We start from the raw sequence: 277033 nt of genomic DNA, 5'->3' as shown, positions 1-277033 counted from the left end.
CTGTCATCCGCATGCAAGAACTTGGGGAGCTTTATTCCTGTTAATTCTCTTTCGTAGCAATCTGTTAGAAACAGCTGATTGAGGTGACCAAATTGTCTTGAGAAACATCAGCAGAAAGTCTGATAGTTAATTATATGCAGTTAGAACTAAGAATGAATGCAGAATGTCAGGTGAGACTGCAACATGAGCTGGTTTGTGTGACCTAAGAATGTAAATACAGTGCAACTACAAAGAAATAAACAGGAAAGAATATGGTTTTACATATTCTTGTAATGGTAGTTATATTTGTGGTATCATACCTGATGGCTTTAATGTGAGATGAATCCAGTCATGAGAACCAGGCTTCACTTAGAGGTAAAAATTAGAGATGTTAGGCCAAAACCTTCCTTGTATCAGTATTAACTCCACGTATTTTGTCACAGATAGATTAGATTGATAGATCCCATATCTACATATATATGTGTCTGTCTTAACTCTGTCAACTGGAAAGTCTTCTTAGAGAAATAGCAGATTTTAGTCTGAGGGAGGAAATGTACAGGAGCACCCTGGAACATCTTGTCATATCAGAATGAAAGTGAAGTCGCTCAGTCGTGTCCCACTCTTTACAACCCAATGGACTATACAGTCCATGGAATTCTCCAGGCTAGAAAACTGGAGTGGGTAAATGGTCCCTTCTCCAGGGCATCTTCCCAATCCAGGGATTGATCCCAGATCTCCTGCATTGCAGGTGGATTCTTTACCAGCTGAGCCACCAGGGAAGCCCAAGAATATTGGAGAGGGTAATCTATCCTTCGCCAGTGGATCTTCCCGACCCAGGAATAGAACCGGGGTCTCCTGCATTGCAGGTATATTCTTTACCAGCTGAGCTACCAGGGAAACCCATCAAGGGAGCAATGATACTATCAAAGATGATTTACGGTTAGGTTGAACCAACTTAAAGAGGCTTCTGCTGACCAATAATACAACATTTTGAGCATTAATTATGAAAAATGTGTCAGAATCAAATATGTTTAAATCTATGAGTTCATAATGGTAACAAAACACAAATAATGTTCATGTTGGGAGAATATTAGGAAAGCAACTCTTTCTGAAAACTAGAAAATGAAAGAGTTCAGCATTCTTGCCTTTCCCATACAACTGTATAGGCTAGGTCGAAAATGATGTTTCTCTTTATAGAAACTTTCCCACAAATAAGAGGATGACAGAATTGGAGCATCACTATTTTTCAACCTCTAATTACACAAAAGCAATTAGACAGTATCTCTTGATGAAGAAAACAACTATGAAGCAGTCATTAAAACGTGCAAACACACACTTGAACGTGAATAAGCATCTAGATCCAATTTGCTGGAAATATAGAGAACAGAGGAAACTCGTTTAACTGAACCGCAAGAATAGAGCCAGCAAAATCCCAGCTATAGAACTCTACATAACAAATGGTCCAGTTTCTTCAACAAATTGCAAGGAGGGATAAAAAGAAACCAAGTGAAGACATATCCAAAGAATACTCAAAACTAAACCATTCTGTTTGAAGACGCTCTCTTGGATGAAGAAGTTAAAAAGTTGGGAAGTGATTATACTAAAACTCCAGGCATTGGTTACTCTTAAAGAAGGGGATAGTGTTTGGGAGCACTTGAAAGGCTTCTGGGGTGGTTAGCAAGATTCTCTTTGGTTATGGTTAGAAGATTAAGTATAATAGTTCATGTCACCTGTATGTTTGCTTTATACTGCAATGTCTAACAAAACAAGGAACAGAATCTTAAATAGCCACAATGAACAGGCCAACAGCCCTGCAAAGGTCATTTGAGCCCAGGGCCTCTGTCTGACTTATTTGCATATTTCTAGAGCCTAGAGCAGTACCTGACTAGAACAGGCATTCGACCCATGTTTTGTTGAATAAGTAAATGAATCTGAAGAAGCCTCCAACCACTCAGGTTGAATTTCAATACCTAGGTGAGCTTTCCAGCACCTCCAGATCTGCATCGGTGCCAGCATATGACATCACCAGCCCTGCCCTGCCCTGCCCTGCCTCAGGAGATTTGAAAGGGTTTTAAACTAGAGCTCTGTTGTAAACTTGGAGTCTGGCAAGTTCCACAGGCTTCATGCTCCTTAGTCACTTCCCATGATGACAGCTCTCCATGCCACCTGACTGCCCAGTGCTTCTGCTTTTACAGCGTCCCATCCTTCTCTCTCTCTGTCCCACCCTTCTCTTTAGTCTTTTCTGCAGTGCTGTTTTCTATGATAGACAAACCCTTACCTCCTCCATATTGTCTCTTGACCTTAACTGAATATGGTCTTCTCCTCAGGACACCCTCTCCTTTGCAACCTTTGACGTGGAGGTTGCTCCTTTCTCCTCCTATCGCATGGAGGCTCTCCCTAAGTGTTTCCAGACAAAATACATCTTGTACCTTCTATTAAAATCTGTATTTCCTCTGCTGCTCACACACTGGTTATTGTGCTTTCAATCCTCTTCCTGCTGTGGTCTTCACCATCCAAACTCTGATTCTTTGATTCTTGGCTTGTCTCCTGCCCCTCCATTTCTGCCATTGTTGTCACCATTTGGGTGGACATCCTAGCCAGGGTACCTCGCATCTCAAAATCTTTTTCAAGAATTACTCAGACTATTCAGGTCAAATACCCACCTTTCTGATTAGCTACAGTCTCCTAACCTTCCAGCTGCTTTTGTGTAAACGTCAGTGCTTTCATTTCTCCATTTTCTGCATCCGTCTGCCCCACTGCGGCCTCTCCATTCCCCATACCCAGCCTTGATCTGTTGGTGGATCTCTGATTCGCCTTACCTTGCACTTGGCTTCAGTCTGTAGTCTACCTTCTCTGCCTGCCCTCCCATCTGTTGCTGCCACCACACATCCAGTCACCTGTCAGTCCTTTTATTAATCCTTTTTTATCCTAAAGTTTCATAATTCTTACTCATTCCCTTCTCTTTCTTGCCTCCTGCTTCTCTGAAGAATTGGATGCCATCAGGCACGCATGCGTCCGTGCATGGTAAGTTGCTTCAGTCATGTCCGGCTCTTTGTGACCCTGTGGATTGTAGCCCGCCAGGCTCCTCTGTCCATGGGATTCCCAAGCAAGAGTCCTGGAGCAGGTTGCCAGCAAGAGCTCCCTAAACCTTGTACTTAAACCCTGTACTTTACCCCACAAAAGAGGGTTCCTCTCTGCTGTTGGTCATCCTCTCTTTATCTTTAAATTCTTAACAGCCATGACCTATAAACACTCAGAACTGTCCCATATTAAAAAGAGATTCCACAGTCTTCTCCAGATTACATGCTGATCCTTGTCCACTGCTGGCTCACTAAACTTCATAGTTCCTGGAAAAATTCCACTGATGTCCCCTTCTTATACACACTTCTCCAGTGATGCTCACTCAGTCACCTGCCTTTCTCTCCCTGAACAGACCTCAATTCGATTCTACCCTCACTTCTCTGAACATGCTTTTACCAAATCTGACAGTGGACTCCTTGTTCCCAAATCTAGGGGACCCGTTTTAAGTCCCTAAGTCTGGACCTCTCCACTCCATCTGACCAGTTGAACATCCCCTTAAATTCTAAATCCTTGGTTTCCCTAACACCACATTCTCACCATTCTCATCAGAGCTCTGACTCTTTCTGGCACCCATTCCTCTGACCATTATGCGCTAGTGTTTCCCAGCATTTTGCAACTCCGTTCTCTTCACACAACACAGTCACCCTGAATAAGCTCATTCTGTGCTTCACCTGTCATCTGTTGCCTGCATGTTCATGTTTATGGCCCAGATCTTTCTCTTGAGTCCCCAAAGCCGTGTAAGTCTGCTGACTACTGGACAGTCCATCAGGATGTCCCACATGTATGTCTCAAATTGATTATCTCATCCCCTGCTGTACTGGCAATTTTTCCCTTCAAAAAATTTAACTCTCCTCCTCAATGCCACTTAATCCCTTACCACCACCACCACCATCACCCATCCGTAAGTATAATTCAGATTCCTAAAGGTTACATTCTTTTACTTCTCTCAAAACCACTGCCACCACCTTGCTTCAGGCCAGACTTCTGCTTTCCTTTTTATTAAATTGTCCCCAACTAATTGGGAACAATTAGTACAACTAATTGTCCTCAACCCCCATAATACAGTGAGAAAAGGGATCTACCTGAAATGCATATCTAAGTGTGTCCTTTTCCTGCTTAAAATCCTTCCCTGTTGCTCTTAGGTCTGAACTGCTGTAAACAGTCTCAGAGCTTTGTCATCATCTGACCTTTGCTGATCTCTCCAGATGAATCTCTGACCCTCCCTACCTCACACTTTACAGTTCAGCATTATTAAATTGCTCTTCTCCACAGGTTCAATTCTGTTTCTCACCTGAGCCTTTTTCCCCCAGCTGCCTTCTTTCATGAATGGCTTTCCCGGCCCCTGCCTACCTACCTCCTGTCCATTCTACAGTAAAAACCATCCATCCCCTGCTCTACCCACCCCGCCTAAAGCCATGTAAGGTATCCCTGTACCCACAGTACCCTGCACCAGGCAGATTTCACATTATTGTTACATGTTAATATCCCCAACCAGACCATTAAGACAAAGGCTCCGATTTTCTTAAGTTCTAAGCAGATACTGTGTGCTCCAAATGTGTTGAATGAGATTCAATTCCCAAGTGCAAAAATTGTAGTCAATAGAGCTGCCATCTGGGGCATGTTACTATGTGTAAGACTGCAACACAATTCACAGGCATTCCCTCATTTGTTCCAAGTTCCCTGAGAGCGCTGTCATCATCCTTATTTACTCAGTGGGGATTTAGAGGTGAAAGGACTTGCCCGCAGCCACTCAAGAGGAAAGGGTGGAGCCTTGTGTTCCAGTCCATGCAGTCAGGAGCTGGCAGAGATGGCCAGCTATTCTCTCTCCTGGAAACAACTCCAGTTTTAATTGTTAACAGACTACATTCCAGTTAGGTGTGTGGTGTGACTCAGTCCTGTAGGATCTCAGGAAGTCTCCTTAAAATGAAATCTGGGCCAAAGTGACAAGTCCAGACAAGGCTGTGAGGTGTCCTTGAGGATGAAAGCCAGGAGTGAAGATGGTGTGGAGTTCTGTGTCAGTCATGGTCAGGCCACCTTCATGTAAGGTCTGTTAATACATGGCTATACCTGGTACAAAGGATCAGGCTGAATCTCACCCCTCTTAATCCCCTGGGGGCCAACTCAGAGAAGGAGAAGCTAGCATGGGTGATATATAAAGTGTGTCTTTATTTGAACATCATTCCACCTGCACTGAAGCTCAAATCCAGCAGCAGCAGAAGGGATCAGGACCAAAATCAATGTTACCAAATTGGACGATGAACAGCGAGGACACATTCAGACGGAACTTACTAATGGAGTGTAGACAACACCAAGCTATCCTAATGACACATAGCACGGGCCCTCTGCTGGTCAGAGCTCGGGAGGACTGTGGCTCCCTCGTTCCCTTCTCAGGAAGCTCCAGTCCCACCTGAAGGCTAGCCCTGAGCCAGGCAGGGGCCTGCGGAAGTTTCTCGTGCCAGGAAGATCCCAGCTTCTCCAAAGAGAGGGTTTTTTGGTTTCCCTCAGTTCACACTGGGAGCTGCAGAAGGGTGAATCCCCTGTGCCCAAGCAGGAACCTCAACAGGCAGCCAGGCAGGAATTTTTCCCCACACACAGCCTTCTCTAAAAGCTCCCAACTTCTTGGCTCTAAAAGGCCTGAAAAAGATCTTGAACCTACCCATGGTACTGATCCCCAAAGAGGAAAGTTCTCACATCCTGAGACCTGGAAGGACTTGAGCAAGCAGCGCTCTGGACCCCCTCGAGGTTGGAGCTGCCTTGGCCTCTCCTGAGGGAGTCCTGCATCCGGCAGAGGAAAGCCTTTCTGGCCCAGGCAGGCGAGGAGAGGAGTGCCTCAGTGGGCCGCTCACACAGCTCAGCCTCTTTCAGCGACCAAGAGACTCAGCTGCAAACAGACCATCTCCTCTGCTTCAGCCTCCTCCCAAAGGCTTAAACCAAGTGGCCAGGTGTGGGTGAGAGCAAACCACAAACATCCTCGCTGTGATGGCTTCCTGGCCCCGGAGAGCCATCTGGGTCCTGGCTTGCTGACGCTTCAGCCTCACCTGGGGCCTCTGGCTGAAGCATCTCCTTCCTGCTCTGTTCCCACCTCTGCTGAAGCCTCAGGGACAGGACTTTGGTTTGGTACCCACTCCGGCCTCCTTCCCTTCCCTAAGGTACCCTGGTGTTCCTTCAGGCCCACCAACAGTCTCCTCCTAACCCCAAGCTCCTGGGTGCACTGCCCACTGCCCCTTAGTCAGGGCAGCAGGGAGCTGGGTGGACGGTGACTGGGAAACACCGTCCAACCACTCCAAAGGAACCTCCTCCGTCTCTATCACTCACCCACTCCAGTGGCGCCGGGCAATCACCTAGATGCGATTCCTTCCCAACAGGGTGGGGCATGGCTGCCTGGGCCCCGCCTCCGCCTCTCAGGAGCTAGGTCCTAAGCTTCCCGCCAGCAGCGCACAGGGGCTTGTGGCTCCCATGGGTGGCAGCTCCCCATTCCCCATCGCCCTCCCCTTCCTTTCTTCCCCAGCACCTGGCCCCCTACAACTCCTGTTCCTCTGCCTCCTTAACATCCCTGTGCCTGCCTCCTCTCTGGCCACCTCCCCTCCCACATCCTAGTTCTCCATCCATCACATCCCCCTCTCTGGTCACTCTTTCGCTACTTTGTAACACCTCGTTCAATCTCCTTCTCTGTAGCTCCATCTCTGTGCCTCCGTCTCTTTCCCCAATCTCTGTCTTCTTCCCATTTCTATTCACTTTTTCCTGCTCCCTCCTCCAGATGGCTTCCAACATTGGGCTTTGGTTAGGATCTTGAAGGAACTCACTTCTGCCCCCCCCCCCACGAGGCTCCCCCCACCCTCTCACTCAGCTCGGGACCCTGGGGGGAGCAGGAGGGGGGCACAGTGCAGGGGCCGGACATGGGGGAGGGGCTGGGGGGGTGTTTGCCCAGGAGGAGGGAGTAGAGGGCAGGGATCAGGACTGAGCACGTTCCAGGTTTCAGGAATCCTCCCAGAGCATGTGATTCCAGATGGGGGACTTGGGCAGAGGATTTCTAGGGTGTCTCTTGGCAGCCCTAACTCTCAGGCCCAGTGGAAATGAACACAGGGCTGTGAACACATGGCACTCGCTGCTTTCCTCCCTCCTTTGGCCGAGGCCGACGACATGGTGACCACGAGCTTCCCCACTGAGCCTGCAGGGGCCTCCCGCTGGCCCTCCACAGTGGGCCAGGCAGCAGGCACCTGGAGACAGAAGTAGGCACACAAGATGAAGCTAACCGGCCACCCAACAGGGGGCTGGAGGGGGCCATCCACACCCCAGGCCAGATGGCTCTACCACCAGGCCCCCCAGGCAGTGACAGGAGGTCAGACACACCTATAGTCTCCATCCTGTGCTCCTGGTTGGGGGTGTGGGGGGGTGGCCCCACAGTGGGGGGAGGGGGGACAGAAGACCCTTCATCTGCCCCCCACACACTTGCACACACACACTCACACACATTCACTCATGCCTCGGCTCCAAGCGTGCCACTGGGTTTGAGACCCTGGGCAAACCGCAAGGCTAGAGGTGGGCAGGGAGAAGGAAGAGGTGGGGACAGGGTTACAAGGCCTGGGGATGGGGACAGGGGGTACCCTGTTCAGAGGTGACCTGCAAGTTCAAGTTATGCAGAAAAGTATCAAAGAGGCAAGACAGTCTCTGCCCTTGGCAGAAGGGGGTGGGGGGGCAACATGAGATGGGGCAGAGGGGTGAGGCCTCCCCTAACTCCCCACTCATGGGCCCCTGCCCCAACCCCCAACCCTGACAACAGGGCCAGGAAGTCTGTGCTGTACAAAACAGGCCAGGGTCAAGGTCCAGCCCCTGGAGAGCTGTCCGCAGGGAGGAGACGGCCGGCCCCAGGCCGAGCCACTTTCAGCCCCAGCCTGCAGCAGCCACGCACCACCAAGACGGGAGTCTGAGCGCGGCCTCCAGAGAGGCTGTCCTGGCTCAGAGTCCGCGCTGACAGGGCCCCGGTCAGCAGCAGACCCGGAGGCCCTGCGCTTTCTCCCTCGGCGCAGCTCGGATTCCTTCAGGAGAGCTGGAAGCAGGCTGGAGCAGAGGGGCCTCGGGGAGGCCGGTGGTGCCTGGAGCTCTGTGAGGAGATGATGGGACCGTTGTTGGCAAAAAAGAAAAAAGGTAGGAAAGAGTCCGGTCTGCCCTGGAGCAGTATCTTGAATGAGTTTCTGCAGGAGGTGGGGACCAGAGGAGGCGAGGATGGAGCCAGGCCGCAGCCCCCCAGACAGGGGGAGCCTGGCGGGGAGCCACAGCACCTCTTTCCCCAGAGACTCAGCAGGGCCCCGGCCAGGCTGGAGAGGAGGAGGCGGCCAGGGGCTGGGGGCCAGCTCCCTTAGGTCAGCTGAAGGAAGTGCAGACCCCCAGGGTCTGCAGGGCCTCTCCCCTCCCCCAGGCTGCATGTCAGCCCCAACCTCTCTTCAAAGCCCAGAGTTCGCAGGCAGATAGCAGGTGAGGTCAGTCCAAGATCGGGGTCTTCCCTCGGAGCGTGAATGGAGGGATGAGAGGGCAGGAGACAGGACAAGCTGAGGGCAGGTCAACTCCTGGGCTGTGACTCCGGCCTTCAGGGTCCCTGTGTGTGAGCAACGGGACACGGGAGGACTCCCCATCCGGAGACGTCACCCCCTGGCCGCAACACAGAGCTTACTGTAGAGCCCACAAAATCTAAGAGAGACAGAGAGAGAGAATTGGAGAGAGTCAGAGGACGCCCGGCACTGGGGCTCCCTCAGCGCCTCCTCAGGGCAGAGCTGCGTGGAGGGGTGAGCTGCACAGGTTCGGAAACGCCACCAGGCCTGACGAGCGGGGGGGCCTTGAGCCAGCTCATTCAACCTGAGCCCCATTTTCCTCCTCGGTACAATGGACATAACAGCCTACTTCTTCAGAGTGATTCTGAGGGGCCAAAAGACATAAATGATGCCTGCCGAGGGCTCTGCACATAGTAAATAGTGAAAATGCCAGCACCGTAGAGCTTAATTTTGTTCCAGAGGGCTTTAGCTCGGAACTGAGCTGTGAGGCTCACTCACCTTGAGTGCCCGGTGAGGGGAGGAAATCCCCAGATGCTGAAGGAAGGCAAACTGGGGCTCCCTTATGTCATTTTTAGGGCGCTTTGGGGAAGGAGGAGAGGACGCTGAGTGGGACCCATATGGCCAAACCCCCTCCAAAAGGCCACGTCTGTCTTTGTGCTGCACTTCTGGAAGCGGCCACCAGAGGGCAGGCTCCGACCTCACACGAAGACCACAGAAAGCAGCAGGCGTCTGTGACTCCAGAGACAGGCGCCTCAGAGGACAGCTCAGCAGCCCAGGAGGGCTCTGAAAAGGGGGCTGGCAGCAGGGAAGAACTTGGCCTTCAGACTTGGACCTGGGCTCAAATCCTGGCTGCGCCACTTAGGTGACCTCGGGTAAGTTACTGGACCTCTCCAGACCTCGGCCGTCCCACTTATAAAACGGTCACGGTGCCTGCCTAATGGGAAGCCATGACAAGTGACAGCTTTCACTGAGCATTCACCACCTGCCCCTTCATGGGCACAATTTTGCTTCATTGCATGACAGCCCTGTAAGGTGGTACGTTTCTCAACACTGTCATTTTTTTTTTTCCTTTTTCCAGTTTTATGGAGATATAGCTGACATATAGCATTGTATAAGTTGGAGGTGTAGAGCATAATGGTTTGACTTATATACTGTGAAAGTATTAGCAACCAATTTAATTTTTTTCTAACTTACTAAATGCTTAATATATGGTGACCTTCATTTAAAACACATTACAAGTGCTCAGGGTTGGTGCACTGGGATGACCCAGAGGGATGGGATGGGGAGGGAGGCGGGAGGGGGGTTCAGGATGAGGAACACATGTAAATCCATGGCTGATTCATGTCAGTGTATGGCAAAAACCACTACAATATTGTAAAGTAATTAGCCTCCAACTAATAGAAAAAAAAAGTTGATATAAATAAAGGGAAAATTATCAAACTGGAAAAAATAAATAAATAAAACACATTAAATTTACATAACCTACATTACATGAAATAGGCTACAAAACCCTTAATATTTTTTGGCATTCTGAAATTTTTACACGAACCACAGCTGGGGGAGTGCTGATTCATTAGACAAAATCTGCTCTTTTCTTCTTTCTCTTACTCCAGTAGTCACCTCTAAACACGTTGGACTGGAGGCTGAGTCTTCCCTACCATGGGGAGGGGCAGGATGGTCACTCTCCTCAGGAAAGTTGGAGAACAGGGACTGGGACATGAGTCAGTATCACTCAGATTCCTCTAAGATGAGAAACATCTGACTTGTAGAAGGAAACTTCTCGGGAAGATGAAATGAAAAGGTTCTTCTGAACCTGGAGTGCCTCCCCCCATCCCTTGTCTCGTCTCAGGACAGTTCTGAGGGGTTCTTCTGGGCTCAGGTGAGGTGAGTTGGGTAGAGTCTGGGGAGCCAAAGCCTAGCCCTGGGGCAAGGGTCCCTATGGTCATCTGGTGTGCCTGTTTGTATCCAAGTCCCATTATACTGAGAAGATCACGGCGACTATGGACAACTCCACAGATCAGGTCTCTGAGTATCCTCAGGGGATAAAAAGACCCGAGTCTTACTTTTTTTTGTCCACCATTTTCATTTAGGTACCGCTAGAAACTGAGGTTCAAAGAGGTAAAGTCATTTCTTAGCTCAACCTACTTCCAACACAAGCAATCTGCCATCACGGTCCAGGTGTACTCACGCCACAGTACTAGAGTACCTCCTGGCAAATGAGCTAATAACCGTCACTATCATTATGCCCATTTCATAGATGAGAGATTCAGATGAATGTAGTTAAAGGAAAGTGCTGAAGATAGATCCAGCATCAGCATCTGCTAACAGCTCAAGGAAGGTTGAGACTAAGAAAATGGTGCAATCCGATTTCTGAAGGCAGAAAACGGGCACCCAGCCAGGCAGAGTGTCTCCCCCTTCTCCAGGGGCTGTGTGGGCCCCTGAGTCAGAGGTTTGACCTTCCTTTAGAGAACAATCTGGAATTATCATTACAATTGTGAGTGTTCAATTCCACTTCAGGGAAAGACACTGAGAAAACAGAAGACAGTCATTCTTGTAATGACCTTCCCAGTAACAGGAAAAAAAAAGGGGGAGAACCTCCCTAACAGCCCCTAGGAGGAGAATGGTTAAGAACCTACAATTCTGTCGTCTTATGTAACACTAAACATTGAATGAAAAGGACAAGATGGCTCTCCATAAAATGATAAAGATCTTAAAGACGTGCTCTAGAACTGAGCCCTAAGAGCAATCTGAGGAGGGAATTGTTTCCGATGATGCCTCGCCCGTATCAGCACGTGACCCTACCATGTATTCCATAGAGGGATGTACGTAGATAGACGCACAGGTAAGCATCTGATAACAGTGGTTAAAGCTCTGGCCTTGGTGGTGTCAATTTTTTCTTTACTGTACATTAATGTTACCTGGTACATATGGAGGTTTATGTGTACTATACTAGGTATAAAGCATACTGTACCAAACATCTGTAGGCTCACCATGTAGGAACTTAACTCACCAATAATCTGTACCCATCCACCTGCCCCCACCTCACATCCTTGCCTCTCTGCTTCCATTCCAACCACAGAGAACCACCATCCTACCTTTTGTATTATCTTTTTTTGTTTTTGTTTTTGTTTTAAATACAATATTAAACTGTATTTAGTGTAGTGTTACTTAGTTTTTAGCTTTAAAAAATTATCGCTCTGTCATCTTCTGGAATTTGATTCCCCCTGCCTCAATATTATGTTTACAGGATGTAACCATTCATTGTCACCTAAAACTGGCATTCATTCATTTCCACACTTGTAAACAATTCCACGATGTGAATACACCACCATGTATTTATCCATCCTCCAAGCTGTTTTTAGTTGCTTGCGATTTTGAAACTGCTGCCAAGAGCATTTATGCACATTTCTCCTGGGTTTATACTCATGGTAGGGTTTGCTGGGTCAGGCCCCTGCAAATGTTTAGATCTGAGGGATAACCTCAAACTGTCTCCAAGGCAGTCGGCCTCTCTATAAGGGCTCCTACTTGGGCTTCCCTTGACTTGGAAGGTGTCCCGCCCCACCCCCCAGCCGCCACGCCAAGCATGCCCACTCGCCTTTGTTCTCCTGCTTGAGCTCCTCCTGCAGCAGGTCGGTTTGCCGGTTACCCAGCACGAAGGCAAGGAAGGAGAGGATGAGAGCGTTGAGGATGCCGATGATGGCCAGGATGTACGCCCAGCGCACCGAACAGTCCCCCAGGGAGTACTTCCCAGTCTTGGCCCCGCACATGTCCCGGATCGTCTCGGCGTCCCAGCCGTCGGGGAAGATCATGCAGCCCAGCACGAGGCACAGAGCTGAAGGGGCGCCGGGCCGAGCCCACCGCCGGGGCAGGAAGCAAGAGAGAAGGGGTTGATTACTTCCCAGAGCCTGAGGACCACCAAAAGCCCCCCGTAGGCTGGGACCCCACACCCCCACTCCGCCCATCAACCCAAGAGCTTGTTAATCTCCTACCGACCTAGAAACTAAACTCTAGGAGGGCCTCATGCCTTGGAGAGCAGAAACGCAACACCTTTGCCTGCCCCATCAGATCAACAACTCCTCCAGGAAGCCCTCCTGGAGACAGGAGAAAATATCGATCCAGGGTCATCTCCTTCAGCTCCCTTTAGTATCTTGGCACATCACTCCCTCATCCTCCTCATTCTTTTTTATTTACTCAACAAATTTTTAATCAGCATCATTTTCCAGGCTCAGTAGGCCACCTCCAGGCTGGGATCTCCCCCTCCTGGCAGTGAGTTTTTGACTGTATTTGCTGGAGTGACATTGTCCTTTTAGTGTCTGACAGTCCGACAGAGGCTGCATCACTGTGTCTGAGACACAAAGGCTCCCAAAGGTTCAGGCTGGAGCAAGGTGGCCCTTGACCCCATGCCAGGCCCACAGGGTGCTAGACCCAGGTTTAAGATGACAGTGATGACAAAGTGTGGGTGGTGGTCAATTCTGCCCACTGCCTACGAGACACAGCTAGTCCCCAGGGTGGGTAGGGGCCCCTGGCTTTACCATCTCCTTCCTTCAACTACCACATGTGAGAAAGTGTTCCCCACAGCACAGACTCCTCCCTGCCTGAGTTCTGCCTCTTCTGGTCTATCCCCCACCTTCCAACAGGACAGTCCTTCCGCACATCCCCAGGGATGTGCTCCTCACACTGACACAGGGCGCCTCAACAGCACTCTGATCTTACACACACACACAGGAGCAGCCCTTCATTCCCCTCTCCTGTGCACACCTTCTTCAAGACAGTTCTCCGAACAGCTGGTCCATACAGTGTTCAAGTGCTCAAGGGGAGGCCACCTCTATTTAATGGCTGGGAAACGAGTTTGCGGCAAAGGGGATGGCAAATGCAAGAAGCCCTGAGGCAAGAATGAGCTTGGTGAGTTAAAAGAGTTCCAACAGTTTGAAGATGCCCTTTAGAAACCCAAATGGGGAGGAAAACTCAGGGAGAGATCAGGGCTGGAGATATAAATTCGGGCATTGTGGACATGTAAATCCCCGGGGCTAGATATTATAAAAACTGAAGGGAAGGCCCAGAACTGAGCCCAGAGGTGCTCTATCATTTATGGGGCAGGAAGAGAGGAGGAGCCTCTGGAGAGGGCTTGACCCATTCATCTCCCCATATTCCCCTAACACTTTCCAAGACCCTTCAGGACCCTGGAGAGAGGAGGAGGGTCAATTGCCAGGGGTGAAGAAGTGGCAGATAAGGACCCCAACCTCATGGCATCCCCAGGGCGCTCTGAGCGGTGGGGGGGGAGGGCACTTCCACCTCCCCATTCTTGGTCCTGAATCTCCAGCTTGAGGCAGGGGTGAGGAAAGAGCCTCGGGAGGAGGAAAACCTACCCCGTCCCTCTGCCTCCTCTCCCGTGTACAGTGTTTCCTCTCCCGCCCAGAGCATCCCCGTCTCCATGGAAACGCAGCAGTATCCTGCGGGTGGTCCTCCTCCCTCTGCAAGCTCAGCGTTCAGTGAGTTTTTCTTCCCCAGGGCTCTGCGCCTGCACGTTCTCGTGGTCTCCTTGCCTCATCACTTACGTGTCTCTCTAGTCGTGCATCTCCATTCCTTTCTCTTCTCCACCCTTTTCATCTTTTTTTGCCTCTCTCTTCACATACCCTCTCTCCAGCTAGTCCATACAGTGCTCCAGCCTCAGTCGTGACCCTCTTTTCTCCTTAGATCTCAGCATTTGACATTCATTCAACATCCCTCCTCTTCTTTCTTTTCTCACTTCTCTTCCTTCTCTTTACCTATCCCCTCACCCTTCCCCCTCTCTGACTCTCCATATATTCCACAAATAAATGCCGAATATCTTTCATATGTCAGGCACTGTGAAGGCTGCTGGGGACACTGGAAGGCATGGTTTCCTGTCCTCAGGAGCAGAGGTGTGTGGAGAGGAATCAAATCAACACACAAACAGAATACGTATACATGTCAGGGAATGGCTGGAAAGAGAGCCAGGATTACGGGGACACTCAGAGAAGGCAGGGGCTGGGACCTCGCCATCTCTCACTCATGCTCTCTGCCTCCTTTGCTCTGCAATGTTCTAGGTGGTGGCAATGGGGCCCCAGAGACTGCTCTGAGAACAAGAAACACCCAGAAGTAAAGCACATGGAGAAAAGTCAATCGGACAGGTTTCCTGAGACCTGGGAAAGACAGGAAGAGACCTCTAGGGACAGTAAGTGACCAAGAGGCTCAACAGTCAGTGTAATAACTAGAGGCAAGGCAGCCTTCAACATCCCCATTTGCTGGATGAGGACACTGAGACTGAGGTCTTTCAAGTACAAGTTCAAGTATCTTTTTGAAGTAATGAGCTGGCTGAATTGGGTAGACACAGGTGCAAGGTGCAGGGTGGGGCAAGTGGGGTGTATTGTGGGATATACAGCATCCCCCTTGGCCTCTGCCCACCACCCACAGTGTCTTACGACACTGTCAAATGTCCCCTGGGGGGCAAAGCTGTCCCTGGTTAAGAACCACTGGTCTAGGGGAAGGGGGTCTCAGATGGAACATGACTATCCAGTCACCCTAGAGTCCTCTGACTTCCCAAGCAGCCAGGAGGCGTTGTGAGAAATTTAAGGTGAATGAAATTAAAGTTATTAATGATATGATAATGCTAACAAGTAGTACTGAGTGCTTAACTATGTGCTAGGGGGCTAAGCTCCTAACATGCATGATCTCATTTAATCCGATAACAAATCTAGAGGAGGGAAAAATGATCATCCTCATTTTACAGATGAGGAAATTGAGGCTCAGAGGAACTAAGTATCATATCCATGTCACACAGCTAGGAAGTGGTGGGTTCTGTATTCAAACCCAGACAGGTCTTTACTTAATGTTTCTCTTTGAGCAGACCCACTTGTTTTTTTTTTTTCTGGCCACACTACACGGTTTGTGGGATCTCAGTTCCCCAACTAGGAACTGAACCCAGGGCCCAGGTGTTGAAAGCACAAAGTCCTAACCACTGGACCACCAGGGAATTCTGTAGATTTACTTTTTAACTGAGAGGCATTTACTTACAAAGTAAGCTTTATATCACTATCAAAGAAAGGAAACCAGGATCGTTTGCCACAGATGGAAGGAAACTATAATCACAAGTATGTGTGTCTGCTCAGTCGCTAAGTCACGTCCCACTCTCTGTGGCCCCATGGTAGAGTGAAACCCAAACATTGTTCTTAGGTTCAAGCTGGACACTTTTACCTGACAGATGCTCTGAGCCACATCAGAGTCCCTGGAAAAGGAAGGAAATTCTGACAGGTGCTACAATGTGGAGGGATCTTGAGGACACTATGCTAAATTAAATGAGTCCGTCACATAAGGTCAAATATTGTACGATTCCACTTACACGAGGAACCGAAAGCAGTCAGATTCCTACAGGCAGAATACTGGTCGTCAGGGATGACAGGGGAGGGTGTGGGGAGTTAGCGTTTAATGGGGACAGTCTCAGTTCTGCAGGTGAAGAAAGAGTTGTGAGGATAGACAGTACGGATGATTGCACAACGGTGTGAATGTACTTAAAGCCACAGAACTGGACACCTAGGAAGTGGTAAAATGGTAAATTTTATGTTATGTGTATTTTACCAGAAAAGAGAGAGAGGAAGGAAGGGAGGAACGGGAACACAGAAAATGACATGATGTATTTTCCTCATGGATGTGTATGTAAATGCACACCAAAAAATATCTTGGAAATACAGAAATCAAGTTTATAACCATGGTAGCCTCTGGGCAAGGAGAGGATGGGGACTTTACCCTGTCTGTAATACTTCAGATCTTCATGGAGTGAATGTATTTATGTATTACTCATAAAATTAAAAAACATAAATAAAAATACTGGTTTTTCAGAGAATACACATATATATATACATAAGCTTGAAAGTCTATAAGTCTATAAGCTTGCAAGTCTATTAAGAAGCAACTTAGTGATGGGCACCTCTGAAACACAGCCCGGTATGATGGAGGAACGGAGGGAGACACTGTTTATTCTCTGCCCTCCCGTACTGTTGGAAGTGTTTAACATGTGCATAGATTACTTTGATGATAAAAACAATATTACTATGTCCAATCCTTTTCCACCTATGTCTGGCCATGAAATCCTCTTAGAGGTGTAAGCCTTTAAGAGTAATTTTAAAAACTAAAGGAAAAAGTTGAAAGGAAAAACGCACTTGGGTTTGGGGAATAAACCCAGAATGAGACTAAAAAAGTGATGAATTAGTAAGAGAAAATAAACAATATTTGTTTTCTTTAAAGTGTGTGTGTGTGCTGTAAATGTGCCTTTATATAAAGCTTTTTAATTATGCATTTTATTCTTAGCTATTTTAGCAGAGTTTCATTATGATACGATTACACTATCCTCAAGGGACATCCACGGGGCCAGTCACTCCGAGAGGGAGGCCTTTGTTTATGCTCAGCTGGCCCCTCCATGCCTGGTGTACACAGCTGCTACCCATTACTAGGAGGTCAGACTGGATGTCCCCCAGGGCTTTCTTTTCCTGAGCAGACTCCAAAGAGGTTTGCTATGGACTGAACTGGCTCCCCACAGACATCATATTTTGAAGCCCTAACCTCCAGTGTGAGAGTATTTGTGGAAGGGGCCTTGGGGAGGTAATCAGGGTTAGATGAGGTCATGAGGGTGGGGCCCCATGATGGGATTAGTGTCCTTATAAGAAGAGACACTAGGGCTTCCCTAGTGGTCCAGTGGTGGAGAATCCATCTGTGAAGCCAGGGAGCACAGGTTTGATGCCTGGTCTGGGAGGATCCCACATGTCACCAGGCAGCTAAGCCCATGTGCCACAGCTACTGAAGCCTGTGCTCCACAAAAAGAGAAGCTACTTTTGTGAAAGAGAAGAGAAGCTACAAAAAGAGAAGCAATGAGATGCCCATGCATTGCAACAGAGTAGCCACCGCTCACTGCAACTAGAGAAAGCTCACAGCAAGGAAGATCCAGCACAGCCCAAAATAGATAAATAAAAATAAATAAATCTTTTAAAAAGAGATACCAGAGAGTCTGCTCTCTCTCCACACCTGCCATGTGAGGACACGGCAAGTAGGAAGGAGGTAGCGGTTTGCAGGCCAAGAAGAGGACTCTCCCCAGAACCTAGGTCTTAGAATTGCCTGAACTAAGAGAAAGTAAGTGTGAGGCACCCAGTCTGTGGTATTTTGTTGTTATAGCTACGTGCAACAATTTGGATGCACCTTAGAGTCATAACACTGGGAAAAACTGAACCCACTTATATAACATTCATACCGATAACCCTGGTCACTTCTAAGGAGGGACCTGAGGGGGTGAGGACAGGACAGGACGGAGACCTCGCACTGCTAACCTGTGGTTCCTTTTGAATTCAGGACCACGTGAAAAAGTGACCTACTGAAACCATACGGTGGGTGGGAGTTGATCACTAATAAGTGACTATTGCCAGAGATTTTTCACTCACTCAGAATGAAATAATTAAAGCAATCAAGAATCAAAATGCAGAAGCCAAATGAAACTCACAGAAATAATGAATCACACAACAAAAAACATAAAACCAAAAATCTCTAGACCCCTATTGACTGAGTTTGCCAATTTCTAGGAATTCAAGAAAATGCTCAAGAATGTACTCTCAGATTTAGCTATGTGGATGTCTATCACGTCATTATTTGCAAGAAAGAAAAGAAGGAAGAGATGGGAAGGAAGGCAGAGGGGGAGAAATAATAAAAGAAGGAAGGAAAGAAATAAGCAGCTAATTAGCCAACATCACAGGAGTATTCTTTCATACCATGGAATACTACTCCCCTATTAAATTATATTGAGTAAGAGTTAATGGTACAGAAATTACTCACAATACATTAGGTTTCAAAAGGATGTGAAAAATAACATACAATATAATTTTATTTTGGGGACACTTACACGGTTATAGCAATAGTTATATAAGTTTACCACACCAGGTCCTATGCTAAGTATCTTACACACATCACTTCATTTAATCCCCACAACACTCTGAGGAATAAGTGCTGTTATTATCTTCTTTTTACAGTTGAGGACATAGAGGCACAGAGAGGTAATCCAAGTCATCTAAGACCACAGAGCTGGTAAGTTTACAGAACCAGGATTCAGACGCAGACAGTCTGGCTCCAGAGTCTGCTCATAACCAGTACTCTATACGATTGCAGACCAACAGTTAAGACGACTGCTTCTGGGAGAGTGAGATGACGTGTGTAATCTTGCTTGTCTATATTCTCCAGTTTTCATACAAAGAACAATGGTAATTTGACAAAGCTGTAGGTGAGAGATATGGAGGAGCAGGATAGCATAGGATGCACGGGTGGCTGTCCATATCCTGTATCCTCTGTGAGTCCCTTCCGCACCTCTAGGAAGGTTTTCTAGAAAGAACTAGGCCGACTTTGGGGCTGAGAGGAGCCTGGAAAAGGGTCTGTGTTGGCACTGAGACCACAGCTTTCCAAGGGAGTGCTTCCCCAGACCCGGGGCACCAGGGGGCTGTGGGGAGAACCCCCCTCTACCCCAGGACAGAGGCTGTCCTCGTGTCCTTCACACCAGCTCTGTCCTGCACCCCCAGGGCAGGGGCTTGTGATACAAGGGAAACGGGGTCTCTCTTAGTCACCCCAACCCGCTGGATTTGGAGATCCAGGTCAAATCTTAGCACCTCTGTCAGCTGGGGAGCTCAAGGGGTGGGAATCCTGTCCCGGGGCTCCCCATGGGCCCCCAGAACCCTGACTCCTCCCTTTCCCTCACCCCCACATCCCATCCACTTGCAGGGCCGACTGGCTTGACCTCCAAAACGTATCTCGGGCTGACCTCTTTTCTCTGTCTCCACTGCTGCCATCTGTCGCGGCCGCGTGGTCTCCCTCCCGCGTGACCGCCGCGGCTCCTAACTGGACTCTCTGCTCTCATGCTTGCCCTCGCTTCATCTGCTCTCCACTCAGCATTCAACGGAAGCGTTCCAAAGCAGACAGTGCCACTCACCTGCTCACCACCTTCCCACGTTGCCCTTTACGCTCAGGATAATCCCTGCGGCCTGGTCCCAGGCTGTATGGCCCACAGGCTCTCCCTACTTTCCTCCAAGCCACTCGGCCTCTCGATCCCCACACTCCTGCCACACTGCACCTCCTTCCAACCGTCATCCTAACACTAACCCTAACTACCTTCCTTGTTCAGTCCTACTCCCCCTGCCCCGGAGGTCTTGGCACTGACTGTTCCCTTTCCCTGGGACACTTCCTCCAAGCCATTCAGTTCCTGGGTTGTGGTTCCTGATCTCGAGGAGACTACAGTTTAGTCAAGGGACTGTTAGGAACACAAATAATTGTACCTGGTGTCACAGATGCTGTTACAGAGAAATGGGATACCCGTCACTTTGTGCAGTCATTATAATATTTGGGAACAGTATTTACTGCACCACCCCTGGGTCCAGCCTGCACAGAACCCTCGCGTGGCCTCTGGACAATCCTGGAATCCGCCGTCTGCTGCATCCCCTGCTGCCCTGGCTCAGCTCTGCCACACTCAGCTCAAGGACTCGGTCAGAAGCCTCCTGCCGCTCTCCCTACTTCCTGCTCACTCCTCCAGTCTGGCCCAGGTCCATCCAGGTGGCCCCATCCATTCCCTGTCCCCTCTGGTTCCTCCAGAAAGCTGTCCTTTCTCGGGGCTGTTCTTCTCAGCTTCTCTGTTGCTAATTTGAGCAGCTGCTCTGGCTTCTCTCTCCAAGCCGCCTTTTCTGGCTCCTCCTCCTCCTCGCATCTTAAAGGTTGGTGTTTCTGGGCTGTCTTCTCTTTTGCTTCCACACGCTCGCCCCTCTCCCCCGGGCCATTTCACCCACACTCAGACTCACATCTGCATCTCCGGCTGAGACTGCTCTCCTCAGGCCAAGGCCTGAAAAGCCAACAGCTGTCAGACCCTTCCTCTGACAAATTCAGCACTTCCCAGACTGAGCAGATCTCCCTGCTGTGTCCTTTGGGCATGTCATTCCAAGACACGATCGTTCAACGAGGGGACCTGGAATCATCTACAAGGTCTGCCTGTCTTCACCTCGCCCCACCAGACACACACCTGCTGGGCTCCTAAATAGGTCTCCTCCTTCCCCTCCTCCAGCCTCAGCCCCTTTCACCTGGACCACTGCCCTCCACCAGGCTCCTGATCGCCCATCAAGCCTCCATCCAATCTGTTCCCTGCAGCAGCTGCCCAGGTCATCTTGCTAAACCCACATGTGGCCCTGGTCATTCCCATGCCTACATGTAATTGCTCAGAACTGAGGAATAAGACCCCAAATTCCAAGGCCAAACTTTCTAAGTTCTCTGCTCTTCTAGGTGTATCTCCCAGTTCTCAATTTTCAACCTTTCTTTTTTTTTTTAATTGATGACAATTTTACCTAGATTCACTCTAATCTTAACTTCCCTCCAGTTCCAGAAGATGAGAGACCCTTCTTTTTTTTTTTTAAGATTTTTTTGATGTGGACTATTTTTAAAGTCTTTATTGAAGTAATTACAATATTGCTTCTGTTTTATGTCTTGGTTTTTCCATCATAAGGCATGTAGGATCTTTTCTTCTCCATCAGGAATCCAACCCACACCCCCTGCATTGGAAGACAAAGTCTTAACAACTGGATATGAGCTAGTTACTATTATAGTTTCCATTTTATAGTGGAGGAAACTTAGAGTCAGAAATTGTAAAACCTTCCAAAGGACACTTTAGTTGGTAATGCCACACTTAGGATTCAAATTCAGGTTGGCTGACCACTGAATATGCTGCCTCCAAAGGAGCGGGTGGTGGAGCTAGGACTTAAATCAGAGCTCATCATCTGTTTATTCAGTAGACACTCTGTGCCAGGCAGACTCCTGAGCCAGGACTCTCATTATGCCATTAAACAGCTCTGGGATTAAAGGTTCATAATGATGGATAACATGAAATGGAAATGAAAAGAATAAAATAAAAATAAAAGGCTGTCAGAATAAGAACAGTTCAGCCCTCAACCTCTTTACACCTCCAGCCCATCCTCTCTACCAACAACCAGATCTATGCTTCCCAACCCCACTCAAAACACTCCAAGACCTTTCTAGGTATTATACTACACTAAGGAGCCATACCGGAAGGAACTGGTAATTTGCTTAAGCTGAGAAAAATAGAATTTCACCATGGAGAAAACACCCATAGAGAAAGTCAAAAAATAAACTGATGGATAATATTTGCAACTCATATCACCAAGAGCTAACTTTTACCTTATAAAGAGGTCTTACAAATCAAAGAAGGAAAATACCATTAGCTTCATAGAAAAATATTTATGAACTGACAGTTCACAGAAAAAAGACAGGAACACCTTGGAAATGTTGTGGGTCTAGTTCCAGACCACCACAATAAAGCGAATATCACAATAAAGCAAGTCACACAAATTTATTTTTGGTTTCCCAGTACATATAAAAGTTATGTTAACACTATACTGTAGTCTATTAAGTGCACAATAGCATTATGTCTAAAAAAAGTACAAACTTAATTTTAAAATCCTTTATTGCTAAAATAAATGCCAAAACAATTACAGAGATCACTGATCACAGATCAACCATAACAAATAAAATCATGAAAAAGTTTGAAATATTGTGAGAATTATCAAAACATGACAAAGAGACACAGAGGGAGCAAATGCTATCGGGTAAGTGGCACCAATCAACTTGCTCAACACAGGGCTGCCACAAAGCTTCAAATTGTTTAAAAAAAAAAAAGGCAATATCTGTGAGGTGTAATAAAGTGAACTGCAATAAAATGAGGTTTGCATGTATATATAAAAGGCACTCAGCCTCATTCCTAAGAGAAAGACAAATTACTATCATAAGAGAGTACTTTTTGCCCATTGGGTTGTCAAAAATAAAACATTTGATAACACATTCAGTTGGCAAGAATGTGGGGAAACAGGTACCCTCATACACTGTTGCTATGAGTGTATCTTTGTGTGACTTCTATGGAGGACCCTATGACTGAATCTGTCAAAACTGTAAACACAGAGAGCATTTAATCTGGCAATTCCACTCTAGGTCTTTATTTTATCCTAATAACATATGTGTCTTTGTTATTTATATACAACATTATCCACCAAAATACTGTTATGGCAAGATGTTGTAAACAATTTAAATATTGATTTCTAAATGATGATGCATCCACACAAAATTATATTATAGGGATTCCCCGGAAGCCCAATGGTTAAGACGTTGCCTGCCAGCACAGAGGGTGTCAGTTCAGTCCTTAGTCGGGAAGAACTAAGAATCTCCACATGCCTCGTGGCCAAAAAACCAAAAACATAAAACAGAACCAGTATTGTAACTAATTCATTAAAGACTTTAAAAATGGTCCACACCAAAGAAATCTTGGGGGAAAAGTATATTATGCAGTTCTTAAGGAAAAAACAGCTCTCTATACACTGATTTGGTACAATTTCCAAATGTGTTGTTGAGTTTAAAAAGCAAGACAAACCAACTGTTTAGTATCCTACCATTTGTGGTGGTTTTTAAATATGTCCACAACTTTTAAAATATACTCTTTTCAAGAGGAGGAGCTGAATTCTCCTCCCCTTGAATGTGGGCTGGATTTAGTAACTCACTTCTAAAAATAGAGTGTGGCAGAAGTGGTCTGTGATGTCTGAGATTAGAACATAAAAGGCAGTTCTACGACAAAGGAGGCAAGAACGCTCAATGGAAAAAAGACAGTCTCTTCAACAAGGGGTATTGGGAAAGCTGGACAGCCACATGTAAATCAATTAAATTAGAACATTCCCTCACACCATATACAAAAATAAACTCAAAGTGGCTTAAAGACCTAAATATAAGACATGACACCATAAAACTCCTAAAAGAGAACACAGGCAAAACATTCTCTGAAATAAAGCGTAGCAATATTTTCTTGGATCAGTCTCCCAAGGCAAAAGAAATCAAAGCAAAAATCAACAAATGGAACCTAATCAAATTTACAAACTTTTGCATACCGAAGAAAACCATCAACAAAATGAAAAGACACTCTACAGAATGGGAGAAAATATTCACAAACTGTGCAATTGACAAGGGGTTAATATCCAAAATATATAAATAGCCTCATACAACTGAAAAGAACCAAATAGTCCAATTTTTAAATGAGCAAGGCAGAAGACATTTCTCTGAAGAAGACGTACAGATGGCCAATAGGTACCTGAAAAGATGCTGAACATCACTAACTATTAGAGAAATGCAAATAAAAACCACAATGAGGTATCACCTCACACTAGTCAGAATGGCTGTCCTGGAAAAGTCTACAAATAATACATGCTGGAGAGGATGTGGAGAACAGAGAACCCTCCTACACTGTTGGTGGGAAAGTAAATTATTGCAGCCACAATGGAGAACAGTATGCAGGTTCCCTAAAAAACTAAAAATAGAGGCAACATATGATCCAGCTATCCCACCCCTGGGCATATATCCAGAAAAGACAAAAAGAAAAGTGATATATATATCATACACACACACACACACACACACACACACACACACACACAATGGAATATTATTCAGCCATAAGATAATGAAATACTGTCACCTGCAGCAACATGGATAGACTCAGAGAATATCATACAAAACAGAAACAGACTCACAACTAGAAAACCAACTTATTGCTACCAAAAGGGAAAGGGAGAGGGGAAAGGAATAAATTAAGAATAAGCAATGAATAGATACAAAATTCTATACATAAAACAGATAAACAACAAGGATTTACTATATAACACAGGGAACTATATTCAGTATCTTATAATAATTTATAATGGAATATAATCTGAAAAATATATAACTGAATCACTTTGTCATACATATATGACATGTGTATGTCATACACATAAAAGAATACAGTATGATGCCCAAAACAATCTTGAAAAAGGAACACAGTTGGAGGACTCACACTTCCTGATTGGAAAATGCACTAGAAAGCAACAGTAATCAAGACAGTCTGTTACTGGCATAAGGGTAGACATACAGATCAACAGAACAGAAGTGAAAGTCCAGAAATTAACCCATAGTCAATTGATTTTAGGTAAGGGTGCCAAGACCATTCAATCAGAAAGAACGCTGTTTTCAGTAAACAGTGCTGGGACAACTGAATAGCCACAAGTAAAAGAATGAAGTTGAACCCTGACCTTATGCCACATACAAAGATTAACTCAAATGGATCAGAGCCCTAAGTATAAGCATGAAAACTATATAACTCTTAGAAAAAAACATATAGGTAAATTTTTGTAACCTTGGATTTGGAAACGGATTCTTAGATATGACATCAAAAGCACGAGCAACAAAAACAGAATGATAAATTGGACTTTATATAAATTTAAAACTTAGGTGCTACAAAGAACACTATCAAGAAGGTGAAAAGATAGCCGTAGAATACTAGAAAATATATGCAAATCATATATCTGATAAGGGACTTACATCAAGAATAAAAAGAACTCTTACAACTCAATAGTAAAAAGAAAAATAACCCAATTTGAAAACAGGTAAAGGGGAAGGGAATGTGGGGAGGAAAGAAATAGGTGAGTGAGAGGTTAAGAGGTACAAACTCCCAGCTGCAAAATAAGAGTTATGAGTATGTAAGGTACAGTGTGGGGAGTATACTCGATAACTATGTAATATCTTTGTACAGTAACAGAGTAACCAGAGTTATCATGGAGATCATTCTGAAACATATAGAAATATCAAATCACTCTGTTGTCTGATAGGAACTAACATAGCACAGTGGGTAAATTACACTTAAAAAAATCAGAAAAAGAAATCAGATGACTTGTGGTTATCAGGGGTGGGGGTGGGGTGATACAGAATAGGATGAAGGTGGTCAAAAGGTACAAACTTCCAGGGATAAGATAAATAAGCACTAGGAATGTAATGTGCAGTGTCAGAAATGTAATTACCACTGCTGTATATTATATAAAAAGTTGTTGAGAGTAAATCCTAAAAACAAACAAAAAAGAATAAATCATAAGAGTTCTTATCACACAAAAAATTTTTTCTATTTCTTTAATTTTGTATCTACATAAGATGATGAATGTTCGCTAAACTTATTGTGATAACCATTAATAATATATGTAAGCCATATTATGCTGTATGCCTGAAACTTATACAGTGCTACGTGTCAACTGTATCTCAATAAAACTGAAAGGAAAAAAATGGGCAAAGAACTTGAATAGATGTTTCTCCAAAGAAGATATGCAAATGGCCAACAAGCATGTGAAAAGATGTTTAATAGTTAGAGAAATGCAAACCAAAACCACAGTGAATTACCAGTTCATACCCAGTAGGATGGCTATAACCAAAAAGTCAGATAAAAAAAAAAAGATAATAACACAAGTGTTGATGAGGATATGAATAAGAACCCTCACACACTTGCTGGTGGGAATGTAAAATGATATTGCCACTTTGGAAAACAATACAGCAATTCTTCAAAATGTTGAAGTTGCCACTTGAGCCAGCAATTCTACTCCCACATATATATCCAAGGGAACTGAAAACACGTTATATCCAAGGGAACTGAAAACATGTTATATCCAAGGGAACTGAAAACACGTTATATCCAAGGGAACTGCAAACATGTTATATCCAAGGGAACTGAAAACACGTTATATCCAAGGGAACTGAAAACATGTATCCACACAAAAACTTATACACAAATATTCACAGCAACAGCATTCAAAATAGCCGAAAGATAGAAACAATCCAAATGTCCATCAGCTGATAAATGGATAAACACAATGTGGTATATCCATACAATGGAATATTATTCAGCCATAAAAAAGGAAAGAAATATTGACATATGCTGCATCATGAATGAAACTTGAAAACATTACGCTAAGTGAAAGAGGTCAATCACAAAGACCACAAATTATATGATTCTATTCACACAAATGGAGATGGAAATGGCAAGCCACTCCTGTTCTTGCCTGGGAAATCCCATGGACAGAGAAGCCTGGTAGGCTACAGTCCATGACACTGCAAAAGAATCAGACATGACTTAATGACTAAACAACAACAATTTATACAAAATGCCCAGAACAGTCTTACTAGATAAGAGAGTAGGTTAAAAGTTGCTTAATTGAGGGAGAGGATGGGGATGGTAGGCTTAGGGGGTGACAACCTAAGGGTATAAGCCTTCTTCTTGAGGTGATATAAATATCTTAAAATCAACTGTGGTAATGGTTACACAACTCTGTAAATATACTTAAAAACCACTGAATTGTACACTTTATACATGTCAACTTTGTGGCACATGATTTATATCCCAATAAAGTTGTTACCAAAAGAGGGGGATGTGCAATGCATCTTCTTATTTCTCTCTCTCAGATCACTCATTCTGAGGTCTCCTCCAACCCAAATCAAGCTTCAGCTGACCCCGCTCCTCACTGAGGTCTGGGGTACAACTTCATGAGACATCTCGAGCCAGAACTACCCCATGTAAGCTGCTCCCAAATTCCTGTGACTCACAGAAACAGAGATAAGAAATGCGTAAGCCACTGGGCTGGGGAGTAATTTTCTCTGCAGCAATAGATAACTAGTATACCATTGATGAAAAAAAAATACATTGTTAGCATTTGCTTGTATATTTATGCAGTTTCTCAGAAAGGATACTCAAGAAATGGTAAAAGTGTTTGCCCCTGGGAAGAGACCTCTGAAAGGATCCCTGAGGGATGAGTGCAGGGAGGACATATATCTGATTGTACGTCATTTTATCTTTTGAATTTTGTTTCATGTGCAATGTATTAACTTTTCCAAAAAGAAAACGAAAGTCAAAGAATTTTAAACACTTTTTAAAAAAGTCAACAACTATCTGCTGCTTATAAAGTCAAAACTCCTCAGCGTGGTGTACAAGGCATCCAGAGTGCAGCCCATCTTTTCAGGCTCAGCTCTCACCTCCCCTCACACTAATTGTTTGTGGAACCCAAAATGCACCAGGCTTTTCCTTCCCCCACACCTTCAATCATACTGTCTCTTGTGCCTGGCTCCCCTTCTCCTTCCTCCCCATCCTTTAAGATTCAGCTCAAACGCTGTTACTTTTTTAGAAGACTTCCCTGGCTGTCCTTAATGTGTCAGAAGTACGTGCCCCCAAGATATCCTTGCATGATTCAGTCATTTCATGTGTCATCCCACAGTGTGATGATCTGGTTTCTTTCCTATATCTCCCATTAGACTATGAGCAAGGACTCCTTCCCCCCCCCCCCCGCCCCCGCCCCTTGGCAATACCACGGGCTTCCCTGGTAGCTTGGATGGTGCAATGTAGGAGACCCTGGTTCAATTCCTGGGTTGGGAAGATCTCCTGAAGAAGGGATAGGCTACCCACTCCAGTGTTCTTGGGCCTCCTTGGTGTCTCAGATCGTAAAGAATCTGTCTGCAATGCAGGAGACCTGGGTTCAATCCCTGGGTTGGGAAGATCCCCTGGAGGAGGGCATGGCAACCCTCTCCAGTATTCTTCCCTGGAGAATCCCCATGGACAGAGGAGCCTGGCAGGCTACAGCCCCTGGGGTCACAGAATCCGACAGGACTGAGTGGCTAAGCTCAGCACAGCACAAACCACAGGGCATGCAGACCTTTCCTGACCATTGATGGAACCCGCGCAGGGGAAGTTCGGAGTCTCAACCACTGGACCGTGTGGGAAATACCTGGGAAAGAGGATTCACGCAGGCTTCCCTGAGCCTAACACACAGAGGAGGCTGTCAGTAAGAGGACTGGTGTGAGAAAGAAAGGAAGGGTGTAGGGAGAGAGGGAGCAAAGCAGAAAATGAAAGAAGGGAGGGAGGGAAGGAAGGTGAAAGCAAGAAAGAAGGAAAGGAGGAGAGTTGGTGGAGAAAGAGAAGGAGGGAGGGAAAAAGGGTGGGAGGAAAGATAGTCCCCAAATGTGCTCAGCAGTCTCACTGCATACAACAAAGACTCTCTGGATGAAGAAAACCCCAAACCAGGTATGAAACAAAACCCAAGGAAGTGGGGAGGAATGTGGATACATATTCTAAGCTGCAGTGACATTGCTGCTTGTGGCTCAGAGACCCCTGATGATTTAGAACACACACCTTGGGCTGGAAGAGGCTCACTTCTGGATCACTGCCTGGCCCCTGGTGTCCCCACCAGTCTCCCCAGCTCCCACTCCGTCTCACATGCTGTCTTCTCCACGGTGATTCTAGCACAGGCCAGTGCTTTGCACAGAGTAGGCTCTCAACACTGAGTAGATGTGGTCAGAATCATCTCCCTTCTGTAGACAGAAGTCTCACTTTGTGACCATGAATCTGTCTCTTCTCTCTGGAACTCAGCTTTTTCATCTTGACAATGAGGGTGTGGAGCCAGCTGATGAGTAGGACCCTTCCTAACTAACAGTCCTTGGCTTCTCAAGGCCTCTGATCATCTCAGCAAGTCCAGAGTCTTTTACCTGAGCCCAAGGGCTCCTCACAAGCAGCTCTTCACACAGACTACGTCACGGGAGTAAGAGTGACCATTCATCGGTTGGTCACTCTAAGCCAGGAACCACACTCAGCATTTCAGCCCCATGGCTTCCTTTCTTTCCATGACCTCTGAAGTAGGTACAATAATCATCTCCATCTTACAGAAAAGGGAACTGAGAATCAGAGAAGAAACCCCATTTACCCAAGGAACACAACCTGGAGGTGGCAGAGCAGGCAGTCTAAGTCCTCCACCACTTCTGCACACTGCCCCCTCCGACCTTGAACCAGGCTTCCAGCCAGCAACCTCCCCTGGCTAACCTCACTCAGCCCACAGGCAGGCACTGAGTACATTGACCTTACAGTTGTAATTTGTGTATTCACATCTTGGGTTCCAGTTCAGGGGTAAAAGCAGGTTCCAGATCCATTTAGACTCATATGAAGTTTCAGCTCCGCCCTTCGCTAGCTGTCTGACCTTTAGACAAGTCATTTTAACAGATGAAGAGCAAATGACATAATGAATGTGAAAATGGCTAGCACCTCGTAAATGGGAACGACCAGATAAAGCACAGAGGAGAGATTCTGACAAGCCCTGAAAAGCTGATGCCTCACCTCCACAGAGAGCCACCTGAGTCTCCCAGTCTTTCCATTTAGCATTCGACCCTTCTGGCAAATTCATCCTGTCTTTATTCCCATCCTGAATGTTCCTTTATAAATCCTTCATAAATCCTTGAGCTTTCAAGTTAGACAGACAGGGTTACAATTCTGGCTCGACCGCTTACCCACTGTATGACCTTGGACAAATGACTCTCCTTTCCAAGGTTCAGTGTTCTCAGCTATGAAATATTCATTAGGGTACCTACTCCATAGAACGGTGTGAGGCGTCAATAATAGTATGCATGTAAATGTTCAGCATGTGGTCAAGCATATAATAAAGGTTCAGAAATTGTTAACTGTTTTTTCCTGAAGAAAAACAGCGGTCATAGCTTTGAACTACCTGCTGATTAAAATCTAAAATTTCTGACCCAGTACTCAGAGCCTCGCACACTGGAGCTCCATCATTCCTTCTTGGCCTTGTTCCTTGCTGCTGTCCCCTAAGTGAAGTCCACACTCAAGCCAGATGTGGCTTTCTCCCCTCTGTCTCTCCACCCATGATCTTCCTCTCCATTCAGAATGCTCTCTCAAACCTCACATCTGGCCCCACCCAGCCCTACTCAAGCTTCACCTCCCAAAGAAGCCAGCAGCCCCCTCAATTGCCCTGGGTTTCCACAGCACCTAAGGTTGACCACATATTGGTGCTCAGACTGTCCAGGGTGAGGATTCTGTCTGCAATTGTCTAACCTACAGTACCTCTCCTCCAGTGGTCACAGCTGATTTCCCTGTGTGGGAATTTCTTTCTCCCCTACCAGTTCATGTGTCCCAAGAATGGGCATGTAGCGAGACCTTAGACAAAGTCTCACTGATTAATTAAAAGGTGGACACTTGACCAAAGCTGACCCAATCAGAATGAGCCCTAGAACTTTTTCTGCAACCACTGAATAACAAGTGTTCTTTGGTCCACAGGCATTGCTAAGTTGAAGCAATGTAAATTCAGAGCTGCTGGTAGCCATACTTATCACCTTCAAAAGAGAAGTGAACTTAACAATAAGCCAACAGAGGGGAATCAGGAAATGGAGAGAGACTTATTTTTTAATGACATTATTTGAGCATCTGGATCCATCCATGCCTGAAGCCAGTACTCCTGACTATTAATGTATGTGAGCCAAAATCACTACCCTCTTTCAGTTCAGTTCAGTTCAGATGCTTAGTCATGTCCGACTCTTTGCAACTCCATGGATTGCAGCACACCAGGCTTCCCTGTCCATCACCAACTCCTGGAGCTTACTCAAACTCATGTCCATTGAGTCAGTGATGCCATCCAACCACCTCATCCTCTGCTGTCCCCTTCTCCTCCCACCTTCAATCTTTCCCAGCATCAGGGTCTTTTCTAGTGAGTCAGTTCTTGGCATCAGGTGGCCAAAGTATTGGAGTTTCAGCTTCAGCATCAGTCCTTTCAATGAATATTCAGGACTGATTTCCTTTAAGAACTGGCTGGATGGATCTCCTTGAAGTCCAAGGGACTCTCAAGAGCCTTCTCCAGCACCACAGTTCGAAAGCATCAATCCTTTGGCACTCAGCTTTCTTTATAGTCCAACTCTCACATCCATACATGACTACTGGAAAAACCATAGCTTTGACTAGACGGACCTTTGTTAGCAAAGTAATGTCTCTGCTTTTTAATATGCTGTCTAGGTTGGTCATAGCTTTTCTTCCAAGGAGCAAGAGTCTTTTGATTTCATGGCTGCAGTCACCATCTGCAGTGATTTTGGAGCCCAAGAAAATAAAGTCTGTCACTATTTTCATTGTTTCCCCATCTATTCACCACGAAGCGATGGGACCGGATGCCATGATGTTAGTTTTCTGAATTGAGTTTTAAGCCAACTTTTCCACTCTCCTCTTTCACTCTCATCAATAAGCTCTTTAGTTCTTTGCTTTCTGCCATAAGGGTGGTGTCATCTGCATATCTACCCCCCTTTACCTTATTTTAATTTATTTAAGTCAGCTTGAGTTGGGGTTCTGTCACTTCACTGGGAGACTGCTGACCAATACAGTGATTCAGCTAGATGGTAAGCTTCCTGTGAACAGAGATTGTGCTTTATAGACCTAGGAGCCTTGAGGTCAGAGCTGATCTCAGTGTTGCAGCACCTAGCAGAGGGATGATCACTGAGCAGGTGAGAAATACACAAGGGAATAAGTATCTCTTTGTATTTTCCCAATGGTCCAGTGCTCTGCACTCAGAAGACTCTAAAATACTTGAGTAAAAGGGCTTCCCTGGTGGGCCAGTGGTTAAGACTCCATGTTCCCAATGCAGGGGGCAGGGGTTTTATCCTTAGAAGGAGAACTAATATCCAACATGCCTCATAGTGCAGCCAAAAACAAAAACAAACAAAAAAACTGAGTAAATGTTCACTTGAGCAAAAACTATACAACAGGCATTCAATTTTTTTTTTTTTTTTTTTTTTTTTTTTTTTTTTTTTTTACTTTGCTGCATGGTATGCAAGATCTAGGGATTGAACCTATGCTGCTTCCAGTAGGAGCACAGAGTCTTAACCACTGGACTGCCAGAGAAGGCTCTCTACTTCTTATGTGATACAAACAAGGTCCTCTTCTTCTCTGCGGTTTCTCTGAGAATGACTGATTTCTCCCTTTCTAAGTAGAATGATCCTAGTGAAAGAGTTATTCTAGGAACCCCACATGGCTGAAAGATATATTTTAAATCGACTAATCTGACTGATTAGTCCCCCATTTTACAGATGAGAAAACTGAGATTTAAGCTAAAAATGGTTGCTTAACACTGTATGGTGGGTCACAGGCAGAATTAGCTAAGACACACACACACACCCCAGCACAATGCCATGACTAGTAGTCCAGTGCTTCGGACTGGACTTTATGAAGCAAAGTGAATCAATCACTAACCCAGAGCTCAGAAATCTCTAAGTAAGATAGAATGAACTGCTCAACTCTGATAACCACCTTTGGAGTGAGGCAGTAAGACAAGGCAAACAGCACTGGGCCAGGAGTCAAGCCTAGTTTACTCTATTACTGGCTGTGTGACCTTCACTTCCCCAGACTCAGTTTCCTCTCTCTAAGATATGAGCAGAAGAAGCAGGATTCAAAGAAGCTGATTTCTCAGATCCCTGAAATTCTATATTTACATGGGGTTGTTGCATATTTCATCAAATCCCCAAGATTAAACCCACATGGATGACAGAGAATTGGAAAACCAAGAGGTCAACAACCCATCTGCAGACTACAAAGTAAGATTCAGGAAATGGGAGTTCCAGCTGAGTTTATATTCTTTCTGGCTCATCTTATAAGAGTAGAATGGAAATCACTTTCTGGGAATTGACAAATACCCCCCCACACACACACATCCTACAATTCTCCTTTCTCATTTTCTCCAGAATCTTAAAAGACCTCCATCTAAGTTGACTGGAGTGACATGGACTTGAAACAAGCCCACCAGAATGTCCATACTGAATAAATGCTGACTTCTGCAAGGCAGTCCTTTTGAGAGCTTGATTAGTTCTTCCAATGAGCCTATAATTCCTCCCAGCATTTGTAACAGTCCTCCTTGGCAAGCAAGTCTCCTGATTTTGCTTTCACACCTCGACTTTCATCTCCAGTGACCATTCTCAATTTGATCACCTCCTGTGTTTTCTACACTTGGCCATTTCCTAAAACCAGAGACCTCCTTGAAAAGATGGTGGTTTTCCCTCCATGACAATGTTCAAGAGCACATACCTCACAATCCAAAGACAATTCCCTACCGTGTTTTAAGCAGTGGAATCATCAGCAAGTGACAGAACATCTTCTACAGGAGGTCTCTTTTGAAGGGGCTGACACTTGTTGAATATCCCGAGATGCTTATTTTTAAAAACCATCTTAGCTGCATGATCGTCACATTTTCCCTCTTCTTTCTCAGTCCTGGAATGCTCTAAACTTTTTCCTTCACCAAATCTTCATCAGTCTTCCTCCTCCATATCCCTGCCATACCCTGGTCCCATTTTCCCCAGCCCAACTCTCTTTCCTGCCTGCAATTAGGCAAATGCCCAAGTTGCTGAATCTTCAAAATCTGTCTTTGATCGAAAGGGAGGCGGGGATGGGGGGAGGGGGTCTCTAATGGATCCTGGAAAACTGTCTCAGCAGTTCCTACTCCCAAAAGGCCCTTCTCTGGTCATTTGGGCAAGGTGTCTGTCTTAGCCAAACATTTCAGAGAGTCCCCAGAGACTCATTCTCACTAGGCATGGCACCAGAACCCTTTCTGCCTTTGGGGTGGGGGGTGCTGAAGACTTGCCCTCCAGAGACCCATGTTTCCAGGTGTTGTTAACCACCCGCATTTCAAACACTGGATAGACACAATAGACAGCCTTCTCCAACCCCCCTCATCTTTTCACAGCACTTCAGAGTTGACAAAATACTTTTTCACGAGTATTTGAAATCTTCTCCACTGTTTTACAGATGAGAAAACCAAGCCTCAGAGAAGTGAAACATCCAAGTTGATAACATAAGCAAGTTAAAGGTCAAAGTCAGACCTCTTGATTCCCCATCTCATGCTTTTTTTTCAGTGCAACAGAAATCGCTCACATATACAGTAACTTGTCATTCAGATAATTATTTCCCCTAAGACAGCCAAAAGAGACTCTCAGAGACCCTCAGAAACTCAGACAAAATGCTTAACACATCAGTAAACGCAATCTTCCCAAATCCAAGCACACAAACCTATAGACTCAGCTCTAAGCCTCTGCCCTCTGCCCCAACGTGTCTCTCTCATAGAATCCCCTCCCCAGTGGCTATTGAGAGTCAGTGAAGGAGGTGTGTCTTTAGACAGAGGAGCCGAATCTACCTCTGACTCCTTCAAAAAGGGGTCTTGGAAGAAAGGAGCCCCGTCCTCGGCGTCTGTTCTAGGGGTCCCGCCCCCGGCCCTCCCCTACCTGCCAAGAGCTGCATCCAGGCGCAGATCTTGTAGACCGTGGCCGTGTTGCAGAAGAAGAAAAGCGCAAAGCAGGTGATGCAGCCGAGGATCAGCACCATGGAGAGCAGCACGAAGAAGGCGGCCGCCTTGAAGGCGCCGGACGGGATGGTGCTGAAGTCGGTGAACGAGCCGCGGCAGGTGAGCTCTCGGCCCGCCAGCCCGCTGCCCACACAGTAGTGGAAGAGGCCGAAGTAGCCAGGTTTGGGGGTGCTCACGCTGTCGCCCACCCAGTAGGGCTGGATGAAGACCACCACGTTGATGATGGCGAAGCAGATGGTGAAGATGGCCCATAGCACGCCGATGGCCCGCGAGTTCCGCATGTAGTGCTCGTGGTAGAGCTTGGAGGCCTCCTGCGAGGGCAGCATGGTGCCCGGGGGCGGGGCCGGCGGCGGCGGCGGCTGGCGGGGGCCGCCGGCCCGGGACCGACCGCCGGGCTGCCGGGCGGGAGCTGGGGACGCACGCGAGAAGCGGCCCTGAGCCGAGGCACCCGCGAGGGCGGGGCCTGAGGCGGCGCTGAGTGGACCTGGGGGCTGGCGTGGAGGAGCTAGGAGGGGGTCATGAGGGTACTGGGGAGCTGTCGGCGTAGGGGGAGGCTGGCAAAGGTCTCCGATTCGGGGACCTAGGAAGAGGCCATGTGAAAGTTGGGGGGCTGGGATGAGGGGGCTGGAATGAGACTATGGGAGCTGGAGGGAGTGCTAGAAAGTGGTTATGGTGGAGTCGGGGAGGGGGCTTGGGGACCAGTATTGGCAGAGTAAGAGGGGGACGTGGGGAGATGGAATGCAGGCTGGGGTCCGGTACTGAAGAATTGGCTAAGGGGTTTTACAGGGAGCTCGGAAGGGAATCTGGGGGTTGGTGTTAGGGGTAAAAGGAGGTCTGGCATTGGGTGTCTAAAAGGGGTCTGTGGAGAGGGAGGTGGGCGCTTCCGTGAGAGGATAAGAAGGGGTTATACGGGGCAAGTACGAGGGGACCGGGAAGGTGATATGGGGGCTGGGACAGGGAGGGCGAAGTGGAAGAACCAGGATGAGGCTAGAGGAACATCGGGGGACCGGGACTGCAGGGTCTGAAGATGGGGCGGGGGGTTGGGAGGGTCCCTCAGAAGACAGGGCTGGATGGAGGCTGAGAGGAGCCTAGGTTTGGCGCGCCAGGGCTAGGGAGAGAGGTTTTCCAGGCCAAGGGGACGACGGACCGGGGCCGGCGGGCAGCCTGGGCCGCGAGTTAGTGGGCAAGGGGCAGGGGGCCGTCGCCGGGGCGCGGGGGAGCGGCCGGGCCCCAGTAGGGCCGGGGGTGGGGGGTGGGGGGCGGCTGCCCCGCGCCCAGGCCGGACGCGCGCGGAGGCTGCGGCCGGGGGGAGGGGGTGCGGGGAGACCAACCTGGGCCCGGTCCGGAGCGGCGGGTCCGGGACTGGCACGGCCTAGGCGCCGCGGCTCTGCGCTCCCAGAGGCGGCTTGCCGGGCCCAGGCGGCGGCCTCTGCGCGGCCTCCATCTTGCTCGGGTTCTCCCCGGGGCGCGCTCCCGCGCCGAGGCGCGAGCTCTCGTGCACCGGCGCGGCCCGACGGAGGCGCGTTCCTGCAGCCGGCGTGCGGGGCGGAGCGGAACAGGAAAGGGGAGCTCCGCGTTCTGGCAGTCCAGTCAGGGAGCGGGGTAGGCACGGTCCTGGCGGTCCCCAAGCCTCCTCCACAGTAAGGCCTTCTAATTTGGGGGACCCCATTTTCCCAGCCCGAGCTGTGGGGTTGCGGGGCCCACCCAAAGCTCATGGGAACCAGGGAGGGTCCGAGCAGGATGTTAGTTGATAAGAGTGAACTGACCCCTGGCTCCCAAGTTAACTCAGGTAAAGCCTATCCCAGTGCCTCGAGTTGCACCATTACACTTCCAGTTCTTTGGGTCTTGGAGGTACTGAAAGTTCCCAGAGGCTCCTAGGAAACTGCCAACATCTCTGGGAGAGGGACCACCCCCCCAAAACTGTTAACAGCCATTCCCGCGGTGGGGATTCTTTGGCCGCCAGTGCATTAGGAGTTAGGCCGGAGAGCAGGACCCAGGGTGAGTATGGGGAACAGGAGAGGAGGCTGGATTGGTTTGTCTTCCTACACTTTCCCAGTGCCTGACATGAAGTGGATACATCATGAGCGTGTAGTGTGTTAAAGGACAAAGCATCCAAGTCCAGACTCACGATCAGACCTGAGAACACGAGAGGGCGTTCCAGGTGGGCCAGTACAGGTCATTTCTTCCCTGCTGTGAAATACCTTTTGGTTTAGGTTCTGCCAAGGTGGTCTAAGTTGGCATCCAGAAAACTCTGGCTACTACTTACTGTCTCCCTGATCTTGCACTTGCTCTTTGAACCTGTTTCCCCATCTGTAAAGTGGGCACATTAAGCCCCACTTGACATGTATTGAGGGGTGGCGAAAATAATGTTAGTACGATCCAAGGACTGGACCATACACAGGGATCAGTCTGATGAAATTTAGAACTATCTACAAAGAAAATAATAATAATCATCCATCATGTGAGACTGCTACCTTTCTTTTTTCCTATGGGGAGAAGGAGTGGGTTTTTGTGGGTCTTTTGGTTGTTTTTGTGTTTTTGTTGGTTTTTGTTTGTTTTTTTGCTGAGATAATGTACTTCTTGCTTTCCTGGAATTAAAAAAAAATCTCTTTTTTAAAGAAATGATGTTGATAGTTAATGGCATCCTTTCAATATCCAAATTTGGCAAAATAATAGATAGGCAGTGTTGTTTCCAAATTAAGAAAAAAAAATTATGTGCAGTCCTCCACAATTTGAGGACCACAGACCCACATGAAGTCATTTCACCTGTGAGAGTTTGCTCAATCAATTTGGTTTCCCCTTCCATTGGTTCCTTAAAGAGGCATCCAGACTGTCTCCTGAGAACCCTAAGATCCCAAAGCATTGAACTGGAAGGGGTTGTGGAGAGAGCCTCATTCCATACCTTCTCCCACTTGACAGATGGAGAACAGAGCCCAGGAGAAGGATTGACTTGTATGAAAAGGTGAGTCCTTACTGCCAATTAAACTGATCAACCTGATTCATTACTTTTTGTAACCTACCCAATAAATATGTGATAGGCTGCTGCAGCGTGCCAGCACAGCACTATGCTGGGCCTTGGGGAGAAAATGGCAGGTAAACTAGATGTGCTCGCCGCCATCCTGAAGCATACAGCTTCATGAGGAGATAGAGGTGCTGGGAGGAGCAGGGAGGAAAGTTATCCTCATAGGGCACCTTGAAGTCTTCTTCTGTGGGTGCTCCTGGTATGGCCACTATTCTGAACATAAGTTACTAGAGCCAGAAGCTACATCTTTTCTCCTTACCCTGCCATGAATTATTGCCTTTTTTTTTTTTTTTTTCCTATCCTGCTGAGGCAAGCTAGGCACTCCAGGCAAAAAAAAAAAAAAAAAATCACAGAAGCCCACTTACTATTCTCTCTCCAGGCAAGAACTGAGAGTTCTTGCTAAGATGGGGTCCCAGCTCCTCACTGGTTGCTCTAGTCTAGCTCTGCAGAACACTGACCCCACCCTGGAAAGAGCTGCCTGCCACCCATACTGCCTTTGTCTTTAAAGAAACTCCTTTCCCCTCACTCAGTTTCTGGATTTGGTGAGACTCACCCTCCATCACCACCACACTCCTCTCTTAAGTGAAAGTGAAGTTGCTCAGTCATGTCTGACTCTTTGCGACCCCATGGACTGTAGCCTACCAGGCTCCTCTGTCCTTGGGATTTTCCAGGCAAGAATACTGGAGTAGGTTACCATTTCCTTCTCCAGGGGATCTTCCCTACCCAGGGATCGAACCTGGGTCTCCCGCATTGCAAGCAGACGCTTTACCATCTGAGCCAGCAGGGAAGCCCACACTCCTCTCTAGAGCCAGGCAAATGATCAGACCTGGATAATGAGAATATTCCATTGTTCAAGATACAATGATTGGCTCAAGGGTGGGCCCGTAAACCAACCCAAATAGTTGAGAATGATATCTAGGTCATTTGTTGCAGTTTACAAGAAAGGTTTTTATCCTCCACCTGAGTTTGTTGAGCTGGGACTTCAGCTTCAACCAAAGAGTGGGGTATCTGTGACAGAACAGAACAGTTGTGGACTGAAGTTGGGAACTATAGACCATAAGGAGAAGATGAACCTGGCCTGAGCACCTGGACATTTCCACCTGGAGAAAAGCCCCCAGAACATTTCCAGCCAATATCCTAGCAGAGGAAAATCTGTGACTTGCTAGATACTCTTATGCCTAAAGTAAGTATTCAGTTACAATGAACAGTTATTAAGGACTTAAAATATTCTAGCTCTCCTGATTTTTGCTTTAAATATATTGCCTCATTTAATCTTCACAATAACCCTATGAGATCATGTTACCGTCTAAATTGTATCCCTCCTCCCTGCCCCCAAATTCATATGTTCAAGTCCTAACTTCCAGTATCTCAGAAGGTGGCTATTTGGAAGTAGGGCCTTTAAAGAGGCGGTTAAGGTAAAGTGAGATGATATGAGTGGGCTCTAATCCAGTCTCACAATTGTCCTTATAAAAAGAGGAGTTGAGGACAGACTAGATGATGACCATGGGAACACAGAAAGAAAGCAGCCATCTTCTGAGGGGCTTCAGAAGAAACCAAACTTGCTGACACCTTGATCATGGACTTCTAGCCTCCAGAACTGTGAGAAGATACATTTCTGTTGTTTAAGCCACCCAGCTTGTAGTATTTTATAATGGCAGCCCTAGCAAACTCATACAAATAGGTACTATCTTACAGATGAGGACAGTGAGGTATGCCTGTATTACAGATGAGGGCAGAGAAGTTAAATTACTTCCCCAAAGTCACACCTCTAGCAAGTGAAACAGCTGGGATTTATGTCACGCCCACATTCTTAATTACTGTGCCCTATAGATAATTCTGTAGAGTGGGTTCAATTCTTCTCAACCACCTGGGTTTCCTTTTTATTTCCATATCGTTTGGTTACTGACATCAGATCATCTGGTTTCAAGTCTCAGTTTTTCATCCCTTGGATCATACGCTGTAAGGATGCAACCTTTAGGCTATATATGGTCATGTTCATGGTTCCATGGCAAAGCCCAAGAGGATAAGCCAGTGTGTCCTCAAAGAGATGAAGAGATTCTTAATACCTTTAAGTGAAGTGAGTGAAAGTCACTCAGTCGTGTCCAACTATTTGTGACCCCATGGACTATACGATCCCTGGAATTCTCTAGACCAGAATACTGGAGTGGGTAGCCTTTCCCTTTTCTAGGGGATCTTCCCAACCTAGGGATGGAGCCCAGGTCTCCCACATCACAGACTAATTCTTTACCAGTTGAGCCACAAGGGAAGCCCCAATACTTTTAAGAGCCTATGACAAAAGTTATACCTGTCTTTCTATGGTTTTCTTGAATCCCACTCTTTGCTTTACGATAGTCTGAATTTGGGGGCAGGGAGGAGGGATACAGTTCAGCCGATAACACAGTCTCATAGGGTTATTGTGAAGATTAAATGAGGCAACATATTTAAAGCAATGATTAGGGGAGCTGGAATGTCTAATATCTCTGAAAGAGTCGAAGCAAAGGCCCTTTCTTTCTCTTTCCTCCCTCAAACTCTCACATTAAATCTTGCTCTTTGACTAACAAAATCATTTATTACTTCAACCACTAGGTATCAATGGCATCAGCGGCACCTTTTATTTAATAGGACCTTTGCTAGGCAATGGGGACACAAAGATGAGGAAGACCCAGTCCCTGCCCTGAAAGAACTCACTGTCTAGTCTCTCCTAGGAAACAGATGGAGTAGAATAAGCATGAGAGAAGTTCGCTCAGAGATTTTCAGAGCCACGTGCAGGGGCTCACTGGAGCTGGAGTCTTGAATGAGTCACTTGGACTTTTGGAATCTCAGTGGTTTCATCTATTAAAAGACCATCATTAAAAAAATACTCTTTCATGAATGATTAAATAACGTGCTTTATACTTGAAGCAAACTAGAAGTGTAAAGAATTGTTCATTCAATAAGAAAATGCTTTCGTAGCTGTACTGTGTCTCTCCTGAGAAGTATGTGTTTTTTTCAGGACTCTTGGGGTGCAAATGACAGAGACCCAATAAAAACTGGCATAAGCAGGAATAGGTTCCAGCATGATCCAGCCGTTCATGTGGTGGGAGTCATTTCTTCCTATGAACCCTGCTTTCCCTTCTGTGGTTAGGTCCATGCTCAGGCAAGATATTCCTAAGCCATGGCAAGAGATGTCTGCTGTCTTTGTGATCAGAGAATATGGTCTCTGTGAAACTCAGACTTTGGAATTTGTGGAAGGTCCATTCAAGGCCTAGTACATGGTTCATTTTCATAAATGTGCTTTCAAAGAATGTGATTTCCTTGTTAATGGAAGGAAGTTCTTTCTATGTCTATTAGCTCAAGCCTATTAATTGCATTCTTCACGTTTTCTAGATCATTACTCTTTTTTTTCTATCTGCTTGATCCATCCATTTCTAGAAAAATATGTTAAAATCTCCCATTATGATTGACTATGAGGGGAGATGAGAAAATTTTATGGATTGATGGTAATGTTCTGTATCTTACCTGGAGTTTAGGTTACACAGATATATACATTTGTCAAAATTCAGCAAACATGCACTTAAGATTTGTGCATTTCATTGTATATAAAATTCATTTCAAAAGAAAAAATTGCAACCAGATAATCAACCTTACTTAATGAAGTCTTTAAGGGAAAAGTAACTGAATTTACTTTGAAATGCATACAAAATAAGATGGTGTAATAAATGGATAGAAAGATGCAGAGATTGATAGACATGTGAAAAAGCAAAAGCAGAGTAAAAGTGTTATTGGTAGAACTAGACAGTAAGTATTTGGATGTATGCTCTAAGATTCTTCCAGCTTGTGGTACATTTGAAATTTTTGATTAAAAAATATTGGGGAGGAATATCTGCCATTATGATTGATTTGCCAATTTCTCTGTGAGTCGACTGATTTTTTGCTATATGTATTGAGACTAAGTTATTAGATGCATAATAGCTTTCTTTAGACCAGTATTTTCCTTCTGTATGTTCTTTTATCTTTAGTCTTTCTGTCATCATGTTTTTGGAGTGTCAAAAAGTTTCATAAAAAAATCTAATATGAAAGCCTCTGTCTCATAATAGGTAAACATTGATCTGTTTACATTTATCGTGATTATTGATCAATTTGAACTTATTTCTACCATCTAATTTTATGTTTTACCTTTACTGTGCTTTTTCTATGTATTTTTTTTCTCCTTACAAGCCTTCTATTTTTTTTTTCAAGCCTTCTATTTTAATGGTTTCATTTTCTTTTTTCTTGGTTTTGCTTCTCCTGGTTTGGAAGATCTGTAATTCATACTTTTTTGAGATGTTTCTCAAGAGAATCCTCTTGGTTTTCAATACCAGAACATCATAGAGATTTCTTATCTCTCAACACAATATTTTCTGGCCAATATTTACATAAGAAAATTTTAAGTTTACATCCCTAAAATTCAGCACACTGTTCTAAACAAAACTCAGTGTCAGAAATAGCTTAAGCTATATTAAAACCACTATTGATACAATATCAGAAATAAGTGTTCTTTGTAAATTGTGCCTCCACATCCACAAAAAGAATGTGTATCTCAGAGGTCTTTGGTGCGGAGAGAGAAATCAGTGTATCAGGTTATTGCACACGAAGTCCTTGAAGCTGTTTGCTAACAGCAGTAGCATTTGCTTGGTCGTTCGGAAGCAGAGTTTTTTATTTTGCTTTTTGTGTGTAGTAAAATACAAAGCTTATTCTTTTAATGATTTTTAAGGGTTCATTCAGTGGCGTCAAGTACATCACAATGTGCAGCCGTCAGTGCTTCCATTTCCAGAACTTTTTACTCATCTCAAACTCTGTACCTATTAAACAATAACTCCCTATTTCCTGTGTCCCCCAGCCCCTGGTATCCTCTGTTCTACTTTCTGTCAATTAATTGGCCTCTTCTAAGTATCTTATCTAAGTGGAATCATACAATATTTGTCCTTTTGTATCTGCCTTATTTCTCTTAGCATGATGTTTCCAAGGTTCATCCATGTTGTGGCATGTGTCACTGTTGTATTCCTTTCTAAGGTTACTGTTTCATTGTATTCTATTTCCAAGGTTACTATTTTATCCATTTATCAGTTGACAGACATTTGTGTTATTTCCACCTTTGGACTATTGGGAATAATGCTGCTGTGAACATTGGTGTTTAAATATCCATTTGAGTCTCTGCTTTCAATTCTTTTGGCTGTATACCTATTAGTGAAATTGCTAGATCATATGGTAAGCCTATGTTTATCTTCTTGAGAAACCACCAAACTGTTTCCACAGCAGCTGCACCATTTTACATTCCAACCAGCAATGCCAAGTGTTCTGATTTCTCCACATCCTTGCCAACACTTGTTATTTTCTGTTTTGTTTTGTTTTGTTTTATTATAATTGTCATCCTACTTGGTATGAAGTGGTATCTCATTGTGGTTTTAATTTGCATTTCCCTAATGACTAGCGATGTTAAACATCTTTTCATGTGCTTATTGATGGTTCATACATCTTCTCCGGAGAAATATCTATTCACATTCTTTTCTCATTTTTGGATTGGGATGATTGTTTGTTGTTGAGTTGTAGGAGTTCTTTATATTCTCAGAATATGAATCTCTTATCAGATATATGATTTGTAAATATTTTCTCCCATTCAGTGGTTTGTCTTTGCACTCTCTGGATAGTATCCTTTGATACACAAATGTTTTAAATTTCAATGAAGTCTGTAATTTATCATTTTTTTTTCTTTTATTGCCTGTGCTTTTGTGTTGTATCCAAGAAATTATTAACAAATACAATGATGTGAAGCTTTCACTGTTTTTTCTAACAGTTTTATAGTTTTAGCTCATATGTTTAGGTCTTTGATCTATTTGAATTAGTTTTTGTATATAGTGTAAGGTGAGGGTCAAACTTCCTTGTTTTGCATGTAAATATTCAGTTGTCCCAGCATCGTTTATTGAAAAGACTGTCCTTTCCCCTATTGAGTGGTTTTGGCATCCTTGTTGAAAATCAATTAGCCTGTATGTGAGGCTTTAATTCTAGGCTTTCTAGTCTATAGTCAATTCTATTTCTCTGTATGTCTATCTGTACGGTAGTGCTATGCTGTTTGAAGGAAATAGTGGTTTTAATCATATAAAATCTTAATACAATACACTGTTGCTTATGTGCAGGTGTTGCACTGTATTTTATTTATGTTTTAGGAAATTGTTTGGGTTTGGTGTTGACACATCATGTATTATAATTTTTCCCATTTAAAAAAATGGGAACCACACTTCCTTCTGCCCTGTGCTTTCACACAGAATATCTGATTTCTGACACAGATTACTAATGTTAAGCAAGAGATTCTTGTATTTTACTTCTGTCCTTTATTGGTTATCCCACATTTGTAAACAGAAGTACTTAACATGATATCTAAAGTAAATTAAGATTTTTATACTCCTTCTATGCTAAAATGGATATTAGAATATTTTAGCTTAGAATCATGTTCTTCCATCTTTGTTGTTGTTGCCTATATATTTTTAGTCCCATCTTCTAGTTCAGTTCAGTTCAGTTCAGTCACCCAGTTGTGTCTGACTCTTTGCGACCCCATGGACTGCAGCACACCAGGCCTCCATGGCCATCACCAATTCCTGGAGTTTACGCAAACCCATGTGCGTTGAGTCGGTGATACCATCCAACCATCTCATCCTCTGTTGTCCCCTTCTCCTCCCACCTTCAACCTCTCCCAGCATCAGGGTCTTTTCAAATGAGTCAGCTCTTCACATCAGGTGGCCAAAGTTTTGGAGTTTCAGCTTCAACATCAGTCCTTCCAATGAACACCTAGGACTGATCTCCTTTAGGATGGACTGGTTGGATCTCCTTGCAGTTCAAGGGACTCTCAAGAGTCTTCTCCAACACCACAGTTCAAAAGCATTCAGTTCTTTGGTGCTCAGCCTTCTTTATAGTCCAGCCATCACATTCATACATGACTATTGGAAAAACCATAGCCTTGACTAGACAGACCTTTGTTGGCAAACTAATGTCTCTGCTTTTTAATATGCTGTCTAGTTTGGTCATAACTTTCCTTCCAAGGAGTAAGCGTCTTTTAATTTCATGGCTGCGGTCACCATTTGCAGTGATTTTGGAGCCTAGAAAAATAAAGTCAGCCACTGTTTCCATTGTTTCCCCCATCTATTTGCCATGAAGTGATGGGACCAGATGCCATGATCTTAGTTTTCTGAATGTTGAGCTTTAAGCCAACTTTTCCACTCTCCTCTTTCACTTTCATCAAGAGACTCTTTAGTTCTTCTTCACTTTCTGTCATAAGGGTGGTGTCATCTGCATATCTGAGATTATTGATATTTCTCCTGGCAATCTTGATTCCAGCTTGTGCTTCCTCCAGCCCAGCATTTCTCATGATGTACTCTGCATATAAGTTAAATAAGCAGGGTGACAACATACAGCCTTGATGTACTCCTTTTCCTATTTGGAACCAGTCTTTTGTTCCATATCCAGTTCTAACTGTTGCTTCCTGACCTACATACAGGTTTCTCAAGAGGTTAAAGATCCCCTAAGTGTAATTTTTAAAAGTCAGTTTTATTGATAAATTTTTTTAATTTTTATTTATTTTATTATTATTAGCCTTGCCATGCAGTATGTGGGATCTTAGTTCCAGGATCAAGAATAGAATCCATACCCTCTGCAGTGGAAGGGTGGAGTCTTAATCATTGGACCAATAGGGAAGTCTCAGAGATATATTCAGAAATGATAAAATTCACTCATTTCAGTAATGACAGACACATAAAGTTGTATAACCACAGTTCAACCACTCCCCAAAATTTCCTCTGATGTTGGCTGCTCACCATACCTTGAACCACTTTTTTTCTTTTTTTTTTCTTGTTTTTTTAAAAATTTTATTTTATATTGGGTTATAGTTGATTTACAATGTTGTGTTAGTTTCAGGAGTACAACAAAGTAATTCAGTTATACATATACATATATCTATTCTTTTTAAAATTATTTTCCCATTTAAATTATTATAGAATATTGAGAAGAGTTCCCTGTGCTTTACAATGGGTCCTTGTTGGTTATCTATTTTAAATAAAATAGTGTGCATATTGCAACCCCAAACTCCCACCGTTGTTTGTTTTCTTTCACTGTGGGTTTTGCTTTTTTAACAATGTCACATAAATGGAATTATGCAGTATGCACCCTTTTCAATCTTAATTCTTTAAGTTGACATAATGCATTTGCAATTCAGCTGTGTTGTTGGATGTATCAGTAGTTTGTTTCTTTTAGTTACTGAGTAGGGATCCATTGTATAGATGAACCATAGTTTATCTGTTCACCAATTGAGGGCTACTTGGATTGTTTCCACATTGATACTTGTAAATAAGGCTACTCTTAACATTCATATATAGGCTTTTATAAGAATATAAGTTCTCACTTTCTAATGTAAATACCTAGAAGTGAGAATGCATCAGTGCTGCACTCAATATGCCAGCAGATATGGAAAACTCAGTAGTGGCCACCACAGGACTGGAAAATGTCAGTTTTCATTCCAAACCCAAAGAAGGGCAATACAAATAATGTTCAAACTCCCGTACAATTGCACTCATTTTACATGCTAGCGAGGTCATATTCAAAATCCTTCAAGCCAGGCTTCAGGAGTACATGAACCAAGAACTTTCTGGTGTTCAAACTGAATTTATAAAAGGCAGAGGAACCAGATATCAAATTGCCAACATTCATTGGACAAGAGAGAAAGGAAGGGAATTCCGGAAAAATATCTACTTCTGCTTCATTGACTACACAAAAGTCTTTGACTGTATGGATCACAACAAACTGTGGAAAATTCTTAAACAGGTGGGAATACCAGATCACCTTATCTGTCTCCTGAGAAACCTATATGCAGGTCAAGAAGTAACAGTTAGAACCAGACATAAAACAATGGACTGGTTCAAATTGGGAAAGGAATACATCAAGGCTGTATGTTGTCACCCTGCTTATTTAACTTATATGGAAACTACAATATGTGAAATGCTGGGTTGGATGAATCACTAGCTGGAATCAAGATTGCCGGGAGAAATATCAACAACCTCAGATATGCAGATGATACCACGCTAATGGCCGAAAGCAAAGAAGAACTAAAGAGTCTCTAGATGAGGGAAGAAGAGGAGAATGAAAATGCTGGCTTAAAACTCAACATTCAAAAAGCTAAGATCATGACATCTGGCCCCATAATTTCATGGCAAATAGAAGGGAGAAATGTGGAAACTAACAAATTTTATTTTCTAGGGATCCAGTGTCACTGCAGACTCTGACTGCAGCCATGTAATTAAAAGATGCTTGCTCCTTGGAAGGAAAGTTATGACAAACATAGACAGCATATTCAAAAGCAGAGACATCGCTTTCCCAACAAAGGTCAAAGCTTTGGAAGATAGTGAAACTCTGGGAGATGGTGAAAGACAGGGAAACCTGGTGTACTGCAGTCCATGGGATTGCAAAGAGTCAGACAAGACTTAGTGACTGAACAACAGCAAATGACTAATGATGTTGAGCATCTCTTCATGTGTAGTCAAAGCTATGGTTTCTCCAGTAGTCATGTTTGGATGTAAGATTTGGACAATAAAGAAGGCCAAGTGCCAAAGAATTGATGCTTTCTAATTTTGTTGCTGAAGAAAATTCTTGAGAGTCCCTTAGGCAGCAAAGAGATCAAACCAGTCAATCCTAAAGGAAATCAGTTCTGAACATTCATTGGAAGGACTGATGCCGAAGCTCCAATTCTTTGGCCACCTGATGCAAAGAGCCGACTCGTTGGAAAAGACCCTGATGTTGGGAAAGATTGAGAGCAGGAAGAGAAGAGGGTAACAGAGCATGAGATGGTTGGATAGCATCACCAATAAAATAGACATGATTTTGAGCAAACTCTGGGAAATAGTGAAAGACAGGGAAACCTGGTGTGCTGCAGTCCATGGGGTTGCAAAGAGTCAGACAAGACTTAGTGACTGAACAGTAACAAATGACTAATGATGCTGAACATCTTTCATGTTCTTACTTGCATCACTGGTGAACTGGTTGTTCAAATATTTTTTTCATGTTTTCTATTGGACTGTTATCTCGTTATAAAATTTTAAGAGTTCTTTACATATTATGGATACAAATCATTCATTAATGTGTTTTGTGAATAATTCCTCCTAATCTGTGACTCATCTTTTCATTCTCTTAACAATATCTTTTGAAGAGCAAAAGTTCAAAATTTTGATGAAGGCCTATATATCATTTTTTATTTTATGGATCATTTTTATATAGCATCTAAGAAATTTTCTTCTTGGCTGCCACCCCTGACCTCAGATGTGGGGTAGCTCCTCTCGGCCGCGCTTCTGCATTGTCACAGCCACTGCACTATCCAGAGTACATCACGAGAAATGCTGGGCTGGAGGAAGCACAAGCTGGAATCAAGATTGCCATGAGAAATATCAATAACCTCAGATATGCAGATGACACCACCCTTATGGCAGAAAGTGAAGAAGAACTAAAGAGTCTCTTGATGAAGGTGAAAGAGGAGAGTGAAAAAGTTGGCTTAAAGCTCAACATTCAGAAAACTAAGATCATGGCATCCTGTCCCATTACTTCATGGCAAATAGATGGTGAAACAGTGGAAACAGTGGCTGACTTTATTTTTCTAGGCTCCAAAATCACTGCAGATGGTGACTGCAGCCATGAAATTAAAAAATGCTTACTCCTTGGAAAGAGAGTTATGACCAGCCTAGACAGCATATTAAAAAGCTGAGATATTGCTTTGTCAACAAAGGTCTGTCTAGTCAAGGCTATGGTTTTACCAACAGTCACATATGAATGTGAGAGTTGGACTATAAAGAAAACTGAGTGCCGAAAAATTGATGGTTTTGAACTGTGGTGTTGGAGAAGACTCTTGAGAGTCCCTTGGACTGCAAGGAGATCCAACCAGTCCATCCTAAAGGAGATCAGTCCTAGGTGTTCATTGGAAGGACTGATGTTGAAGCTGAAACTCCAATACTTTGGTCACCGCATGCGAAGAGCTGACTCATTGGAAAAGACCCTGATGCTGGGAAAGATTGAGGGCAGGAGGAGAAGGTGATGACAGAGGATGAGATGGCTGGATGGCATCACCTACTCAATGGATATGAGTTTGGGTGTACTCTGGAAGTTGGTGATGGCCATGGAGGCCTGGTGTGCTGTGGTTCATGGGGTCGCAGAGAGTCAAACACGACTGAGTGACTGAACTGAAGAAATTTTTCCTTGATCTAGTTAATAAACATGTTCCTCTATATTTCCTTTAAGAAGCTTTATGGTTTTATTCTTTACATGTAAGCCTGTAATCCATTTTGAGGTTGTTTTTTTTAATTATTTATTTTTGGCTGCACGGGTTGTTCATTGCTGTGCACGGGCTTTCTCTAGTTGCGGAGAGCAGGGGCTACTCTTCACTGTGGTGCTCAGGCTTCTCACTGCCGTGGCTTCTCTTGTTGTGGAGTATGGGCTTTAGGTGTGCAGGCTTCAGTAGTTGTGGCACATGCGCTCAGTAGTTGTGGCTTGCGGTCTCTAGAGGGCTGGCTCAGTAATTGTGTCTCACAGGCTTAGTTGCTCCTCGGCATGTGGGATCTTCCTGGACCAGGGATCAAACCCATGTGACCTGCATTGGCAAGCAGATTCTTAACCACTAGACCACTGGGGAAGCCCTCGAGTTAATTTTTGTTTATGATGACAGTTTCATTTGAGGTTCATCTTTTTCATATGGTTATCCTATTGTTCTGGCACTGTTTATTGAAAAGACTATCTTTTCTCCTTTGATTGGCCTTTGCACCTTTGCAGAAATCAGTTGAATCACATTGAGATACCTCTTCACAACCACTAGGGTGGCTAAAATTAGAGAGATAGTAAGTGTTGATGAGGATGGAGAAATTAGAATCCTCATACATGGGTAGTGAGAATACAAAATGGAAAACAGTTTGGAAGTTTCTCAAAATGTTAAACATTGTAGTACCATATGACCCAGCAATTCCATTCCTCACATAGGAGAACAGTGACTAAGCTACAGCCTTAGATCTTGACACAGGAAGGATATAAGAAGCAGAAGTGATTCCTCCTGGGAAATTCTCGAAGACTAGCAAATGCCATAGAAACATATTCCCACACTGCCTCTAACTTGACCATCTGGAGCTTTCTATACCCTAAATGCACATAGTTTATCTTAATTTGGGGGCAAGTGAGTGTTCTTCATGTGTTCCAAGCTCAAGTCCTTCCTAAGAGAAATGAAAACATATACAGTCACAAAAACTTGTGAGCAAATGTTTATAGTGGCACTATTCATATTTTGGGCATAATAGCCAGAAAGTGGAAACAAACTATCTTTTCTAGTATCTATCTACCAATGACTAGATACATAAAATGTGGTATAGCCATGCAATGGAATAGTATTCGGCCATAAAAAGGAATGAAATAATAATACATGCTACAACCAAATGCACTAATGGTATGCTAAGTGAAAAAAAAAGACATCACAAAAGATCACATATCATGTGACTCCGTTTATATGAAATGTCCAGAATAGGTAAATCTATGGAGAAAAGTAGATTAATGATTGCCTAAGGCTGGAGAAATGGGAGAATGAGGAGTGACTGTTGATGGGTATGGAGTTTCTTTTTGAAACTTTTCAAAGTTTTCATTTTGAGGAGATGAAAATATTCTAAACTTGGATTTTGGTAGTTTGCACAACTTTGTGAATATACTGTCATGGAATTATATATGGGTAAATTTTATGGTATGTGAATTATCTCAATAAAGATACTTAACAAATTGGTCATGTATGTTAGTATCTTTTTCTGGACTCTGTTCTGTTCCATTAATTTGTGCCTGTCCTTTCAACAATACCAGTTTACCTTGACTACTGTAGCTTCATATTAAGGCTTGAAATTAGGTGGTACACGTCTTATAACTTTGTTCTTCTTCTGAAAATTAGTTCCCTTATTTTTCAACATAATTTTTCTCATCAGAATGTTGATGTCTACCAAAAGTCCTGCTGGAACTTTTAAATGGATTGGGTTGAATTTATAGATCTACTTAGGGATAACTGACATCTTAATAATCTTAAGTCTTTTAATCCATGAACAAGGTATATTTTGGTGTTTTCTGTTTTATTTCTTTCATCAATATTTTATAGTTTTCAGCATGTGAATCTTATACAACTTTTGTTAAATTTATACTCATTTCATAGGGGGAGTTTGGTGCTCTTGTAAATGGTACTGTTTACTACATTTCAATTTCTGATTGCTCATTGCTACTATATATATATAAGTACAACTTATCTTTTTATATTGACCATCTATTGAGTTGCCTTGCTAAATTGTTTATCAAGTCTAGTAGTTTTTTAATAGATTTGTTGGGATTTAAATGAACATTGGATCAAAGATGAAATCAAAAGGGAAATTTTTTGTTTTAATATTGGAACAAATGAAAATGGAAATCCAACATACCAAAATTATTAGATGCAGCAAAAGCAGTCCTAAGAAGGAAGTTACAGTGATAAATGACTACATTATAAGTAACAAAAGATCTCTAAACAACCTAACTTTACACCTCAAAAAACTAGAAAAACAAGAACTAGCCCAAAGTTAGCAGAAAGAAGGAGATGACAAAGATCAAAGTAGAAATAAAATAGAGACTCCACAAACACTAGAAAAAAAAAATCAGTGACACTGAGCTGTTTAAAAAAAAAAATAAACAAAATTGACAAACATTAGCTAGACTTACTAAGAGAAAAAACAAGGACTCAAATAAATAAAATTAGAAATGAAAGAGCAGGTATTACAACTAATACTGCAGAAATGTAAAGGCTCATAAGAGACTACTATGAACAATTATTTGTCTACAGATTGAACAATCTGGAAAAAATGGATAAATTCCTAGAAACATACAATCTACCAGGACTGAATAATGAAGAAACAGAAGACCTGAACAGACCAATAGTGAATAAGAAGATTGAATAAGTAATCAAAAATGTTCCAACAAAGAAAATGCCCGGACCAGTTGCCTTTATGGGTTAATTCTACCAAATATTTAAAGAAGAACTAATGCCCATCCTCCTCAAACTCTTCCAAAAAATTTAAAGGGCAGGAAAATTCCCCAACTCATTTTATGAGGACTTTACTCTGATACCAAAGCTAAATAAGGATATTACAAGAGAAGAAAATGGCAGACCAATATCCCTGATGAATATGGATGCAAATATTCTCAACAAAATAAATACTAGCAAACTGAATTCAAAAGTTCATCAAAAGGCTCATACATCATGATGAAGTGGTATTTATCTCTGGGAGATGGCAAAGATGGCTCAATATATGCAAACCAATAAATATACTGTTAATGTAATAAAAGATCAAAACCATATAATCATCTCAGTAGACACTGAAAAAGCATTTGACAGAATTCAGTATCATTGCATGATGAAATCTCTCAACAGATTTTGTATAGAAAAAACATACGTCAACGTAGTAAAAGCCATATGTGACAAATTCATAGCTGACATAATACTCGATGGTGAACGGTTGTAGCAAAAATTAAGGATTCTCAGGTTAACTTTGTAACTCAACAATGACAGTGAGGATCTGACAACTTCCCATCTTTCCTCTCCGCAATCCATGTTTGTAATGTTCTTTATTATGGTCCCAAGATGGCTGCAGCAGACATTGCCATGCCCAGAGAAGAGGAAGAAGGCTTTTCCTCTTATGCAACTCTTTCTACTAGGCAGGAGACTCTTCCCCAGAGTCCCTTTGCCAACTTGCCCTCAGATCCCATTGGCCAGGACTCAGTAACCTGCCTATATCTTCAAGAGAGGCTGCAAAAGTGACTCTGAGCATGCTCCACTCTCTACATTGGGAATTGAGCTCTTCCAGTGGTGAAGAAAGGACAAGTTAGAGTTGGAAATGGTTTCTCAGTAGGCAACATTCCCAAAGACTTCTAGGGGTGTACACCAAGAGAAAAAAAAGTTTGTTACCAACTCCGTCTACCATATTGGCTGAAATTCAGTATTACTTTTATAATTAGAATAAAATAGGGCTTAAAACTCTGAAACAAGAATTCCAACCATTTCACACAGATGAGTTTCCTGCAGACTACCTCTGCTACAGACCATGGTGTGTACCTTGACCTGTGAGTGAAATCAGTCTTTAACTCAAGGGAGCTGAAACTTCCAGATCATTAACTTCTTTTCAAAAAAACCAAAACTTCTATAAGCTTCCTTATAGCTGTTACCTTATGAAGAAGGTGATAATTTACTTTAAAGAAATATTGAGGAGTCAAACTAGTTATTGTTCTCATTTGCAATATAAACTTAACAGCTATAGTTTAATTATGTATAAGATGGACATTTCCAGCAAATGTATTATGTTGAGTTCCCAGGGCTTGGTGACATCACACTGCTTCTCTTCTCTAAATGTCTCTTCTACTTGCCTATGAAAGATAATTCTTATCCCTATAAACAGCCAATGTTGGTTTTTCTCTGAAGTGTCTAATAACCTGTTTTGAATAAAAGGACCAAAGAGCTATATAACTAAAAAAAAACACACTCACACACACCAAAAAAAAAAAAAGATAAATTTTGGTTTACTAATTAAAAAAAAAAAGAATCCCAACTATTTTAACTAACCTCCCAGCCATCCTCCCTAGCAAGAAACCCAACCTATTTAGAAAGCCTAGTTGATTTGAATGTCGTTTAGTGCAACAGGAAAAAAACAAAGAAAGCATTTGTTCTTGATTGCCGTGTGTTGGGTCTTTGTAACACACATTGCCTTTAACCTTCATGATGACCAGTGTGATAGATGCTCGTGTCCTAACTTTACAGATGAGGATACTGAGACTTACAGAATAGAAGTGCCTTGCTTGGGAATTTCCTGGTAGTCTATTCCCTGCCAGACCCAGGGTTTGATCCCTAGTCCAGGAACTGAGATCCTGTGCACTGTGGCAAAAAGAAAACAAAAATGCCTTGCTTGAGGTTACACTGCCTGGAAAGCCAGCCCAGCCAGGACTGCCTGACTCGAAAGTCCATGCATTTTTCTTTGGGGATTCTTTCTCCTCTTTCCCCATCCCAATTACTTGTAAGGATAGATTTGACACTCAAAAATGGAATTTCCCGGACTTCCTCTGGGCCAAAAAAGTCCATCTTGAAGTCAGAAATCGTGATAGTGGGACTCGTTATTAAATAATCCACCAGACAGGTCCTTGATTAGCAACTCTACCTAGAATCTCTCTGGGAATACCATTTAGCTATATTAAATTGAGAGCTTAAGTTAGTCTGAACGAAGAGTTAATACCCTCTCTGATTCAGGCAGCTGTCCTGGGAGCGAGGTCCACTGGGAACTCAGCCTCCTGGTTCAGATTTTCAGCAGATGAGATTCCAGAAGAGCAAACTTTCCCAGAGCATCTTAACTGTTCTTCCTCAGCACTCTACTGGATTGCTCTTTACCATCTGTCTTCCCTAAAGTCTTCCCTAGTGGCTCAGTAAAGAATCTGCCTGCCAGTGTAGGAGACATGGTTTCTAATCCCTGGGTTGGAAAGATCCCCAGAAAAGGGAATGGCAACCCACTCCAGTATTCTTGCCTGGAGAATTCCATGGACAGAGAAGGCTGGTGGACTGCACAGTCCATGACTCACAAAGAGTTAGACTTGACTGAGCGACTGACACTTTGCCTAGAGGACAGTAAATAGAAAAGCTCAAAGATCCATTAATGACTCTCAGACCCTGCACAGTGCCTGACATATAGTAGCACTCTATACAAACTTGGTTAATTAGTTGACTGATTAACAAGTCATTCAAAGTACTAGCGTTCTCCTCCTACCCCACGGGTAGCAATGTAAGTTGGTACATCCACTGTGGAAAAAAGTATGGAGGTTCCTCAGAAAACTGAAAATATGGGATTTCCCTGGTGGTCCACTGATTAAGACTCCCTTTTCCCACTGCAGAAGGAACAGCTTTCATCCCTGGTTGGGGAACTAAGATCCTGTATGCTGCATGGCATGGCCAAAAAAAAAAAAAAAAGAAAGAAAGAAAACTAAAAATAGAATTACCAAAAAAAAAAAAAAAAAAAAAGAATTACTATATGAACTAGCAGTCCCACTCCTGGGCATATAGTCAGACAGAACTACAATTCAGAAAGATACATGCAAAAAAAACCAAAACAAAACAGAAAGATACATGCACTTCTGTGTTCATAGCAGAGATGTGGACTATTCACAATAGTCAACATTCAGAAAACTAAGATCATGGCATCCGGTCCTATCGCTTCATGGCAAATTGACGGGGAAACAGTAGAAACAGTGGCTGACTTTATTTTTCTGGGCTCCAAAATCACTTCAGATGGTGATTGCAGCCATGAAATTAAAAGACACTTACTCCTTGGAAGGAAAGTCATGACCAACCTAGCTAGCATATTAAAAAGCAGAGATATTACTTTGTCAACAAATGTCCATCTAGTCAAGGCTATGGTTTTTCCAGTGGTCATGTATGGATGTGAGAGTTGAACTACAAAGAAAACTGAGCACCCAAGAATTGATGCTTTTGAACTGTGGTGTTGGAGAAGACTCTTGAGAGTCCCTTGGACTGCAAGGAGATCCAGCCAGTCCATCCTAAAGGAGATCAGTCCTGGGTGTTCATTGGAAGGACTGATGTTGAAGCTGAAACTCCAATACCTGGCCACCTGATGCGAAGAGCTGACTCATTGGAAAAGACCCTGATGCTGGGGGAGATTGAGGGCAGGAGGAGAAGGGGACAACAGAGGATGAAATGGCTGGATGGCGTCACCTACTCAATGGACATGGGTTTGGGTGGACTCTGGGAGTTGGTGATGGACAGGGAGGTCTCGTGTGCTGCGGTTCAAAGGGTCACAAAGAGTTAGACATGACTGAGTGACTGAACTGAACTGAAGACATGGAAACAACATAATGTCCATCGACTGATGAATGGATAAAGAAGCTGTGGTCCATACATACAATGGAATATATGTGTATATATAACTGAATCCTGCTGCTGCTGCTGCTAAGTCACGTCAGTCGCGTCCGACTCTGTGCAACCCCATAGACGGCAGTCAACCAGACTCCACAGTCCCTGGGATTCTCCAGGCAAGAACACTGGAGTTGGTTGCCAGTTCCTTCTCCAACGCACTAAAGTGAAAAGTGAAAGTGAAGTTGCTCAGTTGTGTCTGACTCAGCAACCCCATGGACTGCAGCCTACCAGGCTCCTCCATCCATGGAATTTTCCAGGCAAGAGTACTGGAGTGGGTTGCCATTGCCTTCTCCGAATGGAATACTACTCAGGCATAAAAAAGAAGAAAATAATGCCATTTGCAGCAACATGGATACAACTATAGATCATCATAGTATGTGAAGTAATTCAGAAGGAGAAAGACAAATACCATATATATCATTTATATGTGGAATCTACAATAAAACACAAATGAACTTATCTACAAAACAGACTCACAAACAGAACAGATTGTGTTTTGTAGTGTAGGAGAGGGATGGAGTAGGAATTTGGGGTTGGCACATGCAAACTACTACATATAAAAAGGATAAATAGCAAGATCCTCCTGTATAGCACAGGGAACTATTTCAATATTCTGTGATAAACCATAATGGAAAAGAATATAAAAAAGAAAATTTAATAGTATATATGAAGTAGTTCCATTATTTGTAAGTGAATCAATGTAAAGCAGAAATTAACACTAAGATTGTAAGATTGACACGACCCCTACTACTCTGCTCTAACTTCCTTTACCTGGGTACTCATAGTCAACTAGTTCTCAATCTGAGTTGTCTTTCTACTCTGAACAGACTACAAGACCCTAAACAAGAGTCTTCCAAGTTGGTGACCTTATAACTGCAACAGTTCCAAGGCGAGAAATCTGAAACAGGGGGCATCCTCCTTTGCACCCTCTTAGAGGTCTATCATCAAGGCACTGACCCAGAATTCAACGTCTCTTTTGCAGTCAATTGGGACACTGGGAGAATGTCCTTGAAAGTTTCTCAAATCCTTCCACACTGTCTCGAATGATCCCACACTTAACCTTGAAGGATGATCCCTATCTGGGCCCCTCCCAGTGTTGATGGGACTCTAATGGGTTTTCTGGTAAACTGCTGCCAGTTATTTCCTTTAAAAGCCAAGGGGAAACTAACTTGGAAATTAATGTCAAACCATATCAGATTTTTGTAGATGCCTGGAATGCACTCTCTAAACTTCACTTGCTCTGGAGCCTGAAGATGGGCTGCTGGGAAAACTGGCAGAAAACTGAGGAAGGTGAAGATCAGTGTCAGCTTCCTTGAATCTCTGTAGCGCCTGGGTGAGGAAGGAAGGCACAGTGCTCTTGTGAATTTGGTTTTGGGGTACCAATTGGTTATCAATCCTTTCTTTCTTAGGGACAGTTATTGTTTTCTTGTCTGTTTAGTTTTGTGTCCTTAGATCTTGGTTCAGGTTTCTGCCTGCCTGGGGCATGCAGGTTGTCATCACTCACACTTATAGGTTGGGGGCCCCAAAATTAGACTGCACCAAAAAATGTGATCTTACTGACTGTTGCCAAGGGGCTTGACAAATGTCACCTGCCATACGAATAAACAAAGGATGTTGTTGTTCAGTCGCTCAGTCCTGTCCGACTCTTTGTGACCCCATGGACTGCAGCACACCAGGCATCCCTGTCCTTCACAATCTCCAGAGTTTACTAAAACTCATGTCCATTGAGTCGGTGATGCCATCCTACAATCTCATCCTCTGTCTTTCCCTTCTCTTCCTGCCTTCAATCTTGCCCAGCATCAGGATCTTTTCCAATGAGTCAGTTCTTCACATCAGGTGGCCAAAGTATTGGAGTTTCAGCTTCAGCATCAGTCCTTCCAATGAATATTCAGGACTGATTTCCTTTATTTATTTATTTATTTATTTATTTTAATGAGGATAACTGGCTTTGTTTTATTTTATTTTGTAGTGGATTTTGTCATACAGTGACATGAGTCAGCCATGGATTTACAAGTATTCCCCATCCCGATCCTCCCTCCCACCTCCCTCTCTACCCAATCCCTCTGGGTCTTCCCAGTGCACCAGACCCAAGCACCTGTCTCATGCATCCAACCTGGGCTGGTGATCTGTTTCACTGTAGATAATATACATGTTTCGATGCTGTTCTCTCAAAACATCCCACCCTCGCCTTCTCCCATAGAGTGCAAAAGTCTGTTTTGTATATCTGTGTCTCTTTTTCTGTTTTGCATATAGGGTTATCATACCATCTTTCTAAATTCCATATATATGTGTTAGTATGCTGTAATGTTCTTTATCTTTCTGGCTTACTTCACTCTGTATAACGGGCTTCAGTTTCATCCATCTCATTAGAACTGATTCAAATGAATTCTTTTTAATGGCTGAGTAATATTCCATGGTGTATATGTACCACAGCTTCCTTACCCATTCGTCTGCTGATGGACATCTAGGTTGTTTCCATGTCCTGGATATTATAAACAGTGCTGTGATGAACATTGGGGTGCACATGTCTCTTTCAGATCTGGTATCTTCGGTGTGTATGCCCAGAAGTGGTATTGCTGGGTCATATGGCAGTTCTATTTCCAGTTTTTTAAGAAATCTCCACACTGTTCTCCATAGCGGCTGTACTAGTTTGCATTCCCACCAACAGTGTAAGAGGGTTCCCTTTTCTACACACCCTCTCCAGCATTTCTTGCTTGTAGACTTTTGGATAGCAGCCATCCTGACAGGCGTGTAATGGTACCTCATTGTGGTTTTGATTTGCATTTCTCTGATGATGAGTGATGTTGAGCATCTTTTCATGTGTTTGTTAGCCATCTGCATGTCTTCTTTGGAGAAATGTCTGTTTAGTTCTTTGGCCCATTTTTTGACTGGGTCATTTATTTTTCTGGAATTGAGCTGCAGGAGTCGCTTATATATTTTTGAGATTAATCCTTTGTCTGTTGCTTCGTTTGCTATTATTTTCTCCCAATCTGAGGGCTGTCTTTTCACCTTGCTTATCGTTTCCTTTGTTGTGCAAAAGCTTTTAAGTTTCCTTAGGTCCCATTTGTTTATTTTTGCTTTTATTTCCAATGTTCTGGGAGGTGGGTCATAGAGGATCCTGCTGTGATTTATGTCGGAGAGTGTTTTGCCTATGTTCTCCTCTAGGACTTTTATAGTTTCTGGTCTTACATTTAGATCTTTAATCCATTTTGAGTTTATTTTTGTGTATGGTGTTAGAAAGTGTTCTAGTTTCATTCTTTTACAGGTGGTTGACCAGTTTTCCCAGCACCACTTGTTAAAGAGGTTTTCTTTTTTCCACTGTATATCCTTGCCTCCTTTGTCGAAGTTAAGTTGTCCATAGGCTCGTGGATTTATCTCTGGGCTTTCTATTCTGTTCGATTGATCTATATTTCTGTCTTTGTGCCAGTACCATACTGTCTTGATGACTGTGGCTTTGTAGTATAGTCTGAAGTCAGGCAGGTTGATTCCTCCAGTTCCTTTCTCTTTCTCAAGATTACTTTGGCTATTCGAGGTTTTTTGTATTTCCATACAAATTGAGAAATTATTTGTTCTAGTTCTGTGAAAAATACCGTTGGTAGCTTAATAGGGATTGCATTGAATCTATAGATTGCTATGGGTAGAATAGCCATTTTGACAACATTGATTCTTCCAATCCATGAACACGGTATGTTTCTCCATCTGTTTGTGTCCTCTTTGAATTCTTTCATCAGTGTTTTATAGTTCTCTATGTATAGGTCTTTTGTTTCCTTAGGTAGATATACTCCTAAGTATTTTATTCTTTTTGTTGCAATGGTGAATGCAATTTCTCTTTCTGTTTTCTCATTGTTAGTGTATAGGAATGCAAGGGATTTCTGTGTGTTTATTTTAAATCCTGCAACTTTACTATATTCATTGATTAGCTCTAGTAATTTTCTGGTAGAATCCTTAGGGTTTTCTAAGTAGAGGATCATGTCATCTGCAAACAGCGAGAGTTTCACTTCTTCTTTTCCTATCAGGATTCCTTTTGCTTCTTTTTCTGCTCTGATTGCTGTGGCCAAAACTTCCAAAACTATGTTGCATTGTAGTGGTGAGAGTGGGCACCCTTGTCTTGTTCCTGATTTCAGGGGAAATGCTTTCAATTTTTCACCATTGAGGGTAATGCTTGCTGTGGGTTTGTCATATATAGCTTTTATTATGTTGAGGTATGTTCCTTCTATTCCTGCTTTCTGGAGAGTTTTAATCATAAATGCGTGTTGAATTTTGTCAAAGGCTTTCTCTGCATCTATTGAGATAATCATATGGATTTTATCTTTCAATTTATTAATGTGGTGTATTACATTGATTGATTTGTGGATATTAAAGAATCCTTGCATTCCTGGAATAAAGCCCACTTGGTCATGGTGTATGATTTTTTTTTTTTTAATATGTTGTTGGATTCTGTTTGCTAGAATTTTGTTAAGGATTTTTATATCTATGTTCATCAGTGATACTGGCCTGTAGTTTTCTTTTTTTGTGGCATCTTTGTCTGGTTTTGGAATGAGGGTGATGGTGGCCTCATAGAATGAGTTTGGAAGTTTACCTTCTTCTGCAATTTCTGGAAGAGTTTGAGTAAGATAGGTGTTAGCTCTTCTCTAACTTTTTGGTAGAATTCATCTGTGAAGCCATCTGGTCCTGGACTTTTGTTTGCTGGAAGATTTCTGATTACAGGTTCGATTTCCTTGCTTGTGATGGGTCTGTTAAGATCTGTTTCTTCCTGGTTCAGTTTTGGAAAGTTATACTTTTCTAAGAATTTGTCCATCTCTTCCAAGTTGTCCATTTTATTGGCATAGAGCTGCTGGTAGTAATCTTTTATGATCCTTTGTATTTCAGTGTTGTCTGTTGTGATCTCTCCATTTTCATTTCTAATTTTGTTAATTTGGTTCTTCTTCCTTTGTTTCTTAATGAGTCTTGCTAATGGTTTGTCAATTTTGTTTATTTTTTCAAAAAACCAGCTTTTAGCTTTGTTGATTTTTGCTATGGTCTCTTTAGTTTCTTTTGCATTTATTTCTGCCCTAATTGTTAAGATTTCTTTCCTTCTACTAACCCTGGGTTCTTCATTTCTTCCTTCTCCAGTTGCTTTAGGTGTAGAGTTAGGTTATTTTTTTTACTTTTTCCTTGTTTCTTGAGGTAAGCCTGTAATGCTATGAACCTTCCCTTTAGCACTGCTTTTACAGTGTCCCATAGGTTTGGGGTTCTTGTGTTTTCATTTTCATTCATTTCTATGCATATTTTGATTTCTTTTTTGATTTCTTCTATGATTTGTTGGTTATTCAGAAGCGTGCTATTTAGCCTCCATATGTTTGAGTTTTTAACAAGTTTTTTCCTATAATTGAGATCTAATTTTACTGCACTGTGGTCAGAAAAGATGACTGGAATGATTTCAATTTTTTTTAATTTACCAAGACTAGATTTACGGCCCAGGATGTGATCTATTCTGGAGAAGGTTCCGTGTGCACCTGAGAAAAAGGTGAAGTTGATTCTTTTGGGGTGAAATGTCCTATAGATATGAATTAGGTCTAGCTGGTGCATTGTGTCATTTAAAGTTTGTGTTTCCTTGTTAATTTTTTTTTTTTTTGCAAGTGAAAATTTTATTTGGAGGTAATACATATTCAGGACCAAAGACTACTGGAGAAAATAGAGGCAGAAAAATAATTCTTTATCACTTGATTATTTTCTCAAATAACAAAATGCAAAGGATAAAGTATCACTTTTACAAACTGTTGATTTCTAGACTGTCATTTCAGAGGTATGTAACATGCTTACTAGAGAATGAGGAACTCACTGGAAATTTTCAGTTGATTGGATGGAGACTTCTCGACACATTAATGTATGCGGAGACTAACTCTTGGGATTCAGACACTCTAATGGCATTTTTTCACAGTGCTCAGTCTTATAGAATACATTTATATTTGTTGCAAAACAAAGATTTTTCCATTTCTGCCAAATCCTTGTTAATTTTCTGTTTAGTTGATCTATCCATAGTTGTGAGTGGGGTATTCAAGTCTCCCACTATTAATGTGTTATTATTAATTTCCTCTTTCATACTCGTTAGCGTTTGCCTTACATATTGTGGTGCTCCTATGTTGGGTGCATATATATTTTTAATTGTTATATCTTCTTCTTGGATTGATCCTTTGATCATTATGTAGTGTCCTTCTTTGTCTCTTTTCACAGCCTTTATTTGAAAGTCTATTTTATCTGATATGAGCATTGCAACTCCTGCTTTCTTTTGGTCTCCGTTTGCGTGAAATATTTTTTTCCAGCCCTTCACTTTTAGTGTGTATGTGTCCCTTGTTTTGAGGTGGGTCTCTTGTAGACAGCATATATAGGGGTCTTGTTTTTGTATCCATTCAGCCAGTCTTTGTCTTTTGGTTAGAGCACTCAACCCATTTACATTTAAGGTAATTGTTGATAGGTGTGGTCCCGTTGCCATCTACTTTGTTGTTTTGGGTTCACATTTATACAACCTTTCTGTGTTTCCTGTCTAGAGAAGCTCCTTTAGCATTTGTTGAAGAGCTGGTTTGGTGGTGCTGAATTCTCTCAGCTTTTGCTTGTCTGTAAAGCTTTTAAATTCTCCTTCATATCTGAATGAGATCCTTGCTGGGTACAGTAATCTAGGTTGTAGGTTATTCTCTTTCATTACTTTCAGTATGTCCTGCCATTCCCTTCTGGCCTGGAGGGTTGCTATTGATAGATCAGCTGTTATCCTTATGGGAATCCCTTTGTGTGTTATTTGTTGTTTCTCCCTTGCTGCTTTTAATATTTGCTCTTTATGTTCGATCTTTGTTAATTTGATTAATATGTGTCTTGGGGTGTTTCGCCTTGGGTTTATCCTGTTTGGGACTCTCTGGGTTTCCTGCACTTGGGTGGCTATTTCCTTCCCCATTTTAGGGAAGTTTTCAGCTATTATCTCCTCGAGTATTTTCTCGTGGCCTTTCTTTTTGTCTTCTTCTTCTGGGACTCCTATGATTCAAATGTTGGGGCATTTCACACTGTCCCACAGGTCCCTGAGGTTGTCCTCATTTCTTTTGAGTCTTTTTTCTTTTTTCCTCTCTGCTTCATTTATTTCCACCATTTTATCTTCTACCTCACTTACCCTATCTTCTGTCTCTGTTATTCTACTCTTGTTTCCCTCCAGAGTGTTTTTTATCTCATTTATTGCATTATTCATTTTTAATTGACTCTTTTTTATTTCTTCTAGGTCTTTATTAAACATTTCTTGCATCTTCTCAATCTTTGTCTCCAGGCTATTTATCTGTAACTCCATTTTGTTTTCAAGATTTTGGATCATCTTTATTATCACTATTCTAAATTCTTTTTCAGGTAGATTCCCTATCTCCTCCTCTTGTGTTTGACTTGGTGGGTATTTTTCATGCTCCTTTACCTGTTGGGTATTTCTCTGCCTTTTCATCTTGTTTAGATTGCTGTGTCTGGAGTGGACTTTCTGTATTCTGGAGGTCTGTGGTTCCTTTTTATTGTGGAGGTTTCACCCAGTGGGTGGGGTTGGACGATTGGCTTGTCAAGGTTTCCTGGTTAGGGAAGCTTGTGTCGGTGTTCTGTTGCGTGGAACTGAATTTCTTCTCTCTGGAGTGCAATGGAGTGCCAAGTAATGAGTTTTGAGATGGGTCTATGTGATAGGTGTGACTTTGGGCAGCCTGTAAGTTGACGCTCAGGGTTATGTTCCTGCATTGCTGGAGAATTTGCATGGCATGTCTTGCTCTGAAACTTACTGGCTCTTGGGTGGTGGTTGGTTTCAGTGTAGGTATGGAGGCTTTTGGATGGTCTCTTATTACTAATGTTCCATGTAGTCAGGAGGTTTCTGGTGTTCTCAGGTTTTGGGCTTAAGCCTCCTGCCTCTGGATTTCAGTTTTATTCTTCCAGTAGTCTCAAGGCTTCTCCAACTATACAGCACTGATAATAAAACTTCTAGGTAATGGTGAAAAGATTCTCTGCTGTGAGGGACACCCGGAGAGGTTCACAGAGTTACATGAAAAAGAGGAGAGGGAGGAGGGAGATAGAGATGAGCAGGAGGAGGAAAAGGGGGACTCAAGAGGAGAGAGACAGATCTACGCAGTTGACTGTTCCCAAAGTGTTCTCCATAGTCCAGACACCCACAAAGATTCACAGAATTGGATTGGGAAGAGAACAGGAAAGGAGGAAATAGAGGTGTTCTGAGGTACAAAACGGAGAGTCAACAGTGGGAGACAGTAATCAACATACTCCTGAATAAAAATGGGAACTGAACATTGGATTCTTAAATGGCCAAAATTTATATCACATACTGAAAAGCAAAGATTAAAAATCTAGAGTAGAGGTTAGACTCTTAAAAATACAATATTAAAAACAAAAACACAAAAAATTTTCAAAATATGTATGAAGATCGGTTTAAAATAGGACTTCTCTTTTTTTTTTTGCAAGGTTATAGTGGAATGAAAATGAAAATTAAGGAGTAGTAGAGGAGTAATAGAGGACTTTATAAGAAACTAAGAGAAAAAGAAAAGAAGAGAAAAAAACAGGAAAAAAAATTTTTTTCCTAATTAAAGAAAATCATAAAAATATATGAAAATGAAAGTTAAGTATTAATGGAGGAGTAATAGGGAATTTTAAAAGAAAATAAAAGAGGAAAAAATAAAAAAGAAAAGAAAAGAAAAAAATTTTTTTAATTAAAAAAAAAAAGGTAAAAATATATCTAGGAATTTCTCTGGAGCTGTTGCGGTCAGTGTGGGTTCGGTTCAGTTTCAGATAGCTCCTCGTTCCAGCTTACACTTCTCGATATCTATAGGCCCCTCCGGTGTAGTCGGTGTTACCTACAGGGATTTTAATCTGTTGCACCGGTCCTTTCTGAAGCGGTTCCCTTTGTTTATTTGGCTTCTGTTTGCCGGTCTCTTCAGAGTCTAATTTCTGCCCTGACACAGGCGGGCAGAGGTGGTCTCTTGTTCAGGTTCGCTAGTTCCGTCGCGCTGCGGGGAGGGGCTGGTGCTGCTTTCCCCGTCTACGCTGCTCAGGCTCCCGGCTGCTCTATATGGAGCGTGCCCTGCGCTGCGCACAGATCCAGTTTTCGGGTACTCCACAAAAGCGCGGACTCGGTTGCGCCTGCGTTTTGTGCCTTCCCCGGCAGAGCAGCTCAGGCAGCCAGGAACTTGAGGGGCGCACTCTCCCCGGTACGGTGCGCCCTCTCCCCTCTGCGGCCCCAGCCTCAGTTTCCGCAGTGCCTGTCCGGTGTGAGCGGCTTGTGTTTAGCCGCGACCCTCCCAGAGGATGTCGACCATCCAGAATCTCAGGAAGTCTTTGGTTAGAAACTGGAGGCCCATTTGCAGTGCGGTAGGGAATGCCGTCCTTGGGGCCGAGTTTGCCCCTTTCCCCTCTCCCCTGCCTCCCGCCTCTGGCAGGCTGGGCCGGTCCACAGCCTGCGAGCTCTTCTCTGGACTTGCTAAGACCCTTTGTTCTTCGAACGGCGGGCAGTGTGTTCGGGCCGGTTAATTTTCTCTCTCTCTTTTGCTGTCCCACAGTTTAAGTTGGTATCTCACAAAGGCTCCCTCCGATTGCCCTCAGGGCACTCAGGCCCGGTCCGTACCCTAAGCAATGCCGCCAGCTCCTCTCCGTTCCGCCCCCACTTGCTGGTGGCGGATGAGGGCGTCTGGGGTACTTTTCTGCTGGGAGTTGCTTTTAGGCAAGTAATCTGTGGGTTTTATTTATTTTTCCTCCCAGTTAGGTTGGCCTCCGAGATTTGAAAACTTCCCCAAACCCGCCAGTGCGAGGGTTTCCTGGTTTTTGGAAACTTCCTCTATTAAGACTCCCTTCCCGGGACGGGTCTCCATCCGCAGCTCTTTTGTCTCTCTTTTTATCTTTTATCTTTTGTCCTACCTCCTTTTGAAGACAATGGGTTGCTTTTCTGGGCGCCTGATGTCCTCAGCTAGCGATCAGAAGTTGTTTTGTGAAGTTTGCTCTGTGTTGAATTGTTCTTTCGATGAATTTGTAGGGGAGAAAGTGGTCTCCCCGTCCTATTCCTCTGCCATCTTGGCGCCTCCTGATTTCCTTTAGTATGGACTGGTTTGATCTCCTTGCTGTCCAAGGGACTTTCAAGAGTCTTTTCCAACACTACAATGAAAAAGCATCAGTTCTTCCACGTTCAGCTTTCTTTGTAGTCCAATTCTCACATCCATACATTACTCCTGGAAAAATCATAGCCCTGACTAAATGGACCTTTCTTTTTTTTTTTTTTTTTAATGGACCTTTGTTGGCAAAGTGATGTCTCTGTTTTTAAATATGGTGTCTATGTTTGTCATAGCTTTTCTTCCAAGAAGTAAGCATCTTTTAATTTCATGGCTGCAGTCACCTTCCACAGTGATTTTGGAGCCCTTTCTCTTTGCTTGGGCTCCAAGGGATGTAGCTGCCATCAAGCCAGCAGCCAAGGTAGCCACCCCCACTGTGTACCCTGACATGAGTCAGGATGGAGAAAAGTAGCATCCTGGTCCTACATAGTTAAGGTGCAAATCAGAGGAATGACTTCAATGAACCCACACTCTTGCATCTTCCATGTATAGAAAATAACTAAATTCATTAACTGGAGATATATGGCTTTCTTTAATTAACAGATGTTCACACTACCTGGTTTTTGTTACAAAACTCCTATATATCCTGGCTCCTCCCTTACCTCTCTGGAGCAGCCCCTCACAGCTGAGAGGCTATCTTTCAGACTTGAGTCCTCAGAAAGTCCACTGAATAAATCATAATTCTCAACTTTTAGGTTGTGCATTTTTTCAGTCAACACCAGCTCTCAAGGGGATTATCTAAGTCTTTGGCTACCTTTGGGGGTGGCTCTGGAACTTGGGAGAGGTAGTATCTTTTGCACTCTCTCCGGGCATTCCTCTTGCATCCATGGGGTTGTTCAACACTACCAGGAATACTTACTCTTTTTCCCAAATGAAGCCTAACAAGATATTTGAAAGGATTTTTTTTTTTTTTAAAGTAGCTCTATGGTTAGAAGTTGGCCAGATTGGAAGCTCATATGTAGAGTTGGTTAGGAGCTTCTTTTTAGGCCCTCTCCCCTAAGGAAACCATGTATCCAGTGGGGTGGGGGGGGGACAAACAGCTCTGAATTTAAAACATAGGAATCTCTTGATTATATGAACATCTTATCCCTGATATAAAGAAGCAAATAAAGTAGTTGGGTGGGTGTGTCAGCCTGTGATGTCATTCAGGTTGCAACCCAAGTCTTGGAGGAATTGAAGACAACTGTCCTTTATTTTGCTTCCCAGGTGCTGCTAGTAGTAAAGAACCTGCCTGCAATGCAGGAGTTCAATCCTGAGTTGGGAAGATCCCCTGGAGGAGGGCCTGGCAACCCACTCCAGTATTCTTGCTTAGAGAATCCCATGGATAGAGGGTCACAAAGAGTCAGACACAACTGAAGCAACTTAGCACGCACATCGTTTATTTATAACAAGGACAAAAAGCCTCACCCATCCTTTTTACCAATCCCCAAACCTGCCCTATTCATTGGAGGAACTTACATTCTTTCTCCTTGTCTTTGAGATTTAAATGTTGTAACTGCTCTTCTCTAGGTAATTAAATTTGTAAATTTGCCAATCCACAAAATACTGGTATAACAGAGTGCTTGAAATGCAAACTTCAAGGAGGAAATTCTTATCAGAAAGAGAAAAAAAGGGAAAGGCTATTTGGAAGCTAGACAAACGAAAAGTCTTTAGAGTTTTTCTCATAAATACTACTAAAGGCATCTGAACAGGTCAGCTTAACTTATTTCATCTGTTCGAAACATAATTTGAATCTGCACCTGTTTCTTGGTAAAATTTTAAACAGAAGCTTGCTTCTGTTCTGTGTGTATATATTTATATGTGTATTACTGGTGTGTGATAATTTTTCTACCTTCCGATGGTATTTCCAAAATTTGTTTGTAAAGAGTTCTATTTAATTGGGTCTTTCCTTGTAGCTCAGATGGTAAACAATCTACAATGCAGGAGACTTGAGTTTGATCCCTGGGTTAGGAAGATCCCCTGGAGAAGGGAATGGCAACCCACTCCAGTATTCTTGCCTGGAGAATCCCATGGACAGGCCCCAGTCCGTGGGGTTGCAAAGAGTAGGACACAACTGAGCGACTGTCACTTCACTTCACTTCTATTTAATTGGCTTAAAGAAATTAAATATTTATATAAATAAAATATATTCTCAGAAATATAGAAACTAATTCAAGTATTTCTCAAGGTCACATGACCTAGGGTAATCCTGACGGGGGAAGCTAGTTTAAATTTGCTGTTTTATTTAAAACAGGCATGTATTTAGAGTTATTCACAATAAATACAACTCAGACATACAACTTTTATTCTACATAGGATTACTAAAAGTCAAATAAGTGCCTGTCACCCGTTACAGATTTTGTTAGCCGAAAAGATAACCAAAGGTAATGGTCAGTTTAATGTTTCATGAAATTTTCATGAATAATCCAAATATAATTGTTAAAAACAAGAAAATTATAATTGGCCTCCAACTAATAAAATAAAATTAAAAAAAAAAAAGAAAATTAAATAGATGTAAGTAAAAGCTTACAAATGAACTTTTTCTTTTCTCTTTTTTTCTTTTTTGGCTGCGCAGCTCCACTTACAGGATTTAGTTTCCCGATCAAGGATTGAACCTCAGCCAGGGCAATGAAAGAGTCCTAACAACTAGACTGCCAGGGAAGTCCCTACAAATGAACTTTTCAACAATAATTACACTTTATGGTAGGTTTGGCATCTTTGGTGGTTCAATGGTAAAGAATTTTCCAGCCATTGCAGGAGATGTGGGTTTGATCTCTGGGTATGGAAGTGTCCCTGAAGAAGGGAATGGCAACCCACTCCAGTATTCTTGCTTGGGAAGTCCCGTGGACAGAGTACCCTGCAAGGCTATAGTCCATAAGGTCACAAAAGAGTTGGACACGACTTAGTGGCTAAACCACAATGGTGTGTGTATTTAAAAACAGTTTCCAAAATCTTTTTGACAACTTGAAACCCTGAAGCTATACTGAGAGAAGTTAAATGATAGATATTCACTGACTATCTAGATCATTTCCAAATATGATAAAATACTGAAACATTAACTTCTGAACATAGGTTTATCCACTTTGGCTTCCTTTACAGAGGAACTAAAGATATTTGGTTCAGTTAATAAATGTGTTTTGTGCCACAATGAAAAATTTACTATGAGGAAGAATAAACTTCCAGAAATTGTGAAATGTATTTATAAGTTTACCAGTCCACAAAATACTAATGTAACAGATTGCTTACTTCTTAGTTTTCAATAGGAATTAAGAATGCTAAAACATATACATAATTAAAATTACTGGAAATAATATAAGGAACATCTTTATAAAAGGAAAGTAGTCTGGAAAGCAAAGATTTTGTGTGTTACCAAAATAATTTACTGTACTTAATGTTGTCTTAATCTTAAGGAAACTCTGAATATTTTTTTCAATGAAAAATTTTATTAGGCTAAAATAAAATCAGACATGAAGCCCATTGCTTATTGAACCAAACCAGCACTGTCTTACCAGCTACAAGAGGGCTTTTCCATTTGATTTTTATTTTTGCAATTTGCCTGACAATTCAATGAAGTTATCAAAATAAAAAGTAACTTTTCTTTATCAAACCACAAAAAAATTCATTATCTTATTCTATAATGTAATTGGAACTTAACACCATCCACCCCCCTTTTGCCAATTGTACAATAAATTTTAACTTATTGCTAAATGCTGTTTTATTTATAATGTGTACTTAGACTATAACATTTTAGTCACTAGAGTTATCATACTTAAATTTGACAATTTTTAACAACAGCACTGCTAAATTATTAAAGAATTATAGGCACTAGAGGCTAATTATTTTAGACTATGCTTTTGATGGAGAGAAAGAACTCTAAAATTATATATAATGCCAAAAAATAAACACTTTTGATATGTGGAGGTTTTCAAGATTATTAGCAGTGCAGTTTTCTTTTTTGTCAAAAGCCTGGTCATATTTTTTTTAATAAATCTTTTTTTTTTCAGGCGGCTTGCCAACTTGTTTTTTAATTGAAGGACAATTGCTTTACAGAATTTTGTTGTTTTCTGTCAAACATCAAAAAGAAAAATATGGAATGCTTCACAAATTTGCATATCATCCTTGCACAGGGGCCATGCTAATCTTCTCTGTATCATTTTAATTTTAGTATATGTGCTGCCGAGGCACACACAAAAGTCTAGTCATATTTTTTAAGACAGTTAATATGCAAATAACAAACCCTGAATCTTAAAAGACTAAGGGTTTGGGGTTTTTACAACCCTGTAGCTTTCTATGGTTGCCTTCAAAGTCTTTACATGTTACTTTGGTTACATGAATATTTTCAACAAACTTACCCAAAATCAAATTCTAAATTAATTTTTTTTTACCTGAAACCAACTCTGGGATTTTCCAAAGAACCCCTAGAATGTTTATTCTCTGTCCTTGTAAAAAGAAAAATGTTAAGCTAATTAGGCTTATTTGATATGTTAAATTACAAAGGAAACACTCCAAGTGATATTTAGCTTATCTTTGTAGGAGTACATTATTAGCCTAAGTGTTACAGGAATTATAAACTTTCTATAAATCTGATATGCCTTCTATAAAGTTATCAGCCATAATTCCAGTTGTTATCTTAAAAATATTGGGTGTCACAGAAATAACCAAATTTCTTTGTCTATTCCATTGTAATGAACTCTCATCAGATCTTCAGTCATGGGCATTTTACAGTACTTTGTCATTTATAGACAGTTACCTTTTTACTTTGTTGCTTTTGCAAAGATGAAATTCCTGGAGAGGACCTTATGGAGGGTTCTTGACCTCTATCATCACTGTCGAATTACAGGGTGTCACAACTTGAATGCACAGTATTTCACAACTGAAGAAGACCCCACCTAACACCCGGCCCTGTGTAAATGTGGAGACCTCAAAATCCAATTGACTACGGAGAGAAGGAGGCAACATTGAGGTAGACTGCTTTCTTCCAAGAAGTTAGATCAAGAACGTTTCTTTCCATTCCTCCTTTCTTCCCTGACCATCCTTTTTCGAATTCTTACATGATTCTTCTCTCCACGTTTTGCCTTGCTCTAGCCTGAAATGATACTTGTTCACACGTCTCAGGTCATTACAAAGAAGGGTAAACTGACTCTTGGACTGGCTTTGATGCTGGTGATCTTGTCCTTTCTGGCTGTCATAAACTTCTCCCTGGTTTCCAACACCTCTGTTTCTCTGGAACAAACTCACTGCATAAACATTTCTGGGGAAGGGGGACATAGTTACACAAAATATATAAACAAGTCAACTGGTTTAAAGATGTCCCCAATTTTTTAACTGGATTGGATCATGGGGACCCTGGTTCAGGAGTTCTCTCCAAACCATGACTATTGTTTTGTTTCTAGTAATTATTATTGCCTCCCTAATAATCTGGGGTCTCCCAAACTTTTAAATGCATGTAGGGAGCCGCTGATGGTTTCATCAGCCAACAGATGGTTTCTCTCTGACTGAAAGGATGAAAAGAAAACAGAGGAATGGAACCAGCTCCAAGACATCACTTGACATCATCTCTTGTGACTACTACACTGAGAACAGAAGAGGCAATGGCGACTGAGGGTCATGTTAGTACTGGTACTTTTAAAAAATTTTTTATTTATTTAATTTTTGACTGCCCTGGATCTTCATTGCTATGTATGGGCTTTCTCTAGTTGCAGTGAACCAGGGCTGCACTGGAGCTGTGATGCATGGGCTTCTTATCACGGTGGCTTCTCTTGTTGCAAAGCACGAGCTCTAGGGCATGTGGGCTCAGTAGTTGTGGCCGTGGGCTTAGTTGCCCTGCAGCACACGAGATCTTCTTGAACCAGGGATCAAACCCATGTCTCCCACACTGGCAGGCAGACTCTTAACCACTGAACCACCAGGGGAGTCCAGCACTGATATTTTTCCGAGATCAGACGAGATCAGGCGCGTTCAGGGTGGTATGGCCGTAGACAGTACTGATACTTTTGACCAAACCTTGTGAATGGTCAAGAGGACGATAAAAGGGAGAATTACTTCCCTGGTGGCTCAGATGATAAAGAATCTGCCTGCAATGCAGGAAACCCAAGTTGCATCCCTGGATCAGGAAGAATCTCCTGGAGAAGGGAATGGCAACCTACTCCAGTATTCTTGCCTGGAGAATCCCATGGACAGAGGAGTCTGGTGGGCTACAGTCACAAAGAGTCAGACACGGCTGAGCAACTAACACGGAAATAAATTTGTAGGACAAAGATTGGAACCACTCCTGCCCAGGGTGCCAGAGCAACAAACCAAACCTTAGTAACTTTGGTGTCTCTATTAGTGTGCCGCTTGACTAGAAACATAGTATATCTATTCAGCCAATCCCCAAACACTAAGCCAGCCCTGGGCTCTATACTTACTTCATGGTTTTTCATTCATTTTCTATTTTTCTCTTCCTTGTTCCTTATTCTTTAGTTTCAGCCTGATCTTGCAGTTTTTTAGATCCTTGGGACCAAACACTGGTCACTTCATGAAGAATTAAAGTATGTTTAACACTTACGTTTTCTTCCTTAATTTTTTTTTTTTTGACCTGCTGCTTAACTTATGGAATCTCAGCTCCTAGACTAGGAAATAAACTTGGGCAATGGCACTGAAAACATGGAATCCTAAACACTAGGCCATCAGGGAATGCCCCTTAATCATTTTTTTTAACAGTACTACTGTGGGCAAAAATTCCTTAGAAGAAATGGAATAGCCATTATAGTCAACAAAAGAGTCTGAAATGCAGTACTTAGAAGCAATGTCAAAAACAACAGAATGATCCCTGTTCGTTTCCAAGGCAAACCATTCAATATCACAGTAATCCAAGCCTATGCCCCGACCAGTAATGCTGAAGAAGCTGAAGTTGAACGGTTCTATGAAGACTTACAAGACTTTCTAGAACTAACACCCCAAAAAGATATCCATTTTATTATAGGGGACTGGAATACAAAAGTAGGGAGTCAAGAAATACCTGGAGTAACAGGTAAATTTGGCCTTGGAGTACAAAATGAAACAGGGCAAAGGCTAACAGAGTTTTGCCAAGAGAATGCACTGGTCATAGTAAACACCCTCTTCCAACCACACAAGAGAAGATTCTATACATGGACATCACCAGATTGTCAATACCAAAATCAGATTGATTATATTCTCTGCAGCCAAAGATGGAGAAGATACAGTCAGCAAAAATAAGACTGGGAGCTGACTCTAGCACAGACCATGAATTCGTTATTGCCAAATTCTGAATTAAAGAAAGTAGGGAAAACCACTAGACCATTCAGGTATGACCTAAATCAAATCCCTTAACGACTATACAGTGGAAGTGACAAATAGAGTCAAAGGATTAGATCTGATAGACAGAGTGCCTGAAGAACTTTGGATGGAGGTTTGTGACATTGTACAGGAGGCAGGGATCAAGACCACCTCAAGGAAAAGAAATGCAAAAATGCAAAATGTTTGTCTGAAGAGGCCTTACAAATAGCTGTGAAAAAAAGAGAAGTAAAAGGCAAAGGAGAAAAGGAAAGATATCCATTTGAATGCAGTGTTCCAAAGAATAGCAAGGCGAGATAAGAAAGCCTTCGCGGTCATCAGTGCAAAGAAATAGAGGAAAGCAATAGAATTGGAAAGTCTAGAGATCTCTTCAAGAAAACTAGAGATACCAAGGGAACATTTCATGCAAAGATGGGCACAATAAAGGACAGAGGTGGTATGGGCCTAACAGAAGCAGAATATATTAAGAAGAGGTGGCAAGAAGACACAGAAGAACTATACAAAAAAGATCTTCACAACCCAGATAATCATGATGGTGTGATCACTCACTTAGAGCCACACATCCTGGAATGTGGAGTCAAGTGGCCCTTAGGAAGCATCACTACAAACAAAGCTGGTGGAAGTGATGGAATTCCAGTTGAGCTATTACAAATCCTAAAAGATGATGCTGTGAAAGTGCTGCACTCACTATGCCTGCAAACTTGGAAAACTCAGCAGTGATCACAGGACTGGAAAAGGTCAGTTTTCATTTCAATCCCAAAGAAAGGCAATGCCAAAGAATGCTCAAACTACCACACAATTGCACTTATCTCACACGCTAGTAAAGTAATGCTCAAAATACTCCAAGCCAGGCTTCAATAGTACATGAAACGTGAACTTCCAGATGTTCAAGCTGGTTTTAGAAAAAGCAGAGCGGGAGGAGCCAAGATGGTGGAGGAATAGGACGGGGAGACCAGTTTCTCCCCTACAAATTCATCGAAAGAACAATTCAACGCAGAGCAAACGTCACAAAACAACTTCTGATTGCTAGCTGAGGACATCAGGCGCCCAGAAAAGCAGCCCATTGTCTTCGAAAGAAGGTAGAACAAAATATAAAAGATAAAAAGAGAGACAAAAGAGCTAGAGATGGAGACCCGTCCCGGGAAGGGAGTCTTACTAGAGGAAGTTTCCAAACACCAGGAAATCCTCACACTGGCGGGTCTGGGGGAAGTTTTCAAATCTCGGAGGCCAACCTAACTGGGAGGAAAAATAAATAAAACCCACAGATTACTTGCCTGAAAGCAACTCCCAGCAGAAAAGTACCCCAGACGCCCTCATCCGCCACCAGCAAGTGGGGGCGGAACGGAGAGGAGCGGGCGGCATTGCTTGGGGTAAGACCCGGGCCTGAGTGCCCTGAGGACAATCGGAGGGAGCCTTTGTGAGATACCAACTTAAACTGTGGGACAGCAAAAGAGAGAGAGAAAATTAACCGGCCTGAACACACTGCCCGCCGTTCGCAGAACAAAGGGTCTTAGCAAGTCCAGAGAAGAGCTCGCAGGCTGTGGACCGGCCCAGCCTGCCAGAGGCGGGAGGCAGGGGAGAGGGGAAAGGGGCAAACTCGGCCCCAAGGACGGCATTCCCTACCGCACTGCAAATGGGCCTCCAGTTTCTAACCAAAGACTTCCTGAGATTCTGGATGGTCGACATCCTCTGGGAGGGTCGCGGCTAAACACAAGCCGCTCACACCGGACAGGCGCTGCGGAAACTGAGGCTGGGGACGCGGAGGGGAGAGGGCGCACCGCACCTGGGGAGAGTGCGCCCCTCAAGTTCCTGGCTGCCTGAGCTGCTCTGCCGGGGAAGGCACAAAACGCAGGCGCAACCGAGTCCGCGCTTTTGTGGAGTACCCGAAAACTGGATCTGTGCGCAGCGCAGGGCACGCTCCATATAGAGCAGCCGGGAGCCTGAGCAGCGTAGACGGGGAAAGCAGCACCAGCCCCTCCCCGCAGCGCGACGGAACTAGCGAACCTGAACAAGAGACCACCTCTGCCCGCCTGTGTCAGGGCAGAAATTAGACACTGAAGAGACCGGCAAACAGAAGCCAAATAAACAAAGGGAACCGCTTCAGAAAGGACCGGTGCAACAGATTAAAATCCCTGTAGGTAACACCGACTACACCGGAAGGGCCTATAGATATCTACAAGTGTAAGCTGGAACAAGGAGCTATCTGAAACTGAACCGAACCCACACTGACCGCAACAGCTCCAGAGAAATTCCTAGATATATTTTTACCTTTCTTTTTTAATTAAAAAATTTTTTTTCTTTGCTTTTCTTTTTTATTTTTTCTCTTTTATTTTCTTTTAAAATTCCCTATTACTCCCCCATTACTACTTAACTTTCATTTTCATATATTTTCACGATTTCCTTTAATTAGGAAAAAAATTTTTTTCTTGTTTTTTTTCCTTTTCTTTTTTTTTCTTTTTCTCTTGTTTTCTTATAAAGTCCTCTATTACTCCTCTACCACTCCTTAATTTTCATTTTCATTCCACTATAACCATGCAAAAAAAAAAAAGAGAAGCCCTATTTTTAAACCAAACTTTATATATATTTCTAAAATTTTTTGTGTTTTTGTTTCTGTTTTTAATATCGTATTTTTAAGAGTCTAGCCTCTACTCTACATTTTTAATCTTTGCTTTTCAGTATGTGATATAAATTTTGGACATTTAAGAATCCAATATTCAGTTCCCATTTTTATTCAGGAGTGTGTTGATTACTGTCTCCCACTGTTGACTCTCCGTTTTGTACCTCAGAACACCTCTATTTCCTCCTTTCCCATTCTCTTCCCAATCCAATTCTGTGAATCTTTGTGGGTGTCTGGGCTACGGAGAACACTCTGGGAACAGACAACTGCGTAGATCTGTCTCTCTCCTATTGAGTCCTGCTTTTTCTCCTCCTGCTCATCTCTATCTCCCTCCTCCCTCTCCTCTTTTTCATGTAACTCTGTGAACCTCTCCAGGTGTCCCTCATGACAGAGAATCTTTTCACCATTAACCTATAAGTTTTATTATCAGTGCTGTATAGTTGGAGAAGCCTTGAGACTACTGGAAGAATAAAACTGAAATCCAGAAGCAGGAGACTTAAATCCAAAACCTGAGAACACCAGAAACCTCCTGACTACACGGAACATTAAGAGACCATCCAAAAGCCTCCATACCTACACTGAAACCAACCACCACCCAAGAGCCAGTAAGTTTCAGAGCAAAACATACCATGCAATTTCTTCAGCAATGCAGGAACATAGCCCTGAGCGTCAACATACAGGCTGTCCAAAGTCACACCTATCACATAGACCCATCTCAAAACTCATTACAGGACACTCCATTGCACTCCAGAGAGAAGAAATCCAGTTCCACGCACCAGAACACCGACACAAGCTTCCCTAACCAGGAAACCTTGACAAGCCAATCGTCCAACCCCACCCACTGGATGAAACCTCCACAATCAAAAGGAACCATAGACCTCACCTCCAGAATACAGAAAGCCCACTCCAGACACAGCAATCTAAACAAGATGAAAAGGCAGAGAAATACCCAACAGGTAAAGGAGCATGAAAAATACCCACCAAGTCAAACACAAGAGGAGGAGATAGGGAATCTACCTGAAAAAGAATTTAGAATAATGATAATAAAGATGATCCAAAATCTTGAAAACAAAATGGAGTTAAAGATAAATAGCCTGGAGAAAAAGATTGAGAAGATGCAAGAAATGTTTAATAAAGACCTAGAAGAAATAAAAGAGTCAATTAAAAATGAATAATGCAATAAATGAGATAAAAAACACTCTGGAGGGAACCAAGAGTAGAATAACGGAGACAGAAGATAGGGTAAGTGAGGTAGAAGATAAAATGGTGGAAATAAATGAAGCAGAGAGGAAAAAAGAAAAAAGAATCAAAAGAAATGAGGACAACCTCAGGGACCTGTGGGACAATGTGAAACCCCCCAACATCCAAATCATAGGAGTCCCAGAAGAAGAAGACAAAAAGAAAGGCCAGGAGAAAATACTCGAGGAGATAATAGCTGAAAACTTCCCTAAAATGGGGAAGGAAATAGCCACCCAAGTGCAGGAAACCCAGAGAGTCCCAAACAGGATAAACCCAAGGCAAAACACCCCAAGACACATATTAATCAAATTAACAAAGATCAAACACAAAGAACAAATATTAAAAGTAGCAAGGGAGAAACAACAAATAACACACAAAGGGATTCCCACAAGGATAACAGCTGATCTATCAATAGCAACCTTCCAGGCCAGAAGGGAATGGCAGGCCATACTGAAAGTAATGAAAGAGAATAACCTACAACCTAGATTACTGTACCCCGCAAGGATCTCATTCAGATATGAAGGAGAATTTAAAAGCTTTACAGACAAGCAAAAGCTGAGAGAATTCAGCACCACCAAACCAGCTCTTCAACAAATGCTAAAGGAGCTTCTCTAGACAGGAAACACAGAAAGGTTGTATAAATGTGAACCCAAAACAACAAAGTAGATGGCAACGGGACAATACCTATCAACAATTACCTTAAATGTAAATGGGTTGAATGCCCCCACCAAAAGGGGCTGAACGGATACAGAAACAAGACCCCTATATATGCTGTCTACAAGAGACCCACCTCAAAACAAGGGACACATACACACTAAAAGTGAAGGGCTGGAAAAAAATATTTCACGCAAATGGAGACCAAAAGAAAGGAGGAGTTGCAATGCTCATATCAGATAAAATAGACTTTCAAATAAAGGCTGTGAAAAGAGACAAAGAAGGACACTACATAATGATCAAAGGATCAATCCAAGAAGAAGATATAACAATTAAAAATATATATGCACCCAACATAGGAGCACCACAATATGTAAGGCAAACGCTAACGAGTATGAAAGAGGAAATTAATAGTAACACATTAATAGTGGGAGACTTGAATACCCCACTCACAACTATGGATAGATCAACTAAACAGAAAATTAACAAGGAAACACAAACTTTAAATGACACAATGCACCAGCTAGACCTAATTCATAACTATAGGACATTTCACCCCACAACAACCAACTTCACCTTTTTCTCAAGTGCACACGGAACCTTCTCCAGAATAGATCACATCCTGGGTCATAAATCTAGTCGTGATAAATTCAAAAACATTGAAATCATTCCAGTCATCTTTTCTGACCACAGTGCAGTAAAATTAGATCTCAGTTATAGGGAAAAAATTATTAAAAACTCAAACATATGGAGGCTAAATAGCACGCTTCTGAATAACCAACAAATCATAGAAGAAATCAAAAAAGAAATCAAAATATGCATAGAAATGAATGAAAATGAAGACACAAGAACCCCAAACCTATGGGACACTGTAAAAGCAGTGCTAAAGGGAAGGTTCATAGCATTACAGGGTTACCTCAAGAAACAAGGAAAAAGTCAAAAAAATAACCTAACTCTACACCTAAAGCAACTAGAGAAGGAAGAAATGAAGAACCCAGGGTTAGTAGAAGGAAAGAAATCTTAACAATTAGGGCAGAAATAAATGCAAAAGAAACTAAAGAGACCATAGCAAAAATCAACAAAGCTAAAAGCTGGTTTTTTGAAAAAATAAACAAAATTGACAAACCATTAGCAAGACTCATTAAGAAACAAAGGAAGAAGAACCAAATTAACAAAATTAGAAATGAAAATGGAGAGATCACAACAGACAACACTGAAATACAAAGGATCATAAGAGATTACTACCAGCAGCTCTATGCCAATAAAATGGACAACTTGGAAGAAATGGACAAATTCTTAGAAAAGTATAACTTTCCAAAACTGAACCAGGAAGAAATAGATCTTAACAGACCCATCACAAGCAAGGAAATCGAACCTGTAATCAGAAATCTTCCAGCAAACAAAAGCCCAGGACCAGATGGCTTCACAGATGAATTCTACCAAAAAGTTAGAGAAGAGCTAACACCTATCTTACTCAAACTCTTCCAGAAAATTGCAGAAGAAGGTAAACTTCCAAACTCATTCTATGAGGCCACCATCACCCTCATTCCAAAACCAGACAAAGATGCCACAAAAAAAGAAAACTACAGGCCAATGTCACTGATGAACATAGATGCAAAAATCCTTAACAAAATTCTAGCAAACAGAATCCAACAACATATTTAAAAAAATCATACACCATAACCAAGTGGGCTTTGTCCCAGGAATGCAAGGATTCTTTAATATCCACAAATCAATCAATGTAATACACCACAGTAACAAATTGAAAGATAAAATCCATATGATTATCTCAATAGATGCAGAGAAAGCCTTTGACATAATTCAACATGCATTTATGATTAAAACTCTCCAGAAAGCAGGAATAGAAGGAACATACCTCAATATAATAAAAGCTATATATGACAAACCCACAGCAAGCATTACCCTCAATGGTGAAAAATTGAAAGCATTTCCCCTGAAATCCAGAACAAGACAAGGGTGCCCACTCTCACCACTACAATGCAACATAGTTTTGGAAGTTTTGGCCACAGCAATCAGAGCAGAAAAAGAAGCAAAAGGAATCCTGATAGGAAAAGAAGAAGTGAAACTCTCGCTGTTTGCAGATGACATGATCCTCTGCATAGAAAACCCTAAAGACTCTACCAGAAAATTACTAGAGCTAATCAACGAATATAGTAAAGTTGCAGGATATAAAATTAACACACAGAAATCCCTTGCATTCCTATACACTAACAATGAGAAAACAGAAAGAGAAATTAAGGAAACAATACCATTCACCATTGCAACAAAAAGAATAAAATACTTAGGAGTATATCTACCTAAAGAAACAAAAGACCTATACATAGAGAACTATAAAACACTGATGAAAGAAATCAAAGAGGACACAAACAGATGGAGAAACATACCGTGTTCAAGGATTGGAAGAATCAATATTGTCAAAATGGCTATTCTACCCATAGCAATCTATAGATTCAATGCAATCCCTACTAAGCTACCAACGGTATTTTTCACAGAACTAGAACAAATAATTTCTCAATTTGTATGGAAATACAAAAAACCTCAAATAGCCAAAGTAATCTTGAGAAAGAGAATGGAACTGGAGGAATCAACCTGCCTGACTTCAGACTATACTACAAAGCCACAGTCATCAAGACAGTATGGTACTGGCACAAAGACAGAAATATAGATCAGTGGAACAGAATAGAAAGCCCAGAGATAAATCCACGAACCTATGGACAACTTATCTTCGACAAAGGAGGCAAGTATATACAGTGGAAAAAAGACAACCTCTTTAACAAGTGGTGCTGGGAAAACTGGTCAACCACCTGTAAAAGAATGAAACTAGAATACTTTCTAACACCATACACAAAAATAAACTCAAAATGCATTAAAGATCTAAATGTAAGACCAGAAACTATAAAAGTCCTAGAGGAGAACATAGGCAAAACACTCTCTGACATAAATCACAGCAGGATCCTCTATGACCCACCTCCCAGAATATTGGAAATAAAAGCAAAAATAAACAAATGGGACCTAAGGAAACTTAAAAGCTTTTGCACAACAAAGGAAACGATAAGCAAGGTGAAAAGACAGCCCTCAGATTGGGAGAAAATAATAGCAAACGAAGCAACAGACAAAGGATTAATCTCAAAAATATACATGCAACTCCTGCAGCTCAATTCCAGAAAAATAAATGACCCAATCAAAAACTGGGCCAAAGAACTAAACAGACATTTCTCCAAAGAAGACATGCAGATGGCTAACAAACACATGAAAAGATGCTCAACATCACTCATCATCAGAGAAATGCAAATCAAAACCACAATGAGGTACCATTACACGCCAGTCAGGATGGCTGCTATCCAAAAGTCTACAAGCAAGAAATGCTGGAGAGGGTGTGTAGAAAAGGGAACCCTCTTACACTGTTGGTGGGAATGCAAACTAGTACAGCCGCTATGGAGAACAGTGTGGAGATTTCTTAAAAAACTGGAAATAGAACTGCCATATGACCCAGCAATACCACTTCTGGGCATACACACCGAGGAAACCAGATCTGACAGAGAGACGTGCACCCCAATGTTCATCGCAGCACTGTTTATAATAGCCAGGACATGGAAGCAACCTAGATGCCCATCAGCAGATGAATGGATAAGGAAGCTGTGGTACATACACACCATGGAATATTACTCAGCCATTAAAAAGAATTCATTTGAATCAGTTCTAATGAGATGGATGAAACTGAAGCCCGTTATACAGAGTGAAGTAAGCCAGAAAGATAAAGAACATTACAGCATACTAACACACATATATGGAATTTAGAAAGATGGTATGATAACCCTATATGCAAGACAGAAAAAGAGACACAGATGTACAGGACAGACTTTTGGAGAAGTCTCTGTGGGAGAAGGCGAGGGTGGGATGTTTCGAGAGAACAGCATCAAAACATGTATATTATCTATAGTGAAACAGATCACCAGCCTAGGTTGGACGCATGAGACAAGTGTTCCGGCCTGGTGCATTGGAAAGACCCAGAGGGATTGGGTAGAGAGGGAGGTGGGAGGGAGGATCAGGATGGGGAATACATGCAAATCCATGGCTGATTTATGTCATTGTATGACAAAAACCACTACAATATTGTAAAGTAATTAGCCTCCAACTAATAAAAATAAATGAAAGATAAAGAAAAGAACAACAGAGCAACCAGAGATCAAATTGCCAACATCCATTGGATCACTGAAAAAGCAAGCGAGTTCCAGAAAAACATCTATTCCTGCTTTATTGATTATGCCAAAGCCTTGGACTGTGTGGACCACAACAAACTCTGGAAAATTCTTAAAGAGATGGGAAAACCATACCACCTGATCTGCCTCTTGAGAAATCTATATACAGGTCAGGAAGCAACAGTTAGAACTGGACATGGAACAACAGACTGGCTCCAAATATGGAAAGGAATATGTCAAGGTTATATATTGTCACCCTGCTTATTTAACTTATATGCAGAGTGCATCATGAGAAACGCTGGACTGGATGAAGCACAAGCTGGAATCAAGATTGTGGAGAGAAATTTCAATAACCTCAGATATGCAGATGACACCACCCTTATGGCAGAAAGTGAGGAAGAACTAAAGAACCTCTTGATGAAAGTGAAAGAGGAGAGTGAAAAAGCTGGCTTAAAACTCAGCATTCAGAAAACTAAGATCATGGCATCTGGTCCCATCACGTCATGGCAAATAGATGGGGAAACAGTGAGAGACTTCATTTTTTGGGCTGCAAAATCACTGTAGGTGGTGACTGCAGCCACGAAATTAAGACTCCTGCTCCTTGGAGGAAAAGCTATGACCAATCTAGATAGTGTATTAAAAAACAGAGACATTATTTTGCCAGCAAAGGTCTAGTCAAAGCTATGGTTTTTCTAGTAGTCATGTATGGATGAATGTGACAGTTGGACTATAAAGCAAGTTGAGCACCAAACAATTGATGTTTTTGATCTGTGGTGTTGGAGAAGACTCTGGAGAGTCCCTTGGACTACAAGGAGATCCAATCCTGGGTGTTCATTGGAAGGACTAATGTTGAAGCTGAAACTCCAATACTTTGGCCCCCGATGCGAAGAGCTGACTCATTGGAAAAGACCCTGTTGCTGGGAAAGATTGAAGGCAGGAGAAGGGGACAACAGAGGATGAGATTTTTGGATGGCATCACCGACTCGATGGACATGAGCTTGAGTAAACTCCGGGAGCTGATGATGGACACGGAGGCCTGGGTGCTGCGGTCCCTGGGGTCGTAGAGTCGGACGCAACTAAGCCAACTGAACTGAACAGTACTAATCTGTTATAAATACTGAAATATTCACAGATTAAATAATGAGATGTGCTTTAAAACAATTCTATTGGATGGGGAAAGACTGACTAATCGATAGATTGATAGTATTTGGATTATTGTTGACACAAGCTAATGGATACATGAGGGTTGATTATACTATTCTCTCCATTTCTGTGAATGTTTGAAATGGTTAAAAAAACAAAAATAATATGGGGCTTCTTAATCACAGAATTTCAAGCCAGTCATGATCCCCCTCCCCGCTCCCTTTTCCTTCAGTAAATTGTGTTGACTATTGCAGCATCCTCCTCTCTCTCTAATGGTTCATTTCACTCTTCCGCGGTCTTTCCGTGGTTCCTTCCTCCTAGTTCCCGCGCTGTCCACCTCCCCCGACGCAGTCCCATTGGTTTAGCCTGGTTTTCCGGGGAAACCCCGTGGGGCGGAGCAGGAGGCTTCTGCGAGTGGCCGCGGTCCCCTCCCCGGAGACCACTTGGACCGCTCCGCGTCGGGGGTGGGCGGGTAATCTTGGGGCAGGACGCGAGTCTTGGGCTCCAATTGGTCAGTGCCGGAGTAAACATCCGTCTGGGTGGGGCGGGACCGGAAGTGTAAGGCGAAGGCGGCGGCTGAGGCGGCTGTGGAGATTCTGGACTTGTATTTGGTATCTGCAGGTGCCATGTGCTGGGCTGAGCCGCGCTGAGGGGGCCGCGGGGCGCTGAAGGGGACGGGAGGCTGGGCCATGGCTGGCGCTCGGGCCGCCGCTGCTGCCTCGGCGGGGTCCTCGACTTCTTCGGGCAGCCCGCAACCGCAGGAGCCAGGACTCGGGGAGCTGCTGGAGGAGTTCTCCCGGACTCAGTACCGGGCCAAAGACTGCAGTGGGACGGGCGGCTCTAAGGTGAGTACGGAGCAGCGGTGAGCACAAAGAGAAGGTCCCTGCCTTGGGAAGTAACTGAGGAAAGCCTAAGGTCAGGGGTCAGAGGACTGAAACAGAGGGAAGTTCCCAGGGTCTGGCCTTGGAGAGTAAGGGTCAGGGTTTAAAACCGAAAGGAGGAACTGGGGTCAGAGTGAACCAAGGAACAAGGAAGGACGACATTTTGGTTTGAGATAGAAAGGTTGGAGGCCAGGGATCAGCCCTGAGAGACCATGTTCAGAGATTAGAGAGGGGGAGCTGAAGGGTGGGGATAATTCTCTTGCATCGGGTATGGGGACAAAAACCCTCAATTCTAGACTTTTTAAAAGAAGATTTCTGCAATTCAGCCAGAGATTAGAGTGAAGGGGCTGGAGGGGTGGTGCAGAATGCAGCAAAGAGGTAAACCGAGTTTTGTTGCCTCCTTAAACAGTCTCAGCATTACTTAGAGTTAGATCCATCCCTTTCCTTCTCCCATAGAGTAGGAAGACAGCCCACACTCTCTATTCCTTTATCAAAAGCAAGTCTTAGTTCCTCTGTTTTTCTACCCTTGGGATTCCCTTCAGTCTCCTTATTGCTAGACCTGGAAAGTTTCCAGTCTGGTCATGCCATTTCCATCTTAGGCACTGCCTGGCAGTCTGATGGGAATCTTGCTGACTCTACCATCTTTCATTCCTCACGTGGTTTTGGCAGGTGTAGCATCAGGTTTTCCAATGGAATTCTCTTCCATGCAGGGCCATGAAACTCTGGTTTGGCTCCATACCTTCAGCGTCACCTGGGGTGTTTATTAAAAATAAAGGTTCCTTGGTCCCACCCAGTCCTACTGAGTTAGAATTTCTGAGGTTGGGAACCTGGAATTTGTAATTTTTAATAGGCTTCTTAATGATGTTCATGTCCCTTGAAATTTGAGGATTCCTCATTCCTGTGAGTTTTTCCCACTCCATTGGTCTTTTGGGTGGTTACAGGGTCAGTGGTTTTCCTGGGCCTCTTCATTTTACACACCCATGAAGATCAGTGTTGTAAAAAGTTATGTCTGACTTTCACTCCAGCTGGCCTTAAACTTTCTGATCTTTTGCAGGCTTGTTGAGATGTTACAGGTTTTATGTCCTTGTAGGGGGCCTTTCCCGAACTGAGCAAAATAAGAGCAGTTTTAAGGGAGCTGTTCCTTCTATTTCATAAGCAAATTGTAAGGAGACACCTTTGTCTGCAGCTTCTACTCATGACACTATTTAGAGCTTCTAGGTACTGTTCTGTCACTGGAGAATTGAGAAGCATCTGGAGCCAAAGGAAGATAATGTATTGATGCTGGTTAAAATAACCTAGAGCAAAGGTTCTTAATACTTAGGGATTGTGGACCCCTTTGAGAATCTCGTGAAAGGTGTAGTTCTCTCTTTGGATGCCTAAGAAACACAGTTTCAACAACATTGAGGGCTTCAGAGTCCCTCCCTGCCCCCACCAAAGTTTATTACATGAGTTCATGAACTGCACGTTTAGGGCCTTTGACCTAACAACAGGTCTGTTCCTTGTATTGAATTATAGAGGCACACGGTTATCCCCAGAGATTTCTCCAAGGCAGGACCCACCTAATTCTCAATCCTGGAATCTTCTTTATGTTCATATCTCCTCCTCTGTGCAGGTTGAGCGCATTGAGAAGAGGTGTCTGGAGCTGTTTGGCCGAGACTACTGTTACAGCGTGATCCAGAACGTGAACGGGGATATCTGCGGCCACTACCCACAGCACATCGTGTTCCTGGAGTATGAGAGTTCTGAGAAGGAGAAAGACACGTGAGCATCATGTCACCAAGGCATGCCCTTCTGGGAAGGCCTTGACATCTCATCCCCAGGGTCAGGAAAGTCTGTCGTTGGGCAAGGCAGACTCACTTTTCCCAGGTGTTAAGCCTTGTTGGCATCCTGATAGCAGAGCGTAGAAGGAGGAGCTGGAAGTCATGGTCCTGGACTCCTGTTTTGCTCTCACCCTATTGCTCATTGTCCTAAGACAGCTGACTTCACGCCTCACCTCCCTGAATCTCAGTGTTTCCTTTTTTTAAGAGTGAGTGGGAGGTATGCTTTGTGGACATGCTTAAGCACACGTACATGTATAGCGCTTAAAAGCCTGAGGTCAGTGTACTTGCTGGCTGCATCACTAACTTGAGCAAGTTGTTGAACTGCTTTGGCTCTCAGTTTCCTCATCAGTCTGTACCTCTGTTTAGAAAAGTGGCTAGTGCAGTCCCTGCTGATAAGTGGGACTATTCCAAGCGTGATATGTGTGCTCTAAGAGTTAGAAATAAGTGCTACTATTTATTGCTGCTGCTGCTAAGTTGCTTCAGTTGTGTTTGACGCTCTGCGACCCCATAGGCGGCAGCCCACCAGGCTCCCCCGTCCCTGGGATTCTCCAGGCAGGAATACTGGAGTGGGTTGCCATTTCCTTCTCCAATGCATGAAAGTGAAAAGTGAAAGTGAAGTCGTTCAGTTGTGTCCAACTCTTAGTGACCCCATGGACTGCAGCCTACCAGGCTCCTCCGTCCATGGGATTTTCCAGGCAAGAGTACTGGACTGGGGTGCCATTGCCTTCTCCGACCATTTATTGAGAACCTACCAAAGCTCAGGTGCTTTTCCCTAAGGTAACAGTTCACCAGGTACTAGTGACACAGAGCACCCGGCACAGGATGCAGCCCGTAGGCAGTAAGTAAACGGTAGCAGTTGTTGGACACTGATATGTAATCAGGATTATTACTTATAAGGCTTATAAGTAATAATAAGTATTTATAAGAGGCTTATAAGACTCTAGGAAGTGCTTCATGTTAATCTCAGAGTTTGTTCTGCTAGACTTCCTGCTTGCTGTTGATTTTAAGGGAATTCCAGGAGGTGTTGCCAACAATATCTGAAACCCTGGCCCCAGGGAAGTGCTGTTATGAGAAGGGCTACAGTAGAGTCATTCTCTGGGGTGCAGCAGGCCATCATTGCTCACAGCACTGCTCAGAGCTCACTGGCTAGAGATTCTGAGTCCTGGGCTCCAGAGCCACTGAATCAAAATCGCAGCATAACAGTACGGCCCATACATACATAGAGGTTGGAGAAGTGCTGCTGTAGACAAGTTGAGGAGAAGGGTAGATCCTGCCTGTTGTGTGAGTGTTTGGGGAGACCCTATGGTGGAGATGTCTTTCAGCTGGAATTGGACAGACAAGTAGGAATGTCCCTTAAATGTCCTTAAGTTAGGGACTAACTTGTATGGGGTCTTGATCATTGGTCCAAGGAGTATGGACTTGTGGCTGTTAGTGGTTATTGGGCTAGTACCCTCTGAGCACTCACTGAAATCACAGATTTCAGGGGCCCTAAATCAGAAGTTCTACATCACAGAGAGCTTCCTAGATGAGTCCTTTGCTATAGCCTGGAACCACAGGGAGCCAGAGAGGGCTTTCACATAGAGAAGTTTGCTCATGTGTAAGATGGGAGATGTGTAAGTGTGCCCTCTAACCAGGCTGAGGTGGAGTTCCCTGAGAAAAAGGAACATATTGGGGGAATTAATTGTATGTAGATCATAGCACTTGTATGCCTGCCTCTTCTTTCCGTCACTGCCAGGAAGCTCCCACTCCGCCTAGCAGAGTGTCACCTTCCCGGCCAGGACCTCCACAGTGTATCGCTAACCCTAGGGGAGTTACAGTCTGTTTTTACTTTTCACTTCTTGCAAGGCCTCAAAGTGATACTAAGTGGGCCATGTCTGTTGAAGAGAAGGAAGTATGTGCATGTGTTTGTCAGTAAGACAAACTACTGCCATGGGACACTTCACGGGGATCTAGTTGGAGACCCTACCAGAGAGATGAAATCCTTACCTTTAGGTCTGGTGGGTAACACAGACCAATAAGTGAGCAATGCCATTGTAACAAAGGCCAGAATTAGGGCAAGTATAGGTGAGGCATTGGGAGACAGAGTTAAAATTCTGCACTTGATAATTCCCACTGGTGTGTGAGCATAGGGTAGGGGGGTTCCCTCATACTACTGATTTTCAGACACCAGCTGTATGTTCTACAGTTCAACTCAACTCTGACACCATCTACCCAGAGATAGCTTCAGATCTACAGGTTAAGGGCTCAGTCCCACAAGACAAACATAAATACATAGCCCACTTTCATTCCTTCGAATATGAGTATCATGTGTCAGACACAGCCCAGTGCTTAGCACAGTAAGAGGAAGATTCTAAGGCCAGGAAATAATAAAAATAAAAACAGGAACCACTGAGAACAGAAACTGAATTAGTTCTTTGAGTAGGGGACGCAGGACAGTAAAGCACCAGCTAGCCTAATGAAAAAAGTGTGCCTTCCTCCACATAAGACTGCCCAAAGCCCTGAGGATGGAAATGCTGGCATGTTCTCTCCTCTGGTTTTGTGGAGCATTTGCTGAATGGAAGTATTCAGCCTGGGAGACTCAAATGCAGTTTCAAGGCATTTAGAGCTGCTGGTGTGAGCTCAGAGTCAGTTAAAGCAGAAGGTGCTGGGACTTCTGGGCTCCCAGTGCAGGGGGCCTGGGTTCAATCCCTGGTCAGGGATCTAGGTTTTGCATGCCATTACTAAAGATCCCACATACCTCAATTAAGACCTGATGCAGTCAGATAAATAAAAATAATTTTTTTTTTTAACTCAGCAGATAGTGCTGACCTCATCTATGAATGACCTGGGGCCACCAAAAGGTGGGAGGAAGACTAATGTAAGCAGTATTATGTGTATTTTTTTAATATTCTGTTGGCATCTGAGTTTAATTAGGCAATTATTTTGTACTCAGTTGCCTTTTTATTTCACGGAGTGAGGGGAAGGTGGTAGAACTTGGTTTCCAGTGAGCCATGTTTTTTCTAGGGCCTGGCTGATTGGCCTGTGCCCGCTTCCCTGGTAGCTCAGCTGGTAAAGAGTCTGCCTGCAATGCAGGAGACCCCGGTTTGATTCCCGGGTTGGAAAGATCCCCTGGGAAAGGGATAGGCTACCCCCTCCAGTATTCTTGGGCTTCCCTCATGGCTCAGATGGTAAAGAATCCACCTGCAGTGCGGGTGACCTGGGTTCCATCCCTGGGTTGGGAAGATCCCCTGGAGGAAGGCATGGCACCCCACTCCAGTATTCTTGCCTGAAGAATCTCCACGGACAGGAGAGCCTGGTGGATACAGTACACGTGGTCGCAGAATCGGAGATGACTAAGGAGCTAAGCTCAGCACTCTGTACATACCGTGAGGAGGCACTCCAGCCTTCTTCCTTCCTTCAGAAAAGAAAAAAATCTTGATTGTAAAAATAACATGGGGACTTCCGTTGTGGTCCAGTGGTTAAAACTCTGAGCTTCCACTGCAGGGGACACAGTTTTGATCCCTGGTCAGGGAGCTAAGATCCTGCATGGTGCACAGTGCAGCCAAAAACAGAAAGAAAAGAGAAAAAAAGTCTTATGTAGTCACTTCTCTATTTGAATTATAGTAAAGATGTAATAAATTTGTGACTTAAAATGCTTAGTAAAAATGGGCAAAAAGTCTTAAATCATACCTTGCAGAAACATACACCATGGAAAGTTTAAGTCCTCTTCCTTTATCCTCTTGTTTTCTTCCTACAATCACCAAACTGCTGAGCCAAGTTTTCTTTTTTTATTATTATTATTTTTTATGCTTCCTGTACCTGCTTTCTCTAACCTGTATCCTCAGATAAGAGGATTTTTCAGTGATTATTTCTTCAAATAATTTTTCTCTCCCTGTCTCTCTTCTCTTTTTGAGACCCATATAATGCAAATGCTAGTAAATTTGATGTTGTCTTAGGGGTCTCTTAAGCTCCTCTCATTAAAAAATTTTTCTTGCTGTTCTCATTGGGTGATTTTTATTTTACTATCTTTCAAATTGCTCATCTGTTCTTCTGTATCATCTGATTTGGTATTTATTCTCTCTACTGTATTTTTAATTTCAGCTATCCTGTTATTAAAATCTGATTGATTCTTATTTTTCTGTTTTTTTCTTTTTTTTGGATTGGAGAATAATTGCTTTACAGTGTTCTGGTGGTCTTTGCTTTACATCAGTGCAAATCAGTCATAATTATATATGGTAGCGCTAGTGGTAAAACGTCTGCCTGCCAATGCAGGAGACATAAGAGATGCTGGTTCAATCCCTGGGTAGGAAAGATGCCCTGGAGGAGGAAATGGCAGTCTGCTCCAGTATTCTTGCCTAGAGAATCCCATTGCAGGAGCCTGGTGGACTACAGTCCACGGGGTCACAAAGAGTCGGGCATGACAAGTAACTTCACACAGGTGCGTGCACAAACATATATATATATATATATATATATATATATATCTCCCCTCTCCCTGGAGACTTTCTTCACCTCTGCATTCCACCCTTCTGGGTCGTCACAGGGTCCCAGGCTGGCTCGCTGTGTTACACACCAGCTTCCCGCTTGTTATCAATTTTACACGTGATAGTATATATATGTCAGTGCTGCTTTGTCAGCTTGTCCTACACTCTTCTTCCTGCTGTTTCCACCAGATCGTTCTCTATGTCTGTGTCTCCATTTCTTCACTGTAAGTAGGTTCATCAGAACTATTTTTCTAGACTATATATCAGGTTTTTATTTGGAGACCTTGTTTTAACTTCAGTTTCAAGTCCTCACTTGATAGTAGTTATTTTGTTAGTAACTGGCTTGAGAATATATCTGTGAAGGCTACTAAGAAATCAGCAGTGTTTTCAGAAGACTATATTTTTATTAATGCCAACGGAATTTAGATATGCTTAAAGAGGTACCAGTGGTATTTAGGAGTCACTGAACTTACTCCTTCTGAAACAGTTATTTGTGTGCACGTGTCATGCAATGACAGTAGCAGGACTGGGATGTAGGAGGGATGACGCCCTCTCGGACTCAGCCTGGAAACTCAACCCTTGTAAGGAACGAGCTTGATTATCTTCCTTCCTTTTCCTCCATTACTCTGCAAAGCCGGGAGAGCGTCCCACTGTTGAACTTCCTGCCTCCTGTTTCTTTTGGAACCAGAAGTCCTTACTGGCTGATGTGGAGCCTTTGTTAAGAATCAGTGGGTGAAGAAAAAAAAAAAAGAATCAGTGGGTGAATCTGTGAGAGTAGACCCTTATTTTAAGGGTCTGCTATAGGTGTGACTTGCTTAAACTCATTTCTAAATGTGTCTTTTTGTGTGTGTTCTAGAAGCTCCCTTAGCAGAGCTGGGTGCGTTAACTTCCATGCTTCTCAAGGCCACGAATAGCTTCTCTTTCACCACCTTTGTTCCAGCATTCCCTGCCCTGTTGACATTTTAGACTGTTAGTGTTGGTTGAAATGTTGATGATGTATCAGAGGCTCATAACCATGTGGAATGTGAGCTTCATCATATCCTGCCCTCTGAAAGATCACAAAGATGGCCTCATTATTGCCAGAGGGTCCCCAACATATTTGTCCAACTTTTGGGGTGAAAAACCCAGCACCCTGGAAATGATCAACATTCAGTTTGCTCCCTGTGTTTCTTCATTTTCAGTACCATGTCTTCAGAGTTGCTCACTTTTTTGTTTTAATCTTAAAGGCTTTGAAATCAGGATGATTGCAGTTTTAGTACCCATAATCTAGCATTTTTTTTTTCTTTTCTTGAAAAGCTTAAAATGTCTGTGATCTAGAATTTAGGAATCTGAGCATTTATTCAATTTGAAATGAATATTTACACACACACACCCCTAGCACGGGTTACACAGTACTCATGTACACGCAGCCTAATGTATCTCTCTTGCCTTGTGTTAGGTTTCAGAGCACCGTGCAAGTGAGCAAATTGCAGGACCTCGTCAACCGCAGCAAGACAGCCAGGTGCAGAGGACGGTTTGTCTGCCCGGTGATCCTGTTCAAGGGCAAGGTAAGACCTCCCCATAGCCACTGTCTCCCTCCCTTGGAGGTACCTGGCTTAATGCAGAGTGTACAGTTGTCTCAGCAGTGGCCACAGGACAGAAAAAGGTCAGTTTTCATTCCAATCCCAAAGAAAGGCAATGCCAAAGAGTGCTCAAACTACCATACAATTGCACTTCTCTCCCATGCTAGTAAAGTAATGCTCAAAATTCTCCAAGCCAGGCTTCAACAGTACATGAATAGTGAACTTCCAAATGTTCAAGCTGGTTTCAGAAAAGGCAGAGGAACCAGAGATCAAACTGCCAGCATCTGTTGGATCATCAAAAAGCAAGCGAGTTCCAGAAAAAACATCTATTTCTGCTTTATTGACTATGCCAAAGCCTTGGACTGTATGGATCACAGCAAACTGTGGAAAGATTCTTAAAGAGATGGAAATACCAGACCACCTGACCTGCCTCTTGAGAAACCTGTGTGCAGGTCAGGAAGCAACAGTTAGAACTGGACATGGAACAACAGACTGGTTCCAAATAGGAAAAGCAGTGTGTCAAGGCTATATATTGTCACCCTGTTTATGCAGAGTACATCATGAGAAACGCTGGACTGGATGAAGCACAAGCTGGAATCAAAATTGCCAGGAGAAATATCAATAACCTCAGATATGCAGATGACACCACCCTTATGGCAGAAAGTGAAGAAGAACTAAAGAGCCTCTTGATGAAAGTGAAAGAGGAGAGTGAAAAAGCTGGCTTAAAACTCAGCATTCAGAAAACTAAGATCATGGCATCGGGTCCCATCACTTCATGGCAAATAAATGAGGAAACAGTGGCAGACTTTATTTTCTTGGGCTCCAAGAAAAGTCACTGCAGATGGTGACTGCAGCCATGAAATTAAAAGACGCTTACTCCTTGTAAGGAAAGTTATGACCAACCTAGACAGCATATTAAAAAACAGAGACTTTACTCTGTCAACAAAGGTCCGTCTAGTCGAGGCTGTGGTTTTTCCAGTAGTCATGTGGATGTGAGTTGGACTATAAAGAAAGCTGAGCACCGAACAATTGATGGTTTTGAACTGTGGTGTTGGAGAAGACTCTTCAAAGTCCCTTGGCCTGCAAGGAGATTCAGCCAGTACATCCTGAAGGAAATCAGTCCTGAATATTCATTGGAAGGACTGATGTTGAAGCTGAAACTCCAATACTTTGGCCACCTCATTCAAAGAGCTGCCTCATTTGAAAAGACCCTGATGCTGGGAAAGATTGAAGGTGGGAGGAGAAGGGGACGACAGAGGATGAGATGCTTGGATGGCATCCGACTCAACAGACATGAGTTTGAGTAAACTCCAGGAGTTGGTGATGGGCAGGGAGGCCTGGTGTGCTGCAGCCCGTGGGGTTGCAAAGAGTTGGACACGACTGAATGACTGAACTAAACTAAACTGACAGTTGTCTTGTTGCCAGGCAAGTTTGGGTGGTTACCGGGTGCCTGGTGTGGTGGGAAGCAGGCCAGAGAATCAGACCAATTCCAATGCCACTTTTTTCAAGGGTGGATCTAGGTAGGAAAGGGATGTCACAGCGGAGGACTTTACCCTGTGTCCTGGAGCCCTGCTGCCTAGGCTCTGATCCCGACTCTGCTGCTTCCTGCCTGTGCAAGACCTCCATTTCCTCCTCTGTCAAATGGACAAAATAATCATGCCTATATCACAAGCTTATGAATAGATTAGATCAGATAAGTTGTTTGTCCATTCTTTCAGTAGTGTAATTTACCAGATATTTATTGAATATGTATCATATTCAGGCCTTAAGGTACCTCAGCACATATGATAAACAAAAATTTGCACCCTTATCAAGCTTATATTCTATTGAGTGTTGTTAATTTGGTACCCAAAGAGGGTCTCATTTCACCTATTTTTATAATCCTTTGATGTATTAGATATTCCCATTTTGCAGATGAAATGAAGGCTCAAAGTGGTTAAATAACTTCCCCAAGTTTACTTTACACAACTTGAGAGCTGAGATTTAAACTTACTGCAAAACACCCTCAAGTTACTACACTGTAGCTTAGGGCCACATAATGTGGTATCAGAGGGACCCACCAAGATGGGCAGTGGTGTGGACTGACAGGCATGGCCTCATTAAGTGAGCGGGACTAGGCTACGAGCTTTGGAAGAAGAGTGAGAGGGTATTCCAGGCAGGTGCCTGCCTGGGGGCTTACAGTGAGGCAGGCATGAGAAAGGCTGGGCGACTACCTCATGGGAGTGGAAGTAAGTGGCAGAGCTGAGGTTAGAAGGGACTGAATGCAGGAGGTTCAATGCTGGCTGAAGTGTTTGCATTTGCCAGACAAGCCTCTGTGATTTCTGGGCAGGGAAATATAGGATACAAATATCATTTTGAGAAAGATTAGTCTAGAAGAAGCAGACTACTAGCTTGGAGGAGGGGAGGAGAGCAGAAATGTCTGCCCCCTATTCTGTTCATCTGGTAGGTTCCTGCATGTGCTGTGGTCCTGGCGCCTCTGGGACTTTAGTTCATTCTCCCAGCATGAAGGCAAGGGCTGGGGCAGGGCAGTGGGAAAGAGAAATGCTAGACTGATTGCTCTGCTTTTGTGCCTTCATGTGACAAGAGGAGATAGGAAAGGAGAAACAGCCACAGACTTTCATAGGGTAGGTCTGTTTGCTCTCTTCTGTGCCTTTCTTTCGTAAAGTGGAAGAAGGACAAATGTGACAGGTGAGTCAGGAAGCCACAGACTTCATAGAGTTGGTCTGTTTTAGGGGAAAGTATGTCTGGGAGTGAAGTTCCAGAAATTGATCATCTTAAAGCTTATTTATTCTCCCTTCCCCCTTTGGAAAATTTCGTGTTGCTCTAAGCTCTGACACCTCCAGTTTAGATAATTGCTATGTGGATCATAGTGTTTGTCACTAGAAATTATGTAGGAAATACTCAAACCAGTGCTTCCCACGGTGTGTTCCATAGAACAGTAGTTTAAGGATATGCTTGTACAAAGCATTCCCTCTCAAATAAGATTGAGAGACATTGCACCCTAGATTCACCCTGACCCCCGAGCTCCAGATTCAGGAGGTACATTGGTAAGCGTATGTCAGTGTAGGAAAGGCTCTAAGAAGTCCTGAAGCAGAGGAATCTGTGTGGTGTTGTCAGGTCTGTTCTTTCTCACTCTGCAGACCTTGAGGAGGGAGTTTCCAGAATGCACTTGGGAAATTGCGGTGAGACTGAGAGAAAGAGCCCCAAGGCAACACATTTCAGAGGGAGGGTGAAGAGTTGGAGGGATTATTCTTTTCTTTTTTTTGCTGTACCCCAAGGCTTGTGGGATCTTAGTTTCCCAACCAGGGATCAAACCCAGGCCTGATCGACAGCGAGAGCATGAGAGCTCTACCTGCTGGACTGCCAGCAAATTCCTTTATTGGGGGCAAGGGTGGTATTATTTTGAGGAGGCTTTGACGCTAAGGGCTTCACCATTCATCCTGCTCTCTTCTCCGTTTGCACCTTCTTGTCTGTTGATGTGATCCCATTGTGTTCCCTGTAGCTTCCCCTGACTCAGTTGTGTTCACTGGCTTAATACCTACTTACATGCGTTTTATTCCTATTGTGTTTGAAAATCTGCTGTCTCCTCTCTGCCGTAATCCCTATGAGGACAGAAGCCGTGTCTTATTACTGCTGTCCTCCCAGCGTCTAGCAGCTGCCCACCCAGCTGGTGTGGGCAAGCTCTCTAGGAAGACACTGCTCTTGGGTTACACAGTAGTGGGCTCTGTGCTGGGTCCTAGGGGGACAGGTGACTGAGACAGTCCTGTCACCCTGGAGCTCAGTGAGTGGGGAAGGCAGAGCTATGAACTTGAGGATCAGGAGATGAGGGAGAACAGGAGAGGGTCTTCTGTTGTGAGGTGGGCATCTTGTCCTCAGGTGGGTCTCCCAGCAGGCCCTAACGAGTTTGGTGACAGCAGCGTTTTCTGTCAACATACCCAGCCAAGCTGGGCCGGGGAATGTATGCTCAGAAGTGCCAACTTCCTGCTTCCTTCCAAACTCAGTCCACTGTGGCTAGTGCAGCTTAGGAACTAAACGTCTGATTTTGTTTCATTTCAATTAATTTCCATTTTATAATTGAAGCAATGTAGAAATTTTTTTGATTAAACATAATTTTCTTTTGAGGTAGGACTACATTACCCTTTAAACACTGCAAATCATCCTATTTGAGATGTGCTGTAATTATAAAATACATGTTGGATTTTAAAGACTTAATCCAAAAAATGTAAAATATTAATAATTTAAAAAGTGATTATATGTTGACATAGTAATATCTAGGGACATATAGGCTTTAAATAAGATATATTATTAATTTTTTAATAAAACTCAGTTCAGGCATTTAAGAGTAAGCTGTTCTCATGTGCCATTTTCTTCCCCATCACTTGTATCTGGTTTTTAGGCAATTAAAGTTGGAACAGCTCCTCTTTCTTTCTGTTTCCTCCCTTAAGAAATGGGGAGCAGAGATCAGCTGCTTTTATTCTGCATGCCAAAGTTGGTACTACATTTACAAATCCTACAGAGCCATCTTCCTCATGCAACATTAGAGGTCACTCCTGATTAGGTAAATGGATAGCTTTCAGAATGTATCCTGCTTTTTCAGTGAAGAGCTAAGCTTAAAGTATGGAATTGGTGGGCTGTGCATTAGAGCTGTGAAGCCCGGGAGCAAGGTCAGGCATGGACCCGCCCGTGGGGTACAGCTTCCCCCAGACTCCAGTTCTCTGGACCTTCCTGTGGAGTTTGGTGGTTCACTTGGGAAGCCAGCCAGTCGCCCATCCTCCCCCACCTGATGAGTCCCCTGGGCTGGGTGTGGCTACCTCTGTGACCAAAAAAGGGACGGATCGAGGGGATTTGGGGAAATTGGGGAGCAGAAAGAAGAATCTGAGCCTTGAGAAGAGCTCTGAGCTCAACAGCTCAAGAGGGGATGTGTGTCTGCCGAAAAAGATTTAATAGAAATAATGGAAAGAAGAGTGAGATTTGGTGCCACAGCTTGGATGATGGGGGAGGGGGACATGGTAACATGTGCTGGTCAAACTCAAACAACCACCCCCCACCCCACTTGTTTGCTCATGAATCAGACCTCCCCCAATACCACTGGAATCTTGAGGGTCCTCAGCCTGAAAATGGACACTCCATTGCTGCAACTCCTAATTGCTAGGCTGGTCTCTTCCGAGTAGAGGATGTTATTTGAGGCTGGAGAGGGATCTGTGGATGAACTTGGAGCTATAGGTAAACTCTGGCGTGTACATTTTTATCCGGAGACAGTTTGTCATTATCATCAGATTTGCAAAATCCTTTTGGACCCAGAGAAAGTGAAGTGCATTCCCTCGTGGAGTGCATCCTGCACAGGCTAGCAGGACTCTCTGCCCAAGCCCTTCTTTACAGGCTTCCAGGACAGCCCTACCTCAAATGCCTTCTGTCCCAGCACTGGCAAAGCACCCCCCAGATTGTGGCAGGTTGCTCTTCTATCATTTGCCCCCTGTCCTAAGCTGCCAGTGATGACCTGCCAGTTCCTACCATGCCCCTTTCCTGTGGCAGCAAAACTGTTTCTTTCCCACTGTCTTACAGGTGGAGAAGGAGACGCCCTCTAGCAATATTCTCCAGTCTTCCAGGGACCCTCCTTATACTGCCAGGCTGCATGACCCAGTCAGAAATTTCCCCCCTCCCCCAGTTTAATCTCCCAGCCACCCTCACTGCCTCCCTCAGCCTGTAGCTAAACCCTGGGGTCACCAGATCCCAGATACCTCTTCCCATTCCCCCACCCCTCTTGGATCTCATCAAACACAATTTTTAAAGATTCAGTCTTAGAATCAGATAGTGAGAGGCTTCCCTGGTGGTCCAGTGGTTAAGAATCTGCCATGCAATGCAGCGGACATTGGTTCAGTCCCTGATCTGGAAGTTGAAATCCCACACGCGGCAGAGCAACTGGGACCTGACACAGCCAAATAAACTTTTTAAAAAAATTAGATAATGAAGTTCACACCTGTTGCCTGGTTTCTAGAGTCCTAGCTCTTGCAATGCTGAGCAAAGAGTAAAAGCATAGTTAAGCACAGTTACAGTTACTACATTCCTTTAGTATGTAAGAAAGAGAAGGCAAAATTTCTTTAAAAAAAAAAAAGCCCCCAAACGTTTCTCCCTTAATTGACCCTCCTGCTCCAAAGGCTTCCCTTCCCTGCGCTAAACAGTTGCAGTGACAGCACACAGGCTCTGGAGGGAGGTGGGCTCGGTCAGATCCCAGCTCACTCCTCACTGTGGGATCTCAGGCACTGCTTCATCTCCCTGCGCCCGTCACTGTTTTCATCTGTGACGCAGCAGCGGTGCCTGCATCCAGCCACTCTTCCCTCATGGGCTTGTGAAAACCCAGTGGAAAGGTGGTGTTTGTGTTTCACTGACATACTGACATGCACATGTAATAATTGCCAGGTCTTAACCCAGGTAAGACCACTGACACATGACAACCACTGAATCTACCCATTGCCATTAGTGACACTCTGGTGCCTCTCGTTTGGGAGTGAGAACCCCTTGACAGAGGCTGTAGGTTAAAATCGAGGCTTGCTTCAGAGAGACTGCTGTCGCAGTGGCCCTGATGCTGAGAAGACTTTGGGCAGCACTCCTGAACCCATTCTGCTGGTCTGGAATGATCAGAAGAGTTCCAGGGCTTCCCCCTACTGTGTGCACTTCAGAAAACCACCTGACTGTTGGTCAGAGGGTACAAACTTCCAGTTGCAAGATGAATAAGATCTGAGGGTCTGATGTACAGCATGGTCGTTACGGTTAATAACGCTGTATCATATGCCTGAAAGTTGTAGAGAGAGATGGTCTTAAAGGTTTCCACCACACAAAAAAAAGAAATGGTAATTATATGACCTGATACAGGTGTTAGCTAACTCTGTGGTGGTAATGGTTTTGCAGTATGTTAGTGATGCAAATCAGCATGTTGTGCACCTTAACCTTACACAATGTCATGGGTCAATTATATTTCAAGAAAGCAGGGAAAAGTAGAACCAAAAAACTCCAGAAGACCATCTGACCCTGAAAATGTGATTTCTCTCCCAGCACATTTGCAGGTCAGCCACACTGGCTGGATGGGGGGAGCTGTATGGACGAACTGGCTACAACTATATTTTCTCAGGTGAGCATTGAGCCGCAGCCTCTGTGACTAAGAACAGGAGCCCAGTCATGGAGAACAGCTACCCAGGGCCACAGCGGTGCTGGTGGTTGTGGGGATGGGCAGCAACCTGGGGCGGGGGCAGGGGTGTCTAGAGCCCCTCCCTTCATCACCTGAGAAGATGCTTGTGAGAAGAATGCCAGGCATGTGGGGCATCAGGTCCTGGAAAAGGGAGGAGCGTGATCCTTGGGGTGGAACCAGGGGTCAAGCAGCCCTTGCATGGAGCCCCTGCCACACCCCAAGTGCTGACCGCAGGTTCCTCCCACAGGGGGTGCAGACGACGCCTGGGCAGATGCGGAGGATCTCACGGAGGAGGACTGTGCTGTTCGGTCAGTGCCAGGCAGTTATGGGTCTGGGCATGGGTGAGGGGCAGGTATGTGACCAGTGGTGGCCATTTTCAACTGATGGCCGTGACATCATCAGTGGTCCAGGTGAGTGGATTGGCTTCCTTCGTCCACATCCCTGAAACAGAGTGGTTGAAGTCCGCCCTGTAGCCTCACTGCAGCTGACTTTATGACCTACCTGAGCAGTCTCTCTTTATCCTGGCTGCTCACCAGGACCCCAGAGAGAGTGCTCCAGTCCTGGGGTTCCTGGCACTGCAGGCCCAAGACATGGTGCAGACATCTATGTGTTTTCAAGCCCCATGGTTTCCAGGATGTTGATGTCCGGCCTACCAGGTGATGCCGGACACACTTGGCCTGGGGACTGTGGTCAACACATCGGAGATGCGGGCACCAGGAGTTCCGCAGCTGTGTGATTGGCGCCACGAGGGAGTACAACACAGAGGAGTGCTTTAGGTCCCCTGAAAGGGAGGGAGGGGGCTGGCTCCCACTCTTCCTACCTCCTTTCTAAATACTTTGTAGAAAATGACAGTAATGGTGTTTCGGAAAAGCTCCTTTGCATGGTCTGTGCCACATGGAAAGTCTTTAACTGGTGTCAGGCATCTCTGGAATGCACATCAGCACCCTAGTCAGATCAGCTGCCCAGAATCACGGCTCGGAGCTTGAAAAGGCATCTCGCTGTGCCCAGCTTCTGCCTGCTGGTTCCACGAGCAGTGGCTCTGGCTTGCACACAGGAATGTTTGGCTCTTCCCCCGAGATCAGACGACCTCTGCCCCAGCCAGGCCGTCTTCCACATTGCGCACTGTTCTTGGCGAGGCATCTGCTGGGTTCAGCAAAGCAGTGGGCATTAAAAAAATAAATTAACAGTGACTGTTTATTTGTTCTACTTTTGCCTTTATCTGTATGACTGATCAGAAGCAGAGGGAATTCACTTGCTAGTATTTTACAATCAGTTGATAAAATAGCTCTAAAAAGTCCATCTCCCAATGAGAATTCCAATCTGTTACATTTTGAGCAAGTCATATGGCTAAAAATGGTCATAAATGGGGGAGAGGGAGGAGGGTAGAGAGAGATAAACTCTAATGGAAGCTCAGAGACTCAATCAGCCACCAGCCTCCTGCTTTTTAGAACTCGGAGATTATCTTGAGTCTTCTGGCTTAATGTCAAGCAGCACCAGAAAGCCCTTTCCCGCCCCAGCTGCATATTGCTTCTCTTTGAAATGTGTCCCAGAGAGCAGGATAATCTCTTGGAAAGTCACCTTCCCTCACCTTCACTGGGACCGCTGTCCTGTCTGGCCCTCCCAGCCGCCCTCTCCTGGAGGAGGGAAACAAGTGCTCCTGTAGCTCCTGGACTTCCGGGAATGGACACTCAGTGCAGCTTCTCCTTCTGGCTGTCTGTTTCAGAAGTTCCGACACGCATCTCTTTGATAAGGTCAGAGGCTATGACATCAAGCTGCTCCGGTACCTGTCAGTCAAGTACATCTGTGACCTGATGGTGGAGAACAAGAAGGTGAAGTTTGGCATGAAGTGAGTGCAGGGCACCCCGCTCCAAGTGGGTGGAGGCCATGTCTTCACAGGCTTGTGGGCTTGGGGATGGTGCAGAGCAGTCACCAGGGCACACTGGGTGCCTGGCCTTGAGCATCCTCTTCCTGTATCCTCGCACAGCCCTCCCTATGTGGAGGTTCTCTTGTCCCGCTCACGCAGGGGAGAAACAAGCCAGAGAGGTTAACTCACTTGCTTGGGGTGGTCCAGTAGGCACCGAGGGAGCCGCCAACGTCTCGCGTACTCTGCTGCCGCTCCGCCATCTCTGGTGGATTAGTATCTCTTTTAAAGTGGATCCAGAAAATCAGTATTCGCTCAATTTTTATATGCTGTGTTATACCAAGTGTTCAGAGGACAAAGAAAAATGAGAAAAAATGGAGCCTGGGTTGGGGTGATGAATTTGCGGAATTTTCTCAAAGTGTAGCTTGTTTATTTTTTTTATAAAACTGACCTTTAATTATGCCATGTATATCTTAGAAAATAAGCCATACTGAGACTTAGTTACAGCTCAGCTGTCTGTAGGTCCCCCTGTCCCTCAGTCATCTGTCAGAGTAGTCATCCGTCTGTCAGATGCTGCGGGAGCATCCTCGCCCAACGCTGGAGAAGAGAGTCCCCCTCGGGGCCCCTCCTGAGCAGCATCTCGGTTGTTTTGCTCTTTTCTCGCTGCGCTCTCAGTCAGGGCGGCTGTGCTTCCTTCATCTGGGAGGCTGATAAAGATTGTGGTTCTGTGGCTTCAGGTCCCACCACAGGTGCTGTGGTGTCGGGGAGAGTCAGCGCTCTCACCTGGTGACTTCAGGTAGGCAGCAGAGAGGTCCCATTCATAGTTGTTCAGAGTAAGCCTGGCTGAAGGGCCTCATCCCAGCTTGGAGAGCGGTTTCTGTAGCAGGCGGGTTGTCTGAGGCTGTGGTGGTGCTTCTGGGGACTGGCATGCATGGGCTGTGATGCCGTAACACGTTGTGTCCTGTCTTGTAGTGTTACCTCCTCCGAGAAGGTGGACAAAGCACAGCGCTATGCCGACTTCACTCTCCTCTCCATCCCGTATCCAGGTAGGGGCTCCTTCCAGGGTCTGGTCAGGGGACAGGCTTCCCAGGACTGGGGCTCTCGCGGGCAGCTGCAGGCACTGGCACTCAGGTGCTCAGGTGCCCCGGAGCTCCCCGGTAGCATGCACTGCCACTCAGTGGGGGACAGTGTGGCTCCCGGTCCTCGGCCCTCAGCTTAGGGTAGGACACTGTCCTGGCACGGGTTTGCCCTGGGAGGGGCCCAGGGATGGAGTCCAGACTCAGACCCAGCCTCCTGCACCCTTGAGCGAGTCCTGCACCATGCCAGTCCCAGGTTTTCTCAAGCATCACTGGAAGTTGGCGCGGCTTAGCTCAGGGTCTTGTCGGATTACGTGAAGTCAGGTTGATCAGCGTGCTCTGTGCCACTAACGTGCTGTTCTTGGGGTCAGCCACCAGTTGTGCCGTGCTGACTGTTACTATGGTGACGTTAGCGCTCTGTCCTCAGTTGGACGTGGTTGGTGGTCTCACCACATTGCAGAGCGCTGTGGTGAGCACGCAGCTGGCTGCAAGTGTCTCTGGCACAGACTGTATGCAGTCTGTAGCCACGGCAGTGTTCTCTGCACTGCATGGGTCCATTGGTAGCATTGTAGCCTTTAGCAACACCTGCTTGTTCAAGGAGGTATGAGAGCCCTAACCTCAGCACCAGACTTTGTAAACGGACAGCAAAATGTGAATTCATTGTCCTTAAAACCTCTCTCCTGCTCCTCAACACTAGCCCTGCCTTCGGTCCTGTGCTGGATCTTGTCTCTTCATCTTGGAGTCATGGGGCCAATGGCAAGAGCAGACTGGTGACCCCAGGTTGCTGTCTAGCCACAAGTCCTTCTCTAGAAACTCAGGTTCATCTGGTGCCTGGTGTGCAGAGGGTATCCTCATCAGTGTGAGCTAGCGGTACCTGAACCACGACCGCCAGTGGCCTGGCTGTCTCACTCTGGCCTCATTCAGGGACTCTCCTCCCTCTTCTCTGCCAGCTCAGCATGTGGTGGCTTGTAGGACTGGGTGTGCATCTCAGCCACAGCACTGTGTCCTTGAATAAGTCCCCTAACCCTTCCGAGGATAAATGAGGATAACGCTGTTTATTTCTGGGTGATGTGCCAGGTCCAGCCCTGACAGGTGCTTGCTGACACTGGGCCGAGTGACGGGTGCGTGGGAGGAAAGGCTTGTTTTGGGCAGATACTGAACCGTTACAGTGATGCCGTGTGGGCTCGGCAACATCAGATCTGTCAAGAAGATGTCCCACCTGGGGGTCTGCATGAGGGCTTCCGTAGTGTAGTTTTCAGGTTGGTTTTCAGACCAGGCTCCCCATTCTCAGGAGATGCTTCGGGGTCCCCAGACTGAAGTATTCTGCCTAATGGGAGAGCTCTGTGTTGGCTGAGGACCCAGGCGTCAGCTTTCTGTATTTGTATTCAGGTTCTCAGTAGGACTTGGTTTAGAAAAAATTGTTTAGCTCCAAAACAGTGGCACAATATCCTTTCTGCTGTCATTGGTCAACTTGTTATAAGACTCCTGAAACTAACACCATTTGACCCAGTTATTCATTAGGCTGTAATCCAGCCAGCCTGGGCCTGCAGATGTTCATCACATGAGTTTATTTTTGTTGCCACACAGCATGTTAGTTCCCCAAGCAGAGATTGAACCCATGCCCCTGCATTGGAAGGCAGAGTTTTAACCACTGGACCGCCAAGGGAGGTCCCTCATCATGTCCATTTATACCCAACCAAACATGGGTAATGTTTTCATTAATCAGAATAACAATTACGTAAATAACAGCACAGCCACCCATAGTATTGTAGAATGAGATATTACACGGTCATAGAAAAATGCTTAAGCATTTTTCTTAAGCACAATACAAAATGAAATAGTAAAACCTCAACTGTGTGAGAGGAAAGTGCTTATACAAAGGATAAGAAAGAAATATGCCAAAATGGTAAGATGATACTATTTATCTCTGAATTTTTTTCCCTCTTCTTCCCAGAATATCATGGACTGGATCTGATAGTCGTGTGTGTGTGTTGAGGGGAGAATAAGGGGGGTGGGTAATCAATAAAAATTCAGAAGCCTGGGTGGGGGAAGATGCCATGTGAGGGCACAAGAGAAGCACCTTTTACTTCCTGTGCTTATGTTCTTAAATTTCTTCATCTACCTATATTACTTCATAACAAAATTAACATTATCCAGATCAAGTCCTGAAATGCACTCTGCTGCCATTTTGGGGGTCTCTGTTGCACCCTCTGATGAGTTTGAAGCCCAGACAGGAACTGTGGTGGTATCAGTTCTCTGTTAGACTAACTTAGGCTTCGACTGGCCCTTGAAAATGAGAAGTATTCTGGGAGCACTTCCCTCAGGCCCCAAAATAGACGGGGCTGAAAACTCCCGAGCACAAGTCTAATTTGTTTTCTTCTCGAGTGAGTGCCTGCTCTCTCTTCACTTTTGGTGCCATCCCTTTGCTTCTCAACAGGCTCAGAAGCCTGATGAGGTAATGAATGTCAGGCCTTGCCCTGGGTACCGAGGCTGTTTTAATTCCCTCCATTTCTCACAGTCGATTGCTTCTGTATCACACGCTGCTCAGAGCTGGGCCTGGAGCCTGCAGTGTTGATTTGAGTGCTCGAGTCTGAGAAAGCAGAGCACTTCATGGGAGCTCTGAGGAATAATTGGTGTCTCTTCTAAGCCTGGGCTGATAAGCTCAGGGCCTCTGTCTGATATTTATATTTCTTCTTTCTCCCAGTGAGGCACCCAGGAATAGGCTGAAGTGTTAGGGCTGAGTATTGTTGTCTGACTTCCCTGTCTACAGAGGGGCCTGGGGACTTAGAGTGAAGGAGGGCAGAGGTGGGGGGTGGATAAGAGCCACAGGACACAGGGGCTCGGTCTCCAGATTTTTCCCTGGAGAGGAACCTTTCCTTTGTTCCCTGGGATGACCTCAGACTGAGCGTGCCCCAAGGAGCTGGAGAGTTCCATGAGAGTGTTGATGGCCTGTGGCCACCTTGACAGAATTCAGGCAGTTGTTCTGTTGCCTTTGGGGACCTCCGCAGACTTGGACCTGTGGCCAAAGGCTTGTGTCCTTCAGAGTTTGTGTTGGCTCCGGCAGAGGACCTGAGAGGAAGGCAGGAAGCCTCCCGCCAACCCCCCGGCCCTGGCCGTCCTGGCCGCGTGATGAGGGCAGGCCTCACCCCCCCGGAACGAGTGGCAGGGCTGCGCGGGGGCTCTTGCTTCGGCTCCAACAGGAAGGTGGCCCCAGTCTGCTGTCGCCTGGGGGCTGTCGGTGCTGCGCCAGGAGTTCTGTGTGTTACTCTGTTTCGTCCTTGACCACTTGGCGAGTGAGAAAGTCAAGGCTGAGAGAAGGTAACTCGTTCATGGTCACAGAGCTAAGCTGAAGGCTGAGGCTTGAGGCTGGGGACGTTGGCAAGGCCCTTTTCACTCGTTTTCTCTCCGTTCCTGAGGTCTTACCTTGGTGGTGGTTCTTAGAGCATTTCACTTGTCGAAATGGGTGTGTGTCTGGAGCCCCTGTCCCGGTTCAGACACTGTCCATGGTCCTTCCCTGCATGTTACAGTGCTCAGTCCTCACTGAAAGCCTGTGGGCCTGCTGTAGGCAGACCTCATTTTCCTGCTCTTCAATTTATTACTTTTTACATAATACATCTTTTATAAACTGAATGTTTATGGGAACCCTGCATCAAGTCTGTTGGAACCATTTTTCCAACATTTGTTTTACTTCATTTCTCTTTGTCCCATTTTGATAGCTTTCATAGTACTTCAAAATTTTTCGTCATTACTACATTTGTTATGGTAATGGTGATCAGCGATCTTTGACTTTACTGTTCCAACTCATTGTAGGCTTAGATTTTGGTCAGCAATTTTTAGGAATAAAGCTTTTTTTTTTTTTTTTGGCCACACCATGTGGCTTGCAGGTTGTTGGTTCCCCAACCAGGTGTTGAACCGAGCCCATGGCAGTACTCTTGAGTCCTAGCCACTGAACCTCCAGGAAATTCCCTCAAGTATTTTTTATATTTAAGGTATATTGGTTTTTTTAGACAACATGTAATCTCATTTAATAGACTATAATATAGTGTAAGCATGGCTTTAATGTGTACTGGGAAGCCAAAAGATTTGCATGGCTTGCGTTATTGCAGTATTTGCTTTATTGGAGTAGGAGCAGGGTGATCTTATGTGACTAGATTGCTAGTTGCTGAGAAAGTGCTGCCAGGGTTCAAATTGTAAGCCCCACTTTTGTCCTCTGGTTGTTGGCACTTCAGGGGCACATAGAGGAACCTGAAATGAAAGGAGAGGTGACCAGCAGCCACTGAGCACAGATGGAGAGAAAGAGAAGTGTGCAGGCAGGCGGGTCTCATCAGGAAGGGTCTGTGACTGGAAACCGGAGGAGCATCGGAGCCGCCCGCCCGCCCAGTCCAGTCCCAGCTCGTGTCAGCTGGTGGCCACCTTGGTCCTCCAGCACCCAGGGGCGTCTCAGGACACTGGGCCGGGAAGAGTGGTGGTGTAACTCTGCCCTTCTTTTCCAGGCTGTGAATTTTTCAAGGAATATAAGGACCGGGATTACATGGCTGAAGGGCTCATTTTTAACTGGAAGCAGGTATGAGCAGCACCACTGGTCAGCGTGGGTCTCCTGCTCGTTTGTGAAGGGAACCCAGTTAGAAAGTTCTGAGGGGAGAACAGCTACCCTTTTCCTTTCTCTTCTCTTCCCTGAATGAGTCTCATTTTTTTTTCTCCCTCTTCTCCTTATATATACATGTTTAAATTCTTATCACATACTGTTCTCTCTCCCCCTTTAGTTTCTCCCTTTCTTTAAAAAAGTTTTCAGGGACATGGTAGGAGAAGTGCTTCATCTTTGCTCCAACACCTTCTGTGGGAAGATGGGGCAGCCTTCTGGTCCTCCCCAGTGGGTGGGAGTAGCCCAGGAGCTGCTGGAGGCTGATTCCAGTCCATCACCTCTGTCTCAGAAGCAAACACTCAAATGGCCAACTGAAAAACTCCACTTGGCAGCGATATCTGGTTCCTTTGATTTTTTAATCTTTCCCTCTCAGGGTGGCCCAGGCATCTGGCTCAGAGAAGGCGAGCCCTGTCGGGGGACACCCTGCCTGCCCGTGGTAGCCACAACTTCAGGGTCTCTGCCTGTCACCATAGTGTCTCCTGGTGGCCAGCCTGTGTCTCACAGTGTCTTTCTGTCCCCAGGACTACGTTGATGCCCCTCTGAGCATCCCTGACTTCCTGACTTGCTCTCTGAATATTGACTGGAGCCAGTATCAGGTGAGGGGACCCCTGGTGCCCACCCCACAAGCCCCTCAGGCAGAGGTCTGAAGGCCTGGCTCAGCTCCAATCTCTGACAGCCTAGGAAAGGAGGAGCTGTTGTCTGTCTGACTCTCTCTCCTGATTTGCTCTTGGCCCAGAAAATCAAAGCTTTCTGAACATGACTCACTGAAAGATTTGCATCCACCAGGGGGTTCTGTTTCCAGAGGAGGACTGCATGGAGTTTGCTTTTCCGGCTCTGGGACTTAGTGACTTTTTTCATTTTACCTTTTAAATGCATGTTCCATCAGAGGAAGTGCAGCACTTCCTGACCTGATTTGTTCATAGAAACCTGAAAGTTATTTCCATGGTGCATCTCTCTTGTCACTGTCTGCCGTAGAAGGGGCGCCAATCTTACTGGATGAACCCATCTGTCTACCATGTCTGGCCCACACTGTACAAGCCTGTGGCCCATTAGCAGTCTCCTTGCCACCTGCTTCAGCCAGGACAGGGAGCCTCATTCTGCCCACTGCCTTCCTTTTGCCTGGCTGACACACTGCCTTCAGGATTTGGCTTGAGTGTCCACTCCAAGAAGACTTGCCTGATGGGCTGCCTAGCCCCATCCCTGGGGAGTTGGATGCTTGCGTTACATTCCCTTTAATCCCTGGGCATGTCTGTCTGGGAGTTTTCCACTGAGCTCTAGTTACTGATTTATAATAGAACTGCTTCCCCATCTTCTGTAGACTGAACACCAGGAGGATGGGGAACCACGGCTTGTGCATCCTAGAACTGAAAATGGCCTGGAGCCAGAAGGCTGAGCTGTTGAATACCTAGAAAACATCCTGCTTCCGTCCTCTTTTCATCTTCCCCCGGGTCTGGACAGTTCCCATTCAACCTTGAGATCTCCCTCTCCCAGAGGCCCAGGCCCACCCCACCCCGTTACACAGCTATGTGTTCCAGTATCACCTTGGACTTTGTTATCCTAGTAGCAGATGGTCTGTAAAGGCAGGGGCCATGCTTTCCCTGTTTTTTTCTTGTACATCTGCCCCCGGACACAAGGCAGATGCCCCATAACTATTGGCATGAGCCAGTTATAGGGGTGTTGGGTCTTCTCTGTGTAGGTGTTTTTGCAAGAGAGGGGACTTCAGAAAGAGAGCCGATAGGTTGTTTGTTGTGTCCCAGAAAGGTGGAACAGGCTGAGGAACCTTGTTCCCTACTGTCAGGCCCCAGTCTGTCCCCAGATAGGCGGCATGGCCAGAGAAAGTGGCAGGCCTCCTCCTGAATCTGCTGTGTGCAGAGCCCTCAAGCAGGCCCTACCAAGCCACCACCTCTCTCTCTGCTGGCACCACGCTTTGCCCTTGTGCATACAGATCTGAGAACCACCTCCTCACCAAATTCCCTATAACTACATCAGTGCTGTCAACTGTGTGCACAGTATTGATGCTGCCAAGGAAGTCTGTCTCTCTGGGAAGGGTCCCTTGTGTTTAGTGTAAAGAGGCCCTGGGTGTGAGCTCCTTTGGCTGTTCTTACGGGGCTGTGTGACCTTGAGCCAGTGACCTCACTTCCCTCTGAAAGCAGAATTGACAGCAATGTTTCAGAGTTGTGGAGAGGTTCAGATATGGTCACTGCATGAAAGTGTCCTGTTAACGGAAATGCCGGACCAATTTAGTGATGATGATTAGGGGGCAACTCCTGGCTTGCTGACTCGGGAGTGAGCACTCATAAAGCCCCAGGCACGAGGGTAGGGGGCAGGGCTTCCCCCAGCCATGCCTGCTCTCTGGTGTTGCTCAGCCAGTTGGCCTCACTGCGCTTTGAGTCCTCTTCCTCAGCCAGGTATGAGCTCGGTCCTTTCAGCCCCTGTGCTGACTCTTCATCTCCCAGGTCCACCCATCACCACTCCCTTCACCCTCTGCCAGGTCACCCAGGCCCGGGGCTCTGGGCCAGGCCTCACTTGGCGATCTGCACCTACAGTCTTTCTCAAGTGTCCGGTCAGGTGGACACCTGAAAGTCAAGCTGCCCAAAATGGAATTGTCAAAACCCACAGCACTCCCAGGCCCTCCACCATTCACCCAGATGCTCAAACTAAAAATGTTGGGGATGGTGGTTCTTATCCCTCACATCGATGGCTAGTTCCCATCAGTTCTCTAACTCTGCCCCAGGGATTTTCTCCAGTCCTTCCTGCTTCCATCTCATGTCACTGGCCTAATGCAGGTTACCATCATCTAATGGCTGAGAGTGGGGCCACATTGAGGGGCAGCTGACTGGAAGTAAGGAACGTAAAGCATGTGAACAGGGCCTGGTAGAGAGCAGTACTTAGGTGACGGGCCAAGATTGTCATTGTCACTCCGTCCTTCCAAATTCCGTCTGACTTTTCCTGTTATCCTCAGAAGTCCAAGGACCCTCACATGGTCCACCAGTTCCACGTGGCCCGAGCTTGTTCTGGTGACTCATTGGCTGTCCCTTCCCTCTCCTCCAGCCACCCTGGCCGTCTTCCCTAGGAAAGATGCTCTCCAGCTTTGCACGTGTTGTTCTCTATGCCAGAAACACTGGGTGCTTTCCTTAAACCCTTTTCTCACATGCTTGTCACCATCTCTAAAAAGCCTTACCTAATGGTCCCCGAGGATCGGGCTAGGCTCACCTCCCATTACATGGTTCCACAGCATCTTACAAGGCTTCTTTTAGTCAGCACGCCTGCAGCAGTTCACTTTGCCTTCCCTTCCCTGCATCTGCGAAAGCTGGGATTATTGTGTTCACTGCTGTGTCCCAGGGCCAGGCCCACTGTGGTGTTCACAGCAGTGTTCCCAGCGCACGAAGAGCAGTGCTGCCCTCTGAGTAGCCTAATGGAATGCCCTAGAGCTCTGCTTTTTCATTCTGTGCCCAAAGACCCCTTCCAGCCACTACTTCTCCTCACACAGACCCCTGACCATGAACAGGCAGTGAAGGAACTTTCCAAGGGTACCTCCTAGTCCCTAAGCACTAAGCCTTATAGATGCAGAGCCCTCATTGGACTTGGTCTAGGAGAAGAGACAACAGCATAATTGTCATCTGTGTAGAAAGATTATTGGCCTGTGGCTACAGAAGAAGACTCTCTATGTAGATAATGGGGCTAGGCCTTTGAAGGATGAGTAGGAGTTTACTAGCCAGGGGAGAGTACACCAGGCATACAAATGTAAGCCAGATTTGTGGTACTCGACTCTGCAGCCAGAGGCTTTTTCACGGCACACGTCGGGTGAGTCAGAAATGAGTGTAGATTTTCATGCATTTCCAGGGTCCTCTTCACATTTCACATTCTATACTCTCCTTAGACATTCGTTTCTTCACTCTAGTATTTGAGGAAATAGACATCACAGTGTAGCGTGTGACTGACCACAGGCCTGGGTCCAGACCCCAGCTCAGCTTAGCTGTGTGATCTTGGGCTTCCGCCAACCCAGTGCTCCCCAGTCTGTGGTTCCTGCCCCCGCCCTCGGCGCCATGGCCAATAGCATCTGCTGGTGCTTCCTGGTCATTGATGTCCCCTTCAAACAGCTGCTGTGGCCAGGGGGCCCTGCAGCCTCGTTCTCAGTGGCCCCCTGCCATCCCCTGGCTGCCGCAGCCCTCCCCCCACCTGTCCAACCACCCTGCGCAGCTGCCGCGAGTCTCCTGCCTCTCCTGCTCTTCCTCCCCTGGGACTCACAGTGAGGAGGAAATCTGGACAGTGGTGTGTCTGACACGTGAACCAGACAAGCAGAGAGACCCCCAAGCTGCCATGGGTAATAACTTTATTAATGTGGCGCTGCAGCAGCTTTCTCTGGAGCCACTGAAAGTGGGTCAGGACTCTCCAGGGTCTGTGGGAGGGTCAGGTAAATGAGTCTGTTTTAAATTCCTGGGAAAACCATTCCAATTACAGGTGCTGTGTTCACCCTCCCCGTGGGAGCACTCTTGCTGGCATTCACCGCGGCCTCTCTGCACAGCCCAGACACTGAGAAGCAGTTGTGTTGAGAGACTGTCCCCAGCTCGGGGGGGAGAGGGCCACAGAACTGGGTCAGGCCCCTCCGTGGAGTTCCGGACTCCAAAGTGGGCTATTTCTCAGAGTGTCTAGTTTAGACCTTTTGCTTGGGCTAGAACAGAGGTTCAGATCTCTAATAAGCTTTTGCTTATTTTTTTTTATCTCCTACCACATGGGCCTCCTGTTTTAAAAGTTTTGTCTGCCAGACTGCATTTATTATTCATCGAAAGACAGTATAGTGAGTAGCAGTAAAGAAGCGATTGATGAGAAGGCTGACATTTTCCTTAGTTTCTATGATGTAATGGCAGATGAAGTGGCTCTTGCCGTTTGGTGACAATGGCCACAGGCTCGAGGTTCTTTGTTGACTTCTGTTAACTCCCTGGACAGCTGTGCTTGGAGCCCAGGACACAGAGGAGGTTAATATCCAGCTGTTGCTAGTGGGCGTGGGGGTGTGGGTGGCCTGGGCGCTGATGGCTTCCCCTTCCTCACTCTCCCTTTGGGAGGGAGCACCCCAAGGGTGGGGCCCGTGGGAAAGGGGGCGGGAACATGTGGGAGTGAAGTCACAGCGCATCTGGGACAGGGCCTGTGCCCCAAAATAACTCTTACTAGTCTTTTATTTTTAAAATATTTTATAAATTCCCATTCTGAGTTAAATACCTGTTCCTGGAATCCTTTTCTTTTTCTTTTCCAACAGAGTTGGGACCTGGTGCAACAAACACAAAACTACCTGAAACTGCTGCTTTCCATAATTAACAATGACGGTGAGTCCGCTTCAGCCTGCCTCAAGCCAGTGGATGTTCAGGGTGTTCCCAGGTCTTGACAGCACCAGTGTGTGGCTATTGGAGCCTTTTGCTCTATGGGAGAAGGATATGAGGATTCGCTTATCATTGGCCGATTTATTCCATGTCCTCAAAACCCTAGGAAACAAAATTATGAACTTAAATCTGAAGCACACACAGGATGTTCCTACACTGGCTCAGCTGGCTTTGAGCTTTGAACCTCAGCCTTTTGTGTGAGGCTGCAGTGGCCTCTTCTGGTTCAGAAAGTTGAGAGAAAGTCAGTCTTCGCCTCTTCTTGGTCACACACAAGCCCATGGCAGGCCTGTTCTCCGAATGGTGCTCCAGCCAGTTTGACTGTTTTGATTGGATGAGCCCACGATGCTCAGTGTCTTGGGGCAGTCTGACTCTGACTTTTCCTTATCAGTCAGGACTTGTGTGAGGTTGCACTTGCTTGAACAATATAACCAAGAAGGCCCAAGAGCAGAGCAAGGTGACAAATAGCAGAAACAGTCTCTCCTTGTCTCATATCCACTGTTTAGTTAGCTCAAAACCAGCAGTCATTTCAGACTTGTCTCCTGCCGTCTTAACTCCTCCAGAAGAGAGACACGGTCTCTGTCCCAGAGCTCACACTCAGTTGTCTTCGTTTGGGTCAGGTGCCCATCCTTCACTGTGGCGGGGTTGGCGGGACATCCCATGCCTGCCCCTGGAGCTATGCTATGGTTCTGGGGTATCCTGGATTTCACCCCAGGCCTGGGCAGTGGCACATCCCCTTCTCATCAGCCTGTGTTTGCTTTTCTCCCGGGCCACCTGTCCTGTGTTTCTGCGTAGATGACAGCGGGCTGCTGGTGCACTGTATCTCAGGCTGGGACCGGACCCCCCTCTTCATCTCTCTCCTGCGCCTTTCCTTGTGGGCTGTGAGTACACATGGGCTGGGCTGGGGGTCAGGGAGCCTTCAGAGGCCTTTCCAGGGTCTACTCTTGGGGAGCGCTGAGCCTGTCTCCAGAAGCAGAGAGGATTTGGCTTGAGGGACCTCAGGTGTTCAGAGCGGGAGTTGTAAAGTTTGACCCTCTTCCTGGGCTGTGGGGCAGCCTGGTTGTCAGGGGGCTGTGGGTGTGGTTCAGCCCCTGAGGCCAGGAGGGGGCCTGTCTCTGATCTGGACACGTCTTTTCCAGGACGGGCTCATCCACACGTCCCTGAAGCCTGCTGAGATCCTCTACCTCACAGTGGCCTACGACTGGTTCCTCTTTGGGTGAGCCTTCGGGGAACGGACGGCAGGTTGTGGGGTGGGGGCAGTGCCTCAGGAACCAAGTGTGTGCATGGTTGCGGGGGCTCCTGTGACAGGGTCGAAGGTGAAGACAGTCCCACCCCCTTGGGAAGGCAGGAGGCACTGGTCAGGCCCCCCTGAGGCTGTGGGAACAGAGCCATAGGCTCTCCCCGTCCTCCTGCCTGCGTGCTCCTGGCTCTGACTTTCTTGCCTTCTTATTTCAGGCACATGTTGGTAGATCGACTCAGCAAAGGAGAGGAGGTGGGTACTGCTCACAGTCCACGAGCACGTGTCAGGGCTCTGCGAGCTCTGGCTCCTGTACTCCAGAGAGGGACAGGATGGCGGTCTGTTTGGTGTCCACACTTTGGGAGCAGTTCCTTGCCTGGTCTGTGCTGGGGTCAGGCAGCGTGGCAGGAAGAAATCCAGCCCCACAGCCCCCCATGCTGCACCTCAGTCCCCCACTCTCTCAGGAAGGACACTTACCTGTGACCTTCATATGTCAGTCCTCGTCCCCTCTTTCTCTGCCATCCTTTTTACGGCCGACCTTGTTTTCTGCACTCAGCTTTGGAACCAATTTACAAGTCGTTGCTGTGCCCCTCACCTTTATAGCTGGAACCCAGAAGCTCTTCCCTGGCCTCTGTCCTCATCACACCCACTTGGCACCTTTAAGCCCTAGGGCCGTCCGTGCAGGGAGTCCTGCCTGCTCCTCACCACCAGCCCAGGCCCAGCCAGGGGCCCTGGGTCCCCTTCCTGTCTGGGCACTGTCCCTCCTTCCTCCTCTCTGCCCTTTTCACACAGCATCCTTTTTGTAACCTCCGCCTTGTTACTCTTTTTTCAGCCTATTTTCCCTATACGCAGACCTAGAGTCAGACTTGAGTGTGAACCCTAGTTGTGCCACTTATTACCTGGGTGACCTTGGAAAGTGTTATTAACCTTGAGTCTCCTGGTGTCCATCCTGCCGCCTCACAGGGAGAACGAGTCCAAATGCGCAGCGTGGGAGTTGCACGCAGTGCTGTCTCTTTCTCCACACCCCCACCCCCCATTTTCTTGAAGCATCCTTCTCCCCTCCTGAGGCTGCCTCTTTCTGGGATCTTATCTTGTGCCTTCTTCTTTTGTTCCTCCCTCTCAGCTGCTCCTCTCCCCTTGCAAATCTCTTCTGAGCACTTATCGCATCTGCCAGAACTGCAGAGCTCATAAGCCTGTTCCTCAGAGGCCTCCGTGAACTGTCGGAGGCGGTGACTTTGGCACGGAAGGCTGCACACTGAGCCCCCTACAGCCTCCCGTTTGGAGCCGTGCCGGTGCCGATGCCCCAGGGCCTGCCGCCCGCCCACCGCCACGCTGGCCCCACCCGCCGAGGCAGGCCAGGTTTCACCTCGGAGACTGGGCGGGGGTGCGGCTGAGCCCAGTGGGTTCTGGATTCAAACCCTGGCCATGTCTTAGTGTAACCAAGAGGGTCTCCTCAGCCAGGAGGGCGGGCAGAAGGTGGGCTTTTCTCTTAGCCCCCCTTCTCTCCCTCCCACTTCACACACACAAGATACCAGTACTTTAAAAACATGCAAAAGGCTGGGACTTGTTAAACAGCCCTCTGTACCCTTCCTTTGCCTTTGAGATTCTCCGAGCACATTAGCATATTAAAGTCTGAAAAGTCTGTAATGAAGACAGCTATTTCATTTTATGTAAGAGGGAATTCCCTGGCAGTCCAGTAGTTAGAACTCTGTGCTCAGGACTCCATGCCTTCATTCCTGAGGACCCAGGTTCAATCCTTGGTCAGGGAACTAAATTCCCACAAGCCAAAAAAAACCAAAGATATTATGTAACAAAGTTTTCAAATTGTACTGACCTTGGCGCCCTCCTTCCTCTTTTTGAGGAATCTTACAGGGCTCTGGGATACTCTAGGTGTTTCTCCCAAGTGAGGGGTTGATGCCACATCTTTCAGAATCACTGCAGAGACAGTGCATTGTATGTACCTCGCAGAGGCCAAATGGACGTGGGTGCTGGCTGGAAGCAAAGAGGGCGTTTGCCCACAGAAACAGGGATGTGGATGTGGGACCAGAATTCAGGGCCTCCGCCTGCCTTGGCCTGCCTCAGCCTTCATCCTGACCCTGGTCTCTGAGCAGTGCAGTCTGTGGGCCTGAACCACACTGTTCCTGGGTATTTCCCCTACGAAATCTGATTCCTTACCCTTCCATGATGTTCCTGCTGTGTCATGCCTCCAGATTCTCTCTCCCAGCTGTCCTTCCCTGTGACCCTGTCTGCATGGTGTTCTCAGGAGAGACTGAGGGGGAGAAGCGGCTATTATCTTCATCCTTTTCAGTAGCTTGAGAACACATGTGTTGAAGATGGTTTGAAACATCCCTGGCTTACCCTCTTGCGTCCTCAGGAAGCAAACATAGTCCCTTCCTTCCTTGCCCAGCCCAGGCACGCCTGCCTGAACTGCTGTGCCCTCTCTAGCACCCATTCCGTTTCCACACCAGAATATCTGACGGTCCCCGGAGCAGGGCTGCTGTCTGGCAGGGGTGACCAGGGTCCCTGGCTGCCCTCTCCTGGGAGTCTAGCCACCTGGATCCTTCTCCCCAGAGAAGACTTTCTTCTTATGTGTGCTGCTTTTTGGTCTGTTTCTTAGATTTTTTTCTTCTGCTTCAATTTTTTGAAGCATATCATCTCTGAAGAGTTCTCTGCTCTGAAGACACAGAGGTAAGGAGAGACCTGCTCTTGCTGGAAGGCAGGTGCACTGGGAGGGGCTGTGCTAGGGCAGGTGGTCTCGCTTGCCGTCTTCTCCCCGCCCTGCTTCCCCACATGCTGGGCAGGCTGGCCTTCCGTCCCTGCCTTCCCTCTGAGGGCACATAGGGGTAACTGGGGAGGGCCAGAGGGTGAAGAGGCTCATCTTGTGACTAGGGGTGCAGGGCACGTTGCTGGAGGGAAGGGATGGGGAGACCCTCAAACTGCCCATGCCACCACATCCAAGGCCAGAGTCCTCCTCCCTGAGTTGCTGCAGAGGTGTGTCTGTGCAGCCCCCCACCACGGAGTAGTGTGCTCACACTTTGGCACACACAGGGGTCTAGGCCTGGTGACTGCTTTAGGACCCCTGTGAGGGTTGGTGTCTGTGCCGTGTTCCCTCACCTTCCAAGTCCAGGCCCCCTAATGTGTTGGGCCAGACTTGACCTCTGAGGGGCCATGCTGACAAGAAGCAGGCTTTGCTGGCCTCTCGGAAGTGAGCCTTGGCCTTTTGCAACATGCTAGGTAGGACCTGTCTCCACTGAGTTCAAGCTTCTTTTCCAGTTGGGCAGCATAGTGGGAGACAGAGGAGACGCCCAATCCAATCTGGAGCTCATTCTTCTGGGTTCTGTTTATAGGAGGAAGAGTTTGCCAGCTCGGGATGCAGGCTTCACCGTGGAAGATATCTGCATGCTGAGTGAGTTATGGGCCCCGGCAGACTTTCTGTGTGCATCTTTCTGAGTATAGACCACATAGGGATTGTCTGTTCTAGAAACTTCTCTTTCCAGTCGTATGGTGTAAAACAGGTGGGGGACCCCTCATAGGTGAAGATAACGTGCTGACTGATGGTCCTGGCCTCTTTTCAGGGCGGAAGGACCGTGGCAGCACCACCAGCCTTGGCAGTGACTTCTCTCTAGTCATGGAGAGCTCCCCAGGAGCCGCCGGGAGCTTCACCTATGAGACTGTGGAGCTGGTCCCCGCAGGAGCACAGACTCAGGCAGCTTGGTGAGGGCCAGGCTGGAACTGAGCTTGCTAACAGCTGGGAGCCAGGGCTCCAGCTCCGGGGAGCCCCAGGAACAAAGGGGCCCCAGCAGTCCGCCTGAGAGCTCAGCTGCCTGCCCTGCTGTCTTTGCTGGGCCTCAGAGGCCAGCCATCTGGCTGGGGAGGGATGCTACCATGCTGGCCCAAGAGCATCAAGGGCCAGTGTTCCCTGTGGGACAAAGAAGCTGCAGGGCTGGGCAGATGGGGTGGGGTGAGGGGAGGGTGTTAAAGGGACTTTGTGGGGGCACTCCCTTGTATCAATTGCCTGGGAGGTGGGGCCAAGCTTAGGAAAAGAAAGAAGTACAGAGTACAAAATGATGGTTGCGGATCGGGAGCTCGTTTGACGGTCAGCTCCTTTGAGAATCAGATGACTTTTCTCCCTGGACAAAGGGCTCGAGATTTTGTACAACACTTTAACAAGTTTTAAAACTTGTTCAGAATCTGTTGCCCAGCATGTGCACTGAGGCCAGTAGGTCAGTGTGTTTGGACGCCACAGTCCCTCTGTGAAGACCCAGCTCTCGCTGCCCATGGCCAAGCCCCGAGGAGTGCTGAGTGTGCCCACTCCCATGTGGCATTTTTCTGGTGAAAGTAAAAACTGGACCCGGAGACTCAGCTCAAGTGAGCAGAGGGTGGGCCTGAGGTGGTCCTTCACCAGCAGCCCTGTCTTCCCACCACAGGAGGAAGAGCCACTCCTCCTCTCCACAGAGCATGCTCTGGAACCGGCCACAGCCCTCCGAGGACCGCCTGCCTCCCCACCAGGGTCTGGTGGAAGCCAAGTCCTCCAGCTCCTCATCCTCGAACCATTCTGACAACTTTTTCAGGATGGGTAGCAGTCCCCTGGAGGTCCCCAAGCCCAGGTGAGGAGCTCCAAAGTCCTTCCCTCTTGATAAGGCTGGAGCATGGGATTCCAGGGCACGCGGCCTGGTAGGTGGTATATCCATGAGACCAGAGGGGATCGACAGACTTGCAGGCTCCCCCACTGTTTGGAGGATGGGTTCATGTTTGGGTACAGAGTGAAAGCAGGTTCACAGAGCAGTCTGAAACCCCTCCTTCCTGGAGCCCCGGCCGATGGGAAGTCAGAAAGGTGGAGCAGTTGTGATGTAATGGACAGGGAGTCGGGCTGCCACCACCTGCTGCCTTTGCCAGGTCTCAGCCCCTGTGAATGCCACATTCCAATTAAAGAGACGGAGCTGGGTCCTCTTGAGTTGCTTCTGGCTCTCCCATTCCTTGTCTGAATTGGCAGGGCACGGAAGAGAATGGACAGTAGGGAATTAGGCTAGATGTGTGTGGCTGGGGCAAAGCTCACAAGATGTTCACCCAGCAAGAGAGCAACTCAGCCAGGACGGACAGGTGGGCCTGGAATGTGCTGCCGAAATGATGTTTCTCTGGTGAGATTAAAGCTGAGCGCTGGGCAGGCTTAGGATTGAGGTATGGCCTGGGATTTGGGGAAAGGATTTCCTCACTGACCTCATACCTTCCATGTCATACAGCCAAGGAAGAAATCCTGTGATTTATTTTGTTTTCTAAAGCCTTGAGAATGTCTGGTCCTTCTGGAAAGAACAGAGCAGTGTGTGACTTGAGAGGTCCTTAACAAATGCCACGGAGAAAAGACCTTCAGCAGAAAAATCATAAGTGTTAAAGTCCACTCCAGATTCAAGCCTGGCTCTGTCAGATTTTCCAGAATTTCAGGTCTTTCCTTGTAGCAGACATGTTACCAAAGAGGAAACTGAGCCCAAAGGTGGCAAACTTACTATATAAGAAAAGACCTGAAACTTTGGAAAATCTCCTTCCTTCGCCATCTTCTGGTTTTCCTTTCTGGGCAAAGACAGGCACTGGAGGAAGGTGGGGAAGAGCACCCTCCCCTCGCAGGCTGAGCGGGTCAGCTCTAGGCGAGTAGGAGCTGCACTGTCCAGAGGGGTCACCTCTGAAGGTGAGCCCTTCAACTTCGAGCACCTCCATGTCTGCCAGGGCTGTAGCTGAGTCTGGTAGGCAAAGGCCGCAGCCCCTCTGTCCCCACGGGTTGGTGGAGGCAGCTGAGCAGAGGTGGCACCCGGCAGATAAGCCCCCCAGCTGTGCTTGCTCACATCCTTGGTGCCACCCCGCGTCCCTGGGTCAGCTTTCCTCAGGGCTGCTGGGGGGCTGCTGCGGCACCGCGTGACCCTCACTCTTGCGGGTTGGAGCTCTTGTTCACCATCCCTCCTTTTCTGCTTGTGCAACATTGCTGGACAACTGGGAAGGAAACCAGAAGATTCCCCTAGACTCCTGGGTCCTCCTGGTCTTAATTGTCCAATTGTTAGGGCTCTCCTACTGAGGCAGTACCCCACCACACACCTCAGCTCTTTATCATTTTCTTCTTCCTGACATTCATTCCAATTTTGTGATCATTTCCCCTCTGTCTCCCCATTGGTTATCCACCTGCACTGGGCTCAAATGCTTATGGTTGGTCCAGGATGGTCCAGAAGGCTGAGGAGGATTGGGAGGATTGGGGATGTCCTCCTGAACTTGGGACCCTGTGAGCTGTGGCCTGGCGGAGGCGGCTGGAATAACTGGACCAGAATGGGGCACAAGGCCTAGGAAAAGCATGGGGTGGATGGCTGTGTGGGCTGTTCTGACGGCTCTGCTGGGCTGTTCTGGCAGTGCTTGCTTATAACCAGGCTGGACTAGGAGACAGGCTTCTGGATTGGATGCTTGTTTGCCAGGGGTTTTGAAAGACTAGATTCTGATTTGGAGCATTCTAATTATAATTATGTATCTCCATTAACATTAAAATTAATTTAGTCTTTCTTATCTTAAAGTGCCTGAGGGATCCTGTCATTAGCTTTCCTGCTAATCTTCGGTAGCAATAACCAATCAGCTTTTTAATGCAGCAGGAGGAGCTGTGTGGAAAGCTATGTGTGACAGCCAGAATTCCCCTAATAATATGAATTCTCTGGGTTTCATATGCTGCGGGGTCCTAAATTCTACCAGTGTATCTCTTTTTTTCTAATTAATTTTTTTTATTTTTAATTGGAGGATAATTACTTGACAGTGTTGTGTTGGCTTCTCCCATACTACCGTGTGTGAATCGGCCGTAAGTGTGCACTGGGCTGGGCTCGCTACACAGCAGCTTGCCACGAGCTGCCTGTGTTACACATGGCAGTGTGTATGTTTCAGTGCTACTCTCTCAATTCTTCCACCCTCTCCTCCCCACCCCCCCCCCCACCACCATGTCCATATTAGCATAGCTCGTTTAAGGTAGGGCTTGCTGGGAAAGAAATTGGGGGAGCTTTGTCCTGGGTTAAGAAATAGGTGTCGGGTTAGGAAGAAGGTTCTGTGGGGTGCTGATTCTGATCCAGTCCCAACCCCATACCCCTCACTGGCAAGACTGGTGGCCCTTTTTGTATCCTTAGTTGTCACTACAGTAGCTTCTGAGTTGTGTTTCTGGACCACTGCTAGATCTCTTTATCATCTGCAGGGCTGGGCTGGGAAGAGGCAGGACGCCTCCCTGAGACCTGGTCAGTAAGGTGCCCCTCTCCGTACGGTCTTGGTCTCTGCTCCAGGGCCAGACATCTCGGAGGCTGGGGATTGCTAGCATTGCACCGTCCTTGCCTGGGGTGGGAGGATGCTATCGCTGGGCCCAGCTGGAGGCCAAGCTGCCTGAAGAGCAGATGAACTTGCCTGAGGGGCATCCGGCAGCCTGGTTGAATAGCTGAGTGACAACATAGGCACCAGCTCTGCTGCCCAGACAGGCACTCCTCCCCCATCCTTCCCCACCTACTAGCTGCTTGTTGCAAGCAATGGGCTATGTCCCAGGCTGTGTTTAATGAGGCGGGAAAGCCAGGTTGCTTTATGTGACACATAGGGTTCCTGTCCCATGTTTGATGGGTTCTCACTTGGGGCTACAGGTCCAGACCAGGGATGAGTGGTGAGGAGCGTTAAGGCATGGCCAGCTTGAGACTGAGATGGGTAAGAGAAAACTTGGAGCCTCAAAAGACTTCTCCTTGGGCTGCTGCAGGAATGCAGAGGTCCCTGGTTCACACACACACACACACACACACACACACACACACACACTTGGGCTGCTGCAGGAATGCAGAGGTCCCTGGTTTACACACACATACACACACACACACACACACACTTGGGCTGCTGCAGGAATGTAGAGGTCCCTGGTACACACACACACACACACTTGGGCTGCTGCAGGAATGTAGAGGTCCCTGGTACACACACACACACTTGGGCTGCTACAGGAATGTAGAGGTCCCTGGTACACACACACACACACACACACACACACACACTTGGGCTGCTGCAGGAATGTAGAGGTCCCTGGTACACACACACACACACACACACACACCTGGGCTGCTGTGTGTGTGTGTGTGTGTGCTACACACACACACTTGGGCTGCTGCAGGAATGCAGAGGTCCCTGGTTCACACACACACACACACAGACACACTTGGGCTGCTGCAGGAATGTAGAGGTCCCTGGTACACACACAGACACAGACACAGACACACACACACACACACACACACTTGGGCTGCTGCAGGAATGTAGAGGTCCCTGGTACACACACACACACACACACACACACACACACACACAGAGCAATGCTTGAAGTCCAGGCTGGGGGAAACTTGATGATCTTTCAGATCTGATAAATCTTGTCCTAGCTGTTGCTGAGTTCGAACACTTCCCTTCTGAGCTCATTTTTTTCATCCCGTCATTAAAGTAGGAATAGTGATCTTTGTCTTCAGAAGTTTGGGTTTAAGTGAGGTGACTTTGGAAGCACTGTCAGCTCTACCAGTTTCCAGTTTGAGGATGGCTTGGCCCCATGTCCACTCCAGTCCTGTAGGTAGATGGGTGGAGGTAGATGCTGTGTGTACTTGAGTTAAGGTGTAGGGCAGAAGGGCATGGGGCTTATTAAAGCTGCTTGCGTTACATGTGCACTGGGGCTAACTTGAAGGTTTTCCCTCCTTCTTTCACTTGGCAGGTGCAGTTGCTTCCTTCTGGTGACTGTTTCCTGTCATCTTTAGGGCATCCCCTCTCACCAGCTAATTTATATATTTATTTTTTCACCAGCTAATTTAAATTGGCACTTACGAGTACCTCTGTGCTTCATATAGCTCCTTGCTCTCAAACCCAAGAACTCAGTGGTTATGTTACTATGCAACCCTTTCTTTGACAAAAGCCTCAAATAGAAAGGTTCATTTGGAGCCTGTGTACTCAACTCTTGAAAAAGATGCAGAAGATGGTTGGCTGCTTGCTGAGATTACTCTGTGACCCCTGGGATCATTCGTCCTGTTGCTATTTATGTGGCCTACTCCATGCCACAGCTGTCCCCTGGCTGCTTCAAGCATGGCTCTTGCCTGGTGGTGCTGCCTGCCTGACAGGGGAAGTACAGGGAAGGTAGCCTAGAAGACCAGGAGCCCTTGCTGGGAACCTGTCTGTAACCACATTCTACCTGGCTGTCTTTTTCCCATTGGAAGTGTGAGTCTCGATAGCCCTGGGGAGTGGGGTTAGGAGCATGGAACCCCCGTGTTCCTTGTGCTAAACGTCCCTCATCCTGCGCAGCTTCCTCTATTTCATGTTACTTTCGTTCCCTCAACACTTTGCAATTGTTTTGCCCAAAACTGGAAAAGAATGTTTATCTTAAACTTGGAGCAATAGATGAGGTTTGTGGAGCCAGGCTGACCTCAAGAGGGGTTGCACCGACATGAGACCCCAGCATGACCCAGAGAAAGCACAGGACCGGCCCCAGACTGTGGCCTGCAGCTTGCTCTTAAGTGTTAGTCAGCTGTTTGATTTATAAACAGTTAAGGATCACCAAAGATACAGCATCTGGCTACCAAGCTTCTCCACCTGGGAAGAAGGAAGCCCTGCTCTGTCATCACCAGGGCTTCCACCAGGTAGCAGCCCACATCCTGTCCTCATCCACACCCTGTCATCACACACCTTCCAGGGTAGACTAGGAGCAAGGAATATGGCAAGTCCCTATGTTTCAGGAGATTCCAATTCATGGCAGCTTTAATACGGACAGCCATCTGTTTTCCCTGGTCTCAAGGTGATTCTGTTGTATGACAAAACCGTAATCAAACTTGGCTCTAAAAAATAAAAATCTCTTCTTGTACTCACTAACTATGGTGGAACCTTGGGCAAGTGTCTTCCCCTGTCTGGTCTGCCATTTCTCTGCCTCTAAGATGGAGATGGTTTAGGATTAGCAGAGATGTAATGCTGGCCAGAGCTGCACTCAGTTTGGCCACTGCTTGCAGATAAAGCTGGCCTGGGGACCCAGGGGACTATCACCTCAGTCTAGGAGTCCTTGACACCAGCCAGCTGGGTGGGCCAAGGTCAATTCATTTTTCAGTTCCCCACCCCCTATACCACGATTCATGCTTCTGCTCTGTTTCTGGGTCCCTACAGGAAAACCTTCTGCTATTCTTGAATTAAAGGATAAAGGGTCAAGCATCAAAGATGATGCACCTCTGGGGACAGGGACCTGGTGTAGCTGATGGAAGGGCCTTGTTTGATGTTTCCCTATCTCCTCCCCCACCCCCACCGGCTGGGCCACTGTCCAGAGACAGCAGAGAAGGCTTGGCTGTGAGTGGGGAGCTGGTGGCAGTGGTATATTCCCAGTGCAGCTTTCCTTTCCCCACATCCCACAAACCTCTATTTGAAAAAGGTCTGATGAAGCTGTCAAGTTGGCTGCCTGATTCATCCCTCCCCTCTGGGCATAGCCAGTGAGTTTGCTGGGTTGATGCTTGTGAATACAAACTTTGGCTCCTGAAAGGCACTGCAGAGGAAGAGGGTGGGGCTCAGGGCACCCGTTACCCTCCTTTTCAATCTAGGTCACCACGTCCACCATCCCCAGGAGACTCATTCTCTCATCTCTCCGATAGGACCTCAGTGATCCTGGGCTCTGCATTGCCCACCCTGCCCGTCTCCATGCCAGGAATGTGAGGTGATCCTGCCTCGCTGGCTCCTGGAGCAGTCTTGCTCCCCTCCTTGTGGTGCTGTTGAGATTTTACTTGTTCGGTCAGGCAGAGCAGGCACGCCCTGATGCCTGGCTTTGGTTGCTGGCTCACCTTTGTCACCATGCTTTGCTCTTGTTCTTTTGCTCCTGTAAATCTTTGCATGAAGTATTGTCCTCACAGCTAAGCCTGCCTTATGGTCTTGACTCTTCTCTCTTGGTCATAAGCTATGCAGCAGTTTCTGCACTTTGGGAGAAAGCAGTTGACTCTACAGATGCTCTTCCAATAGGCCCCTGTGGCCAGGTCTCAGGGCTACCACAGCCCCACCCCCACCCCAACTGTTCCAGGGCCTCCCCTGTCAGGCACATGACTGACTACATCATCTCCCCTCTCTCTCCTCTTTGCCCCAGATCAGTGGACCATCCCCTGCCCGGATCCCCTCTCTCCACAGACTTTGGCAGCTGGCAGATGGTAACAGGCTGTGGCAGTATTCAGGAACGGGCTGTCCTGCACACAGACTCCTCTCTCCCTTTCAGCTTCCCGGATGAGCTCCCTAACAATTGTCTGTAAGTGTCTTGCTTAAGAAGACAGGATGCCCCTTCCCCTGCCTGTGTCAGAAGCCGGCAAGCAGTCAAGTGCTGGCCAGGAATGAGGTGGCAGCTGGCCCCAGGGAGCTGGCCTGGGCTCCCTGCCCCTCCTGAATGTCTCCACTATGTATACCTCACTGGTCTTGCCCCCTGAGGTGTGAAGGGGGCTGATGGGCTGCTCAGGAAGGGTGCTGGAGTGTGTTCACTCTCCCCGGCCTCTGACACCCATCCATGGGTGTCTTGGGGCACACCCCTAGGGAAAGCTGGCTGGACTCTAACTATAGAGGATGCTATTTCGGTCCAAGTCTTTGCCTGACATGAGAATCCTTTGAAAGCAGAACAGTGGGGTAGTGAAGGTGGGTGTATGGTGGAGACAGAGCCAGAATGGAGCTGGGTTAGCCCAAGGGCTGTGCTCCCAAGCAGAACCGAGGGTTCCTTGCTGTTCCCTGGCCCCTTTTGTCATCTGCTTTTGCCTCTGGTCAGGAAAGAAAATTGGACAGGCATACTAAAGCCCACGCCTATAAACTCCTCTCCCTCCGAGGCTCCAGTACTGGGCCTCCAGCTCAAGCAGCGCATCTACTTGAGCAGCTGCCTCTCAGGCCGCCCTGCCCCCTGCCTGCTCTGCTGTTTCACCGGTGTCAGATGGCAGGGAGCCTCCGGTGGCCTGGGGAGCAGGATCTGCTTCTCAGCTGTGGCTGCCTGAGGGCCTTCAACTCCCCACCCACCACTGCCCCCGCCATGGGCTGAATGAGCTTCAGGTGCTGGGTGGTCGTCACCACCTTCAGGATCAGCTCATACTCTCCAGTACTGACAGGTTGGAGGCAGGTTGCCCTTGGAAGCTGAGACGGATTCTGCCTAGGGCAGGCAGGGGCCAGACCTTGGGATTCCCAGATGATCCTTGCAAGCCCTGGCCCTGCAGCTCAGGAGTAGCCCAAGGACTTCAAAGGCCTCCAGCCTTCTCTATAGCCACCCCCTTAAGCCAGAAATAAGATCTCAGAAAAATTAAAGACATGGTTCTCTTCGTGTTTCCGTAGGCTCTTGCTATTGAAGGCGAACACCCTAGGAGCTGCAGGAAGCTGACATCTCTGCCCCTGCATAATAGCGCCCTCACTTACCTGGCATTAGCCACTGAAATGGGCAGCTTCAGCCCTGGATCCTGTAATTAATGCCTTAGGTAGTTCTCTGTGCTCCCAGCCATTCCTCGGGTTCTGGGTGGTTCCCAGAGGAGGGCTAGATTCTCCATGATCCCATGGCCTCTGAGATTGCAGGGTGGGCATGGGCTCAGGGTTGATAACTGGTGAGATCACATAGTATGTGGGTTCGGTGCTTTGGCTTTGGTGTCAGAGAGAAATTAAATCCAAATTCCAGCTGTTAGGCTTACAAGTTCTGTCTTGGGGTTGAACCCTTGACTGCTGTGAGCCTGCTAGCTCATATTTGAGAGTGAATGACACTATAGGAGCTCTGCCCACTTTGTGTCCTCAAGCGGATCACATCCTCTCTGGGCTCCAGATATCTTGTTTCTAAAAGAGGTTGTGATCTTTTCCCTTTCTGCCTCCCAAAATAGGGGACAGTGAAAATGTGCACATATGGACCTTCAGGTAGTCCTGTGAATATGAACTACTAATCTGAATTTCTCCTGGTTATATGCTCTGAGGGAAAGCTAAAGAGGCACACATGGTCTCCAGCCTATGTGAAAACTAATTAGGAAGTAGAGAAGATCTAGGGCCTCGAATCTCCCCCACATGCCAAGAGAGACTTGGGAGTTGTTCATGGTATTGCAGGAGTCCAGGATCAGCCTCACTTCTTTGTGCTCCTGCTACAGTTATTTGACTTTTCTTTGCCCTAGAACTTGCTGCTACTTCTGCTATTGCTGGTGTTTCTCTCTCTCACACACACACACACAAGCACACATACACACACCCCGCTCCCAGCAGTCTGCTTTTCCGGGGTCTGTTGTCTCCATACGTAAGCCCTGGACTGTCATTTATCCTCATACCTCCAATGTGCTCCCCAGGCCCCAGGTACAAGTCATCTGGACTTGGGAATTGGGGATATCGCTGCTGCTTCTGACAGATACACAGGAAGAATTACCCAGACGTTGGTCTCTTAGGGGAAATTTTGGAGGGAGTTGGTGTTCAGGGCTGGTCTTGGTGCTTAGGTGGATAGGAACGTGACAGCTCATCTCATGTAGGTCTGTGACCTTTTCCCTAACTCCATCCCTCCTGCCCCTAGACTTCATAACTTTGAGTCCAGAGGTTGTGTGTGGTTGGTACCTCAGCCCTTTTCTATGAATGACCCTTCAGGTTACCAGATAGTCTCATGTGGAATTCACACTTTTTGTTACCCTTTTTGACTTGTGATAAGTGCCTGTAAAGGCCAGGAAAGGAAAAGTAGATAGAATCAGAAAGGAAATCCTGCCGGAAAAGCCAGCCCCTTCCTAGAGGTTTCCCTGGGGACTTCAGTGACTAAAGGTGAGGGCTCTGGCCTCTCCAGGGAGGAAGAGCAGCCTGAGGGAGAATTTAAGATGGGAACAGGACCGAATGTTTGGGGCCTGAACCGCACGGGCAGCATGGCCAGGGGCAGATGCTGGCCTTGTACTGGTGAATGCAGGACAGCCAGTGGTGCGTAAGGATGAGAATGATGGATCCTGCCCCGGGATAATGCATTAATTCTCTCTCTCCCTCCCTCCCCACAGACTTACAGCCCTGAGTGAACGAGAGACCCGGCTACAGGAGGTGCGCTCAGCCTTCTTGGCTGCATATAGCAGCACAGTGGGGCTTCGCGCAGCAGCCCCCAGTCCCTCTGGTGCCATTGGTGGCCTGCTGGAGCAGTTTGTCCGTGGCGTTGGACTCCGGGGCACCAGCAGCAGCACCTTATGAAGCAGCCAGTCCACAACAGCTTCCTGATCCTCTCTCACCTGAGCAGAATCAAAGCCATGCCCAGCCAAGGGGTGCTTCAAGGTCGGGGGGGATCTTCCCTTCACCATCATGCACACGGCAGCCCCGAAGCTGAGCAGGACCGAGGACGGGGTTCTCCCACCCCCAGCTTCCTGACTGGTGTCTGCCGACCCACTTGTCACTGCCTCCCACCCACGTTAGTCTTTGCCAGGATTCCTGTCAACTCTCAGAACTGTGTAGCGTTTCCCTGGGGTCTTGGGGGAGGCTGAGACTTCACAAAAGACCTCCAGTTTCCATTCTTGTGTCCTGGGGAGGAGGGGTCACCTGCACTGAAAATGAGTCAGTTTAACACAGATCACAAAATGAAATCAAAGTCTTTTTGAACAGCTACTTTCTTGCATCATCATTTGGTTGCTGTCTTTGTGGAGTTGATTAGAAGGTTCTCACTTTCCTTCCTTTTGCTAGAAGAAGAAGCTTTTATGGGGGGATGGAGGAACATAGGAAGCAGGAAGAGATTGGAGACTTGGATGCGCCTCTTAATTCCTGAGCCATGAGAGTCTCCAGTGAGATGGCAACACACAGCAGTGGGCTGTTAAGGTGGGAACAGTGGTCCTCAGGCCTGAACAGGCCCCAGTCACTTGGGGAGCCTGTTGATCCATGCAGATTTCCAGGGCTGCCTGAAATTTAGACTTGAAGTTGCTGAGATCTTCATTAAGCTGGAAAAAGGGGTGGGGGGAATCTTTTTTTTTTTTTTTGGCCATGCTCTGGGATCTTAGTTCTCTGCCTGGGGGTTGAACCTGCATCCTCAGCAGTGAAAACATAGGGATTCCTAACCATTGGACCACCAGGGAATTCTCAGGTAATCTATTGTTAACAAGTTCAGCAAACAGTCTGCTCCTGGTACAGGTGACCTGCAGGCCCTGCATTTGGTGAGGAATTGGCTCCCAGGGCCTGGAAGGCAGTAGGTGATATGGGGAGGGTGAACCTGGCTGACCACCACTGTCATTTACTGTGTGATCTGCAGTGAGTTGCATCCTCACAGAGTGTCTTCATCTCGAACCCCCTGAAGTCATGTTGGTTCAAAGACATGGACAAAAGGTTTTGCACAGTGCACCGTTTACGGACCTCTGACTCTAAACACAGAAGAGGTCATTAGTGTGAATGCCCAGAAGAGGGAAATAATACCAATGAACATTTCTTGAGTATTTGCTGTTTATAATCCCCTACGTTAAATCCTGTTTATAGGTTATCTTGATGAAATTTTACACCACCTCAAGTATGTGCTATTATGGCCATTCTTAGTGAACTGACTGAGCCAATGAGATGTTGAGTAACTTGCTCAAGGTCACACAGCTAATGAGAACAAATGTGTAACTACGCCTATTCAGAGACAGGAAGGGCCCGAGTGGCAAGGGGAAGAGCTGATTGTTGAGGGGCAGCTCAGGAAGAGCAGTTTACCCCGGTGCCCACTAGGTATCCAGGATACCGGTCAGCATCCTGGACAGCGCTCGTGGGGGCAGGCCTGGCTCTCTCCTCTGGGAGATGCAATGGGAGGACTCTCCCACCTAGTGAATTGGAGTTCGGATCTGTGTAAGGTTCCTGGCCTACAGGAGGCTGCTCCAATGGGGTAGGGGCCCCCCGCGGGGCCGGGCGGGGCTGCATTGCCATCTGGAGCCGCTGCGCGGCCGGCCACTGTGAAGGCGCGAGCAACCGGAGCGCACGCAGGGCTGGAGGGAGCACAGCCTCCGCCGCCACCGCCGCGGCGGCACATGGGCCGGCCCCGCCGTCGCCGCCGCCGCCGCCGCCCCTAGCAGCCCCCGTCTCGCAGCCTCCCGCAGCTCCGGCCACCCGACCAGCCATGTCTTTCAGCGGAGCCTCCGAGCGCAGCGTCCCGGCCACCAAGATTGAAATTACCGTGTCCTGCCGGTGAGCGGGCCGTGCCGGGGAGGGCTTAGGCATTGCCCCAGCACCACCCAGTTCAGGGGCTCAGCGCGAGCAGAGGGTAGACCCCAGGAGAAGCAGCATCCGGGCCGGGGAAAATCGCGGATGCAGACTCAGGGGAGTTGCTAGCGGACGCGGGGAGGGGGTTCCCTTGAATAGCCCCAACCACAAAAGAGGGCTCAGCCTGCGGCTTGAAGGGATGGGTCGCGGGGATCCAGTAGGATCTGCGCCCCAGGAGGGTAAAGTTCTGGGGGCTAACCCTCTTTCCTGGGCCCTTCCAGGCAGTCTGGACGCGTCCAGTCCGCAGAGAAACAGCTCTTAGGCTGAGATTTCCGGTGTTGTCCAGGGTGCTGATAACGCGGGACCCCGGCAGGGTGTAGTTACGGGGGAGGGAGGTGTGCTTTGAACCCCGTGCCTCCCTAGGTGCCCACCTCTGGGTAGGGTACCGGCGGTGGGCTCCAGGATGATTCACTCGCTGTCCGTCTGTTTGTCTCTTTCTCTAGAAACCTGCTGGACCTCGACACCTTCTCCAAGTCCGACCCCAGTAGGCGGCACCAGGGTCGGGAGGGAGGGAACTTGGGGTCCGAGAGCACCTGAGGGGCGGGGAGGGGGCGGCGGGCCGACCTGACGTCCTTCCCTCCCCGCCCCCGCTCCCGCTCCCGCCTGCAGTGGTGGTGCTTTACACGCAGAGCCGGGCCAGCCAGGAGTGGCGGGAGGTAAGTCCTAGAACCCTCACCCAGTCCACGGCCGCGCCTGGGAAGCACCTGCCCCCTTTAGCAGGCCCCGTGCTGATTGTCCACTCCCCATTCAGTTCGGACGGACCGAGGTGATCGACAACACACTGAACCCAGACTTCGTGCGCAAATTCGTCCTCGACTACTTCTTTGAGGAAAAGCAAAACCTGCGCTTCGATGTGTGAGCCCCGCCCAGAAACCCGGCTTGGACCTCCCCCAACCTGGATCCACCCCCCAGCGGGCCCCCGACCTGGCTCCACCCCCAGGCCCAGTTCGGTGGCACTTTGAAGGACTCCTCTCTAGGCTTAGCGCCGCCCCCAAGTCTAGGTTGGCCACTCCCCAGGCCTAGTCCTGCCGACAACCCTTCTCCTTAATTGGCTCCGCCCCTTTCTAAGTCCCACCTCTGAGGTGACCCTGCCCCCAGCAGGCCCCGGACTTGACTCGCCCAGGTCTGACTCCCTCTGACCCCGACTCCTGTCCAAAGGAGGTCCAGGTGAATTCCGATACAAGACTGCCCCACCCTCCACCCACAACTTTAACCTGGACTCGAAATCGGACCCCTTTTCCAGGCTCTCTCCCACCACCCCCGCCCCATGTTGGTTCCACTCTCTTCCCAGGTACAACGTCGACTCCAAAACCAACATCTCCAAACCGGTGAGCGACCGTTCCCTCACGGGCAGGCTGGGCACACAGGCGGCGCTCACTGTGTGTTAAACGACCCTCCTTAGAACCCTCCTACCCCTCAAACCCGACTCGACCTTCTTCGGCCCCGAACCTGCCCTCCCTGCCCTCCTCTCCTGTTCATGCCTCGGTTTCCCGCCTGTGCCTCTTACTCACTGCTACTCTTCCTTCCCGACTGCTGCTGGGACCCTCAGAAGGTGAGACTGAATGGGGCTGGGCGGGGTCAGCGTGTGGTGTGTGTGAAAGGTGTGGGGTGGGATGGTATCTTGGCAGAGTAGAGGCCGTGGGCTCCAGATATCAGGACCAAGAAGGGCGGCTTGTCTGACCGCATCCCTCCTGTGAAGCCCTGGCTGGGTGGTTCCACTGCCTCCAGTCACAGTGGTCAGTGCAGCATCATCACCAGGGCTGGGCTGGGACTCTCACCACCAGCCGCTCCTGTCTCGCTGACTCTGTATCCCCGTGCAGGATTTCCTGGGCCAAGCGTTCCTGGCCCTGGGAGAGGTGATCGGAGGCCAGGGCAGCCGAGTTGAGCGACCCCTCACGTGAGCTGAACCTGAAGGGGAATGGGGGAGGGGCGGGCCTCCGAATTCTCCTAAAGATGCAGCTGACTGTTGGAGGCTGGGATTCCCCTGGTCAGGTGCCTTCAATGGCTCCCATCACCTCCTGGGAAAATCCAATCTTCAGGGCTTTGCTCAAGTCACTCTCAGCCCTGACATATCTCCTCTCTCTCTCACTCTCTTTCCTCACTCTTTTTCTGAATCTGATTCAACCTTTAAGGTCCACTTCCAAGTCTTCCTCACTAAATCAAGTTCTCTGGAATTTACATTACATTCACTCACTAAATATTTATTAGCACATTTTGTATGCTATACCCTGGGCTGGGTACCAAGGATTTATCCATTCCACAAACACTACTGAGCATATACTCTACCTTAGCCACTGTTCAAGTGGCTTGGGTTGCAGTGGTGAACGAAACAAAGGCTCCTGCCCTCAGGGAGCTTATGTAACAGAAGAGGGAGAGAAATGGTACAAAACTGAAATAATAAATAAGTAAATTACATAATGTCCTAGAAGACATGAAGTGCTGTGGAATGAAAGTAGAACAGAATTAGAGTGACCGGAAATGCAGGGTGATGGGTGCTGCAGTGTTCTACAGGAGGGCTGAGGAGGCCTCATGGAGAGGTAACTTCGGAGCAATCATCTGAAGAAAGTAATGGAGTGAGCTGTGCTGATATCTGGAGGAGGGATGTTCCAGGAGAGGAAACTGCCTGTGCAGAAGTCTGATGTGTTCAAAGAGCAGCACGGAGGCCAGTATAGGTGGAACTGGGTAAGCAGTGGGGAGAAAGGAGGAGGTGAGCTTGGTGAATTCACGGTTAGGGCCTGGGAGCCACTGTGAGGACTTTAGTTTTTACTCTGAGTTGGGAGTCAGTGGAGAGTTCTGGGCAGAGGAATGCTCTAACTTGCTTTCAAAGGATGCTGCTGGGTTGAGACTACATCCTGGGGGGGCGGGGGGCAAAAGTGGAAGTAATCTACGGTGCCAGCAGTGAAGGAGGAGAGAATTAGATTCTGGATATAAATTGAAGATTGAGCAGCAGATTCCTGACAGACTGAATATGGACGTGAGAGAATAAGAAGAGTTGAGGGTGACACCAAGGCCTTTGGCCTGAACAAGTGGAAAGATGGAGTTGCCATAAATAGAGATGATTTTTTTTTTTAGGTGAGGGAGGAGTAAGTTGTGGGAGGAAGTCAATGAGGAGTTCAGTATGACGTATTGAATCTCATAAATTTTTATTAGACAAGTAGATGTGTCAAATAGGCAATAAGAAACATAAATCTTACATGCTCTTTTAGGACATGAGATTAGATGAGATCACTAAGGGAGTGAGGAAAGAGAGAGAAGACCAAAGACCAAAACTCCATGTGTTGGAGCTAGGAAGGGAGACTGAGAAGGAGCATTAATGAAATGGGATAACCGAGAGTGGGTGGTGCTGTCCCGGAAGCAAAGGACGTGCATCAATGACGAGAGAGTGGCTGATCATGTCAATGCTACGGCAGTCAAGAAAGCTGAGGATTGGGAACTGGATATTGGGTTTAGCAAGACAGCAGTCGCTGGTGACTCTGCTTGTCAGAGTTTTGAAGAAGAGGTTTGGATAACAGCCTGGTTAGGGGGGTTTAGAAGAGAATGGAAGGGAGAAATGGGAATTAGGAATCTTTCAAGGAATTTTACTGCAAAGAGGAGAAGAGAAAAGGAGGGGTGGCTGGAGAGGGAAGTGAGATCAAGAAGAGGTTTGTAATATTTTAACCTGAAAAAAATTATATCACATTTGTACGCTAATAGGAATGATCTAGTAGAATCTGAAAATCTGACATAATACAAAGAGGGAAAGAACTTCTCTGGTGGTCCAGTGGTTAAGACTCTGTTTCCAGCACAGAGGGTGTAGGTTCGATCCCTGATCGGGGAACTAAGATCCCACATGCCTCATGCCATGATCAAAAAAAAGGGGGGACAGTTGCTGGAGTGATGTCTCTGTACAGGCAAGAGGGAGGGTGTGGAATGTAGCACACAGGGGAGGGATAAATAGGCACATGGTAGTCATTTATAGCAACGGTAGGAAGGCCTCGTGTGGGAGAAGATACTGGAGGCAGGGTAGGTGTCTGGTGGGTCTGTGGACACTGTCTTCTGGTTGCTTCAGCTTTGTCAGTGAAGTAGGAAACAAGGTCATTGGCTGAGAGTGAGGACGGAGGAGGAGGCTTTTTGGGTTGAGGAGAGAGGAGGAGGAGTGCAAGCGCCATCTCACAGCACTGGAGAGTGAAGGGACTCAGAATGCACAGTCTGATTAAGGACCTTCTTGACCCTTTTGGTCACACATCTAAAATGAGTGTGGGTTTTCCTCTGGCCATATCCAGTTGCACAGGTGTGGTATGGGTTAGGCAGAGAACTGAAATTAACTCAGGCTGTGGTTCTGCCAAATAAGTAGACAGAAGTGAGAGAAGGGCTAGGGGAAAGGAGTAGGATGCAAGGGAGTGATTATTATAGTCCAGAGTGACTGGAATTCACACTGGGTGAGGAGATGAGGGAGAACATTAAGGAGAGAAAGAACAGTGAGAAGGCAGTAGCATCAGTGACTCGCTTCTGGGTGTGCAGGTGGAGAGTCCCTGCACTCATTACATGCTATCTTTTTAAAGCACAGAGAGTCAGAGATCAAGAGCCAACGAAATGGTTCAAATTCTCATATTAAAGATGACGAAAATCACATGGCAAGTTGGAATCAAAACTTGAACTGAGAATACTCCCAACCTAGCTTCCTCTCTGTCACACTTTGGCTCTCCTGGAGTTTAGGGTTGGCAGGCCCATATCCACAAGGCCTCTGACTGCTTGGAGACCCAAAGCAAGTTGGGGATGGGTGTCCAGGCATATGCAAGTGTCCCTTCTTGGATCAGAAGAGGATAAGGCTGCCCTGGTCTTTTAGATCTCACTCTTCACAATCTTCTGAAAGCACAGCATCTTTGACCTAACAAACCAGTCCTTCTGCCCCAGATCTGGGTAATAATTGCTCTCCCTCATTCAGGACTGTTGCATCACATCACGCTCTACTTGCCTATTGGCCTTGACATCCCACCTGCCCCTGGAAACTCCCTGAAGGCAGGGTCTGGCAGAGCTGGAAGGTGCCAACTGGCCAAATTGTACCTAAAACAATGCCTGGCATATAAGCAGAGTCTGCTTTGAGAAACAGAACCACCTTCATATCTACCAAGCTTACCAACTGCTTTTTATTCCATACATTCATTCTGATCTTTTCACAACCCTAAGAGGTGGACAAGATTCCCATTACATAAAGAGAAAACCAAGGGCCCAAGGAAAGGAAAAACAACTTGCCCAGAACTCTAAATCCTATGTTTCCCATGCTACCATTATGAGATATCCACACAGGCTAAATTAACCCCTTCCTTCCAGACCAGAGACCCTCCCCAGTCCAAGTCAGGTCCTACCCCACCAGAGATGGAAACACTCAGGACAGTCAATACATGGCAAACTGAATCCCCTGGCCTACCCAATCCCAGATTGGCCACCCCAATCCTTGTTTCCTACTCTCCCCCCTCACAAAGAGGCTTTTTCTGCTTCCAGGGGTGTACCAGGCAAGAAGTGTGGGACCATATTGCTGACTGCAGAGGAGCTTAGCAATTGTCGGGTCAGTAAGGGCCACATGCTAGACCCAGGAGGCTCTCTTCTCTCCCCAAACTCCCTTTAGCGGGCTGTCTGAGTCTGGGGGCAATTTGAGCATCAATAGTCCAACCTCATCCACAGGATATTGCCACCATGCAGCTGTGTGCAAACAAACTGGACAAGAAGGACTTCTTTGGGAAATCAGACCCCTTCCTCGTGTTCTACAGGAGCAATGAGGATGGCACGTGAGTCACTGCTCCCTCATTGCCGTGGGCCCATGAGGGCTCTTAGACTCCATCAGGACCTGAGCCCAGAATCCACTTAAGGCAGCACCCAATATGTGCTTAAACCAAGCATATCAGGCCCTGTCTCTGGGCTCAGTCCTACCCCAAAGGCAGGTTCCAGTCCTCTTGTCCTCTCCAGGTTCACCATCTGCCACAAGACAGAGGTTGTGAAAAACACGCTGAATCCTGTATGGCAGCCCTTCAGCATCCCTGTGCGGGCCTTGTGCAATGGAGACTATGACAGGTCTGCATCAGTATAAGCTAAGGAGTAAGGGGACAAGGGTGTGAGAGTGGGGTTCTTGGGCTGAAGAATGAAGGTAGAAGTGCCATAATAGCACTGGAGGATCCTACTCAGTGAGACAGAGTTTTGGACATGGAGATGGGTTCCTGGGAAGGCAGATGGATAGCCACATGGATGAATAGGTAGATGGACAGATGGATAGGTGGATGGATGAATGGATGAAAGGGCAAATGAATAAGTGAATGAGCAGATACATGGATAGATAATCAGGTGAATGGATAAACTGGTGCATGAATAGATGGGTATGTGGATGGGTGTATAAGAGGACCGGTGGGTGGGATGGATGAATGGATAGCAGATGAATGAGTGAATGGACTGCTGGATGGATTAGTGGATGGATAGATGATGGGTGGATTAATGGATGGATGGCTAAATACATGAGAGGCTGGATGGGTATATGAGAGATCGGTGGTTGGTTGGAGAGGCAGAGGGGTGACTGAAAAGGCAGGGGAGTAAACAGGTGGAATGACAGGTACATTAATGGATAGACAGGTGAACGGGTGGTAGAGGGAATGGATGGGTGAGTGTAAAGTAGATGGACAGGCTGACCATATAAATTCACAAATGGGCAGTATGAAGATAGGTGAGTGGGCCCATAAGTAGACGGTTATGTAGACGAGTGGTTGATTAGATAGACAAATACCAGATGGCTGAGTGTTTGGTTGGGCAGATGCGTGGAGATACAGATAGACACTTGTATGTATCAGTGAGTCATTGAAGGGCGGGATGTTTAGTTATATGGGTGATAGAGTTTAATAAGTAATTGATTGGTAAATTTGTATGGGTAAAAGGGTGATTAGATGGCAGGATGGATGGTTGAATGAACTGCTGCATAGGTCAGTGGCCATGTAAGATGACTTAGGCATAGCTGTTAAGAACATGATCTTTGGGAAAAAAAAAAAGAACATAGTCTTTGGAACCAGGATGTCAGAGTTTAAATCTCAGCTCAGCAATTTACTTGTTATGGTCCTTAGTCAAGTTACTGGTTTCTGGGCCTCAGTGTCCTTATTCAAAAGTAGTAATAGTATTAATACTTGCTTTATAGAGTACTTGTTAAATTAGTCAGTGAAAGTGCTGAGAACAATGCCTGGAATGTGTGTGTGTGTACTCAGTTGTGTCTGACTCTTTGCAACCCTCTGGACTATAGCCAACCAGGCTCCTCTGTCCATGGGATTTTTCAGACAAGAATACTGGAGTGGGTTGCCATCTCCTACTCTAGGGGGTCTTCCTGACCCAAGGATCAAACCCACATCTCCTGCATTACAGGTGGATTCTTCACCTATTGAGCCACTGGGGAAGCAAAGGAATTCCCTAGTGGTACAGTGTTAGGACTCTGCATTTTCACTGCTGAGGGCCTGGATTCAGTTCCTGGTCAGGGAAATAAGATCCCACAAGCCAGGCGGTGTGGCCAAAAGATTTTTTTAAAATCAGTAGTAAAGAATAGTAACAGTGGTACAAATAGCAGCAGCAGCAGTAGTAATAATGATAGTGTCAGTAGATAGCTGTGTACATTTGTGGACTGATAAATGGATAAGACAGATGGGAGGAAGGTTGATAGAAGGACAAATGGATGGATGGAAGGATGATCTGTGTATAGTCAAGATCATCTTGACTAGATGGGTGGGGGTGTCTCAGATTTATCCTACAAACCTAGCCTATGTTTATCTCCTACACTTCAGAACGGTGAAGATTGATGTATATGACTGGGACCGGGATGGAAGGTAGGTAGCACTGCCTTCTCCTATAATTAAACCAAACAGTTCCCTGAAATATGTAGCACACTCGCTAGGAACCCCAGAGTAGCCCTGGGAGCCAGAGATGGTGATGACAGATGCCAGGTTCCCTCAGTTGTCTCTCGGGGACACCGTCTCTTCCCTTCTCTCCTTCTTAGGTTGGTCTCTCTTCTGACCCAAGGCCCAGTGCCTGGCAGACCAAGTAGCGGCAGGGGACAGTGAGGGTAAAAGACTGGTCTCAGGGGTGGCTCCAAGCCAGCAGCAGTCGCTTACCTGCCCCTGGCCTCATTGCAGCCACGACTTCATCGGTGAGTTCACCACCAGCTACCGAGAGCTGAGCAAGGCCCAGAACCAGTTCACCGTGTATGAGGTGAGAGCTCAGCCCCGCCCAGCTTTCCCAGGCCTCCACCCCAAGTGTGCTCAGTCTGTGCTTCCCTTCTCGTGTCCCACCATCACCGTTACCTTACTGCACTTAGGTACTTAACCCTCGGAAGAAATGTAAGAAGAAGAAATACGTCAACTCGGGAACCGTGAGTACTCCCTAGAGCTCTGGCCCTCTGTGGATCCTTCCGTTTCTGTCCCCAGAATGGGGACACACAGCATGACCACTCGGTGAGGGTATGGGAGAGCTATGGGTGCAGACTACTTGCACATAGTGATGTTGGATACAAGGTGGCATCATTTCAGTTTTCCTTTTGTTTTGTTTTTTATTCTTGTTTATCCTCTCACCTAAGGAAATTTGTTTGATCTTTAATCTTTTGCAGGTTTTTCTGGGGGGGAACCCTAAGTTTTATTTCATGATTTAATATACTTTTGGAAATCCAAGTATGTTTCTGATGGCTTCCCCTTTTGCCCTTTCAGAAATCGGACAGGGTGGGTCAGGGGCTGGAGTCGAGTGCCTCTTTCCCTTTCTCTAGCGCAACCACCCTTTCCAAGTAGCAGGGCTGCCTCTTCTGTCCCACAGGTGACGCTGCTCTCCTTTTCTGTGGACTCTGAGTTCACTTTTGTCGATTACATCAAGGGAGGGTGAGTCACAGCCAAGCTCTGGACTGAAAGTCTAGCAACGAGTTTCTCCTAGTTCTGAGCCTCAGTTTTACTCTTCATTAATGATCAGGATCCAATGAGATCTTGAAAACACGTGGCAGACTATAAAGTGCAAAGTGCTGTCCATCGTAGTTCTCTCCATAGGGCTGCCTTTCAGCCCTAGCTTCCAGCCCCCCTGGGAAGATGACAGACCAGTGGTCTCCCGTAGCCTTACTGGAGCCCAGACAGAAGATATGGCTAGGCAAGAGGGAGAGGCCAAGAGAGAAGGAAAAGACAAGCAGGCTGTAGGGGACATTCTCCTTGGTTTAGTGGATGCAAGCAGACCTCAGAAAGGTACTTTTTTCCTCTAAACCTGATTTTAATGTAGAATGGAGATGTTAATTACTACTTTAGGGCTATAGTAAGGGTTAAATTAAATTATGCATATTATGTCACGAGGTAGGCATTTAGGAATGGATGGGGCATGTGGGAACACACTCCCCAAAGTGTGTTCCATTGGCCAACAGCATCTGTCTCACTTGGGATTTTGTTAGAAATGTAGAATCTCAGGCTCCACCCAGACCATCCAGATCATAATTTGCCTTTTAACACGACTCCCAGGTGATTCAGATGCATACAAGTATTTGAGAAATCCTGGTATAGTAAGTATTAGTCCCTCATTTCTCAATCCATCTATTTCCCCAACAGGACACAGTTGAACTTCACAGTAGCCATTGACTTCACAGCTTCCAATGGTGAGGCATGGATGGGGGAACAGGGTGTGGAGGGATTCTAAAGAAGTCGTTAGGGATAGGCCTGAATTAAAACCTGGGAATAACAGTTAACCTATCCAGGAAGCCCAGCCTTGAGGCAAGGCCCAGTCAGGCTAATACTGGGGCAGGAGTGTTGTGGAGGTAACGGTGGGAGAGAGTACAGAAAGGTAAGTGGGTAAATGGATCAAAGAGTATTGAAAGGATAAATAGCTCTAGGTAGCTTGAGAAGTGGATGAGTAAATGAATGGATGGGAGGGAACAGAAGTGTACTAACAGATGAATAGGTAAATGGGTGGATAACTGTGTGGGTAGATAGATGAATAGTGTGAGCCAATGGGTCTGAGTGAGTACAATATGCTGAGGAGGTGGATGCATGAACTGGCATGTGGGTGGACAAATGGACAGGTGTTTAAACTGGGAAAATAGATTCGTGGACAGGTAGGTGGATAGTGGATGGATCCATATGAGGACAGACAGGTGAATGAATGGGATGAATAGAGATGGATGAATGAGTAGATGGACAAAAGAACATGGTTATATGGACAGATGAGAAAGAAAGAGAAATGGCAGGTGAGCAAGTGGATAGATGGCAGGCTGGTGTCTGGATGCACAGGTGGGTGGCTAACTGGATAAGAAGATGGAGAAGCAGATGTATAGAGATGAATAGGTAGACGGATTTATGGCCAGTGGATAGGTGAATAGATGTATGAGCAGGTGGATGAACTGATGGATAGATATAGGGATTGGTACATGGATAGTTTGAAAATGAACATTTGGATGACTGAGTAAAATAATGAAGGAGTACATGGGTAAAGAGGCTTCTCTGGAGGCTCGGTGGTAAAGAATCTGCCTGCCAACACAGGTGACATGGGTTCAATCCCTGGGCTGGGAAGATCCCCTGGAGAGGAGAATGGCAACCCACTCCAGTATTCTTGCCTGGAGAATTCCATGGATAGAGGATCCTGGCGGGCTATAGTTCATGGGGTCATGAAAGAGTCGGACACGACCTAGAGACAAAACACCAACAACAGCATAAAGAGTGGATGAATGGATAGGCAGCGCATAGATGCATACAAAGACAGGCAGGTGAACAGACAAGATCATCAAGATGACCATGAGGTGGGGCTCCTGTTTCCCTACAGGGAATCCCCTGCAGCCCACCTCCCTGCACTATATGAGTCCTTATCAGCTCAGTGCCTATGCCATGGCCCTCAAGGCAGTGGGAGAAATCATCCAGGACTATGACAGTGACAAGCTCTTCCCAGCTTACGGCTTTGGCGCCAAGCTCCCTCCAGAGGGACGGATCTCCCACCAGTTCCCCCTGGTACGGTATGGGCCAGAGCCTAGACTCCACACTCTGGAATCTGGCCCACCCAAGTTAACAAAATTCTTCTACTTAGATTTTCTTCTAAGGGTCAAGGACACTGCAGAAGAGCAGGATCTAGGGGAGGGTGGCAGAACAAGGAGGGGAGCTGGGTTGGAGTCTGGAGGGGAGTATGAAAGAGAGCGGTGGAGAAAGGCAAGAGTGAGCTGGGATCAGTCCAGCAGGGCATCTTCCCTGACAGAACAACAATGATGAGGACCCCAACTGCGCAGGCATCGAGGGCGTGTTGGAGAGCTACTTCCAGAGCCTGCGCACAGTGCAGCTCTACGGGCCCACCTACTTCGCCCCTGTCATCAACCAGGTGGCCAGGTAAGGAAACTGGATGGACCTGGGGGAAATTAAGGGGACCAGACAGGGGATTGACTTCCCAAGGATAGTGAATTTAGGCTTTGGGGAGAGGGTGAAAGTTTCAGTGTTGGCCAAGCTCTGGTATAAGGTTACATCAGGCCTTATTCTGAGGTAGAAAGAGTGTCAGTGAACTGCCCCAACCCCACTTCCTGGGAACAACAAACCAGGCCTCAAATTTGGGGAAGAGAGAAGGACCTATAGAACAGTGGATGAGGCACAAGCTTTGGCATCAAACCTAGGAGTGACCCTGGGTCCACCGTCACTAACCTTATCTGACCTGAAGCAACTTAACTTCTTTCTAAGCCTCCATCTCATCCATGTAAATGGGTATAATAATGGATGCTAAGAGCATCTTATTTTTATAGGGATATTGGGGATTTAAAATTAGGGTAACAATATAAGAATAATTAGCACAGTGTCTGGCCCATAGTCAGTGCTCATGGTAGATTAAAATGAGCTCAAGTTGTAGATTAACGATGAAGAGTAACTTCTAAAAATAGAAGAGTAACTCCAAATTTTCATAATAAAAACACAAAGCAAAGAAAATCCAACTTACATATCAAATGATTTTTAATGCAAATAAAATAAAATGACTGAACTAAAACCGAACGTATGTCAATGAACTTAAGTTGGATAAATTTACCTATTAAAAGAAAAAGTTTCTCTGATTGATTAAAAAAATAATAATTCTACTGTATGCTAAGGGCTTCCCTGAGAGCTCAGTTGGTAAAGAATCTGCCTGAGACCTCAGCTCAATTCTTGGATCAGGAAGATGCCCTAGAGAAGGGATAGGCTACCCACTCCAGTATTCCTGGACTTCCCTGTGGCTCAGCTGGTAAAGAATCTGCCTGCAATATGGGAGACCTGGGTTCGATCCCTGGGTTGGGTATATCCCCTGGAGAAGGGAAAGGCTACCCACTCCAGTATTCTGGCCTGGAGAATTCCATGGACTATAGAGTCCATGGGGTTGCAAAGAGTTGGACTCAACTGAGTGATTTTCACATACATACTATATGCTAAATAGAAGAGACCCATGTAAAACAAGATACCTCAGAAAACTTGAAAGTAAAAAGATGAAACAAAAAAAATAATAAAAGTGGAAGAATTTCAGGGAGATATATATATATATATATATATATCTAGAGACTCCCTTTTCCTCTAATAAAGATTAGATTATCTTCTAATTCATCATGAGATAATAGTTTCTTTAATTACAAAAGTAATGTAACATTGCTGTTGAAATTTTAAGGATGGAGAAATTAAGAAATGACCCAGAAAATGGTCCATGAGAATGTGGAGATATATATATATATATATATATGTGTGTGTGTATATATATATGTTATATATACATAGTTATATATATAACATGTATAATATAACTATATATATATATAGTTAATGATAGTCTTTTCCTTATGTAGCCATAATGGCAGTCAAATTTGATATAACATTTCACTACTGATCTTTTCACTTAATAATGGGACCTGAGCACATTTTCTTTTGTTATTGCTATTAAACAGATTTAAATATTATCTTGGGCAAATTCACTGATTCACTCATTCATTTACTGATTCAATGAATATTCCATAAAGAAAAATGTAGCATGAATGTGGGCTGTAGAGCTAGACTAAGTTAATACACCCACTCTACTACTTACTAGCTGTGTCACTTTGGGTAGGACTCTGAACCTCTCTGTGTCTCTTTCCTCAACTGCAAATGAGAATAATAATAGGTACATCATAGAGCTGTTGTGTGGAAAAGGCAATGGCACCCCACACCAGTACTCTTGCCTGGAAAATCCCATGGAGGGAGGAGCCTGGTGGGCTGCGGTCCATGGGGTCGTGAAGAGTCGGACACGACTGAGCGACTTCACTTTCACTTTTCACTTTCATGCATTGGAGAAGGGAATGGCAACCCACTCCAGTGTTCTTGCCTGGAGAATCCCAGGGACAGGGGAGCCTGGTGGGCTGCCGTCTATGGGGTCGCACAGAGTCAGACACGACTGAAGCGACTTGGCAGTAGCAGCAGCAGCAGAGCTGTTGTGAGGACTAACTTAATATTTGTCAGGCACATAGAACGGTGCCTGCCACATGGTAAGTGGTATAGGTGTGAGCTATTACGATTATTATCATTATTACTATTCAAAGGGCATCCGCATGTGCTCAGTTATCTGCTGGGGCACTGGACACTCAGATGAATCAGATCTAGTCTCTGTCCTTGAGGTCTCCCGCCTTGGCTCAGGAGACAGAAATATAAATAAATCATTACCTTCTACAGGCCAGAGCTTCCCAGATTTTTCCAGCAAATCGCCTATTGGCAAAGGCAAACAACTGCTTCCCCTAGGGGTAACTGGGGGCCGGGTTAAAAGCAGCCAACCTGAAAATGTCTTTGAAATCCCCATATTTTATCTTAACAATTCATGCAAATTTTACATGCTTCTGACATTGTGTCCATATTTGCTATAATTTAAGGTGTGGGGAGGTGTGTTTTAAGTATACTTAGAGACATCTAGCTTTATCCACCAGATCATATAGTGTAATGGGTGCTTTAGGTATCCTGTGACCTTGGGTTCCCCTTGGCATACATGTTGGTACACTCATGGGTGTAAGAACCCATGGAGGGCATGCAGCCCATCTTGGTGGGTGGCATCCAAGAGACCCAAGGCAGCCTAGTTGTGGAGGGACCTGACTGCTTGGCTGGGTGCAGAGGGCGAACTGGACTTTATCAGAGGAAGATGTGCAGAGCAGGCCTGGCGGCAGGAACTGCATATGAAGGGCACAGAGGCATGAAGGGGCAAGCTCGGTAGACAGTGAACAGTACAGCTAGATCAGAATGTGCAGTGTGCATGGAGGAGTAGCCAAAGAGCAGGCGGGAATGAAGCCTAGAGGCATCAAGAGCTCAGGTTTTAGGCTTAGTCTGTCAAGTGTGGACTGGGGCCCTGGCTTCACCACCCCTTTGGAATGTTATTACTCATGCCTGTACACTTTACTTTGGAATAACAAATGTGCCCACCTCTTAAATGGTGGTGAGGATTCCATCAGGTCACGTATGTCAAGTGTGCAGCCATGATTTTGATGATCACAGATGCCGCTTCGTTGTCTGCCACCCCACAGACAGGTGGGGCGCAGACTGGCTTTCCCCGGCCTGTCACCCAGCTCCAGGTCTAAATGGCCTTGGGGGTGCCAGGCTCCTGCAGGGAGCCACGGATGTGTCTCCCAAGTCCCCAAACCCTCCCGCACCACCCCTCATGCTCCTGCTCACAGATCCCTTGTGAGGGCTCCCATTGCTCTGACCTCCTCCTTCTATATCCTACCTGCAGCTCCCCGAACACTCTCTCTCGGTTTGCACACGCCATTCTTTCTCTCTGGAGACTCTCCCCCACCCTACCTCTGCCTCCACCTCATCCTAGCTAACTCCTACTCACTGTTCAGGTCTTAGGTTAGACCTCATGTCCTCAAAGCCCTCGCCTCATGGCATCGCCGTGCTGTAAGCATCCGTCTCCCCCAGGTCAACAGCCAATTCTCTGCTGCAGGCTCGGCACCAACTTGGTGCCTGACACACAGCAGGTGTGCAGTGATTATTTGCGGAATGAGCGAATGACAGGAAACGGTGGCAGCCCAAGCCTATGAAGAGGCCGCAGCCAGAATTCAGGAAAAGAGCAAAGCTGCTAGGGAGGATCATGGCCCACGCCCACCCTGGGCCCCGGGTAAAATGAACTGTAGCTGTTTGAATTCTCCACTTCCACTATGCTTTCCTCTGGATTTTTTATATCAAGCTTAGATATCAGCACTGTCCGACAGAACTCTGCAGTGATGGATGCAATGATGGAGATGTTCTGTGTCTTGTGATGTCCTGTATGGTAGCTCCCAGCCACATACAGATGGTGAGCACCTGGAGTGTTGCTCGAGCAAACAAGTAACTGAGATAATTTTATCTAACTTAATTTATATAAATTTCCATATGAGCTGGGGACTGTCTTACTGGATAGTGCAGCTCCATCCTTTCCAATCCTCACAGGGCTTGAGACTGGAAGTCAAGAGACTGAGTCTGCCATGGCCTTTGTGCTGTCTGAGGTCTTGTTTCTCTTATGTATAAAATAAGGGGACTGGTCTCAATGACTTCTGAACTCACTTCAGATCAAAAAATCTTGGGAGTCAAGGACTAATAGTGAGAGAAGGAAAAAGACTGGGAGCAGCTGTTACACTGGCTGAGGACCCAGAAGCCGAGGCAATGGGATGTGACGAGCAGAAGGGAGAAGGGAGGAGGAGAAATGGGTGAGAAAGGGGAGAAAGAAGGCCTTCAGTCTTTGGTCTTGTTCTTTTTTTTTTTTTTTTTTTTTCATTTTGGTCTTGTTCTTGTATAAACACCAGGATCATTCCAGGGCCAACAAAGTCCTGTGTGATCTGGGCCCCACCCCATTGCAATCATATGGTCCATGCTGCTCCCCTCAATTTCTGGACTCCAGACAGGGTAGACTTCCTCCAGTCTCATTACAGGGACTTTGTCCATGCTGTTCCTTCTATCTGGAATGACCTCCCCCTCCCCTTCACTTAGCCTCCTCTCCCTCCTCTTCTCCTTCATCCTCAAACATTGTTTCCTTAAAGAAGTCTTCATTGACCTGGGCCATGTCAAGATCCCCTACGGGATGCTGTCATAGCAGTAGCTTTTTCTCTCCTAACTCTCCTCACAAATGCAATTCTACAGCTATTTCTGTGATTGTTGGTTCACTGTCCATTGTCAAGAGGATTTGGGGGACTGTTGCTTTCTCACAATGCCCAACATAGCCTACCTAACACAGTAGCTACCATAGTAAATGCTCTGTGAGTGTTACTGGAGGGATGGTAGGAGGGGGCAGGCAGCCAGCTCTGGGGAAGGAGCATGAGCTTCCGAAGCCCCAGTCCTTGTCCCCTGCTTACCAGGCCGGCTGTGGACGTTTTAGGGATAGACATTTCTTTGGACTCTTTGGGCTTTCAGCTGAATTCTGATCTTAGCCTCTCCACCAGGGCTGCAGCCAAGATCTCTGATGGTTCCCAGTACTACGTTCTGCTCATCATAACTGATGGGGTCATCTCTGACATGACGCAGACAAAGGAGGCCATCGTCAGTGTAAGTCTGAGGAGGTTTGGCCGGGAGGGGTCACTGCTAATAACTGTCCAGGGGTGGAGATTTTGCCCTACATGCAAGTTAACAAGTCAGGCTGCCAATTTCATGGATGCTGGCAGTGGACACAGACTTCTGGATCAAAAGCAAAGGTGCGTGGGACTTCTCTGGCAGTCCAATGGTTAAGACTCAACACTTCCACTGCAGGGGGCATGAGTTCAATCCCTGGTCGAGGAATTGAGATTCCACATGCCACTATTCCCAGCAATAGCAACAGCTCAACTATCAGCATTGGCTCTGATTCACTAAGTCCCACTTCCCAGAAGATAATGTGCCAAGGGCCAGATGACTAGTGGGTTGTATTATGGAACAGAAACCCTGAGTGTAGAAAGCCTGACCCTTTTATCATGGGCAGTAAGCATGCCTGCCCTTTGCTCCAGCAGGAGACATTTTATCATACTGGACAGTAAACAAACCCGCCCTTTACTATGTATAGGAAGACCCTGTATCTTTCAAGGCTGTTACACATGCAGACATACTTGAAAAGATAGTCTGGCACAAAGAGAAATCAGTGCCTCTGCTTATAAGATGTGCCGAAATATCACACACAGAGAGAACTGTCCCCCAACAGTCACTTCCCTTGTTATGGCTGCTCACCCCAACCAGTTACCCTCTTTCCCCTCATAGGCCTCATCACTGCCCATGTCTATCATTATTGTCGGTGTGGGACCGGCCATGTTTGAAGGTGAGTAAGATGGGGGGTTTTCATGAGTGGGACCAAGAACTGGGGAAAACAGAGGAGGATCTGGGAACCCAGGCCTGTCTCATAGAGAAGATAGGATGGATGCCTGGATGCCTTGGCCAAGTCAGACCTTCTCTGAACCCATTTCCTCATTATAACCGAGGTTGTTGATACAAATACTTTCCTCCTGGGGTTCCTAGGATGATGGAATGCCTGGGAGGGAATAATAATAACTCCATTACAGTGCCTAATATCTGTAGGACTTTGATACATTCATTAGGTGGTCTCTTGATGACTCCAAAGGGGAGCTAAGAGGCAGGGGGTAGCATGGGTTGTTGTGGGAAAGGCCAATCAGCTGAGGGGTGTCTTTCCTGCAGCTATGGAAGAGCTGGACGGTGATGATGTGCGCGTGTCCTCTAGGGGACGCTATGCTGAGCGCGACATTGTTCAGGTAGACCTGATATCATGGGGTCAAAAGAAAGTCATGGTGTCAAAAGGCATGGTGGGAAGGAGGGGCTAAGTTAGCAGCCATTCCCCTTTACTGCCTTCCTTTCTTTTTTTTTTTTTTTCAATTTTTATTTATTTATTGGCTCTGCTGGGTCTTCATTGCTGCACGTGGGGCTTTCTCAAATTTATGGGAGTGGAGGCTACTCTCTAGTTGAGGTGTGTGAGCTTCTCTTGTTGTAGAGGTTGGGCTCTGTGACCCATGGCCTCTAGACCATGGGTTCAGTAGTTGTGACTCGAGGTCTTAGGTGCCTCAAGGCCTGTGGGATGTTCCTGGACCAGGGATTGAACCTGTGTTCCCTGCATTGGCAGGTGGGTGCTTAACCACTGGGCCACCAGGGCAGCCCCTTTACTGCCTTCTTAATCACTTACCTTTCTTCCCTTCACTCTTTCAGCCTTCCTACATTCATTCAACAAATTCTTTTTGAGAAACAGGCAGGTTGCTGCAGCCATGGTGGATTCGTAGTGTAAGAGATCCCCAAGGCACCTGCCCTCTAGTGGAGCCAGCCAATAATAATGGCACAGTTCATTAGATTGTGCTAAGTGCTCCAGAGGGACAGCAAATGCCACAGTAAGAGTCTGTAACCAGGATTTGATTAGGCAGGATTGTCAGGGAAGGCTACTACGAGGAAATGACATTGGAACTGAAATCTAAAGCAAGGTATAAGCATAACAAGCAGAGAGCAGCAGGTGAGAAGGCCCTTAGGTTCGAAATAACTGGCCCAATCATGGAGAAGGCAAGAGGCCTGAGTGGCAGGATCACAGCAGTGAGAGGAAGAGGAAGGCAAGGCCCTGCCAGTCATGGTGAAGTTTGGGGCTTTGTTCTGAAATAATTAGAAAGCTCTTGAAGGATTTTAGATAGAAAAGTAAGATGGTCAGTTTCACATTTGAGACATGCAGAGAGGCTGCAGGAACGTGGACTGCAGCAGGACGAGGGAGAAGGCAGGGAGATCTGTTAGTGAGGAAGCCTTCGAAGCAGTCCAGGGATTTGGATGGGAATAGGAGCGGTGAGGATGGAGAGGAGAAACAGGTTCAAAAGACAATTTAAGAAAAAATGTATGAGAATTGAATATTTGATTAAATGGTAACAGGGAGTCAGGGGGGCTTCAAGAATGATTCTTAGCTTCCTAGACTGAGCCCCTGGGTGAGTGATAGTTTCACTTACTGGGAAAGGAAAGGCTGGAGGAGGGGCAGATTTGGCAGAAAAGCCTAGAATTCAGCTGTAAATACATTGGGCTTGAGTTATCCAAGACAAATGAAAGGGGATGTGATATGGGCAACTAAGTTGTGACTCTAGGCCTTAAAGAAAAGAAGGTAGGGATGGATGTATAACTGTAGAAGTTATCAGGGAACAGGGTCTTTTTTTTAAATTGAAGTACAGTTGCTTTACAATACTGTGTTAATTTCAGGTATGTAGAATAGTGATTCAGTGCTTTTAGTTTATACTCCATTTAAAGTTATTACAAGATAAAAGCTACAATACCCTGTTACACAATTTATCCTTGTTTCTTATTTATTTTGTCTATATTTAAGTAGTTTGTACCTCTTAATCCAGGGAACAGTTTGTAAACATGTTGAAAGTGTATGAAATCACCCAGGAAGAGAATTAAGAAAGAAAAGGCAGCAGATTTAGAGATTAGGCAGACCTAGAGCATTGGGGTTGGTTCAGGGAGGCATCCAGAAAGGTAGAGAAAATCTAGAAGAATGTAATGTGTCAAGAGTGGGAAGTGTTCAGGAAGATTATGGTGAAATGTAATGGAAAGCTCAAGGGGAGTCAGCAAGATGTGTGACAATCATTGCCTGCTGGACTGATTGGGGAACATGGTGCTGTTGACTTCGTTAGCAAGAGCAGTTTCAGTAGACTTCATGAAGCCAAATTAGGGTGGTTTAAGGGTGAATAGAAGGTGGAAAAAAAGTGGGTGGGGAAAAAGCAAATGTAGAAAGTTCCTCTAGATAAAGTGGGAAAGAGAGTGATACTTAGAGATGTTAGGGGTCAAAGAGGAAGCCTCCCTCCTGCCACCTTCCCCAGTCCTCTTCTCTCCTGGCCACCCATATCTGATCGTGCCTGTCGCAGTTTGTCCCATTCCGAGACTATGTCGACCGATCGGGGAACCAGGTGCTGAGCATGGCCCGACTTGCCAAGGATGTGCTGGCGGAGATCCCAGAGCAGCTACTGTCCTATATGCGCACCAGGGACATCCAGCCTCGCCCGCCACCCCCTGCCACCCCCAGCCCGACACCAGCTACAGAGCATCCCTAAATAGCCCACCTAACCAATGCCCAGCAGTCTGCCCGCCTGCCCACCCATTGCTTCTGCTCAAAATCAGAGGCACCTGGAACCTTGGACCTCATTGGGAGAGCAGCTTGGAGGATCGGTATTGGCTGGTCGAGCCCTCTGCCCCATCACCCACAGAAGGGCCTGACACTGTCACCACCTCCCTGCCTTCTTGCCAATAATAAAGCTGATCTTTACTCCACTTCTGTCTCATGGGTCTTGGGGAGGGAGGCTGGGACGCCCAGGGTCTGGGACACACCGAGAGAAAGATGGAGCAAGGACAGCTTCAGCTAGGGATCATCCCCTCCTAACACACATTCATCTAACCTTTCTTCAGATATTCTTCAAATACTTTAAGAAACAAGTGAATCTTTATGTGTGTACATTTTTCCTGAGGAGAGAGGCCCATAGCTTTTATCAGATTCTAAAAGGGATTTTTGACCTCAAAAGGGGTCAGCTTTAAGATGATTCTGTATAAATCTGCTCTAATCCATCTAGTTCAAGTTCTTTGAATAAGGATATTTAAAAAGCTGATATTTTCTTTGAGTATTCACTACATATCAGACATTGATAAGTAATTTACATGCATCATCTTATTTAATCCTCACAGCAATCCTGTGAGATAAGCACTGTTTTATCTTTTGCATATGAAGAATCTGAGGCTCAGAGAGGTTAAGTCACTTATTGAACAGAACCCAACAGTTTGACTCCAGATGCCAAGATGTTAACCAGCAAACCTCTTCCTGGAGTGCCAATTTTATTAGGATGTTTAGGGGAAGACATTGTATATGAAAACAAATACTTTATAGTGGGTTGAATGCAAGGTTTATACTAAGATAAATTAGAAGTTTCCAGATGTTTTGGGCTTTGCCCCAGAACCCTGGCAGACCCTTTCACACTCCCTGTTGATGGCAAAACTGGACAGGCTAAGCAACAAGTACTGTTTTACAAATAGACTCTTCTTGGCACCAAGTTCTCAAAAGCCGCCCCAAAACTGACAATAGAGTTGTCGAGCTCAGCTTTACAAATAAGTAATATGAGGTAGGAAGACTTTAACAAATTGCCCAAGTTCACATGGCTACTAAGAGACCCAGTCACATTAAAAGTAGCTGTTTTTGTCATCATGAAGCCTTTCCCCGCCTACCTACAAGGTTCCAGCATCTGAATCTTATTTTACTGACACAGTCCGTTTTACACCCAACTAGCATTTTGCACCGCCCCCAATCAGGCCGCTACTTTCAGATCCACACCTTTCCTCAGCCCTGCCCTTTTACCTTTTCCAAGCCCCGCCCTTTCCCTTCAGCCTCGCGTGGCTTTTCCCAGCTCTATATTCTCCCCAGCCCAGCTCCAAGTTCCAGGCCCATCCATAGCCCCGCCCTTTCTCTTCTGAGGCCCCCCTCTTCTGTTTAGTCCCACCCCTCACCCCCAGTTCAGTCCCTATTCTCCTTACTGGGGCCTGCTTTACAGATGGCCCCGCCCACTCCCCGCAAACCCCGCCCCATAGATTGGCTTATTCTCTTCCAGCCCCGCCCCGCCCCTACCCATAACTCCCGGTGCCCCTTAGGCTGCAGTCCGCGTCCCTCTTGCTCCTGGCCCTGCCCCCAGCCCCGCCCCGAGGCTCCGGCCCCGCCTCGCCGCCTTCCTCGGAGACCAAGGCCAGGTCCCTACCGCAGCCGCGGCGCCAGCAGGAGGGAGGGAGGCGGGGGAAGAGGCAGAGGGGGAAGGGAGAAGGGCGGGCTCCTTACGCCCAGTCCCGCGCTCACCGTCCGTGCCGGCAGATTCGCTACAAACGGCCCGACCACTCCGGATCCCAAGTGTCGCAACTTCTGTCTCCAGAAACTCAGCTCTAAGATGGAGGCGCTAGAAAAGCCCTGTAAGGTGTCCAGGGGCCCTTCCGAATCCCAGAGAATGGCCTCTCGAGCCTCAGCGGGCGGGCGGGGATCTGTGGCGAAAGTGCAGCTCGGCAGCGCCGCGGCGCCAAGTTTACCCTGCGCAGACGCCGTCGCCGCTGCTGCTGCCGCCGCCGCTGCCACTGCCTTTGCCGCCACCGTCTCCGCCGCCGCCGTCCCCGCGCTGCCTCCGGGAGCCTCCATTGTTCCAGCGGCGCCGGGTCCCGAGACCCGGCAACCTAGGGGCCTTCGAAAGGGGCGGCGGCCGCCGGAATTGAGACTTTCGGGCGCCAGCGGGACTGGGAGCGGCAGGGGTCAGCGCGGGAATCCCAGGGAGCCGGGCCAGAGCGTGGGGCGGCAGGGGGTCGGGGTGGCGTGGTCTGCAGTCTCCGGAATTGGGGCTCTCCCTCCCCGGCCCGTCTTTCCCCGCCGGCCTCCCTAAGTGGGGTCGGAGCCCCGGCGGGCGTCCCCGGCGATGAGCCCGGACTCGAGGTGGCCGGTGAGTGTGGGCCAGGGACCAGGGCGGGAGTGGCAAGCCGGGAAGGGGTAGGCTAGTTTCGTGGGGCACGCACTGAAACTGCCCAGCCCGAGGGTCGGGCCACTCCAGCCGGAAGAAGTGACAGTGCATTCGCCCCCCGCCCGCATCCCTGGGCAACCGTGTATCCCTTCGGGGCTGCCTGGGTCAATGGCAGGAGGAGAGCCTTGTTCAACTTGTACACTTTGATCAAGGGGAAACGTCGCCGCATCCGGGAGAGGGCTGCGGGCACCGCCTGGGCCTGGCCTGATCGCTCTGGCCTCCGCCCCCTACTTCCTCCAGCCCCCTGAGAGCCTTAGGCAGATGCGGTCGTCATACCCCAGGGCCTGGGGCCCTCCCCACAGACTTTCGGGTCTAAGTTTTCGTGTCTCTTTGCGCGTCTGCTGCTGAGTCCCAGCGGAACATTTGCCGGGGGCTCTGTGCTGCTTCGGGAGCTAGAGCAGCAGAGCTGCAGCCTTCACCAGGGACTCATTGAAACAGTAGAGTTTGTGCTTCTGATTGGTTTGTTTCAAGATAGCCACAGGTAGGAAGTAAGGGCAGTTTAAGTAGTTTTAATGAAATGGCAATCAGGGGTTTGGATAGAGGCTGGAGCAGTTCACTGGCTGGGTTAAGTCACAGGAGACAACTCTTGTTAGTCAGGGAGCTCAGGGTGGCTTTGCTTGGAATAGTGCCCAGCCCATAGTTAAACTGTTGAATTCAGCTGGGCCTGGAGAAATTGGGGCAGTCTCTGACCAAGCTGGGCTTCCTGGGGGCTGGTGCCATCTGCTGTCTCCACTCACCCAGGAACACTGGAGAGAAGGAAGGGAGGGCTCTAAGGACCAGCATGGAGCTGAGTGTGCCTGGACTGCCATGTTCCTGTTTGTACTTTTAAGGCCTGGTGTCATCCCCAAGGCCAGGGCATAGGCTTACCCCAGAGGCCTCAGAAAATCATCCATGTATTTCTGCTGGAGTCCAGGACCAAATCATTTTGGCCACCAATTCAAACTTCCGCATGGACTGACACTAGCCTTCATCCATCTCGGTCCCTAATCTGGTGATCCCCTCATTTAGCTATTCATTCAACAAATTATTTATTCATTTGCCAAAACAATATTGCATGCCAGGTTCTGGGGCTATGGAAGTGGGTAGGCTCTGGTGTCTGCACTGTACAGCTCCCAGTCTAGTGGAAAGAGACAGAACTTTCAGTGTGGTGAGTGCCGGGGTGGAGGTGAGGATGAAATGCTGTGGAAACACAGCTCTCTGTGAGAGAGATGAAGAAATCATAACAGAAGTGACATTTGAGCCATGTTTTGAAGAATGAGTAGGAGCTCACTAATCAGGGAGGGTGGAAGGCATTTTAAATAGAGATCATTTTGCAGGAATGAGAGCTGGTAACATTCAGGGAATGGCAAGTTGCCCTGGTTAGACAGAATTACAGCTATAACTGGTGAAAAGAAGGATCTAGAAAGGAAGACTAAGGCCACAGAATGAAAGGTACACCCTGACTGTCATCATAAGGAATGTGGATATTATCCTGAAATCAGTGGGGAGCATCAGGAGGCAGCTTCTAATCAAGACACTGATATGATTAATGCTACTTGGTAGAAAGATCATTCTGGACACGTTTATGTGAGATAAAGCTAGAACTGAGACACAGGGCAGAATGATCAGACAAGAGGTAATAATGCCAAGACCATGGCCATGGTGTGGACGAGATGGCATTTGGATCTGCTGTAGAGGTTGGCTGGCCAGGACCCTTGGGGAGAGGGAGGGCTGGAGAGAGCGGAGTGGGTGGCCCGGGCCTACGCTAACTGATCTGTACATTCTAGATGTGACAGCATGGGGGTGGACTTTGACGTGAAGACTTTCTGCCACAACTTGCGGGCCACTAAGCCACCCTATGAGTGCCCCGTGGAGACCTGCCGCAAGGTCTACAAGAGTTACAGTGGTATTGAGTACCATCTGTACCACTATGACCATGACAACCCACCGCCCCCACAGCAGACGCCACTCCGAAAGCACAAGAAGAAGGGGCGCCAGTCACGCCCAGCCAACAAGCAGTCGCCCAGCCCCTCAGAGGTATCCCAGTCACCCAGCCGTGAGGTGATGAGTTACGCACAGGCCCAGCGCATGGTGGAAGTGGACTTGCACGGCCGCGTGCACCGCATCAGCATCTTTGACAACCTGGATGTGGTGTCTGAGGATGAGGAGGCCCCCGAGGAGGCCCCTGAGAACGGCAGCAACAAGGAGAACACCGAGACACCGGCCGCTACTCCCAAGTCAAGCAAGCATAAGAACAAAGAGAAACGCAAGGACTCCAACCATCACCACCACCACAACGCTTCTGCCAGCACCACTCCCAAGCTGCCAGAGGTGGTCTACCGGGAGTTGGAGCAGGACACCCCTGATGCCCCGCCCCGGCCGACTTCCTATTACCGGTAAGGCCACCTCCACCTCCCAACTCCGGAAAACTGGTCAAGCAGGGCTTAGGAGCCAAAAATAGGTGACAAGCAACAGATAGGAAATGGCAGAGGTAAAGCATAGAAGCAACACACTGGCCCTGCCAAGGCAGAGGTGCCCCAGCTAGTGGGGATGGCACTTCCACACACTGCCACATGCCGGGCCCTGCCCTGGGTGCTTTATAGCCATTCCCTGTCATATTCTCACAGCTCGCTCAGGTAGGTATTGTTCACGGGTGAGGAAACCACAGTCCTGGAGAAGGACCAGACTTATGAGCAGTCACATGCCAGTAGATAGCTGAACTGGGATTCAAACCCATATTCCTCTGACTCCAAAGCGGCACTATTTCTACAGTATCAAAGGGCCCATTTGTTGTTCTTGACCCTTTCTACTCCATCACCGTGACCTTGGGAAAGGCATCTGTCTGGCTTTTGGTGTTCCAGTGACCCCATCTGCAGTGCAGAAATAATATTCCTCTGCTAGCCTCAGTGTAGAAGACTAGGGACACTGACTTCATAGAGTCCTAAAAGCTATTTGTAAATCTGCATACGTAATTTCCCCGTTACTTGCCTGGTTATTGTCACCCATCCTTTAGCATGCAGAAGCAGTGTTTTCATCACCTATGTTTCATACTCCTCCAAGAACCCTTTTATTTCATTTAACTGTTTCTTGGTATTCCACTTCCTTCCAAAAATTTGTCACAGTGGCTCCTAATAAAAATCACAGCTGAAAGGCTAAATTCCTTCAACATGAGGTAAAAAAAATGGAGTGGGGGAAGTATGGTGGTGAAACTACATTCAGAAACCCTAGCTAAAGGATGGAATAAACACCAAGTGTGAAACTTGTTTCTGAGAATCTTGGCATTCAAGTCAAAGAGGGCACTTGGGTGAGTTAGTTAAGAAGTTGTCTTTGGTATCAGCTAATCAGAAGGCCTGATCTCTGACAAGGACTTCTTAGAAAGGTTTTTATGTGATAGGTAGTTTTTACCAAAAGTGCAATAGTAAGTACTAAATCTCAGTTCTTTACAAGCAAATTTTGGGGAACTTAAGTGATTTTCTTTCCTCTCACCTCTGTTCACATGCCAGCCTGTCTTTTCCTCCCCTCTTTCATCCTTCCATCTGTCCAGCCCAGCTCCATGTCCTTCTGGCTTTTCACCGTCTCTCTTATCTGTTAGTCCTCACTGCCATGCCCACCTCCCAACGCATAGACCCCTCTCCCCTCCCGATTCTTCAGCACTCTCTGCTCCCTGAGGCAGCACAGCTTAGCTCCTGTTCATTTTCTTCCTCCTTCTGCTCAGAGTCGCTCTTCCCTCCTGTGGATCAGATCTGTTCTCCAGGCAGCGGCTCTCGGCTGGCCTCCTGCCATCTAGTCGGGAGGTGTGTTGCATGGAATTTGTCACTACTGTTAGCAGAATTGCCTGTTTGGGAAATTATTTACTTTTTATGTAAATGTGAGAAGATTCGAGGTCATCTCTCTAACAATACCACTGGCTCTTGCTCGCATCTGATAAACTTTCTTGAGGGGGAGAGGGAGGGTGGAGTGTCAGCTGGTGTGTCAGGAATCGCACATGACACGCAGCCTACCTTATCTGCGCCACAGCCTGTAATCTGAGTGTACTGTGGGAGTGTGCTCTGCACCATCACATAATGTTGCGCGTGTCATGGCAGAGAAAAGGCTGAGAGCTGGTGCCAAGGCCTGGAATGGGCCAGATGGTTCACACTAGCCCTGAGCCACACCCTTTTTCAAGGATGAAGATGTTGCAGTCACCTTGGGGACGAGGTGAAGGGCTAAGCAAGAAGCTGCTTCTGACAGACAGCACTTTAGTCTGTCTTCCCTTCCACACTCAAAATGTCCTTCAGATGAACAACACTGACTGCCTCTTTCTGTGTGGTTAATCACATATGGTCCTTGCCTCTATCCAGTAGTGGAGGGGTTAAGACACAAAAACAGTTATAATGCAAGACAGGGTCGGGCAGAGCTATACCAAAGCTAATAATCAAGCTAACATGTATTGAGTACTTGCTCCAGGTACTGTTCTGAGCACTTTATATTAACTCATCTAATGTTCCGAACAGCTGTGTGAAAGAGGTTCAGGTTAGTATCACCACTTTACAGATATGGAAACCAAGGCACTGAGAGGTTAGCTCACTTGCCTGCTGTCACCCAGAGCACAGCTCTGGAGTCTATGCTTGCCTGGCCTGCTCCAGCTAGCAGAGTCACATTTTCCTTATGGCGAGCAGAGTGGAGGCCCGGGAACTAACATTTATCTAGGGCCTGCTATGTACCACTTGATTTAGTCCATTCATTTTTGTAATTGCATGTAATCCTGACGTCTTAGGAAATGAGGAGTATTACCCTCATTCTCTCATCGATAAAACTGAGGTTTAGAAAAGAGCAGGGATGTCCTGGATGTCCCACAGGAACAGAGCCAGGACCTAACTCCAGGTGTGTTAGAGGCCAAAGCCATGTTCTTTTCCGTCGTTGCTCCCTGTAGCTTTATGATGGCAGAGTCAGGCCACCTGGAGTGCGCAGAGCAGGGGAGTGGGGAGCCTGCTGTGTACCCCAGCGCCTGGAGCCGCCCTGGCTGCAGTCCCTCGGGCCCAGTGAGTGCTGTGGAGTGGAGTTTGAATCCTAGCTCTGCCACTTGCTGGCTGTGTGAATCACCTGTGTGGGGCACTTAACTTCCCAAAGCTTCCGGTTTCCTCCTCTATAAAGTGAGGGCAAGAACATTGACCCAAGGACTGTGGGGAAGATAACTGTGATAACTTAACGCAATGCCCGGTCATAGTAAATGCTCGGTAAATATTAGCTATCCTGACTGTTATCTCCCAAGGCTTTCCAGAGAGCAAAGAGTACCTAGATTCTGAGGGAGCCCTGAGCTGCCGCTGCACCAGCTGGGAGAAGATCTACAGCAGCTCCATTCAGGACACAGCCAGCTGGTACTCACACAACTTAAATGTAAATTGGCAAGTGAAAACTGAGGACCTTCCTGCCCCCGACTCCTTGTACCATCACCCAGACCACTACAGTCACGGGTCCTAGCCTCCCCATCCTTCTCCCTTCAGGATCTTGCTGAGCCTCTGCATCTCAAAGGAGGCAGTGTGGCGCTAGGATGTGAGCTTTGAGCTCGGCATACCTGGGTTCATATCCCAGCTCTTCCACTTTCTCACAAGAGAGCCGGGCCAGGTGAATTCACTGCCCCAAACGTTAGGTTTCCTTTTCGGCACAACAAGAATGATGACAGGCCTTACGGTGCCTGGAGTAAAGGTGAGGCTAGAATGAGACAACATATATGTCAAGGCCCGGGCCTGGAATAGGGTGAGTGCTCGGCAGATGTAGCCCACATTCTTTAAGGGAGGGAAATCTCAACCTTCTGATGCCGAGCTGCCTGTGTGCACTGCAGGTATATTGAGAAGTCGGCCGAGGAGCTGGATGAGGAAGTTGAGTACGACATGGATGAGGAGGACTACATCTGGCTAGATATCATGAACGAGCGGCGGAAGACGGAGGGTGTGAGTCCCATTCCGCAGGAGATCTTTGAGTACCTAATGGACCGGCTGGAGAAAGAGTCGTACTTTGAGAGCCACAATAAAGGCGACCCCAATGCGCTCGTAGACGAGGATGCTGTGTGCTGTATCTGCAATGACGGCGAGTGTCAGAACAGCAATGTCATCCTTTTCTGCGACATGTGCAACCTGGCCGTGCACCAGGAGTGCTACGGTGTCCCCTACATCCCTGAGGGCCAGTGGCTGTGCCGCCGCTGCCTGCAGTCACCCTCCCGCGCTGTGGACTGCGCCTTGTGCCCCAACAAAGGTGGTGCCTTCAAGCAGACAGATGATGGGCGCTGGGCCCATGTGGTGTGTGCCCTCTGGATCCCCGAGGTCTGCTTTGCCAACACGGTCTTCCTGGAGCCCATTGACAGCATTGAGCACATCCCGCCTGCACGCTGGAAGCTGACCTGCTACATTTGCAAACAGCGGGGCTCAGGGGCCTGCATCCAGTGCCACAAGGCCAACTGCTACACAGCCTTCCACGTGACGTGTGCCCAACAGGCTGGCCTTTACATGAAGATGGAGCCTGTGCGGGAGACAGGTGCCAATGGCACCTCCTTCAGCGTCCGCAAGACCGCCTACTGCGACATCCACACACCCCCAGGTTCAGCACGCCGCCTGCCTGCCCTGTCTCACAGTGAAGGGGAGGAGGATGAGGAGGAGGAGGAAGATGAGGGTAAGAGTTGGAGCTCAGAGAAGGTCAAGAAGGCCAAGGCCAAGTCCCGGATCAAGATGAAGAAGGCTCGGAAGATCCTGGCAGAGAAACGGGCAGCGGCCCCCGTGGTGTCTGTGCCTTGCATTCCACCACACAGGTACGGGGGAAGCAGATGGGCGGGCCGGGGAGGAGAGAAGCCCTGTTGGGGACTGACAGTCCCCTAAGTGGAGACAGGCTTGGGTTTTCTTCTTCCTGTCAGGAGCTACCTAGAGGTGGTGGTTATTTTTCATATCAAAAGAGATTAGCTCTAGCAGGTCACCTGACTTTGACATTAGGAACCAGAGACTTCAGCTTTTCTCTGGCTGAGTGGGCAGGTGTATTTGAAACTGCCCTCCATGCATGCTGCTGGGGTGGTGTAAGTTAGTAAGACGGTGGAGTAGCCACCAGCCACAGTGGAAGAAATAGTCTGATTCTGAAGGGAGAACAGAATGGAAAAGAGGGAAGGAAATGCTCAAGGAGTTGTGATATGGCCACAACTGAGGGCTGTGAGCATCAGTTACTTTTCACCTTCTCTTGTGCTACCTAGACAGTTTCCTGTAGGTGACTGCTATGTCGTAGTACTTCATCTTAAAACCTTCCCAGGCTCAGCCTGAGTTGGGTGTCCCAGGGTCAGTTAGAACTCGGGGCTGCAGTGACAATAAGCAGTCTTAGGGGCCAGGCTCACTCACCTCCCCGCCACCGGTGAACAGGGTTAGTACTGGGAGCTTGGCTTCCTGTCTCCTAAAGTGCCCTTGACATCCAGCTGTGTTTACTCTTCTTTGCCTTAGCCCAGTGTCACAGGCCTTCTTGATGATAGATTTATTCCCTATTCAGTCCCACGCAGAAACTCTCATGAGCCAAAGACCCCTGTTCTCCGTGAGAAAATCAAGGCCCAAGAGGTTTTTCTTCTCTTTGCTCTCCTGTTTCCCAGGCTCAGTAAAATCACTAACCGCCTGACCATCCAGAGGAAGAGCCAGTTCATGCAGAGGCTGCACAGCTACTGGACGCTGAAGAGGCAGTCGCGGAATGGGGTCCCGCTGCTGCGTCGCCTGCAGACCCACCTGCAATCTCAGAGGAACTGTGACCAAGTCGGGGTACTATGTCAGATTCCCTGTGGGCTCTGGGAACTAATGCCTGGGGGACGAGGACAGAGACTTATCATTGGCTTGTTTTTCTGTACCACCCAGCATGTGGGATCTTAGTTCCCCAACAAGGGATCAAACTCGTGCTCCCTGCATTGGAAGCACAGAGTCTTAACCACTGGACCACCAGGGAGGTCCCCAGAACAGAGATTTGTGACTGCAGTTTCCAATGCCTGAGGGCTTGGGCTGTTTGTTCCTTTAAACTAGACCTTAAATCAGGCTAAGGATGAAATCCTTACACATTATCCTTCATGCATTATTCCTTGTGTTCATCCTTTCATTCACAACAAGCATATACCAAGCACCAACTCTGCTGGGCTCAACAGACACAGTGCGTTGCAGAGTTTCCACATTAGCTGGCGCGCCTATCAAGAGATCACTGTGCTCCCAGCTTTGGCTTTTCCTGCCCTTGACCCAAGTTTCCTGGGCTCTCATCGCCTCTGGCTGTCTCATCATCTCCTGATCCCCCTTTTGCCTCTTCAGAGAGATTCCGAGGACAAGAACTGGGCCCTCAAAGAACAGCTTAAGTCCTGGCAGCGGCTTCGGCATGACCTGGAGCGAGCACGGCTGCTGGTGGAGCTGATTCGCAAGCGGGAGAAACTCAAAAGGGAGACGGTGAGTGTTCCCGGACCAGCTTTTCTTTAGAGTGGAGAAAACAGACCCAGGAAAACAGAAAACACAGAAAGGTGTGCTCCCCCTGGCCAGGAAGGGACACAGCTAATGTGAGAGTCAGGTAACCTGGAGCTCAGTTTGCTCTCAGGCTCATCAGAAGCAGGATGTCACAGGAGAGTTTTATGAATGGACTCCTTCATGATGTGATGCAGGTTGCTGGTGCTGGGACTTCAAGGAAGGGGAAGTCCACAGTAGTGAAGTGCACCCAGCGGTGTGGGGTAGGGAGGAAGCGAGTCCCCACACCAGCTACCCGTCCCCCGACCCCTCCGCCAAGGGACCAGCCTGGGCCTGGCTGATGGGGCCTTATGTCTGTCAGATCAAGGTCCAACAGATCGCCATGGAGATGCAGCTGACCCCCTTCCTCATCCTCCTTCGAAAAACCTTGGAGCAGCTCCAAGAGAAGGACACGGGCAACATCTTCAGCGAGCCGGTCCCTCTGTCTGAGGTAACCGAATTGGACGAAGTAAGAATCCCTTCCCCTCACTCCACCTTCTTTCTGTTCCTCTCCCAGATGGACCCTTGCCGCAGGTCTGGGCCGGGGGCTAGGAGGGGACCATGAAGAGAGGGGCTGGCGGCTCTGGGGCTCCGGGGTGAACCGGAGCCATAGGCATCATCTGGACTCTGTCTTGTCCTTCTCGTGTATCAAGGGCCCAGAATGGGAGGCAGTCTGCACTCCTTCCCCAGAGGCAGGGACTGAGCCTGCCAAGTGAATAAGCCCAGGGCAGGAAGACACTTTCCGGGTGCTGAACCCTAGAACGGAGAATTTAGAAGGCTCAGCACCTAAAGAACCATCTCTGAAGCCCTAGGTCCTGCCTGGCAGACTCTTCTCTCTAAAAGGTATAGAATGAGAGGCCTGAGCCTTACACGGCTTACTGAGAAGTCAAAAGAGCTAGAGGCATGCAGGGTGGTGTTACTTCCAGAGGATCCCCCTAGCCATTTTCTTATTAAGACCTCATGTGGCTCTAGGATTTGGCTGTAATTTCATTACTGTTTTCCAAGCAAGGAAAAGAAGGCCCTGCGAGGCTAAGAGGCTTGCCAAGGTCACTCAGCTTGTGACTGGAAAAGTCCAGACTAGAATCCAGCTTTCTTTTCCCCTGTGCTGTACGCCTGCCTCTGACTATAGGAGGAGGAGGTTGGTGGATGCATTTCAAGGGAGGTTGTTAGGAACGGGGTCGGGGGAATGAGGAACATACCTCCACTTAGCCACCTCCCGTGTTCTCCAGGTACCTGACTACCTCGACCACATCAAAAAGCCTATGGACTTTTTCACCATGAAGCAGAACCTGGAGGCTTACCGCTACCTGAACTTTGATGATTTTGAGGAGGACTTCAACCTCATCGTCAGCAACTGCCTCAAGTATAATGCCAAGGATACCATCTTCTACCGGGCAGCAGTGCGGCTCCGTGAGCAGGGTGGCGCGGTGCTCCGCCAGGCCCGGCGCCAGGCAGAAAAAATGGGCATTGACTTTGAGACGGGCATGCATATCCCCCACAGCCTGACTGGAGACGAGGCCCCACACCACACCGAAGATGGTGGGTGATAAGTCACACATACCCATAGAGGCCAATGCCAGGGATGAACAGCTTTCCAAAAGTCCCCTCCTGGGAGCAGGCAGTGTAGGCAGGAAGCAGCTAGTCTGAGCAGTGGCAAACTAGCCCCAGGAATGCTCTCGAAGCCAGACTGGGTGAATGGAGAGCAATCCCCGCCTTTCTACATCTTGGTGCTACTATTTTACAACCGTTCCTGGTGAGAAGCGGAGGGGAGAGGAGTGACTTTCTGGTTGCCTGCCCAGGTTCACGGGGCCCAGCGGGCTGCCCTGAGACTGACCTCTCATCCCCTGTTCCCACCCCCCTGCAGCAGAGGAAGAGCGGCTGGTCCTGCTAGAGAACCAGAAGCACCTGCCAGTGGAAGAGCAGCTAAAGTTGCTGCTTGAACGGCTGGATGAGGTGAACGCCAGCAAGCAGAGCGTGGGCCGCTCTCGGCGCGCCAAGATGATCAAGAAAGAGATGACAGCACTGCGGAGGAAGCTTGCCCACCAGCGGGAGACTGGACGGGATGGGCCTGAGCGACACGGCCCTTCCAGCCGGGGCAGCCTGACACCCCACCCAGCGGCCTGTGACAAGGACGGGCAGACAGACAGTGCCGCCGAGGAGAGCAGCAGCCAGGAGACAAGCAAAGGTCTGAACCCCATGGCATGATGGACCCCAAGGCCAGCCAGACTTGGACTCTGCAGCACACTCTCAGCCCCTGCCAGCCCCCCAGGCAGAGGTCCCTCCTGCTCAGCTAGCTGCACTTTCTCCCTCCTTCCCCCTTCAGGGGCCTCTAGCTGCCTCTCTCTGGCTATTTGTGAGAGACAGTGTTCCCAACTCCCTGCCCCCCAAACATTCTCCCCTATTCTAGCTGAAGTTATGTCCTATATCCCTAGGGCCTACCGTAGACAGACGCCCTTCCCACTTCAGGCCCCTCACCGACTCTCCTTCTCTCTTTCTCTGCTCCAGGCCTGGGTCCCAACATGTCCTCAACCCCCGCACTTGAGGTGGGCAGGAGAACCTCAGTTCTGTTCTCCAAAAAGAACCCGAAGACAGCTGGACCGCCCAAGAGGCCGGGCCGGCCCCCCAAAAACCGGGAGAGCCAGATGACCCCCAGCCACGGAGGCAGTCCTGTGGGGCCCCCCCAGCTCCCCATCATGGGCTCCCTACGTCAGCGCAAGCGGGGTAGGAGCCCTCGGCCCAGTTCGAGTTCAGACAGCGACAGTGATAAATCCACAGAAGACCCCCCAATGGGTGAGCCTCACCATCACCCAGCCCCTCCAATAGAGTGAGCAAAGCTGCCCTCCTTCCCAGTATAACTCCCACCTAGCCCTTCATTTGCCCTTAATATATCAGAGCTAGAAGGGCCCTTAGGAAGCCTGTCATTCAACCTCCTCACTTTTTAGATGGGGAAACTGAAGCCCACAGACACTAACCCAGCCAGATTCCCATCCAGGGTGCCCTCCATTTTATCACTTCACCTTTTCTCTTCTCACTCTCCTTGGGGAAATCTCCTTTAAGCCACTCGTGTCCTAAGGCTAGTAACGGCCAAGGGAGGTGCAAGGGGTGGTGCAGGGCTGTGGCCAGTGGTGGTGGACACTGCACAGAGCTGGCTCTGCTGGCCAAGGTTGGGGGAATTTTCCAGCACAGAACGGAAAGCCAAGCTCTGAGTCCCTCTTACCCTGGTTGATCTCTGATCTGCATCTTACTGACTGATTCCTTCCCTCCTGCCCCACCCCCAACCAAGACTTACCAGCCAATGGCTTCAGCGGTGGAAACCAGCCAGTAAAGAAGAGTTTCTTGGTGTATCGTAACGACTGCAGCCTTCCTCGGAGCAGCTCAGACTCAGAATCCAGCAGCAGTAGCAGCAGCAGTGCTGCCTCCGACCGGACCAGGTACCAGCCCTCTAGGTTTAAACCTGCCTCCAGGACGGCCTTCCAAATTTCCCTGTGGGGAGTGTGGTGGCAGCCATCTCCACCTAGATTAAGATGGCTCAGACCAAAGGTTCTCTGCAAAATAAATAGAACAGATGAGATTGTCACCATAATGAAATAGAGGGGACCGTCCTTGGTTAAGTTCATGCTTAAGAACAGAGGGCTTCCCTGGTAGCTCAGATGGTAAAGAATCCACCTGCAATGTGAGAGACCCGGGTTCGATACCTGGGTCAGAAAGATCCCCTGGAGAAGGGAATGGCAACCCACTCCAGTATTCTTGCCTAGGAAATCCCATTGACAGAGAAGCCTGGCAGGCTACAGTCCATGGGGTTGCAAAGAATTGGACATGATTGAGCAACTAACACTTTCACTTTTCACTTAGAACAGAGTGCATAAACTGATTTGTGGTGACCTGGATTTGGTCTACAGACATATTTTGTTTGGCCAGCATGATATTTAAAGAAAAAAAAAAACAAACCCAGAAGTACCACATAAAATTCCCAGTTTCTGTATTCCCTTTAAAAATTAGACCTAGCATTTCTGGCCACTGTTGCCTTAAGATGGGGCATACACTCATCACTACTGCTATATCCAGCCCACTTCAGTCAGATCACCCCCAAATCCCTGAGGGCACTTGAGTCTGAAATTATTCAAGTAGCCTCTGCTTTCCAAAAGTCTTAGACCTTAGGGGCCAAGAGAAGACACCACCATGCCATTCCCCACTCTCACCCTCCTCTTGAGTTGAGCATCCCTTTTGTCCACAGCACAACACCTTCAAAACAAGGCCGGGGCAAGCCCTCCTTCTCTCGGGGCACATTCCCAGAGGACAGCAGCGAAGATACCTCAGGCACTGAGAATGAGGCCTACTCCGTGGGCGCTGGCCGCGGCGTGGGCCACAGCAGTAAGTACGCCCACCCAAAGCCAGGGGGGCTGGGAGCCTGGTGTCAGGGCCTTGCCAGACCCCTGGCTGCTGATCCGTCCCCTCTCTCCCATTCCTGTGAAGTTGTAAGGAAGAGTCTGGGCCGGGGAGCTGGCTGGCTATCAGAGGATGAGGACTCCCCCCTGGATGCTCTGGACCTGGTGTGGGCCAAATGCCGAGGGTATCCATCATACCCAGCTCTGGTAGGCTTCTGCTTTTCTCGTCATATCCCTTGTCTTCCAGCCCCAAGACATACACTCAAAAGCAGCAGACCTCCTACTCTCTGCCGAGCTGCAGAGCACGAGTCTTGAGCAGATAGTCACTCAGAGGTCACTCGTTAGTTTCTCCATCCATCCCTTTCTCTTCTCTTTGCCTCTTGGGCTCTGAAATAGCTCAGCATGGGAGGAAGCCGAGGGCCAGGATTGCAACCCTAGTTAGATGATTACGTTTTTCTGTCCCCTCTTCAGAGGTAGTCTCCAAATTCTTGGATAGGGTAAGCCTGGGGGAAGGAGGAGACTGAACTAACCAAGGTCTTATTACACCCTTAGATCATTGATCCAAAGATGCCCCGGGAAGGTATGTTCCACCATGGGGTTCCCATCCCTGTGCCCCCATTGGAGGTGCTAAAACTTGGGGAACAGATGACCCAAGAAGCCCGAGAGCATCTCTACCTCGTCCTCTTCTTTGACAACAAGAGAACCTGGTAAGGGAGGAGGGGAGCAGTTGATGTGACTCACAGCCACAGATGCAACCCCGGCTATTGGGGGCAGGCTGCCAGGAAACTCCAGCACTGACAGCCTGGGCGATCATAAATCAGTGGGGGAGGGACTTACATCGCTGAGCAAAAGGGTTGTGTTGACCAAGAGTCTGAGAGACTGAGTGGGCAGCAGCTGACAAACAGCTGTAGCTAGAAAACAGAGGACCATGAGTGACTGAAAAATGTAGGGGTGGCTCCACACCCAGACTAAGGTGGCTTCTAGATTTAGTTTTCCCACCTCTGCCTCCATGGTGACAAGATGTGGGGGATAAAGCAGACTTAATCACTGGGTCTCTGATTCCCTGTTCTGTCACATTTACAAGTGTAGTCGTTTGTTGTTGTTGTTAATTGTCTGCGGAAGATATCTAATGTCAGTTAAGTCTGCCTGGAGCCCATGGGACAAGGTATCTATTTCAGGCTAGGTCATGGTTCCTTTTTGCACTCATAAATACCCTGTGGTTATCCCCCAGTGTGACTGTCAACTGGGCTGTTTTCATCACTAGCCTGTGAGCAGTTTCTGGAGGGCAGGGACTGCATCTCTGGGTTTCTGTAACTCCTACCAGAGCCTGGACCAGAATGGGCACTTAGGAGTTTCTGAAGGAAGCAACAAGTGAGGGAGGCTGGTGCTTGTTGTCCTCCCAGAGATAAGAGATGACTGACTTAATCCTCGTCTCATCCTACAGGCAGTGGCTGCCCAGGACTAAGCTGGTTCCTCTGGGCGTGAACCAGGACCTTGACAAGGAGAAGATGCTGGAGGGCCGGAAATCTAACATCCGCAAGTCAGTCCAGATAGCCTACCACAGGGCCCTGCAGCACCGCAGCAAGGTGCAGGGCGAGCAGAGCAGCGAGACCAGCGACAGCGACTGATGCTGCCCAGCCCAGCCTTCAGCGCCCTGCCGCCTCTCCTCCCCGTGGCTCACCGTCCTGGAGTGGCGCCGGCCTCTGCACTGACTCGTTCCTGGTCTTGGGGCCAGTCTCAGGGGAAGCTGGGTGGGGGAGGTCCCTCCCGCCCTGAGTGCAGCTGGACTGTACAGAACACTCCAAGGGCCCCTGGGGGCTCTGCGCAATGAGAGGGGAGGTCCCACAGGCCAGAAAGCTCCCGAGATCTCACGGCACTGTAGCGCAGGCTGGTGGGCCAAGGTTAGGACACTGTGTAAAACAGGCCATCCCACCACCTCTGCCTACTCGTGCCGGGAGAGTCCCTAACTGCCTAGTGGCCTGAGGCCCCTGAGGTGGTGTGGTGAGCGGGCATCCGCCCAGCCTAGCAGTGGGACTGATGTCTGTCCAGCCCGGAAGAGGGGCACTAGGTGACCCCCTCCCCTGCTGTTGTAAATACTGTAATTAGCGGAGAATTTAAATTATTCTCATTTGTAACTGCGTTTCCGGGTCGCGCCAGAGTCATTTGGTACTAAAAAAAAAAAAAAAAAGACTGGGGCCTGTCCCCACTTCCCTTCTTCCCATAGATTCCCCCACCTTTCAAACTGGTTTGTATTTATTTCAAAGGAAGAAAATATATTGATTCTTAGAAAATAAATGGTCTGTTTGGAGTTCTTGGTTCTTGCCTTCTGCCAGGGCAAAGGGATGAAAAGGGAGGCTCTGTCCCTCAGGGATGGGAAATAATTGGGCTCAAGTGGTTGCTGACTGTTGCATTTGTAAGACAAAGATAATATGACAGCTCCCATTTCCTATGTATTTCACTGAGTGGTAGACTCTGTGCTGAAGCACCTTTAGATCCACACTTTTGTATAATCTTTGCAATAACTATGGGGAAAGTTAACAGGCTAGTTATTTCCATAAAGACACCAAGGTTTAGAAAAATTAAGTAACTTGCCTAAGTTCCCACAACAAGGAAGCTGTAGACCTAGGATTTGAATAAAAGCCTGTCTGCAAAGCAGGTTCTGTAACCAGTATGCCAAACTGCTGGAAGGGAAGAGTTTAGTGCCCATCCCTTCTTGAACTGCAGATGCTTCAAGTCCTTTGCCCGTTGGATGATCCAAGTACTTCTTCAGAGTCACTATAGCTGTGACCTTCCCCTGTTTAGCTAGGGACTGAGCAGGAGTGCAGATTGACTTTTCATTCATTCCCCACCTTGACACCTTCTCTTCCGCTTCAAACATTTACTGGAGGAATGCCCTCTGAAGTGCTAGGCGTCTGAGGGCTGGTGTCCTACAGAAGAGACAAGCACAGGAAGCAGCCCCAGGGTCTTGCAGCTACTGAGCTGAGATGCTACCAGGTTTACAACCTTCTGCTAGATACTGTGTGGGAGAGACAGACAAATCAGCTGCCAGTCTGTCCGTTAAGGAATCTGCAGGCTGATCATTCAGATACAATAACCAAGAATCACTATGCTAGAAGGGGAGAAACCGTCCAAATACAGTTCTTGTCTGTGGTTTTTGTGTCTTTCTCCAGGAGGGAAGAAGTTATATTGCTCCATCTTCCCTGGACTAGGCAGCCGGCCCTGGCAACGGGGCTGCCCTGGGGCCACAGAGTTAGTGGTTCCGGGGCCTCTCTGGGTCGCTGGGCGCTGTCCTGGAGGGGGCCTACAGAGACCCCTTTCGGTAGGGCTTTCAGGTGGGTGGTGACGCCAGATGGGACAGTCCGCGCAGAATCCTAGGAGGCAGGCCTCTGATGAGGAAGTCAGTGAGGCCTAAGGTTGTTCGGTGTCGAGGCTCTGGGACAAGCGCTTGGAGGACAGAAACTCGGAGAGCGAGGGAGTAGGCAGATTCCTCGCGATCCAGACGCTGTAGAGACATCTCTGGCTCGGCTGGCCCGGAGCTGCGATCCGGGCACGATTCTCAGTGAGGGGGATTCAGGGTAGGCAGACTGATGAAAGCGAGGATCAGCCAGAAGAGGCTCGTTGAGAAAGGCCCTAAGGATGCCAGGGGACAGCACTTGATTCTGCGGGCGGGTAGGCCCTGAGGGATCGCAGGGCTCGGAGGAAATCAGGCGGTGAGGACTGTAGCTTGAGGGCGCACTGTGCGTCTTGGCCGCGGAGCGCGGGGATGGGACGCGCCGGCGTGCCGAGTGCAGACAAATCCCACAGAGGAATGGCCAACAGCGGGTAGCGAACCCAGCGCGCGCCAACCGCTGCAGCGCCTAGAAAGGCCCGCCCACTCGCCGCCACGCCCGAATCTCATTGGCGCCTCCTAACTCTCCGCGGATTGGTTACCTCTGGGTCCAATTAGCCTGGCCTGAGCCCTCCTTCCGGTGAGAGCGGTCTGCCCCCAGAGAAAGCGGAAGAGCGCGTTAGCGCGCGCTTCACAAAGTCCCGGTAGTTTGAGGGACTGGGTGGTGTGCCTAAAGGCTATGAAGTGCGGGAGGGTCGAGACAGAGTGAAAGGGAAGAAGCGTTGAGGGAGCAGGGCCTGCGCGGAGTGGAGAAATTAAATAAAACTGCGGGCCTTAAATTAAGAGGCTAGGATTTGGTGGGTGAGCCCTTGAGAGGCGTGGTCTTTGGGGCGAGGTCTTTTGACCGGTAGAGCCCCTTCCGAGTGAGCCGGACCATCGCGGGGCGGGGTCTGGCTGGAAATGTCAGTCATCTCCCTTCTGCCGGGTAGCATGAGGCATCGCACTCTAGCCTCCTTCCCGGCCCTATGGGCCTCCATCCCCTGTCCACGCTCTGAACTACGCCTGGACCTGGTTCTGGCTTCTGGACAGTCTTTCCGGTGAGTGACCCTGGCTCTTGGCTGCTCAGCACCGCAGGCCTTGGGTGCAAAGGAACGTTGGGGGTGAAGGAAGGGTACAAAAGAGACCGAAGCACGAGTGATGACCCGGTTAACTCCTTTATAAGGTGGAAATAATTAGCCTGCGCGGTGCTCTTGCGAGGATTACATAATTGATGTAAAAGAAAGCACTTGTGTTTTGCAGTTCGTGAGTCAGTTTTGTGTATGGAGCAGTTATAGGATAGGAGGGCCCCAAAGGGTGCAGAAAGGGGCACTGATTGCTAGGCTGTCGTATGCCTGGGGGCGCAGGTGGAGGGAGCAAAGTCCTGCGCACTGGAGTGGCGTGCTGGCCGACCAGGTATGGACCCTGACCCAGAATGAGGAGCATCTTTACTGCACTGTGTACCGAGGGGACAAGGGCAGGGTTGGCAGGCCCACACGGGAAGAGCTAAAGGCCGTGCGACAGTACTTCCAGCTGGATGTCAGCCTTGCTCCACTGTATCAACATTGGAGTTCTGTGGACCCCCACTTTCAAGAGGTGGCTCAGAAATTCAAGGGTGAGTACAGAGCCTGAGGCAGAGGTTGGGTTGCTTGTGATTTGGTTAATTTACTAGGTTTCACCATCTGTAAAATGGGGATTATATCTACCTCAGAATTTTATGAGGATTAAAGAAGCTAATACATATAAAGTGCCTAGAATAGTGCCTGACACACAGTAATTATTATTACTACTGTTAATGTCCTGCTGACCACCATAGTGGAGTGATGGGAATATTGAGCCAAATCCTGGCTGTGTTGTGATCTTGGGCTGGTGACATCGTTCATTCTGTAAATGTTAAAGAGCATCACCTATGTGACTGGGAATACCACAGTGAACAAAACAAATCCCCAACCTCATAGTGCTTACATTGTGCATTCTTGTCTGTGGAATGGGATGATAACACGGACCTCACAAGATGCTGCAAAGAATGAGAGCTCCATTGTTACTGTCTTTAATAACGCTGTCCCTCATTCCCCTAGGCTCCCATTGGAGCCTAGGATCTGAGGGTAAGAAGAGCTCACTACCAACAGCAGGTGATTTCTCATTCCCTGCCTTTCTGGTCCCCAGGTGTGCGACTCCTGCAACTGGACCCCATTGAATGCCTTTTCTCCTTCATCTGTTCCTCCAACAACAACATTGCCCGCATCACTGGCATGGTGGAACGGCTCTGCCAGACCTTTGGACCTCGGCTCATCCAGCTTGATGATGTCACCTACCATGGCTTCCCCAGCTTGCAGGCCCTGGCTGGTGAGTAGCTGGGTCCCTGCCTCCAGGCCTTAGAACAGCTTTCAGGGTCTGTTGAGTTCTCCCCTGATGCCTTTCTTCCGCCTTTCTTCCGTTTCACAGCTTCCTGCCTTTTTAAATACTGCCCTCATCCAAAACCACCCTGCCTGGTCTGGTCAGCCTCAGTTATACCTCATCTTCCCTGTCCCTGAAATGTCAGCACTTCAGTAGTCTGTGCTTTTTGTGCATGAGTTCAACGACTCATCAGAAGACATCTGTATACAGTGTACAGTAGTTTGGGCTTAAGATACATGTTCTAGAGATTGCCTGCCTGGGTCTGAATTTCTGCTCTGGCACTTGACTTCTGTCTATATGATCTTGAGCTCATTATGTAGCCTCTCTGTGCCTCACGTTCTTAATCCATTGACTGGGATAACAATAGCTCCACCCTGTCAGAGTTTCATGAGGGTTGAGTAAAGGAATGCACACAGTGCACCTAGCATAGTGTTTGGCATATAGGAAGAAAGCAGAAAATTCAAATTGTTATCTCTGCTGTGAACCCAACAATTCTGCATCCCAAAACACACATATTCTTCATGGGAGCGCTGTGAGGGAAGTAGTTTACAGAGGCAAGTACATCAGTTGGCATTTGTGAGAGCCAGGCTGGAGGAAGTGCTTAGTGCCTGCATGGCAAAGACACAGCCCCTGCTGGAGGAAACAGGATGTCCTGGGTGCTTAGAAAACCCATCTCAGGTCTCAGCTCCCAACTTAGTAGTCATAATACCTCTGGGAATTCATTCACTTCACCAAGCATTTCTTGGAATGGGAATGTGTGTTTGTGGAATGGGAATGACAGTTTCTTTCCAGAAGGGTTTAAGGCATGAATAAGGCAGTCATCTGAGCCACCAGGGAAGTCCTGAGTTTCCCTGGTGGCTCAGACTGTAAAGCGTCTGCCTACAATGCGGGAGATCCGGGTTCAATCCCTGGGTTGGGAAGATCACTTGGAGAAGGAAATGGCAACCCACTCCAGTATTCTCGCCTGGAAAATCCCATGGACGGAGGAGCCTGGTAGGCTATAGACCATGGGGTTGCAGAGAGTCGGACACGACTGAGCGACTTCCCTTCCCTAAGGCAGTCATGAGGTAGTGCAGTGCAATGGGTTAAGAGCACCAGCTCGGTATCCTAGACCTGTGCAAGGTCCCATCTCTGTCATGACCTTTCTTGAGCAAGTTACTTAACCTCCCCTAAGCACTCATTTTCTTCATCTGTAAAGTGGGAAGAACAGTAATATTGTCATCAAGGTCCTTGAGAAAAACATAATAGAAGCTGCTCCTGTTATTAAGACTATTATTTTATTTATTTTTTAGATTATTTATCTCTGTCTGCTCCGGGTCTTCATTGCCGTGCATGGGCTTTCTCTAGCCGTGGCAAGCAGGGCCTGCTCTTCACTGGGGTAGTTGGGCTTCTCGTTGCGGTGGCTTCTCTCACTGTGGAGCACAGGCTCTAGGACTTCAGTGGGCTTCAGTAGCTGCTGCTCTAGAGCACGGGCTCAGTAGTGTGTTACACAGGTTTAGTTGCTCTGTGGCATGTGGGATCTTTCAGGACCAGGGATCGAACCCATGTCCCCTGCATTGGCGGTAGCCTGTCAACCACTAGACCACCAGGGAAGCCCTGTGTATTATTTTAGATCATGAATGAATTCATGAATTCACACCCTTTGGAAAGGTTAAAGAACTCAACTGAGGAGTTCCTCCACGACAGCAAGTCCTTCTCAATCCCTGCTTCACTGCACAGCACATAGTGCTCAGAAACATTTGTAGAGGGGCAGAACCCAGGCTTAACTCTTTCCTTTGTATGTGCAAGTGTCCTGGGATCTCCCAGAGGATGGCAAGGTAGGAGAAGGGTACTTAGGAAAAGCATACCTGTCATTTGCAGGGCTCACACACTAGCCTGATGACAGGAAGGATTTGAGAATGTCTGACCCCTGTTCTCCCAACTCCCCCACAGGGCCAGAGGTGGAAGCTGAGCTCAGGAATCTGGGCCTGGGGTACCGTGCCCGCTTTGTGAGTGCGAGTGCCCGAGCCATTCTGGAAGAACGGGGTGGACTTCCCTGGCTGCAGCAGCTGCGCAAGGCCCCCTATGAGGAGGCCCACAAGGCCCTCTGCACTCTGCCTGGAGTAGGCACCAAGGTAAGGCCCAGGGTTGAGGGGGGCGGGTAGAAGCTACTCTAACTACCCATGAAGAGAGTAGCAGAGGAGGAGACAATGCAGTCCTGAGAGCTGGGTGTGGGCTTGGCTTCTGGAGACAGAGTGGGAGGGAGAAAGGATACCAGCAGATGTTTTATAAGAGAAAATGTAGAATGCAGAAAGGGTATAAAAGACATTGCTCTTTGAATGCATTTTTAGAAAGACCATTTGTTCAGGTACATACACACACTGCCTTATGTGTGCAGAAATTTCTGGAAGGAATCATAGGAAACTCAATAGTGGTTACCTTTGGGAAGACAAATAAGATGATGTTTCCAACTTTTTTTTAAACACCATACCATGTGACATGCAAGATCTTAGTTCCCTGACCAGGGATTGAGCCCATTCCCCCTGCATTGGGAGCTCAAAGTCTTAACCACTGGATCACCAGGGAAGCTTCCCACTTTTCATTTTGTTCTTCCCTTAAAATTATATGTACTTACAGAACTTTTAAAAAAAATTTTTTATTAAAGGATAATACACCTTCTTGTTTAATATCAAGAACGGTTAGGTATCAGAAAGATGATTGGAAATTTGATATTTATTGTTTTCTTTTTTATATTTCTCTGTACTTTAAAAATGAATTTTTATTTAAATTACTCTTTTTAATGGGCTCTGAACCCCAGCCTAACATTAAATCTTGTTTCTGAGTCTCCCTGTCTGTGTAACTTTGTCCAAATCACTTCGCCTTTCAGGACCTGTTTTCTTGTCTACAATAAACCTTCTTTTCGGGTTATGATGAAACTGGCACACATAAGATGTTTACCCAGTACCACTCCCGTCACAGCTGTCTTTTAAATTATTAATAGAAAATATAGTAAGAGTGTCCTCAGAGTGGAAAAGGAAGCATCTGGCTTTGGGACTAGAAGCAGGTTGCTGACTGGACCCTGCCATTCCTCTGTGGCTTACTGTGGCTTACTCTCTGTCTGTCAAAGGTGGCCGACTGCATCTGCCTGATGGCACTAGACAAACCCCAGGCTGTGCCCGTGGATGTCCACGTGTGGCAGATTGCCCAACGTGACTACAGCTGGCATCCAACCACCAGCCAGGCCAAGGGCCCGAGCCCCCAGGCCAACAAGGAACTGGGTAAGGAGAGAGAGTGGGATGTCAGGGCTGGGATGTGTGGACTGGGGTGGTAGAAATACACCTTTCCCTAAAACCCCACCCTTGTGGATAGGGAGCACAAGGGGCCATTTAACGTCACCTCACCACTTCTGGTTTAGGTTTTTTTTTTGTTTTTTTGTTGTTGTTGTTTAGGTAACTTTTTCCGGAACCTGTGGGGACCCTATGCTGGCTGGGCCCAAGCAGTGAGTGTACCTAGACTTCCCCTCCATCTCCAGTCCAGACCCCATAGGACTTCTCCCTGGCCCTGACCTATTTTCCTCTACCTCCATTGCTGTCCCAGTTGGCCCTAAGGACTCTCTACCCACCCCAGCCCTGCCACCCATGAACCCTTCCAGCTGCCCACACTGCCCCACCAGTCCTGAGCCGTGCACCGCCCCCACTCAGACGCTCACCCCTCTCGCCCCAGGTACTGTTCAGTGCTGACTTGCGCCAACTCCACCGAGCTGAGGGGCCACCAGCAAAGCGCAGGAGGAGGTGCCCAGGGCCAGAAGGCTAGGGGGGTACAGAGAAAGGGATCCCTGAACACCCCTCCCTCCTGCTCCCTCCTGCCCACCCCCATCCAGTCTCATGTTGGAGAGGGGACTTCCTGTAACTACCTCAGGGGCCAGGCACCCTCAAATCAAGCAGTTTGCACCAGAATGTGGGGTATAGGTTGTCTGAGGAGACAGAGCTGCCTGTGGTTTTGATCTCTTCCCTTTATTATAAGAAGGAACAATAAAATAGAAATATTTGTATGGAAAATGCAGTGGAAGGGTGGTACAGAAAGGGGTGTGGAGGGGGTGGGCAGGGTACCTCCCCAGTTCAGGGAGGGAGGGGGAGCAGGCCATCCCCAACCCTTCCTGCACAGCAGATCCTGACCCTGGATCCAGGCCCCTAGAGCTGGGGGTGCAGAGAGGGGGACAGTTCTGGGCTGGGCTCCACACAGCAGTCGCGACAGCAGCAGCCAGCCACCGGCCCTACATGGGAAGAGATAGCAGAGCTGATCACAGGAGCAGACCTCCACTCCAGCCTGGGCCGCTCTCCACGGACCTCCCATGCCCTTGCACAGAGGCCTGTTCTCACCCCCGGCTGCTGGTGCCAGGAGCTCGCCACGGCTCGCTGTCTGTCCCTACCCCTCCTGGCTGGTGCCCAACTGTAGCTTCCTCATGTGCCTCACCACAGCTGTGGCATTGAAGGCTTGCTGTGGAGAAAGGCAGAAGGGACTTTTAAGACAGTAGGAGATCGTGGGGCAGGGTCTGGCAGTAGAATTCTTAATAGCAGTTCTGTTATTTTCATTCAAGTGATATTGGTTGATCCCTAAAACCCCCTGAAACCTCTACAAGACTTCATTATATTCAATCATATTATATAGTTACACACACATACACACACAGATATAAAATGTATACATGTAGACATGTATAATTTTTCATATAATTCACATTCACATAATAGTCAACACTTTGTATAGCATTGTGGGTCAGATACTGTTCTAAACACTTAATAGATCATTTAATCTTCCCGAAAGTCTTTGAGGTGGGCATTGTTGGTGTCAGCATTGTCAAAGGAGAAAACAGGCACAGAGGTTAAATGACTTGCCCAGGTGTGTATCATTCTCTGTTCAACCTGTCTACTGATATGTCCGTCAAATTTACCATGTCCTAAATCAAAATCTCTCCCAAAACAAGTTTCTGGACCCAGGATCTCCATCTGTACCATCATCCACCTTGTCCCCAACCAAAATCTTGGGCAAGCCCTGGACCTCTCCTCCTCTCTCTTCCAGCATCCATTCTAACATCACTTCTTGTCAGTTCTGCCTCCCAAACGACTCCTAGTCCAGTGTTCTCTGTTCCCACTGTCACTGCTCTGATTCAAGCCCTCACTGTCTCCTGACCGCATCTCTGCCACAGTCCCCTAAAGGGTCTCCCGGCCTTCACCCTGCCTTTCAGCATCTTGAGAGCCCCTTGTAAAGGTCAAGTTTCAGCTGAAAATCCTTCTGGAGCTCCTCAGCATCCTTAACATCAAGTCAGTGCTCTACTGTGGGACCTGAGCCCCCAGGCAGCCTGGCCCCGACCTGTCTTCAGCCTGGTTTCCTGCCTGCAGCCCCTTCAGCCCCTCCAGGCTTAGCACTTGCACTGCTTAAATGGCTGTACTCTCTTCTCCTGGCCCTTTGCACCCTGGTTCCCTCTGCCTCAGACCGTATTCTTCTGTGCTAGGCTAATTCCTACTCCGCTCTCAGGCCTGACCAGTCTGTCAGGCCATGACCACTTTACGCCCCTTCCAGGACCCCATAACTTGGATTGTCTCCTTGAGAAGCATACACTGTTCTCCCTCTAGTCTTGAAGATCAGGGACCATCACTGGAATAAAGTAGGTGTCACAGCATTGCATGAATGAATGAGACCCTTCAGTAAGCATCCCTGAGCATTTACTGTGTGCCCCACTTGGTGTTAGCTGGAGGCTAAACGGGGGTTGTAGGCTCACCTTCCACTTGCTTTTGGCAAAGTTCTTCTTGATCTGCTCGCTCACTGACTGGTGAATATTCTTATCTAGGGCAGTATCTCCTGCAATCCTAGGACAGGTGTGTGTAGAGGGCTGTCAGTGAAGGGCGAGGCAGGCCTAGGGGCCCCAGACCCCATCCTAGCCCGAGGTGTGTGGGATCTCTCACCAGGGGTGCTGCAAGGCCTGCTCACAGGTGAACCTCTTCTCTGGATCCTTCTCCATCAAGTGCCGGATGAAGTCTTTGGCTGAGCCCCCCAGACAAGAGCAAAGACAGCATGGCAGTGCCTGAGAACACCCCCAAGATAGAACCCACCCCCTCAGGTCTGGCCTGGCATCAAAGCCACATCTGTCCATGCACTGTCCCACCCCACCTGTACTCTTTCTCTAAGCCCCCCAACCCAACCCAGCTCTCCAGCTTTCTCCCTTAAGAATAACTTGTTCTTAGAGAAGATTCACACTGACGTGTAAATGATTGATAATGGCTTCACAGCTTTGCCGCCTAACTGGAGGCACAAAAGGACAGATGAAAACATTAATGGTGTTGTTTTAGGTACTAGGAAATCAGTGTGGGGAGGCAGTCTGAAAAATACTATGTCTGACCAGGGCCCAGGCAGAGAAAAGCACCCAGGGTGAGGTGTCTGGTCTTAAATTCAGTGCTTAATCTGGGGCTGGGGAATCTGGTGAAGTGAGGAGACCTTCCCCCACCCCCACTCTCCAACCCCCCACCCAAGCAGATGAAGCAGGGACTGGAGGTAAGATCAGGGGAAGAAAGCAAAGCCCCAAATACCAGAATCAGAGATGTCATCCCAGTAAGGAGAGTCAAACTCGTACTCAGCCTTCAAGATCTGTTCAAAGAGTTTGGCATCATTCTCGTCATAGAAGGGAGGATAACCACAGAGCCTGGGCAGGGAGAAACTCATTCTCATTTCCACTGTCGGGCTCCCAGATGGAGTTTTGGTGCAGTGTTGAGCTTCGACAGGACCCCCAGGAAGGAGTTCCCCTTCTACAAAGTGGGGGATCTAACTCTCTACCTTGCTCACTCCTGTCTGACCCCACTGGCTTTCTACTCCGTACTGTGCCACCATCTGTCCTTCCTCAGGGCCTTTGCACTTGCTCTGTGCTCTCTCTAAGCCACTTTCCCCGAACACTTTGAGTGTCTGGCTCCCTCACTTCATTCTGGATGCCACTCAGGCCACCTCCTCAGAGAGGCTCCTGACCTTATCTAAAACAGCATCCATCCCATCTCCCTACCCTGCTAGATTTTTCTTCACACTTGTCTCACCACCTGCCACTATTTTACAGATTTATTTATTTGTTTATTTTCTGTCTCCCCTACTACTAGCATGTCTGCTCCCTGAGGGCAAGCACTCAGTCGCTTTTGTTCTCTGCTCAATCCCCAGTGCTTGGCCACAGTGGCCAGAAACATAGTCTCTACTGAGTGAAATAATACAGTCATTAACTGGTAGAGATAAATATGGATGGCAGGAAGGAAGAAATGGCACAGAGGAAGAAGAGAGCAAAGTAGGGGAGAGGAGAAGTCTGGAGTCACATCCGTAACAGCCAGGCCCCCACTCACAGGATATAGGCAATGACCCCAATGGACCAGCAATCCACGGCCTTGCTGTAGGGCTTCTGGGCCAGCACTTCAGGGGCTGTGGAGGGAACGGGACATGGTGTTAACAAATCTCTGCCCTGCAGCTCCCGCTTCTTCCCTGCCCACAGCCCCAGACCAGGGCCCTCCGCACCCACGTATCCTGGGGTCCCGCAGGCCGTGGAGAGCACGCTGCCAGGGTCTTCCATCTTGGAGAGGCCAAAGTCGGAGATCATGATCTTGGAGTCTTCATCCAGGCTGTAGTAGAGCAGATTCTCTGGCTTGGAGGGTGGAAGGGAGGGAAAGGAGAGTTGGAAATGGTCAGAGGCTAGCAGAAGCTTCTGCCTCCACAAATACCCCAGTGAGCACCCCCAAAAAAGCCACTGTAGTTTTACAGCTGCCATCTTGGTTGGAGGCACAAGAAACTCAAGGAGGTTCTCAAGGAAGTTAGAAGTTCCAAAAAGGACAAGGACCTCGGGGGTATGGGGGGTATCTCCTATAAACCTCAGGTGTGTATTGTGAAGCCCTGAAGAATTTTTGAGCACCTACTATGTGCCAGATCCTGTGCTGTGCTTGATTTCAGTTCATCCTTACCACGTCCCTGCCAGGCCACGTGGCCTGTAATCCCTCTCTACAGATGAGGAAACAGGCCTTGAGAGGCACAGTGACTTGCAGTGGGGGATCTGCAGTTAGGCAGTGGCTGGGCCAGAGTGCAAAGTCAGCTCTGCTTCACCCCAGTGCTCTCCCCCTAGAGCAGAGTGCAGTGTGCCACCAAACATGCACCTCATCATCATCTCTGAGGGGCAGGGCTTTGGGGATTTCTGGCTTTCTTTGTGTTGTGCTGTCATCCAAGTTTTCTACAAAGAGCAAGTGGGAGTTTTAGTATCAGAAAAAACCTAAGATGTTACTGGGATAATAACCTTTGTGTTCATCTGAGTGTCAGAACTGGAATGGGCAGGAAGCAGTTTAGGGCTTATGAGGTCAGACAGAAAGGCCAGGTTCAGCAAGGGGTTGAGAGGCACCCAAGGTCACAGAAGTTTGTGGAGGCCCCACCCTTGGGTGCCCTAGCTCCCCACACAGCCTCACACCCACCTTGAGGTCTCGGTGTACGATGCCCAGGTCATGCAGGTACTTGACGGCATCCAGCACCTGGAAGATGAGGCGGCTGGCATCCCGCTCCGTGTAGAAGCCTTTTTCCACAATTCGGTCAAACAGCTCACCGCCCGACACCCTGCAGCCAGGGACAGGGCAGTCTGGCCAAGACAGCGGTGGATGCAGAGAGACCAGGGAGGGGGCAGCAGGGACAGGTGTGAGAAGGGCTGACTCGGGGCCACTCACAGCTGCATGATGAGATAGAGGTGTCCCCCACTCTCGTAGATGTCATCCAGGGCTACAATGTTGGGGTGCTTGATCCTGAAAGGAGAAATGAGGTGGTTCAGAGCTGACAGTTCAGCCACCTCCCTACTCATCTTAAGGAAACACTGCCTGCAAACCTGGGCAGGATGAGCCAAAGATCTGGGTCCCAAAGGGAAAAGCTGCTTTACCGTGATGTGTTACAGTGTCACGGGAGGCAGCCGGCTCTGACATCGCACAGACCTGAGTCCTCATCTGCCTCTACCACATGCTGTTGAGGGCAAGTCTTCTCACCTCACAGTGCTGACTGCTATAGGATTTTAACACTTGTCTGGGTTTATAAATTTGCCAGCCTCTCCCACCAGCATGTCACCTCTATAAGACCAGCAGCTTTATCTTGCTGACCACTGTTCCTCCATAGCTGGTGCAGACTGCTACTAAGTCACTTCAGTCGTGTCCGACTCTGTGCGACCCCATAGACGGCAGCCCACCAGACTCCCCCATCCCTGGGATTCTCCAGGCAAGAACACTGGAGTGGGTTGCCATTTCCTTCTCCAGTGCATGAAAGTGAACAGTGAAAGTGAAGTTGCTCAGTTGTGTCTGACTCTTAGCAACCCCATGGACTGCAGCCCACCAGGCTCCTCTGTTCATGGGATTTTCCAGGCAAGAGTACTGGAGTGGGGTGCCATTGCCTTCTCTGGGTGCAGACTGAGTGCTCACTAATATTCACAGAGTTGAGTATAACCTCTCCAGGCCTCGGTTTTTTTTAATCTGTAATATGAAGCCAGTGATAGTACTTCCCTCCAAGTATTGAGGTGAGGATCACATGAAGAAATGCAGGGAAGAATCTTGGCACAGTGCCTGGCACACAGTAAACACTCTAGAAATGAACCAGTGATGGCGAGTGAGTTTAATGGAAAGCTTGGCTCTGCCACAGACTTGCTGTGTGACCTTAGGCAAGTCCTTTGTCCTCTCTGGGCGTCAGTCTTCCCGACCCAGTGGTGGAAATGATTATTTCGTCCCTGCTCAGGGTGGTGGGAAAGCTCAGGTCGGGGGCTGGAAGTGGAGATTCTAAATGAGCTTTCCAGTGAGAAGAGCAGGCTTCCCAGCAGCATGAGCAGTTCAGACACCATCTGGTTGTTGTCAGGGCATCAGCAGATGAGTGTTTTTAAACTTGTGAGGTGGTGTAATATGTGGGGCAACTTGAGGTAGGTCTAGAGATAGCATCAGCAGAAATACATGGGTTCAAGACATGTTCAAGGATTGACCTTTAGATCTGACTGGACATTAAACCGTTGTAAAGAAGCAGTGGTATCTTAATCACATCTGTCATGTTTGCTCTCGTGCCAGGCACTTGAAGTAAAGGACCTCTAATGCTCCCCACATCCTACCAAGTGGAGATAATTACCCCCATTTACAAATGAGCAGTTTGAGGCTCAGAGAGGTTAGGTGATTTGCCCAAAGCAGAGAGAGGAGGGGAGTGAGACAGTTCAAGACAGGGTTGACCCAGGACAGGGACAGAATATGTTCCACGCACTTGTGTAGGACAGCAATCTCGTTCTCCATGCTGCCCTCCTTGCCCTCCAGAGCCTTCTTGGCGATACATTTGATGGCCACCAGCTTCTGAGTCCTCTTATCTTCTGCCAGGATGACCTCGGAGAAGGCTCCTCTGCAGGGAGAGGGGATTCATGAGATGGAGAACCGGAACCTCAGCTTCCCTCCAGCCTCTCCTCCATCCCCCTATGGTTTTCGTGACCATCCCCAGGACAAGGAGGTGGAACGAGCCTCCCTCTATCACGCATTCACCTCTCTGGTGCCAGAGGTGCCCCAGCCTAGCCAATGAGAGTTGTCTATCCCCTGGCCACAGTAACTGGGTCCTATGATGGAAGCCAGGTTACTGGCACTTTGAGAATGAGGTGTTCTTTCCTGCTAAGTTGGTAGGATGTAAGCCTGGAGCTAATGGTAGTCATCTTTGCCACCACTTGGGGAGAGCCTGCTTGAGAATGAAGCCAACACAAAGGAAATCAGAGCTAAGAAACAGTCAAAGACAGTTTCCTGATAACATCATGTGAGCCCCTGTACCCCATACCTGAAGTTTACCCCCTAGGCTTTTTGATTATGTGCATGACTGATTCATTCCTTTTTCTGCAAAAAACCAATTTGAGTCATGGCTTATTTAACACCCTTTAGAACCATGAAGAACATCAGCATCACCTGGTAGCTTTTCAGAACTGTGGAATCTTGGGCCCCACCTTAGACCTACTAAAATCAGAAGCGGCATTTTAACCAGATCCAATACTTAGGCCACCTGATTAGAAGAGCCAACTCACTGGAAAAGACCCTGATGCTGGGAAGGATTGAAGGCAAAAGGAGAAGGGGGCACCAGAGGATGAGATGGTTCAGCAACATCACCAACTCAATGGAGATGAATTTGAGCAAACTCCAGGAGATAGTGGAGGACAGAGGAGCCTGGCAGGCTACACACAGTCCATAGGATCACAAAGAACTGGACATAGAGACTGAACAACAGATGATGTGTATGCTCACTGAAGATTGAGAAGCAGTGCTTTCAAAGAGACTTAGAAAGGAGCATACTCATTTTCACTAAAGTTCACTGGTTAACGAATGAGTGTTGACTAGTGCTCTCTAGAACTATTTGCTTTTCCTGGGACAAGAAGTCACAGTCAATGAACAGCATCTCATGGTGAAAACTCAATCATCAGACTAACTAGTGACTATGACAGCCTCATTGCTGGCTTCAGTCTTGTCCCTCTTCAATGTACGCTCTCTACTGTGGCCAGAATGACCATCCGGAATTGCAAATCTGCCACAAAGTCTCAAATGTTATCCTGTGGCTCATGAGATTAATCCCAGCCTCTGTAGCTTGTCTTTGAGGCCTTACCTGACCTGTTCCTCTCTTTTCCTCAGTGTCTTCCACTCCTCCCCTCAGCCTCTGATTATAAGCTCCACCAGACTCTGTCTCTTTCCACACATAACAAACCTCTGAGCCTTTGTTTATGCTATTCCTCCTGCCTGGAATGCCTTCTCCCAGTCTGACAAGTACTCTCCTACCCATCCTTCAATCCCCAGCTCTAATGCCCCCTTCTCTAGAAAGTTATTCCCCACACAGAAGCCACTGCTCTCTTGGTTCAACAAAGTCCTCATTTGCGAACTTTGCTAGAACACAGCACACACCCGGTTGTCATTTTCTGTGGGCCTGTCTCCCTCATATGTTTGGGATCAACTTGAGGGGCAGAGATCAGGTTTGAGTTATTTCTGGATTCTCACCATGGAGAACAGAGCCATGCCCAGCTTCAGTTCCAAAACCTAGGCCAGAACCCCCAGTTCTTGGCAGTCAGTTTAAAAAACTGGCTCCTTCATTCTCGCCTACTTTCTTCTTGTCACAGGGACCCAGAGCAAGAGCAGCCTCTGTTCTACCCCGTCAGCCAGAAGTGAAAACTCCGGGCCGCTCGGGCCATACAAGGCCACCACAGAGCCTGGGCTGTAGGAAACAGGAAGCAGAGATCAAGTGGCCAGAGGAAGCACCACCCTGGACCCAGCCTCCCCAGCCAGCCAGGCCCAGAGTGAGGACCTTCCCCACCCCACCCCCCAGCTCAGGGACAGCTCCCCCTTCTCTCCTGCCTCTGAGACTCACGTTCCCAGAACATCGCGGAAGTCGTAAATGTCTCTAATGTCCTCCGCCTGCTTCCAGCTGGGGCCTTCCACTGCCCCTGGCATGGCCCACTGCCCCCCGGCCACAGCCAGGGCTCCTGGGAAAGGGAACGGAAGAAGACTCAGCAGGGCTCAGACTTCCTTGTGGGAACTTAGTGAGGGCCCCATTGAGCACACATTTATTCATTCCTTGATTCACTCATTTGACAAAATCATCCAACATTCATTCACAGGCCATGGGTTCATTCAGCAACATCCATTCATTATATCCTTAAGCCTAGAGGAAAATCCTTCAGGTGGCAGCAAAACTGTTCAATAAAGTCACTCATTCATTCATTCAGCTCACCTCCCAATTTCTCCCTCTCTAAATCCAAACAGACGAGGGGACACTGAACTCTAAGAGGACACCAAAGAAGACCCCAGAACAATTTGTAGAGACACACAGCCCCAGAGGATCGCCCTGTCCCCAGAACCAGCGATGTCACTGCCCCACCCCGGGAATTGCTGGGGTGTCTCCTCTCCCTCCTCCTCCCTCGCCAAGCCTCTCGGAAATCAGGTTTCCGGCAGCCTGGGCTTCCAGCAATATCTCAGCCACGTTTTTAAATAGCTCCTTCTGCACTGTTACCACAGCAACAGCAGGCACAGCTGGAGCTACCCAGGCCTCCTGTTACCCCTCTCCGTCCTGACTCCCCATCTGGGTCCCAGTAGCCTGAGAAAGGGTCCCCCACAACCTGTTCCCTACTGGCTTCATCTCACCCTGATCCAGCCTATACTTTTACTCTGTTGAGACCTCTGTCACAACCAGAAGTAGCGGGTGAGCACTCTCCCCAGTTATCAGACAGAGAATGGGGAGCTGAAGTTGGAGATAGATAGGATTTGGTTGGAGATGGATAGCTGCCCAATGAGGCCCCAGCTAAGCTCGCTGAAAGCAAACACCTTGGAGGGCACTGCAGCCAGACTAGGATCCATCCAGAAAACACAGCCTCTCAATCCCATCATAAGCCCACGGAAAGGGAGGTCAAAATTCAGCCCAGTGTGCTGTGTGACCTCAGGGAGGGCACTTTCCTTCTCTGTTTCTTCTGCTGGAAAAAGAGGGGAAGGTGCCCTAACTAGAGCCCATGGTGTGAGATTCCACTCTTTGGATGGGACTTCGTTCCCGGGGGGCCTGACCACCCATCCCAGAAACTTCTAGGAAAGGAGACTTGATGGTAAGCTCCAGAGGGCAGAATTTTAAAATCCATCTGGAGGCCTGGTGAAAAAAAGAAAACCGACCCTCACAGTTCCACACATATCCCTGCACCAAGACCCACCCACAACCCTGAAACCAGACACCTGCCCCCAGATCTGCACACTCCATCTCCAAATGAGTCTCTGATCACACATGTACACCCAGACATCAACCCACATCAACTCACTCCCCCAGACACCCTCACACCCAGACATCTCTCCCACACCCCAAAACACATCCACACACACCAGGACAAGATGATACCAGACAGAACAGATACACACACACATACCTACCTCACCTGTATACCAGACATCCTGGATTCCTCACACCTGTCACCCTGCAGCTCCTGTACACCCTGTTCAGTGGCTCAAATCATGTCTGAGTCTCGTGACCCCATGGACTGTAGCCCACCAGGCTCCTCTCTCCATGGGATTTCCCAGGCAAGAATACTTGAGTGGATTGCCATTTCCTTCTCCAGGGGATCTTTCCCACCCAGGGATCGATCCTGTGTCTCCTGCTTGGCAGGCGAATTCTTTACCACTAAGCCACCACAGAAGCCCTCCTATACACCCTAGATGCTCTTAAACTCCAAATCCTTATACATCTAACTCCAAACATCCTCAGGACACAACTATATACCCCCCAACTCTGACTTACTATCCTTTGAGCCAGACGCCAGCACACACAACAGTTGGATATAGTCTGCAACAAAAACACGGATTCCCAGACATCCCCACCCAGACGGATACCCTTACACACCAACATGCCTGCAACTTCACATTTGATCCACTTGCCTGTGCTAAGACATTCGCACAACCCCAATACGGCTGCCACACATCTATACCTCCAAATGCTCAGTCCTTCCACACTCAGGCCCAGCTGAAGCTGAAGGCAGACACATACAGACACATCCCTCCTCACCTTCCTCTTTTACCCGCTCAGTTTCCCACTGGCCACCTGGCACCTGCTGGGCCTGGGACAGAGCTGGGGGAGAAAGGCCCTACCCTGCCCAAGTAGAGTCCAGCACGCCCAGTCCAGCACCCCCTCCCATCCTTGGGAGAAGGTACCCAGAGGATGGGGGGTCCCGCCGCCCTCCGGCGCCCACGGTCGTGGGCGGGGCGGCTCCCGGGCGGTACCTGCGGCTGCCCCGCCGCGGGGCTGGCTGGGAGGCCCGACTTGGCTGGGGCCGAGCTCCGGCCGCCGTCCGCCGCTGCTGCGCGCCTGGCCCGCCAGCCCGCTCTCTCGCTGGGGCTCGGTTCGGGCTCCGCTGGCTCCCTCCGCCCGCCTGCGGCTCTGATGTCAGTGGAGGAGGAGCCTGCGGCGGAGGGACTGGGGAGGTGAGGCCCCGCTCCGGGGCTGGGGAAGGGGCGCCCGGGGCGCGGGGCGCTGAGGAGCCCCTCGGTTCAGTCAGCGCAGCCGCTGGACTCGTTCTGTCTTTCGTCTCCCGGCGGGGTCCCTGTTTCGCAAAAGGAACCACTGAGGCATAGAGAGATGAAGGGTTCCGAATCAGCAAGTGGTCAGAAGCAGAGTTGAATTCGAACCCGAGTCTGCCGTCTTCCGAAACGGAAGCTGACCGTTTTCACCCAGTCTCTAGAAGTTTCTTTGAGACCAGTTCTGTGAGCTCCCTTAGGGCAGAGCTCTGTCCCCCTCCCCTCCCCGCCCCGGGAATTAGTCCCTGGGAAGGGCTTGGGAGACTGATGGGGGCGGAGGAATGGGGCCGTTGGCAAAGGCCAGCGCAGAAGTAAGCAATGAAGGGAAGAGAGGCAGTCGTAGGGTGGGGGCCGCCTTCCACTGGCGGGAAAACTAGAAGATCCTTCTCTGAGGAAGAGCTGATGCTCTAATTCCCTACACCTGCCAGGCCGAACAGGTGTGGTGCCCGGAGGGCCTGGGGCGGGGAGGGGAGGGGAGGAGGGAGAGTTAAATCTGGATCCCGGGGGAAGTCGGCCAAGGAGGGCCACGTGACGGGGCCGGCGCCTGGGGCCCGGGGCTCAGGGCCAGGTTGGGGAGGGGAAGCCCGAAACCGCTCGGGGCCGGCAGGCAGGGGGCCAGAGGACCTGACTGACGTCATCCTGTGCAAGACCTTTCTTGGGAAGATGGTGGGGCGGGGAGGAGCGACTCCCAGGAAGTCGGGGTGGGCCTGGACTGGAGCCGGCCAGAGGAGCCAGCCTGAGGGCCCCCGACTCCACCTCCATCACGACCGAGTGCTGCCCCCAACTTTTGAATTCCCGCTTTTTCCATCTGGAAATGGGGAGTTGTGCGTTAGTCGCTCAGTCAGTCGTGTCGACTCTTTCTGACACCATGATTTGTAGCCCGCCAGGCTCCTCTGTCCATGGAATTCTCCCAAGAACACTGAAGTTGGTAGCCATTCTCTTCTCTGGGGGATCTTCCCCACCCAGGGATGGAAGCCAGGTCTCCTGCATGGCAGGCAGATTCTTTACTGTCTCAGCTATGGGGAAAGGACGAGGCTTACCCCCAAGTCAGTTTCAACTGGCTTTTCCCTCTCTTATGCTAAAGACTGTGTTCTAGGTAGTCAGTTTGTTATGCCTGTTTTATGGGTGAGAGAGGAAGGTGGCTGAGGTTTCTAGGACAACTTACCTGGGTCACACTTTGTCTCCCTGAGTCTCAGTTTCCTCATTTGGAATATGGGAATATTGATGACAGACTCAGAGTGCTCCCGAGAATTATATGAGCTGATGAATGTGAAGTGCCTGGAATACCATTGGGATTTAAAATATGACAGCTAAAATTTACTTTTACTTTAGTATAAACAGAGGCTCAGAGAAGGGACCTGATTTGTCTGGGAATAGGGGGCTAAGGGGCAATTTCCTTCCCCCACTTCTCCTTTCCACTGGTTAGATTCTTTCACTTGTCAAGTGACAGAATACCCACTTAAGCCAGCTTCACCAGAGAGATACCTAGGGCTTAACATAGCTGAGGCAAGAACACCATGGCTCAGCGTCAGACTGGAACTGGAGACACAGTACTTGTAGGATTTGCTTCCTCTCATCTCTCCTTGTCTTGATTTTTCCTTTCACTTTGCTTTCCTTTCCTCTGCAGAGTGATCTCCTTTACCTGGCAACAAGCATGGTGTGAGAGCCCCAGCTTTCCAACTGAACGCAGCAAAAGAGGAGCTACGCCCAGTTTCGTGTATCAGTTTCAGGGAAGGACTGTGATGGGTTCTGCTGAACTGACACGCCTATGCTTTCACCCCTGAACCTGTTGGCAGAGGAATAAGGTACTACACGGGGTAAATGTATTGTCATGGGCAGCCCCACCAGAGTCACAAGGAATGAAGACGGCTATATTGCCCAAAGGAATAGCAGTGCTGGACAGGCACAACCAAAATCCATCCCAGCCCTGCTCCCATCAGTCAGAAAAAAAAAAAAAATCAGTTAATATGTTTTGTTACGTACTCTTCCAGACTTTTTATAATGTGTATACATATACCCATTTCCTCCTATAGCCCCCATCTCCAAGGAGCCCTCATCTTCAATGAGCATATTTCAAGGTACTAAAAAAGTAAGTCAAGGAAAGTCAAAATATATGGAAACAAGAAAAGAAAAAAGTAAAGGAAGTAATTCCCTTCTCTCTGTAATTAAAAAATGACATAAGAGCTCAGACCTTGCCATCAGTTCTTGAATCCAACAGAAAATTAACCGTTAGATGTGTGAATGGTCTTCTGAGATTAGAGAAAAATGGAAGAAATATCACAAGGAAAAGATGGACAGGCTTATGTGCAAACATAAAAACCTTTTTTATTGAGGTATAGTTTATTTACAGTGTGTTCATTTCTGCTGTGAAGCAAAGTGATTCAGTTCAGTTCAGTTGCTCAGTTGTGTCCGACTCTTTGCGACCCCATGGACTGTAGCACGCCAGGCTTCCCTGTCCATCACCAACTCCCGGAGTTTACTCAAACTCATGTCCATCGAGTCGGTGATGCCATCCAACCATCTCATCCTCTGTCGTCCCCTTCTTCCTGCCTTCAATCTTTCCCAGCATCAGGGTCTTTTCCAATGAGTCAGTTCTTTGCATCTGGTGGCCAAAGTATTGGAGTTTCAGCTTCAGTGTCAGTCCTTCCAGTGACTATTCAGGACTGATTTTTCTTTTAGGATTGACTGGTTGGATCTCCTTGCAGTCCAAGGGACTCTCAAGAGTCTTCTCCAACACCTCAGTTCAAAAACATCAGTTCTTCAGCGCTCAACTTTCTTTGTAGTTCAACTCTCACATCCACACATGACTACTGGGAAAACATTATATATATGTGTGTGTGTGTATGTGTGTATATATATACACACATACACACATATATATATTCTTTTTTATATCCTTTTCCGTCATTCCTTTTATATTCTTATCCATTTTATCATAGGAAACTAAATATAGTTCTCTGTACTATACAGTAGGACCTTGCTGTTTATCCATTCCATATATAATAACTTGCATCTGCTAACTCCATCCTCCACTCCACCTCTCCCCTCCCTGCCTTCCCCTTGGCAGCCATGTCTGTACCCTGTGTCCATAAATCTGTTTCTGTTTCATAGATAGGTTCATTTGTTTAATGAACAATAATAAAATAATAATAAAATAAATATTTTATTTATTTATTTATTGGCTGTGCTGTGGCACAGTTTGCACGATTTTAGTCCCCGACCAGGGTTTGAACCTGAGCCACAGCAGTGAAAGTGCCAGTTCCTAACCACTGGACCAGGGAATGACCAGGAAATTCCCTGTGTCGTATTTTAGATTCTACATATAACTGATACTATATTTGTCTTTCTCGGTCTTAACTAACTTACTGTAATAATCTCTAGTTGCATCCATGTTGCTGCAAATGGCATTATTTTGTTCTTTTTTATGGCTGAGTAGTATTCCATTGTATATATGTAGCATGTCTTCTTTATCCATTCATCTGTAGTTGGACATTTAGATTGTTTGCATGTCTTGACTATTGTGAATGGTGACATAAGGGTGCATATATCTTTTTGGATTAGCTTTTCATCTGGATATATGCTTAGGAGTGGGATTTCTGCATCTTACGGTAATTCTATTTTTAGTTTTCTGAGGAACCTCCATTTTTTTTTCCATAGTGGCTGTACCAGCTTATTTTGGAGGTTCACTTTTGTCCACATCCTCTCCAAAATTTGTTATTTTAGAGTTTTAATGATTGCCATTCTGACCTGAGTGAGGTGGTACCTTGTAGTTTTGACTGTATTTCTCTAATAATAAGAGATGTTGAGCATCTTTTCATGTGCCGGTTGACCATTTGTATTTCTTTTTTGGGAAAATGTCTATTTAGGTCTTCTGCTCGTTTTTCGATTGGATTGCTTTTTGTTGTTGAGCTGCATGAGCTGTTTGTATATTTTGGAAATTAAGCCCTTGTCAGTTGCATCACAATTATAAAAACATTCTTAACTTCTGTTGTTGGAAACAAACCCAAAACTCTACCTTATTCCAAGATCATAGCTAACAGTAAAAGGCAAACTTCAGACTGAGGAAATGTTTTAGTGACAATGGGTTAATATTTCTATTATGTAAAGAATACACAAAATTGATAACTAAGAACCCAATAAATGGTCAAAGGAGACAGATGAAACACAACGAACATGGAATATTTGCTACCTTGAAATTAGTCAAGGAAGTACAAATTAAAAGAAGAAACCATTTTATAGCTGATGTTAGTGTGAGCAATGGGTACTTCAGTATTTCTGGTGGAAAAATGACTTGCTAAAAATCTTTCTTTTGGAAAGCAATTTGGCAGTATGCATCAAAAGCTTAAAAAAAAAAAGCTTAAATAATGTCCAGCCTTTTGACCCAGGGATTTCTCTTCTGGGAATCAATTTCAGGGAAATAATCCTAAATTAGGGCAAAGCTATGTGCTCCAGGATGTTTGAAGAAATATTTTTATAACAACAAAATTTAGAAGAAATTACCAAAAAGAGGATGACTAAAACATATAAGGTACAACTACCAGATGTACTACTTCACAACTTATAAATTGATGGTACCTGCAACCTACTTAAGAGAGTTTTCCTCTCCTTTTCTAGACATTAGGTCCCCAAGGACAGCACTTTCAATATTATTTCTCCTTCCATTCTTGAAGGCCCACAAGTTCTAGTCAAGCCCCACATTTGAGGTTTTCCTCTGCCTCTGTGGTGCCTACCCCTACTTTCTCACCCAGGAACAGCCTATCTTTAGAGGCTCAGAGGTCCCTCTGCTGTTTACCAGATCTCACTAATTTCTCTTGGCTAACACAGGCATATTCTAGGGCACATATTCTTGACCTTTCGCTGATTCTCATCCCACAGAACCTAAAATTTTGTATGTGATGGTGCTGGCCAGCCCAAAGAGGGACGTTTGTTTATTTATTTATTTATTTATTTATTTTGCTTTCTGAAAGATCTTTAATAAGGTACCTTGGGAACTCAATTCATTAAGGAAAAAAACCAGGTTGGTTTAACTATAACTGATGTTTCAGTGCAGCTCCAAAAGTCTTTATAAATACAGTCATTTGGAGAGGTGGTCCTGGTCCTGGATCAGATTATTCCTTGTGTTTCTGAGAACAGTAAGAAGGGGGAGAATTGTGATGTTGGGAATATGCTGCTGCTGCTGCTAAGTCACTTCAGTTGCGTCTGACTCTGTGCGGACCCCATGGACTGCAGCCTACCAGGTTCCTCCATCCATGGAATTTTCCAGGCAAGAGTACTGGAGTGGGTTGCCATTGCCTTCTCCAGAGAGGGACGTTTAGATAAGGCCTCTAAGGTCTAAGACCTGGCTTACAACACTGACTCACACCAGCTATCTGATCTGGCCCTTCCCCTTTCTGTATTCTAGTTTCCTCATCTGTAAAGTAAGGGTAACAGTATTGCCTGCTCTGACATAGAGTTGTTGAGAGGAGCAAATTCACGTACAGTGCTTGGCACCACCCTAGCTTGGGGGTCCCTTGCATAACCATTCTCCCAGAGTTGTTTTAACAATATGTCCTGAGCTTTCATCAGAGGTTGGGATGAGAAATCACCATGTGAAACTCAGTCTCCTTTTCCTGTCACATTTATGGAGAATATTATCTACATATGACTCCAGTTGAGAAATTTCACCAGCATGACAAATTATTAGAATTTTTGTCAGTAAAACTGGGAGATGCCCTTTACTCTGATATCAAATGTTCTGAGACTGATTCATCATATTTCCATTTTGCACCTTAGCTTCCAGGAAGCTTAGAGCTACATCTAATGGTTAATGACCATGACTCCATTAAACCAGATGGGCTTAACTTTATGAAAATCATTAGACACACCCTCAGTTATGTTTTCCCAAATTCTTTTGAAAAAGAAAGAGACGAAGGGAAGAGAAGGAAGCCGGTATAGTTCAAAAAGAGGGCTTGGCATGCCCCTTACTTTATCAACTAGAACATAGGTTTGGTTTCTCTAGGAGACACCCAAAATAATTGTAACTTAAAATAGAAATGTACAACAATCTGGTTACAGCAGTCTCAGGCTGGTACAATGACTACAAGGTAAGAGGAACCCTAGCTTTTTGTCTTTTTACTCACCTGTTCCTATGGTGTCTTGGACCACATGTTTCGAGAAGCGTGGCCACCATGCCTCATCCCAGCCGTGGGGAGAAGGGAACATGGAAGGCACACCCCTTGGGATTCAAGACCTCATAGTAACACACATCTCTTCAACTCACATCTGTCAGCCAAAACTTGATCACATGATCATACCTAATTGCAAAGGAAGCTAGGATATTAAGTCTTTCAGAGGCACGTGTCCAGCTAAAAATCAGGAGTTCTATTACTATAGAAGAAAGGGAGAGTATATTTGGGAGGACATCTGCCAGTTTCCGCCACATCCTCCATCTCAGATGTGATTCTTTGCACATGATTGCACTCCTGTCTGCTGCAGTTTCACCCTCACCCCCTCTTTTCAGCGCAGCCTCCCTGCTGCCATCAGAGTACTTCCCATTTTAGAGTGCTGTCATGGCACTGCCCTGTTCACAAACCACCCCTGACTCCCTACTGCCTAGAAGAGTGACGCCCAGACTGTAAAATGCATCGGGAATCACCGCAGGGCCTGCTGAAACAGACATCTGGGCCCCCCCTGGAGCCCTGCTGACTGGGTAGATCTGGGCCCTGAGAATTTGCATCTTTAAGTTCCCAGATGCTGCTGGCGTTTCTTGTTCAGGAACCACACTTTGAGAACAACCACTGACCTTAGGAATAAAGCCAGTGAACCTTAACCTGCCATTCAAAGCCTGTCCCAGCCTGGTCTCAACCTACTTTATGCCTCATCTCTCATCCTTCCCTCCCCCTCCACACATCCAGGGCTCCAGTCACACTGAAGTTCTCACCTCTCTCTAAGCAAGCCAGCTGTTCACACCTCTGTGCCTTGCTGTTCCTTTTGTCTGGAATGTCTTCTGACCCTCAGCTTCCTTTCCACGTTCTCCCCGAAGTCTTTTCTCACCCTCTAAATGAAATGGAAGTGTTAATTGCTCAGTTGTGTCCGACTCTCTGTGGCCTCTTGGACTGTAGCCTGCCAGGCTCCTCTGTCCATGGAATTCTCCAGGCAACAATACTGGAGAGGGTAGCCGTTCCCTTCTCCAGGGGATCTTCCTTGACCGAGGGATCAAACCTGGGTCTCCCAACATGGCAGGCAGATTCTTTACCGTCTGAGCCACCAGGGAAGCCCTCTGACCCTCTGAGCTGTTATAAACCAGTCTCTGTCCCAAGTCCATGCAGATTTTATATATTCTTCTGTCTGCTTTTATTGCCTTGTGTTTTGGTTGTCTGCTCAGCTGCCTTCCATTGTCACCCACGTGGCTTTTAGCCAGGGTAACAGGATCATTGAGCAAGGAAACAAAAGTATGAATGAGGAAATGGAGGCAAGTAGATAGAGCAATAAATGTTTTATGAAGTGAATAAAGAGAAAAAGCAGTGAGTGAATTAATACATGAACAAGTGAATTATGGTCTGTTTATGCTTAGTTCTCTCCTTTGAGCCCTGAGCCACTCATCAGGAAAGGAATTTACTCTCTGACCATTTTTCCACAAACTTCCAGTCATTGCTTCCTTCTTTTTTTTTCTTTGGCTACACCCTGTGGCTTGCAGGATCTCAGTTCCCCCGCCAGCAAATGAACCCAGGGGTCACAGCTGTGAAAGCCCAGAATCCTAACCACTAGGCCACCAGGGAATTCCTCATTGCTTCCTTCTTAGCAGAAGTCATGTGCGACCTTGCATCCCCCAGTTAGTTCCCCAGAGTGCTCAGGAGCTGAGAAGTCCTGGGGACCCACGCTAGGTAATGTTCCCTACGCCAGGGTTTAACCTCTACCAAGTCCTGTTCTCACTCACCCTGGTGTTTCTGAAAGTTAATTGTAAGGCATTGGGGACTCAGGCTAAACAATGGTAGTGGATGATTTTCAGGGCCAACACACAAAAGACATGTTTTTACCAAATTGGTGATAAGGGGTCACTGTCATTTCCAGTTAAAATTGTAGCCTAGGGAATTCCCTGGTGGTCCAGTGGTTAGAATTCCACACTTTCACTGCTGGGGCCTGGGTTCAGTTCCTAGTCGGGGAACTAAGATCCCACAAAAAATAAAAAAATTGGAGCCTTGAGGTGCCGAAACTAATCTCCTCCTTCTCAAAGGGAACCCAGCTTTCCCCAAAGCCCATAAAGGAGGCCTTCTTTGGCTCTAATGGACATGGGCAGGCCATCAGAAGGGACTCCCTGTCCTGTTGTGGTTGTCACCTGTCACTGGTACTAGCAGGGCTGTAACCGTTCTTGCACTGAGGCTATGTAGCCTCAGAAGGCAGTGAACCTTTTTGAGCCTGGATGTCCTCCTCTGCAAGGTAGATGTTACTTCTCACCTTGTAGGTGTGTAATGAGCATCAAATAAGATATGGGAGCGAAGCGCCAGCATAGTACCAGGCAGAAGGTAGATGTGCAGTAGAGAATAACTAGAATTCTCACAACCGATCCTTGAAAGTTCCGTTTTTTTCCCTGATGAACTAGGCCCAGTCAGTCTTCTAGGGTTTTTCCTTCTATTTATAATGTCTACCTTCCCCTCTCACAATTCTACCTAATCTTGGGACCTCGGCTGCCATCGTTCCTCCTCCACAAAACCGTCTTCTGTTCCTGGAACACTGTGCTAATGATGCCTACTATACTTATGGTCTGGTCTAATGGACATGGAAAGGAGTTGTAACTAAGAATAGGGGGTCTGTAGGCAGGGCTTCCATGTATTGCCGTAGAGGTTGTGCACTACCTAAACCTAGAAGTACCGTACACAAACTCTAAGGAAGTGGGGCCCTATTGTGTCATAAAGAGACTCAGTGTGCAAGTCAAACTGACTGAGCTTGAAGCCATGCTCAACCATTAATCCACTACTTGAGTAGGCAAGGTATATCAACTCCTAAGACTGAAGTTTCCTCATCTGTGACTGGGATATTATTAGTACCTACATGAGGGATGTTTGAGAAGATTCAATAGCTTAAAAAGTTTAGCAGTGCCTTGTACAAGGCCGAATTTATTGAGCACTTAATTTTAGAAATTAAGTGTGGGTGTTTCTCTCTGAGAAGGCTGTACAGAACCTCGGGGCAGTGAATCACTGAAAATCTGCAGCAACGCCTCCCCCACCCCCCACCGCCACATAGCAAGAGGCAGAGCCTCCCTCACACTGTCCTCTCAGGACTACACGCCACCCCTTTTTGCCAAAATCCACTTGCATTAGTCACATCTGTTCTAGTTGACAAATGACAAAGCTCCAAAGTAGATTAGCTTAAGCTGAAAGAAACATTTGTGGGCGAATATAACTGAACTCCAGTGGAGGATCCAGGGCATCAGCTCTATCGTTTGAGAGCTCTTGTCTTCCATCTCCTCGCTCTGCTTCCTGAATTGGCTGTATTCTCAGGCAGACTTTTCCATGTGGCAGGAAAATGGGTTACTGCGTGGTTCAAGCTTATATTCTGTGTTTTTTTCACTCAAAAGAGATGTCCTCCTTTCTTTCAGCATCCATAGAGCAGTCTCACATAAGGCCTCTGATTGGCCCAGCTATGGTCACTTGCCCACTCTTTGGACCAGTCATTGTGGCTAGAGGGATGGCAGACTGAGATTGGCCATACTGGTGTCACGTGCCCACCCTCGTCTGACAGCCCCACAGAGCCAGGTGGAATGGGAAAAAGGCAGTTCTCTAACAGGAGAGGTGTTGGCCGTCCTGGCCATCCTCCTTTAAGGCTCTATTCATAGGTCACTTCCTCAGGGAATCTCTGCAACCCCCCCCCTCAGATGTGGACCTCAACCTTCCCACAGTAAATTGCAAATTATTCTCTGACTCTCTGACACCAAAGTTTAGGAACAGTTGGAGACAGACAAGACTGTTTATTCATCTGCTCTACCCTGTCTCCCCACTGCCTTAGGCTTAGTGGGGAAGCAGATTTCTTTCTCATGGAGCATGATATAAACACATTAGAGTCATCCCTTGCTAGTGGCTGGTTCAAGAATGGGCATGTAGGACCGAGATTTGGCTGGTGAGACCTAAGGGTGTCTGGGAAAGGCTTCTTGCTCTTTGGGGTTGGCCGTGGAAGCCAGCTGGTGCCTTCCTGCCCTCTCGTGCTGGACAGAAATAAGGAAGCATTTGGCCTCTCAGCTGCTACTGGCTGCCACTGCACAGCAGGAAGGGAACCTACTTCAGGCAAAAGCTACCACCACGGGAGTGTGGAGATAGCCGGCCCTTTGGTCAGCCAGGGCTGAGGGGATGCCACCCTGCCCCAGGAGCACCAAACCCCTAGCCAACACGTGTCTTTACTGTCAAACCACCCTGAGCTGAGCTGTTACCTGTGGCCACAGCTATCTTCAGAAAGTTCTCCCTGAATGAATGACCTGGGTGAGTGGCCACAGGCTGAGAGCCATCGAGCATGCCCTAGTCAACTCTGCCACTCACACCAGTTCCTTTCCACCCCACAGTAACAGACATGCAGAGATTCTGGATGCTTTTTAAAAAAACCATGTTTCAGTCTCTTTATTCTTAAGTCTGCACTTTACAAAACCACAAGGGAGAAGTCCTTGAGGGTGAAAGGGGTGGGGAGGGGAGGGGCTGAGGATGACCCAGAAATGAAGCCCCCCTCTCATTTGGGGGACCAAGTAGAGACTGGGCCCCAGGCCAGCCCAGCAGGGCCTCTCATGTTCTGGCTGTATAGAGTTAGGCCAGAAGATGTCAGGGAAGGGCCCAGCCTCTAGAGACTGATGCCATTTGACATTAGCTAGGCAGCCACAGGCCGAAGCTTCTGGAAGCCCAAAGGAAGTGGGCCTCCCCTTCCCAGGCCAGGGGAAAGCGGCCTGAGCAGGGGTGACAGCTACCCGTCCAGCAGCTTCAGGATGCTCTCACGCTCCTTCAGAGTCTTCCAAGCTTGGTCTTTCTCCTTCTTGGTGGGGGTCCGTTTCTTCTGCCGGGCAGCCATGATCTTGCGGAAGGCATCCATGACCTCATTGTCTGCCATGCGGACCCGCTGCCTCAGCTCCTGCCGGCTCACTTCCTCCTTCGCCAGCCTGTGGGGACCAGCCAAGCAGATACTGTGGGAAGCCCCCCCAACAGGGGCTCCTCCCTCTTCCAGACTAAGCCCATCTGCTACCCAGGGACCCATGAACCTTTCCGTACCAAAAAGCAAAGTTACCAAGACACACTTACGCGGTGCCCTGTGCCAAGTACTGCCTCTTCAAAGACAGTATTTCAATTAATCCTCATAACAACCTTGTGAGGTAGGTACTACTATTATTCTTGTTGCCAGTGAGGAAACTGAGGCTCAAGGAGGGTAAAAAATGCCCCAGGATCCCACAACTAGTGAGCAGGAGATCTGAATCAAAGCAGGCTGGTTCCCAACTATCTTTGAAAGGTGTCCTGGTGCCAGCAAAAGACCTGCTTGCTTTGGCATCCAAATTCCAGAGCCACCTAAGGGTCCAGGCAGCCTGAAGTCTACAGGAGGTGAGTGAGACACCAAATTGATGCCTCTGAACTGAACTTGACCTATCAATTCAATTGATGGTGGAGCTAGAAGGTCACTAAAGAGATCCACGTAGTCTAACCTGTTGATTTTTCAGAAGGGGAAGCTGCTGCTCTGGGCAGATGCCTTGCAGCCTGTCCACGCAGGGCTGAGGGGTACATGGCGGGCCTTCTGACAGCCAAGCTAGTTCCTTCACTGCCCCTGACTGCCACATCTGCACAGCCCCACTTCTCTCTCTCCCCCTGCCCTCACCCTCCCTTCCTCTGTACTCTTTCATCTGTATTTTCCTCTTCTTGCCCTTGAGAGGGAACTAGAAAGAGGCTTTGGACTCAGCCTTGGGCTTGAGTCACAGCTTGGCTGTTTGCTGGCTGTGTGACCTTCGGCAGAGCACTCATTTTGCTGGGCCTTTATTTCCTCATCTGGTGCAGAGGGAAAACTACCAGCTGCTCCCTGGGCTGTAGTGGAGATGAAATAAGAGGGCAGACATAAAACCCCCGGTACATGGTAGACACTCAGTACACCCTCATCCTTAAATACCCCAGCAGCTCAGCTGGGGTATCAGCAACTTTCTCTTCTAATGGTGCATGTCTTTGCCAACCACTCATCCAATGACCATAAGTCCTTTGCCCTGCCTCTCCTCCTAACCCCCAGCACCAGGTCTAAGAGACAGGCAATCTGGCCAAATGGATGAGTGTGCCCTGCTCTGTTGGGGCTCTGTGAGGTGAAGACACAGCACCTGCCTATAAGAAGCAACAGGACTTAGCTGGGCTGTTTGTCTGTCTCCCCAGTAACATGGCAGCGCCTCCCGTGATCTCCCTCTGGTTACCGCCTGCATCCTTGTTGTGACCAGTGCGGGGCAAATGCATGGGAGTGAATACAAAATTAATGACATTGCACTTCAACACTGGTCAATTCCTGGTGAGAGGCTGATAATCACAGATGCCCAACTAAATGTTAACAGTTGATAATCTGAGGTAGAGAGTATATTGGTGTTTACTGTGCTAGTCCATCAGATTTTCTGCGTGTATGAAGTTTTTCACTATAAAACTTGGGGGGAACAAAAGGTCTCTGGTTCTATCCTGAGTTTTGGCACCAAAAACAAAGAACAAGATAAAAAAAAAGCATACTTTGGGAGAAAAAGAAAATCAGCATGGAGAGACTTAAAAAATAAGCCACATGACAATGTGAGTATAATTAACATCACTAAACTGTACACTTAAAAAATGGTTTAGAGGGTAAAATTTTGTATTGTTTTTACCAGTTTGAGGTAAACATATAACTCACAGATGCCTCAGCTCTAGTCAGTGGAATTAGAATGTCTGAGATAACCAGTGAGGTGGTGCCCAGCAATGACCTTTTTTTTCCAAAGCTCCTCAGGTCTTCAGAGGCCCTGCCAGGTTTGGAAAGCCTGTCGTCAAGCTCCCAGAAGGCGACCCCTGTGGCCGAGGCCTCACGGACCACCTCCTGGCCCAGTCCTCCTGTCCACACTCACCTCAGCAGGTCGTGCTTCTTGGTGCGATTGTGGGCACTGAGCGCCTTCAGCTCAGCCTGCCGCTTGCGTAGCTCCGCCAGAACCTCGTCCTCCGAGTCCTCTGCGGGGCGGTCCTCAGATTCCAGCAGACCCTGGGCGATCAGCTCCTCCTTGATGCGGCTCTCTAGGGACTTAGTATGAGGCACACTGCAGGGGAGGCAGTGCTCAGCTCACGGGCCAGTCTGCAGGGGGCCCCTCTGAGGTGCCCAAGTTAGCAGACACCTTCCCTTCTCTCTGGGGCCCCCTCTCTGTCTATCTACATATCAAAATACAGAGACAGACACATTTGATCTTGCTTCAGACCCAAGCAACAGATACCAATAAATTATGTAAAATAAAATCCGGGAAAACCTATAATGCTAACAACCTAGAGAGAATTATTATTTTGTTATCTGTTGTTATTACATGCCATTTTCTTTCCATATGATATACACATAAGAATATGTATTTTATGTTGCTATTATATAAATACTATACGTATCCTAGATTGTGTTACATATTAGTCTCACTTTTATTTTTTTTTTAAATCTTTTGGCTACACCTCATGGCACTGTGGGATCTTAGTTCTCTGGCCAGGGATTGAACCCGCACCCCCTGCATTGGCAGTGTGGACTCTTAACCACTGGACAACCCGGAAAGTCCCTCTTCCCACTTTTATTATGGATTATTTCAGCTTCTTACCCACTATGTACACACATTTAAATATATCTTAAATAAAAATAGGGTCATATTGTGCTACAACTGATGTTTTCCACTTATCACTCTACTGATCCCATCTTTTCACGTCAAATAACTATATTTCTCTAACTTGACTGATAGTTGCAAGTTATTTCATCATATGGAGTTACAATGAGTTAGCCAGTCAGTCCCCTCCAGTTGGACATTTAGGTTTACAGTGAGAACAGGGCCAAGATGAAAACCCTGAACTAAGCCTGTGTATGCGGACGTGCTGGGCCAGCCTGCACATCTGACTTCTATTGGACTTTATCAAAATGTCCTCAGTCTCTCTATGAATATAAAGACCACCCCATGTTGGGACTGACAGAAGTCAACAGAAGCAGAAGCCAGCCTGTGGAGTGTGGACAGGATGTCACTCACCTGAAAGGCTTGTTCTGATTGCGGGGAGAGGTGCTTGCCCCATCCGCCCCCGATTCTTTCCCAGACATGTCTGGAATAGGAGAGTCCTCCATGGGGGAAATAATGTTTTCCTAGAAGAGAACAGAGATGTCAGAGGAAGAAAGAGCTGTAGCATTACCATTTTCCTGCTCCCCTCTAACCTATATGGACAGTCATCACATACCGGAAATAATCTTTTCTTCTTTGCATTCCACCCACTCTGGGAAGTCTTCCCAAACTGGCTCCAAAAAGCTTTGATCATTTTATAAATTCTTGTTTTTGTACTGATACAAAAGGGAGCACAGAAGAGTGACGGCAACACTCGACAGCAGTAATGAGAAGAACTAGGGCACGTTAGGCATTTACAGCGCACCAGGGGCTGTGCTGAACATACCGTGGCTGAGGCTGCTGGCTGTCCAAAAGCCATTCTCGCCTTTCTTCCACAGGAGCTAATGGCTAATGGCTGCCCAGATACACCCCACTTCCCAGCCTCCCCTGCGGTCGGGGTGTTCATGTGACAAATACTCTCCAGTGGAAAGTGATTAGAAGAGATAAGAGCCACAGCAGCAAGACCTTCACACACTCCTCCTTGCTCTCTTTCTATGGGCTGGAGTGCCAGTCACATTTGGAGTGACCCTGTGCAGAGCGCATGTTGACGACAGCAAAATGGGCTTCCCTGGGGGCTCAGTGGAATGCAGGAGACATGGGTTTGATCCCTGAACCAGGAAGATCCCACATGCGGCAAAGCAACTAAGCCTGGGCACAACTACTGAGCCTGTGTGCCCCAGAGCCCGTGCTCCACAACAAAAGAAGCCACTGCAATTACAAGTCCATGCACCCCAACTAGAGAGGAGCCCCTGACTGCCACAACTAGAGAAAAATCTAAGCGGCAACAAAGACCCAGCACAGCCAAAAATACATACATACATTTTTTAAACAATTAAAAAGCCAGCAAACCTGGGGTCCCTATCTGATGGTGTGGAACGGAGATCTCCCCCAACCTCAACTGACTTGGAGCATGTGCCCAGAAGGCTACATGGGAGAGAAAGATGCTATTGTGTTTGAGCCAGAGGGAAATCTGAGGCTCATAAAGTGAAGAGACATGCCTTGGGGTAGCCAGTGGGCATAAAGAAAGGGACGCTGAACCTGGGGTTTGAATCTTGCTTCTGCTTATTAGCTGTGTGATGTCAAGCAAACAGTTCCCTTTTTTGAGCCTCAACCTTGTTCGGTGTAATGTGGGGTTAACCACTATCTGCCTCTAACAAGAGGATGTGTAGAAAGCCCTTTGCACAGGGCCTTTCACTAATGCTCCACAAAAGGAACTGTGGAGTAGTGGCTACCCTGGAGGGGGGAGAGGTTAAACACTGGGAGGGGCACGAGAGGGCCTTTAAGGATACTGATGATGTTTTATTTTCTGATCTTGGGACTAGTTGTGCAAGGGTGCTCATTTGTGAAAATCGATCAAGCTGTACATTTATGACCTATGTACCTTTCTAATATATATAAGATACTTCAGTAAACAATTAAACTTTGAAACAGAGTGATAGTGGTTCCTGTTTTGCCTTGGGGGTACTCACCTCCACCAAGGCCTGCAGCAGGCGCTGTGTCAGGGCACCAAAGGGACACCCATCTTCTGGCTGCTCATGCTGGGCCTCAGACTTCTTCAGCAGGGCATCCACATCTGAATTGGGCAGAGACACAGTACACTGGTGGGCTGAAGCTCTGGGAACTCAAGTCCTAGCCTGGGGTGGGCACGGAGGTGAGGGACTTACCTTTAGTGTCCAGTTCGGTCAGGGGCCCCATGAGGCCTTTCTTCTTGTCAGCCACGGCTGCTGCCCGGGCCCCGTCCTTCTGCTCCTCCAGCAGGTCCTCCTGTGCCCAGCGCTGGGAGTAGTGCTTCCCCAGGGGCGGAATCTGTGGGAGACATCCCACCCAGCCCCGAAGAGAGAAATACAGGCCAGCGATGCCTGGGGTGTGGCAGGGTCTCTCTGTGCACTTGGAACTGCCAACAGGCACTCTGTTCACCCTCATTTCTTCATCTATCTGTCTCCCGAGTATCTAGCCCAGGGCTGAGGCCTGAGCCTCAGGTGAGAAGAGATACAGGAGATAAAAATCTCTACACTCACAGTTTAGTAGAGAAGCCAGGTACATAAACAACTACAACACACAGAAGGCAATACAGGAAAATTTCCACGATGTAAGGTGCAGAATGGTATGTATACACAGACAATTTCAGTTGACAGCTATTATCTCTAGAGAGAACTACAGGCCTTAAAGTTAGAAGTGAGAGAGAAATAGCTTATGCACTGTTTGAACTTGTGACTGCCTGTATAGATTACCTTTTCAAATGAGTTTTTTAAAAATTCAGACAAGTGGAGTGACAGTAGGTTAAGATGTTGTGGCAGTGCAAAAGACAGACCAACCTCCTGCTGGGAAACCTGCAAAGCTATTCTGGTGCAGGTAACGTGCAATAAGGGGCTGGAAGGGTGTTAGTTTGCCAAGGGGAGATGGGCATGTGCAGAGGCCCAGAGACCAGAAAGGACCCTGTGTGAGCCTGGAGTGAGGGTAAGGTGCTTGGTGGGGCTGGCAAATAACGGCAGTAAAGAGGTGGTGTGGCCAAGGAAACTGGAGAGGGGAACTTGGGCTGTGCTACCAAGGACTGAGGCTTGGACTTGAGTCTGTGGGTAATGGGAGCCACAAGAGACTGTGTTATAAGCACCTCTGATCATGATAGCGGACCTATGGGAGAATTCCCTTCCAACATTTTTCTGTATTTTCTACACTTTCTTTAACGGAACCTCTTTTATTTTCATCACAAAAACTAAAAATAAAAAACTTCTACATATTAAAAAAATTTAAAAAGGGAGGGGGAATCAGGATGGGGAACACATGTAAATCCATGGCTGATTCATGTCAATGTATGGCAAAAACCACTACAATATTGTAAAGTAATTAGCCTCCAACTAATAAAAATAAATGGAAAAAAAGATTATAAAAACATTAAAAAAGAGAGAGAGGAACTTCCATGGTCGTTCAGTGGTGAAGACTGCTCACTTCTACTGCTTGGGGTGCAGGATCGATCCCTGATCAGGGAACTAAGATCCCCCATGCCACGTTGTGCATCCAATAAAAAAGGGAGAGAAAGAATCCCTCTAGAGGGAAGCAAGTGTTAACAGGCTGTAAAGGTAAAAGCTGATGAATTTTTGAGCCAAAGCAAAGGGGATGACAGAGACAAAGGGAGGACCTCACTGAAGAAGATGCCTTAAGATGTAGCAAGGTAGAAGGGAGGAAGCTGAGAGCTAGAATCTGGGTTTCTGAGTGGGTTAATGGAACTGTCAGGAGGCTGGGGAGACAGAGGAAGATGATATATAGCTCTGTGATCTTTGATTCTGAGGCATCTCTGAGCCCTCTTGTTCTCCATCATGTCTATCTAGGCCTGGGGTCTTTACCTTGTAATGTTCAGCCTCATCTTCTGGGGGTTTCAGTAGCTCCTCTAGCGTGCGCACTTCCTCACTGGTGATATCAGCACAGTATGGCTCCACCGAAGCCCAGAATCTACAGAGAGAAGCAGAGCCTGAGGGGGTGCTCCCTGCCCCACTAGCCTCAGCCCCAGGCCCCTCCACAGCCTCCAGTGCTCAAATCCCAAGGCCCATCTATGTTCTCGGGCCCAGAACCTGTTGGGGGCGTCATTCTTGGGGATACGTGGCACATCAATTGGGTCATCAGTGAATTCATATTCCTGGATCTTGGGCTGAAGGTTTTTGGATTTGGGTCGCCCAGGGCCAGGGCCAGGCCCATGTCCCGCCTTCCCTTCCAGTTTCTGCTTCTTGGGCTTCCCATGTTTGGGGGGAGCTCCAAGCTCATGGTCTCGACCCAGCTTCAGGAATCGTCGGTCACCTTTCTTATCCTGCCAGTCAGTGAGGATCTGAAATTCAAAGACTGTCACTGAGGGTGAGAAGGAAAGACACAGGACGACTCCATCTCCCCATGAAAAATTAAGATCTGGAACTCACGAAGGCTCTAAGTCTCTCCCCTTCCCCTTTTTATCTAGCAAACTCCTACTCATACTGCAAAACTCAGCTCCTTTTCTGTGCCCATCTCACAAGATTTTTTCATACACTTGTCATCATTCCATTCACTTGTCTGTACTCATTCATCTCTGCAGCACCCAACCTGGTCACACAGTGTTTAGCAGGTCAAACAAGTAGATCACATGGCAGTGCATGTTAGCCTGAGGAAATATGCTGGCAGTAACTTTCTATTGAAGGCACGCATGCCTCCCAGCAAACCTTCACCTCAAATGTCACCGTGACTAGGAAGCCTTTTCTATATCAGCTATCTAGCTGCTTAGATGCTAAAAGACAACCAACTATGCCACAGCCCCACTCAAAAAGCTCCCATGGGTTCCCAGGGACCACAAGTTAATTTTATTCATCTTCTGAGGTTCAGTTAAAATGGCATCTTCTTTCTATAGGAGTCTCTGGTACCTTGCACCCCTAGGCCCAATCAAGTCATCGGGTCATAACTAGAATAAACAGAGTACCTTGTCTCTTCAACAGGACTATAAGCTATTGGGGACCAGGAAGTTCATCTCAGCCATTTCTGTTCCCCAGGTTCTGGCAGGGCACCTGGCACACAGGGCTCAGAGGATGTTTATGCCATAAATAGAGATAATGAGAGTCAGACCAATAAATAACATTTGACATGCTTACTTAGTGTCAGACGTTGGGCTGAGCCTTTGCAAAAAATCTCTCTTAATCCTCACAAAAGTTGAGGGTAGGTCCTATTATCCAGCCCACTTTGCAGAAGGAGGACTGATCTGCAGAAGCAGGCGGTTAAGTTTTGCAACGTCACACAGCTCAGAAACTGCAGGATTCAAATGCAGGCCTCCCATTCCAGTTCCCCCAGTACTCCTAACAAAAACAGCAATGCACCGGATACGTGTCTGACCTCCCCTTCCCTTTAGTTGGCGCACTCCCCAAGGTCAGAATTGTCCTAATTAACTCTACAGACTCAAAGCATTGTGAGGAGTGGGGGTCCCTAGATGCTTAGTGAATAAGAAATCTCACAATTTAGAAGGATCATGCACTTTCTTGCATATTTTATGTGTCACACAAGCAATGTTTGGGTCTCTCTCTTCACCCCTGAGATCCTGTAACCTGGGCCTCAGCAGCTGAGGCTAACTCAGTGACACATCCCATAACTTGACATAGTCCATCCCTGTAGTGGACTGCAGTGATGTCCCCTCTGTAGGGTATCACCTGGGTTTCAGCCTCAAGCACCCGCAGGCGCCGGCTGGCAGAGGAGAGCAGGGTCTCAAGCTCCAGCTGCAGAGTGTCCAGCTCCTCGATGCCGATGCCGTCATCCTCAGAGCGCGCCAACACCGCCGTGTAGCGGGGACAGACCTTCAGGTGGTCCACAGACTTGAAGTCGTGGAACTGCAAGGGGCAGTCCTTCAGCTCACTCATGGCTCAGGACAGGGGACCCTGTGGAGCTGGAGAGGAAAGGACCATTGATGGGGGGGAAAGTGGCACTAAAGAAGTCCAAGGGCTCCTTCCATCCAGGGACAGCTTCGGGGAGAGTCAGGCTTCAGCACCCTACTGACAAGGATGATGGCTTAGCTCCTATTCTCACAGCACCTACTGTGTGCCAAGTGAGGCGCAGACATTCTACTGGCTGCTCACTGAATTCCTCACTCAGGCCCAAGAGCAGGGACCACGCTCATTTTACAGATGAGGAAACAGACTTTGTAAGGATGTGTCAGGTCCAAGCTTACCAACATGCAAATTGAATCCAGGTAGTTTTGAATTTGTTCACCTAACTGCCATGATATACCATACTACTATGCTTGTCTTTCTGATGCTCTTCCCTATACCATACTACTATGCTTGTCTTTCTGATGCTCTTCCCTTCACTTCCACTCTTCCTGGGTTCTGCTGAGCCCAGAGTTCCAAGCATCCGGCACTTATGCTAATGTTCTTCGTGCCTCCCAGCCTCTTCCAGTCTCACCCCTCCCGACCTCTGCCCCAGATAGTAAAGAGATACCTGGATCTCTGGACAGCCAGATACAGCGGGATTCAAGCCCAGGCTTGACCAATGTCTATGTAGCCCTGAACATGTTAATTAACTCTGAGTCGGTTTTTCTATGCGTAAAATGGAGACAAAAAGAAGCCTGAGTCTATTTTCCCTTAAGTCTGAATCTGTAGAATGGGGTAATAATGGTACCTACCTCCCTGGGATGTTCTGAGGATTTAGAGTTGATGCCAGTCAAGAGCTCAGTTCAGTGCCTGGCACAGGAAAAGTGGGGCTGGTTAATGGCTGACCCCCACCCATGGATGGTCCCAATGTTCCGCCTTCAGGGTCCCAGTCCTCTAAGGACACCCTACCGCGGCCCCCGCCCCCTCTACCTCCTCCTTGCTGCCTCCAGCGGCCCCGGGGCCGCGGGAGGGGCGGAGAGTTCCGGTCGGTGAGAGCAACCGCCCCGGAACTGGCTATGTGAGGGCCCCCTGCAGTTGACAAGGGGGCGGGAAGACGCGAGTACCAACCCCAGTCTTTTGGGGTGGGGGGAGGGTTGCGGGCAGCGAGCTAGCCCGCTGCAGGTGGGATGCAGAAGGTATGCCCACGGGCGTACCCTAGGGAACCGTCCGGCGCTGGAGGGCGGGGCTCGGCAGCCAGGTTTTCGGCCCGGCAGTTAGTCTCGCCAAGCCCCAAAGGCTGCAGGTAGGAGGGGCATGAAGATAGGATGGGGGCGCAGAACCGGAAGGATCGAAAGGCTCCTCCGCCTTGCCTTGCCCTAATATGGTGCCCAACCTGAGGTCGGGCTGCACCATTGCATGACTATGAGGGAAGACGGCGGGAAAAAAGACGAGAAAGCCAAAGTTACAAGCAAGAGCTCCACGGGGAACGGGAGAAGCTTGAGTAGTGATTTTAAGCTTCAGGAGCCTAAAGCTACTAAGACAGTCCTAACGGGAAAACTTTCGAGGGGCCAAATGTTCTTAGCCTCGCCCTCCCCCGCTCGGAACACAGATGGTACGGTCCGGACGTCCGGGCGGAGACTGCGGCTGCGCTTCTGGAGAAAGGGCAGGCGTCGCGGGGCTGGCCACTTCCGCGCTTCCGCTTTCCGGCCTAGCCAGCGCCCGCGATGGTGAGAGAGCGGGGCCTCGGGCCAGGGACCCCCGCTGTTCTGCCTCTAGGCTCTGGGTCTGGGGGAGTTGCGACTTTGTAGCGGAGAGGCCCTAGGCCGAGGGATGCTGGGGGGTGCGGGGGTACCCTGAGGCTGGGAGAAAGAGGGCGGGGCAGGGGCTGAGGTGAGGAAGGGGCGAGCGGGGGACGCCTTCGTAAGAAGCAGGCTTTGAGGCTTCCTATTCTGTCCTTTGAAGCTGGCGGGGGATACTGAGGCAAGAAGGAAGCCGGAAGTGGCTCCTCCTCGGTTTGTGGTAGCGCCTCGAAGGCACGTAGTAGGCCTTATAGCCCGTAGTAGGGCCGCTGAGGCATGTAGTAGGGATACCTCCCTACCCAGAGTAGACCTTCACTAAATACACTCTTTTCTTTCTCGCTCGCCTGATCCCACAGTTCTCTGAGGAAGCCTCCATACTTCCTTATCCCATTCCTCATGTTGCCACCAGCTCTTACTTTTACCTCACTGAAGGATCTCTCTTTTGCTGCCTCCACGCAGACCCCTTCCTGGTCATAATTCAACCGTATCAGCCTTAATATGGAATGTTAAGCTCTGATGCCGCTGACCTTTCCCTTTCAGGAAGTCGTCCGTTTTGATGATTGTGGGTGTTTCTAAACGTCAGTTGAGTTTGGCTCACTGCCTTCCCTTTATCCTCTTCCTGTCGATGCCTATTTAACGTAGAGGTCTTCGTGACCATATAATTTATGATGACTCTAAGTCTGCCTTCCTAACTCTCAAGGTTCACCTGGATATCTTGAAGACACCTTGAAATTAGACATCTGAATTAAAACTCTTCTCTCCCTAAATTTGCTTGTTCTCTTGTATTCCTTATTCTTACTCTCTGATTTCTTATCCCAGCTAGAAACCTGGGATATTCTGTTTTTGTTTAACTGAGGGGATGCCTCTTGATTTTTTTAAACATCATACTTGTTGAAGTATTACGTGAGAAGGTGCTTACTCCATTTGTGAAAGGGCAGACGTCATAGGGTTGACCACCTAAAATGTACCTTTTTCAGATTTGCTATGAACTTTGACAGATACAATCTTGCTTGTCCCTCATTGCCCCAGGCCAGGCTCTCATTACCCTACTTAAAAAACCCTCTGCTGGCTCTGTCACTTCCCTCTCCTCCAATCCATTCTCCACAAAGTCTGCTTACAGCTGTAGTTGTGTAACTTCCTCTTCAGAAAGCCCCAGAAGTTCCTTACCACTTTTTAGAGAAGAGCTAAACTTCAGTAGCCTGGCATTTGAGATTCCTCATGAATCTCTGGACCACCATTTGCAACCTCATCCATTGAATCTAAAATGCTTCCTGGCAACATTGTTTTCATTACTACTTTAATGCCCCTATTTGTTACACTAATCTTGTTATTTTTTCATTCATTCACTTATTGTACAGAAACTGAGTAAAAGACAGTGTATAGGAAAGGTACTGACTGAGCAAGTTGCAGGGTATGTAAATTTGAATAGAATAGACACGGTCTGTTAACCATGGAGCTTTCAGTTCAGTAAAGGAGAAAATTACTTTTCTTGGAGCTATTTGAAGGGTGTATCATTGTAAATTATAATAAGTGCTATGAAAAGGGAAGTCAAAAAGGACCTCTGAGGAAAGTAGAGGCCTTCTCTGAATAAGCCAAGATCTAAATGATGACTTAGGCAAAGAAGGGGGAGAAAAACCTGCAAGATAGATGGTTCGGCATGTGTGAAAGCCTGGGGTGTGAAAGAACTTACCTAATGCAAGGAATTGAAGATAGTCCATTGTTGCTAGATGCCATTTCCTCTCCCGGAAATATCATTTTCGTTTTTATCATTATAAAATCCTCCTAATACTATTTCCATCTTCAAATCAAAACCAGTTTCTTCTGCAAATATGATTTGTAAATCTTAACTATTTCACATTGTACCCATTGTATCATAGTTGCTGTCTGTCTCCCTGACCCAGTTGAACTGTTTAAGGATAGAAATGGTCTTAGTCATTGAATTCCCAACCCCTCGTGTGCCTGGCACACTATAGATATATACATTTGTTGACTCAAAGGGCAGTCATTCACCTGTGTGCCTCTAGATCAGAGTTTCTCAACTTCAGCACTATTTGGGGCTGAATAATTCTGTTGTACATTGTAAGCAGTATCCCCAACTTCTGTCTATTCAATGCCAATAACTCCTACCCAGCCTCAGTTGTGGAAATGAAAAATGTCTTGCCATTGCCATATGTCCCCTGGTAGGCAAAAAGGTCCCCTTTTGAGAACCACTGTTCTAGACTTGAAATGAAAGACATCTTGAAGGCCTAGTCTGTTATGTTCACTGTTGTGTCTGAGAGCCAAGGACCTCAGTACTGCCTGGCTCCTGTGTAGCTGGACTATGGGATCAGTGGATTTTGTGAGACAGATTCTGATTGTCCCTTGGGCTTTTCCTCCAGACTGCCACTCTCCGCCCCTACCTGAGTGCCGTGCGGGCCACACTGCAGGCTGCCCTCTGCTTGGAGAATTTCTCCTCCCAGGTCGTGGAACGACACAACAAGCCGGAAGTAGAAGTCAGGTATGGGAGGAAAAGGGGTAGGGGGTGATGGATGCAGCACCCAGAGATGACTGTTGTCAGAGGGGGCCATGAACTTCCATTCTGGAGTTGTCAGAACAGCTACAATTCACATTTTTTGTCTTGCTGCCAGGTAAATGATGGTTCCCAATTTGAAGTTCAGAAACTGGGGTCTCAGTGGGTTGACAGGACAAAACTCAGGGGAGAAGCTACTCTGGAGCCAAGATTTGCTTGACACAAGTTGTGACTTCTCAACATAGAGCCATTTAGGAAATATCTCCCAAGGAGGTACTGAACCCTCTAGCAATTTAAAGACTTAAGAATTGAGTTATCTGAGATGCCATCTCTGCTCTTCTCAAATTTGAAGATCAAGGATCCCTCCCCTCAAAAAAACAAACAAACAACTGGACTCCCATCCCCTACTACAAATATTCCATACTTTGGATTATTTCATCTGATTTATGTTTTGTAAATAAAGTTTTCTTTTTCCCCTTGGACATTTAATGTGGTACATATACAACAGAGATAAGGATTGTTACCACAGTAAATTGATATGATTTGAATGTAAGAAAACTGACATGTTAAAATGTGCCCTCTTATGCTACTTAACATATATGGTTTCCACTAGGCATTTTTTTTTTTTCCACTAGGCATTTTTAAAGGATAATAGCTCACAGACACCACCAATACAGTTAACTACCGTCAGAGGGATTCAGAGGCATCAAAATGGGAACTGAGTTGAGAGGGGTCATAATTTTGAATAAGTGAATTATTCTGGATTGATTATTAAAGGAGGCCAAACTGTTTGATTTTAGCTTGTCCTTATCTATAAGGCAGGCTCTCTCATTCCCTAAACAGTGTATGGGTTTGCCTATAGTTATGAAAATAGGAGCTGTCATTTGTAAAGCTCCTACAGTGTGCCAGGCCCACTGTAAACTTGACCCTTTTTGATCTGTCTCCAAATGAGGAAGTTGAGATTCCAACAGGGTAACTTGCCCAACAGAAGTAACAGAGGAGGCTGAAATTCAGAACCTTTTCACACTGACTCCAGAGCTGTGCTCTTTCTGCTGGAGAACATGCTCTCTGGCCCCCTTGAGCACTCTGCTTGTGAGTCTCCTATTCCTTGGACTCTGTGGTCCCAGATAGTGATTCTAGAACCTGCCATGGAGTCTCCCTGACCATTCTGTTCTTTTATAGTACAGAGACCTCTGTCATTTTGTGTTCTCAGAAGTAGCAAAGAGCTTCTGCTACAACCCGTGACCATCAGCAGGAATGAAAAGGAAAAGGTTCTGATTGAAGGCTCCATCAACTCTGTCAGGGTCAGCATTGCTGTGAAACAGGTGAGCTCACCCCAGATCCCCTGCCTCCCTGGGGAGGCCAGGGACCCCCCCCCCCCATGTAAGAGGTCAGAATGCCAGATTCAGGGTGCAAAGAAACCCAGGTTCTCTTTCCAGGAAATAATTTGCTAAACTTATCAGATTAGTAGAATAAAGGAAAATCAGCCTTATCTTCTAGGCCTTGCTCTGGATTAGACAGCAGGTAATGTAGCAGCCAAGGCTATGAGCCAGTTTGGTGTCAGATCATAAAACTCTTCCTCATGAATGAAGAATAAGTTCAGTTCAGAAAAATAAGTAATAGTATCAATTTGATAGCCATAAACTCCAAAAGTGAGATTTAGGGTAAGAAAATGAAGTGTAGTTTCATGTTTCTTCAGTGTTTCACAAATGTCTGACATTCCCACCACCCCCATTATTTCTTCCATGTTTATGGACCACTTGGATACTTCTTTACTTAATAGATTTCTTTCAATTAACTTATTTTCTTTTACTTAAATTTACCATAAAAAGAAAAACAATATGCCTTGCCACATTGAGGATAACACTAAAATACAAGCACATTGAAAATAAAGCAGAGTCACACTTTTGCCTCCAAAAAGCTCTATCCCTAGGGCCTGCTCTTTGTTAAAATAGGAGATTAATATATGTTGGGGGCTGTTAAAGTCTTGCCAGCTCGTAATACAAAATTCTGTCATCAGGAATATTGAGAGTTCATCAAGGAAAAACTTTGGGGATTGTTTGATGTTCATTGTTATTAGAGTGGTGACCATCTAAGGTCATCTGATATTCTTCATAGTGTGTATCACTGACTGGAAAATGTAGCACTAGTGAAGTGAGACTGAAAAGGGCAGATTTGAATATAGATGTGGATTCTGGAAGGATTGGATAAGAGATTGGGGCTTGCCAGGACTTCCCTGGTGGTTTAGGGGTTACGACTCTGAGATTCTACTACAGGGGACTTGGGTTCGATTCCTAGTCTGGGAACTTAAGATCCTGCATGTCACACAGCGTGGCCAAAATGTGTTTTTAAGTTAAAAAAAAAAATGGTTTGTCAGAGTTACCATTCTGGAATGGTAAAGGCGAGATCATGATAATGCCCCACTAAGTTGGAGGACTCTAATGTAGTGGACCCTCCTTTTAGCTGGCAACCAGTTATGCATGACTCAGACTTCAATACCCAACCCCAGTGTCTCCAGCGAACATGGGGGAAATCGGGGTCAGAAGACCAGGCTACAAATTTCTGTTGGCCTTTTAGGGAATGACTTTAGGGAAACACATTTCTTTTTTGCTTTTACCAGGCTGATGAAATCGAGAAGATTCTGTGTCACAAGTTCATGCGCTTCATGATGATGCGAGCAGAGAACTTCTTTATCCTCCGAAGGAAACCAGTGGAGGTCTGTGATCCATGTGTTGGCAATACCCAGAATTCCACTACTGAGTCCGCTATCAGTGGCCTGGGATTGTTTCTGAAACTGGGATTGCTTGCTCCCTCAGCTGTAGGGCACCCACAGCCTGAGTTGAGAAGTGGTCTTCATTTCGGCTCGAGTAAGAGTAAGGGGAATCAGCTTAGGAGGTTGGGTCTGTCTCAGCTGTGGAAAAGGCAAAAAAAGATGAGGCGCGTTGCTCACCTTCCCAGAGCCTATAGTGTGTGGCAAAAAGGGCATGATGAATCAGAATTCTAAACTCTGCCACCAACTGAGTCAGTCTCTCAAGGCCACAGTTGACATGGGGTCAGTTGTTGCCTGACTGTACTCGAGTGCTTGCTACAGATTCTCTGCCTGCTAAACTCCTGCCAGTCAGTGAGTAAGCAACTATCATGCAGAGCAGCAGACACCATTGTCAGACACATTAGTTGCTGGCCAGGCTCGCCTTTATCCTGAGCTGAAAATCTTTCCTGTTGCTAGATCTAACCTCCAGGGCCACCAAGAATAAATAAAATTGCTGTTCTACATATAGTCTGACCCATAATTAAAAACCTCAATCCCTCCTCCTCCCACAGCATCTTCTTCTCTCTCTGGACTAAATGGTCCTGTTGTTCGAGATTCTTCTGTAACAAGATTTCAAGTCCTTTCACTCTCCCTTGATTCATTCTGAACACAACTATTTATACCACAGATAGTCTGCCAGAGATGTCTGACAGACAAAATTTTCAATTGGGATCAGTTGATTCAGCTGTTAGTTCCTTGGATCCAGCGTACACATCCCCACCAGAGCAGATGGGCTGCTGCCTGAAGGGTGTGTAGCTTGGGAGAAGGTCAGCTGGAAGCGTGTGGCTGAGCGACATGGAGGGCCTGGTTAGTGAAGTGCCCCAGGATGCTGATTATCTCCCTCCTCTCCACTGTCTTCCTTTCCTAGGGGTATGACATCAGCTTTCTGATCACCAACTTCCACACAGAGCAGATGTATAAGCACAAGTTGGTGGACTTTGTGATCCACTTCATGGAGGAAATTGACAAAGAAATCAGTGAGATGAAGCTGTCTGTCAATGCCCGTGCACGCATTGTGGCTGAGGAGTTCCTCAAGAATGTAAGTGGAGTGTCCTTCCTTGTTTCCTTTCAGAAGTAGAAAGACCTAAAGGTTGTGCTGAGAACTTAGCATCTGGTGGGGAAATGGTGCCAACTGTGCGTAAATATTTTCTGAGGCTTTTAGGAACTCCGGTGGGCAGCAGGTCAGCCCCATGCCTTGGTGTGGGAGGGCCCCGAGGTTCATCTTGGAGAGCTATAGGGCATCTCCAGGGCCCTAGACAGTGCCTCTTTTAGTCATTCATTTCTACGTCTCAGAATGTATAGAGTCCTTCCATGAATCTAATTCCATCCCCGAGTGAGTCAAGTTAAATCCACATGTGAATTTTCTGGGAATGTAGGGCAGTTAATCATAGTGTAATTCCACTTCTCAAACAGACTCGAATAGTTTCCTTTAGCGTCTGTTTCTCAGGCTTAAAGTCATGATTTCTTCACTCTGTTTTCCATCATTTTCATGGCATCAGTCCTACAGATCCCTCTTCAGTTGTTTGTGCCTTCCTGACAGAAAGGACTGCAGCCTTCTGAGGAGGACAGATTGTTTACATTGATGAACTGATGACACAGTTCTTTTTTAGACATTCACAGCATGCCGCCTTTTTTTTCCCTTCTTTTTCCAAACAGTCTTTGGTTTGTTGACATGTTCCACTCAGAGTTGACTATGATCCCTAGATGGTAGAATTAGTGTTTACTCCTACCCATGCATATAGGTCCAGCCCAGAAGGAGCTCAGGCTCCTAAAAATGGAAATTACACCCACTTCCCCTGGGCCTTAATTATACTGAGGGCAGCCAATGTACAGAGTATGTGTGCTGTGCACCCAGGGGAGCACACTTGGTCAGGTCACACCGGTGGCAGAGTCAGACCACCTTTGTGTGCATCTGGGCCCACTGCTTCCTCAGGCATCTTACAGAACTTCTTGACTAAGCCTCAGTTTCCTCCACCCTGAAATGAGACTTTTAATTAATATATACCTTTTCAGTGTAGTTGAGCATTAAATGAGGAAATTTGTGTAAAGCCTATCACTTGGTACAGAGTAAACTCTCCCTGTATTATGGCACAAAGGTTATGTGGCCAGGGCACGGGGGCGTCTCTAAATTCAACTGAAGAAAACGAAAAATAGTTTTTGTCCCAATTTAATATTTGGCTCATTCATTCAGTAGTCATTTAGTTGTTACAGTAATTGCATTTCTATAGTAATACAGCTGAAAAAGCACATATAAGTATCTCGGGGAAAAAAAAAGACTTCCCATGTGGTCCACTGGTTAAGACCCTGCACTTCCAATGCAGGGGGCACGGGTTCCATCCCTGATCAGAGAACCAGGATTCCACATGCCACATGGTACAGCCAAAAGAAACATCCAAAAAGCCAAGTGTTGGCAATATCTCATTTAACACCTTAAACAGTCTTTGAATCAGATATTATCCTCATTTCATGGATGGATCAGCTGGGCTTGAGGCCGCCACATGTTTAAAGTGCCTCAGCCAGTAAGTGAGGGAGCCAGGACTCAACTTTTCTGACTCAAAGATCTGAGATGGTATCATAGCACTGGCAGGGGTGACACACTCAGCTGCATGTTGAGGCTCGGGCCATTATGTGCATGAGTGAGGTGGGTTGTGTGGGGACCTAGGGAGCACATGCCTCACCCTAGGAGGGTCACCACCGCCCAGCGCCAGCCCTCTGGCTTCATCAAAAGAATCTCAGAATCTGGATTTGTGTGCAGTTATCTTCTGTATTTTCAAGGTTGGCTAATTCATATTCACAGCAACTAGTTCATAATCTTTTAAACACTGTGAGCCAGACAGTGCTCCTCTTTGGGCTGAGTTCAGCAAGTGGGCCAGTAGTCCACAATGTCTGGTCTGTAAAATGTCCAGGGCGGGTCTGGGCACTGTAGGGGATATTTGAGGGCACAAAGCTTGTCCAGGGCCTATCCTGCTTGGCAGACGCCTCAGAGCTTGATACAAAGCACCAGCTCCTGGGTCCCTTTCCGAATCCCCAGGCATTTGCACATGAGCCCCCATTTCTACAGAAGGCAACCTCAGTTCAGCAAGCAAAGCACTGTGACAAGGCTTTTTGGCTGCCTCCATGGCAAAGCCAAGGGGAGCTGTGGAAGAGGTCACATAACCTGTAATTTTTCTGCCTTGTCTAGAGCTAAGTTTTAGGGCCAGTGCCTGCTGATTTGAGACCAGCTAGCGCATACTCACAGGGTGTCCTGAGACCCAGTCCTGTCCCACAGAAATGTGAGTATAGCTGCAGCTCACAGATCAGTCCCCCTCCCCAGAACAGGCCTGCCAGTATACAGTAATAACCATTATTCACCGCCTCTTGGTTCTCTTGACAGTTTTAAACCACCTGGCTGGATCTCGCGGCCTTGCCCTCAGGCTCCCCCGTGTCTCTGTGAAGTCATCCTGGAGTTAACTTCCCAGAGCAGCAGCAGTGACGGCGGCAGCAGCAGCAGCGGAGGGGAGCTGGGTCAGGGTGGGCATTAGATGCGGGAGGGGGGTGGTGTGCTTGCTCGCTGGGCCACAAAGCAGCAGTGGACCTGCCCCGAGGCCACATGTGCCTGGTCAGGCTGGCTTCTGATGTTCAGTCCCATGGGCCGGGACAGATTTTTTTTTTTAACGTCTTGAAACTTAAAACTCTGTGCTTGTAGGAGACTGTAACCTTTTTGTCTTTTTTTTTTTTTTTTTAAAAACCAACAAACAATCTCCACCTCCAGTGACTGTGACTGGTCCCAGTGATTGTACCGTATTGGTCGCTGTGGGTCTGGGCGGGCCTGGAGCCAAAAGGCGACTACTCTTCCTCCCCGGAGCCATCCCAGGTGGGAGGAAGGGAGGTTTCAGACTTGTGTTCCTCTCCCTCGTCCTCCTATCTTCTTAGGCTCAGTAGAAGCGGTGGGGACCCTCTACCAGCTTCCTGAGCCCTGCCTGCAGTTGGCCACCCAGCACTGGTTGACAAGGGCTGGACTGGTGGCCACTAGCCACGCCTAGGAGCTGGGGCCTGGAAGCTAGGCAGCCTTTGGCCTCAGGGGCCGCTTCGTGCCCTCCCAGCTGAGAGGGGTCGCTGTTTCGCCTTGTCTGTCAGTGCAGTGCCTGTGCTAGAGGTGGAGAGGTGAGTCCCCCAGAGCGTCCCTGCCAGGGCCTCCTGCCTGCCCCGGCTGCTCCGCTCCCATGCTGGCTGTACCTTTTCTGATTCTGGTGGATCCTCCCTCCCCTAATTAAAGTCTCTTTTTGCCCCTCTGGGGCTGCATGAGGTCTGTGCTCTGTGTGTATATGTAATGAAAGGAGGTGGAGCTGTTCCTAAAGACCATGTGGCAGGTGCTTGGACCTGGGGGTCCCCACCAGAGACAGCCTTGTGATTGGCCTCTGACAGTAGCCTGCTGGAGGGCCGTAACCCGAGAGACCCATTGCAGTCCAGCTCCAGCCATTTCTGAAACTGCTCTCTACCTGTATAGAGCTTTGACCCTTTTCACGTAGTGAGCTCATTTGGGCTAGAATATAACATCAGAGAAATAATCCCATTTCATGGCTAAGGAACCTGAGGTATCGTGAGATGCAGCAGCTTGCCCCAAATCTCCCAGCTAGTGAGCAAGAGGGTGGAATTCAGATGGAGGACATCTGCCTCTACCTATGCTATGATACTGATCACTAGCCACATGTGGCTATTTAAATTATTACAGTTAAAAAGTTTAAAATTTATTGCCTCAGTCCCACCAGTGCTCAACACTTAAATGCTACTAATGCCTACCACTTCACACGGTTGTAGATAGAATATTTCCATCATTGCAGAAAGTTCCGTTGGACAGGATTAAATCCTCTTAGTGACACCTTGAAGTGAAGTTAAAAAAAAAACAACTTATGTTTGAGTCCTATTATGAATTTGAGCAAGTTATTTATATTCTGTGCCTCAGTTTCTTAATCTATAAAGTGGAGATGTCAGACACTACCTGCCATTACAAGTAGTGAGTAAACAATGATTGATCTTTCCACCAGCCCAGTATCCAAGCTATTGGTAACTTCCATTGTGCTGGTTGTTGGGAGTGACATTATCCCTGTCTCAGAGAGACTTGGGGGCCAGTGGAAGTGTTGAGTATATAAATAAAGAGGTGCATTGAAGTGTTTCATGTTCACTAATGGAAGTCAGTGGGAGCTCACAGTGGGGTGTCTTTATGGAAGAGGATGCCAAGAAAAGTTTGAGAAGGGTTGGGCTTTGCTGAGTTTTGAAAAGTTTCTTTATGGCCAAAAGGGGTCTCTTGAAACAGGGCAAGGTAGTGTTTAAAGGAGGGAGGGGTTGGGGGTGGGGACAATTTGGACTGCTATCATCCCCTTTATGACATTACCTCTGTGACCTCCCCCTCCTGTCTTGCAGAATTAGGTGTGCCCTTCTGTGGGGCACATGGCCATAGCCTAGCTTTACAGTGATTGTTGCCCACGTGAAGGTGCGGTGAAGCTGGACATCCACTAGAGTATGGCAGCTGCTCACTCAACCCTCACAGGACAGCAATGCCTGGGTGAGCCAGCCAGAATTCTAATTTGTCACGGATCCATCTCCCAGGGTTCAGAGCTAAAACCAAATTTGCCGGCTGATCAGAACAGACTGGATGGTCTCCAATCAGCCAGTCCTCTCCTGAAGGCATACCTTTTGTTCCCAAGAGAGAACTTTTGGGACTGCTCAGTCACCAGCCGCAGGGTTGAGAAAGTTAGGGTTGACTAGAGAGGTCTGTGGAGGACCCACCTTCACTTGTGTGAGCCAATGTACCAGTGACTGACAGATCTGGGTTCCTGGACTCTGCCTGAGAGGGCATTGCTAGAGTTTGCCTCTCACACTGTCCATTTGGTACTTGCCTGACTGATAGACAGCCCTTATGAGTGATTATATGGACTTATGTTTAATAGTGTTTCTGTTTAAGAGTGGGGCTTTGGAGTCAGACCTGGGTTCCAGGGCTGCCTCTGCTATGCGATTTAAGACAAATTACTTAACGTCTTGGAACCTTATTTATCTCACCTGTGACATTTGAGTGTGTAACAGTTTTCATACTACCTCCAAAAAGGTTGCTTACAGTCTTGTCTTGAGGGCTGTTGCATAACTTGTTTTTTTGGTAGATTGAAACAATGATACTTGTTTTCTGTTTCCAAGTGCTGTCTTTTTTTTTGGTGGCGGGGGGCGGTCTGGGGGTTCTGCCCTTTTATTTTCCCCATAATACTGCCCTGGCTTTCAAATCTACCCCCAAGGACCTTACCCAAGCTCCATCTGCCAGGAGCTGCAGATTAGGTCAGCTTCCTTTTAGTTCCCCAGAAAAGTTCTTACCCTCTCAGGGCTGTTGCAGAGACTCCTCTCCCTGGAATGCTGTTCCTCCCTTGGCCAACTCCTCACCAATTTGCATTCAGTAGGTTTCAGTTTAAATGTCACCCCTTCAGAGAGGACATCATTGACCACTTTATCTGAAGTATAAAACACCTGTGTTATTCCTCTGTTGCTTGCTTTTTGTTTCTCTTCACTGGGCAGTAAGCGCCATGAAATCAGGGACCATCTGTAGCTTGTTCTTCTGATCCCCAGCACCTAGCCCACTACCTAGCACGTGGTCTTCACTGAATACTGTGGAATAACTGAAGCCCCAGGAAGCGCTGGATAAGGAGTCAGGGCCCTATTAGGAACTGGCAGGGCAGCCAGTGCTGTCTGCTTCCAGCTTCAGTGCCCCATTCATGAAGGGTGTGGGGCAGGTAAGGCCCCGAGTTTGGCCCCGCTGGAAGTAGCCCCCGGAACCGCTACCTGAGGCCCGACTGTGCCAAGGGAATCGTTTCTAAGGCGACAGAAAACAGAGGGCGGGGCCTCAGAACGGAGGGTTGCGGGCCCCAGCAGGGCGCTCCCGCGAGACGCGACTGCGCGCGGAGGGGAGGCGGGCTCTGGGACCCCGGGAATGCGCGCGCGCGCGGTGAGGGTCTTATGCAGGGGCCCGCCGCGGCGCTGCTCCTGAGGGCAGGGGAACTGGGGTCCGCAAAGCAGGACTCCACCGCCTGGTTTCGCCAGGAGGGGGGCCCCGTGTGCAGCTGGCCACGGAAGCCGCAGCCGCTCGAGCGCCGCGCCACTTCCCCCGCCCCATGGCCCAGGGCGCGCCACTCCGAGTTCCGGCTTCCAGAGGAGGCTCCGGCACACGGCCAAGACTGGGTCTGCAGTCCAGCCTCAGCGCACCGCCTAGACTGCGCCCTCCAGCCCTCGGCCCACGACAGCCACGCCCAGGGCGCCGAGGATCCCCGCCCCGCTGGGCCCTCGCCTTCCCCGGCCCAGGAGCACGCCCCGCCCCAGGACGGTGAGGCCACTTGCGGCCGCCCTTCCTGGCCCAAGGCGAAGTCTTGGGGCGGACGTGAGAATCCGGGGAACCGGAGAAGAGCGGTAGAGGTTAGGCATCGGGATGAAGGGTGGAGAGAGAAGGGGTGCCTACTCCACGCCCACTCCGCATCTTTCTGCAGGTTCTCTTGTCCTTTGGCGAGGATTCTCCAAGGCGTCTCAACACATGGGCCGGCTCAGAAACGCCAAGATCCACGTGGAGAGAGCTGTCAAGGTCGGAGGGGGTTGGGGGAGGGGCTAGAAAAGGCCTGGAGGGTGGCTCACCCTGCCTCCTTGCACTATATTCTCCCCTCCTTAGAAAATAAAGAAAAAAAAAACCTTGATCCCACGCCTGTCTTCAAATACTTCTCCAGTTTTCAACACCCCGTCCACAACCAAAATTCTAGGCAGAATTCAACTACTTTATCTGGGTTTCAGTCCTCAGCCCCCACCACCCTGGGTCCCTATCCTTCACCACTCTCATCAGGAACCTCTCTAGTTAAGGTCACTGGTGACCTCTAAGGAGCCAGATCCACCAGTCAGTCCCTTTTCTGTCCTGACCTTGGTTTGGCACCTGTGTCATTCTGCACCAACACCTTTCCTCTTGGCTGTCTGCACACTCCTGCTTTTCCTTTCTCCCTCCCAGGCAGCTACTTTTCAGTTGCCTTTGAAGACTTACCAGGACATTCCTGTTTCCCTGGATCCCTCTCTACACTTGTCTCCTTGGCTGTGAGTTCAATCTCTCCTGCGCCCTTTTCATTCTCTATCCAGCCCAGCCTGGCCTCTAACTGCATCTCTCCGTGGATCTAGTCCCCCACTTGATATCTCCATCGAGGGAACATCAAAGCATCTCAAACCCATGTCTTAGACCATACTCTTCATTTTCCTGCCCAGACCTGTTCTTCTCCCTGCTCTTTGGTCTTTTCCATCTCCCAGTTGCTCTGGCCAGGAAATGTGATCTTTCTGTTCCCTCAGCCACACATCTAATCCTAATAGCAAAACTAGTCTCTATATCCAAAAGGAATTTCAACTCCCACCTTGTTCCCATCTCTACTAGAGGCACCTAGAGAAACCACAACAGCCTTCTCACTAGTCTGCTTGCTTCCATCCTTGCCATCTGTTTTCCATAGGACAGCAAGCCACATTTAACAGCCTCTAACCATGTCACTCCCTCCCTTCACCTTATTGCTTCACGCTGCTCTTAATATAAAATCCAAGTTCATCCCAAGGCCTTCAGTGTCTTCCACACACCTCTTAAGAGGTCTGCCCTCATTTTCCACACTCCATATACCCTGTCTCCCTTCCAGTTCCTTCTGACCCCTCCACCCTCAAGACCTTTGCACATGCTTTTCCCTCTGCCTTAACTGCCAGGTTTGCCCAGCTCTGTACATTTCTGGCTCCTTCCCAGCTTCCCCTGACTGATTCTCTGGATCCCCATTAAAATCCTATTTCTTGAACTTCCCAGCCTGGATGTTAATTCCTGCTCTTTCACTTAACCACTGGGTGGCCAAGCTACTCTGTGCCAAGTGTCTCCTGCCTCTGTTCCATAACCAGTTAAGTAGAGATTGGTTGCACGCGGGTGCTCAGTTGTGTCTGACTCTTTTGTGACCCCATGGACTGTAGCCAGCCAGGCTCCTCTGTCCATGGGATTCTCAGGCAAGAATACTGGAGTGGGTTGCCATTTCCTCCTTCAGGAGGTCTTCTCAACCCAAGGTTTGAACCCATGTCTCTAGCGTCTCCTGCATTGGCAGGCAGATTCTTTACCACTGCACCACCTTGGAATCCCCAAGTGGAGATGATAGTGTCTATTAAAAATACACATTGTTAAAAAAAAATACACGTTGTTGTTAGTAATGTATTTAAGTGCTTAACACATAGTAAATGCTCAATAAATATTAGAAAATATAGTTGCTATTGTGATTATTACTATGCAGGTTATTTTTCTACTTGTTTACAGTCTGTCTCTCCTACAAGAATATATAAGTTTCATGAAGGCAGAGACCATAGCTGTCTGACTCACCATTATGTCCCCTGTGACCAGCACTTAGGCTATACTTACTGAAAAAGTATTTTTTTGTCACCTTATAGCAGAAGAAGATCTTCATGATCCAAGGTCGCTACCCTGTGATCCGGTGCCTCTTGCGCCAAAGGGGCTGGGTGGAGAAGAAGATGGTCCATCACTTGGGTACCACTTTGCCACAACCGCATAAGGATCTGGACAGCTCAGTAATGGGTGACAGTGACACGACTGAGGATGGTGAGATATCCCTCCCTTCCCACAAGCTGCTTGAGTCCCTTTTTTTTGGTCCCACTGTCCCAAGGTTGAGGCTTTGATGTGGGGCTGAGGGGCGGGGACCGGGGCCTTCCCACACCTGGGCTCTACATCTACAGAGGATGAAGATGAGGAGGAGGCTTTCCGGCCACCACAGCTGTTTGACTTCGATGAGTTGTTGGAATTTGATGACCTCCATGGGACACATGCTCTGATGGTGAGGACCCAGCGGGCTGGAAAGGGGTCTGCTTCTTTCAAGAGAAAGCACTAGAGTCCAGCTTGGTGACCCCAGCAAGCCGTTTTGTAAATCTCAGTTTCCCTATCTGCGGTAAAAACGATTGGATCTCTAAAGCCTAGGTAGGCCAGTGCAGTGGTGAGTGACACAGATAAGGCTGGCCTGGGATCAGGGCTCTTTGCCAGGTTGTATCAGAAGCTGGCATAATCTCCACACCTGGTAATTTCCCCCTTCCAAATAAAACCCCATAGTTCATCTTCCTCTGTTGTTGGCAAGTGAAGGTTAGAAGGAAGGACTTAAAAAATTTTGAAAGAGGCTGATATGATGATGGGGAGGATATATGTGTTGAGATCAAGACACTTGGCTTTGAATCTTCGTACCACCACTTTCTGAGTTGAACTATGCCAAACTGCCATTTTTGTATGTCAGGTAAGGTTGAGAACTGGCAATTCCACATGGCCCAACATTGTGAACCTGGGACAAGTCCCCTCATCTGTGAAATGGGGGTAGTGGTGGCACCTACCACATAGGGTTATGGTGAGGATTAAATGAATCGACATGGAAAGCTTAAGCACAGGGCCTGACACATGGTGTTACTGGTTATCAGTAATCCTTCCTCCCAGAGTTCTAGGAAGGATGGGGAGAGGTGGAGCTCACGAGAAAACCTTTGTCACATGCTCTGTGACCATCAGCTTAGAGTCACTGCCCTGCCACTGAGTAAGTCACTAATGGCCAAGACCCAGAACAAGGTGTGGCATTCAGTTGTGGAGTTTAGTCACAGCCTAGGGGCACTTGGTGGAAAGAGCTGCAAGCCAGCCTGCTCTCTGCTCAACAGTGTGTGCCCCAAAGGGAAGAGATGTCTTTTCTTTTTTTTTTTTTAGATGTCTTTTCTTAACTTACAAAACGATGACATGTGAGCTAGAGGCCCCCTTGGGAGGATCCTCTCTCTCCATTCACCCACCTTGCTCAGCACGGCAGGGAGAAGCTTCCTCAGGCCTCGTGGTGCCCACATCAACCTTCCCTGTCTCCTCCCCTCTCCCCAGTCACGTATGGTTCGGAATGAGATCCCCTACTTCATCTGGACTACTCGTCGGGACATCCTGGACTGTCGTTTCCTCTCCAAGGATCAGATGATAAACCACTATGCTCGGGCAGGCTCCTTTACCACAAAGGTGAGCTCTTCAGAGCGCAGACATGGCAGCTGCCAACCCCCCAGGCTCTTGGGCTGGCAGTCCCTTTTTCTGCTCTCCTTGTCAGTAAGAGTTCTCAGGAGGTGGGGAGGTACGTGGTTCAGTTGGATTTGGACGCACCTGTGTTCAAATCCAGCCTGTGCAGCATGTCTGGCACATATAGACATGGTGACTAAAATAGACTCCAGGAGCCAAATGGGGTCTGGAGTAAGAACAAACACCATGGCCAATGACTATGAGCAGGGGGACCCTTCTCTCCTAAGCAGAGACTGGTTGATGGTTGATGGTCTGGCTGATGGTTCTATTATATCTTGTCTTGGTTAAGTGACTTCACCTCTCTGAGCCTCAGGCTCCTCTTCTTTAAATGAGAATTCCAGTAAGACCTATTCTCTAGGGTTATGGCAAGAGTGATAGGCTTTATAATTGGGACCTGCTGATCTATTATTAGTGTGGACTGGGAAGGAGTCCTCAAAGAGGCAGGTATTTAAGGATGCAAAAAGGTGGCTAGAAGGATGCAGGGAATTTTGAGCAGAGGGAACCACATGGGCAGCATGTGGAGGTGGATATGAGCCTAGCAAGTGGGACAGAGGCTCTGAGCCTGTCCACGCAGCATCCGCTTGAGCTCTCTGGGTCCCTTGAAGGCCCCCTGGGCAAGTCCCACCCCGCCCCCTCAGCGGCTGACTCCATAGGTGGGTCTGTGTCTCAATCTCCGGAATTTGCCATGGTTTGATGAGGCTGATGCTGACTCCTTCTTCCCGCGCTGCTACCGCCTGGGGGCTGAGGATGACAAAAAGGCCTTCATAGGTAAGGAGATACCATCCCCATACCTGGCCCCTCAAGCCAAAGGAGGAGGGCTAAAGCCCTGGCTGGTGTTGGAGAGCAAAGGGCCTCTCTCATGCCATCATCTACCCCAGCAGATTTCCTTCTCCATCCTCAACCCTCATCTTTCCCATATGTGCCTCCCTTAATGAGCCCCCTACCTTGGTCACCCCAGACCTCCAGAAGAGCTGACATAGTTTATCTTATTTTCTAGAGCAGGTTCTAAAATTGGTCACTTAGTTGAGTTTGGAATCCAGAATAAGTTCCAACCCCCTGTCAGATTCCACTGACTAGATCGGGTTCCAAGTCTAGTTCCAAGAAAAGTTTCTAGACTTTGGGGCTCACAGACAGAGTAGGCTCCAACTCCAGCACACACTTTAAATTCAGGTCAGAATTTGGATCCACATTAGACGCTAGGTTTAAATTAGTCTCCAAATCCTATATAGATTTGGGGCCAAGGTCTGGTTCTCAGGCTAGAATAAGTATCAAAAGTGGATCAGGACATTGTAAGTCAACTATACTTCACATAAAAAAAATAAAAAATCACACACATGCACAATAGAAAAAAAAGGTGGATCAGGAACAGAGGAGGAGAAATCAGACAGCAGAATCACGCAAGATTCTAAAGGTGGAATATGAGCCAAGTCAGGTCAGATTCTGGGGCTCATTCCACAGTGGAAACAGAAGCCAGGTTCTAAGTGGGGTTCTAGAGTCAGAAACAGTAGTCAGGTTCCGGATCCAGAGTGGGGCAGGTCATGATCAGGTTCCGGAACCAGAACAGGCCCGGAGCCTAGGGGCTGAGGAGGGTATCCCCTGCCCCGGGAGCAGAGGACTTCTGGCTGACAGCTGCCCGCAACGTTCTCAAGCTGGTGGTAAAGTGCGAGTGGAAGTCAAACTCTGTCGAAGAAGAAGAGGCCCCAAGTAAGTACTGTGGTCACCTCTGCTCCCCTAACCATTTATCCTCCTACGCAGCACATTCACCCATCTGTCATGGTATTTTTCTCATCCATCTGCCCATCCACCACCCCTTCCTACCCACTCTTCCGTACATCTCCCCTTCTTTCTGTCCACAGTCTGTTCATCCATCTGCTTCCCTACTTACCCACCCATCTCACATTCACCTACCCATCCACCCATCCATGCATTCATCCTTCCCCCCACTGTTGATCTGTTCACTCACCTACTTCTGTCAACTCCACACTGCCTATCAATCCACTCCACTTTCCTGCCTATCTACATACTTATGCTTCCACAGACCCACCTCCCATCCATGTACTTCTTTTCCATCCTGCCATCCACCACTTAATCTATCCTCTGGCCCATCCACTCATCATTCTTCTGTCCCACCCACCCACTTAGCCCCTTCCTGTCTGTTTGTTAATTGACCCACTGCCTCACTCAGTCCTCCGCTGGGCCTGGCAAGTGGCAGAGTGCTCTAGAGAGGACAGACTTAAGAGGACATGGTCCGTCCCTGCCTGTGCAGCTCAGATCTGTGAGGAGAGGCAGCAGTAAAACCATGTAGTTTAGTGTGGTCTGAGGACCGCTCGTGCCTTGTGAAGGGGGACCCAGACAGTCTCCCCCTACTTGTCGGCTCAAGCAGCTGCTGGCCCTTCCCCTTTCTGGACTTAGCTCCCACCTCGCAGCTTCCGTCCTATAGCCCAGAGTTGCCAGAATTCCTCAGGGGTTTGGTGAAATGAGAGGCAGCTCGGCTGTGAGAAGGAAGCCCCGGCTCCTCCCGAGGGACACCTCCCCGGGGCTGTCTCCTGGTGTGTCAGGAGCAGGGCTCAAGATGCCTCAGGTGTGTCAGCCCCCAAGCACAGAGGGGCTGCAGGTGTGCCTGCTGGGGCTCTAGGCGCTGAGATGTTTGGGGACATTCAGGGTGAGCCTCAAATGAATGACAGGTCCTGCACAGTGAGGGGCAAGGGCGAGCACTGGGACCCCAGATGAATTTAGAACAAAGCCCCGGGTGAGTGACAGGTCCCACAGCAGTAGGGGCTGCAGGTGTATTTCAGGTGAAGTCATGGGTAAGTGACAGGCCTTGGGGCAGTGGGAGCCGTGGAGTGTGGGATAGTGACAGCCCCCACCTCTACCCCATCTCTACAGGAGACAAGCAGCCGAAGAAACAGGAGAAAAAGCCAGCGTCGGTGTCCCCAGAGTTTGTGGATGAGGCTCTGTGTGCCTGCAAGGAGCACCTTAACAACCTGGCGCATATGGACATCGACAAGGACGTGGAGACCCCACTCTACCTGAGCCCCGAGGGCTGGTCCCTCTTTCTCCAGCGCTACTACCAAGTGGTCCAGTGAGTGCCTCTGCAGCCCGGGCCATGGGGCGTGCTCTCAGGCAGCTTTCATGTTCATAGCTGATGGTCAGGGACAGAACCTCTCTGTCGAATGCCCACCGCCCCCAGCTCCTCCCCAAGTCTCCCTGTTTTCATTCACCCACTGTTCTCCTTCAGAACCCTCAGGAGTTCTCACTGCCTTCATATCAGGGTCCCGACCACTCTTCCCCAGATCCCCGGTGTAGCGTAGTGACTAAAATCATGGCCTGTGCTGTCAGACAGATCTGAGTTCAAGTTCTGCCTGTCCTATTTCCAAGCTCTGTGTCCTTGGGAATCTCACTCACCTATCTGATCTTTGCTTTTCTCAAATGCAGAATAGGTTTAAAAATAATGTCTGCCTCAAAGGTAGGATTAGGGTAATTTTTATGATGTGCTCAGCACTGACTCATAGTGTTCATTCACAGAGTAAGACTCTGTTAAGTCATTTAGGTTTTATCCTGGAAACCAGCATTCCGCAAAGCCTGTTATACGGAATGCTAGTTCTACATGCTGAAATGGAGTTTATGAAAAAAGTGTTTTGTGGTCAGTCACATTTGGAAAACACTGAGTGGAACAAAGTTAAAATAGGTTTCCTTGATACAGGACTTTTCAGAAGATGGTGTAAACTCCCAAGAGGGACAGAGTATGCAGTGTATCCTGTACTTATGTGACCCCAGGCCCCTGCCCCAAGTATCCTTAGAGGTTGTATTTGCAGGACACATTTTGGGGAAAGGTTCTTGAGCAGAGGAAAGGAGTATTGAGACGGGCTTGGGCCTGTTGTAGGGAGATGCTCTTCAGCACAGTGTGTAGGAAAAACTGGCAGGAAGAGGGCCTGAAGGCATTTACTGAGCCCTTCCTATGTGCTGGGCATCGTGCCAGACCCAAGAAATGAAGCAAAATCCGTGCCCTCAGGAGCAGACAGCTCAAGCAGGGAGACTTGCAGCAAGTCGGGGGGCAGGCTAAAGGCCTCAGGTGGCGTGATGTTAGAATAGAACTGAACAGACAGATTTAATGATTGATAGGGGACACTGAAGAACTAGTAAATGAACTTTGAACGAATGACTTAGCCAGCAAACCCACATCACTGATGAGTAACTCATTTGTGTCTTTTTTTAAACACTAGGGAATGAAAACTAGGTGATTCCATACTTTCCCCTTAGCTGCCAGAAAACATAAAGCTGCCCTTCTGAAATTAAGCATCACTGGGGGACTTCCCTAGTGGTCCAGTGGCCAAGACTCCAAGCTCCTGATACAGGAGGAAACTGGTTCAATCCCTGGTTAGGGAACTAGATTCCACATGCTGCCGCTGAAAGAGCCTGCATGCCACAGTGAAAGCAGCTAAAACCGAGTACAGCCAAATAAATTAAAAATATTAAAAAAAAATAACGTCAGGACTGAGTTATAATAGTCAGTGGAAATAATGTCAGTCCTTTGCATTGCTGGATGTGGGGCAAGTCGAGGGCTGAAGGAACCTCTCAAAAGCAGGATTAGGAAATTTCCCTGGTCATGCAGTGGTTAAAACTCTGCTTCCAATGCATGGGGTGCAGGTTCAATCCTTGCTTGGGGGGGAACTAAGATCCCACATGCTACATGAAGCAGTCAAAAAAAAAAAATTTTTTTAAAATCAGGATTACATAAAATATTACCTCATATAACATTGCACTGAATTGTTAGATCATTAGCATTAATTAAGTCAATATTTATTGCTGCTTCTCAGCTTTTAAAAACAAATCCACAGCTCACCAGCTAGGCTTCTTTTTTCCCCCTCCCCTGACCACCAGATCGACTTTCCACAGAACTGCTGGGTTTTTTTTTTTACTAAATATAAAATCATACTGTCAGGCTGAATATGCTTTTTCAAATTGCATGTGTCCCTGCCACTGCCATGGACACTTTCCTGGGCCAGATCACAGATTTGCTCAGTAGATTCTTTATGCCACGGCCACGGAAACGTTTCCAGCAAACCTTGTGGAAATAGAAGAGCCCAGGAATCATGTGTGAAAAAGAGGCCTTGCCGAGACCCCTCCATCTGATTGTCCTTGTTCCCAGCCCTGCCCAGCTGCCACTCTGTCTGCCTTAGTAACAGAGATAAATTCTCCGTGGCTGGAGACATCCAAGAGGCTCCAGCCTCTTTAACGTCTGAGAGATGTTAAAAGAGAGGTTACCATCTAGTGGAGGCTTCCTTCCTATTCACTCAAAAGAAGAGAAATGGGAGAGTTTGGCTGAGGCCACCATCTGGGATATTTTGTGACTTGGTTTAGTTGAGGACATTTCGTGTCCTGTAGGGAACAGGTTCCTTTTTGTCCCCAAACTCTTACCCATACAGCCCAGTCGCTGCCAGAGACTTCCTTGCTCAACCATTCATTCATTTAACAAACTTCTAGGGAGTACCTAGTAAGTGCTGGGGTACTACTTGGGGACGGGAGAATAACAGAGAATAACAACTACAGAAATTATTCCTGGTCTCATAGAGTTTTCATTCCAGTGAGCAGAGACAGGCAGTGACCAAATAAGTGTAGGTGTCAGGTGGTAAGTGATGGGAAGAGAAATAAGTCTAGGAGATGTATGATACAGTTGTGCAAGAAAAGAATTAGATGAGGAAGGGGCCCGCCTATCCACCAATGTTAGGTTAAAGATTAGGAGAGGAGTGAACCGCCAAAAACACTTGTGGATGAAAGATTCAGACAGGCTAGAGTTTGCATCCTGGCTCAGCCTCTTAACTCAGTGTGTGGCCTTGGGCACATCCCTTAACCCTGCCAACTTCCGTTTATACTTCTCTAAGATGGGACCAATAACATCTCCTTGAAGATGGATTAGTGACAATGTATATAAAGCCCTTGGCACAATGCCTGGCATGTAGAGGTGCCTCATCATTTGATGCTGGTATGATTAAATTCTGCCAAAGAGCAGTTTTAATATAATAGAGAGAGAGGTGGCAGAAGGTGGAGTATTGGAGTGGGAGTGGGTAGGGTAGGCAGAACGTACCATTCCAGCAGTCAGGGACAGTGCCCTGGGCAGGGTGGATCTGGGCACAGCCTGAGGGCGGGGTGGAGGATTGGGAGAGCCCTATCCAGGTCTCGAGGGGAAGTGTGTGACCAGAGCTGGTGGGACCATGGCCAGGGGGCTTGTGTCTCCCCTTGCCTTGTTCACCAGGATGCCCCCAGGCCCAGCCCTGCCCAAGTCCCATCATCTCCCCACAGCGAGGGGGCAGAACTCAGGTACCTCGACACTCAGGTCCAGCGCTGTGAGGACATCCTGCAGCAGCTGCGGGCTGTGGTGCCCCAGATGGACATGGAAGGAGATCGCAACATCTGGATCGTGAAGCCAGGAGCCAAGTCCCGTGGACGAGGTGGGGGTCTGCCCCTGCTTCCCCGTACCAGCACCCTACACCCTCCCCAATCAGAGGCTCAGGATGTTAATAGTACAGTCTCTGTTGGAGCCACACTGCCTAGGTTCGAATCCCAGCTCTGCTACTGATACACATTGTGACCTTGAGGAAGTTATATCACCTCTTTGAACCTCAGTTTGCTCATCTGTGAGGATTGATGATAATACCTCCTATGAGGCCAGAATTAAATGAGGTAGTGCATGTACCACTCAGCCCTGTGCCAGGCACAGGAGCCACCCCGTGAATGTTGGCTGCTGTGATGACAGTAGGGCTTCCCTGACAGCTCAGCAGTAAAGAATCCGCCCGCCGATTCAGGAGATAATGGGTTCAATCCTTGGGTCGGGGAAATCTGCTGGAGAAGGAAATGGCAACCCTCTCCAGTATTCTTGCCTGGGAAATCCCATGGACAGAGGAGCCTGGCGGGCTACAGTCCATGGCTTCGCAAAAGAGTTCAGACACGACTTAGCAACTAAACAGCATGATGATGATGCCAGCGCCTCCTCTCCTGCCCTGAGAGTTTAGGTTAATGCTTTAGGCAGGCCTGGTGGTACTCACTGCAATTAGTTGTTGCTTAGACAACAAGGCTCTCTGATTTGACTTATGCATCCTTGTATGGTGTGGAACAGTGGTTTAAGGGTGTGGATGCTGAGAATCAGACTTCCTCAGTTCAAACCCAAGCTCTGCTCCCTAATATTTGAAAGACCTGGGGTAGGTTAATTAACCTCTTCTGTGCCTCATTTTCATCCTTGGTAAAATGAAGCCAGTAATACCTACCCAAGAGGATTACATGAGTACAACATGGAAAGTGCTTTGATCCTATGCTTTTAGAGTAACTGCTATGTAAGTGCTGTTATTTTTAGCCACTATGTTGACTGCTCAGCATGAATGGAACTGAACAGGGCACCCAGCAGGCTGGGATGTTGCATTAGCCTGGCCTTTAAAAGATCATTAAGGACTTCTGAGATGTAAAAAAAACAGACTTTTGGCAGCAGATCCCTTCACCTACTGCCCTTGGGAGAATTTGTTCGTGTCCTAGTGAAGCTGTTGCAGCTCCACACGCTGTGGGACACTCTCTTGGGATGTCTCTCTAAAACTAGCATCATAGTCTTTTCTTCTTCTATCTTGGAAATTGTTCTGTTGGTTTTTTCCAGGATTGAAAATACATATTTGTTATTTTTTTTAAAAAAAGATCAGACAGTACAGAGAAGTGGAAGAAACCAAGGGCGCCTTTGATTTCACTGAGATAACTACTAGTTACCTTGTGGTGTGTTTCTGTACTTGGGTCTATGCATGTTGGGTGTATGTGTGTTTTATTATACATAAGAGCATACTACTCTGTAGCTTCCTTTTTTCATTATTTATCTTTCCATATCACTGAGTATCACTTACTTGTTTTTACCTTTATTTTTTCTTAATAGATCTTAGAGGTCATTCCATTTCAGTACATCTAGATCTGCTTTCCCCTCACCCCCATTTTTAGTTTATTGTTATAGTCACTTTCAAACATACACAAAATCATAGAGAACAATACAGTGAATTCCAGTGTATTTCAACATTTCCTCTCCATTTTTAGTAAAACTTAATTGAAATATGTATACAGTCCATTGACAAGGGTACACATTGTGAATATACAACTCAGTGAATTGTCACATAGGGAACACACTCGTGGAAACAGCACCCAGATTACGAAATAAAACATTACCTTTACCCTAGAGGGCCCTGTGCTACCTCCTGGTCTCTGCCTCCCTGCAGTGGAAGCCCTTATTCTGACTTACAATACCATAGATCAGTGTTGCCTGTTTTTGAATTTTATATAAAAGTACAGTATATACTTTCCTGCCTCATTCTGTCTTACAGCTGCACAGTCTAATCTTATTTATATGTACTCTCATGGTTTTACTTAATCCTTTTCTGTTGGATATTTAGATAGCCATCAGTTTTTTCCCTATTTATTTGATTATTGATTGGTTAATTGCTGTTAGCAACACTGATGAATATCTTGTGCAGACATCTTTCCATTTATAGTAGCTTTTCCACTTATTTCTTTAGGATAAATTCCTAAAAATGAAATTGCAGGGTCAGAGGTCATGAACAGTCTCAGTCTGTGGCTACACAAGTCATCATGATATTGGGAATCTTAATAATCACTCTGGGCTTTAGAGAAAGAATCTGGCCTGGGAACCAAGAACAAGTTGTTCTGTGCCATTGGCAGGCAGTCAGACTGTTTGGAGGACCAAGCAGTGAAGAAATAAGATTGATTTGTGAGTGTATGTTTGTTTGCAGTGTGATTCTTACTGTAGACCCTTGAACAACATGAATGAACTGCATAGGTCCACGTATATGCAGATTCTTTCACTTTGTACCTACTTTAGTAGTACATGGGAGAAGGCAATGGCATCCCACTCCAGTACTCTTGCCTGGAAAATCCCATGGACAGAGGAGCCTGGTAGGCTGCAGTCCATGGGGTCCCTAAGAGTCGGCCACGACTGAGTGACTTCACTTTGACTTTTCACTTTCATGCACTGGGGAAGGAAATGGCAACCCACTCCACTGTTCTTGCCTGGAGAATCCCAGGGACGGGGGAGCCTGATGGGCTGCCGTCTATGGGGTCCTACAGAGTCGGACACGACTGAAGCAACTTAGCAGCAGCCAACAGTACTACATGATCTATGGTTGAATCTATGGATGCAGAACCGTGGATATAGAGGACTACTGTAAAGTTATACAATAATTTTCAACTGTTTAGAGTGTTGGCACGCCTAATCCCTGTGTTGTTCAATGGTCAGCTGTATTTATCAGCATTAAAACGCCTTATTAGTATAAGATGCTTAACTTCACTTGTTACAAAACAGATAAAATTAAAATAAGATACCATTCTACCTAGGAGAATGGCAAAAATAAATCATCAACAGTGTTGGTAGTATGTGGGCAAACACACAGTCTCATACACTCTTACTCGAAGTGCAAATTGATAGAACATCTTTTGTTCTGTAAAGTGAAAAAATGCACATATGCTTTGAGCCAGCAAATCTATAACTAGAGATATTTTTATAGATAATTAATAATTATGATGAGTTAACATTTACTGACTGCTCACCAAGTGCCAGGCACTGTTCCAGTCCCTTAGGATGTTTAAATGCATAGAATGCTGTGCAACTGAGGCAGACACAGACTCTCCCATAACTTGCGTGCCCATCCATAGCACCTGGAAGCAGCACCGGGCTTCTTTGGGGCAGGAAATGTGTGTGTGTGTTTTTTTAAATTGTGTACCCTTTTGTACTGTCTACTTTTTGCCTCTGCTCTTTTGTATTCTGTTAGTTATTATGAAAAACTAAGCAAAGTCATACATGTATATGGTTTTAAAAAGGCCCAATACGGTTTAAATTTTTTATGTGTATATATATATATATTCCTTTCCATCATCAAAATTGGTTAATTTAAAAAAAAAAAATCCTTGGCAGATTCTCAGCTTTCCCAAAGGGAACATGGAGAAAGGCAGGCTTACCCACTTGGGCCTATCAATCCTTAGGGGATGTGCGCTTAGGATGAACTGTTCATAGTCCCCTAGCCCAACTCCCAGCCAAAGCCTAACCAGCTTTGTTTCCTAACTTTGATCCCTAACCAGCCCTGTTTCCCCCTAGGTATCATGTGCATGGACCACTTGGAGGAAATGCTGAAGCTGGTGGACTGCAACCCCATGATGATGAAGGACGGCAAGTGGGTGGTGCAGAAGTATATCGAGCGGCCCTTGCTCATTTTTGGCACCAAATTTGATCTGAGACAGTGGTTCCTGGTGACCGACTGGAACCCACTTACCGTGTGGTTCTACCGTGACAGCTACATCCGCTTCTCCACACAGCCCTTCTCCCTGAAGAACCTGGACAAGTGAGCCCCCCACCCTCAGTCCCCTCAGTCCCAGGAGCTCCTAATCTAGTCGGGAAGCTGGCAAGGAACAGTACTTCCAGTGCAGTGCTGGGCTCCCAACACAGCCTCTGCAGGCAGGCAGGCCCGTCATCCGTCCTATGGCACGTGTACCCTGTGCCATTCACTGTTCTAGGCACTTGGGACACAGTAGTGAATGAAATGAACCCAGCCCTCAAGAGTTCACATTCCAGCAGGGAGAAACAGACAAGCTGTGAACATAATAAAATCATCAGTGGGTTAAAAGGTGATACGTGTTATGGAGAAAAGATGTAGAGCAGGGTAAAGGGGGATCAGGAGAAATAGAGAGGCAGCATTCACTTGGGGTTGAGAGGAACCCTGTTGAGCCCTGGATTCAAGTTCCTTTTTTGCAGCTTCCAAGCTCTATGACTTGGGTCAAGTGAAACCCTATTTAAGCTTCAGTCATCACCATCTGTAGAATGGAGCCAGTAACATGGAGCTTATAGCTGTCAGTTAACTGCGTGCTTGCATGTGACGAATGCTAAGCACTTCATGTATATTACCTCAGACGTTCATGAAAACCTGACCAAGTGGGTACTGTTACTACCTCCATCTTTTACATGTTGAAAGGAGCATGCGGCCTAAATGACTTATATAAGATTTTACCAGTCAGTGATGAAGACAGGACTTGAGCACCTGTCTTGGTGATTACGGGCCCCGTACTCTGAGCTGCCTTCTTCCAGGCACTGGGAGAGTTAACTGTGACCCTGTCACAAAGCACTTCACCCTGTGGCCCCATACCTAGGACCCTCAGAGAGGTCCTGAGCACAGACTGGTAGCGGCCCTAGAAGACGGCATTGAGGATTTTGTCAGCTCACGCTGCACAGTGCAGTGTGCGCAGGGCTGGTTCTGGGGCTTGCCTGCCCCCCCCAGTGTCTGGGCGGGTGGGGCGCAGGGCGCCGGCCCTCAGCTCCCCGCTCTCTGTCCTAGCTCTGTGCACTTGTGCAACAACTCCATCCAGAAGCACCTGGAGAATTCATGCCACCGGCACCCGCTGCTGCCCACAGACAACATGTGGTCAAGCCAGAAATTCCAGGCCCACCTGCAGGAGACGGGGGCCCCGAACGCCTGGTCCACGGTCATGGTGCCCGGCATGAAGGCTGCCGTGATCCACGCCCTGCAGACCTCCCAGGACACCGTGCAGTGTCGGAAGGCCAGCTTCGAGCTCTACGGCGCTGACTTTGTGTTCGGTGAGGACTTCCAGCCCTGGCTGATCGAGATCAATGCCAGCCCCACCATGGCACCCTCCACGGCTGTCACCGCCAGGCTCTGCGCCGGCGTGCAGGCCGACACCCTGCGTGTGGTCATCGACCGGCGACTGGACCGCAACTGTGACACAGGGGCCTTCGAGCTCATCTACAAGCAGGTGAGGTGGCCAGGCCCAGGTGGGACCCAGGGAGGCCTCCCCATAGTAAAGCTCAGGGCTCTGCAGTCACACAAACCCGGTTTGGGTCCTGGTCTTGCCACAGTGACTGGGTACAGACACTCCACCCTCTTGAGCCTCCATTTCCCTGTCTGTAAGATGGTCATGCTGTTACCATCTTTCTCCTGGGGTTTGGGGGATGAAATGAGTTAGTGTGTTGGATAATATTTCTAGAGGCTGGTAGCATACTGTTAGAAGCATAGACTCTGAAACTGTCCTGGGTTCAAATCCCTGCTCAAATAAATAACTCCTGTTCCATGAGGTTCCAGTAAAACAGCAGCCTTCAAAATTATAGAAACCCTGCTATTAACCAGAAGGCCATGCAGCTCTGTCTTTTCACTCAAAATGTGTTCAAGACTGAATCTTGAGACCTATAGGTATACTCTTGGGATGCTTAAAAGATGTGTAGCTGCTTTAAAGGGCCTAATAGGCATGGCTTGGATTTCTCTGAAGTTTTCTGTTTGTTTTTGTCTTTTTAGATATCACTGACATACATTGTTAGTTTCAGATATACAACATAACAGTATTTGTATATATTGTGAAAAGATTACCACCATAGGTCTAGTTAACATATATCATCAAACAGTTAACAAAAATTTTTTTTCTTGCATGAGAACTTTTAAGATCTACTTTCTCAGCAACTTTCAAATATACATTATTAACTATAGTCATGATTGTATACATGACTTATATATTTGTAACTGAAAGTTTGTAATTTTTTATTCCCTTCACCCATTTTGCCCACCCATCTGTTCTCTGTATCAGAGCTGTCTGTTTTCTGTATCAGTGAGTTCAGTTTGTTTTTGATTTTAGATTCTGCATATAATTGAGATCATACGGTATTTGTCTTTCTCTGACTTATTTAACTTAGCATAATACACCCATAGTCTGTCCACGTTGTTGTAAATGTCAAGATTTCATGATTTTTATTTACTTTTTTGGCTGCACCACATGGGATCTTAGTTCCCCAATCAGGGACCAAACCGATGCCCTTGCAGTTCCCCAACCAGGGGCCAAATCTGTGCTTCCTGCAGTGGAAGTGTGGAGTCTTAATCACTGGACTGCCAGGGAAGTCCTGAGATTTTCTTCTTTTTAATGGCTGAGTAGTATTCCATCATATGGTTATATATACACATTTTCTCTGTTCACCTGTCAGTGGATGCTTAGGTCATTTCCATGTGTTGGTTATTATAAATAGAGCTGCCGTGAACATGGGCTTGCAGATATCTTTTCAAATGGTTTTTCATTTCCTTTAGGTAAATACCCAGAAGTGGAATTGCTGGATCATATGGTAGCTCTGTCATTAACTCCTTGAGGAACATCCATACTCTTTTCCATAGTGGGCACACCAATTTACCTTCCCACCAACCTGCACAAAAGTTCCCTTTTCTTTATATCCTTGCCAACCCTTGTAATTTTTTGTCATTTGGATGACAGCCATTCTGACAGGTGTGAGGTGATATCTCTTGTGGTCTTGATTTGCATTCCCCTGATGATTAGTGATGTTGAGTACCTTTTCATGCACCTGTTTCATGTATCTGTATGTCTTCTTTTGAAAAATGTCTATTCAGATCCTCTGCCCATTTTTTAGTCAGATTGTCTTTATATATTTTGGGGACTTCCCTGGCAATCCAGTGGTTAAGACTTCACACTTCACTGCAGGTGTGTGGGTTTGATCCCTAATTGGCAAAACTAAGATCCTGCATGCTTCATGACATGGGTGAAAAAAAAGATTGTCTTTATATCTTTATATGTTATTAACCTCTTACAAGTGATTTGCATTTTCTCCCATTTGGTAGGTTGTCTTTTGGTTTTTGTTGATTTCCTTCGCTGTTCAGAAGATTTTTAGTTTCTTTATTTTTGCTTTTGTTGCCAAATCCAAAAAATCATTGCCAAGACTGAGTTAAGGAACTTCCTGGCTGTTTTCTTCTAGGAGTTTTATGGTTTTAAGGTCTTATGTTCAAGTCTTCACTCCATTTGAGCTGATTTTTCTATATGGTATAAGATAGTGGTTCAGGTTCTTTCTTTTGCATGTGGCTGTCCAGTTTTCCCAACACCATTTATTAAGAGACTGTATATTCATGCCTCCTTTGTCATGACTTAATTGACCACAAATGTGTGGATTTATTTCAGGGGATTTAATTTTGTTCCGTTGATCTGTGTGTCTGTTTTTATGCCAATATCATAGTTTGATCACTATAGCTGTGTAATACATTCATTTGGCCAAAAAATTCATCTGCGTTTCCATATGTGCTTGCCAGGGGCGGGGGCTGAGACCGAATGAACTTTTTGGCCAACTCAATAGTTTGAAATTGGGAAGTGTGATGCCCCCAGCTTTGTTCTTTCTCAAGATTTCTTCAGCTATTCAGAAGTCTTGAGTGATTTCATACATCTTTGGCGATTGATTTTTCTATTTTTGTGAAAAATGTCATTGGAATTTTGATAGGGATTGCATTGAGTCTATAGATTCCTTTGGGTGTTATTTATTTGTGTCATCTTCAGTTTCTTTCATCAGTAGTGTACAGGTCTTTCACCTCCTTGGTTAAATTTATTCCTGGTATTTTATTTTCTTTGATGTTCTTTAATCTCTTTAAGTTAGAACAGCCCCACTGCTTTTTTTCCCACCCATATTTGGATCTTTTGAAGGCACAGACTGGTGGTTTTATGGAACTGTCCCACATTCTGGATTTACCTGATTGTTTCCTCATGGTGGTGTTTAACTTCTGTTATCTGAATGTCCTATAAACTAGAAGTTAGGTCACACAGCTTGATGAGGTTCAGATTACACATTTTGTCAAGAACACTTGAGAGGTGATACTGGGTGCCTCATACAGCATCACAAGGCACCCATTGTCAGACTGTCTCGTGATTGGTGATGCTAAGTCTGACCATGTGGTTAAGGTCATGCTACGAGATCTCTGCATGGTAAGTTGCATCCTTCGCTTTGCAGTGATCATTTTCTTTGTAAGGTGATTCTTTGGCAGTGTGCAGATGACACATTTTCCTGTCATCCTTTTCACCTACTTGTTTTGATGCTCAGTTTTGATTCTTGCCTATTCTGTTAGAGTCACAGAATGGTACATTGCTATTTCTATCATTCTTTCTGCATTTATGAGCTGAGATTCTTCCATAAAGGTGAACTTTTCTGTATCAGCTGGGCTTCCCATGAGTTCTGATATCTGTATTTTTTTTTTATTGAAGTACAGCTGATCTACAGTGTTTTATTAATTTTTCTATACAGCAGAGTGATTCAGTTGTACATATACATACATTCTTTTTCATATTCTTTTCCTTTATGATTGATCCAAGGATATTGAATATAGTTCCCTGTGCTATACAGTAGGACATTAATATCTGTAAATTTTTAAAATATTTATTTATTTATTAGGCTGCATCATGTCTTAGTTGTGGCATGTGGGATCTTCATTATTTTCATTATGTCTTGCGGATCTTTTGCTAGCTGTGGCGTGCAGCCTCAGTGGTTGGGGTCCAGGGGCTTCGTTGTTCCATGCCAGGCGGAATCTTAATTCCTTGACCAGGGATTGGACCCGCGTCCCCTGGATTGCAAAGCAGATTCTTAACCACTAGACCACCAGGGAAGTCTCCTGATAGCTGTATTTTTAACAAGCTCCAAATGACACTGATGTTTAGATAGGTTCTAATCAGGATCTGTTGATGACATGGAAAACCCCTCAGCCTAGCTCTAGGTTAACAGGAGTGTTCCTAGCAAGATACAGCGGCTCTTCTGTGTCCAGTGCAGGAAGTAGTATTAAGCTTAGCTTAATAGGAACCGAACATGGTCCAGGAGCTTCTTTCTTGGATCTTTCTCTCTGCCTCCCTCTGTATATTTGCAACTTCATTCTCTCCACAGAATGCTTTCTTTAAGGTTCTGCTTCCCTTGGTTCAGATGAGAATTTAGGCAGGCTCCAGGCCTCTTATCCGTCTGGGTGTTGTAATTCACATGCTCTCAGCAAAGAATCTGGCTCATCTCAGGAAGCTGTCCATTGACAGCAGCTGGTGGAGGAGAACACACACATTCCCAGCCTGGGAGTTGAGGAGGGCAGGGGGGTTGAGGGGTGGAGGTGGGGGCCTGGCTAAGACCAGCCCCCACTCCACTGGTTTATTCATCTCAGGGGCTCTGTAACCCTCCAAGTACTGATTCAGACCCCTTAGAGGACAGAGACGGGCTTTGCATTTCTCAGCCCAGAAATGTCTCCTGACCAGGTGCCCCAGAAGTTAATTCCATCTACCCCTGCCCTAAGTCTTTCTAGACCTAGGATTCTAGCACCACGGTCTGAGCAGGCCTTGTCTCCCCTTCTTCCCCACAGCCTGCCGTGGAGGTGCCCCAGTATGTGGGTATCCGGCTTCTAGTAGAAGGCTCCACCATCAAGAAGCCCCTGGCGATGTGTCACCGGCGGATGGCGGTCCGCCCAGCCCTCCCTCACCTGCTGGTCCCGAGAGGCCCTGGGGAAAGCAAGGACTCAGGAAGCCCCGTCCACAGGTCAGCTTCTAGGAAAGTTGCTGGGGCCAGAAGCCTGGGGCACACTGAGAAGCCAGATTCCACTGCCACCACCTCAGCCCCTGGAAAGGGGAAGAAAGGCAAGGCGAGAAGTGCCACAGCCCAGGTCCGCCCCAATCTCTGGAAGTGGGACACCCCCAGCATGAGGATGGGCTGCCTTTTTACCATGACCTTAGCTAGCAGGGACAGGTATTCCCACTCTTTGAACAGATCGCCATTGAGTCTGAAGAACCCGCAGGCCCTGAGTAAGACCCTTCCCCCCAAACACCCCAGGGCCTTAAGACAACTTTTCCCTGTTCTCCAAGCCCCTCCTGACCACCTGGTTTGCCCCCACCCACAGCCCCACCAGAGAGTCACCAGTAGTAAGTAAAAGCCACCGCTTACAAAGTATTTTTAAAAACTGCACGACTGAATGACTGTGATCCACCACCCACAAAGTAGTCACATGGCGAGACAGCTGTACTCATTTTGAAGATGCCAGGCTCAGTCCCAGGTTGATCTCACTCCAGAGCCTCAACTTTACCTGCTGCAGTATTCTGTCTCTGCTGCCGTGCAAAGTTGCCTCTGGGGGAAAGGAACTAATATCTCTACAGCACAAAACAGTTTAAACTGTGTCACCACCTGACCAGCTCCTTTAGTTCTCACAGCCTAGCGAGGGAGGTGCTATGATCCCCATTTTCCAGCCAGGGTATCAGGAAGTGTAAGGAAGTTGCCCAAGGTTGCACAGCTCAGAAGGGGCAGAGCTGGGATGCAGACCCAGGTCTGTTGGACTTCATACCCTGTGTCCTTCCCATGGCCTCTGGAGAAGGAACGGGGTGGGCTTCATTTGCCCTCATCTCCCCCTGCCTCCCCACCCTCCACGCACACCTTGAGGGGCAGCTGGTCAGCCTCAGCCCCTCCCCAGCCCCTCACGGCCCCTCTTGCTCCCACAGCCCCTTACCACTTCCCAAGCCTCCACAGCAAGGCCCAGCTGCCTTCTCCCCATGGGCCCTGGCCCCAGGGGCAGGTCCTCAGACTACAGCACAGCAAGCTGGCGGGCACTAAGGCCCTGTCGACCACAGACAAGGCCTTGATGACTCTACCAACTGCCAAGGTTTTGATTTCCCTCCAACCTAACCCTGAGCTCAAGCTGGCACCCAACGCCCCGAAACCAAAAAAGGTGGGCCTCAAACTGTGACCAGTATCCTGCTGGGCAGTGCTGGCTACCCGGGTCAGGGCTGGAGGGCACAGGCAGAGGGTAGCCCCCAGGCTGGCCTGTGCCCCGAGGGAAGGGCTTGCAATCCCTCAGGACCCCCTTCCCAAACAGATTCCTGATCATCTCTCCTCCTTCTCCCCTCCTTTCACACGGAGGCTCTTGCTCCCCAGCGCCTTCATGGTCCCCACTTTGGAAGTAATGTGTGGTCTCAACCCTTTGAAGACGGAACTCTTCCTAGCATCTATAGGAAGAGCAAGACCAAAGGCAAACGCAAGGCCAGACTCTGTGACAGACCAAAGGCCGAGACACACCTCGTGACGACACGGAGCCTTCCAGGACCCCTGGCCCTCATCACAGAGCGGGGCTTGGAGGGCACAAAGGACACGTGGCCACAGAAGCACTTGCTTCCATCATCACCGCCCTTACCCTGGAGGCAGCGCCAAATAAAAAAGAGCAAATGAAGTCTTCGAGGCTTGGCTCCTTTTCTGTTGGAGGGTGGAGAGGGTATAGTGTGACCCGGTACTCCAAGGCCCAGGACAAGAGCCAGAGGCTGTCAGCATCTCCCCCTCCAAGCACAGCCCCACACTCCCACCCAGCGACGTCAGGAGACTCAGCGGAGAAGAGTGGACCTTGCTACACCCCAGCTCCTCTCCTGAGGGAGCGGGCCCATCCCTTCCTCTGCAAGGGGCCAAGCTCACCTCAAAAGAAAATACCCAACAAGCCCCTCTCATCTGAAAAAAGCTCAACATTCTTTAGTTATAATGGGTTGAATGTTGGTATATCTTCCTATAACCTGTGGATATGTCTATTTGGAAAAAAAGGTCTTTGCAGATGTAAGTTAAAGTACAGATTTTGAGATGAGATCATCCAGATGGGGCCTCAATCCAATAACAAGTGTCCTTACAAGAGACTGAAGAGAAGACAATAGAGGAGGAGGCTGTGTGGAGAGAGGCAGAGGTTGGTGTGATGCGGCCACAAGTCAGAGGGTGCTTGAGCCACCAGGAGCTGGACGAGGTAAGGAAAGATTCTCCCGTAGAGCCTTTGGGTAGAGGACAGCCCTGTCAACACCTTGATTTTGGAATTCCGGCCTCTAAAACTGGGGGAGAGAATCCATTTTGTGCTATTTTAAACCATTCAGGTTATGGTAAATTTTTTTTTCTTTCCTGTTTTTTGGCCGCGCTGTGTGGCACACAGGATCTTAGTTCCCCAACCAGGAATTGAACCCATGCCCCCTGCCGTGGAAGTGCAGTGTCTTAACCACTGGACCTCCAGGGAAGTCCCCAGCTTGTGGTAATTCATTGCAGTGGCCCTAGGAAACACACACTAGTCAAATCAAGATAAATACACTCTGATGCAGAAATTATTGCACGGCTGAATGAGAAAACGCAGACAGGCAGACCCACAGCAGCACTGTGGTCACAGCCGATGACCTAAGTGTCCATTAACGTTGGGTGGATAGACTGCAAGCCCCAGCATTCCAACTCCATGCCACACAACGGATGCATTTCCCAGGGTGGAGCGAGAACAAGTCACAAAAGGATATATACAGCACAGTTCCATTCCACAGGAGTTTGAGAAACAAGTAAAACAAAATACATTGTTTAGGGATGCATGTATATGTGGTAACACTTTAAAAAAACAGACAAGGAAAGAATTCTCTCAAGTCGGGGGGAGTGGTTTCCAACAGTGACTATGCAATAGTGCCCATTCTGGAGCTTTTAAAAAAGATATCTCCATCCCAGACTGGTAAAAGTATCTTAGGGGTGTAGTCAGGGGAGGCATGGGGATTTTTTTTTTTTTTAAGCTTTCCGAGGGGGCAGGGTAGAAGGTTCTAATACGGGGCCAGGGTTGAGAACGGCTGTGTTCCAAAATAGGAGAAGGATGCCTCTGTTTTGTGCCAAGTGGTGGTTATGTGAGTGTCACCTGACAGTTATTCTTTAAATCACAGAGATGTTTTACGCACTCTTATGTTTGATATGTTACATGGTTTTTTAAAGTAAAAGATCTAACATCTAAATGAGTAGTCAAATTCATGGAGACAGACAACAGTGGCTACTGGGGCTGAGATGGGTAGGGGATGGGCAGTTGGTGTTTAATGAAAACAGAGTTTCCATTTGGGTGGACAAGAAAGTTCTGCAGTTAGATGCAGAAGATGGTTGCACCACCATGTGAATGTACTTAATGCCACTGAACTATACACTTAAAAATAGTGAAGATGGTAAAGTCTACTACGTGTATTTTAGCACAAATTAAAGAAAAAAAAAAAACTCTTTTAACATTTTCTCAGCTAGAATTGGGCCAGAAACAGCCAAACATAAAGACCACATGTTGAGCTCGGCAGAAAACACAGTCCATGATAAACATTTTCTTTCTCAGCAAATCCTGAAAATGATCCTATGAGGTAGGTACTTTTATTATTTCAAGCCCAGAGAGGTGAGGTCATTTGCCCAACACCACACAGCAAATGGCCTTAGGATGCAATCTCAGGTCTGTCCCACTAGAGCGCCCAGCATCTGACACGGTGGTCTGACTGCATGCTGAGCACTGACCACACTCTTGGGCCTGACCGCAGCCCACTCGCCTCCCACCCCAGCTGCCTTCCAGCAGGCCTACTGGTAGTGGAGCCCCAGGCACTGCAGGGTCCTGGAGAAGTAAGAGGGCAGAGGAGCCAGAAGCTCGATGGGTGGGTCCTTGGGCCTGGCGCCTGGGAGGTGAAGACAGTGCAGATGGAGGTGCAGGGGCAACCGGGCGGCCTGGGAGGGGGTCAGGCAGAGGCGGCCGAGGAGGGCTTCATCCAGGACCTGGGGGTGGAGAGACGTGTCAGCATCCAGCCAGGTGAATTCTAAGCAGCACTCAGCAAAACAGGAGCGAGGCAAATACTTTGTCCTCCCTCTGCATCCGTGTTCTACATGCCTCTGCACATATAAATACCTTCACATTCACACTACAGCATAGACCAGCTCTAGGGGTCACCAAATCAGCTTCCTAGGCATTTCACTAAACTGCATTCCCCAGCACCTCCTGCAGGTTGGGGAGGCCGTGATTGAGCCCCACTCAGCGGAACAGGAGTGTTGAGTATGTGTCCCGCTTCCTGACGTGGCCCGAGAAACCACCCCACACTTCCACGAACCTGCCCTGTCTCCTCTGCTGACCAGATGGCAGCAGCCAGGGGCCACCCAGGTGACTGGAGCAAAGCCTGCCCCTACCCCATCCCATTAACTGGACTTCACACAGAAGGAAATTGTTGTGTTAATACTCTGGTACTTGAGGTTTTTCTGTTAAAGCAGATAGTGTTACCAGAATACACACACACAACCTCTTACACCCGTTATAGAATGGCAGACTTAGAAGGACCTTTAGAAATCAGCTGGTTTGATTTCCTTATTGAACAGAAGAGACCCATAAGAGAGGGTGTCACTCAGGGCCACACAGCAAGACAGGGGTACTGGTAGCTTTGGAAGCCCAAATTGTGTAGCTGATGTCTGGGGTGCTATCCATCCCTCCACCCCCACAAGCCCCAGCCCACCCCAGAAGGCCGCAGGCAGGTGAGCCTGGGTACCTGTCTTTGGGGCCTGGTGCCCTCGACTGGCAGCAGAAAGCGCTGGCCCAGGACAGCGCCCACGCGCGCAGAGTACGTGTGATCCCCAAGCACAGGGCAGAGCTGCAGGGCCATGTGTGCCTGTAGCTGGCTGGGAAACACTAGAAGACGGAAGAGACGGGACAGTTGGCAGGCAAGCAGTTCACTAGGTCCCACCCAGTACTGCCGCACCCCTCCCCCACCTTGCTCTGGGGCAGTGCCACCCCCATTCTCAGATGGTGTGGTTTCAGTGAGGTGGACACTACCACCCCAGCCTCTGGAGCGAGGTCGGGGCAGGCAGAGCTGTCATGCCACCAGCTTTGTGGGACTCATCCATGAAGAGACACAACCCTGAATTTTTTGTGATGCTTCTGGGAATGAAGAGCACTCTTTCCTGCTGTGGAGTGAGCCTGGAGCTGCTGGAGCACCTGCATCTGCCTCCATGGGGGACAGCTGCTGCTCCTATGGGAGGAAGAAGCCAGCACGCGGGAGGTGGAAAGAGGGAGGAATGGCTTTCTGATGATGTCCTCCAAGCCTGGATGCAGCCAAGCCCGAACTACTGTTTTTTGGCTGCACTGGGTCTTCACTGCTGCATGTGGGCTTTCTCTAGTTGTGGAGAGTATGGGCTTCTCATTGCGGTGGCTTCTGTTGTGGAAAACAGGCTCTAGGGTGTGCAGGCTTTCAGGAGCTGTAGCACCCAGGCTCGGTATTTGCGACTTGCTGGCTCGAAGGGGCGAGGGCTTCAATAGTTGCAGCACAGGGGCTCATTAGTTGTGGCTGCTGGTCCCCAGAGTATGCACAAGCCTGAACTTCTAAGTTATATGAGTCAATAAATTGCTCTTTTGGGTGATACCAACGTGAACTTGTTTTGGGGAAACTTAATGGATATGAAATGGTTCACATATGTAAACTTACTAATACTCCTGAAAACCCTATAATGTGAGACCTAGCATCATTCCACCTTACAGACAGGAAAACCGAAGCTCAAGAAGTAACCAGCCCACCACAGACTGGGATTCAAACCCAGGAACTGTCCCGTCTACTTTCATGTCTGGCAATAGGGTGGACTGGATAATTTAAAAACCCATCTTTTACTAACCACCTAGAAACACTGGAAAACTGTAACAATCATCCTTTTAAATACACAGCTGGACACAGGGGAAAGTAAAGGCCCCTGGATGAAAATACAAAAAACAAATCCAGAGCACAAGAGAGTCAACATTTCACCTCTTTGAGGGGTATTTCCAATCTTGGGGCCAAGGGGGCTTGGGTTTAAGTAGTGACAAGGGGCCACGGATGAGGCTGTGGTGCCCAAATGAAATCTGAGAGGCTACATCTTCCGTGCAAGGGTGGACCAGGAGAAAAAGTCAGCCAACCAAGGAAGGCAGATGAGCTCTGTAGGTATGGATGAGGGGAATGAAGATGAACTCCCAACTGTGAGCTGCTCTCACACAGGGTTGGGGTTCTAATACCACCTGAGTGATCTGTGAACTTCCAACTGAGGTGTTAATCTCTAGGTCCTGAAGCAGCGATGTGAGCCCACTCAGCAGAAGCAAGGCAGAACCTCTCAAGTCCCCACTGCCAATGAGGCAGTAAAGGATTTCCACAGATGAAGACCCAGCACAACCTGAACCACAGAGCGATAAGGAGACATTCCACCAAGGGGAGCAAGTCTGTGGAAATCATAACAGAATTAGACCCTTAGAATCTCAAGACAAAAGAATTATAGAAACACCACATAGGTGTGCTTTAAATGAGTAAAGACAAACAAGAACAAGTAATGAGAGAAAAAAACAGATGCCATCACCAATTGGGTTCAAGGCTAGGAGAATGGATGGATGACAAGCACAGGGAAGGAGCTCATCAACAAAGAGGCTTGCCCAGAGCATGGACCTTCAGTTGTGTGTTCTTGGCCATTTGGGATTTATAGGTAAAGAAAAAGCTGACAGATCAGCAAGAGAAGGTTGCGAAGCAATCTGAAGACTGACCAGGTCATTTAATTCTTGGAAAAACTTGAGTCAGTGGCTGTTGGTCACCTTTACTTACTGGTGTGAAAAATAAAACCACAGGATGGACCACAGCAATCGGTGAAGAGACAAAACTTTAAATCAGAAAGGCAGGGTGGTGGTCCATGGTATGTGCCATAAAGGTGGTTAGATGCGTAATAACTTGATCTCAGATCTCAAAGGATCTGAGATTCTTTGAGATCTGAGATTTTAGCATCATGCTTTATTGGGTTTGAATACTGTTCTCTTTAGTTTTATTACAGTCTAGACAAAAATGTTAGGACTTTGGGAGTTCCCTGGCGGTCCAGTGGTTAGGACTCTGCTCATCCATTTCTGTGGGCCTAGGTTTAATCCCTGGTCAGAGAACTATCCCTCAAGCCATGCCATGCAGCCAAAAAAAAAAAAAAAAGGCTGATTTAATAAGAATAAGCAAAACATTGGTTAAAAAATGCAGGCAAGGTCTTCCCTGGTGGTCCAGTGGTTAAGAGTCTGCCTTGCAATCAATAGACACAGGTTCCTGGTCAGGGAAGATCCCACATGCGGCAGAGCGACTAAGCCTGTTTGCCACAACTACTGAGCTGCAACTAGAGCCCGTGCTCTGCAACAAGAAGCCACGGTAATGAGAAACTCGACCACCACAACAAAGAGAAGCCCTCACTCTGCAACAGAAGCCCACACACAGCAACAAAGACCCACCACAGCCAAAAACTATAAACAAATAAATCGGTCTTTAAAAAAAATGCAGGCAATAAGTCTAGAAGTATTCTAAGAGTTCATTTACCTTGCAGTTGGCAGGACTGAGTCACGATTTTTAGGCTGACTTGTGCCTTTGTGTGGACTGGAGGAAAGTGCTGCTCCCTTGCTGGGTGCAGTCCTGCCAGGGCCCACACATGAGCAGAGAGAATATGGGCTGGTCTGTAACAGAGCTACCTGCACATGGGCAGCCCTCGCTGCCTGACTGTTAGACAGGAACACTCACACCTTTTGAAGACCAAAGATTGTAAATAAAAAATTTTGGGGGGGGAGGCTATTTTTGTTAAAAGCATTATGCAAATTAAAAACAGTTTGACGTGAAAGAAAAAAGATGCCTTTTTTTAAAAGGCCATCTGTATTTGTAAAACAACCAACTTGAATTTGTAGACGCAAACAGTACAATCAATGGGTAGGCTAAACTAGCAGGTTAGATTCAACTGAAGAGAAAATTACTCAGCTGGAAAGTACGTCTGAAGATTACCCAGAATGCGGAAAAGATAGACATGAAAAATATGGAAGCAAAGTTGAGACATAGCAGGTGAATGAGAAACTCAGACGCTATCAGGCATTCCAAAGGGAAGATGCAAGAGGCACAACATTTGAAGAACTTTTCAGGATGGATTAAACAGGTTAATCTTCAGATTCAGCAAACACACTGAATCCCAAGAAATAAAACTAACCCCCCCCCACAAAAAAAAACTAAACCCACACACCTGGATTCATCACAGTGAAGCTGCTGCTGCTGCTGCTGCTGCTAAGTCGCTTCAGTCATGTCCGACTCTGTGCGACCCCATAGACGGCAGCCCACCAGGCTGCCCCGTCCCTGGGATTCTCTAGGCAAGAACACTGGAGTGGGTTGCCATTTCCTTCTCCAATGCATGAAAGTGAAAAGTGAAAGTGAAGTCACTCAGTCATGTCCAACTCTCAGCGACCCCATGGACTGCAGCCCACCAGGCTCCTCTGTCCATGGGATTTTCCAGCCAAGAGTACTGGAGTGGGGTGCCATTGCCTTCTCTGCACAGTGAAGCTAGAGAACATCAAAGGTAAAGAGAAGATGCTGAGAGCAGTAAGAAAAAAAATAGAGGTGAGTTGCAAAGGGGTGACCGTCAGACTGACAGGAGAAGCACTGCCCCCTCCAGGTGGAGCTGGTCACATACATCCTTGCAGTCCATCAAAGACTTCCCAGGCTGCCACTGAAACTACCACCTTCCTCCCATTCCCTGCCTCCCCAACCAAATAGAGTTTGTCAAGTCTGGCTGGGGCTCCAGACCCACCTGTCAGTGGCTGCAGCTGGACCAGGGCACAGCCAGAGCCCGTGGCAACCACACGGAAGTGGCTGAGGGTCCTCTTGACACCTTCCATGATGTCCTTTCGGGATGGGGATTGCACTGGAACAACCTGTGGTGTCAGCCCCCAAGAGTGAACAAGCTTCACACACACCTGGGAGCTGCCCCCCAACCCTCCCTGTTCCCGCCAGGCTGAGGACAGGGCTGCAGGATAGGCAGTCGTCATTCACCTTTTTAGGGGAATGAAGGGCCAGCCACCCCATATCTATACCCTTGACTCTTCTTGAGGGGTATATGTCAGAGGGTCCCCTCTTCCCCACCCAGGCCTGACTCACGAGATTGACCCCATCAATGTGTTCCAGTTTCAGAGCTGCTTGGATCTTCCCTTCAGAAGTAACTGGGATCCCATCAGTGACAGCACTGAGAAAGAGGCAGGAGGAGGTCACAGAGTTGTTTGCTGGGACCTCCCCGCTGCCCTGGAGCCTCCCAGCCCTTCTCACCAGTAGGTGGCTGTGGGTCTCCTGGCTCTCTGTGAGTGAGTGAAGAACTTCTGGAGGCGGCTTGCTGTCCGGGGACAACTGGAGAGGAGCACAAGCCCAGAGGCCTCCCTGGAGAAAGGAGACAAATCACAGAAGTTAAAATCCCCTGGGATCACCCGCAAAAAAAGGAGACCCTGAGAAGAAACACGGACCTGCTGAAGGCTGAAGAGAAACATCTGGACTACAACAGAGACCTCCTCCTGAGAAACAAGTAAGTCTTCCCCGTGTGTGATAATAAGGGTACAAAGCTTAAATGTGTTTCTCATTTTGCTCTGGCTCCCAGGAAGCTCAGAGCCAAACATCATAACAGTTACCACCAACTGCTTGACTGTCTACCAGTAGGCACTCTACTAGGAATTTCACATATATTAGCTATTAAATGGGTTTTTCTGGTGGCTCAGATGGTAAAAAATCTGCCTGCAATGTCAGAGATCCGGGTTCGATTCCTGGGTTGGGAAGATCCCTTGGAGAAGGGAATGGCTCAATTCCCCACAAACAAGCTTATGAGTTTGTGCAATTGCAGAAACATCTTATCTCAAGCACCATCTCTAACGATGGGTATTAGAGGAAAGAATATCACAGATCCGTTAACAATGCTGACTATGAATACTGGACTGGAGAAGTGACTATACACTGAGCACAGATGTCATGAGTTCTGTTTTGTGATTAAAGAAACTAAGGCTCAGTGACACCTAGGATCAGTTTGTGCATAAGGATTTAAACCCAGATCTGTCCACTTCCTCCTCTTTTTCCTTGTTTCCTACCTCTGTGATCCCAAAGCAACCAGTGGAAAATGTCTGTTTATTTCTAAGTAGCTCTGCCCCCATCCCAAATAGATGCTTATCTTCCTACCTTCCTATCACCTCCACCACTTACTTGCCAGATGCTCGGACAACCTGGAGCTCCTGCTCCCCGAGCCCCAGGGACCGGCTCAATTCTGGCAGCACTGACAGCAACGTCAGCTCTCCTGGTTTTCCTATGGGAAAAAAAAGGAAGACTACAAGTTGCTCTCAGAGACAACATCCCTTCTCTTCAATATTGTCTGCTCTCAGACACATCAAAACCCCCTTCACTGCATCTCTTTTCCCTGCCATACCTGTCACTGGCAGACCCTGTGGCTTGTTCAATGTCACCAGAGGTCCTGAAACATATAATACATAAATGTCAGCAACAGCGAAAGCAGTTTACAAAGACTTTCTCAATTCATATTATCATGTGGTCCCAATACAACTCTCATACAGGAGTTATCAACCACACCCTGAAATAAACTTCTTTCTGAACCTTGCATATGCTCAGCTTGCTGCCTCAACCTCAGGACCTTTGCACTTGTTGCTTTCCATGTCTCAGATTTTCATGTGGCTTGCTCCTTATATCATCATGGCTTCAATGTGATCATCACAAAGAGGTCTGAGTCTCCAATCTGATGTCTGCTCCTTTCTTGCAGATCCCTACCATCGCTGTTTTATTAACAGTACCGATCACTAGTAAGTACTTTTTTCATTTATTTTCTGGTTAATCATTTTCTCCCACTGAAATGCTGGCTCCCTGAAGGCAGGAACCATATTTATTTTGTTCAGCAGTAGACAGCCATGTTCTAAAGCAGTGCCTGGAACACAGCCTATGCTCAATAAATAGCTGAGAAAAATTCATAAGTCACTGGAGACTGAGGCATAGAGACATTATTATTTTCCTAAAGCCACACAGCAAGCAGATTACAGAGCTAGATATGACTCCAAAGCCCGTTTTGTACCTCAATATATTAACACTTTACTGAGAGCTTACTAGTGCAAAGCTCTCTGGTTATTTATACTCTCCCTTCCCACAGCTGTATCCCATGATGCTGAGGCAGAGAGAGTATGTGGCTGGTCCCAGCTAGTGAGGTTCGTGAGAGGGAGAACCAGGATTTGACCCCACAGGTTTTAGTAGGGTACCGAACCAGAGCCTCAGAAGACTCAGGTGAAGATTCCTCCCCCTTCCGGGTCTCTCGGCACCTGTCCCTTCCACCCCTCACCTTTAAGGTCTACCACAGCCGCCCTCAATACATCGACCAGTTCTTCCCGACTGAAGGTCTCCGGTCTCAGCAGTCCCGGGAAAGGCTGGTCACCCGGGGGATCCGACGGTTTGCTGGCGCCTCGACGTTGCAGCTGATGCCTGGGAAGGTTAGGTAAACAATAGGGGAATCACTGCTTCCGGAGGTGCCGCTCATTCTTATCTCCACACACATCTTCCCAACCCCTGCGGCTGTTTTTGAATGCTCCAGGAAGCCTGGATTGAGCTTCCCGAAATCTCAGGTTCGATTGGCCCCAATGTACAGAAGAGAGAACTGAGGCTCAGAGAGGTCGACGGCTAGTTTAGTATCACACATCAGAGATGAATTAGAACCCATATCTACCTAACTCCAGATACCGCACGCAACCTCCCCTAGCCCGTCTCCCTTCTACACAAAGCAGGGCGAGGGTTGTGTAATCACCGGGCCTTGGTGCCAAAGCCTGCGGCTGTGGGCGTTGCACGGATCCCCAGACCCCGCCGCCAGCCACCCCAGGCCTGACCCAAAACCTGACAGCCACCCATCTCCGGAGCGAAGACTGTGCGCCTGTGTCCGGAAGTGCTGCCCGGGATCTCCCACAGCACGCTGATTGGTCAGATTGACTGTCAATCGGAATAACGAGGCTCCCGAGTGGTGAGAAAGCGGAGTTTAGCTTTTACCCGGGAAGGAAATGCAGACATGTACGATCTGTGATTTTGAGGAAACCGAAGCACAGAGCCGAGGAAGTATTTACTGCAGGTCAGAGGACCGGTGTTAGGACAAAGCCAGGTTTTCTGCTCATCACTGCAATTCTTTGGAGTCTTCTGACTTAAAAATAAAAAACCGCCACCGCACAATTTTGTAAGGCAAATTGGAATAAAACAAAATCCGCACTCGTTTGTCCAGTGAACCTACTTCAAAGAATACAGCCTGGTGCATAATCCAAAAGTGGAAAGAAAAACAAAAAAAGGTCAAAGGCAGAAACAGGTTCACTACAGCATTATTTATAAAGGTAAAAATAAATCTCAAAACAGTAAAATTGTCTTGTGATTAGCTGCATAAGGACATAAATTCACCCATTCAACATTTTTTGAATGCTAACTCTATGCTATGCCTTGGCATCTATGAACTGGAAACAGATTAACAAAGAGGCAACTAAGATCCTTCATGCCAGGGCATGCAGCCAAAACAACAACAACAAAAACTAAGCCAAAATATAAAAGACTATGATTCATTAAAAAATTTTTTTAAATAATAAAAATAAGTAGAAGTAAAAGACTTCTTTAAAAGACCGAATTTAGTTACATGACCTTTCGGAAAAGTCTGGTTCACAATGACAAGGGCTGGAGTGGGTGAGGGAATGAGAATCTACTAAAAATGGGCATAAGGGAACTTTCTGGTGTACAATGATTACATATCTGTATAAATCTGCCAAAAACTTACTGAACTAAATCCCTTAAAAGGGTAGATTTTATTGGATGTAAATTATACCTCAAGAAACTTAATTTTTTAATTCAAAGATTTAAGTAATCAATTTTTAAAAATAATTTTTAAGTTGATGTGTTGTATTTTCATTTTTATTCAGTTCAAGAAGTTTTCTTTTCTTTTTTTTTCCTTTGGCACTACAGCATGAAGGATCTTAGTTCCCTGAGCAGGGATGAAACACACTGCAGTGGAAGTGTGGAGTCTTTTAACCACTGGACTGCTGGGGAAGTCCCTAAATAGTCAATTTTTAAATAAATCTGCACAAGTTCAGATAGGACTGGCAAGAAATTTGGCAAGGATGCAAGTGATTTTATCTTGTTTGGGGCTAAGACGTAAGTGTGCTGTGTCAAAAGGCCCCACAGTATTTTAGAACCCCTCTTCTGAAAGATCTCCTGTGCATTCATAATTTGCAGCCTGAATAAAGACGGAGGGACAGGATACAACCTACTTTGCTGACAGCAGACCTCTCCTCCACTGGCCCAGCTTGGCCCCAGGAAGGGCCATTCCCCGACTTGGACTGGCCCCTGGCCCTGCTTGAGGCTTGAGCTCCCTTGCTCTTTGGAATTTTCCCTTCACACACCCCAGCCTCATCAAAGTCTGCCCTCTACTGTTCACTGCCTAAAACTGATGTGACTCCGTTAATCTCCAAGCTTCCCGAAGGAAAGAAAGAAACCTAATTTTCCCTAGGCTGAGAGGGCCCAGTGCAAAGAAACAGTGATCACCCATTTAAGACTCACATGTGAAACTCAGATTGTCAGGAGGAAGATAAGTTGGGACAAATTCCAAACTTTAGCCACCTCCAGCCCGACTCAGTTTATGACTAACTTCAGAAGAAGAGCAGGGAGGCCACAGCCTCAGCAAGAGTTGAAAGAGAATAGTTTATCTGCTGATGTAAACATCATGCCTCATGCCAAAGGCCCACCCCATGGACCCAGGAGAGCACTGAGGCAGCCCTCCAGCTGTAAATGCAAGAGCAGAAAAGCCCAGAATAGAAATGTTCTTTGCTAGCTCTGGCAGCTTCTCCTACACATGGCTGCAAGGTATGGGTTGGCTGCAGGGAATGGGTCAGCTGCCAGAAATAACCCTTTACACTTTAACTTTGGTAACACAGGCCTTTGTCAGTATTTAATAAACCCAGGTAGGTCTTATAGTTAGTCAGAAATGACACTTATTTGAATCTGAGAGACAGACTAAAGCACATTCACCTAAGAACTTAGCCTTTCATGCTTGTCTTGTTTGAGTTGCCCAACACTGAAAAATGCCACCTTCACTGAGAAACTAATACTTTGTGGCTACCCAAGAGTGCATTTTGAAATCCTAAGATTGAGCATTCTGAACACTAAAGAAAAACTGCCTAGCAAGGTAGGAAGGCTTCAATGGAGAGTTGCATTGCAGATTGACTAGTCCTGTCCCACTTACACACTTAACAGATTGTAATAAAATATAACATTGAGAAATTAGAAGAGTGCCTTCATCCCACCCTCCCAATCAAAGCCCTTCTTCTTTTTTAAAAAAATTTTTAAAAATTGAAATATAGTTGATTTCAAGGTGACTCAGTGATAAAGAATCTAGTTGCCAATGCAAGAGACACAGGTTCTATCCCTGAGTGGGAAAGATCTCCTGGAGCAGGAAATGGCCACCCACTCCAGTATTCACGCCTGGAAAATTCCATGGACAGAGGAGCCTGGGGGCTGTCTGGGGCCAACAGGATCACAAAGATTTGGACACAGTTGAGCACAAGCTGATTTACAGTGTTGTGCTAGATTCTGGTCTACAGCAAAGTTATTCAATTATATATATTTTCAAGAATACATATCTAATATATATATATATATATATATATATATATATATATATATATATATATAAGATTCTTTTCCATTATGTGTTATTACAAGATATTGGAATATAGTTCCCTGTGCAGTAGGACCTTGTCATTTATCTCTTTTATGTATCTGTATATATGTATCTGTTAATCTCAGACTTTGCATGTATCCCTTCCTGCCTTTACCCTAGCCATAAATGTGTTTTCTTTTTCTTTTTTAAAATTTCACTTATTTATTTTTGGCTACACTGGGTCTCTGTTGCTGTGTGCGTCTTTCTCTCGTTGCGCTACGAGGCAGGTACTCTAACTGCGATGGCTGCTCTCGCTGCAGCGCAGAGGCTGTAGGGTACCCTGTCTCAGTAGTTTCAGCTTTCAGTCTCTAGACGGTTAGCTCAGCAGTTGTAGCACAGGGGCTTAGTTGCCTCTAGCCTGTGGAATCTTCCTGAGCCAGATTCCAGCCCATGTCCCCTGCATTGGCAGACGGATTCCTAACCACTGGATCACCAGGAAAGTCCATAAGTGTGTTCTCCATGCCTGTAGATCAGTTTCCGTTTTGTAAATAAGTTCATTGTATCATGATTTCAGATTTCACATATAAGTGATGTCATAATCTTTGTTTTTCTCTGTCTGACTTACTTCACTTGGTATGGTAATCTCTAGGTCCATCCATGTTGCTACAAATGGGCTTATTTCATTCTTTTTTATGGCCGAGTAGTATTCCATTTTATGTATATACCACATCTTTATCCATTCATCTACTGATGGTTACTTAGGTTGCTTCCATTCCTTGGCTATTGTAAACAATGCTGTTATGAAAATAGGGGTACGTGTATCTTTTCAAATTTTTATCTTTTCCAGATGTATGCCCAAGTGAGATTGCTAGATGATATGGTAACTTTATTTTTAGTTTTTTAAAGTGAAGTGAAGTGAAAGTCGCTCAGTCGTGTCCAACTCTTTGTGACCCCATGAACTATACAGTCCATGGAATTCTCCAGGTCAGAGTACTGGAGTGGGTAGCCTTTGACTTTTCCAGGGGATCTTCCCAATCCAGGGATCAAACCCAGGACTCCTGCATTGCAGGCAGATTCTTTATCAGCTGAGCCACAAGGGAAGCCCAAGAATACTGGAGTGGGTAGCCTATCCCTTCTCCAGAGGATCTTCCTGACCCAGGAATCGAACCAGGGTATTGTAGGCGGATTCGTTACCAACTGAGCTATCAGGGAAGCCCTTAATAAGAAAACCTCCATACTGTCCTCCATAATGGCTGCACAATTTAAATTCCCACCAACAGTGTAGGAGGGTTCCCTTTTCTCCATACTCTCTCCAGCATTTATATTTGTAGACTTTTTGATGATGGCTATTCTGACTGGTGTGAGGTGATACCTCATTGTAGTTTTGATTTGCATTTCTCTAATAGTTAGCAATGTTGAGCATCTTTTCATGTGCCTATTCGCCATATGTTTGTCTTCTTTGGAGAAATGTTTGTTTAGATCTTCTCAATTTTTTATTTTTTTTTTATGGTGAGCTGTATGAACTGTTTGTATATTTTGGAGATTAAGTCCTTGTTGGCCTCATTGTTTGCAAATATTTTCTCCCATTCCAGAGGTTGTCTTTTCATTTTGTTTATTGTTTCCTTTGCTGTGCAAAAGCTTTTGAGCTTAATTAGGTCCCATTTGTTTATTTTTGCTTTTATTTCCATTACTCTAGGAGATGGATCCAAAGAAAATATTGCTGTGTTTTATGTCAAGGAGTGTTCTGCCTATGTTCTCCTCTAGAAGTTTTATAATGTCTAGTCTTACATTTTGAGTTGACTTTTGGGTATAGTATTAGAGAATGCTCTAATTTTGTTCTTTTACATGGAGCTGTCTAGTTTTCCTAGCACCACTTAATGAAGACACTGTCTTTTCTCCATTGTATATTCTTACTTCCTTTGTTAAAGATTAATTGACTGTAGGTGTGCAGGTTTATTTCTGGGCTTTTTATTCTGTTCCATTGATCCCTATGTCTGTTTTTGTGCCTATGCTGTGCTGTTTTGATTACTGTAGCTTTGTAGCATTGTCTGAAGTCTGGGAGGGTTATGCCTCCAGCTTTATTCTTTTATTGCTTTGGCAATTCTAAGTCTTTTGTTGTTCCAAATCAAAGCCCTTCTGGTAGGCAAATTTACTTGGAAACTGTCACTTACCATCTTGGTTACACAGTCTACTTAAGTCTAGTACTAGTTTCAGAATTAACTACAATTTTGTTTTTGTTTTTTTGTGGGAAAAGTGCTATTTCCTATAATCCCACATTATGGAGAATGGTTTGACAACAGAGTTCTGTCTTCCCTTAGACCTTTCCAGATAGAACCCTACTGTCACCTTGCAAAGAACAGAAGCACAGAAAATGTATCAGCATATATAGTTTATTGTGATCTCTCTAATATCTTACACAAGTGGGTTGACTCAGGAGCATTTGAGATGAGAGCCTGGGAGGCAGGCAGTGTAATGAAAGTAGCACGTGAAGACAGCTTGCTGAGGGGCAGCCTCCCTGCCCTTGCCTGCTAGTGACTAGTCTTAGTCCGCTAAGCTACCTGGGGCAGGAAGGAGCCAGGCCAGGCCAAGAGCCCTCTGTTCTCCCTCGGCTGGCCCAGCCCAGGTTTCAGGCCCTTCCCCCCACTTCCTCATTCATGGTCCTGCAGAGCTGAGGGAGATGTGGGAAGGTAAGAAGCTCTCTAAGCTGCCAGGCTTGTGGGTGCTACCGGCTGAGCATGGGGTGCCCAGTCTGGTCCTTGGCTGGGCTTTCACTGCAGCATCTTCAGACTGGTTGGGATGAGGGATGTGGCTTTACTCTTGGGGGGCTGTCCCCGCTCTGTGGCATCCAGGAGCTGCTGCAGGTAACAGGAGGTGCCGAGCAGCATGTGGCCTGTGGCCCGCATGCCGAAGAGGGCCCAGCGGAGAGCTTCCCTGGGTGGAATGAGAAGGCATTAGGGTCAGAACACCAAGAAAATCCCTTCCTGCCTCCTCTAAATGCTTGCTCCCCCAGGCTCTGTTTCATAAACTGCAGAGTGAGGTGCAAAGAGAACAGATGTTGCCTTCCCTCAGCAGATGGGACAGGGTCTGCCTTAACTGAGATGTCTTCATATTCTCCTGCAAAATTCAAGCTCCTTTAATCTTTCTAACACTGTTGATAACTTTGGATCAGTCAGATGGATCTGTGTCACATGACTCTGCCCATTCACCACCTCTGTTCTAGACAGAAGTGTTACCAAGACATTTGTAATCTAGGTGGTTTTCAGAGTGCTGGATGTGAAGATCTCCCTGCCTGGCGCTGCAGTGCACCGACAGCAGAACTCCATCAGACAGGCTTGAGTTCCCACCCAGTCTCACCGGCTGTGACTAGCTTGGCAAACTGCTATAACTCTGGGCTGCAGCACCCTCATCTGTGTCACACCACTTTGATCCCACACAGGGTTAAGGAGGTTGAAATAATATAAATCGTTTAATATGGGGCCTGATGTGTAGATGAACAGGGGAGACATGGGGTCAAGACTAGGTGGTTGAATGCTTGACTACTTTAACCAAATTCTTATCCAAATCTGTTTGAAAGAGGGTCACTACGGGTGTCTAGTCCTAGTGGGGAGAAGAAAACAAAAGGAAAATGAATTCTTCCTGGCTGATGTTAAAATTTGTCTTCTGTTAACCTTCATTCAATAAGTGAAACTTATGATTGAGGCAGAGGGGGACAGAAAGACAGTTTGAACCATGAACATCTGTACAGGAAAATCCTTCAGAAATTTAAAGGCTGTACCCGAGAAGAATACCCATTTCCCAGATTAGAGATCTGAGGCTTCAAACTAGCCGTCTGGACATAGATAGGAATGAAGTTCTGACACATGCTACAATATGGATGAACTTTGAAAACATGATGCTAAGTGAAATAAGCCAGACACCAAAGGGCAAGTATTGTATGATCCCACTTACATGAGTTACCTAGAATAAGAAAACTAACAGAGCCAGGAGAACAGAGGTAAGTGTGGCTGGGCAGGGCAGACACAGTGAGTATTTAATGGTACAGAGCTATAGTTTGGGATGATGAAAAGTTCTGGGAATGTGCGTACAAGTGGCCATTGCACACTATCATGAATGTACTTAATGTCACTGAATTTTATACTTAAAAAAAAAAGTGGTTAAAATGGTAAACTTGATGGTATGTCTATTTTACCACCATTAAAGAAAAAACACTTACTGACACCCTTAAATCATTCCAGGGATTCCAGCTCACTATCATTATTGTTTCTCGGTACCAGTATGCCTTACTGTGTTTAGGTCAGAGTCTCACTTGCCCTAGATGGACGGAGTTTAAAGACTGAAACTTCTTGCTCTAGATTTTGCAACCTGCAGACTGTTGGCAGCAAGCCCAGATCAAGAGGGGCAGGAGGAAAATGGAACGTCTTGCCACAGAACCAGGCCTGAGCCTGCCGCTGAGTGTCATCTGTGGCAGGCAGAACCCCGCAGCCTCAGGTCCCTCACTGCAGACTGGAAATGCAGAGAATAAACTCTGAAAGCCAAGAAGATCTGCTATGCTCTAGCCTCATACCTTCTAGCAGAACTCTGAAGACCCAGAGGAGGATTTCTCAGAAGCCCACTGTGAATGACAATTCATGTGTAACTTCATTGCTTCTCCCATTATTTGAATTATTGCTGTGTTACCAGCTGACACAGCATTCTCCAAGGAACTGGAGGCTATAAAAATTCGTGCCCTCTGGGAGCTTGCTCTGACATCTTGTTTATCCCTGCGTCTCTAGCTCACAGCAGAGGGTCAGGCACATAGAGAGTGCTCAGTAAACACTAAATGAAGCAACTGGGAAGCGGCATCTGTCAGAACTAACTGGCAAGAGGCCAGCTTTGTGGTTTTTAACTAGTTGGCTACATTTGCTTAATGGGGTAAGAGTTCTCTAGAGCACCACTTGGAGCAACTGAATTTGGGAACCACCACCATAACTGTACTTTAATAACATATTCCCATGCTTCCTTCCATACTTGATTAGACTTTCAAAAGTAAAGTAAAAAGATTTTTTAAAATTTATTAGACATATAAATGATGATTACCTATAAACTGCAGATTAATTCTGATCTATGGAAGGACAGTTATTTCATCCTTCCCATACCCATGGAAAAATCCAGGTTTGTATTTATAAATTTAGCTCAGCGTTCTTGATGAATCTATACATGGGTGGGATTTTGAACTGATTGTAACTTCTTGCTGGTTCTCTCCTTAATTGGGTTCAGTAAAATTTTTGACACATGTTCACTTTTTAAAAGTTGATTAGAGGATTACCTAGGAAAAGTTACTACTTGAGGTGAAAAATAATTAGTTGTTATAGTGGAAGGTGATTAGGAAAGCTAAATGTATCCAGATTCCACCAGCAGGAGTGTATGAATCCCTTTGGTATACACTACTATAAACTAAAACATGAGCGCTGCCATGAAGTCCTAGACAAATGCTAACTGTCATGGTTTTTCAGCATCAACACCAGTCCCAGGCTCCCAGAAGGCTGAGGGTGCATGGGAGAAGATAGGGCCGCTCCCATTGCTGTGAACCCACCCCAGCCCCAGCTAATCCCAATTCACTCACGTCATGATGCGCTTGGCCCCGGAGCAGTGCAGATCATAGGAGAGGGAGTATGTGCCATAGAGAGTTGCCTTCACGTTCAGGCAGCCAATGAAGTCCTGTGGGTTCACCTTGTATAGGTCGAAGGTTACTCGGGCCACATCGATCTTGGCAGGCTTGCGGGAGAGGGCGAGCTGGTACCTAGTGCTCTGCATCAAGACAAGCGTGTGGTTGGCATCCCTCAAGGATTTCTCCTAAGTTCCCAATATTCTCTCACACAGGTGGGATGTCACCTGTTCTGATGGGGGCTGCCATTTCTGCCCCTTGTGGAGGACCATGAATACGGTGTCATCTGCCAGGGATTGGAAATATTCTTCTGTCTCTACAGTTGTGCCATCTTCCTCTAGCACCAGAAAGAAAGGCTTGTCTGCCAGCATCAGGGTATCCCGGACCTGGGGAATAAGGTAGGTGATGCTCTTGCCGTCATATGTAGCCACAGAGCTGGTTGCTGCCAGGGATAGAATGAGTGAGCCAGGTTTTATAGGATGGGACTGAAACCCAGAGTTCTTGCTGTGGGGTCACCATCCAAAGAACCTATGTCATGGTATTCTTTATCTGACTTCATGGCTAATATTCTAGAATAGTGCTGTCCAATAAAAATATAATGGGAGTCACATATATAACTTTTAATTGATATATAATTCACATGTCATAAAACTCACTCTTTGAAAGGTACACAATCCAGTGGTTTTTACTATATTCACAAAGTTCTACAGCTATCACCACTATCTAATTTCAAAACATTTTCAATCCCATTTTACTCAAAGAGAAACCTAGTACCCATTAACTGTTACTCCTCATTTCCTCACCCTTGGCAACCTCGCCTCTTCTTTCTGTCTCTATGGATCTGTCTGTTCTAGACATTTCATATAAATGGCTTCTTTCACTTAGCAAGTTTTCAAAGTTAATCTGTGTTTCAGCATGATTATTTACTTTTTTATGGCTGAATAATATTCCACTTAATAGATATGCTACATTTTTAATCCATTCTTCAATTGATGAACATATAGGTTGTTTCTACTTTTTGAGTATCATAAATAATGGTGCTTTGCACTTTCATGTACACATTTTTGTGTGACATATCTTCTCAATTTTCCTGGATATATACCTAGGATTGGAGTTTTTAGGTCATGTAATAACTCTATGTTTACTCTTCTTAGAGAACTACCAACCTGTTTTTCAAAGCAGTTGCATGATTTAATATTCCCACTAGCAAATTCTCCACATCCTTACCAACACTTGTTATTATCTGTCTTCGTTTTAGCCATTCTAATGTTATGAAGTGTTTTTTATTTTCATTTTCCTAATGACTAAGGATGTTGAGCATCTTTTCATGTGTTATTAGTCATTTGTACATCTTCTTTGGAAAAACATCTATTCTGATTTTTTGCCATTTTCAAGTAGATCCTCTTTTAAGAGTTCTTTATATATTCTTGATACTGGACCCTTATCAGATATGTGATTTGCAAATATTTTCACCCATTCTGTGGATTATCTTTTCATCTTTTGTTAGTGTCCTTTGATGCACAAAAGTTCTTAATGTTGATAAAGTCCAACTTTTTCCCTTTGGTTGCTTCGAGGTTTAGTGCCATATCTAAGAAATCAAGGTTATGTACTCTTATTCCTATGTTTTCTTCTAAGGATTTTACAGTTTTAGCTCTGCATTTAGGTGTTTGATCCACTTTGAATTAATTTTATACATAATATGAGGGAGGGATCCAACTTGATTCTTTGGCATTTGCATAGCCCATTGACTCTGCACCGTTTGTTGAAAAGACTACCCTTTCTCCATTGAATAACCTTGGCCTTCTGTCAAAAATCAATTGACCACAGATACATGGATTTATTTCTGGACCTTCAGTTATATCCACTTGATTCGTATGTATTATGGGCTAAATGGTATCCCCGTGAAATTCATATACTGAAGTCCTAATCCCAAAACCTCAGAATGTGACTATAATTGGAGATAGAGTCTTTATAGAAGTAATTACATTAAAGTGAGGCATTAGAGTAGGCCCTAATCCTAATGAAACTTTAAGAAGGAAAGGTGTCTTTATAAGAAGGAATGATTAGGGGCTTCCCTGGTGGCTCAGTGGTAAAGAATTCGCCTGCCAGTGTAGGAGGCACAAGCTTGATCCCTGGTCCGGAAGATCCCACATGCTGTGGAGCAACTAAGCCCATGTACCACAGCTATCAAGCCTCAGCACCCTGGAGCCCATGCTCTGCAACATGAGAAGCCACCATAATGAGAAGCCTGCACATCACAGCTAGTGAGTAACTCCTGTTGCCTCAGTTAGACAAACGCCTGCGCAGCAACAAAAACCCAGTGCAGCCAAAAGTAATAAATAAATAATTTTTTTTTTTTTTAAAAAGAAGGAATGACTAGGATAAGTTACTCCCAACCAAGTGGAGGGGGAGCATGGAGATGGGGAAGGGTGTCATTCTTGCCCACTGTTACTCCTACCCATCAGTATTATGTATACTTGGTTTCCTCTCTGGAACCTTACTGATCAATAGTTTTAATTTTTTTTTTTCAATTGAAAAAAGTTTTTTTTCTCCATGCCAAGGGGCATGTGGGACCTTTCCTCCTCCAGGGATTGAAGCCAGGCCCCCTGCATTGGAAGCACAGTCTTAACCACTGGACCACCAGGGAAGGCCAAGATTTCCTTTCTGATGGCAACTTCAATAGGCTGATGGTGCCCGTCTGGAGTCTGTCTGGTGACAGGAGGAAGGCAGTGCATTACCATCCGATACTAACAATAGGCCAGTGGTATTTTTCAGAGCATATCTTTCTTATGAACTCCATCCCTACTGAAGTCCTACCTCATGACACCAAGGCCAGAGGCAGCTATCAGCTGCCAACTCTCAACCAAGGTCCCCATGGTGAGCCGTGCGGAGGCAGGCCCGTCCCTACCTTGACATGGAGGTCTTCAAGACTGTGCGCCATGATGCCCTTCCTCACACTCCGGTCAGCAGTGGTTACTTTGCAGGGCTGGGCCCTGGAGGCCTCTGCACTGGGCTCCGACAGCTGCTGCTGGGTCACCACCGAAGTGCTCACTGCCGTGCACCTGGGAGTCATAGGGAGCATCAGCATGAGCTGTCCGCTGCCTTCAGCCCTTCCACCACAGGGTAACTCACTCCCCAGTTCTCTAGGCTCAGCTCAGCATGCTTCTCTTCCCCTATCACCCACCCAGTCTGCTCTGCTTAGTCTTCCTTAAAAGCCTGCTGGATCGGTGCATCTTAGACTTTAGTGGACATATATGTCCCCTGGGGATCTTGTTAAAATGCAGGCTCCGATTCAGTAGGTCTGGGTGAGGTCTGAGATGTTACACATGTAATGAGTTCCCGAGTGACATTGATGCTGCCGGGTCTCAGACCGTGACAAGTAGCCAGTGACAGAAGGTGGTCCAGCCTATGCCCAATTACTACTTTCCTCTCTCGGCCTCCTTCTTATCATCTGTAATGTGAGATGAAACGGCAAAGCTGAGGTCAGGATAAGAGAGTTTTGAACTCAGATACACAATGGAGAACCAAAGGACTGCAGGGAACCTAGGTTTTGGAGTCAGGCAGACCCAAGTTCAAATCTTGGCTTCACTACACATTTGCTCCAAGAGAGCGCCCATCCTGTGCCTCAGTTGCCCTGCCTATTAATCTGGCATAATAATCCCCGCTTCTCAAAGTTGTGGTGAATTTTAAGTGAGATCAAGAATCAAAACCTTAAGCACTGTCTCCCTGTTTCTACTCAGGGTGTGATATGAGGATTGGGAGGAGGCAGCAGCCTTAATATCTCCTGGGGAACTGTGGAAGGATCCCACTCCAGCCCTCCTGAATCAGCGTCTGCATTTGAACAAGATGCCCAGGTGACTTCTCTATCAAGGTCTGCCCTACAGAACATGTTAGCTCCCCTTCCCTTCCCCACTTGGCTTTCCTCACCTGGAGAGGGACTTAGGGTAGAGAAGGCTGAGGGACTTCATGGCGTATTCCATCCTTGTCAGCTGGATAGTGTTGGGCCTGGAAAGGAAGCAGAGATAGCCCATTGCAGGGGATGAGAGGCTTCTCTCTCATCTTTTTTTTTTTTTTTTAATGTTATTTTGGCCACCCCACTGGGCATGCGGGATCTTAGTTCCCTGATTAGGGATCGAACCCCACCCCCTCTGCAGTGGAAGTTGGGAGTCTTAAACAATGGATGCCAGTAAAGTCCTCTCATTTTTTGAAACAGTGCAACCCCACCTCCATCCATCAGGCCTCCACTCTGGTTTCCCCTCGCAGCTCAAACACACCTCCCCCAGCCCTTCTCCTGTCCAACCCCAGTAGACCACTGTGACCAAGTTGGAGACCCCCTCAGTGCCCAGGCTCAGCCCCCCTCAGCAGCCACGCCTCCCTCCCCGGCACCACTCACTCCATGTTTCTCTGACCCCTGGTTCCCGTCACACTGATCGGGGAGCCCAAGTCGAAGTGAAGAGGCCCTGCTCAGTTAGTTTCCGTCCTTGGGGACAGAGTCCACTTTACGCTGGCAGGAAGCTAGTCACACCACCTTAGTGCTGGGGACCTTCCCTCACCTGTCGTCCAGAGACCTCCCAGGCCAAGCACTCCGCAGACTAAGCCTGCTCTTTCCAGTGGCTCCTTGAGCAATCCAAACCCCTCCCGAGGCTTCCCACTGGCCCAGGGGACTTTCTACCATGGTGGGTTCTATATCCATTCTAATACTGGAGCTGCTACCCTAACATGGCTATTGAGCACTTGAAGTGTGCCTAGTATGACTGAAAAGCTGGATTTTAATCTTATTGAATGTTAACTGATTTAGATGTACACAACCACCATGGCTGCGAGCTGCTGGCAGCCATCCTGGGCAGCACAGCTCTAGCCGACAGCCCTGGGCTGACCTAGCAGCCCTTCTCTCCTGAGCCTGCCTGATCCAGCCAGGCCTTCCTGCAGCCAGTTCCTCCACCAGCAGTGCCTCCCTCCAGCCCAGGGCTAAAGCTTTGCAGCCTTGAAGCCTGAGTTTCACTGCATCCTGTGATCGCTCACAGAATTTCCCCTCCATCCTGCACTTCCTTCTTCCCAGCCAGGTGGGCCTCGGTGTCCGCTTCTGATACACTCCCTCCAACCTCTCCCTGGGTGCCTCACCCTGAAATGCTCTCCTGTTCCCACCCCAGCGCAGATCGCAGACCGGGCCTGGTGCAGAGCAAGGGGCTCAAGGAGTATATGGAGCACAGGCCCCTCCCTTGTCTTTCTTTTTGACAATGTGGGGGCCTCCCCAGCCCAGCCTGACTGTGAAAGCCCTCTGCCCCGACTTAGCACTTTCCCCTTCAGCTTGCTCCAGCCTCACTCCTCACCCCCAATCACAAAACTGCCAAGCCCCACTTCACCTGTTCTCCAGGAGCCAAAACCAAACCCAAACCCAAACAAAAAAAACCCAGAATATAAAACTCCTTACCTCCAGCGCACAGCCTTTTAACCTTCCAATCCTGCCCTGCTCAGCCCAACCCTCCCTCCACTTTATTTCCAGCTCCCAGGGCAGCCCCTCCCCTGGCCTTCAGCCCCAGCTGGAAGACAGCATGGGCACTGAGTGTACGGCTCTTACCCTTGGGATGGCAGGCCAGCCTCACTTCCAGAAAAAGCCAGAAAGGAAGGGTGTATGCATGTTTTGAAAGCTTTGGGGCAGGGTATGGCCCAGAACATCACACTGGGTACAGAGGGCACAGGAAACAGGCCAATGTGAATTGTGATCCCCGCTCTACTTGTGTTTGAGTGTAGACAAGTTGCCTTAACCTCCTGGAGCCTCTCTCATCCGTTCAATAGGGATGACGATTCCTGTCTTAAAGGGTTAAGGTAAGGATCTGTATTAATACAAGTAAAGGGCTTTGCAACAGAGATTCTTAATAGATATAAACAAATATTGGTGTTACTGATAACATAATTATTTAATAATAGCACAGGATTTAATAATAATAATTAACACCAGCTGAAATATGTAGTGCTTAAGAACAAGATCTGTGATCCAGCAATTCTACATATACATAATATTTGGAGTTATATTTGAAGTTCTAAGGGAAATGAAAATCTATATCCACACAAAAACTTATACATGAATGTTCATAGTGTTATTCATAACAGGCAAAATGTGGTTTCCATAAATGGAATATTATTTGTCAATCAAAAGTATATATGCTGCTACAGTACATGAATGAACATTGAACACACTGTGCAAAGTGGAAGAAGCCAATCACAAAAGATCACATATTAATATATGTTTGTATCATCTCATTTGTATGAAATGTCCAGAATAGGCAAAATCATAAGGACAAAAAATTAATCAGTGGTTATTTAGGGCTGTGGCTGGGGAATGCAGAGGGAATGGGGACTGATAGTGGGTATGGGGTTTCTCTTAGGGGAGACCAAAAATGTTTTAATTTATTAATCTAATCCCCATCTATTTTGGTGATTGCACCAAATCTATCTGGAGGTTACACAACCCTGCAAATATAATAAAAACCAATGGATTGTACTCACCTAAGTGTGTATGGTATATGAGTTCTCTCTCAATAAAGCTGTTTTTAAAAAAGGGGTTCAACCTCATCTTTCTTTTAATGATAGATTTTTCACACTAGTGAGTCAGAATCACATGGAAGATTTGTTAAAAATCAGATTGCTGGGCTTCATCGAAGAGTTTCTGACTCAGTATGTCTGGGGTGGGGCCTAAGAACGTATATTTCTGATTACACGGTGATGTTCCAAGGTTCCAAGGTGATGCTGAAGCTGTGGCTACTTAGGGACCCTATTTTGAAAACCAGCAACCAGCACTAGCTGTCTGATATAACTCATCTAAGCTTCAGTTGAATCTGACCAATAGGGATTAAAAATAGCTCCTACCCCATTGGGTTGTCATGAAGAATAATCATGAAAAGTATTTGATATAAAGCTTAGTGCATCCTTCAGGCTCAAAAAATAGCTATCATCATCACCATCTTATTACTACATCTAAATCCTTCCCTAGAGAAGCTTGCAGACAACCATTATTCATTCATTCAGCAAATACTTACTAGGCATTTACTGTATACTACACCTCCTAGGGCTGAGAATACAGCAGGAAACAAGACAACCTTGTTACATACTTAAAGAAGCTGACATTCCTGGAGGAAGGGGGAACTCGGACCATGAACAAATATGCAGATAATCAAGATAGTTTCAGAGAATGATGCTCTTGGAAGAAAACAACACAAAGTGATGTGACAGCAACTGGCTGGAGAGCTAGATTGGCCTCTGGGCTCAGGAAAGACCTCAGAGGTGAGCTTTCAGCTAAATGATGACTGGCGAGAAGTCAATCTTTTGAAGATCTGAAGTGTCTTGGTCTGTTTGGGCTGCTATTCAGAAAACCATAAATTGGTGACTTATAAACATCAGAAGTATACTTCTTATAGTTCTGGAGGCTGACAAGTCCAAGATTAAGGTGTTGGTAGATTCCATGTCTGGTGAGGACCCACTTCCTGGTTCCCAGACACCTGTCTTCTCTCGGGATCCGTACCTCGTAGAAGGAGCAAGGGAATCTCTTTCATTAGGACACTAATTCTACCTCCCGAGGCTTCCTTGGTGGCTAGTGGTAAAGAATCTGCCTGCCAGATTCCAGAACCTGCAGGAGATGCAGGTTCGATCCCTGGGTCGGGAAGATCCCCTGGAGGAGGGACTGGCAACCCAGTCCAGTATTCTTGCCTGGAAAATCCCATGGACAGAGAGCCTGGTGGGCTACAGTCCATGTGGTCACAAAAGAGTTGGACACGACTTAGCAACTAAACAACAATCCCACCTCCCCAAAATCCCACCCCCAAATATCGTCACATTGGGGAATAGGTTTCAACATACAAATGGATGTGGAGCAGGGGGACACAAACATTCAGTCTATTGTGTTCCACATGGGACTGGAAGCCAGTCTTTTGAAGTGCTGGGGTCCGGGTAGCGGGTGGGGGTGCATTCAAGGCAAAGGAAACATCAGTGCAAAGGATTTGAGAAGGGAATGGGCAGGGTGAGAGAACAGGAACACAAATCACTAAACTTTAAGGCAGACTAAGAGCAGAAGAAAAGTACTGATACTTCAGGGAAGAAGTTCTGGGGAAACTGTTAGGGCCCCTCCCTAGAACATTCATGCCTCAAATATTTATTGAACATCCAGCATTTGTTTAGTGTCTCACGATAAGCCAATGGATGACTCAGAAGCAGTCTGACGAACATCATGGAAATCACACACAGAAAAGACCAAGATAAGCACAAGCTAAAGCCAGAGGGGTGGGGGTGGGGGTGGTGCTGAGTGACCCTGAGGATTCTTCATGGTCCTTAGAAGAGGATGATTTTGGATCATTTGGAATTTATGTACTCAGCAAGTATTTCTTGAGTTTTACCCTTTGCCAAACACCTGGGTTGATAACTCGGTTCATATCTATCTCTTCAGAGCTCACCTCTAGTTGTGGAGGCAGATTTCTGAGCATGGTTTTCAAATGCTGAAATGCATAAAATTATTTGAACATCTTGGAGTGGAGGACTCTAGTTATGAATCAAAATTGAGAAGCAGAAGGAGGTGGGAGGGGGGATCGGGATGGGGAATACATGTAAATTCATGGCTGATTCATGTCAATGTATGACAAAAACCACTACAATATTGTAAAGTAATTAACCTCCAACTAATAAAAATAAATGAAAAAAAAATTGAGAGGCAAAAAAAGAGAGAAAAGATTATATATTCAACCATATTAAAAAACTATTCTGCATCTTAAACTTGTAATACCATGAGTAAAGTCAAAAGACATACAATGCATAGGAAAAATATATGGCAACTAATACTAAATAAGAGAATCTGTCTCTCTCTCTGCTATCTATATAAATAAACAAGACCAACAATGCAGTAGAAAAAATGGACAAAGAATATGAACACAGTTCAGGGAAATGAAATGCCAATGACTCAACATATGAAAAGATGCTTCAGTTTTTTTCAGTAAATGTAATTTTGAAATTCTTATTTTATGTATTTTTTCTTGTGGTAAAATATACATAACATAAAATTAACAATTTTTAAGTGTATAGTTCAGTGGCATGAAGTTTACTTACACAGTTGTGCAACCATCAGCACATTCACCTCCAGAACTTTTTTCATCTTCTTTCTCATGTCTGTACCCATGAAGCACGTCCCCATTCCTTCTCCTCCCAGTCCTTGGCTACCACTGCTCTGCTTTCTGCCTCTACGTAATTTCTTTCATGGCCTTGACAGTTTTAAAAAGTATAGTCCAGTTACTTTGTAGAATGTCCCTCAATTTGAGTTTATCTGTCTGTCTCTTCATGATTAGATTCTGGCCAAGTATTTTGGGCAGAAATATCAAATAAGGTATCAGCTTCTCTGATGGCTCAGTTGATAAAGAATCCGCCTGCAATGCAGGAGACCCCTGTTTGATTCCTGAGTAGGGAAGATCCGCTGGAGAAGGGATAGGGTACACTGCAGTATTCTTGGGCTTCCCTAGTGGCTCGGCTGGTAAAGAATCCGCCCGCGATACGGGAGACCTGGGTTTGATCCCTGGGTTGGTAAGATCCTCTGGAGAAGAGAAAGGCTACCCACTGCAGTATTCTGGCCTGGAGAATTCCATGGACTCTATAGTCCATGGAATGGCAAAGAGTCGGACTCGACTGAACGACTTTGACTATTATCGCATTAGTGACGCTGGTCCTCAGTTGTATCAGGAGGCATAAGGAGTCTGTCTCACTCGTGGGCAAGTATTTAGTTAACGGGGTGCCTGCCAGGTTTCTCCACTGTAAAGTTACCATTTCTTCTTGCAGAGATTAATCTGTGGGGAGATACTTTGAAACAATGTGGAAGATGCATGCTCTTGAGAGAGTCACAGATCCTTCCAGGCATCATTTTCTCCATCTGAGAAGTGGGGACAAAGACGTATGAAACTTGAATTCGAGTTTAAGGAAGTGAACGTGCTCGAGAGACTGGAGAATCATCTCCAGCCCTTGGCAAAAACCGCAAACGCTACGAGTTAATTTTCTGAGCGCTCCAAAGGCTGGCGAGAGACGGCCAGGGCGGAGCGGAGACCGGAAACGCTCGCGTACGCTTGCGCAAGGACGTGACCACAGAGTTGGTCCTCCAGAGACAGAGAGGCCGGAAGTTGTCTTCAAAGAGGCGCTAGACTGTTGGGTTGGCTAGCTGAAGCTATACGAACAGGGTCGGCAGGCAGTTGGGAGCAGTAGTCACGACAGTTCGTCGGCTTGAGGGGCTCCTGGAGTCTGGGCGGGGAAGATGGCGTCTCGGGCAGGCCCGCGAGCGGCCGGCACTGACGGCAGCGACTTTCAGCATCGGGAGCGCGTCGCTATGCACTACCAGATGAGGTATGAAGTGAGGCGAGGAGCCCGCAGGGCCAGAAACGCAATGCAGGCCTGGTCTCAGGGTTTTGCTCCTCAGCCCGCCCTCGGGCACCTCCCGAGTCCCCTCCTCCTGGCACGGTCCAGGACCCGCCCCCAATCCCGGGAAGCCCCGTCACTGCTGTGAGTTCCACCCTTTGATCCCCCTTGTACTTTGAGGGAGTCCGGGCCCTGGGTCGCGGTTATGTTGGCCCGGCTTTCCGACCTCGGGAACCTAATTCTTAATTGAGCCTCACTTTAATCTACTTTTTTGGTCTTGAGGAAGAATTGGTGAGCCAATAATCTCGTGAGAATGTAGCATAAAATCTAGCACTGAAGTCTGCCCAGTATGCGGTAGCTGTTAAATTTTGAGTCGTTTTGGGGTGTGGACCCTAAAGCCGAGACTTTGTCTGCCTTAAATGAATTTTATGGAACTCCCCTCCCCACCCCCCTACCCCCGTCATGTAAGGGATAGTTCTGCGTTCGTTTATTTGTTCAACAAATATTTATTTACCTTCTACCCATCATGCATTGTGTTAGGCACTGAGAATATAATAGCGAAAGCAACCCTGGTCTTCGTATTCATGTTATCCCTTCAGTAAAAATTTATTGGCAAACAACAAATCTGATCCCTGCCTTCATGGAGCTTGAAGTCTACAGGTGACTGATTCCCCAGCCACCCCCCCCCCCCCGCCCCCGACACACACACACCTTTCTGCACTTTCTGTTATTTTTTGATTTAGAAGGTTTCATTCCTTAAATCCATTGAAGTTTCTCAGACTCTTTTTCACATATTTTTTTCCAGAGTTTTAAAGAATGACAAGCCCTTTGGAACCTCACTTTATTCTTATGCTTAGACCCTGTTCAAGGGAACCTCACAACCCAAGCTAGCATTTTCATGCCTGTCTAGAGCAGAAACTCCGCCCTCTGGAGATGTGAAGGGGATATATTTAGGACCTAAAAAAATTCAAAGAATAAGGGAAAACTTGCTTATTTTAGAAGAAAAATGTTTACCTGAAGAAGTATGGACAGCCTGAGTTGGTTTTTTGCTGCCAATATCTCATTCCATAGGCTATACTCCTATGCTACCATCAGAGTTCTCTTTCTTTTTTTAATGGCCGCAAAGTGCAGATTGCAGGATCTTAGTTCCCTGACCAGGGGTTGAACCCGGGTCCTTGGCACTGAAAGCACAGAGTTCTAACCACTGGATTGTCAGGAAATTCGCCAGAGTTTTCTTTCTGAACACAGCCCTGAGTTACTCTTCTGTCTTTCAAATGACTGAGTCAGTCTTTACAACTTCATATCCTGCTACTCCCCTCCCTGCCACAGTGTAGTCCTTCCACACCCAGCCATTTGCTCTCCTGGAACATAAATGTTTGTGCCGTTTTGCCTACATGCTATTACCTCTGCTCAGAATGTCTATCTCCACCTACCTCTCAGAGCCTAGCTCAGACATCACCCTTGTCTAGATAGCCTTCTCAGTCAACTCATTTGAGTCAGAATTGATTACTCCTTCCTGTGATACCATATATTTTGCAACATAGATTACAAGAGTTTTTCTAGTTCGTTTGTAATTACCTTTTTCTTCCTCTACTTTGTTCCCAGCCTCCAGGCAGGAACTGTACCTTATCTGTATCTGTATCCCTGTGTCCAGTACAATTGCTTGACATACAGCTGATGTCAGAAAACTCTGAATGAAAGATACTTCTCCCTCTGCTCTGCCCCACAGTGTGACCCTCAAGTATGAAATCAAGAAGCTGATCTACGTGCATCTGGTCATATGGCTGCTGCTGGTTGCCAAGATGAGTGTGGGACACCTGAGGCTCTTGTCTCATGATCAGGTGGCCATGCCCTATCAGTGGGAATACCCCTATTTGCTAAGCATTGTACCCTCCCTCCTGGGCCTCCTCTCCTTCCCCCGCAACAACATTAGCTACCTGGTGCTCTCCATGATCAGCATGGGGCTCTTCTCCATTGCTCCCCTTATTTATGGCAGCATGGAGATGTTCCCTGCTGCACAACAGCTCTACCGCCATGGCAAGGCCTACCGCTTCCTCTTTGGTTTTTCCGCCGTCTCCGTCATGTATCTGGTGTTGGTGCTGGCGGTCCAAGTGCACGCCTGGCAGCTATACTACAGCAAGAAGCTCCTAGACTCTTGGTTCACGAGCACACAGGAGAAGAAGCGTAAATGAAGCTTGCTTGATGGACTGCTGTGTGAGGTGAAGCCTGGGCCTCCCACCCAGTGAACTGAGAGGGTAAAGGGGCTGCTCTAAAATCTCCTTTGGTGGCCGCGATGTTGGCAACCAGTGCAAACTAAACCTGAGTTCTGCAGAGCCCCTTCTGTTGCTGTCAGCTGGTGGTGGAACTGTTTAATTTATTCCCGGTTGGTGGAACTGGGTTATCAACAGCTGTGAAACAAACTTCAGCTGGTTGAAGTTGAGGTCCTTCTGAGTTTTTCATCCTGACGTCTTCTTGGTCATTCTCTCCACTTCCATCCATCACCCCTTCCCATCAAAACTGAAGGAGATAGGAAATCAGTCAAATTTTCCTTCAGTCAATGGGTCATGGAGCAGGAAACATCTGGAAGGCTGCTCCCCCTGCAGGCGTTGGTCTCTACTGTGAAACCTTTTAATTAAAAGAACCTCAATAAAGTTAAAACTGCCTAGTCCCCCCCTGTTCCTTGTGTTGGGGGTTTGATAGAATGTGAAAAGTGTGTTGTTTGATGGCCTTAGACACTTGGAGGTAGGTAGAGGCTCCCTGAGAAACCTGGCAGTGGCCGCAGGGAAGTGAACTGGGCACAGGAAACCTAAGTCATAGTTGAAACCCTGCAGCCGATGGGCAGGAGCTATCAGGGGCCGTAAGGCTAACCTCCACCTATAAAATGGTCCATACTCATTTATGCAGCTTGGGTTATGGGCTTGTCTTTTGACTGGATATTCATGTTTATCATTCAGTGTTAACCATGTCAGTTACATGTGTAATACTGTTTTATGGTTTCCAAATGAATTTTAAAGTATCCTACATATAGGGAATTTGCAATCTCCATGAAACATAACATCCTTGTGAAACATCCAGTGAACACAGTATGTAATGGTGTGGAGCAGGTAAGTGTTAAAAGGATGTGGGAAAGAGATATGTGAACTAAACCCCCTGAAGTCTGACACATAGTAAATGTTTATTGCTTGAAGGATGAGTGTCCCTTTGCTCTTACCCGCTTGACTTTATCATGTCTGGATGACGCCCAGATTGTAACTGCAGATCTCTGCCCTCCAGAGTCGCTCTGTTCTATAAACATTATATGTACTCAATCTCTATTAGGTACTGGCAGTACTTCTGTGTACCTGAGTTTTAGATGTCCTGATTATCTTTTCAAACTCAGTGTGTCCTGAATTTAACTCTTTGCCTTCTACCTCATATCCGTTTGTCTTTCTGCCTCCCTGTGTGCAGATAAGTATACCAAGAGCACAGCTGTGAATCATCAAGTCCCTTACTATGTGTCCTTGTTTTCTGAACAACCAAAATTCCTTAATCCCTTTCAGACCTATCCAGAGTGTGGTCCCAGTGCTTTATCTCCTGATACCCTTACACACTGTCTGTCTCAGTCAGGAGAACCTCTTATGCATCCCTATATCAGTTCCATGATTTCCCAATTTCCTTCAAAATTTTTCTTTCAAAAAACAAAAGTTTTCCTTTTCTACTTTTTTACTACTTACTTCTCTTTTGAGACCTAGTTTATATGGTAATTCTGGAGCCTTCTGGTTACTTCAGTAAGGAGTAAGGGTTCTTTCTTTGAATTCACATGTCACTTTAATTTTATCTTTTCTATTGACAGAACTAACTTTTTTTCTCACCCCTTGCTGAGTAACTAATGTATAGTGTGCTTTCTGAATTTATTGAGTGAGTTAATTTGTCCTACTGTAGACTAAAGTCATAGCAAAGAACTAGACTGATGCATGGGTAGGATTTGGAGAGCAGAGAGGTGTAGATGTAAATGAGTGGATAATGGAATTATGTACACAGGGTTTTCTGCTTGTTGGGTTGTTGGGATTTTAACTTTTCTGGCCTCTCCAATCACTTTTTCCCCCTTGCCTCATGGTTGTAGTGTTGCCTGAAGTAAACAAGATTCCCTTTGAAAAGGATCTTGATTTAGTGGGAAGAGGACTGTATTGGATCAAAAGGCAGGTTCACATACCAAGATCAGCCCTGCCTAATTCACAAGAATGTTGTGAAGATCAAATAAAGTCTTGTAAAAGTGCTTAAAGAACTCTCTGTAACACTATATAAATGTGAGGAATCCCTGATTTTATGGAGCTAAAGGATGTAGGCATTGGAAGAACCCTTAGTGAGCATCTAGTCTGTGGGAAAGGCAGTGTGGTGTAGTGGAGAAACAGTTTCTGATACTACACACTCAAATCTAGCTAGACGTTTTGCTTCCTTTTGCCTTGATTTGAGCCTCGGTGTTTGATCTAATGTATGGGGGATCATAGTATCTACCACACATGGTTGGTGTGTGGGTTCAATAATGTATGTAAGTGTATTCGTGCTTGTGGTTAGTCGCTGAGTCTTGTCTGACTCTGTGACCCCATGGACTGTAGCCTGCCAGGCTCCTTCTGTCCATGGGGTTCTCCAGGCAACAGTACTGGAGTAGGTTGCCCTGTCCCCCTCCAGGGGATTATCCTGACTCAGGGATCGAACTTATGCCTCTTGTATCTCCTGCATCGCAGGCGGATTCTTCACTGCTGAGTCATTGGGGAAACTCCGTGTAAGCCATAGTATGTGCTTAGCTTAATAAATATCAAAATCCCTTCCAGTGATGAGCAGTGTTGGTGCTTCTTTCTCACAGTGGGAGTCCCAGCCCCTTCTCTTAAGCATAATTTCTTGCCTCCATATTCTGGAGTTTGATTCCTTCTGGAAGAGCAGGAGTAAGAAGGACACTTGTGTACTCTTGGTTTTTGTTGGTCTAATTTGTTGGACCTTCTTGCCCTGGGTACTCTGATTGTAGGCACAGTTGCCTCAACAAATCTCAGGAATCTGCCATTACAGGAAAAGCCTAGAGACCCAGCTACAGTTGTCTGACCACAGTCCACACGTGGATAAGGCTTTGTCAGGAAAAACAGCTGTCCAAGGCCCCCACCGTGTACTGTGTACCTGAGCACGCGTCAAGGCCTGCCATGACCTCCTGAGCGCCTGGCTTGGTCCCCAAGTAAAGGTTATTGGAGCATGAAGTCTGGATCAGTTCATTCAGACACAAACCACAGGTGAGACAGGCCTTGGCCACTTTCCAAAAGGATAGGCCCTAGTGCTGCAGGCCTACCACACACCTCTCTGGCCATTACTCCAGTTGGCCACCCCCTTTTCCAACCACAGAAGTATTCCTGCTCCTCCCTTGTTGACACTTGCCAGACAATCCCTACTCCCCTAGAATTCTGATCACTGATAACTCACTCCCGTAAGATATACGTATCCTTCATTCTTTCCACCTATTATGATTTCTTCCCCTACATTGTTAACCCTACCAACTCATCACATCGTTCAGTCTAGTACTTCTGTGAACTAGGGGGCCCAGAAACCACAGATCTCCCTAAAGCAGTGTGTTCTGACAAAGAGCTAGAAAGACATGAGGGTGAGTCTCCTGTCTCCGTTTTGTGTTTGGTTAAGTTACTTATGGGCATGAGTTTGAGTAAACTCCGGGAGTTTGTGATGGACAGGGAGGCCTGGCGTGCTGCGATTCATGGGGTTGCAGAGTCGGACACGACTGAGCAACTGAACTGAACTGAAGTTACTTAATCTTCCCGGTGTTCTCAGGTCTGTAAGATGGTTGGTAAGACTGACCTCAAGGGTTATAGACCAGTAGTATGAGATAATGTGGGCCAAGTGCACAGCACAGAATCTGATGGTAGAAGTTCAGCAAAATGTTGGTCTTCCCAAGGGTGTGCTGGAATTAACCCACTGTACATTTTACTTTAAACTCCTTTTTGGGAAAGGCTCCACAATAAATGAACTAGCAAAACAAAAAAATATAGACCTCCTTTTCTCCCTCCTTTCCCCTTTTCTTCTGTCTTCTGCCTTTTTTACATGCTCTTTTTCTTCCCTTTCTTTCTTATGTATGTGTATGTGTCTCTGTTATTTTTTTCCCACTTCTCCTCCCATACCTTAGCCAGAGTCAGGGAACAATTAACCAAATGTTAAATGTTTTCATTGTGAGAATCAGAAGATGAAAGTGAAAGTGTTAGTCTCTCAGTTGTATCCAACTCTGTGACCCCATGGACTGTAGCCTGCCAGGCTCCTTCTGTGCATGGAATTCTTCAGGCAAGAATACTAGAGTGGGAATCTCCAGGGAATCTTCCTGACCCAGGGATCAAACCTGGGTCTCCTGCATTGCAGGCAGATTCTTTACCATTTGAGCCAACAGGAAAGCCCAGAAGATAAAAGGAGTCAAAAGAGATAAGTGTTTGAGAACAGAACCAACTTTGTCACGTGGTGTCCCCGGCATTAGAAACACATTATCAGTATAGATCTAAACCATTGTGGGCTAAGTGAAAAATTAAGGGGAAGATTTTGTAATCTATCTGAGCCACCAGGGAAGCCCAAGAATATTGGAGTGAGTAGCCTGTCCCTTCTCCAGGGGATCTTCCAAACCCAGGAATTGAACCGGGGTTTCCTGCATTGCAGGCGGATTCTTTACCAACAGAGCTATCAGGGAAGCCTTAGTATGGTCAGACCACCCTTTTCTCCCTTCACATCTTACCAGTTTGTTTGCAGTGATGGGCTCCAAGGCCAAAAAAACTTGGTCAGGTAGGCCCTTAGATGTTCTCGGGAG

At 47.0% G+C, this 277033-nt stretch overlaps 12 protein-coding genes and 2 non-coding genes across 40 annotated transcripts; 7 read left to right on the top strand and 7 right to left on the bottom strand.

The window, feature by feature from the left end:
• Positions 1-8644: 8644 nt before the first annotated feature.
• LHFPL4 (LHFPL tetraspan subfamily member 4) lies at positions 8645-34959 on the bottom strand. The gene is made up of 3 exons (XM_065935276.1): positions 34554-34959; positions 12202-12438; positions 8645-8745 (listed from the first exon to the last, which is right to left on the bottom strand). The coding sequence occupies exons 1-3, from the start codon at positions 34957-34959 to the stop codon at positions 8645-8647; spliced, it is 744 nt and encodes a 247-aa protein (XP_065791348.1).
• Positions 34960-38370: 3411 nt separating this feature from the next.
• TRNAC-GCA (transfer RNA cysteine (anticodon GCA)) lies at positions 38371-38442 on the bottom strand. The gene has a single exon. It is a non-coding gene; the product is annotated as a tRNA-Cys (tRNA).
• A 31360-nt stretch (positions 38443-69802) lies between these two features.
• LOC136168007 (U6 spliceosomal RNA) lies at positions 69803-69907 on the bottom strand. The gene has a single exon (XR_010663174.1). It is a non-coding gene; the product is annotated as a U6 spliceosomal RNA (small nuclear RNA).
• A 13530-nt stretch (positions 69908-83437) lies between these two features.
• On the top strand, positions 83438-127569 carry MTMR14 (myotubularin related protein 14). Of its 4 annotated transcripts, none has more exons than XM_065933220.1 (19): positions 83438-83734; positions 85383-85531; positions 91492-91600; positions 98666-98741; positions 99046-99106; positions 100522-100644; positions 101632-101705; positions 106229-106299; positions 106899-106973; positions 111632-111698; positions 112545-112630; positions 112889-112965; positions 113205-113241; positions 115604-115674; positions 116334-116392; positions 116562-116700; positions 117414-117593; positions 124106-124261; positions 126978-127569. In XM_065933220.1, the coding sequence occupies exons 1-19, from the start codon at positions 83579-83581 to the stop codon at positions 127159-127161; spliced, it is 1950 nt and encodes a 649-aa protein (XP_065789292.1). In that variant the 5' UTR covers positions 83438-83578; the 3' UTR covers positions 127162-127569. The 4 variants fall into 4 exon arrangements, with proteins under 4 accessions (XP_065789292.1, XP_065789294.1, XP_065789293.1 ...); XM_065933222.1 differs by having other exon boundaries at positions 124111-124261; positions 126978-127117; XM_065933221.1 differs by lacking the exon at positions 124106-124261.
• Positions 127570-128905: 1336 nt separating this feature from the next.
• CPNE9 (copine family member 9) lies at positions 128906-149297 on the top strand. The gene is made up of 21 exons (XM_065933219.1): positions 128906-129105; positions 129624-129664; positions 129790-129836; positions 129932-130035; positions 130472-130508; positions 130730-130732; positions 131001-131077; positions 134662-134725; positions 134842-134945; positions 135124-135228; positions 136965-137006; positions 137313-137388; positions 137495-137548; positions 137983-138044; positions 138750-138796; positions 139957-140138; positions 140380-140507; positions 145553-145655; positions 146337-146394; positions 146769-146842; positions 148970-149297. Exons 1-21 carry the CDS (start codon positions 129038-129040, stop codon positions 149153-149155), a joined length of 1662 nt encoding a protein of 553 aa, XP_065789291.1. The 5' UTR covers positions 128906-129037; the 3' UTR covers positions 149156-149297.
• Positions 149298-151156: 1859 nt separating this feature from the next.
• On the top strand, positions 151157-166766 carry BRPF1 (bromodomain and PHD finger containing 1). Of its 5 annotated transcripts, none has more exons than XM_065933214.1 (14): positions 151159-151558; positions 153403-154011; positions 157437-158396; positions 159210-159372; positions 159904-160035; positions 160409-160555; positions 161316-161625; positions 161951-162271; positions 162592-162876; positions 163370-163517; positions 164321-164457; positions 164560-164678; positions 165024-165178; positions 165916-166766. In XM_065933214.1, exons 2-14 carry the CDS (start codon positions 153413-153415, stop codon positions 166097-166099), a joined length of 3660 nt encoding a protein of 1219 aa, XP_065789286.1. In that variant the 5' UTR covers positions 151159-151558; positions 153403-153412; the 3' UTR covers positions 166100-166766. The 5 variants fall into 5 exon arrangements, with proteins under 5 accessions (XP_065789288.1, XP_065789285.1, XP_065789286.1 ...); XM_065933215.1 differs by having other exon boundaries at positions 151160-151558; positions 160409-160537; XM_065933216.1 differs by lacking the exon at positions 162592-162876 and having other exon boundaries at positions 151157-151558.
• Positions 166767-168463: 1697 nt separating this feature from the next.
• On the top strand, positions 168464-200224 carry OGG1 (8-oxoguanine DNA glycosylase). Of its 5 annotated transcripts, none has more exons than XR_010662967.1 (7): positions 168464-168896; positions 169203-169450; positions 170002-170181; positions 172165-172346; positions 173339-173489; positions 186913-187090; positions 199941-200224. XR_010662967.1 is itself a non-coding variant. In XM_065933206.1 (7 exons), exons 1-7 carry the CDS (start codon positions 168760-168762, stop codon positions 174022-174024), a joined length of 1038 nt encoding a protein of 345 aa, XP_065789278.1. In that variant the 5' UTR covers positions 168464-168759; the 3' UTR covers positions 174025-174072. The 5 variants fall into 5 exon arrangements, 3 of the variants coding, with proteins under 3 accessions (XP_065789278.1, XP_065789280.1, XP_065789279.1); XR_010662966.1 differs by lacking the exon at positions 199941-200224 and adding an exon at positions 198217-198354; XM_065933206.1 differs by lacking the exons at positions 186913-187090; positions 199941-200224 and adding exons at positions 173661-173710; positions 173935-174072.
• CAMK1 (calcium/calmodulin dependent protein kinase I) lies at positions 174253-185743 on the bottom strand. Of its 2 annotated transcripts, XM_065933210.1 has the most exons (12): positions 184992-185743; positions 182608-182722; positions 180490-180621; positions 178938-179012; positions 178692-178830; positions 177754-177880; positions 177585-177660; positions 176796-176908; positions 176175-176253; positions 175991-176078; positions 174591-174708; positions 174253-174484 (listed from the first exon to the last, which is right to left on the bottom strand). In XM_065933210.1, exons 2-11 carry the CDS (start codon positions 182688-182690, stop codon positions 174637-174639), a joined length of 984 nt encoding a protein of 327 aa, XP_065789282.1. In that variant the 5' UTR covers positions 182691-182722; positions 184992-185743; the 3' UTR covers positions 174253-174484; positions 174591-174636. The 2 variants fall into 2 exon arrangements, with proteins under 2 accessions (XP_065789282.1, XP_065789283.1); XM_065933211.1 differs by lacking the exons at positions 182608-182722; positions 184992-185743 and adding an exon at positions 182241-182377.
• On the bottom strand, positions 195838-206366 carry TADA3 (transcriptional adaptor 3). 3 transcript variants are annotated; one of them, XM_065933198.1, is made up of 10 exons: positions 206126-206366; positions 205724-205781; positions 204756-204988; positions 203169-203419; positions 202944-203049; positions 201267-201408; positions 201072-201175; positions 199477-199586; positions 198340-198525; positions 195838-196395 (listed from the first exon to the last, which is right to left on the bottom strand). In XM_065933198.1, the coding sequence occupies exons 3-10, from the start codon at positions 204960-204962 to the stop codon at positions 196203-196205; spliced, it is 1299 nt and encodes a 432-aa protein (XP_065789270.1). In that variant the 5' UTR covers positions 204963-204988; positions 205724-205781; positions 206126-206366; the 3' UTR covers positions 195838-196202. The 3 variants fall into 3 exon arrangements, with proteins under 3 accessions (XP_065789270.1, XP_065789272.1, XP_065789273.1); XM_065933200.1 differs by lacking the exon at positions 206126-206366 and adding an exon at positions 205902-206038; XM_065933201.1 differs by lacking the exon at positions 206126-206366 and having other exon boundaries at positions 205724-205890.
• Positions 206367-206502: 136 nt separating this feature from the next.
• Positions 206503-215747, top strand: ARPC4 (actin related protein 2/3 complex subunit 4). Its single transcript, XM_065933212.1, has 6 exons — positions 206503-206638; positions 209089-209207; positions 210433-210544; positions 211840-211935; positions 212897-213067; positions 215402-215747. Exons 1-6 carry the CDS (start codon positions 206636-206638, stop codon positions 215405-215407), a joined length of 507 nt encoding a protein of 168 aa, XP_065789284.1. The 5' UTR covers positions 206503-206635; the 3' UTR covers positions 215408-215747.
• A 716-nt stretch (positions 215748-216463) lies between these two features.
• TTLL3 (tubulin tyrosine ligase like 3) lies at positions 216464-241135 on the top strand. 6 transcript variants are annotated; one of them, XR_010662965.1, is made up of 14 exons: positions 216464-219421; positions 219528-219619; positions 221473-221641; positions 221776-221873; positions 222935-223063; positions 223771-223885; positions 224729-224821; positions 226004-226199; positions 229418-229566; positions 233247-233490; positions 234478-234913; positions 239299-239471; positions 240422-240648; positions 240855-240933. XR_010662965.1 is itself a non-coding variant. In XM_065933194.1 (13 exons), exons 1-13 carry the CDS (start codon positions 219004-219006, stop codon positions 241000-241002), a joined length of 2460 nt encoding a protein of 819 aa, XP_065789266.1. In that variant the 5' UTR covers positions 216464-219003; the 3' UTR covers positions 241003-241135. The 6 variants fall into 6 exon arrangements, 5 of the variants coding, with proteins under 5 accessions (XP_065789266.1, XP_065789269.1, XP_065789267.1 ...); XM_065933194.1 differs by lacking the exon at positions 240422-240648 and having other exon boundaries at positions 240855-241135; XM_065933197.1 differs by having other exon boundaries at positions 239299-239734; positions 240422-240983.
• A 1547-nt stretch (positions 241136-242682) lies between these two features.
• On the bottom strand, positions 242683-251448 carry RPUSD3 (RNA pseudouridine synthase D3). Of its 4 annotated transcripts, XM_065933202.1 has the most exons (10): positions 251316-251448; positions 250857-250996; positions 249942-249986; positions 249722-249821; positions 248807-248914; positions 248642-248726; positions 248295-248418; positions 247049-247141; positions 244244-244383; positions 242683-243485 (listed from the first exon to the last, which is right to left on the bottom strand). In XM_065933202.1, exons 1-10 carry the CDS (start codon positions 251414-251416, stop codon positions 243294-243296), a joined length of 1128 nt encoding a protein of 375 aa, XP_065789274.1. In that variant the 5' UTR covers positions 251417-251448; the 3' UTR covers positions 242683-243293. The 4 variants fall into 4 exon arrangements, with proteins under 4 accessions (XP_065789274.1, XP_065789275.1, XP_065789277.1 ...); XM_065933203.1 differs by lacking the exon at positions 247049-247141; XM_065933204.1 differs by lacking the exons at positions 242683-243485; positions 244244-244383 and adding an exon at positions 244412-244723.
• A 5126-nt stretch (positions 251449-256574) lies between these two features.
• CIDEC (cell death inducing DFFA like effector c) lies at positions 256575-269806 on the bottom strand. 5 transcript variants are annotated; one of them, XM_065933187.1, is made up of 7 exons: positions 268927-269806; positions 265415-265648; positions 263764-263841; positions 262745-262898; positions 260064-260222; positions 259795-259979; positions 256575-257123 (listed from the first exon to the last, which is right to left on the bottom strand). In XM_065933187.1, exons 2-7 carry the CDS (start codon positions 265510-265512, stop codon positions 256961-256963), a joined length of 837 nt encoding a protein of 278 aa, XP_065789259.1. In that variant the 5' UTR covers positions 265513-265648; positions 268927-269806; the 3' UTR covers positions 256575-256960. The 5 variants fall into 5 exon arrangements, with proteins under 5 accessions (XP_065789259.1, XP_065789262.1, XP_065789260.1 ...); XM_065933190.1 differs by lacking the exon at positions 265415-265648; XM_065933188.1 differs by lacking the exons at positions 265415-265648; positions 268927-269806 and adding an exon at positions 265268-265301.
• A 170-nt stretch (positions 269807-269976) lies between these two features.
• On the top strand, positions 269977-272882 carry JAGN1 (jagunal homolog 1). The gene is made up of 2 exons (XM_065933192.1): positions 269977-270201; positions 271943-272882. The coding sequence occupies exons 1-2, from the start codon at positions 270113-270115 to the stop codon at positions 272403-272405; spliced, it is 552 nt and encodes a 183-aa protein (XP_065789264.1). The 5' UTR covers positions 269977-270112; the 3' UTR covers positions 272406-272882.
• Positions 272883-277033: the final 4151 nt, after the last annotated feature.

This window comes from Muntiacus reevesi, chromosome 4, assembly GCF_963930625.1.
Source record: "Muntiacus reevesi chromosome 4, mMunRee1.1, whole genome shotgun sequence".
Classification (NCBI taxonomy): domain Eukaryota; kingdom Metazoa; phylum Chordata; class Mammalia; order Artiodactyla; family Cervidae; genus Muntiacus; species Muntiacus reevesi.
The sequence above is the reverse complement of the archived record's forward strand: the minus strand, read 5'-3'. Positions and strand labels throughout refer to the sequence as shown.

Excerpts from the sequence above, each read along its gene's own strand:
- LHFPL4 (XM_065935276.1), bottom strand. The coding sequence starts at position 34,959 with ATGCTGCCCTCGCAGGAGGCCTCCAAGCTCTACCACGAGCACTACATG. Across the intron at positions 12,439-34,553 it reads CTGGATGCAGCTCTTGGCAG|CTCTGTGCCTCGTGCTGGGC; the intron begins GTAGGGGAGGGC and ends GCGCCCCTTCAG. Across the intron at positions 8,746-12,201 it reads GCTCAAGCAGGAGAACAAAG|ATTTTGTGGGCTCTACAGTA; the intron begins GCGAGTGGGCAT and ends TGTCTCTCTTAG.
- MTMR14 (XM_065933220.1), top strand. The coding sequence starts at position 83,579 with ATGGCTGGCGCTCGGGCCGCCGCTGCTGCCTCGGCGGGGTCCTCGACT. Across the intron at positions 83,735-85,382 it reads GTGGGACGGGCGGCTCTAAG|GTTGAGCGCATTGAGAAGAG; the intron begins GTGAGTACGGAG and ends TCCTCTGTGCAG. Across the intron at positions 85,532-91,491 it reads TCTGAGAAGGAGAAAGACAC|GTTTCAGAGCACCGTGCAAG; the intron begins GTGAGCATCATG and ends GCCTTGTGTTAG.
- CPNE9 (XM_065933219.1), top strand. The coding sequence starts at position 129,038 with ATGTCTTTCAGCGGAGCCTCCGAGCGCAGCGTCCCGGCCACCAAGATT. Across the intron at positions 129,837-129,931 it reads CCAGCCAGGAGTGGCGGGAG|TTCGGACGGACCGAGGTGAT; the intron begins GTAAGTCCTAGA and ends CTCCCCATTCAG. Across the intron at positions 138,045-138,749 it reads GTCGATTACATCAAGGGAGG|GACACAGTTGAACTTCACAG; the intron begins GTGAGTCACAGC and ends TTTCCCCAACAG.
- BRPF1 (XM_065933213.1), top strand. The coding sequence starts at position 153,413 with ATGGGGGTGGACTTTGACGTGAAGACTTTCTGCCACAACTTGCGGGCC. Across the intron at positions 160,538-161,315 it reads AGCCGGTCCCTCTGTCTGAG|GTACCTGACTACCTCGACCA; the intron begins GTAACCGAATTG and ends CGTGTTCTCCAG. Across the intron at positions 164,679-165,023 it reads ATCCATCATACCCAGCTCTG|ATCATTGATCCAAAGATGCC; the intron begins GTAGGCTTCTGC and ends TTACACCCTTAG.
- OGG1 (XM_065933206.1), top strand. The coding sequence starts at position 168,760 with ATGTCAGTCATCTCCCTTCTGCCGGGTAGCATGAGGCATCGCACTCTA. Across the intron at positions 168,897-169,202 it reads GCTTCTGGACAGTCTTTCCG|GTGGAGGGAGCAAAGTCCTG; the intron begins GTGAGTGACCCT and ends CTGGGGGCGCAG. Across the intron at positions 170,182-172,164 it reads CAGCTTGCAGGCCCTGGCTG|GGCCAGAGGTGGAAGCTGAG; the intron begins GTGAGTAGCTGG and ends ACTCCCCCACAG.
- CAMK1 (XM_065933210.1), bottom strand. The coding sequence starts at position 182,690 with ATGCCAGGGGCAGTGGAAGGCCCCAGCTGGAAGCAGGCGGAGGACATT. Across the intron at positions 176,909-177,584 it reads GGGGTCATTGCCTATATCCT|GCTCTGTGGTTATCCTCCCT; the intron begins GTGAGTGGGGGC and ends CTCCCTGCCCAG. Across the intron at positions 176,079-176,174 it reads CAGGCCTTGCAGCACCCCTG|GATTGCAGGAGATACTGCCC; the intron begins GTGAGAGATCCC and ends CACCTGTCCTAG.
- TADA3 (XM_065933198.1), bottom strand. The coding sequence starts at position 204,962 with ATGAGTGAGCTGAAGGACTGCCCCTTGCAGTTCCACGACTTCAAGTCT. Across the intron at positions 203,420-204,755 it reads TGCTTGAGGCTGAAACCCAG|ATCCTCACTGACTGGCAGGA; the intron begins GTGATACCCTAC and ends TTTGAATTTCAG. Across the intron at positions 201,409-202,943 it reads ATGAGGCTGAACATTACAAG|ATTCCGCCCCTGGGGAAGCA; the intron begins GTAAAGACCCCA and ends TGTCTCCCACAG.
- ARPC4 (XM_065933212.1), top strand. Across the intron at positions 209,208-210,432 it reads AAGCCGGAAGTAGAAGTCAG|AAGTAGCAAAGAGCTTCTGC; the intron begins GTATGGGAGGAA and ends TTGTGTTCTCAG. Across the intron at positions 211,936-212,896 it reads TCCGAAGGAAACCAGTGGAG|GGGTATGACATCAGCTTTCT; the intron begins GTCTGTGATCCA and ends TTCCTTTCCTAG.
- TTLL3 (XM_065933197.1), top strand. The coding sequence starts at position 219,004 with ATGCAGGGGCCCGCCGCGGCGCTGCTCCTGAGGGCAGGGGAACTGGGG. Across the intron at positions 223,064-223,770 it reads CAGGCTCCTTTACCACAAAG|GTGGGTCTGTGTCTCAATCT; the intron begins GTGAGCTCTTCA and ends CTGACTCCATAG. Across the intron at positions 226,200-229,417 it reads CGCTACTACCAAGTGGTCCA|CGAGGGGGCAGAACTCAGGT; the intron begins GTGAGTGCCTCT and ends ATCTCCCCACAG.
- RPUSD3 (XM_065933202.1), bottom strand. The coding sequence starts at position 251,416 with ATGGGTGGCTGTCAGGTTTTGGGTCAGGCCTGGGGTGGCTGGCGGCGG. Across the intron at positions 249,987-250,856 it reads GGCTGTGGTAGACCTTAAAG|GACCTCTGGTGACATTGAAC; the intron begins GTGAGGGGTGGA and ends TATATGTTTCAG. Across the intron at positions 248,915-249,721 it reads GTTGTCCGAGCATCTGGCAA|GGAGGCCTCTGGGCTTGTGC; the intron begins GTAAGTGGTGGA and ends TCCTTTCTCCAG.
- CIDEC (XM_065933187.1), bottom strand. The coding sequence starts at position 265,512 with ATGTTCTGGGCCATACCCTGCCCCAAAGCTTTCAAAACATGCATACAC. Across the intron at positions 263,842-265,414 it reads GCTGGCCTGCCATCCCAAGG|GCCCAACACTATCCAGCTGA; the intron begins GTAAGAGCCGTA and ends CTTCCTTTCCAG. Across the intron at positions 257,124-259,794 it reads GGGGCCAAGCGCATCATGAC|GGAAGCTCTCCGCTGGGCCC; the intron begins GTGAGTGAATTG and ends CATTCCACCCAG.
- JAGN1 (XM_065933192.1), top strand. The coding sequence starts at position 270,113 with ATGGCGTCTCGGGCAGGCCCGCGAGCGGCCGGCACTGACGGCAGCGAC. Across the intron at positions 270,202-271,942 it reads GCTATGCACTACCAGATGAG|TGTGACCCTCAAGTATGAAA; the intron begins GTATGAAGTGAG and ends TCTGCCCCACAG.